General features: G+C 44.5%; 1 protein-coding gene and 1 long non-coding RNA gene across 2 annotated transcripts; both read right to left on the minus strand.

Moving 5' to 3' along the window:
• Positions 1 to 3,298: 3,298 nt before the first annotated feature.
• Positions 3,299 to 19,046, minus strand: LOC119187696 (uncharacterized). Its single transcript, XM_037435774.2, has 2 exons — positions 18,906 to 19,046; positions 3,299 to 4,448 (listed from the first exon to the last, which is right to left on the minus strand). The coding sequence occupies exons 1-2, from the start codon at positions 18,912 to 18,914 to the stop codon at positions 4,002 to 4,004; spliced, it is 456 nt and encodes a 151-aa protein (XP_037291671.1). The 5' UTR covers positions 18,915 to 19,046; the 3' UTR covers positions 3,299 to 4,001.
• A 24,416-nt stretch (positions 19,047 to 43,462) lies between these two features.
• On the minus strand, positions 43,463 to 218,578 carry LOC142777066 (uncharacterized). The gene is made up of 3 exons (XR_012887909.1): positions 218,340 to 218,578; positions 215,934 to 216,341; positions 43,463 to 44,104 (listed from the first exon to the last, which is right to left on the minus strand). It is a non-coding gene; the product is annotated as an uncharacterized LOC142777066 (long non-coding RNA).
• Between the last annotated feature and the right edge of the window lie 69,780 nt (positions 218,579 to 288,358).

Consider the following 288,358-nt stretch of genomic DNA (forward strand, 5'->3'; position numbering starts at 1 on the left):
AACTAACTAACGAACATATATGGGTACAGTATTTTGACCTCCGATCTGGTGCCGGTGAGAGACTTCTGCTTGGCGTAAAAGAGAAATAAACATTGACTGTCTAGTGCATGAAAACTTACGTTGTCTAATTCGTAGCACCGAGGCACACCAACCTTCTAATATGAATCGATAACCTTCAACATTCCTCCTGTTAAAGAATATAGATTATCAGCTGGCCTTCGATCGTGTCGGCCAAACTAGCGTTCGTTCAGGTCGGCCGAACCACGAGTCCGCAAACGCAAACATAGTAGCGGCGCTTACTCAGGAAAGCTGGCGAAGCAGCCAGGCGCCCCGCCAGTGCCACCGTGTCCGCTTGTCGACGGCGTCGCTATGCTTACGAGGAGTACGGCTAAACTACCATCGACGATCGCAACATGCATCTCGTGTGAAATTTCTGATATCGTTACTTTAGAAACAAATGAACAATAGGTAGGTGCCACTCTTTAAGGCGTATCACAGTAGACATTTGTTCATCCTCCCGGCAAATATTGTATCTCATTATTCACGCAATATCTTTCTCTCACACATTTGGCGCGCTGATTCTGGGTATTGGTCAAGAAAGGGCCCTTGCCAATGTTTCTCCGCGTGTTATTTTCATGTGTTCGATGTAAACCCACAAAGACTGCCAGCAATACTACGTGCACATCGCACCTCAGTGTTCGAAAAGCTTCACGTTTGTAGAGGACCATTGTGTTAAGATTGAGCACAAAACGCGAACACTCAATATTGTTCCAGAGCTTGCACGACAACCAGTGGTAAGGCTGCAAAGTTCGATGCGTGATGTATAGAAGACGGCGAGCCCCAATGATGATAAGTTGATCAACGGCTGACGCTCTGTTCGCCGCTATGTATGAGTGACAGTGTGCATTGCTCTCAGCCGACTTTCCCGTTAACTGGCACAAGTTTGGCCAAGATAAACAGTTTTAACTTGAAGATACCCACTGCTCCCTCCATCAACATCATGACTACGTGATAATATAGTACATGTACCGACAAAATAGAGCGGAATCGGTGAATTAATATGGCCTACGGCCGTACATTTGAACTTTGATTCGCAGTTATGCTACCAAGCACAATGCCGAATGATGCAACGGCATCATACATTTTCCATCTTCGCACAGCACTTGAAACTGAGCACCAACGTGCACCATTGTTGCTGCAATATTGTTTTCTGTCATTGAGCTGGTATAATTAAGCCAACAAAAAAAGTAATTGATAATTTGCAGTGTTCCTGCCAATTTTTGCAAGTATTTTGATACCTTATATTTGCTTGTAGGCACGTGTCGGTACGAGGTATATTTTTTAGTGGCTGCTTTATCTTTCTCAAGTTGAGTTTGCTCCCGTCGAGTGTTCTTGCTTTCCTTCGCCTGTTTTTTTTCAGCAGCTCTTCGATAGGTGTTCCAAGACTGCACCAAGCAGTTCAAGCAAGATCTTTAACGCACAGGTACTATTGAGGTTATCTATGCGGAGCCAACCTATAATCAAAGTTTTATGATTGCCCAAGAGGTAGCAATGGCCAACTTTACTTTTCAGACAAACAAACAAGAAAGAGTCAAGTGTATACCCAATGGCCACAGCTAGCATAAAATTTGGGTGACCCGGTATGTGAAAGAGGTTACGTGCGAGATTCATACAGCAAACTCCTCTAACCTTTCGATGAATGCTATAGTCATACTAGCAAACAAGTAATATCTGCAGCGTGATAACGCGCACACAAGACAATAGAAAGAGGGGACCACCAACAAGCGATAACGCTCAACTAAAGTTTACTGTAAAACGAGGCAAGAAATATTCGGACTCATGGTTCGTGTATTGTTTGAACAAGGTTATTTGCAGAGGTCCTTTACCGTGTAGGGCCTGCTGCGTTGGTCAGACAGCAGGTGCCTAAACGACGGGCTTCGTAAACATGCAAATAACATTGGAAAGAAAAATAAAAATTTGTTTTCGGCCACTTCGCTTCAACCAATGTCTTCCGGCAGTAGCGTAGCCAGAGGGGGGGGGGGGGTTCCAACCTTTCCCCCCATTCTCAGAAGTTTTTCAATGTTACATGAGTATTTATATACACACTCATACGAACGCAATTTCGAATATACATAAAGTGCAAGTTATCCCCCCCTCGAACAAATTTTTGACTACGTAACTGCCCTACGGAATTTTACATTAGAGTTTTGTACCTGGTTTTTGTACCTGCTTTTGTACCTGTTTTGTACCTGCACAAAGGTGACCACACTTGCATGATTGTAGCGGCTCATAAGCGGGAGAGATGCTCATGCGTGAGAAAGCCGTCCATTTCACTGCCTGAGAAAGAGTTCGCTTTTTTGGAAGGTGTTGGTTTGAGCATGTGGAGACCACTCCTGCTTTGGCACGTCCCAGGTTCTAATACGTGCTCTATTATTTTGCTCACGCTTTTGTCACTACATGCCTAGTTTTTCTGTTTTAAATGCAAATACGTATTTTAGTTGGGCTATGTCAGGCATCCGGCGGCGGCGGCCACGCGCCAGCAAGTGTAATGTGTTTACTCTCACTCCCTCTCCTATAGCAACAGCTGCGGGCGCACGTGCTTATCCTCGGCCCTAGCAAGCAGAGCAGGAGGGGGTAAGTGCAGTGATTCACTGCTCCTTCTCTCACTCTTTCTTTTACCTGCGCTTCACTCTGCCGTACACTGGCTCCTCACTCTCGACTGTTCACTGGCTGGGCACCTCTCAACAACATCGGGAAATGTGTGCTCGGATACACCGCTGTGAAACGCCACTGCAGAGCTGAGAACGCTGGCGCCCCACTTTCCCGTCCACTCGCCAATCTCTGGCTGGGCCCCTCTCAAGGCGATGGCAGAAGTCAGTGAAGGTGAATGTCTGATGGCAGCGTGGCCCCCTCTTGGCACAAAAAATGCATTCGTACTTCCTAAGGATTCTCTTCGAGGAGGTGGGAGCATTTTTGTCATTGTTCCCTGATAATATTGCCTGCATACACTTTGCTTCGTTTCACAATAAACGTCAGTTGGTAGTTCGCTATCGCAAGTGTTACAATTAGGCTTTTGTTGATTCGGTGAATATTGCTCAACCATGCAGCTTTAACTAGCCCGCGGATTAACTGATACTGTGGGATTAACAACACATTTCATGATTCAGTCACCTGGGCGAAGCACCGCACTTCTAATATAAAATATGTGCTTCGGTTGGCTTCAGAGTCACAATGCAACACTCGTACCCTCCCCCCCTTGCCCCTTCTTCTATTTAAAAAAATCAAGAGACCTGGTCGCTTTTGAAGTTTGAAGGAGAACTCTTTTATTCAATCCATTTGAACTAAAATCTGAATCCAGGCGGAAAGAAGCGCCACATTTCCAGTGTTGCTGAAAGAGACAATTGCATAGCATGATTGGAGATTCAAGCTTTTAATAGCAAAGACAGAAACCACTCCGAATACGCAGCTACTGAATTCGCATCTGACTTAAACGTAATGAGCGCGAAAATCACATGATTAAATAGATACCCTGTATAAAGCCTCAAAAGTAGCTGAGCAGAAAAACATTTAGAGGAAAGAGTTCATTGTTTTTGGCAAGGTAATTGTTACGTCATATGAAAGCAATTTTTCAAAATATGCAACAAAACGGTGCTCATTGGGTCGGGAATGCGTTGCTAGCACGTCTTTAGGTAAAGTTCCCACTTCCTTTTTTTCGAATTCTTTCGTGCTTTATGAAATGCGTTTGGAAGATGAAGAGAATAAAGAGAGTTTGAGAAAGAACTAACAGAAGACTGGTTTTGAGATACAGAGTGGGCAATGGTTCTGATGTCGAAGAAAAACGTTCACGGAGAAGAGTTCGGAACAAGTCCTCGTTCCACAGTGCAGGCTTCAAGGCATGTGAAGAGGAGGGGGAGACACAGGGCACCCAGAGTGTGTTGAAGACAGAGTCGATGGTGAGGTACAGTGGAAGAGTGTAGGACTCAGGGGGCAAGAGCGAGTGCTTAATTGTTCCTACGGTTGCCGCCGAATCCGGGGAAGTTGCCGCCGAATCCGGGCACGTTGCCTCCAAATCCGGGAAGGTTCCCAAATCCAGGCAAGTTGCCGAAGCCTGATCGTCCGGACAGGAAATCGTCGTTACCTCCGAAGACACCTGATGGCATGGGGATGGAGGGGGCTGGCCCTTTCAGCTTGCTATCCTTGGGGTCGATGTAGCGGCGCTGTCCATTGCGGTCTACGGTGTAGTGGCGGTCGTAGTTTACTCCCGAGCTGTCTGCGTAGCCGCTACGACCACTGATAAGGCCATCATTATCCGAAGTCTCCTGGTTGAAAGAACTGTGGCCCCACGAGCTGCTCTCCATGTGTGTGGTCGAACCGTCAGGGTTCTTGATCACGCGGCGCTCGACAATTTGCGCAGCGGAAAGTCCGACCAGCGCGGCTGCGACCAGCAACTGCGTACATCACAAGGAGGAACAGTCAATTAGGCGGCTGCAGTTGTTCAAAAGTAGCACAGAACACGACAGTTCTGCATCCCAACTTCTCGAAGAATTCAGATGGAAAAAAATACGTCGACAGGTTAACACAAACACAGCGCGGAAAACTCGTGTAGCGAAGCCCACACAAATAGGGCTGTAGCCAAAACTTTTTTTCGGGAAGAAGGGGTGGCACTTGCTGAAGGTGTTTGCTATTCTAAAAAGCACCTCTTTCAATATTTATTTTTGGTAAGACACCACCTCCACCTAAATTTTGAACAGGGGATGGGGGTGTCTGCAAGCCTGCAAACAAAACTACCCTATTGGTTTGCAAGAGGTATATTTTCTCGGGATTTTGGAAGACGCAGTCCTGCTAATTAGTGAACTCGTTAATAACATTAAATAATAACCTTAACGACCAAGAATAAAATGAGATCTTTAAAAAAATATGGGAGTGTCAGAAGTTTTGATGAGTCTTGTTACATATGCTTTGTTTAGATCTCCAGGGTATGATCTTGAACGAAATATTGATACACAGAAAGACACCTCAGCATTCTGTGCCTAACTGTACTTTGAAGCCTATAGCCAGAAACGTGCAAACGGGAGCTAAGTATATGACTTTGTTACGTGGACATGTCATCAAGTGGCTGTCACAATTTAGGGCACAAAGAGTAAGTGGATCAGTTAACAAAAAATATAGAAACAAAAAATGACAGTTTTTAAAATTATTATGTTTGCCTCACGTCATAACACGACGTAAGCCTCATATATGCACAGATATGATTGCCTTTATATACAAAACACAGTGAGAGGCACGCAACAACCACCGCGCACTGGTATCAATCTTTGCTATACCGTAGGTTGAAAAATGGTGCAAACTAGGTCGTTCGAGCAATTTTCAGGACTATCATCTTTGCAAATTACTAGAAGCTATCGTGTTCCTGAGAAAAAAATACACGTGAAACGTTCTTCATCATAATGCCGCGTGCACGTGTGCTCCCCGATCCCACGTCAATACAATATGTACTTCAATTTAAAGAAAAACAACCAACGCATGAGCCTTAGCGTCGAGTACAGGTGGTTTCCTTTACCTATAGACTGCATAAAAATTTTGAGGCTGATGTAGCAGTGAAAGCAATAGCTATATTTACCTAAACTTGCACCGCCTCACCTTAAAAAAAAAACATAGGTAGTATTCAGCATGAGATGGCTTTTGTTTAGACGCTAACTGATCACAAATTGCAATTCTAATCCCCTTTTTTTAAAGCTGTGAAAGGGCGCTGACTGTTCAATATTGAGTGTAGTGTGAACAAAGGATATTTTAAAACGTAGCCCCCCTTTTTTCGCCCAGTACTTTTATCTTCGATGACAGTACACAGGCTACTTGAAAGATTACAAAATATATAGTGGCGTCTTTATGGACGCTTTTTAAAAAAAACACTATTGTAATTATTCGTTTATACGCAGAAACTGATAGAATTTACGCTTCCTTGTAGCGCTTCTATTCGGTAAATGGCGAGAGAAAGTGACAAGGCCTGAAATATTTATCGAAATTGCTGGAAAGTACTACTTCCTCTATAATTTCTGTTTTCCGGTCCATGAACCGCTTACAGGAGCCCTCGGAAATAGTCCGGCAATAACGTCAAGTCAAGTGAACGAGTGAAGAAACGATTGAGGAAGCCTGAAATGAAGCAGTTCCCAAGGCCAGCCGTAAGAGTTGTTGTGAAATGCTTGCCGCCGAACAAAATCAGAATGATTCACATGGTGGCACCGGCTTGCTCGGAAAACACCCGCGCCTCAACAAGTCCTTGGGTGGAGAGTGAAAAAAAAGCAGGAAAGAGCAAAAGAAAGCCAAAACAGAGTGAGAGAGATAAATACAAGAAACGGAGCGAAGTGGAAGGCTTAAAAAGACCCGTCGCTGCTAGTATAGGCCTAATTGTCCGGCTTATGCTGCCAACGGACGTCGCAATTGCCGCTCTGCTGCAATCGCACGCTAAGTGGCGACTATCGTCGGACGGAGATTGGAGAATTTTGCGAGGTCCTGAACGACGGTTCTTCTTTTGATGTCGAGTGTAGATACGCGTCACACGCTTCTCTCGCAGGCCCCGCGTTTCAAAACACCATTAACTGGCATGGTTGGTTGGTACATAGAAGAGCAAGAATAGAGTAGCAAGGAAACTTTGGAGAGAGAGAGGGAAAAAAGATAACAAGTCACTTGCCGTGGGAAGACTAATTGGGATTCGCATTGCGACGGCTCGTAGAAATTCTATGAGGACATGCGTAAAACGGAGTCAATGCGGCAGCATTTGCTTGGGTGCATTTATAATTTGCGCGCCTTGATCTTTTCACAAAGTTCATAAGTTATCCCGTCCAAAAAGTTTGATCGCGTGGCGTAAAGCTCCTCCTTATTCCAATTAAAATGGGGTATTGCGATGCTGCGTGAACTTGATTGCATGTTGAGTAAAATGAAGAATTGCCTGCGCCTATACTTTATCTGAATAATTTAGAAACAAGCAGTAAAGCGCTCGTTTGCCCAAAAGCACATCAAGTGTGCTTGTGGGCAAAGAAGCTCTTTTGTGATTCTTTTGAAGAAAACTTGGACGTTAGCAGTATTATGCATATGGGTTTAATGTATAAATCCTTTCCGTCACGATAGTATGCCGAACCTTTTGTTTAAGGTTGTAGAAAATATCGCAGCAAGCAATACCAAATATTGGTGTTATGATACACTGTTTACCTTAGCGCTTTTGCTACATTTCGTGCTTCATTCTTTATTACAAAGTAATTATATGAAATAAATAGCATGTAGTCATGTTTTACGTGACACGTGCGCATGTCATGGTTATCATGTTTAGACTTGTCGTTTACTTTTGTTATCCACTGATCTCACGTAATAGGAAATTTGGTACATGTACGTGAGGGGCTAGCGAAACGACAACAAGCGCTTCATGAGCCCGGTATTTTGTCATGTTCTTACAAAACACACATGTCATCAATATAATGTTTGGACCGGTTATATATATTTGTCATTCATTCACATCCCGTAATACCAAATTTGGTATATGTGAAGTTTTGCGATATGTCATGTGAACGAAACCACCGCAGGAGTAGGAAGGCCATGACATGTAATTCACGGCATTCATTGCATACATGGCATGATTTTGTGCGATGATTAGTCACTTATGCTCGTCTTACGATCATGTTATGCCATACCAATTTTAGTATAGATCCAATTATCTAAACGACCAGGAGAGGTTAAAGTCGTAGGCGGATAGATAGATAGTTAGATAGATAGATAGATAGATAAAAAACAAGGCGGGGGGAAGGATGCAAACGGGGGGGGGGGGGGGGGAGGATGCAGACGGGAAGCTGTGACTTGGCCCCAGCTCCTATACAGGGCATCTCAGCGTTAACGAGTTCTGCTACTAAGGAGTCAGACGACGATGTGGTTCGGCAAATGACGATAAGTCACGATATTTCCTTTTTTGGAACGAGTCACTGGCATAATCCACCACTTTGAAACTTGTGCGGTAACAGCGTGCGAAGAAAGAGCCTTGCTCGCACCAGTGAACTCGGGCAAGGCCGCTAGGATAATTCCTCACGGTGCTCGCACACCCTTACCACTCTCACCCCGGCATGGTCGCACGCTGTGCCCCCTTTGCGTCATTTCCTGAATGAAAGATCAGGCAAGGCGTTTCTACAAACGTGTCAAATACCCGAAATACGATGGCCGAGCCGCTGTTTCATCCGCTTCAAACTTATGCGCACTCCTTCCTCCGCAGAACGAGTATATTCTTTGTTCCTTACACACAAGAAACCAGACACAATAACGGCGCTTACATGGAGCGGGGGTTAGGCACTGCACCGTGCTCCCGACCAGGTTGCAGAAATTAGGCGCCTTTTTCCTCTTCTAACCACTACCACCACCCTTGTGCGGGAATTCTTCTCGGCAGACAGTGTCTCCATGCGCTAAGCTTAAGGGTGAACAAAGTGAACCCAAGCGAGCGTGCGTGAATGATTATGTCTTGCGGAACCAGAGATGGTTTATAGGTGCGAATCCACACACAGATAAGGGGGTAAATAGGATAAATATGTGGGGTTTAACGTCCCAAAACTACCATATGATTATGAGAGACGCCGTAGTGGAGGGCTCCGGAAATTTCTACTACCTGGTGTTCTTTAACGTGCACCCAAATCTGAGTACACGGGACTCTAACATTTCCGCCTCCATCGGAAATGCAGCCGCCGCAGCCGGGATTCGATCCCGCGACCGGCGGGTCAGCAGCCGAGTAGATAGCCACTAGACCATCGTGGTGGGGCGATGGGGTAAATACCAACATGTGAACACTGTAGTGAACATATTTCATTTTCCTGATGCCTCGATTCGTAAAAGCTCAGGCATGCGCACAACAGCGGAAGCAAATGAGCTCACCTGGAATGGGACGAAACCTAACCGCGTCCTATCAGCAAGAAAACTGAAGTTACTCTTCTAAACAGACAATGGAGAAACGTAGGTGTGTTGGTCCCGATTGTTTTTATATGAATAACCCCATGTTATTGCAGAGTCACCCTATTTTAACCTTTCTGGCATAATAATTTGTTATCCAGCAAACGTTCACGTACAAACCTCGCAATGATACGGCAGGTGCGAGCCTGTCCTGCTTCTGACTGAGAAGGTGTGCTATCGCAGGCGATTATTTATACGAGGGCCAGTTTGTCGAGTGTATGTCTAGCTGCAGGTCGGCGGTAGCTTATACACAACCAAGGCTGAAGATTTCAAATACCATCCTGTGTGGTTTTTAAATCGTGGCCGCCAAACTGGCCATTCTATAAATGATCGCCTGTGATGGCACGCATTATCAATGAGAAATTCAACAGGTTAGCATGTAGCGTATGATTGCAAAGCTTGCAAGTGTGTATGTTCACACGAAACACTCGCATTTTTTGAAAATGTTGAGGTGCGGTGGCTCCAGAGCTATTAAAGAGTCTATGCGTATAAAAAAAAGTGAACAATGTCATCGGCATTCCGTCGTTGCTTGTTAACGAGATTAGTTCAGGTTTTATGCTAGCAACATGTGATTCAGTTTGCTTCAATTTAATTTAAACCCAATTTTATAAGTACTTTTGCGCATTTCTCACGCTATATGAAGTAAAATAGCGCAAAAAACATTTGTTTATCGCTCTCGCTTCGCAGCTGCTAAATATCACTAAATGCGTAGCAACTAGCAAAACAAAAGACGTTGGTAGGTTTGTTGTGGGTATAATGTCTTGTTCAGAATTACTTGCACTTTTCAAATTACTTCGATGCTTGCGGTAATGAGCTTATGGCGCCTGTGTTTACTCTGTAGTTGGATAAGGTCGATTAAACACTCATTTTACGTTAGCATATTGCAGCGTTTTAAAATATGTCATGTGCCATGACGCTTACGCTCGACAATACACCGGCGCACTGGCTTCCAAAGCCGTAGATGGTGTGCCGAAGTTGAGCAGTGATTATGGGGATCGGCTCCCGACCCGCAGATCACGGATTGGATCCGAGCCGTGGTGGTCGCATTTTGATGGAGGCGAAGTGTTACAGAAGTCCGTGCACTTTACAATGTCAGCGCACGTTAGAGAGCACCAAATGGTCCAAATTTTCCGAGCCCTCTACTACGCCGTTTCTCATAATCATCCTGGTTTTGGGACGTAAACCCCCAAGTAATATTATTGAAGCCATGAAGGATCGCAGTGGCATCTTTTGGCGATAGTTTTAACATTTTCGTAGCAGCGACAATGCAAGAGGGGCTCGTAGCATAGGTAAAAGACGACGTGCTCATATATACAACACCGAAACGACAAAAATAAACACCCCAGAGGTTTGGTTAGCGACAGCAAATGTGCTCGGGAACGTACAAGCCACGACATTTCGGGCTGCCTACTACTGCGTGGACGAGTTTCTTGCGTGTAAGAATCGCTCATCACGCGCACCTGTGCGGAGAAGTATGAGTTTCCCCGTGGACACTTGTATGCGTGTTTCACGTGATGGCCGCACTATTTGGTCGGCGCGAAGCAAGCGAGCATCGAGGGCATGGAGGTGCCATCGCGGCGGGCATGCCACCTGGGCAGGCAGCCCAGCACGCTTTTGATCGCGCTATTTCGTCTTTCTTTTTTTGGTCTTCTCGCTGTATGTGCCAGTGCTACGGAATGCGTATTGTGCCTCCGTAATGCATCACTCGCATTATGGAGGCACCTTCTATGGAGCACCTACGCATGTGTGGTTGCAAAACAACGCGAAAGTGGGAATTTCGACTTTTACTGTTCTTGCAATAAAATAGGACGGCCGTAAAAAAGACAATCTGCTACTCCATATAACGCAAGCGGTTCATACATGTCGAACTGGCGATATACGAACGCGCAAAAGAAATAAAAAAAGCGCCCGGTTGCTTCCCATTTCTCTGGATGTAACTCGGCTTCAATATATCTGACAATAACCTAGACTTCTTTTTTTACCGGAAGAAAACCCTGCACAGAAGAGAAGATCACTGCGGTATTGATTTATGCAGAGGGGTGAAATAAATATCAGCCGCCCACAAGAACTCATTGGTAATGATGTTGCCGTTTTCTGCACAAAAGCTTTCTGGTCTACCGTTTGGTTATAACGCGAGCTTTACGAACACAATCCTGACGTGCGCAGCGTTCTGATGCAAATTGTTAAGCTTATTCTTAGTTTCATTATTGAATGAGCACACGCCTGCTGTCTTCTTCTTTTTTTTTTCGTGGACGCTTGTTTCTCTTCGCTATGTTCCTCTTTCTCACAGTGTAGGGTCGCAAATCGGATTTTCTATAGCCTCCCTGTTCTTTTTTCTGGCATCTCTATTTTTTTTAAATGGGCCAAATGAGCTCCGAAAATGGCATCCAACATTTGCGTAAAAATGCGTAAAACGATTGAACGCGTTATTGGCACCTGTCGTATTGTGCATGATTAAAATAAAAACCCGCATAAACATTTCAGATAGCTCACATGCACGACCAGTTGAGATGCCTTTATGTTTGTTTTGCACCCGCATTAAAAAAACCAACGTGACCGAGTTTTAATAATATTTAGAAAAAGCGTCAACAAAAAACTAGATTAATTATCGGCAGTTTAAAAATAAGTGACAAACAATGCTATCTGCGAGGCTCACTCGTGAAGCGTTCTCACACGGAAAACTCAATTTGATAAGCAGGCGGTACTGGCACGAGATGTTATTAAAGTTTCTAGACACTCTTTGCTCAGGGTGAACGTGGGCCAGGCACGAAAGTCCCAAATAAGATCGTGCCACGCCAGCGTCAGCAGTGGCAACTAGTGAAGCGAAATTGAAAGGCGGACGTAAAGCTTCAACACACTGTGTTCGCGTCCTGCTTGCAGACAAATACATGTAAACCAAGGTCTAATTTTCAATGCGACAAAATTAAGAAGCCGATTGATAAGAATGCAATAGGAGCTGCACTACTGCATGGCCGAGGGAGAAATGATTCGAAAAACAAAAAGAGGTTGATCGTTGCCGTTCGAGGAAATGAAAGGTGACTCGCATCTGAAAGGCTACAAAAATAGTCGGAGCGAAATCGGTAACGGCATCATCGAAAACGCACAAAGACGCGCTCGGTGCCGGTGTCGCTGATGACGGCACGTAGCATCCCGGACGGACGCGTGGCCCCGCACTTCCTTTGCCGGAAAAGAGAAATATCCTGCACGCCTCGCTGATTCGGAAATCCGTCGTTGTTTGTCCCCGGCCGAGTTGGGACGGTGCCCAGAATTGGTGGCTGCATCATTCGGCGCCTTTTTTGTCGTGTCGCAATTTTATTTTATTCAACTTTTTTTCTGTCTTGGATGGCGCCTCTGTCACTCTGGACGCCTTGCCGGGTAGAGCACGCACACCTTCGCGTGCGAGGCCAGCCGTGCGTCGGGCTCCTCGGGGCGATGGCCATCGGTCGCCTACCGGGGAACTTATGCACGTTTACAGCCGCGACTACTGGTGCTGCTGTATAGCTACAACATTGGGGGGGGGGGGGGCGATGGCTAGAGCTACACCTGCCGAAAGGACAGAATCTCAAATCGATAGTATGGGTGTCACATAATGTCCTTTCTGGTAGGCGAAGCTAAAGGTGTGAATAAGAAACGCCTGTGTGAAAGTACAGTCCCGTGCAAGAAGAAAATTATTGATGTCCCCGAAATTAACAAAAATGCGTGACGCGGTGGCTTCCACCCAAGGTGTTCCTCTAGTTGCATGGGACAAAGGTTAATGAACGGAAAGGCACGTGAATGAACATGTCATGGTGATGACAACAAGCACAGGTGATGACAACAAGCACACATAATGTGTAAGCCTCTCAGTGGTGCAGCTTTCTGTGCTCAAGGAAGAGTGAAGGCATGACAAACCATCGCTTAGATTCGAGAAAACAACCTGAAGCATTGGCTCAAAATATTCTGACTGTTCGATTTCGCTCAAGTTACTATATCAGCGTCGATTTCTATTATATTGTATTTTTGAGATTAATGACATGTTAACTTATCTTGTTTTGTTTCGTTTTTATCACTGGTTCATGCGGTTTTAATTAGGCGTGACATGATGTTACACTAATGACCCTACCCGAATTTAACAGATAAACGTGTAAAAATGGGATGTCAGCCTTGGTAAATGTTTTTTTGTGGATGTGTGGAAATTCAGGTCAAACAATAAAGCTTTGTACCATACTGTCCTAAGTAGGTTAAAAACACATTAGCCAAATAATAAGTTCATGAATTTACATTTTCTATAGCATTTCGTTCTCTTAATTATCATATAAAAAGGCAGCAACAGATATAGCCAGCACCAGTAAGCGGTGGCTGGAAACTGGGCACCTATTTCACCCTCCATAATATATTCATATATCTTTCTGCTGCACATCTATTCAAAACAAAGTGAAGGCACTATTCTCCAATTACATGAGTAGTCCTTGATAGCAAAACTGCCCTTGTTTACGCAAACTATTGCGCAGTTGATCGACTGAAATACTACTTTTATTTTCAATGCACGTTGCAATTAGAAAGGTGCATTACCTCTAAGGGTGTACAAATTTAGGGGTACTCTACGTGTATGTATACTCTGTTCATTACGTCGTGGATTCTGTCAGTCGTCCTTCACGTTCGCAACCAGTTTGGCAAGCGTGCCTTCCATCTCTCAGCGAACAACTAGTCATTCTTAGAAAACAAGTTGGAAAAGCCAACTTGTTGTTACGTGTTAAGCGTGTGAAGTAATGAGAGGCGTCTTCTATGCGAGAAGGAAAAAAAATAATAGGCGCGAGTGCTCTTGTCCTTGGGAAGCATGAGCCAGTCAAGTAACTCGCTTGAAACGCCCGGCGGAGAAGCAAGCCGCACGATGCGTCCACAACAACGAAGGCACAAGCGAATCGGATAACTTAACCACGCGTGTCACAACAGCAGTACTGCGCTCGAGATATTTCGATAGAAAGTGAGTGGACGAGGAGAGAGGGAAAGTAATGTGGGAGGGAGATAAGTGCACTGCTTAGGCGGGAGCAGGTGCTTTGGTTCAAGGCGAGAGCCCACTGTATGGCCCGCCCCGGGCGGCTCTCCGGAGCTTTCGTGTCCCCGTCCTAAGTGCCGTGGGCTTTCCCCGAATCCGGCCGATGCACCTCCGGTGTCGACAGGAGGATTTTGTCTCTGTCTTGGTGGCAAACCAAACATCGGCCAGGTCTGTGACTGAGACCCGGTTTTTCCCGTCAATTTGCCACGCGCTAACGCGTCCCCTCCTCTCCTCTTCAGCGAACGCTCGTGCTTTCTCTTTCAAGCGAGAGCCATTCTCCAAGGTCATTGGCTTCATTCACCGGACGATGTGGTCCTTTGTTGACGCCGCTACTCTAACCGTCGGCATAATTTGAGCTTGGTCCACGCCACCACCTGTGATGTTTGTTCTCTGCCTGGGCATGGCTGTTTGTATAACTCGATGCTAAGTTAAATGAGAGACACTCGATAACTTTATCGCTTCGTTGCTCTAGGTTTTGCCAGTTGTCATGTAATGATATATGTTAAGTCACACGCTGGGATACTACACTCGCCTGCTGAGGTCCATAGATTTGACCTATCTCCACAAACAATAAATATTAAGGCAAACTGTTGAGGCCATTGCCAAGTAACACATGCAAAACTCAATGCCCGGGGCTCCCACCTTATTGAGTGATAGATATGTAGAGTTTAACGTCTCAAAATCACCATATGATTATAATAGACGCCGTGTAGGACTGTTGAGGCCATTGCCAAGTAACACATGCAAAACTCAATGCCCGGGGCTCCCACCTTATTGAGTGATAGATATGTGGAGTTTAACGTCTCAAAATCACCACATGATTATAATAGACGCCGTGTAGGAGGGTTCCCAAAATTCAGACCACTGACCACTTGAGGTTTTCTAACATGCACCCAAATCTGAGAACATGGGCCGACAGCATTTTCGCCTCTATTAAAATGCAGTCGCCGCAGTCGGGATTCGATCCCGCGACCTACGGGTCAGCAGCCGAGTACCTTAGCCACTAGACCACCGTGGTGGGGCTGGGGCTGCCACCTGACGTTCTCTTCAAACCAGGGTCTCGTATGACTACCCTAGTTACATCTGTCATGAAATGCCGTATTAATAAAGCTCTGCGAGTGAGTTCAGGTCTTGACTGGCCATATTAATGAATGCCTATCTTCTATTGGAGTATTGCATCATTCGAGGGTAAACATGCGATGATCAAATGGTTGCATGTGCTATGTGGCGAGCCTCCATTCGTACCTGAGGAGGCTCGTAGTATTCCTAGACAGGGCGGTTTCACGTGCATGGCCGGGGTGTGAGTGGCTAACTTGTCCATTTGTTTTACGAATCTATAAACCGCTGTATATTCTTGTTAGCATAATGACACGATAGATATAGTTATGTACTTGGTAGCGCTAGACAGCCATGTTTTGTAATAAATTATACATGAATAAATAAATAATTGAATACATAAGTAAACAAGTGCACAAGTAAAGTGAACGCAACTAGAAAAAGGTTAAGGCACAACTCAATGTCTGCAAAAATGAAGACAACCATGTAACAAGTGTCAATTCTATTCTTCCATATGAAGGCCGTGCTTATTTCAAGAATCATAAATGGCAGACACCTAGTACATTTCAGCGAAGTTCTTGAACTTCTGAGAGGTGAGCACTGAGCATGGCCAAATCAATGTGCACGAGCTCTTGCGCCGTGTGGCTCCGAAAGCTTACAAAGGACACGCTTTCAGGCTGCTTGGTTAAATTATCGCAAGAGTTCATAATATTTACTATTAAAATATGAGTGCACACGCTGAAATGCCGAAAAATTGTATAGAAATAATTAAACATTGATTTGGTCTTTCAGCATCGTGCAGGAAGTCACATCTTAGTTCGTGCAAAAGATAAGAAAACAATCGCTAATTATTTCCCAGTAATCATTACCAGCATTGAATTCCATTTGGAAATAGGTATATATATACCTCTCTGCTTAGATTGCACCTGCAAAACCACCTACGAATTATTAAAACACCTATACACAATTCAGAGAGAAGGCCCAATAAGATTCCTCGGCGCGTATTGTCTTGGTGTGCTACATTTTCGCAATTACAAGGGGCATGGACAAGATTAGCATGTGCGTTCGAGTTTGTGGCCACTCAGACCTCTTTTTACTGACCTGTAGCATTAAGGGAACACACAACCAATTTTTATGGTAAATACTTTCTTTAGCGCTAGGAAAAGCTTACCGGTTGGAGTGTCTATTCGTGGAATGGTAACGTGGAAAACACCGAGAAGAAGTTGCAAACAGATTTTTTCTTTAAATCGAAGTAACATATACGCGTGACAACGCATGCTGCAAACAGCGATGGCGAGAGCAGTTTGTGTTCGACCATGATACTTTACTGCGCATGCGTGGCTTGACGTGGTCCATTGGCTGCCGCAAAGGCAGCACAGTTTCTCGTCATGCAACTCCTTTGACCTCGTAAGTAGCACAGAATAGAGCGGGGAAAGATAATAGTGAAAATACACTTAAATATGGCACGCATCACAAGATCTGAGTAAGTGACTACGTCCAGCAAAATATTCGACTCCATAATCCAGCTTCAAGTCTCTCCACACGGCTGCGTGACAAACCATTTATTTATTTATTTTTACTTTTAATCACTGTTTAAAATTTTGTCATCTATTCACAACCAGAAAATGGTGCGGAAACATGTTACCATATTTCCTGGTCATTTTCTTTCTACCAGAGTGTAATCGCACGTTCTACCACTTTATTGGTCCTTTTACGGCCACGTGCAAATAGAAGAAAACAAAATAATGAAGCACACGAGAAAACTGCAACTCATTGCGAACTAAATTTATTTAAATTACGAGTGCAGTCTTTATAGAAGGTTGAACTAAAACCCTACAAACATCAGAAGAAAATATGATACATTGCGGTGATTCACAAAATGGAAGAACTTAAGACGAACAGGCCCCGTATACATTCGAAATGGGACGAAATTTTGGCAAATGTGGAACATGAGAAGTTGGCAAACGATTGAAACGGTTATTGTCATACGATATTATTTCAAGTCGGCGGTCCCTGAAATTGATGCTATGCGGATGATCATTTTGCCATGATGCAAGGATACTGCTACACATGCGTTGAGTGGGCCGAGAATGAAATAATAATAATACCAATAACAAATAAGGAAGAATTGGCTAATAGTGAATTTTTTTTAACATGTGTCTATATGAGACTCAAAGTTTACGATTCACTTGCTCATCCTATTGTTATAGCTATGGCATAACCTTGAGCCACTGCTCGAATTTAAGTGAATGATGTTATCGATTTTACATAGACTGTCGTAATACTTAACTGTTTGCATCGCGTATCGGGCTAAAATAACTGTCACTGTAGCACAAAAAGGCGCTTCATTTATTCTGATTTATCAATGAGGACACCATTAGAGAGAGATATGGGAACCTTAGAAGTAGGATAAACGTTTTTGAACCATTATATATATTTATAAAACCACGAGATGGTTAGAATATATTCGTCAGGACATAGCCAAAAGACTGTAGAAGAGTGAAGAACTTGTATTGGGTGCATCTCAGTTACGTTTATATACTCATGGTGTCGTAAAGATCGCCAGCGGTTCGATGGCGTTGAACACCCTGAATATTCTTCAAAGAAGGTAAATCAAAGCAATAACCAGCAGATGACACCACCTGAAAGAGTAGTAATGATAAGAAAATGTCTAAAACTGGCCCCAGGATTACAGTTGGTTTTTTTTCTGCTGTCAGTGATGAATAGAGCTGACTTCTCTACTTGTGATACTCATAGCTCGCTGTGTTAAGTGCACGTCTCGTGAATTCTTTCTGAAGTACTAGTCCACCGAAATCTGCTTGCGGCTTTCTGCGCAGCTGGAGAAGACGGCGGCAAAACTCCCGGCCTTTCTCTGCATCTCTCTCTGGAATAAAAGCTCCCCCCCCCCCCCAAACAAAAAAAAATCATGATGCCCAGCACCCTTCCTACATTTGCGAAGTCTCCATAATACTACACGTACAATATGAAAGTCGCGTCTGTCCGAGAATCCACGTATTCCAATTTATACTGATATGTTTCTAATTCGAATTTACTTTCCCGATAGTGCTGATGGCGCACACACATGTTTACGAGGAAAGCTCGTAGGTCCTAAACGAGGGGTGGTTACTTTTCACTTTCCCGTTCGCCACTTCAAGCCCTTTCAAGGGCAAATGTCATTTTCAGTCTTGATTTTAATTATTCATTGTTTTCCTTCAGTTAGTAAGAATGTCCATGGTAGCAAGAATGCCACTTTATGAAATTTAGTGCTTGAAGTTAGCATCCTTTGAACCGTGAAGGCCTAATAAAAGCACTGGGGTGTTGAGTACATTATTGCTAGCCTGTTGCAAGCGTCGCATTATATAAAGTAGTCTGGCTTCTAAGCTTACTTGCCATCTTCAATATAGGGACAATGTTTGAACCAAGCACGCTTGCTCTAATCACATGCGGAGGCATTAGCTCAGTCATCTATATGTGACTTTGAAGTTGGTAAAACCTGTAGAAATAACGAAAACGCGTCGATTACCAATTGGAAACAACAACAAAAACCGCTGCCGCTCTTATGACGCACAACAGCTCTTACAAATAATTTAGCACAACAACGTGCCGTAAACCGTAACTGAACGAGAATCAAATCATTTAGCCAAAAAGTGCTCGTGCGAGCGCGCATCTATCTGGTAGTTGTCGATCGGTAGGCGTGTCCCGCAGCCGCTCCCCAGACCAGCAAGCGTGCCATGACGCTGTTCGGTGGCAGCGGCACGGGACGCCGCCGCTTGGCTGCGGATACTGGCGGGGAAGTGGCGTGGACCACGACGAAAGTTAATGGAACCGGCGGACTCACCAATTTCATGGCGCCTTTGTTTACAGCCGGTACTCCCGGTCTCCAGACAACGAATGGCAGAAAAACGACAGGGCTTGAAGAGCAAGGGACGACTTTCAAGGTCTCCTCCGAGCCGCTTGGTTTTTATACCGGTTGCCTGTTGCCCCACCTCTCCAACGGAAACGCGAGAGGGTAGGGGCTCACGGACGGGGCAAGAGGACAGATCTCCGGTCGTTGGAGAGGGCTCAAAAGAAAAAGGGTTTTTCCGCCGGTTTGGCGCCTCTCTCGCTATCGATGCGGCTGCGATTGCACACCGATGTGTATGTGCACGTCTATAGCGTGCACGTGTGAGTCAAAACCCTCTCGTGACGTTTGGTGACCGCGGCTTACTTGAGGGAAGGATGTGGCGGGTGAGTGCAAAGGCTGCCCGGCCGATTTCGTACGATAAGGTGCAGCGACCTCACCACCCTACGCACCAAATTGGCAGTTACAGTACATGAGACCGAAAGTAGAGCCGAGATTATTGTCAGTGACGAAGGAAAATGAAATGAAGATCTAAAATAGGGCACCTGTAATTATCTTTCGTGGCTGAAATAAGATCCCAAAGCATATGATTTCTTCTTGCTCATCCTTCACCCCATCGTTTCAGTTGCCGTCTGCGGGTTTTCTTAAACTAGGATTTGTTCACTCTTAAACGACCAAGAGCCGCTTGTTCGAATGAACCGGTAAACTGCTCAGGGTGGTGACATGCCAATGAGCTTTCAGAAAAAATGTTTAAACGCAGGAGTCCTCGACTGAGTGTCTTGCAAAGTTGACTAACCATAGAATTGTCATATGTAGCTAGCATGCCTACCCATAAAAGAATACCACTGCCTAAACAAAGCTGAACAAAAATAAAAATTTTTAGCAATTGGTTGTCAAAGAGAGGTCCGCGCAGCAATTTTAAGGGTTTGCAAAACCTATTCTCGAAAAAGGACAAAAAATGCTTTTCTGAGGCCCACTATGTCCAAAAAACCACCTTTTTTGTACGCTTCAACGCATAACTTTTTTTACATTGCAGTGTGGTAGACTTGTTTGTTCATCTCCTTGAGATGACTGTAAGGCTTTCGTTGCAGTTTCCTATAGTTTATGCACGACCAGCAGGCTTTTTTCTAGGCTTGCATGGTTGAAGAGCAAACAAAGCTAGGAACAATTTGAACGTGGTTTCACCCACCCAACTTGTTGACAAGCTGTCGAGACCCAACAGTCGCGGCACTTTAGTTTGACCATTCATTGCCAGTAATAAATGGAAGGCCTGCATGCAGCGTTAATTTCAAATTTCAAGCTGCATATTGTGTTATTTTATGACTTAACCTCTTTTCTCTCAATTCAAGGGGTTCCTCATCGCATCCACCTACAAGGGGTCCCAAAACATTCATGATTGAGAACCACTGCTCTATCAGCACTGTAGTCGCGAGAAGCGTTATTTGAAAAGGAAAAATTTAATGGTCACATGAAACTAACAAGTAATGTTTCGCTGTCATGGCATGGTTAACAGAAAAAAAAACAGACATCATCAGAAGTTCTGAGGACGTGCTGTTCAATCTGTAAAAAAGCTCTCCGCCGTATGCGTGTGCATGTGTGTGTGTTTTCACCATTTGATAACTTGAAGGACATTCACTTTCTTTTACTCTGGGATCAGGTAACTTGTTTTGTAACGGTTTCACAAAATAGCAATAATTTCCAACCGCTAACGTGAAAATACAATCGGATTCAGCGAATCAAACCTTCAAGGACTTTTCATACCTCTTTTTTTCTCTAGTTATTAACTGGTGGACCCAGCGTGCAGCCGAAAACAAGGAGTTACCTAGTATGTCTGTGACCTAATTTCGGTCAAAATTTGAATTGTTTGCCAGCCTGGTGATTCATCCGGTGGTTTCATTATTCCCGCTCGAGAAGACTCGCTTAAATTCAATTATCTGTGACGTGCTCCAATGGCACAGAAGCTCCGGTCTAGGAAGGAGCACTTTTTTTTTGTTTTGGCACTCGGTACCTTCTTTCGAGCGTTGGTTGCGTGGTTCCCTTGTAATATAATTATGCGTGCTCTTTTGGTTGTTTCTATCTGGGAGAAATCTTGCTCTTTGCCCCGTGTGTTGAGCAGAGAGCGCAAGTACGCAATTGCTAAGTAATCACCGAGGAACTGCTTCTTATGGCTTTGTGTAACACCGATACTTGCCTAAGGGTCGATATCTTGTGCCGAGAGCGTATACAATAATCAGAACTCACAATAAGATTGGTAACAATACGCTTGATTTCGCAGAGAACGCCTTCTATCAAAATTCTTTTCGTGCGCGAAGCTGCTTGCCGACGCGATGCGCATGCGTCCATGGGCTGAGCTGCACGAAATTGTACGTTGCCGAGATATCATAAAATGCTTATAGTAAGTAGGCACTACGCACTGGAAATCCTTAAGTTTTTCTTGTGGTGGCGCTTGCGAAGGGAAAGTCTCATGATTTTCAATATCTTTCCAAACAGAAAATGCCATTTTCGTAAATGCTGGGCTCCACTCGACAAAACCTTCAGGATGCAGAAGTGCCTAACGCCTAAATACCCATGACTTCTACCACGCGTTACGTTGCGTCTATAGACACGGAACAAGGCAAGGGAAGCAGCGAGTTTGCTTGAAGGGGCTTTTGAATTTTAAATATAGCCTTTTAATCATTTAGGTTTATTATTGTATGACCTATTATATTCAAATATAAAAATAAGATTCTATAGTCCAGTTCAAAGACAAACTACTCGGGGCAAAGCATATGAGTGCACGATGACATAAAGAGAGACAAAGTAAAAACAAACAGCTTGCTGCGTTTACTTAGAGCACGAGACTGCAGATGAACAAATAATGAATTTTTAGGCACCTAATTCACTCACTACATTGGAGTACAAAACGATAGGAATGCAAAGAATTGACAGCAGAGCGACAAAATGTCACAGCTTTGCCGAAAAGGCGAAGCAATGAACGTGATAGCAATAAATAGGAAGGTCACGCACAGAATGGCAAGCTGACAGAAACGTTCCCCACGTTTCTCACAAACAAATTAGGCACGAAACGTGCTCACTCACAGGTGCAGATCAACGCGAATAAGCGTCGCATTTCTTACTTCGCTGTGTCTGAAAAGCGCGCTCTTTCCCCATACGGAGACTGTGCAACAATTGCAGCGACCTTTGTGCGCCCGGTAACTACAACAGAATCGTTCCGAGCAAAGCCACAGGCCAGCCAAAGCGTACAATTCGCCCCGCTGTCAGATAAGGGCATGCGATCGAGCTTTCACCTTCTACTCTCTGTGGGGCAAAATACGCGTGGGAGATTAGAGCGCGCGCCGCCGTACGCTCATTGCGCCATCTTGCTGGTAACGATGAAAACACGATCATCCCCCCCCCCCCCCGAGACGCCCACCACCAGCGGTAAGTGGTAGATATAAACAGCTTCCCGTTGGAACGTTGAAGGAGGTAACCCTCGATGGCTTAGTGGTGAACGCCTCACACTCACGATTCGGAGGTCCCACGTTCGATTCCTCGCACCGGAGTCTTCTTGTGGATTATTTTCCTTTATTGCGTTCATATATATATATATATATATATATATATATATATATATATATGGTGAGTGACGGTGACGCCCATGTCGACGCTGGCGGCAAAATCCAGCCGAGAGTGTCCATATAATTACTATCGCAATAAAACAGGCCCACCAACGCTACTAGGGTAGGGTGATGTGGCGTCGTAGTTACTGAACGCGACGCACAGAACTACTGCTTTTACGAAGGGTTAAGGTGAATGTAATGAATTAGCGGTGCAACAAAAGAAGGGAAGTCAATATTTAAGTGAGCGGCAAACTATAGGTCTGACTGTGAGTTCGCCAAGGCTAACGCTCTATGCAAGAACTTCATTTTCGCTGAATGACCTTGCTTTCTGCTGCAGCAAAAACTTGGCAGTGAAAAAATTCGTACCACCTAGTCATTGCGATCCATTTGAACAAAGTACCCTTAGAGAAAACTAGACGCAGTGCAATCATTATGGGCCCGCATGCTCCCACCTCACGTCGTTGAAGTCTCGGCTGCTTGAACATTTCAGTACCAAGCGATTGGCGTCTAATACCAGGTACGATATTTCACCATAATGACTTCCCAGGAATCGCGCTTACTTAGAAGCGTTTTTTTTCTATTGCAAGTTTGATTTTCCTCTATTTCTTTTTTTTTTGTTGCAGCCGAGTTATCTATATATAGAGGCAGATTCGCTTTACCATAGCCACGTGTATATGTACCAATAACGTTTCTGTAAGTTATCAAATGGTTACTTTATCGCGACTTGATAAAGAGAGTGACTTCAATACGAATGTGAAAAAAAGAGAAATAAAAAGCAAAGAAAAGTGCGTCGAATTTGCATGCTTTAAAAACATATGATACATAAGTGGGGTTTAACGTCCCAAAACCACAATATGGTTGTGAGAGACGCCGTAGTGGAGGGCTCCGGAAATGTCGACCACCTGGGGTTCTTTAAAATGCGACCAAATCTGAGCACACGGGCCTACAGCATTTTCACCTCCAGCCTCAAAAGGAGCGCTTTGGGGAAAGCAGCAAAAAGTTATGCACGATCGTGCATGAATTAAGTGTTTTTGCGAGGAAACAAGCACGACAAGAACAAGACCAAAAAAGAATAAAAAAGAGAAGCGGGGACATTTTACTTAAGGCGAATAAGTGTTGCAAGATGCTACCGAGCAATTGAGCAAATGTACATAACAAAAAAAGCCCAAGAGATGTTGAAACATAATGATTTTTTCCATTATTGAAGATATTTTTATTTAGAATAAAAACATGCCACAAAAGTACAGAGGGCAGTTTAAAGAATTACCTAATTGTTTCGTTCAGCGAAAATATGCGCAACTATGAATGAAAGCGAATACCTACTTTTAACATTGTCTCCAGGACAGCTTCCATTAGGTGGAAGTTATGTTCGCCAGTCCATGATTAACGTTAGTTGTCGCTTTCACCAACGTATGTGTAACTTCAATACTCATCTACTCAAAATCACCGACAAACACTCTATTAGTGAAGAAAAACGCACCTCAGTGAATGCAATTATCACTTCATACCCTATACATGCTTGCTGATAAAATTGAAATAAGCCTCCCTTTTCGCTCCTCCCCCCAAAAAAAAGAAAAAAAAGCACACCTACTGACTGGACACTACTGCTAGGGAATCAGTAAAAAAAAAATAAAAACGAACTGTTATAAGCGGAATTGGCAACTCGGGGGGAATCAAGCATTATCAAGACTTCATATTGATATTGTTTTTTTAATCATATTCTGCACTGGGGCCGTGGGGCCAAACTCAAGTTTACTCGTTCGCAGAGAGGGCACAAGCAGTGTATAAGCGCCATTCAATATACAGATATATATATATATATATATATATATATATATATATATATATATATATATATATATATATATATATATATATATAACACTTTAAATTAGTTTCCACCTCTGCTGGCAACTGCTATAGTGAAATTGCAGAACTTTACAATGCTGAAATGTCGGTTTTCCGCCTCTGCACCATGTCTAAAAAGTGGCCGCGGCAACTCCATGTGAATTAGCGTGCCGTGGCTCGCCCATGTGGAGAAGTCAAATGCGCGGCTGCCTTTGCTTTTAATAAAGAATTAGGACACAAGAAATAATTATTGTAGGGCGAACGTTGATGGCTTTTTGCTCGTGATATCTGTTTATTTGTTTGATGTTTGTTCCAGGAGAACTTGATTATTTCTCGTGAAAACGCAGCCAACGTTAGGCGAGCCAACATATAGGAGGCACGAACACATCTTGCAGGATGTTTATACCGGAGAGTTCAAACGCGACGCTGCGGCACTCGCGCCGTCGTCCGCTCCTCCCGCACGTCACTGAATGTTCGTGTCTCTGACACTCTCCAACACTCATTATTTCCGCCCCATCCTTCCCGAGAAGTGGGTCCCGTATTCGCAGCAGGGAGTGAGCCAGAAAGCTTCCTTATTCAACACCTGTCTCGTGGCTTCTAGAAACCACGAAGGCGAGCTCTATCCACTGTCATCACTGCTGAGGTCAGCAGTGGAGCCGATAGCGTAAACCGAAATCATCAATACGTCAAAACAGCCAGGAACCGGAATCGAAAGAGATCCCGCGAAGTGGTCACCGTCATTCGAGGGAAATAACGTTGCGCCCCGCAGGCGTCACTCTGAAATTGCGGGAAACGAAAGCTCCGCAATGGGATTTCCTGCCGACGCCACGATACGCGCGGCACGTGCGGCGGACATGTGAGCGGTGCAACACCGGTGACGCCAAGCGTTCCTTTGTGCACGACCACATAAGTTGAAGAAAAAAAAACACTAACACAATGGCAGTAAACCATGCGTCAGGGTTAACTGCCATGAATGATGAGGTATCAGAGGAAAGTACGAAACGTAAAGTCGAGATATACGCGCGCAGTAGGTTCGGGTGTGGAAGCACTCCGAATCATCGATTACCACAGGATGCAATGAATGGCCGCCGCATGTATAGCACTTTCTTTAGGTGGGCATAGTGAATCTCTTTAGGAGAGTCGTGGCGCTCACGACCTTCAAACAGACAGTCTCTGCACGACTCTCCAAATGAAGGTCGCTGTGCTTCTCTAACCGAAGGGCTACACACACGGCTCTCGTCGGATGTGTATAACAGGAAAGTCAAGAGATCCTTGGTTTTTTTAGCATGCAGTGTTCTTTTAAACGTCACATAGAATAGCCTAATGTACGAAGAGCACCCTTCCAACGGCCATAACAAATCACCAGCGAGACGTAGCAATGCAGAGAGTGCTTCGCGCAACATGACGATAAGGTTAACGAACCCCAAATCGTAATAACAAAAAAAAAACAAAGCACGCAAAGAAGGCAACAAGTGTAATTGTTTGTATAGACCCGATTTTTTTAGATCCGAGTTGTATAGACGCGAATATTCAGCACTTGCATGGGGCATTCATCTTTTGTAGGGAGGCTGGATCAAATGGGTGACCCCAATACCATCCGGCCTGTCCTCATTGCATAATATCCGCTATTGTTCACGCGCCATCAGTTGTAACGTAACCAAATCCGCCGCTCTATATGCTGGTCCCGCCACCATTTGATCACTGGGGTGAAAATTATGTGTGGTAACTCTAAACGTGTGTACGAGGGTAAAAATATTTCGCTATATATACTGAGGCAAAAGACAGTGGCGTTCGGTTTTCGCATACGCCTGCTTGCCTTTTTGCTAAATATCATTTACTGTCACGACTGGCGCGATCTGATTTTTAGCAGAAGGCATCTCTTTTGGGCGCCGTATAATGCATCAGGGATGAAGAAATGCGCTTCACGTTCGCACTAACATTTCAAGTGCTATGACAAATAAACAGAGAACAATTGAGTAGTTGTTCTGCTAAACAGCGTGCGGCAGTGATTCCGCAGTTTATCTTCTGCACCAGGCGCATCCCATGTTAACTCCATAAGGACCGGAAATTTAACGTCACCCGTTTAGGAAGCAGGGGTAAGTTTTATGAAAGACAGAAGATTTGTGTTTGAAACAAGTTGTGTTAATACCTGCCTAAAATGGAAACTCGACGGCCCTCAGTGCTTTCCTTGTGCGCTCTTTAGTTACCGTTCTCTGGCGTTTATTTTAAAGAGATCAACTAGTACACTGTGCCGCTCGGTGAGCTACAAGAACAGAAAATAAAAGTAAAAAATATGTTGCTGTATCACAAGAAGGAGAAGTTTGACGGAGAGAGAAGGAGATGCAGAGAGGGGGGATGGGACAAAAAGTTGAGAAATAGTGATTCACGCGATTGTTGGGGCTTCATAGCAAACACACTCGCATCGTCACCGCACGATGTATGCTATAATGCACAAAATTTGCTTTCGTAAGTTCGCATACGAAAGAGAGCATATGCTTGCTGGAAGTACGCTTATTGGAAAGAATGTGTATAGCGGCATAAAAGGTAGATAATTCTAAATATATACTCGCAGAAAAAATAAAATTAAGAACGTCTCAGCATAAGTGAGTGCGTGTTTTTCTTCTCCGAGTTTTCTATATTTTTTGGGCTAGGAACACGCATTTTTTTTTCAACTTGCGCTACAGCTGTGGCGCAAATTGCAGCGCCATCCAGTAAGTAAGGGGTGCCGAATGTTATGAAAAAGCACATTGTTGCCTGGTACAGCCTGTTGGTTTCATGAAACATCGAGGCCAGCCAATGTTTATCAAGCCTGTTTGCTCTATAAGACGCCAAGTCTTTAAAGAGCGAAATATTGATTCACAAGCAAAGATGCATTCATCCGTTATATAGCCTTCGTCTTTCGCCAGCGGCGAAAAAGTATAGTCCTACACAAGACACGTGGCCGCCACTACACAGAGCGCACGTTATAATTATTTATGCGAGCATGTGGAGATGTTACAATCGACAGAAAGGAAGGGACTACGACGGGGAAAACAAATCTTAAAATTTATTATAGCGATGGCCGAGCAAAGACTGGAGTCAAAAACTTCTCTGGATTTTTGTTATTTACGAGTGAGCAGAAGTAAGGACCATCAAGACACTGAAGTTAAACTTCAGATTGCATCTGCCAAGCCGGTGATTATTACTAAAATTCTAGATTCTTATTGATGAAGAACTTTTCGAATCACGCAGCTGAAGAGCCAGGGTACAAACAACATGTTTTTTTTTTGTGTTTACACTTAACAGCTTTGAAACTGGGCAAACATAAAATTGCAATCGTGAAGTTGGCAGAAGAATCAGACAGTGCATGTAGCCATGGTAAACAGCGTAATAATGCCTATCACTTATCATCGACGAAAGTGCTTACTCTCCTTGACACTGTTGACCTCCCTATGAAAACGTGATTATCTGTCAATGGGTCAGCGATGTCACAAAGCTAATTGCACGAAAGGCTATTAAGATCCACGATCATTGATTTAATCAGGATGTCAATGCTTTCCCAATGAGTACAAGAATAGAAAGGATCATGAACTAAATTCAGAGTTTTTCGTTCGTAAAATCTGCTTGGCGCTGACCGACCTGCGTCAAGAATAGCATTACTAGAACTTCGTGTTTTGCCGCCCATTTGCTATTACGAAGAATGCAAGCAGACCTCATCAGCATTTTGACTGATTAATTTCGTTAGTTGAGCGCAGTGATGTTGTGACATTTGTTGTGTGATGTAGAAGTATGAAGTGGTTAGTAAATAAATGGTTACAAAATAATAATTTTAGCTGGTCCACTCACCACGTTATTCACTGAAAACCAGCCCTAGAGATTGTCCGAGGTCAGTGAATAAAATAAAAATCACTGGGTACGTTCCCTTCACACTTCCGCCATTTATGCGCAACAGGCTTGAAATGTGCGCATATTTCTCACAAATGAACTTTAGCAATCACCAGGAACCATCACTCAATTTCCGACCCAAATTTTTGGTCACATTATGTACTATGCATGACATGCACGCTCAAGGCCTTCCGCAATGAATAATAGAGGATGGCGATGGCAGCGTGCAACATGGAGGAGTACGTTGCTCGTGAGCTATAGTCGAACACAAGTTACAAACTAAGAGTAAGTACCGGCTGCGCCAACTGATATAACAATCAGACCCAGAGAGAATTCACTTAGACATTTCATACAATGCACCTTTCTAGAAATCGCAGCGCCACGCCTTCCCCTGGTGGATCGGCGCTGGGGCATAATGGGAAAGCGGAGCGCCGGCGGCCAGATGACGACACTTTCCCGTTTTTGCCTGCTTTCATCGCGTGCCGTGAGAGGTTTTGGCTGGTGTAAGGAACTGCTATTGTGAAGAAACACTTCTTCTGATCGCTCTGACTTTCATTCACGCATACTATACCGCGTTGTTGATCGCAAATAACCGCAATCACCACTGAACATACCGAATAAGGAAAGCGGTGGACACGTTGGCTCGGTTCTGAGATGTGATAATACGCGAAAGTCACTGGACGTTTCATTCGTTGCTTACCCGCCACGGTGGTCGAGTGAATGAGGCACTCGGCTGCTAGCCCACAGGTCACGGGGTTGAATTCTGGCCGTGGTGGCCGCATTTTCGATGGTGGCCAAAATGCTTTAGACCCGCGTGTGCTTAAATTTCTGGAGCCATTCACTACAGCCCCTCTCATAATCGCATTGTGGTTTTGGAACGTTAAACCCCAACATTTATACTATTCGTTCATTGCTTGGTGCTACTTCATGGCTTCGATGTTTGTGGTGCTGCAGCTAAGTTGAACCTTTGTTATCTGTGTCCTCTCTGTAATTACGGGGCTGGGATTTTGCACCTGCAGCTTACCCTGTAATTAACTATGCGAATTTACTAAGGCGAGAGGCTTAGATACCTCGTTAAAAACGCACAGGTTACCTTATACATCCACATAAGACGATTCAGGCGAAATCCATCTTCTTTTTTCTTCTCAGTCGATGTACTGATCCTACCACGCCAATCTATGACTGTCAGCAGGATTTTTCCGTGGTTGCAAACCCGTCTTGCATCGCGCCTGAAATAGAGCACGGGTGTAACTTGGGCATGGGCTGGTGAAAGGCTTGAAAGGAGCCAGTGCCCTTTTTGCATCCACCGGCCGACGACCCAGCTGAGCACCATTCACACCACCCTTTGAAAACTTGCTGTACCTAACAAGGTTTGCACTGCCTCCAAAAATCGGAGGCACTGCAAAACTGATATTGCATTGCCTTCATGCTCACACCACATTGCATCAAGCTTGGATGTCATGCGATGACGTGTTCACGTGAAGTCACGTGATGTTTTAATGACGTCACAATTTTTGGCGATGTCTGACGTCATATATGTCGTCATCACATGATGGTTTTTTTTCGATCCCTTGACGTCGCCGACGCGGGACGCAATTGGTCAGGTTTCACGTTCGATAAGGCATCTAAGGTTTTCGCTTAAAAACAAAAATTTACCGTTGGTGGCTTTGGCGCCCCGCAGCGTCGGCGTCAACAGGAGTGATGCAAAAATCACCGTGTGATCGCGTCACCACACGACGTCATCGTGACATCACGGACCACCATAATATGTAAGGTCATCACGACGGTTCTATGATCACGTCATGAGACGACATCGTCGCTTTGCACTGCTTTGTTTTCATGTGATCGTCCCGCCAATAACAAAGGCCCAGCAGAACCAGGTGAGGTGCTGAAAGTTTGGAATAAATCTGTGTGCCACTTTGGATGCAGAAAACACTCGCAGGCGGGGGTACCAATAAGTTGACTGAACAAAAAGAACAAGACGACTGTCGCCTCTGGTCGCCTTGAGTGAATGCTTAAGAAACCCTGTGAGTTCCTTTTTTTTCGCTGTTACGTTGTTCTTATTTTGCTGTTTACTGCATGGTTATGTACAATCACATCTGCTTTTATTCACCGTAAACCTAGAGGCCTAACATATTTCAGCTCCACGCATCTCCCTTTTTTTTTTCTGCTGTGTTAAGGCAAAGAGCGCTAGCTGTAGTTTCATGATTATCCATACAAAAGCTACACTCGCTGTCAGTTTATTTCACATTGTCAGCTTATGTAAGCGCTAATGTGGCCTTTATACCTTTCCCACACTGAATGAGGCTTTCATTATTGCTTTTAAAGTCAATCTCGTCGATAACAGCCTTCCACAGCAACGTTTTGTGGCTTAAACCATCTGTTACCCGATAGTGAGTGCTTATTAGCACCGTAAGATTGTTCATGCTGCACGATTGTTCCTTCTGAATACACCTGAGGCGAGTTCTTCAGATGTTTTGTCCTTGGCCCTCTTGGAAAAGGTGACAGCAACGGTTGTATGTTTTGTGCGGCTTGGAAAGGCAGATGTATACAAACGACAACTTACTAAATTAACATAATAATAAACTGTATTGAAACAAGAGACCACGGGAGCTGAAACAGTAAAATAGGATAGTGTGTGAATCATGCACACTGAGGCATATTCTGTTGTATATTTCTTCCAGTTGTTAGCTAGTGATGACCTTTTGCTCAGTCAGGTAGGAAATTCTTAAGTTAATTTCCAACTCACAGTTGTGGAAACAGTAGCTACGCCGAGACAGCAGGTTTTACGCTGTTTGAAAGCAATTACTGCATGCGAAGTATCCGCTCTTTAGACGTGCTGTTAGCTGGTTTTTATTACTTTCAGCATCCCAAGTGCTAACTTTCTCACACGCGCAATTCGAAACAGGCAATTAGTATTCAAATATACACAGCATAGTGGAGCTCGAACTCATTTTTAAGGATGGAATTTTGACATTATCAATCGCGAAGTTCACGGTCTTGTGCTTCGTATCGCGCGGACGCATATCACAAGTGACAGTCCCCGACATAAACTATTTAATAATGAAGCTCTATGGTCATACCGACAATAAAACAAATGACAAAAACTTCAGCTACGCGGAAATAGGATCAACGTAGCACCGAGGATTCGCCGCGAAAGCCGAGAAAAATTTCCAATTCAATGGCCCTTTTCGCGGCTACGTGAGCAGTTTGCCAAGTCAAGAATACTAGTGTTTCCTGACTGTATACTGCTGCGGGTGGTGCCTCTTCTATGAGTGCAGATTGAAGCAGGGTTATGACGCGCAATTCCCGCAGCGATGTAATAGTACGCCCGCGCGCTGTGTGAAACGGGGTGAGCCAACGCTTCCGCGAGCCGACGACACTTCGCCGGTGCTCCGGTTTCCATTAATGCTTTGCAGTCGCCGTAGGAGGGCACGCGTCAATTTCTGGAAATAGCCATTGCACCAGCTGATTTTCGTGACGTTGATTAAAATTAGCGCTTTTAACGTGCTTCGGAACGTTGATGTACCCGTACAGGCACATATTATCGTCCATAGTATTAAGTCGAAAACATCAACGTGTTTACAAACTTCATCAAAAATTCTGAAATCACTGCCTGGCCAAAGCTCACTATTAGGATAGAAACTACAAACCTTTAGTTTTAATGTGCCTTGTGTGGGTATGAGCACCGAAAAAAAGTAATCTTGCATGACACTTTTATAGATAGTGGATTGACAAGCGTGCTGCGGTCTTGCCGGTGCAATCCGTATTATCGTCCCCACAACGGCTAACTCAATAATACGAATCATCTAATGTGAAATATGGGTAAGTATTCTCGTCTAGTAGTGCAATGTTTACTGTTTGCAGGTTAGAAATAACTGGTTTCAAATTTGTGAATAGTCTACAGGGAGTTTGAAGAGCGACCGTGTAAGCCACCAGAATAACAAAAAATCACAGCATATCCACGGAGTGAATGATGATGAGTGGGGCGAAGCGTCCATGCGTCCGTCCTTCCTAGCATGCATCCGTTCGTTCGTGCGTCCGCGCGTCCATCTGTCCGTCCGTGCTTGCGTCCGTCTATGCGTCCATCCGTCTGTCTGTCTGTTTGTCCATCCGTCCGTCCATCTGTCCATTCATCCGTCTATCCATCCGTTCATCCATCCATCCATGTCATGAAAGCTTCAAGTACCGCCATCGCTCATCTTTCCATCATATAATCATGGTATACAAATATGGCAATCCAGCAGACACTCTAAGGACTGAACGAGAGGTGGCTACTACTACAAACACGGGACGTGTGACCCACGGTCTAAGGTGATTCGCCCCTGAAAGATCACCGCCCAAGAACTGCGTACAAATGATTAAGTGATTCCGGAGCCCTCCACTACGGCGTCTCTCATTGATAAGTGGTTTTGGGACGTTAAACCCCGCATATCTTCATCATCAATCAATAAGCAGTGCAGCTGAAATGTGAAGCCACAAGTGGTTGCAGATGTCTCAGTCGAAGTCGAAGTACCGCTACAGAAACTACCTGAAAGCGGGCATTGGCCTCGGCGAACGCATTTCCGTCATTGCCACATTGACGCAGCACTTCCTGCAACGCCACTTCCACGAATCGCCGTTGTCGCTTTCATTCGGCTCGGAAGACTGCCGGATTCTCGATGCGCAGTTGATGCTTGTGCTTCACCCCCCGGCCTGTTTCTGTGTCCTGACTGCTGCAGTGGCCCGGCGAACAAGAATTCTCCGCCAAATAAGCTGCCAGCACTGTTCTTGGAAGCTTGATTGGTGTTCGACTGTTCATACGACCTTTGCCCTCCCCTCGTGGAAGTTGTAAGTTCAAACCTCTGCCTGTGGGCTCAGCGACACGACTGCGAAGGAATGAACAATGACCCTGATGGCCCTCCCAATGGCACGCGCTTGGTTGCGACGCAGAGAACGACGTAACTGACGGAATAACTAACAGATACTGTTATATTTTCTCTTTGCAGACACCTTTTTGTTTCACCTAGCCATATGCAGGTTTTGCTGTAATAATGATAGTAGAATGAGATCGTTGTTGTATTCACAATTTAGATAACGGTACTCTTGCCCCAAGGCCGCAAGTCCTATCCTTCGCCACTTTTTTACTAAAATAATTTATTTTCTCTAATGTGCGTATAGTAAGACACTCCTTATTTAGTCAGCTAGGGTTGATAAATTTCAGCTTTGATCCTCCTGTGACCATAATCTACATGGTTTGTACTTGTGACGCAAAGGCCTGCACATGAACTTCAAGAACGCTGTAGTTTTCATTTCCTTTCCGAACTATTGAGCATTGGTTGAAAAAGAGTATTGAAAATTCAAGTATGATGCAGCTTATAGTCACAGATCGATAGATCAAGAGAAATGTCGCATCGCTGAATTCGGAATCAAATTCGTTATATGGAAGTTTGCTTTGAATAGTGTTTCGGCGACTTTGAGCATGTCTGTCTGTCTGTCTGTCTGTCTGTCTGTCTGTCTGTCTGTCTGTCCGTCCGTCCGTCCGTCCGTCCGTCCGTCTGTCGGTCCGTCTGTCTGTCTGTCTGTCTGTCTGTCTGTCTGTCTGTCTCTCTGTCTGTCTGTCTGTCCCTCTGTCCGTCTGTCCGTTTGTGCGTCAGTCAGTCAGTCCGTCTGTCTGTCTGTCTGTCTGTCTGTCTGTCTGTCTGTCTGTCTGTCTGTCTGTCTGTCTGTCTGTCTGTCTGTCCCTCTGTCCGTCTGTCCGTTTGTGCGTCAGTCAGTCAGTCAGTCAGTCTGTCTGTCTGTCTGTCTGTCTGTCTGTCTATCTATCTATCTATCTATCTATCTATCTATCTATCTATCTATCTATCTATCTATCTATCTATCTATCTATCTATCTATCTATCTATCTATCTATCTATCTATCTATCTATCTATCTATCTATCTATCTATCTATCTATCTATCTATCTATCTATCTATCTATCTATCTATCTATCTATCTATCTATCTATCTATCTATCTATCTATCTATCTATCTATCTATCTAGAAATACTATAGAATTTCTTCAAAGCGAAGATTTATGCTATCATGTTCGATAATTGATGTTTCGATTTTTTTTTGCTGAAGCGCCGTAATTACTTACATACACACACGTCATCATTAGTAAAGTTATAAGCACCCCGACTCGTTGGTGTAGTCGTTTTGCTGTTTGCCTGCCGATGCGCAAGTCGCGGAATGGAATGCCGGCCTTTGCGGCCGCATTTCTGATAAAGGCGAAACTGCTTGATGCCCTTGTACTCATGTTTAGGGGACGGTAAAGAACAAAAGATGAAGAAAATTTTTGGAGCCCTCCTGTACGGCGTCTCTCATAATCATATCGTAGGTCTGAGATGATAAAACTCAATATTATTTATTATTAGGTGATAAGCTAAGAAAAAGCTATGAATAATCATCAAATGGAACAGTTAAGCAGATAGCTGTAGATAAACTCATGAAATTATCTATCTGCAGCGCAGAGATGAATTTACGAGTTCCATGCACAACTGAGAAGCTCTCAAGAAGAGGCCTCCTTGGTAGGCGGAGCACAAGCCCATGCACTGAAGAAAAGTGCAGTCCATATGCATAACTGCAGCCCACAACTGTACATCTACGCGAACTACGGCTGGGAGTGGGTGGCAGCCGTGGGCGGCAGCAGCAGCTTGCATTTCTTGCTGCTAATTCACAAAAACAGAATCTCTTGATTTCTGTGGGCCTGGAAAACCTTAGAACCTACAAGATTCGAACATGTTTATCCAGTAGTCTTGCTTTCTTTTTAAGGTCGTGAATGCGGAGTCAGAAGTGAAATTGACACTTGCTTGCCGTTCATTGTATTAACTCATTTTATCTTCTTGTCCACTTGTGTATGGCAAGTTGTGTCACGTCATTTTGAACAGAACAAGAACGATAAATGAATGAATGAATGAAAGAACGAATGAAGGAATGAATGCGGCATTCAGCTTTCTTGCTACTGCATTACCAGAGCTGTTATTAACGTTACAGCCTAAAATGTTAGAATCAAGGTGTACTCACGCGGCTTAATTTCAACCCCGTCCCGTGCACACACCTGTGCACGCACGTGATGGCCACCATCAATTGAACTCAACCCTCAAAAACCAACTATAGGAGGTGGCAAGACCATCACGCCACACACGAAAATTTTTGGTCTCCTTAACATGAAGCCAATTTTATTTATTTATTTATTTAGTTATTAAACACTGCAGACTCAAGGTCCAAGCAGAGTAGTTAATACATATAGAAATACAGACATTAATAGAATAGCAATTGCAAAAAAGAAAAAAATAAAGGTTGAAGAAGGTTGTCTGTAAATGCAATCCATTCATCACATGTAATATTAAAAGAGTTCCATTCACATAAGTTTTTAGAAAATACGAAAACATAAGCTGTTCGGTGCGAGCAAAATATGGGGTCAAGGTTTTTGGGTGGTGGTGTCGGGTAGGCCAGCTACTTAGGTGTGTCAAATACGGGGATGAGTCTATACCCAGTTTTTTTTTGTTGAAAAGTTGATCAAGAAATTCAAAAAATTCAAATCTAGCTTTTCATCTTCGCCTCTGCAATAAGGAAGTGTTGTTGGTTGCTTTAAATCAAAGGGTGAGCCTAACTTTGAAAACTTGTTGAATATAAATGGAACAGCGAGAGCATATATTACGCTTTGTATAAGGGTCCCATACTATGCTCGGGTACTATAGTTTGGTCGCACAATTCAGAGCCACAAACCGCAACAGGCATGAAATGAGACCACCTTCAAACCAGTTATATTTGTACTGCAATCGTCTTCATGTGAACGGGAATCCCAACGCGTTAATTGAATAATCTACGTCAAGAACACATATACAAAACAAGCTCCCAAGCAACGTCGCGATATGAATGAGCGCAGGGCTTAGCATTCCACTGCCCGCGTCGATAAAGTGGCAGTTGTCACCAATTAGGAAAGCTGTCTGCTGTCTTTTTGTGTGAAAGTGGGTCTAACACCCAGTCCGCTTTCAGCTCTTTTCAAAGGCTAAGCATTTCTTAGTGAACTTCGGTGACTTTGAGCGCGTCGATCAATCAATCAATCAATCAATCAATCAATCAATCAATCAATCTATCTATCTATCTATCTATCTATCTATCTATCTATCTATCTATCTATCTATCTATCTATCTATCTATCTATCTATCTATCTATCTATCTATCTATCTATCTATCTATCTATCTATCTAGCCACCACTGCCTACGACTTTTACCTCTCCTGGCGGTTTCAATAATGGTATCGACAGCAAAGCTGGTATGGCATAACATGACTGTATTAAGAGCATACGTGACTAGTCTCAGCATAAAAATCATGACATGTACGTCATGAATGTCATGATTTACAATTCATGGTCTTGCTGCCTTCACGGTGGTTTCGTTCTCAAGACATATTGCAAAACTGGTATGGTATGGCATGACTGCATGGGGAATATAAGTGACAGGCCTTCGCGAGGAAATCATGGCATGCGTGTCATGTAAGAACATGACTACATGACACGCTCATGATGCGTTCGCAGCCATTTCGCTAGCTTCACGTGTACCAAATTTAATATTACGGGACGGGAATGTGTGACGAAGGTATATGACAAGTTCAAACATAATAATCATGACATGCGCGTCATGTAAGCAAAAATTGCATGCCACGCTCATGATGCGCTCGCGGCCGTTTCGCTAGCTTCATATGTACCAAATTTGGTATTACGTGGCAATAACGGACGACAAAAGAAAATGAGATGTGGAAACAGAATAATCATGACATGCGGATCACGTAAAACATGAATACATGCTACTCTCAGCGCGCCCGCGGCCGTTTCGCCAGCTTCACATATACCAATTTGTTTATCACGTGACTTGTATAGACGACGAAAGTAAATGACACGTTGAAACATGATACTCCTGACACGGAAGTCATGTACGTCATAATTTACGCCCAGATTGCAGCATTATGGTAGTTTTGATGTGACATATTAACCTTTCTCAATCGTGCTTCGCACATCATCGATTCCTACTGGGTGGGATCTTCCAATTTTTCAGCTTTCATCAATATACGCAAAAAGGTCCATTTTGAACACTTTCATTATCAATATCATATCGCGCTTGATAATAGTGCCTATGTTTGCTTATATACGAACAACAAACCAACATTTTTTTTATTCCCTGTTTTCTACTGTAGCTATTTACCTTGCCTGCATCCTTCCTTTTTCCATGCACACTATCTCCTACACCCTATATTGATCAAGCACTATGGTTTTAGAGATCAAGCCTAAATGATACACATGAAGGTTTCGTTTCATTTGACTTTTCAACATACTCAGTGACTGCTTATTTAAAGGCTGTTGCCTTGCAACACGCGTATACCACAGACCGAAAAAAAAAACGCATCCAGGGAAGTTAGGGAATCTACATTTGTACAGAGAAGAGGATTGGACTGCGCGAGTTTGAAAATACTGGAAAAGTTCTTGAACCAAACAGTGGCTCCCCCATTACTACGTTTTCTGTTAATGTGTTTTTTGTTGTTGTTGTCGTTGCTGCAGCCGTCGTCGTCGTCGTCGTTGTTGTTGTTGATGTTGTACTCAACCCTTTCAGACGTCCCGGCGACGTGGCAGTCTGATTAGCGCGTTTCAGGACCAAAGCTGCATAATTTCCAGACACGGCACATACTCGCCTTCTAGAGTATAAAGTTGGGCATGTTGGTAAGACATACTTAATCGACGTAGCGCGTTTTGAAACATAGGACAAAGGAAGGGACAGAAGGGAGCGCTTACTTCCAACAAAACTTTATTTCGAGAAGCGTACATACATATGCTCATGAAATTCGAAAACAACAGACAAACAGATGAAAAACCCTCTATTGCCATGCGCTAAAAACTTATGATCTCAAAAACGACAATTCTTCAGAGAAGGATTGCTGACGCAGTTCAGCCCTACTCTACTGATCCTTTCTGCTTCAATAATCTCCCTTGTCACTTTATTTCTGTTTTTTCCTATGATTACCGTACCATGAAAAAGTGGTTTGCAGCCACACGTGCTGCAATGTAGTGCCAAAAAACCATCTCGACCATTTTTTACGTTGCAAGCGTGTTCGCGGAGCCGGTCATTAATACACCTGCCAGTTTGTCCTATGTAGTGTTTACCGCATGAAATAGGTATCTGATAGATTACAAATTGCGCGCATGTGACAAACAGTGTTAAGTGCTTTTTAGAGCATCCCGGTTCAGCATGTGAAACAAATTTCATACAAAAGTACGAGAGCTTTTTCGGGGCAGAAAACACCGCCTTTACATTGGCCCGCTCTCCAACCTTTTTCAAGTTGTGGGAGATTCCATGCAGATAAGGCACTACGGCCAGCTTCTGACGTCTCACTGGCTCAGCATGAGGGAGACCTTGATGCAAGGACTGAAGCTTCTTGACCAGAATTCCCGCGACGGAAACCTGTACGTGAGAGGGGTAGCCAGCGTCCAGAAGTCATTCTGCTTGTTCCTTGAAACTAGCTGCCATCAGATGCGGACAAGACTTCTGCAAGGCGTTACTAAAGCACATGTTTACAATGCCTCGTTTTACGAGCTTAGTATGGGCGGAATGGTACGGAAGCAAGGGTTTGTTACTCCTCGGTTCGTACATTCAACTAATGTGGTCTAGGTTCTATAACGCCTTCTATAACGTTCAATGTGCTTTTGTTTATCGTAATTATAATATGGCACGCGCAAAGGGTTCACGAAGGGTAAAACATGTCATTTTCGTACACTAAGACAGAGATTCAGTTAATACATAGCTGGCGATTACTGTTAGTTGACGTCATTTCAACTGGAAACGAGAGTGGTTCCTTCAAATTTTGTTCGATAAGTCACTTCGTGACAAACACACTTCTGTATACTCAAAACACGAGAAAGGTAATTTTAAGTTTTGAGTAAACAGGAGGGTATACATATAGTAAAAACGGCATACGGGAATATAATTGCAGGTGAGTGGAGACCTGGACAAGTTGGCATAGACTGATGCTATTATTGCGCAAACAGACGCTGGCCTCCAGGACACAGCAAACATGATTTTTGTCTCTCGAGCAGGAAATAGCCACTTAGAAAGCACAGAAGAAACTTATAGAGAAAACGCGTGAATGTTTAAAAAACAAGAAAGAAGAATTATGACATGAATCTACAGCAGTTAAGGGGAAAACATTTACTTTCTGAAAGCGACATGAACGAAATTATTTCTGTGGTTTTCCGAGTTTCAAATATTGCCGTAAAAAACGGAGCTGAGAAACTTGCAACCGAGTAAAGTGAAATGGCTCGAACCGATGACGACGAGAGCTTTTACTGCCTCCAAATCAAGATTTCTTATTCCAGATGTAACCGTTTCCCTTATAAACGCAACTGTGTCAGGACAAAATGTTTTTTCAGAAGCTAGTGAGAGAGCCAGACAAACGTCATCTTGCTTAGTGGTGCGAAGAATCGAATCAATTATGAATTGATAGACGTCCAGTGCTTGTGAACGTATCAATACTTTGATATATTTGGTAAATAAAATCAGGATCTGCATGATTTCGACAGGTGGACTTGTACCATATGGTGCCTTAGGTGTCTTGGCGAATACATTCCACTGCCGAAACGTTAGCTTCAGCAATACTCTCTGTTCTACGATTTTTCATCAGGTGCAAGACAGGTTATTCCACCAGGTAGAATAGTGCGTAGACTTGAATCAGTGTAGTTATATTGGCACTAGAATGTGGTAGATCAATTGACGAATCTTGATGTCGATGTCAATATCTCCGCTAGAAACAAATACATAAAACATCTCTCAGATTGATATATCACGTGAAAACTATAGTCGAAGAATAGGCCAGCAGTTTCGGTGAGGCGTTCTGTTGATCGATTAGTATCGCGCACAGGCGTACGCTCTTTTACACAGCGCTGTGTTGCTTGCTTGCTTACCAGTGACAACAATCCAAAAGTGAGGGTCGTACTCTACCTTACTGAAGCTTGTTTTTCAGGGTACATATGTCATTAACTACCGAATCGAAGCTGCTGATAGTGAAAGAAGTGCTATGTCCAAGCTGTTTGAAGGAGAGTATAATTCAGCTGACTGAATTCCAAAAATACCGTCATACATGGCTTAGAAAAAAAAAAGCAGTAGCAGCAGCGGACAGGCATTATATTCATTTCTTACTCACTTAACTCTGTTTTACCTGCGCTACTCGTGATGGTGCCATTGGTGAACAACCAGGTGGTGTGAACGTTAGCCACTCCTCAACTTGGTACGGTGGGAAGTCAAAACTTGTTAGCTTGAAGAGCAAGCTATCAGCTACGTTAATTAAATGATAATAAGCCACTAGATTGAATATGTCGCTATGACAAGCTGCCCGGCCGCGGTGGCTGACCCGCAGGTCGAGGGATTGAATCGGGCCTGCGGAGGCTGCATTTTCGGTGGAGGCGAAAATGCTGTAGACTCTAGTGCTCAGATTCGCGTTCACGTTAAAAAATACCAGGTGGTCCAAATTTTCGGAGCCCTCCACTACGGCGTCTCTCATAATCATATGGTGGTTTTGGGACGTTAAATGCTACATATATATCACTATGACAGGCTACAATATATGTGGGAACCACTAGCAGGGTGAGTGATATTGCAAAAGTTGTTGCAGAGTGAGTGGTATTGGGAAAGCAGCCACAACTACTTTAATTAATAAGTTTCATGATTGTTTTTGCTGCTTGCATTCTACCATCGAACAAAATATCCCACGTGTCATGCGGCTAAAATTAGCAGAATGGGCAATTAGGTAACAATAAAATGAATATTTGAATTGACATAGTGCATTTTAGAGGCATTAAGAACCGAGATAGGTTTAGGAAGTTGAACGTACCTCCAAATATGATAAAAAAGAGCGTTCAGCTGAATTCTTAAGTGACCGTTTGGTCTGAAACTCATTATGAAGTGAATTTAATCTTTTCGCTTATTCTCTTGAAGACTAAGCCGCCATCACAATGACTTGGTTCAAACAAAAACATCCGATGAGGGTAATTAAAGTAATGCCACTTTTAACTCAATCGGAAATATTGCTGTAATGCCTTCGAAATCGGGACAAGTGTCTAAAGCAAATACATCTTTAAGATGTTGCTAAATACATATACAACGTGTACGATACAAGTGACAGTATCTCAATTCATAGTCTTCGAAAAAAGCATATAGTTGTTTTGGTTGTGTATTTAAAAATATAGATATGGAAGCACTACTTAATTTGTACTTTCAGTAGGTCACCATTATTTTGGTTCTCCTGGGGCCTCGAGATTTAAATGTGGGCATAGATATTCAGGGTATTTCGCGACAACAATTATTTCTTAAGCGTTCTTGAGAAATAAAGTAATAAATACACTGGTTCTCTACATTTCTCTATCACACTGTCTTGACGCACGTGTTCGAGAGTGCAGCAATTGACGCACGTGTTCTGAGAGGGCAGCAACTGACGCACGTGTTCTGAGAGTGCAGCAGAAGATGAAGAAGACGTCCAAGAGGGCGTGTGCTGGCTCATGATAATGAAAATACGGCTGTGACAATTGCTTGTTGCTAGCCACATACTTAAAAAAATAAGTCTTCATAGAATGCTGTAAAGTTTGTGAGTAGCTGCTGTTTCTGTGATCAGTGCGGTGTATGATCATGCGCTTTGTTTTTCAGGGGGTTAATATAGACGTTTGTTTTAAAATACTTAGCGGCGGCATCTACTGCAAAGCGGTGCTTCCATTTTGCAAACAAAAATAAAAGAAGAGAAGAATGCATGACAGCAAAGACCAAGCCTTAACTTTTAGCACTTGATTGAGATAGATGAAAGTGTATGACAGTAAGCGAAATTCGAAGTCCACGACAGACTGTAAATTTTGTTTTTGCTCTTGCCTTAATTTTGTGCATAACCACATAAAGGAAAACAGTTTTAACAACTCTATGCACTGAATCCGAGGGTCGCGCTGCAATCATCGACCATGGGACGTACAAACTCCTCGAGCTTGGCGTACATAACACACTAAAAGAGATTGCCGAAGCTCAGGAACGCGTGAAATTGACCCGACTAACCACCACCAAGGCGGGCCGCCATATTCTGTGCGAGCTCGGCTTCTCCTCCTCGAGGGCCAGGGACCCCCCAGAGTTGACTCTGATTCCCCATGAAATCTGCGACTTTATCGCGATCGCTCCCATTCCATGAAATGTACACCCCTAATACAACAGAGGCAGGCGCCTTGCGCGGGCGACCGCCATTTTCAAGCGCATAGACATAGAAGTGGACAACGTCTCCTTCGTGCACGCCGCTGCCTATCACAACAACCGAGCCTTCGCCGCGGTCGCGGTGTCATCCACGCAGCAGACTCTTAACTCTGCCACAATTCTCACCCGAAACCCCGAAGTAGCGGAGCAAGTAGCTATAGCTATAGCTATGCTCGACAGCAAACGGGAATTCATCTACAGCGACTCCAGGCCGGCCATCGAAGCCTTCGAACGCGGAGTCATCCCCGACCAGGCGTTACGTATCCTGCGCAAAGCGGCCCCGAGTGCCCTGAAGCACCACGCTGTCATCTGGTTCATCGCCTATCTTGGCCAGGTGCCGGGTGCCTTATCCAACCTCAACGAGATCGCCCATGATGCAGCGCGCGCACTTACCGACCGCAACGCCACAGGGAAACCGCATCTTGCTGGGTTCGATACCAATCGGGATGCACCAATTACGTACAATGAAATAACAAAGCACTTTTACCTGGAACGCTGCATTTTTCCACCCCCCCCCCCCACCCGAAACTTAACAGACCGCAGGCATTATCCCTACGCCTATTACAGACACACACGTACCCAAACCTTGCCATGCTTCACGCTTATTATCCTCATGCACACCCCAGCGACACCTGCCCATCATGTGGACACACAGCAACACTCGCACACATGCTCTGGGAGTGTAGAACAACTCCTCCCGACTCTACCTTAAGCAAGTGTGAGCGGTCCCTCAGGAGCTCACTTCTCGCCGACCAGAAATAGGCCGTCCAGCAGGCCCACGAAGCGGCCGCCAGGTACTCCCTGTCGGTCCCTACGTGGGAGACGCCCGCTACGCGCTAAGCGCGTCCTGCAGAACTGAAATAAAGTTTTTCATTCCATTCCAAGAATAGAGGACCGAATGCTTTTGTTTTCATGGCATTCTGTCCTAAATACTGGGAGTGCGACAGGGACATAGAATAACAGAACGAGACAACACGGGGGATTTCTTCTTCATCCATCCCTATTCAATACAACAGTTTTCATTAATTTATGCCTAACACTTAGGCCGTTATACAATGGTTAATAATGCAAAACGTTTGTAGGTCATACCAGTCTGAAATTAAAATAAGCAAGTTCGCTAGCCAACCGTTATGTTAGATGGTAAAAAATGGGCACTCAAAAAACACTAATGTTCGCACGAAAGGCGAAGGTCAAACTTATTATCTCAAGGACGACTGGCTAACAACGGCTGGCATTTGCGTATTAAGTGATGCAAAAAGAGCAGCTCTGATGGGGCAAAAATCACTCCCCTTGACGTTCCACTTGGGGAAGCCTTACAGCGATCTATGTATACTATACATGTAGGCAGGCCAGCCACTCACACCGCGAACAGCTAGGATAAGAAGGTGAAAAAAAGAATGAAGTAGAAAAAATGAATGCCATTTAGCGCTTACCGCACGTGGTGGTTCGTTGCGTCGAGTTTACTCACCCAGTGTACTGATTTTCAGGTGCGAAGCTCCTTAAAGCGGCACCCGTTTGTCCCTCGTCGTAGTCGCAGTGCGCAACCAGTCTTACACTTTGACCTACAAGGTGGTGCCGGTGGGAGATTTCTCCTGTGCGTTAATAGACAACAAAAAATTCGCAGCGTGCGCATTAACTAAAAGCCGAATTAACCTGGCTCCCATTCCCAATTAGCAGCCATTGGCATGTTCATTGAGCACTATCTTACAAGAATGGGTTGCTAGGTTATATTCGCTGGGTGTAACCTCCTTGGGGTTAGAAAAGTGCACATGCCTAATTTTTTGGCGTTTAGCTTTGTCTTACGAGGTGGGTTGGAGTCTTTCTGTGGATTTAGTAGCCTCCAAGAAACGGTGAGAGTTAATATTGTAAATTGTAGAAGGAATTTTGCGGGGGTTAAGCAAGAGAAAGACATGCCGTTTGTTACACTCGCTGATAAAAAAGTAGGAGACAACCATTGACGACCCACAAAGGTGCTGCAATGACAAACACGGGATGCAGATTGTAAATAAATCTGTTAAATCAATGGTTGTTTAACCTCGGTTTTTGTGGTGGTGCTTATACAGCAGATTTATTATTGCAGAGTCGGCTATCTGCGTTATAATAACGTGACAAACATTGCATGTGTGGTCCAATAATTGAGCAATCTATATGCTTCGTCCCACAGGGATACGCCAACAAACTCTGCTTACGCTCAATTTAAATAAAATTGATGTCTGTGTTGTAACGCGAGTGCGAAGCTTACGTTGAACCAGAAGCTACCCTGTACACACTCCAGGCTGTCGACATGCCTGGAAAGCCTACAGTATGAACACCGCTCAATTTACACAAACACGTGGATCGGCGTGATAATACTGGGCTCTAAGTGCAAAAAAAAAAAAGGAAAGCGGCAGACGCAGTGGAATTGAAATCCCCCCATAATAGCAGCACGTAAAGGGCACTTGCCGTAAGTGCTACAATCTAATGCAAACTAGGCAGTTAAGTATATCTATACAAGACGTTTTCGTGCTGTCTATTGCAACAGGTGTGAGCTGAAAAAACTATATATGTGACTCTTGACGGACACATCTGAGTGTCATGACATGGCTCTCTTAAAAGAAGCGCGTTGACTCTCTTGTGGGTAGAACAACACTCGGAAGAAACTATACTGAACCTCAAAGAGAAAGAACGTGTCTCTTTAAAGAGAGGCATATACATGGTAAGAAAGAACTCTCAAAAAAGAGTCAAACAACCATTTTTTTTTGTTACAGTATGTATGTGCATAACTTGTGATTTTTTATTTGGCTAGAACATCTAACAACATGAATACTTACGCCCTCGTAAAAGTGCAACGATGTTATGTATTATCACGGCCAAGTTCATTGCGATTGAAAGAAAGCCCGTTGGCTACAAGATTAGACGGTGATCAAGTTGCTTCATCTCTTTCTAATTTGATTTTTGAGTTACCTTGCTTTGCCACGTCCTTCCAGAGGCACATAGCACTGTATGAAACCGAACTACGAACGTAGGAAGCGCAAAAGACGTTGCTGAAAGAAGGCGTTCGTGCGATTGCCCAGCTAATGATTCCCATTGTGTCACTTCGTTGAGTGCGAGGAAATCGTCACTACGGCAGCCGTGACGAGTGCCTTGCGGGAAGACGTATACGCGCTGGGCAGCCACGAACCTGACTCAGGCACGCGTCGCTTGTTTAGCCGTCAGGTTCACCCTCGCCACACGGCGTGCGTCGTCGATGACGAAACCACTTTCTCCCGAGGCGCGTCTTCTGGGAAACCTTCTTGCCGAGTATCGCAGCAAGCGGCGCCGCTTCGGGCAAGCCTCGGAAGCAACGCCGCTAATCGGGGGCAGCGTTGTTTGCGATGAGGATGTCGTGACGTCGACTGTTACCATCGGTGCACCGATGCGCGGGTAGCAGATGGGGGTGGCACACACGTCAGCATATAACAAAGGTAGCGAGAACGGTCGACCTTAAAACGAGGAGTGTGCAACTTCGAAATTGTATTACTGCTGTTGTTTTGCAGTTCTTGCGTTTTGTTGCTCAAAAAAAAAAAAAAAGCCCGCCTTCGCATCGAGCGTGCGTCCGTTTGGTTGAGGACCGAAACCGCCCACTACAGGCGCTCGTTCAGCGTTTTCGGCTAACTTTGTCGGCACAACTCGAGCCAAATATTGGTTGTGCGTTTTTTTATTTTTTTGCCTATTAAACACAATAAAAAATGGTTCCTATTGCGATTCTTTCTGTTTTCGAGTTTCAAATATCGTCATAAAAAATTAGAGCTGAGAAACCTGCAATCGAGTAAAATAAAACGACTGGAATTGATGACGATGAGAGCTTAGTGTCTAGAGCTCTACAATTCTTATTCACATGTACCATTTTTCTTATAAATGCAGCAGCATCAGGGCACGTTGTTTCTATGATGACACATGGGCCAACCAACAAAAGTGATTTTATTTAGGTCGACAAAAAAGTGAATAAGTTATGAACACATTGACGGTTCAATGCTTGTGGCTATATAAACACATTCATTCTTTGCTAAACCAAAATTAGAATCTCCACGAGGCAGTAAACATTGCAAAGACCAATCCTGCATTTTGACGAAAACGCTGCTAAAGTTTTTGGGAGGTAACCACCCCGTAAACCAATTCACCAGTTTCACAGATGGTAGAATAGCCATACGCCAGCCGTCATGACTTGTGTTTAGGGGATGCCCACGCAACCAGCCCATGGCGGCGTTTAGTCTGCTTCACTTTGACGGTTCGCTGGTATTAGGCCGCTGGCGATTCGTACAGTGGCTTTTCTGAATCTGGTAGTGAACTACCGAAGTTGGATAGATACTGCGAGTCATAGTAGGAATGGTTAATTTTTTATTCTTTTTTCGCAGTGAGCTACAAGTACAATGATAAGACAATGTGTTGAATGCCACACTGCCACGCCATGCAGTCAAACACAAGGTTTTCTGTTTTGGATGAGCATAAACCTACAAGAGAAGGAGAAAATATTCTTCGTACTTGTGGCATTTGAGTCGAAACATAAACGTGCGCAGCAGGGTTCATCTTCAGAAGGTGGCGAAATTTCGTCGAAGCACCCCCCCCCCCCCCTTTTTATTACATCACTGTATGGGAGAGACATTGGGCCTCTTTCTTGGGTTACTAGGGAGCACGGGTGCCCACCTCTTCTGCACCCGCCCGTGTGCCGGCGTATGATTAGAAGCGAAGAAGTACTTGCCATCAAAGAAGTTTTCATCAACATGTTTCTTTTGTAAACTGTGCTGTTTTGGTTTCTTCCTGTAAAAAATAATTGTGAAATAAACTTGAAATTTGAAACCTGAAGCATTTGTTTCTGCACTCATAGCATATCTTCATTTGCTCATAAACTGATTTTCATTGCTGTGCACAGATGCCAACCATTCTGTGGGGTTGCTGATTAGTAAAGCAGCTTATTGGCAGATATATTTTTGTTGTTGTTATCCTTTATCTGTGAGACTATACTGACAAGAACATAAAAATTCGATTTGAAGATATTATATCTATGGTGATTTGATCAGCTTACAATCATACCTAAGATATTTCTACGTGCTGTGCTACTACACTGATCACGCTTCAGTTGGCAAATATAACCAAGGGCCTTCTGCTTACAAGTGCATAAAAGCAGCGTAGTTTGATTGATTTGTGGGGTTTAACGTCCCAAAACCACCATATGATTATGAGAGACGCCGTAGTGGAGGGCTCCGGAAATTTTGACCACCTGGGGTTCTATAACGTGCACCCAAATCTGAGTACACGGGCCTACAACATTTCCGCCTCCATCGGAAATGCAGCCGCCACAGCCGGGATTTGATCCCGCGACCTGCGGGTCAGCAGCCGAGTACCTTAGCCACTAGACCACCATGGCGGGGCAAGCAGCGTAGTTTCTGCCACGCAAATCGATGAGTGCTCGAACACCTACGTCGTGGTTCTATTAGCTAGGTGATGCGAGTGAACGGCTGCGCTCTTCCGAGAATTACTTCTTTTTGCGTAGCCGATGGCCATGCAACAAAGCTAAAAGGCATAGGACGAGAAAATGGAGGTTTAAGTTGCTCTATACCTGTGGTACTTTTTCTTCCGTGCGAAGTGCCTCGAACGCACTGACCCTCTGAAGGGCACAGCCACCCGCTCGCGTGATCTAGCTAAGAGTGAACAACTGTGTGCATATACTCCATGCCACATAGCAGCAAGCACTTCTTTCGTGCGCAGCATTTGGGCCGGGTGAGCAACAGGTGTATCTGTACTATCTGCTGCTAAAAATGTAACTATACTTCCAAAGGCGGAGTTACACACTCAAAGTTGGCGAGAATAACCGATCTCAAGAAGATACAACCCACTTAAAAAGGTAAATAATCCCGTAGAGTACGTGAAACTGCCTTCTTTGTTTTCTCGCTCCAGAATTTGCACGACGGCTTGTTCGGGTATTTGCATGGTTGGGAAGTTTCCAGGCACAATGCTCAGACAGTGTTCACGAAGTGGTATACGGGCATTTTATGACATCACAGCAAAGGATGTGCCCGGCGTTCTAAACTTCTTCAAGAATACGCCGCATACGCTCATAGAAGGACATAATACACGCTAGAGTCAATGACCTTCTAAGCGAAGCCTTGACAACGCAGTGGCTGCAGCCGAAAAGACTTCGCAGTTCGTTCAAGGCGACGGACACGCTATGTCGCGGCAGCTGCACTCCCCCCCCCCCTCCCCCTCCAATGACAGCCATGTTGGGCTTACATTAGCGCCCTCTCTATGTGCGACGAAAATTGCGAAATATAACACTTGCGCGTGGTTTTTTGTGTGTGCGTGTGTGTGTTTGTGTTTGTGAGTGCGTGCTGGTGTTGTGCGCATGCATTTACCCTGACTTGTCTACAAGCTCACGACATGAGCAAGGCGAATACAAGCAAGAAAGATACCAATAAAAGCTTTGTGTACCAGTGATACAAATTTGTATGTCTAGTAAGAGACAAAGTCCAACAAGATCTAAATACACAAATACTGAGAAGTGGTCCTTCACTAATCGAAAATTGAAATAAAAATAGGGAGAGGCTTGCACCCACCGCGCAAGACTTGAAACAATGAAGGTGGTCCAGGTGGCTGGCTAGGTTAGAACTAGGCTTATGTTAGGTTCGAACATGGCTGATGCTAGGCTTGAACATGGACATTGCTATTGTCTGGTTCGAACTTGGCTAGGTGGGAACTTGGATCATGTTAAGCCTGAGTGTGGCATATGATAGCCTTTTTCTTAGCTTATTATGCACATTGAATCGACCAGCATCACTGTTTAAAGAGTGTTGCAGGGTCAATGCAAACGTCTGCGTTTTATTTAGGCTTAAACCTTATTAATACACAATAAACAAACCATTGATTTTCTAAGCAAGCTTTGTATAACCACTGAGCACTCACGAGCCATATAGGTGTCCTTCATCGTTCTCTTCTTGGAAGAAATCTTGGTCACCATAATCGCTACGCATGCACTCTTCATCATCAAACGGTTGCTGGGCGACACCAATTTCAAGCATGGCGTGGTCTCTACACAACTGCTGCAGCGCGCATGTAAAGTTTGGCGTGGCATCACCCCAGCTGTCGCGGTGGTAGAGCATACAATAAATTACAGGTAATGTGCGGTGGCTGTTTCGTCGACTTGGCAGTGTGCAAGCTTCGGCCCTTCCACGGCTTAGCGTGAGATCATGGTCGCGAGGTGCGGTGAGGACAGGTCACTGGAGGCCAGGTGGTGCGCAGCTGTGACGGCTGTTATGGCAGCGGCAAGGTTTATTTTTTTTTAATGCGAAGCGTTTCCTGACAAACTTTGCTGAGTTTGACAGTATCTATCTATCTAGCTGCCTACGACCTTAATATCTCCTGGTCGTTTCGATAATTGGTATAGCAGCAAAACTGGTATGACATACCATGACTGTATGACGAGCATAAGTGACTAGTCATAACATAAAAATTATGATATGTATGTAATGAATGCCGTCATTTACATTTCAAAGTCCTGCTGCTCTTGTGGTGGTTTCGTTCACATGCCATATTGCAAAACTGGTATGGTATTACATGACTGCCTGGGGAACACAAGTAACAGACGATAAGGCAAAAACCATGACATGCATGTGATGTAAGTCATGCCTAAGCGCCGCGCTCATAGTGCGCTCGTGTTTGTTTCGCTAGCTTCACACCTCGCCGCCATAGAAAAACTCATACCTACATAAAGAGCGGACACTCCCGTAGGGCCCTGCAGCCCAGCTACTGTGCTGCTTTCAGCGCCATGAGTGGTTGATCAGACCCGATATTGTCTTCAGCATAAATAAAATAACAAATTTTTTTCTTTCGACGCTGGGATTTCAACCCGGACGCTCATGCTCTGAAAGCGAGCGTCTTTATCACTAGGCCACTCAACCAGGCTTCCGCTTAGGGAGGGCATGTACAGCACATCTAAACCACATGAATGTGCCTCTTTGTGCAAACAAAATGCAGAAAGACAACACTTTCCAGTAGTGATTTACTGTTTTATGTTGCGATGCAATAAATGTCTTCAGCGGGACACGAAGTAGAGCGGATATAGAAAACTGTACAAGTTAATAAAAATTTTTTCATTGCGAAAAAATTATGCCAATGTTGGCGAACATTGCCCTCCCGAAGAGGTTATTACATATATTAGAAAGGGAGTAAAAGCGAGGATGGGTACGTTATTTATCAGTTAATCAAACCCTTTCTTGCTAGGCTTCGAATCAGCTCCATGCAGTGGCCCCTCTGAACATAGCACAGATCTATGCCGCAGGGGTGGTCGAGTGGCTAAGGACTGCTGAATCGCAGGTCGCGGGATCGAATCCAGAATGAGGCTGCTGCTTTTTCGGTGGAGGCGATAGTCGCTGTAGGCCCATGGGCTCAGATTTGGGTGCACGTTAATTGATTGATAAGTTGAGTTTAATGTCCTGAAACCACCATATATATATATATATATATATATATATATATATGATTAGGAGAGACGCCGTAGTGGAGGGCTCCAGAAATTTCGACCACCTGAGGTTCTTTAACGTGCATCCAAATCTGAGCACATGGGCCTACAGCATTTTCGCCTCCACCTTAATCACTAGACCACCGCGGCTGGGGAGTGCACGTTAAAGAACCACGGAAGGTCTAAATTTCCGGAGCCCTTTACTATGGCGTCTCTCATTATCATATGGTGGTTTCGGGAAGTATGATTTTGATATTATTCGCCAGCTTCATCTATACGAAATTCGACATTACGTGACGCAAAGGGACAATGAAGGTATATGACTGGTGCAAACATGATAACATGATAATCATGACATGTACGTGATCTAAGAACATGGGTATATATACCACGCTTATGATGGGTTCACAGTGGTTTCGATAGCTTCACATATACTAAATTTAATATTACACGATGAGAACGGACGGTGAAGGTATATGACTGGTGCAAGGATCATAAACATGATATCGTGGGATATAAATTATGACTACATGACACGCTCATCATACGCTCGTTGCCTTTTCGCTAGCTTCGCATATGCGAAACTTGGTATTACGTGTCGCGAACGGACCACGAAGGTACATATCTACATGACATGCGTGTCATGTAAGAACATTACTGCATGCTATGCTCATGATGCGCTCGCGGCCGTTTAGTTTGCTTTACTTATAAAAAATTCCGTATTACAACCCGTGAATGAATGACTACTACAAATGACATGATAATCATCACAAGAAAGCCGTGTACGGCGTAACTTACTTGTTTAACACTACTGGTGCTTGTATTGAAAACGTCAGGGGTGCCGTCGTTACGCGACTATCAACAGAATACTTGCATTTTTCACGTGAATACACCAACAACTTACTTGCAACATACGTGTGTGCGTATAACATTTCTACTTTTGTTTGCTGTGAACCACGTGGGTCCGCCTCGTAACCTTGTGCTGATTTTAAAGTGACATATCAACCTTCCTCATTCGAGCTTTGCATATCATCGATTCCTACTATACGTGGGATGTGCCAATTTTTTCCTGAATGACAGCTGGTTTTGTGATTTCATTAACATATTCGTTGTCAAAAATTAAGCCAGTTTCCACCCGGTAAAACCATTGGAAAGCGAAACTGTAAGTACGCGTGTCTATGTGAATAGCTGTTGAGATTGTCTAGTGTAGCAAATTCATTGCTACATATGAAATACACGTTCTTCACTTGATTGGGCAAAGCGAGATCCCGTGACCAGCCGGCTCGGGCAATGGGGTTACAGGTAATGAATGCCTTGCGGCTCGTGATTTGGTGCCGGAGCAGCCAAAATCCTGCCAAGTCTTCGCTCCCTGTTGTCTACTTGACCCCCTTACGCACTCATGTGCTTAGCCTTGGTTCATGAGAATTAATCTTCGTTTCTTACGAAAAGTACAAATTGGACATCTGGTATTTGGTACCGAATTACCATAGTTTTTTTGTTTTTTATTCACTTCCACTCCCTGGTAACGTGACCTGCGTGACGGCTGCTGTTATAGTACAATAGCTTTATGACAACGGCGGCACGGGGCTGAAGATTTACAAAGCCGCGCGCTATAAATGTGGCAATGCAGTTTCATGCACGGGAAGGGTAAAAGTATTAACGAAGTGTAATCAAACAGCCAATGTAAGTCAGACAGCACATATTGCAGAAATTCTGCAAACGCTTCTCCAGATAACGTGTTTTGTTTCTTTTCTTTTTTTTGAATGCCAGGAAGAGATAAAGCACAAAGAGTCACCGTACACGCATACACAGCCCGCCAAATACACCAAATTATTCGAAAGGAGAAAAAAAAAACCTTTCGAGTCGTGGCGACTAGTCGCCCTTCGAAAAACGCTGCCAAGGGAACTGTGCTGAGTTCTAAGTTCTTTTTGAAGAAGTTTATTTCAGAACATGAAAGTATTGGCTGAAAAAAAAAGAAACTGAAATAAATATGAAAAAAAGAAGATTGAGAAAGAAAAAGAAAGCGTTCATGCAACAAAAGTGCAATGTTGCTATTTCCATTAACAGATCCCATCTCAATTATTATTTGTTTCAAAGAAGAGCCTATATAGTATTCCACAAGTTGAGTCGCTTAAGTATTCGGGAATGATTTATAATAATGAATTGAACTGGACTCCTCATATAGAGAGTAGGGCATGTAAGGCACAACGTTCCTTAAGCATGACTCGCAGATTGACCAGCAGACGCTATGCTTTACGCAAGGACACTCTGCTTATGATTTACAAAATGTATATGCGTCCCATTCTAGAATTTGGATGTGTGTTATTCTCAGGTGGCCCAGCTTATAAGCTTAAACCTTTGATTGTTTTTGAGTGTGAGGCTCAGCGACTATGCCCAGGGCTCCCTAAGTTTGTTGCGAACAATGTTTTGTACCAGGAGGCGCGCTCACCAACCTCGCCATGTCGGTTCCGTATCCTGACAGTTCAGGCTTATATAAAATTTTATAGCTATTTGGTAAGACGATCAGAATATGTATTCATTAACGACCCAGACTCTTTCTTTCTTGCTCATTAGCCACGTTTTCATACACCACAAATCAATTTTGTCCAGAAGCAACTAGACAGAATAAACCTAAAAATTCGAGATATACCAGCAGCAAGCGAGTCAAATCAAAATCTCATCATAAAATATGATGACATTTTTCCCTGTAAGCCTAAATTTCAATCACACCGGGTCCTAAATAGCCGCTTGCAAGATTACCTGGCATACGGGGAAACAAAGAATGTTATAGCCACTGATGCTTAAGTAATAGATGAAAAGGCAGGAGTAGGTATTTACTCTACTTCACTTGACTGGTCGTTTTCAGTAAGAATACCAGACTTTACACCTATTTTTGAAGCTGAACTTTTGGCAATTGCTCTAGCACAACAAAAACTAACTTTGGACGCCCACACTGCAATAATACTTACAGACTCCCTGTCCGTATGTACGTCACTGATAGCTTCATCTCAATCAGATGCCTTAAGGGCATTCCTTACGCTAATTTCTCCTCAGCTTAAGCTCTTAAAATTATTATGGGTACCTGGACATTGCGGGTTAGAGTTAAATGAAATGGGGGACTCATTAGCTCGAATGGCAATAAATGGCCCAATACTTTCTGTGCTTCTGGTGCTGCCCAGTATAACGGCTATAAGATCTCGAAAATTTGCACTCAGTGCTGATGCCATAGAGTCAGTAACACCAAGCACTGAATTTAGACATTTGAAATATCAATGTAAATCTGGCTGGTGTCATACTAGACAACTGGAAGTCATCCTAACAAGACTGCGATGTCGTGTGCCCCCTTTGAATCTATATTCACACAGGGCTGGTCTGGGAATATCTCCCCTATGCAGCTTTTGTACAGATCTGGAATCAATAGACCATTATTTTTTGTCATGCCGCCAGTACAGTCTATTGAGAAAACGTCTCCTTGCCATCCCATTTGCTAACCTTGGGCGGCCCTTCACCATTGAGAATATACTCTCCTTTGGTGTTTCGGTTCTGGGCTACAGCCACAGCAATGCCTTTAATGCCGTTTGCAGTTATCTTCGTGAAACAAAACGAATGCGCCTCTTCCAATTTGCATATTTGTTATTATACTAATAATAGGTAAATTCTAAACATTAGTTTTAAACTTGTTGCACTTTCAATTCGAGATGTATATTATTCTGTCTGGTCGAAATGGCAAAAAAAAAATATTGAACTCTTTCTGTATTTACGCGTGCTTTATCCTCCTCCTGCTAGGATTAGGTATCATTCGAAAGGCTTTAAATTTCATATACCCAATTCTTGGCCAATCCCCCTGAGTAAACAAGAGCCATAGGGGAGGCATCATCATCATCATCATCATCATTATCATCATCATCATCATCATGTTTTTATTGGTACATCAAGCAGGCAGCATGCACTGTGGGTATCGAAGTGGCTAACCTCGCACCTCCTCTCCGAGCTAGTGTTCAGCGGGTCCCGAATCAATCACCCTGTTTCACCTGCCGCGATCGAGGGCTTCTCCTAGCCCTTAGGACCGGCTCCGTGTGGCCAGCGGAACGGAAGCATATTCTGCGCAGTGCGATCTCACCAAACTGCGCTGATTGCGGCGCGGTGGAAACATTGCCGCACCTCTCGTGTGAGTGTCGCACTCTCGGTGATGCCCGCCAGCTGCTCGTCAAGAAATACTGTTTTTTCGGTTTGCCATGTGTGACCCTGCAGGACATCCTACATCCCACCCGCTACGAGGACCATCGCCGCTCCGCTCTTGCGGCCCTACTCTACTTTCTTGAGGACATCAACTTGACCGAGTGACGTTTATGAGGCACTCACCATGGCGAATCGTGTTCTCCTCGAATATCGCGAGTTTTTTTTTTCTCCTCCTTAATGTGATTCCCCCTTCCCTTTTTACCTTTCTTTCTTCTCTTCCTTCTCACTCTCCTTTCAGTCTCCGTTTCCTCTTCATTGTATTGATGGAGGTGTTTTCACACGAGAGACAGTTATCATGCACTACACACCCAATTTCTTCACCTTTCCGCTTTTTTCTAAAGAACCACCCCCCTCCCACCCCATCTACAGGAATTATAGGGCTCTTCTTGGTGGAAGGGCACGTCCCTACGTTGACGGGTAGGGGTGGTTGTAAAAATGAGTGCCGCCGTGGATGAAGAGAAAAGAAGAATGAAAATGCAGTGTTGACATGTTTCTCATAAAAGCCTGCTATTGACACCGGGATTTCCAGTGTTAGAGATGGTAGTACACAGGTTTTTAAATGGCACATCTTAGGGATCCTCAGGCTTTACTGTTGTGAAAAACCATGTTGTTATGACCCTGTACGTCAAACATTGAGGGAACATGTACGAATGAATAGAGGATTCTTGACCACCTTCTTCTACCATGAAAGGGGGGGGGGGGAGATGCTGCCACTCTTGTCATTCTCAAAAAAACCTGACTATAGTGGCAAGTTGCCCTTGTTGATACGTAATTCTGGCACACTACTTTGCAAAACATAGACAACAGATAACAACGACACAAACATAGACAACAAAGACCACAAATGCCGTAGCACTTTACGCCACACGCCACAGTCGTTCTTTCTATCATCCGTTACGAAGAATGGAGTGTTTTCCACGATTAACAATCTTAAAATACCGGGCCTGGTTTAGATAGCATCTCCGTGAGACATTTAAAACTAGTTGCACGTTTCATCTCGGACACGCTGTGTAACATTACAAGTCTGATGTTTAAACGAGGAATATTTCCTTCCTCCTAAAAAATGCAAAGATTATTGTTCCTATTTTTTAAAAAAAAGGACAAACAAATAGTTACAAAACTTCGCCCAATTGCTATTCTTTCCTGCCTTAGTAAACTCATTGAGAAATTATTTGTTAAGCGTCCTAACAACTACCTAAGTTTCAGTTGCTCAAGAATAACCAATTTGGTTTCCACCCTGGAAGTTCTACTAATCTTGCAGTGTTGTCTCACTGACTACATTAAAAAATGCATCGATTCTGGAAATTTAGTTGGATCAGTTTTTCTTGACTTTACTAAAGCTTTTGACAAGATTAACAATCACGTGCTGTTTCATAAACTTCAGTGTTATAGCATTAATGGCCCTGCGCTAACATTCCTAAAAACTATTTGCTTGATAGACAATATACAGGACACGTAACAGACGCATATTCGGCAAATTAACCAGGGTGTGCCACAGGGCTAAGTTTTAGGTCCTCTGCTTTTCATTTTGTAAATTAATGATCTTCCAGATTCTCTTAACCCCTCCAAGAACGATCATTGCATCTTTTACGCTGATGACACTACCATATCTTCATCCAATGAATCTATTTCTGTTCTTACTTCTAGGCTCAATATTGCATGGATTAACATAATAGATTGGTGTAGCAATAACTACGTAGTTCTGAATCCTTTTAAAACAAAATATATGGTGTTTAAGTCTGCTCAAAGCCCCTAATGATGATTCCCGAACTAAAACTTGATTCTCACTCTATACCTTTTTGCGAGGATGTCACTTTTCTAGGCATACATCTTGACCCTAACCTCACATTTCACTGCCATGTCCACCATCTCAAGCATAAGATTTTATTTGGCATCCCTGCGTCAATAAAAGCTCACCCTTTTTTTTCTCGCAAGGCTCTGCTCGCGTTGTACTTTGCTTTTATTCATAGTCACATTAACAACAGTATCGCTTCATGGGGAAACACGTACGCTTGTCACTTGTTATCAATTCAGCACATCCAAAATAAGGCAATACGCATCATCACTTCCACGTCCATGCAATATTCGCATTCCACTGCATTACTCACTCATACAATATCTTGACGGTTATTTATTTGTTTCAATTTAACATAGTCGTACTATTCTACAAACTGCTTCATAACAACCTGCCTCTTCCATTTATGTCGCATGATTGTTTGCACAATAAAAAACGTGACGGGATTTGCAGCTAACAAAAATTTTTTGTTACCCACAGTTCATAGCAATTACGTCAAAAAAAAAAAACATCGGCATTCTGTGCAATTTAACTTTGGAAGGATATGCCTACAGCCACCAAGTCTCGTGTTTCCGTGGCAACCTTCAAAAATGACCTGAAACATCTCTATCTTAACTGAGTTTATCATGTCATATCTCTTTTCAAATAGACTTTTTGTCTCATTACTTGTAAGTTTTGTTTTCTCTTGACACGCTTATTGATGTTCCATTGATACAAGTGTAAACGCTTTAAATCATTTGTTTTGATTTTGCTCCATATTCCGTTCTTTTGTTGTACTAGTAAATACACCCTGTATATGCATAATTTACCAAAAGTCCCACTACAGTTTCTTACTTTGGGACCCTTGCCTGTATAATGCTCATGTTGTAACATCTTGTTTTGAAAGCAATAAACTGAAACTAAAACTGAAGGAACACAAACGACGAGCTCTCAACTTGGCGCAACCTGCTCTGAATAACTGCATCTACATTTATACCGTCTAACACCAACACTAATATGCGTAGGCAGGCCATCTCAATATCTGTAAGTTGTGGGGATGCCACGCTTACAGAACCCTCCCTCCGGTTGCGCAGAATGGGTGATCGCACAGAAGGGGTTGTTTACGATTTTCCTATAAAATGCTAATTTAGTACATATACCTTGGCCAAAGTTTGTAACGCATTGGCAATATGTCAAGAGACGGTGCGAAGAGTGTATGAAGCACGCATGATTGAAAGAACTTTGAAAGTTTTGTGGTATAACCTGTCAGGATTGCTTCTCCAATCTAAGCAATACTTTCTTCATTTAGACGAGCGAAACGCCGATCAACCACGGTAATATTGAAGCGCATTGAGTTGCCTATCTTGGGTAAGATTGTGTAAGAATTGCAATCCTACAATTTACTGATAATGAGATGGCCCACCTACGCATGTGCAGTGGATGAAGTAAGTGTCGGACAGTACAATTATATGTGCAATTTTCCAATAAAGGAAGTTGAATTTTCAGCGCTAGCCGTTAGATGCCAAGAGTATCAGGTTTTTACCCTTTAATGAAGAAGACAATGGAGCACCTTATGATACTTCTATGTTGCTCAGCCTTAATAGCATTTGAAAAAAGTACCTGGCAGTTCGCCATGCCGACATAAATACACTGCCCATTCCTGAATACTTCCTCCAAATGACCACGAACTAATATAGAAGGCTGTAAAATTGGAGACCCCATTTTAGAGTGGCTCGAATTTGAGCCACTTAAACGTGTAAAAGAATTCTAATCCGTATATAAGCTTTCTATTTATTACCTCTGTATGTACTGTTTATGCACTGCATCATTGTTGTATGATGTGCAAAAGTATGTAATAAAGAAAAAAAGTCGTCGTCATTTTGTTTCTGCCGTTGTTTGTCAGCGTTTTGCGCTGTAGCGTGTCAGAATGCAATCAGCTAGTTTTAGCTGCAGTACGCTTTCAGTTCACATAAAAGTTGGCCTAGAAGTGGGCAAATATTGTGGTAAGCGATATCAAAACGCCCACGATAGCACTTTCAAATATACCTTTAGGGGCTCAGCTTCATAAAGCATATGCTAGTGCCTCGCCGTTGTAGTAGCCACCCCTACCTAGAACGCGGAGTGCACAATCGGCGCTCGCTCCGCTAGTTCGCGAAATGCGCATCAGATGGCACTGGGGGTGCTCGCTCTACTCTGATGAGCTGGAGACACGTGCTTGGTGCGCTTACTTTTTCGCCGGCAGTCCCTACACTTGTGCGCGGGGATAGAAAAATCAATGAACGACTGTTGGAGTAATCAATTGGTTTTCGCCTTTCTAATATTCCAATTATTCAATTAAAATTTTCAATCGATCAATAACGGCAACATTCGCCGTAAAACCTAACACCATTTTTTGGCCGGTGCACATGAGTGCGAGGCGAGCGATTCCGAGGTGCAGAAGTGGAGCTCACCTCATCTTTTACAGCGAAAGCTTTTATGAAATCACAGCTCGAGTCGCGCGCAGCACCGTAGTTGTCCGCTGCCGGTGTTCGTAACATTTCGGCGAAATCAGAAAAAAAAGGAAACGTAGCCCCAATGACAAAGTGGAGCTCAAACCCGGGTCCTCTGGGTGCCAGCCCAGCATTCTAGCACTAAATCACACTGGTGCTTGAGACTTGCTGGCAAATTTGCCTTAGGCAGGCTTGATGTCGGAAAAGTAATCGCGTTAAACGACTTATAAAGCGTTTTAAAACAGCGAAAGACCAAGCAGTCGCCGCAAAACGCGAATAGCGTAACAAGTTGGCCGTCAAATGTTGCAACCCATTGCAAAAGCTTGTTTTCGTTCAGCTATAAACTCTTGCACATAGCCACTTCTGGCATAATTCCTCATCGTCTTCAGCCACTGCATGAACAAGTGGTACAAAATTCCTCGCAATAGCTTAGCGCATACCATACTTCTCAGAAAAATGTCGAAAAATAGCATAGCAAATGCCAGCCTATAGGCCGTCATTCGCTATGCTACGGCATTAATAATAAATCTTTTTGGGTAGTATGCTGCCCCCTAAAATTCAATATTTGTGCCGTAGTAGGCATCAGGCAAGTATGCTTGCAGCAGTTACCTAATGAGTGTTTAAAAAAGGCTCTCAAAGGCCGCTCTTCTAAAGCTTTCACTTTGACTGTGCTGCGCCTTCCGCACAGACCTGGCGTAATTTTTCGCTATAGGGCATATTACTACGCCATAGCAGAACGAGCCCCAAGCCGCCTGCAGCGTTACCTCATAGATGAAAAAATGAACTCGTTTTCTCAGTCGGACATGGCGTCTACCTCCAAGCCCACCCCAAAGTTTCTAGCGTCAGCAGGAGAAAGCTGGGCATTCACTTCATCGAAAGACAGCAGCAAGGCAATCCATCAGCGTTCAACAGAGATGTTTTTAGTTTTTTGTAAACATTTCACTCGTGCAAGCGCATTATCTTGTTACTTATTACGACTTTGTTTGTTTTCAGCTGCGCACTATTTTATCGCATATCATCGCACAAATTCAGCTCTCCTGGCATTTATTAACAAGCAAGCAAGGTTCTTTTTACGTATTTTACCTATTTAACTCTCTAGCCGGCCATAATAAATAAGTTTGAAATTCATCAGAGATTACAAGAAAGGAAACTGCATGGATATAAACGCTAAACTGCTTATTTTGATGGAAGACTTAATATTTCACTATCTGGAACACACATTGTTGATGCGAACTGGAACATATCTAAGAAACAGATTCAAGAATGTATTACGCGACATACTTTCCTACGACAATTACGCAGAAGCAGCTGAGCTCCGTGGTTTGATATCCACTAAATAACAAGAAAAAACGACTATATCATTAGTTTGAAAAAGCTAACACTCCAGACCACTGGTTCTTGTGAAAAGAAGCTGTTGCACATTACTTGTTCATACAAAGAACAACTAAATTAACAATTTATAACACAACTCTTGATAATATACTTAAAACTAAACCAAAACAATTTTGGAATATTATTAGGCAAAAAGATGGAAACGAAATATGGCTTACTACAACATATGGTGCTCCAGTGTGTGATAATAACTGCGCAGCTACATTAAATAACGCATTCGTAAAGACCTTCTCACAGACAATAATTCATGATCATCCCCTCTTTCGTCAATATACCCACTCTTCGATGAATTTTATTACATTCGATTCTTCTGGTATTCGCGAAAAAATCAATAAGTAAAAACTGTCGTCTTGTGGAGTCAACTATATAAACTCAAAATTTTTTAAGAAAATAAATGAATACTCTTTCATCATATTAAAACGCATTTTCCCCCAGTTGCTTAATACGGGAATACTAACAGTGCATTACAAAACTGAAAAAGGTTCTGTTCTGTTTTAACTATTTTGCTGTGGAGAGGTTGAGATGCCTATTCTCGGATACTCCATATCACAAAGTTCTGCAGCGAAAAATAAAATATTAATACAGAACGGTACCCAAAAATTAACAATACGGAAAAGAAAAAAAAAAACATAATAGCACACTGAAACCAGTTCAAATATTATGCCAATACACAGTTTTCTTCGCGCAGTTCACACAGTCATAAACTACTTACACGCACACCTTACTATTCTAATGTCAGTATATACATGACCACATTTTATATAATACCCATCTCTGGCTGTCTGTCATAGGCGCTTGTCCAGTCCGGTCTCCACTAAAAAGTCTGTCAGGAAGATTATTGCCCTTTTCTGGAGATGCATCTCAGACCATGGTCCAAGTAGTTTCTTTATTGTGAGGGGCCGTCAGTCCAAACTTGCTAATTTGTTCTTTAATTTTTCTCTTTCATTCGCGTATTTAACGCACTCCAAAAAATATGGCGAACATTTTCTTCTGCATGACCACGATAGCATTCCGGTGAGTTGCATCGATGTATCTTGTGCAGGAAGCTGTTTGTGTATGCTACTTCCAATCTAAGTCGGTGGATCAATGTGTCCAGGTGTCGTGGGAGGTCTGTCGCTAGGGAAAATTTTCTGTGTGGATCAACTTCATAAAGTACCGTTTCCTTTTCGATTCATGAATTTGGTGATACGTCAAACCTGCGTAATTACAGACCAATGTAACTTACATCAGTCTCATGCAAAATAATAGAACATGTAATGTACTCACACCTTGCACTATTGAAGATAAGAATTCTTTTACTCCGCTTCAGCATGGCTTTCGTAAAAAAGTTTGAGGTGATACTCACCTTGTGTTGTTCACTAACGATTCCCATGATAATGTTGACCTTGGCCATCTTACTGACTGTGTGTGTCTCGACTTTTCTAAGGCTTTTTAAAAAGTAAACCACTGCCTACTCTTATGTAAACTAAAAATACTTAACATCTACCCTGTTGTAATTGAATAGATTGAAGCTTTCGTGATTAACCACGCTGGGTTCGTTTCTGCTACACATTTCTGGTCATCGGGGCTGCAGGTCGGAGCGTGTGATGCAGTGTGGTGAGACTAACGTTAACCTCACAGTTGACCAAGCAACAGCCGACGTACCCGCACTGTTCGTGCGAAATGATTCACAGGCGATTCCTATCATCGTGGAGCCACCGTTCACAAAGCAACCTCACGTTACGGTTGTGGGGTGATGGAACATTGTGCGTATATTTGAAGAGGAGAAGAACGGGAATGAGAGCGACGACACATTACAGTCCACAGAAATTGCAAATCTTTCGACGCGCCCAGTCAGCCTTTGGGCCAAAGAGTCAACAATTATACGGCCAAACTACGTAGGGTTTGTCAAGACCTGCGTTACGAGCAGTGAACCCAACGCTGATCTTTTCGTGGACGACCATCCCAGGTGCCAAGAGGGGGTGACCATTACTTACCGTGTTGCGTTGTGAACGCAGATGCGGGAAACGAGACCTGCATATTTGTAATGAACGTTTTGGACCAGGAATTGAATATGCAAGCCCTCGAGTGGGTTGCGTGATCGGAAGTCTGCTATCTCAATGAAGGTCCAATGCAGGGCGTGAAATCAAGTTGCAGTGTCACGCAACCATATTCAACGGTGACCGCGAACGTCACAACGAGACCAAGCGTAACCCCGGAGCACCATGAGAAACTCGACCAACCCATCGAAGAGTATCGCAACTGTTTTGCTGATAGCATTTTAAGAGACTGGCCGCACCAATTCAGTGGAGATGAAGACCAAACTAACCGGAGAACCCGTAAGGTTTCGCTAATGTCGGGTTTCCTTTGCTGATAGCAAGCATTCGCGAATTCCGAATGAAACAACAGACAAGATAGAACAAGAAACATTCAACGATTTACTTACCGGGCGATGTCGCATTGATCGTGCGAGAGCCTACAGATTGTGGCAAATCAGGGAGAAATACAGAAGACCATATAGCATCACGGAAAAACTACCCAATGGCCAATATTGCGTCGAGAGGCTGCTCAGTACACAGCTTGAGAGAAATGCATGAAGCAGCATCGCTGCACTGGACAGTCTTAAGCTGTAGGGCCAGGAAGCGACAGACTCGGATTGGTCAGACAAAGGACGTCGACCTGGATAGTCGGTAATTGCAGGACGGCCGAGTGTCGGTAATTGAAAACAGAACTCGAAAGATGGCGCCAGGCCACGACCATTGCGCGAGCCGAGCCAGCCGGAGGCCGGAGCTGTAACCTGACACTCAATCCCTTGTGGCGAGTGCTAGTGAGCGATTGTACGCGGGTTCCGATAGAAGGCAGAAGAGGGATGGCTGTGTAACGGCAGAGATGCCGTAATCTTGCATCTCCAGCAGTTTTTGTTTACTTTACCCTAAATAAACGTAATTTTGTTAAAGTAACCGTTGTTTCTTTGCCAGTATTTTCCCTCCCATGTCTCAAATTATTATCGCCTTTTGCATCTCACACTCGTCTCTGGCGTATTTGACAACCTTTGTTGGATCTCTTTACTATAGCTAGCCGCAAGTATAAAGCTTGAAAATTTTGCCGTCACTGACCAGGAATTAGTAACATTACTAACCAAGGGTTTCGTGTAGGACAACTTAGGGTTGTGCGAATGCCCTGTACGAGTGCAGCCAGATTCCGCTTTACCACCATTAGCAACTAAATTATTTATTTATTCAGCCAAACAAATTCTATCTGAAGTTTTCATTTAGGGAACCATCGCCCACCACATCTGAACACCGAGTAGCGAGAGACTCATGTTGTAGCAGCCCTAAAAATCGTCGTCTAGTATGCACCATGAAATGGGCATGATTTGCAGAACTGTGGTGACCGTGGTTAATGTGGACCATGGTGAATCTGTAGCGCTAGTAATTGAGCTAACTAATGCTCGTAAGCATCAATTGAGGAGCAGAAGGAGGAGGTAGAGGAAAATAAGGCAGCAGGGTGGACCTAGCGAGCATCCGGTTTGCTATAATACACCATCGGAAGGGGACTGAGGGATGAAAAAAGAGAATAGCAAGAAGAAAACAATATTTAGCAGCATGCGAACCATGAATAGTCATGACATTTTTACGTGGGTTCACTATGATGGCGATGGTTTCAACTGGCACCAGTCCCTCGAGCCGTGCCGGAACAGATTGCCTGTTAGAAGCTTCACGTTGCCGTTGGGCTCAGTAGGAACGAGAATTATGGTTTTGGCCTCTGGCTCTCGTGGCGCTCGTCTATCCGGTGTGCTCAGAAAGGAAGAGGTGCTAGCGTTACGCCTCTCTGTTTTTCGGCTCGTTACAACTTCGAAGTCGGCGTCACATGGTCCCTCACTAATACGTGACCTTGCTGTTGCAGTTGGATCGCTTCCGCGTCTTGGACGTGGTCACCGCGTACACCGACGAGCATGAACTACATCGGAACTGCTCCTTGTTCATCGCTGATGACCGCAGCAGCAGACTTCGTGAGATGCACATGTTATAGCGCAAAAATGGCAAGAGATACTCGAACAGCGGTAACGCTATAGGCACACTTCTTCATCATCGTCCAACCAGTTCAGCAACATTAGGGGCACCAAGGTGCTTCATTTGTGGCTCCTTGGGTGTCGTCGTTCCCGGGGCGCAGTTTTCATACATGGTGATTGACACTGAACTATGTCGGTTTTGTAAGCAAAACGCGTAACTATAGCACTTTGATGCATGGAAGAGGCGTCATGCTGTGTCAGCTGGGGGCTACATTAGATTAGCCTTACACGGCTTAACTATACGACTTGTGTATCGGTCAACTTCCATTTTGCTGTGCAACCAGCTTGCTTTTTTTTGTTTCACAAAAACGGAAAAACGTCTCAAGTATGTTCGGCGCTTTGTTCGCGTGTCACAGACTCACAGCACATTGCTTGTGGTGCACGGTGCCTGAAACATGCCGTGTATGGTCGGGGGGCGCACTTCACTGGACGACTCGCGAAGCAGTGTGGGGAGAAATCCCAAGTATATATATATATATATATATATATATATATATATATATATATATATATATATATATATATATATATATATATATATATATATCTTTACATGTACTATCGAGAGTGCTACATTTGCGGCAATAGCCTTCGGTAATAAAGAAAGCAGAACGGCTAACGTGGGCAGTGGGAGAGAGGAACAGAAATAGAAGAGGAGGGCAGGAAGGTTAACCAAAAAGTAGTATCTGGTATGCAACTCTGCCCTGTGGTTCGGAAACAGGGGGTTGAAAAAAAAAAAGAGAAAGAATATTAACGCAGGCAGTGATAATACTGTGATTGCGTGATTGGAGACGCATTATCAACACCCATCCTATTTTCGTCATCGCTTTCAATTGTCTTCAAGCTCAAGAAAAAGTTTTAGCTTCCGCAGCACTTTAGAAAAACCATTGACATTGATTGATTTGTGGGGTTTAACGTCCCAAAACCACGATATGATTATGAGAGACGCCGTAGTGGAGGGCTCCGGAAATTTTGACCACCTGGGGTTCTTTAACGTGCACCCAAATCTGAGCACACGGGCCTACAACATTTCCGCCTCCATCGGAAATGCAGCTGCCGCAGCCGGGATTCGAACCCGCGCCCTGCGGGTCAGCAGCCGAGTACCTGAGCCACTAGACCACCGCGGCGGGGCAACCATTGACATTCTCCAAGGCCAGAAAGTTTGAGAACCCCTTGCTTAAACGACAACGCTATACCAGCTCAATCACACAATGCACAAACGGCAGCGAGCTGAAACAGAGGTAAATATATTGTCGCCATGAAGCAAAAGTGCCTGCAAAGGTACTTTCTCACGGCACGAGTGCTCCACATAGTAAAGTGTATAAATAGCCTTCGATATTTCCTAAAGTTATCTAAATAAATATTAAACCTGAGCGCTTGTTTTGAATGTTTATTAGGCGTGTGTTTGATTTATATTGCGACTATTACTAGCAATTCACAGTGCTAATTTGGGCCTATCAGCAATTAGTTTAAAAGGCAACAATGACAATGGCAATGTAATGGTGGTTCTCGTGTAGTCGGTGCATATATGGACTCCACATGGCGATGTGCGCTGCCTTCATGTGCCTTCTCGTCTCCGCGTGTTGTTTCACGCTACATAAAAACTGTCGAAAACGTTCACGAGTAAGCCCGAATCGTCACCATTTCCCACTGTTTTGTACTTTAGACTATGTGCCAACTCTAGGGTGCAGATGCTCTATTAAAGAAAACATTTTCCGTGCCCCTCTCCAAGTGATGTCCAGTCCTTTTCGCCTACAAAGAGACGTAATGCCCATTAGCAACTTTACCTAGCACTGGCGTTGTTGATTGGTAACTATGCAACGCGAAACAGTGCCCTCAGCTCGTGGTGACGCGGTTTTGGCCGGGCAGTGTCGCACGTGCTTCACAGTGCCCCCCCCCCCTCCTGGTATAATCTACTGTACCCTCGATACACACTGGGTCATCGCGCTGCTATATATGACACGAACGACACCTAGAGAAAGCCTTAATCGCTTATTGACTTCAAGATGAAGACGCAATCGCTCACATCTGATACACTGCGGTTTGTGTGGTGTTTTATATTTCTACACGTGTTCTTTCCTTCGCACACTTTAAATAAGCGTGGTTTTAAAAGTGGGCGTGGTCATGACAAGGGCCTACGCTTACCCCTCTCCGGGGCAGAGAAGGATGGCGAGGATGAGCTAGAAACCGACACCAGCGGAAGCGGATTGTTCCAATCCTTATCACTTTCTTATTGCAACGCGTATTAACCAAAATATTGTGGCAGCATGTTGACATCGTACAAGCGCGCCGTTATATTTTGCGCACAAAATTTGGAAGGTGGTCTCAACGAACGGCGCGTTGAGCGAAACACGGAAGACGAACGGAGTAGAAAACCCACGGGATCTATGCTACTGATGATGTCACAGGTCACTGTCATATTTGACGTGCTGATCAAGTTATCTTAGCGTCAAAGGATTACATCATTACATGGCGTCACATCAGGAGGGCATCACATGACAGCGTCGCTTGGTGAGAGGTGGGCCGACAAGGGAGTCAGTGTAACACCAAGTGAGGTGCTGAAAGTTTCAGAAGGGTGGATCATTGCGCTCTACTGAGAACGTCAAGGTAATTTAACTCCTTACGTGCCCTGTCTCCCTCGGGCGGCTTGTTGTGTCTTACAAAGAACATTGGATAACTAAATGCTTTGCCAAGTGTGCACCAGGCTTTCTCCTTCATTAATATTATGGAGAGTGTAAAATGCAGCCGAAATTTTTCTTGCTGTTATTTGGGCACTTCCCACTACGTGGCGTTTCATATTGGAATACGTTACATAAACTTCCATCTTCCCCATCCTGCTAATTTTTGAATTTGTCCCACGTCGCTCCTAAAAATGCATCACCACCTTTTCGACGAAGGACATCGAATCACGTTTCAGTGGCTTTCAAGTCACGGTGGCATATTCGGCAACTAAGATGCCATTGAAGCTGCTCGATCAGCACACGAAGATGACGAAGAAGAATCTATTCTATCTTCAAGGACTTATGCTGCATTGAAAATTGAAAAAATCGCCGAAGAAGAAGTAAAATCCCTGTGAAACACTGAATGCTTATGGCACACGCGACTGCATAGGCTGGACACGTCTTGACGACTTTATTGATATGTGGGGTTTAACGTCCCAAAACCACCATATGATTATGAGAGACGCCGTAGTGAAGGGCTCCGGAAATTTCGACCACCTGGGGTTCTTTAACGTGCACTGAAATCTGAGAACACGGGCCTACAACATTTCCACCTCCGTCGGAAATGCAGCCGCCGAAGCCGGAATTCGATCCCGCGACCTGCGGGTCAGCAGCCGAGTACCTTAGCCACTAGACCACCACAGCGGGGCACGTCTTGACGACTTAGGCCTTCGTCCGCACTCTCTCGGCTTGAGACAACAGTGCTTTGCTGACTGCGGCTGGGTGTCGCTTTCACCAAAGTTTTCGCCTTCTGAATCGGCATGGAATACAGTGCTGCTTGAGATCATTGCGGCAGCGAAGAAACGATAGAGCACGTTCTTTGTCACTGCCCTGGTCACAGCGTGGAAAGACGGCAGTTAGCTGCTGCGTTAGCTCGCTTTGACGACAGACTTTTGCCAGAACAATCAGTGCTTGAAAGGCGACATTATCTGCTTTCGCACAGACAATCAGTGCAAGTCTTATTTAACTTTTCCCGTGGTAGTGGCCTATTGTATAGCTATAGCACTCCAGCTCACAATTGTTTTCTTTTTTACGCGTCTATTTCGCCCTTCGCTTTCTTTTGCTGTCTTTCTTCCCCATTTTCTTTCCCTAAGTGCAGGGTAGCAAACCGGAGGCTCCAATTTCTGGTTAACCTTCCTGCCTTTCCCTCATTTTATTCTCTCTTTGTGGTTGGTTACAACAGCTGTTTCTTCATGTATAGTGCTAGTGCTAATGAACAGAACAGTTGTCTTGGTTTGAACAAGTATTATTTAGCCAGTGCTATGAGTACGTGTACAGCAGAAGCTGCAAGAAAGCTGGCTTGCTACACGAAACACTCAGCACGATAATCGCTCAACTTTTGCAACACGACCACTGTCTTGCACGGAAGACGTGGGGTATTGTGTAATACTACGGCTCGTGTAAATTCTGCATAAAAAGTTGCGTTGTTGACGTCAAGGATGGTTTTAAAATATTTACCAGAACTTCAAAGCACAGCGGGATAATTGGAATTGCATGTTATTGTTATTATATACTGTCTTTTTCACTTGCAGAAGTCGCGGCACAGGCTGCAACTATAGTTTTTGTGTTCCCTTATTCACTAAGCAATAATTCTTTCTCTCTCAACGTTTTCTGCGTCCTTGATGCGGTGATTAACCATCTGACGCCACCTTTCAGAGCCGGCTGGTGGCTGATTTGTGTTTTTCTGCTTCTCAGTGCGTGTCATCACGAGAGCGGAAAGTGCACCTGTGTGTGAAGGCGTAGAAGTGTTCCTAAACGCTCGTATTGTGCGGCTAGGCCAGCAGACAAACCTGTATTGGGCAGTTTTTCATTTATTTCTGGTCTCTTTACCTGATGACAAAGTGCACTTTTTTATGAAAGAAAATAACACAAAGGTGCTAGCATAATAAATTAGGACGCGAAAGGTCGTCGGAAGAATGAATAAAACATTTTCCCGTGTATAAACAGAGAAAACAAGTCAGACGGTGTATACAATCACTACAAGTTGTGAAAGAACTAACGGCCTAACAATTAGAGTGTTGCATGACAAGTCCGACGAAAACACATGCGACCTTTTTAGCGACACGCAGCTGTGTGTGGGTGAGAGTGAGGGGGGGGGGGAGTTAGGTCATTGACATTCTGATATATCAGTAGACGATGCACCTTGTTTTAAGCTTTCACGACTGATTGTAGAGGTGTTGCTCAGTGCAATCATTTTAAAATAAGTTGGAACCGTAAAGAGAAAAAAATATTTTGTTGAAGAAGTTGTCGAACTTAGGTGCATCAAGAAACGAAGGTTATTCTTATCATGGTGTTCAATGAAGTTCCGCCGTGACGACAGCGTGCTCTTGGGGCCCCGAAATGCGGCAAGGAGCGCTTTCTCTTCCCACTCTGCTCTAACTACTACTAAACGGACAACACTCACTCAGTTTAGGCCTGACGGCACAAAAGTGTATCTGCAAGATTGTAAACGAAGTGATCTTGTAGGATGGCCAGAAAATTCAGTAAGACGGTTGTTTTGTTCACACTAACAGTCATTATTTCGTTTCCAGGAAGAGTATGGGTTAGCAATGTAGGTGGAGACTCACCATGTGCATTTAGATACGGGATATTGACAAGACAGAGGGAAGATGTCGGAGGAACGTTAAGGCCAGACTGGAGAGGGAGGTCTGCTCAAGTGTTAAAAAAGAATCAAACCCTAATTTGGAAGTTTAAAAGGCACGCACGAAAATAGGCGGATGAACTATCTGTAGTATGCAGAAAGGGTAGATATCAAGATAATGTTTATTGGCTGTTGCATATGGTACTGTACAAAGAACTTGAAGGATCCTAATAAGTGCCATTCCTTAGGGCGACATAAATAAAAAAACAAGCCAAATGACACGGCTCCATCCTCGTGTTTCCTGCAGCGAAAAAAAAAAACGGTGTTCGCAAATTTCACGCAATCGTCAGCACGCTAGTGGCTACGGGAGCCTACGGCAAATAGCACGCAATGCCGTATGTATGTCGTGGCATGAGACTACGGCATGAGGAATAACGGAAAGGTGGGTTAGTTGGTTAGCGTTCATAATGAATTGAATGGGGCAGCGTTAGGACGAATACACGATCGAGAAAAGTCAAGACAACCACTGCACTCACAACTAAACTTTTATTGAAAAAACGCCACCCATATACCCAGCGCCATCCAACTCATTGTCATCAAAGGTGCCACGTGAACAATGTCAGGGCAATATCAGCTCTAAAACAGCTTCGTGGAAAACATGAGAAACATAAGGATTTACAACAGATAGAAGCAATACCAAGTGGCACTATGCTATGCACGTTTGCAATAGATAATCTCATTATTTTAATAAAAGGTTTATAGATGCTTGACTAATGCATTTTTTTAATCAGCTGATGTGAAAGCTTCTCTTATTTTTCTTCTCTTTTTATTAGGATGGCGTGATTTAATGGCAGTTTCTATAACATGTGGGTTACATCTACAGGAGTGGCTATGGTTGGCTATATGATAACTCGTAAGATTAGCGGAGGAGTGCGAGCGTAGGTGTTCTGGCAGTCTTATATTGATGTACCTCCCAATTTATCCCACACACTCTTTACTGCATGACAAAGCTATCATATACACAATACCTATCATGCAAGTTATAAATTTGTGGACATGGTTGGTTGTGCATTCAACTTTTACAGATGAACTGGCTTTATTTAATTATTTATTTTTTATTTATACCTTAACCACAGCGCCACATGGCATTACAGTGGGGGGGGGGGGGGGACAAAGAAAAATTCAAAGCATACAGTTGGTAACAATCGCTAACAGCATCAGGAAAACAAATAAATACATATACAAGAAGATCATGAGTGTACACAAATATGCACCATAGTGAATCATTGTGCAAACGAAATAAGAAAACAAGATTGCAAGTAAACAAGAATACACTAATTAACTATACAATGAAACGTATTATGGTGATAAAAGCATAATTACATAAACAAGAATGCACAATAAAGAAAAATACGAGTACAAGCATATAGCAGTCACCACTAGCAGTAACGTGAGTGAACAGCAACTCTAATACAAGAAGAATTATTTTAGCAGTGCAAAAAAATATGTCATTGGACGATATAGTTGCGACAGATTTGTCTAATTGATTTCAGTCCCGTGTTGTTCTAGGAAAAAAGACTTACTAAAGAAATGTGTTTTGCAGGAAAACTCCATAACCTTATACTCATGGTCAACCCTAAGGGAACAGTAATTAGGTGCCTTTATGTAGAGATACCTATCAATGCCATCTTTTGAATGAAAGATGTTGTCAAAAAACTTCAAGCGAAGTGTGCGTCTTCGACACTATAGTGTATCCCATTGCAATAATTCTTTCGCGAGCGTAGGACTGAACTTTCTGTCGTAACGTCCACAAAGAAATCGAGTGGCCAAGTTCTGCACCCTTTCAAGTTTTTCTGTGTCACATACTGTTGAGGGGTCCTAAACGACACACACATAGTCAAGAACGGAACGCACATATGTTTCATAAAGCAATTCCTCAGTCGACATAATAAAGTTCTTCGCGATACGGCGAAGGAACCCAAGCGCTTTCCCGGCCTTGCCTGTTACATATTCAACATATCGCTGCCAATTTAAGTCAGAAAATAAGTATACTCCTACGTATTTGTATTCATTAACCTTACCTATAATGACATTGTTAATTGTGTACGATGTCTGAGACTGTAATTTCTTACGAGTAAACTCCATGTAAACTGTCTTATTCAGGTTCAACTGCATGTGCCATCGTGTACACCAATCACTGATTTTGGCCAAGTCTCGGTGAATGAACGCTTTGTCCCGCGAATCCGTAATTTCCCTATATAAAAAACACAGTCGTCTGCGAACAACCGTATGTGGGACTCTACGCCGTCAGTTATGTCGGTGGCGTAAATCAGAAATAAAAGTGGTCCCAGTACCGACCCTTGGGGGACGCGCGATGTTACCTGCGATGCGCGTGAACGGGCACCATTAACGAATACAGTCTGCTGGAGTAATGTCAAATAATCAGTGACCCATGTGATGAGCTGTGAATTAATGCCATATATAGTCATTTACTCAAGAAGTAAACGGTGTGGGACAGTATCAAAGAGCTTCTTGAAGTCTAAAAAATGCAGTCAATTGTTTTTCTTTTGTCTAACGCGTATGCTATGTCGTGCGTAAATTCTGTCAATTGGGTAGTACAAGAAAAACCTCTTCGAAACTCGTGTTGCTGTGGCGTAAATAGTGAATACTAATTCTTGTGTTCAACAATAGAGGTGTATATTAGGTGTCCGAGAATTTTACATGCCACACTAGTCAGCGATAATGGTCGGTAATTAGAGACGTCATTCCGTGGACCAGACTTATGTATTAGGACAATCATTGCTTTCTTCCAATATGAAGGAAGGCTGGCATCAAGAAGTGATTTATCAAACGGTACCTTTAAAAACTGTGCTAGTGTTGACGCACAAAGTTTAAGAAACGCGTTTGTGAGGCCATCTGGACCACAACCTTTTGAGCTGTCTAATATTTTCAAGAACACTTGAATGCCGTGCGTGCTGATGTAAATATCCTCCATATTATCAGTTCGTAATTGATTTAAGTGGTGATCACTATCTCAAGGTGCTATCAGCGGTGTAAAAACAGAACTGAAATAATGATTGAGGCATTCAGCTTTATCAATGTCGTCATGGAAGATATCATCACCAGAAATAAGCGTTGGTATCGACACATTGCCTTTACCATTTCTTTTGACATGTTTCCAGAACTCTTTTGGTTTACCTTTGAGAAGGGATTGCAAAGATTCAGTGTAATCACGTTTTGCTTTAAAGGTGCACGTCTTAATTTGAAGTGTTACATTTTTCAGTCGTGACTTATTGATATCGGTCGGGGTATCACAAAAAGTACGGTAACATCTCAACCATTTTTGTGTAAGTCTGCGCAGTTCTTTCGTGAACCACGGCTTGCTTTTCGCTTTCCTAGCCGTTTAGTGCCACCATGGAGCGAACGCATCACGTAGTTCAGTCATGTTGTATTTCAAAAGAATCCACAACTCACTGACGCGCAGTTGTTCCGCAAAGGTCCCAAATACAACAAAGTTTTTGTCCAGAGGCTCGCTTATTTTTTCAACATTAGCTTTAGAATAATTGTATACGTGCCTTTGGTCGCACACTGATGTTTTAACGTAATGTACATTCATTTCACATAGCACGGCATTCTGATCACTAATCCCGGGCAGGACGTAAGTAACAGTTACGAAACTGGGTTGGTTGTAAAAATTAAATCAAGGATATTATTTTCCCGTGTGGGCTGTAGTACTATTTGATGTAGTGCATGCAGATTCGCGACATCAATTATCTTTTGATCACATGCTCCATATGGCGGCATCGTGGTTGAGTGTTCATGTCAGTGATGTTTAGCAAGCTAAACCCCCCCCCCCCCCGATAATCATGAAGTCCGAATGCACCTCATCAATGGCACTTGCAAGCTGTGACATCACGTCTGTGGGAGAATCAGGTGCACGATAACAACTACACACAGTTAATAGCTTCTTATTTGTTAGCTCGAGTTGACACCAGACAGCTTCACATGTTCCGACGACCACGCCAAGGTTGGAAGACACTATGCCACTTTTAACTAAAATAAATACACCGCCATCATGACCATTCCTATATTTGCGGTAGCACGTACAGTCTACCGGAAACACCTCGTCATCACGTGTTTCATCATTTAACCAAAATTCAGTTCCGAGCTCCCCAGACGACTCGGACATCCGAAAAAATGCACAAAATTCATCCACTTTGTTTCTAATGCTTCTGCAGTTAATTACCAGGATGGAAAGGTTCACTCCTCTAGATTGACAAGGTCATTGCAGTGCTAGAGCTTGCTGTTTCTCTGTGTCGTAACCACGATTTTTACCATTCAGTATCAGTGTGTCATATTTCAGTATGGCCTTTTCACCTTCCTTTTTGTGCGTTTTTGCGTAACGCCACAGTATTTTTCTTTTCTGACGTACCTGCTGAGAAAAATCTTCAGAGACAGTAATTGTCGAGCCTTTCAGTTTACTAACGTTATGGAGAACGTCTTGCTTTTCCTTGAAATGCAGAAACTTGGCTATTAAATGTCTATTTCTGCCAACTTGGAATTTACCGAGTCGGTGCGCACGTTCTATAGTTAGAGAATGGATAGCCAACTTGGAGCCACATAACTGGGTTATGTGCTTCTCCGATTCTTTACTTGTTTGGTTAGCTTCGGTATCTTTTACACCATAGAAGACGAGGTCATGGCGTCGACTACAGTTCTCTAACTCATACACTTTTCGTGTCAGTGACTCTATTTCTTTCTTTTGGTTTTCCTGCATTTTAACGCAGTCTAATATTGCACCGTTCAGGCGATTAATGTTCGACAGTTTAGTTTATAACGCAGTGATACGGCCACCAAGCTCACCTATTGCTACTCGATTGTCTGCATGCACGACCTTGATAGCACTAAGTTTCTCTTTAATAGCACTTTCACCATCTAGAAGTTGTTGCAATTTTGAGTCCACTGCTGGCCCCGGGTTTAGTTCCACATCCCCGCATAAAAAAAGAAGTAGAAAGTAGAACTAAAGACGCCGTACGAGGCGAAATGTACGCCTCGAACGAACGGCATCATTTGAGTGGGACACCACACAATCAAATAACACTTGACGTGGAATAGGCAAAATAAATACCCCATAATTTTGATCAAGAACTTCACCACTGACCTGCAAGAACAACAGAAAATGCGTGAACGACATCGCAAAAGCCATGCCAATTCCACGCCGCGCTGACTAGGTGAAAACGCCCGCCTTATGTAGGCCATCAAACTCAACCGATTTGTGACGTAGGATCAAATGTTTGTAGTCTAAAACATGATAAGTGAGCAAAGCTTTCCAATCTTCTGGGGGTGGGGCGGAAAACACGAAATCAACCTTCTACCGATTGGAAACATTCTTGAGACTATGGGCAAAGCGATGCAGGTATGATACAGCAGTCAAATCGCTGGAGCGAGTTTTGCGCTCAATATAAAATCTCGCGGTTTTGGCCTTTACCCATTTCGTGAGCTTACTTCATGCAGTCGGGATCGCTGCGTTGCCAGAACCGGCCGTCTTCAGCGTAAGAAGGCGGTTGTTGAAGCTGTCTAGAACCTTATGATGGCATGACTTTTTGAATGAAGAGCACAAAGTGGAAAATATTACCATTTTACATGTGGAGCCCCTGTTATACTAGAGGCTAGTCATGCGCCGTCGTTGTCCGCAGCCTCCCCTCCTCCTCCACCAGCCATATGTGCATCCTTTCCTCCTCTCAACACAGCGCACGCTGCGCTCACTTCTCCCCTCCACGCGCCGCGCGACCTTTTGTTTTACGTGCTCCAGCTGTATGCTAACGCGCGCATGCGTAGGCCGGGGCCGGCGCTCGCTATAAATAACCGAGTGTCGGGCGCGCCGCCCTTCGTCGGTTGGTTTGTGCGGTCGCTCCACGTCCGATGTCGCTGGTGAAAATGTATGCTAACGAATCCGCAAACACACTTACTGACGTCCCTTCCAATAGCGTCGGCCAATGTGTTGGCGGAATCCCAAGCAATTCCGAAGACACTTCGTCCGTAGACAAGGCTGCGCTGAGAAGAGCTCGCGATGCGGAACGCAAACGTTGGCGTCGAGCGGAAGATTCTCAGCTTCGAGAACGCGAAGCCGCTGCGAGGCGTAAGCATCGGCAAGAGAATCCGGACGGTGAAGCCGCGTGCAAGCGTCGACGCCGCAAGGCCGATCTCGATGATGCCCGCAAGCGCGAGCGCGAGCGCGCCGTGATAGCGGCCTGGCGAGCCAAACAGTACACCACGCCCAACGCTCGCTTCAAGCGTGACTTCCGACCACTGCAACCAGACCCACTCACCCTTCACTTTACGGACCATAAAGCCATCTTGCTCAAAATACCCAAAGCGTCTCATCAATAAACATCGTCTTTCGCAGCATACGTGCGTGCGTGTTCACTTGTGTTCACACGTGTTCACTCATAACACACACGCATGTCGCAAATTACAAACAACATTTATCGCAGTTCTACAAATATGCTCCGCATGCTAACCAGTGTTTTCACTCGGGAAACTTCCGTCATTTTTTGATGAGTTTTGAGTGTGCTGATTAGCATGTAACAGTGTTTTTTTCGATCGGGGTTGGTACTTCCAGAATACATGCTGTAGAGTGAACAGCAGGCATAAACCAAGATACTGCAGCTGCTGCTGCTCCATTAATTCGGAGGTGAACCAAGACCACAATCCTGACAAAATGTTATAATCTTGTCGGTCAGCAGCTTGTGATTGTTCTGATTGTGAAAAGACATCAGGTAATCATCAACATACCTACAAACATAGCGGAAACCTTCACCCAGGTGGCTACTGAGCTTCCTGTTAATGCGGCTCAAAAAAGATATTGTTAACACGGGTGCAACTTTGGATCCAATGCAAACGCCTGTTTTCTGACGTAGAAATTTATCTTGCCAACCAATGACGGTATCTTTTAGGTACATCGACAAGATTTTGAGGAAGGATTCCAGCAAAACGCCACTCCTCAGCCCAAACTGAAGCTTGTCATTGATTTCTGAAATGCATAATTTAACACTTTATATGAGTTGATTGTGCGGTAATGGAAAGAACAAATCCCCAACGTCCCACTCAGACTAGCGAAAGCCTTTAGAGACTGCTTTTCAAGGTGCTGTACCAAACAAGATGAACTATAGATCAGGTATGGATCTTCCATGTCAAGGCCGGACAAATTATTTTGGAGATACGATGACACAGCTCATTGCCAGGTATTTCTACCAGACACTATATATCTAATGGGCATATCTACCTTATGTGTTTTAACACTAAAATATGTAGAGGCTTTTTTTGCTTTCTTTATGTCTTTGACAAGATGATCGAGTCATGCAACTTTCAACGAAGACACAGCTCGTTTTCTAATCTTGTCAGATTTTTCAAAAACACATGTGAAGTTTTTCGCTACGGCAGACTGTGCTATTTTGATGTACTTTCCTTGGTCTAAAACAACAACAACAAAAAAGCCCTTGCCTGACTGCAGTGCAAGAAGACCATTATCTAGCATATAGCTTATCACTGGAAGAATGCTAGGTGGCTTACGAGTTGGAAGCCGTGGAAGACACCACGTCCATGGCTTCCGCGATGAAACGTGGACAAACATCTTGAACTTGGCGGGCGATGTAGCGCACACAGGTTAGTCTTTCGGGTGGTGAGATGCAGGGTTCAGTGGCAAACTTGGTGTAGAGAGGAAGAAGATCTTGTGCCGCAGTGGGTCACGCCTTTAGCAGGAGGAACCGAGCGCGAGCGGTTGCCCCGAGTGCTGTGATTCCTGGGTCCGTTGCTGCCGCCCGCTTTCCGCATCAATAGACCAGCTGCGCAAGTACTACTTACGCCAATAAACCCCGTTTCAGAGTGGTGGAGGTGCTAGGTAACTACACCTGGAACTCCGCAACAGTAAACTACCTGCCATCCGAAAAATGGCTGAAGAAAACACCCAGCAAAGTACGGCCCAGCCTGCGATGGTCATCGTGCCCACTGCGCGACGCGTGCGCGATCCACCTTTTTTCGACGGTACCAATGAGCAAGACGTAGAATAATAACTGTTGAAATTCGAAAAGGTAGGCGCAAGCAACAAGTGGAACGACACATCGAAGCTGCAATATGTACCCTTCTACCTGAAAGAGGCAGTGAGTCTGGTTTAGCAACCACCACTCGGAATTCGCCACTTGGGTGCTTTTAAGCTACGCATTACCGATGTATTCTGTCGCCCCAAGGTACGCAAGCTCCGTTCCGAACAGCGTCTACGGGGACGCGCACAGCTTCAAAGGGAAGGCTTCACTAGCTACATCGAGGATGTGCTCGACTTGTGCAAGCGCCTTGACCCTTCAATGATCGAAGCGGACAAGATCAAACACATCTTGAAGGGGTTAGACGACGACGCCTTGCAGATGCTGCTGGCCAAGGGTCCACGTAGTGCCCGAACTGGCCCCTCTTTGCCAGAGCTTTGAGGAGGGGGCAAACAACGGGTTATGACGCACCGACGAAACTCGAGCGCCATTGACCCTAGATGGAGACCACAACACAATCATGTCGGAAATCAAAGGATATGTGCGCGAGGTGGGGGCCATACCACTTTCGTGTCTGTCGTATCAACCGGCAACGGAACCCTCTTCTGAGCGTCTCGCGCCAGCCATTAGGCAGATATTACAGGCGCAGGTCTCTGAGGCACTGCCGTCCGTCTCTCAGACAGCACCTGTCACCACGCCATCGACTTACGCTGCTGTTGCTGCTACTACGCCACGACCTCATCTTGGGCCGACTTCCCAGCTTGTACGAGTACCAACGACACCATTTCCTGCAACACAACAGGGCTATAACGGAAACCCTTGGCACACAGTTGACAATTGCCCGATCTGTTACGCATGCAGACATTCAGGTCACGTGGCGCGGTTTTGTCGCCGGCGCTTCGCAACGGGCCCTGCTGCAGCTCCGAGGTACTCTGACGACCCTTTCCCGGCCCCGTACAAAGCGCAACGAGAAGTGCCCCGTCAATGCGACCGACAATCAGTGCAACGCGGCCCGTCACCATCCTAACTAGACTACCACCCTGCTGCCGACTACCGACCATTCGGTCCCCGTCGCTCATCCTCCCCACGCCGCTACCGTTTTCCGTCCCCTCTGCGTCGCCGACCGAACCCCGTGGAGACGGAAAACTGACTGCCACAGCTCCGGAGGCACGAGCTGCGAAATCCTGGCAAGTAGAAGTCCTCGCCCGTCTCCCACAAACGTTCTGGAACTATTTGTTGAAGGTCTACGAACTCTTGCGCTTGTTGACACGGGTGCCGCCGTCTCTGTGTTGAGTCAAAAACTCTGCCGTTCGATACAAAAAGTAACGACGCCGCCCTTCCGATGTTTTGCTGAATACCGCGAGCGCGCAACCAATTCGACCAGTCGGAGCATGTACGTTGAGAGTAATCATTCAGAACGTCCTGTACCACATCGAGTTTCTCGTGTTGACCACTTGTTCCCACGACGTGATACTCAGATAGGATTTTTCGGCGCGCCACCACGCCGTAATCGACTGCGCTCGCGCACAGGTGAAATTTTCCGTGTTTTCGGATGCGCCATCTACCAGCAATGAGCGCACTCACCTTGGCAAGCTTCTTGTTGCTTCCGACATAGATGTTCCCCTCTTGGTGTCATCGTTATCCCCGTCAATTGCACTGAATTTTACGGCTCTACCGTTGTGTTCTGCCCATCCGACGTTTTCAGTCGCCGCCATGGTACGTCTCTGCCATACGCCGTTCTGCCACATCACCAACATACTTCCGAAATTGTCGTTTGCAATCCTAGCTCATTCCCTCTCACCTTAAGAGCTCACAAAACACTGGGCTATGTTCTTCCTTCTGTTGACAACGTTATTGTGCCTATTGAGTCCCATGACCCTGGCCAGCAACTTCAACTGAACGCTGTTGCTCCTCTTTTTACGCGGGATATGACTACTCCTCGGATATCTCCGATCGTTCCATCGACAGCAAGCTTCCTCCGGATCAACGAAACCAGCTAAAAACATTTATGCCTGAATTCCGAGATTCCTTTGACCGTCCTCATAAGGCACTGAGTCAAACTAACACCGTCACTCACACAATCTACACTGGAACGCACCCTCCTTTGCGGCAACGCCCCTACCGCGTATCACCCAAGGAACGAAGTGTAATTGCAGAGCACGTGGACGATATGCTTCAGCACGGTGTCATCCAGAATCATCTAGCCCCTGGTCTTCACGTGTTGTGCTAGTGGAGGGAAAAGATGGTTGGATTAAATTTTGTGTCGACTACCGGCGACTGAAAAAAATTACACGGAAAGATGTATACCCTCTTCCCCGCATCGACGACGCTATCGATTGCCTACAAGGTGCCGAATTCTTTTTTTCGCTAGACTTCCGTTCAGGTTACTGGCAGATTCCGATGGCAGAGTGTGACCGTCCCAAAACAGCGTTCGTTACGCTGGATGGCCTATACGAATTCCCTGTTATGCCATTTGGTCTGTGCAATGCACCTGCAACGTTTGAACTAATGACGGACAGCATTTTACGCGGCCTTAAATGGCAGATATGCTTATGTTATCTTAATGATGTTATCGTATTCTCTCCTCATTTCCCTACCTACGTCGACAGTCTGCGCACAATTTTTCAGTGCCTTGCTAAGGCAAACCTCCAGCTTAATCTAAAAAGTGCCGCTACGGGGCTCGCCAACTTACTATACTTGGGCACGTTGTGTCAAAGTATGGGATTCGCCCCGACCTGGACAAACTTCGAGCCGTAGCCGACTTTCCGAAGCCGACTTCACTCAAAGAACTTAGGAGCTTCATCGGCTTGAGCCCGTATTTTTGGCTTTTCGTCCACAACTTTGCATCAATAATAGCCCCACTTACGCAACTACTGAATGGTTCAGCTAATATTTCTAACTGGACCCCGGCATGTGACGAAGCCTTCCTTATACTGCGCCGCCTGCTTACGTCGCCACCCATTCTACGCCATTACGACCCAAGTGCCCCCACTGAAGTGCACACAGATGCCAGTGGCATTGGTCTGGGAGCAGTACTCGCGTAACGAAAGCCCGGTATTCCAGAGTACGTCGTCGCATATGCAAGCCGCGCACTTATGAAAGCGGAAATTAACTACTCCGTAACTGAAAAAGAATGCCTCGCACTTGTTTGGGCGTTAAGCAAGTTTCGTCCTTATTTGTACGGATGGAGTTTTGACGTTGTGACAGACCACCACAAACTTTGTTGGTTGGCGTCGCTAAAAGATCCTTCAGGTCGCGTTGAACGTTGGGCTCTTCGCCTACAAGAATTCGACATTCGTGTCGTCTACCGCTCAGGACGAAAACACTCTGATGCGGACGCCCTCTCACGATCACCAGTGAAATCCAGCACAGACCTGCATTCGGATGCCAACTTCTCCATCGCTCCCGTTTCCGTCTCAAGCATGTTGCCTGAACAGCGCAAAGACCCATGGATAAAATCTCTCCTTAACATTCTTTCCGACTCCTCAACGTCTGCGTACCCACGCGCTCATCGCCGCCAAGCCACACATTTCAAGATACGGAATGCGCAAATATACACCAGAAACTAACACGCGAATGGTCGCAAATGGCTCTTGGTTATACCACGCCACATTCGATCTGATGTCTGTGCGTATTTTCATGCCGACCCACAACATGCTCACGCTGGTGTGTTAAAAACATATCACCGGATCCGCCAGCGTTACTACTGGCGTGGTATGTACACCTTTGTACAAAAATACATTCGGTCCTGTTCATTATGCCAAAGACGAAAGACAGCAACCCATTCACCCGTATTAATACATCCTCTACCGTGTCCGGTGCGCCCTTTCGACCGCGTTGGAATCAATCTATATGGTCCCCTTCCGTACACCACAACTGGAAATCGATGAATCATTGTCGCCGTCGACCATCTGCCAAGGTATGCTCAAAGAGCTCCGCTACCTATGGCTGGTGCATTTCACGTAGCCAATTTTGTCTTGCGACGCTTCGTACTGCGTCACGGGGCACCACGTGAACTACTGAGTGATCGAGGGCGTGTCTTTTTGTCCGAAGTTGTACAACAACTCCTTCGGGCATGCCGCACGGTGCACCGCACCTCTACAGCCTACCACGCGCAGACCAATGGTCTGAGCACTTCAACAGAACGCTAGGGGACATGCTCGCCACGTATGTCAATTCCGACCAATCGAACTGGGATGTAATTCTTCCATTTGTGACTTATGCGTACAACACCGCGATGCACTCAACCACAGGCTTCTCGCCTTTCTTTCTTCTATATGGGCGTGAGCGATGCTCCACCCCTGACGCCATTTTGCCGTATCGTCCCGCCGTCTCAGAGTTCAACCCTCTTTCTGAAATTGTGCACCACGCTGAAGAGTGACGTCAGTTGGCCCGATCATTCCCCTCAGACATGCAAGCACTCGTAAAAGACCACCACGACCGCGACCAACAAGTCGAGACTTTTGCCGTGGGCTCACTCGTCTGGCTCCGACTGCCCTTTCACTCCCCAAGGCTGTCGTCTAAGTTTGGCTCAAAGTATCACGGTCCTTATGGCGTCGTTGAACGTCGATCTCACGTCACATATGTGATTGAACTGGTCACGCCATCTACAGACAGGCGACGCCTTGTTCTTGAGAATATCCACGTGAGTTGTCTCAAGCCCTATTACGACCCACTCCTACTCTCGTGACCTTGACTTGCCAGGATGGCTCGTCTTCGTCGTCGGGGTATTGTAGAGAGAAAGAAGATTGTGTGCCGCCCTGGGTCACGCCTTTAGCGAGAAGAGCCGAGCGCAAGCTGTTGCCCCGAGTGCTGTGATTTCTGGGTCCGTTGCTGCCACCCGCTTTCCGCATCATTAGAGCTGTTGCGCAAGTACTACTTACGCCAATAAACCCCGTTTCAGTGCAAGAAGACCATCATATAGCATATCGTTTATCACTGGAAGAATGCTAGGTGGCTTACGAGTTGGAAGCCGTTGAAGACACCACGTCCATGGCTTCCGAGATGAAACATGGACAAACATCTTCTTGAACTGGGCGGGCGATGTAGCGACCACAGGTTAGTCTTTCGGGTGGTGAGATGCAGGGTTCAGTGGCAAACTTGGGACTTTTTTGAAGCACTTGAATGTGTCTCTCGGGAACGCAGTGATCACCTAACACCAACACTTTACTTTCGGGAGGAGTGGCCTTGACTTTTCTGGGAAGAGGCTGCAGAATGTGCGACCAAAGAAATACTGTAGTGCATTCAACCGTGCCACTTCACTCACGGAATAGTCGCTGTCCTCCAGGACCGTCTCGATTCTTGTAGGTTGCCACCCGCCAAAGGTCTTTGTTGTAACGGGCTTAACACCACATTTCTGAAGACATAATGTGCAGAGATAATGTGGCACATTCGACGGGAATGGCCCAACGAAAGCGTCAAGCCTCCAAAGAGAACCTGGACTTCATTAGGACACATATTCTTTCTTCTATACCAAGACGCAGTTCTGGCTTTGCACACACAAATCACAATGAGGGACGCCAAGCTGGCTGGGTCTTGTATTTGGGCGTTGAAACAAGGAAAAAGGCCCTGTATACTAAAAGTGCATTGCAGAATAACGGAAAGGTGGGCTAGTTGGTTAGGGTTCATAATGAGCCAGCTTGACGTCCCTCATTGCAATTTGGGTGTGCAATACCTGAACTGCGTCTTGGTATAGAAGGAAGGGTCTGTGCTCTAATGAAGTCCAGGTTCTCTTTGGAAGATTGACGTCTTCGTTCACCCATTGCCGTCGAATTTGCCGCATTATCTTTTCAGAAATGTGGTATCAAAGCCGTTACTACAAGGACTTTTTGCGGGTGGCAAGCTACAAGAATCGAGACGGTCCTGGAGGACCGCGACAATTCTGTTTGTAGAGCCGCACGGTTGACCGCACTACATTTCTTTGGTCGCATCTTCTGCAGCCACTTCCCAAAAATGCCAAAGTCATTCCTCCCGAAAGTAAAGTGTTGGTGTCGGGTGATCATTGCGTTCCCGAGCGACACCTTCGAGTGCTTCAAAAATGTCCCAAGTTTGTTACTGAACCCTGCATCTCACCACCCGAAAAACTAACCTGTGTGCGCAACATCGCCCACCAAGTTCAAGAAGATGCTCGTCAACGTTTTATCACGGAAGCCATAAACGTGGTGTCTTCCACTGCTTCCCGCTCTCGTAAGCCACCTAGCAATCTTCCAGTGATGAACTGTATGCTAGATAAGGGTCTGTTTGTACTGCAGTCAGACAAAGAGGGTTTTTTAGTTGTTTTAGACTAGGGAACTTACAACAAAAAAGCACATGTGCTTTTCTGATATGGCAGCCTGCAGGCAAGGAACTTCACTTGTGTTTCTTCAAAAGCTGCCAAGATTAGAAAACGAGCTGTGTCTCTGTAGAAAGATGCACGACTCAATCAGAATGTCAAACCCATTAAGAAAACCAAAGGAAAATCCCTGAGCATATCTTTCGTTTTAGAACACATAAGGTAGATATGCCCTTCTGATCCACAGTGTCTGAAAGAAATACCTGGCGAGCCGTCGTGTCATCGTATGTAAAAAAGAATTTGTCCTGCCTCAACCTGGAAGACCCATATTCTCATCTCTAGTTCATCTTGTTTGGTACAGCACCTTGAAAAGCAGTCTCTGAAGGCTTGCGCAAGTCTGAGCGTGGGCGTTGAGGATTTGATCTTTACATTACCGCAGAAGGAACTCATGGAAAGTGTTAAGATATGCAAATCACAGTTCAATGACGAGGTTCAGTTGAGGACGATGACTGGAGTGTCGCTCGAATACTTCCTCGAAATTTCATCTATGTACCTAAAGTCTACCGTCATTGGTTGGCAAGATAAAGTTCTGCGTCAGAAACAGGCGTTTGCATTGGATCCAAAGTAGCACCCGTGTTAATCGATATCTTTTTGAGCCGCGTTAACAGGAAGCTTAGAAGTCACCTGGGTGAAAGTATTCGCTGTGTTTGTAGGTATGTTGACAATTACCTGATGATTTTTGATAACGAGCAAATCACAACCAGCTGACCGACAGGATTATAAAATGTTGTCAGGATTGTAGTCTTGGTCTCAATAGTTCAGGTTAATCTATTTCAGAAAACAATTACAATTTTTGAAGGTGTCCATAAGGTGAGAAAAATCGTTTCTGTGGTTACATACGCATAGTTTATTTAGGAGTAACAAGATTTTTTATAAAATACACCCAAAGGTGTGTTAAAATTATGTCTTGCAATAACAGTCTGTGTAGTTTATAAACGCACAAAAATACAGAGATTATGTGGTGTCACGTGGCAAGCAGAGACAGAGTCAAGCAATTTTTTAATCATTCAGCATCCTCTCAGTACGCCCGCTTTTGCGAATTCCCTTGCTCGCCAATACGGCTATTTTAACCTCAACTTCAACTTCAAATTTATTATTTATTCTAATGCAGATTAGAAACGTCCCCAGGAGCTAAAAGCTGTCGTCAGCAGCTTGACTGAGCAAAAGAGGCGTTGTACATAATAGTGCGAGAATATAAACCTTCTGGTACCAAACTCATTTGATACTCAGATGCATATTATACTCGTAGGTAACACCTCGCATAACGGGATGACATTTACTCAGTCAAATTCTGATTCTGAAGAGTCACTGTTGTCTCACTTGGAGCAGAGAAACTGGCGCGCACAAACGTAGCGCAAGCAAATAGCTTGGGTGAGTGTTCCTAACAGCGCGTCCGGAAAGCAAAAAAAAAAAACAGTCTTATATTTGTAATAATCACTCCTCTAATCGCCGAAAAAGCGTTTTTTTTTTCGTTTTTTGAGTCCCTTAAACAGGAAACGCAACCACAGCGGCATCATTTGTGTCAGTAAGTTCCTGCATGAAAACAAGCATAATACCGTGCCGGAGAGTAATAAAGGAAAAAAAAAAGTAACAGATTGGTCACTTTTTCAAAGATTATAAATCAGAAATCCATCAGTATTGCGGTCGCAGAAAGTGGTAACAGTGATGTTCCGAACTATGCCGGAAAAAAATCCATTTTAGAACATAAAAATTCTCGATTTATGTTTTTTTGACTGCATACGTTGACAAAATTAATGTAACATTTTCCAGCACAATAGTATCCCCCCCCCCCTGCCACTAGTAATGCATGTGAGTGACTTGTTTCCTCCTGCTGAAACCATGACTAGGGCCAACGCTCACGCGAGAGAAAAGCATGATTATCTTCACTCACATCCTGTAAGTACTTCACACAATGTTGGCTTAGTGTCAACACCAGTTGTGAACTAGAAATCCTTCACATAAATAAATGAAGCAATTTTCTTGGGCTATAAGCTTGCGTGCTGCATGAGGCAGAGCCGATTGCAGAAGCTGAAGGCACTTTGGCCGCAATGTTTTGGTCCTCATAGGCGAATTTAACCCTTCCCTGAAGTCTCTGGAATATCACAAGGATTCTCTTTTCTCTTTCACTGAAAATTGAAGCTGTAAAATTTTCAAAACGGGAAAAGTTCCTGCACGAAACATCACTGAGTGGAAAACACAAAAAGGATGAAAGCGAAAGTAACAGGCGAACCATTGCAGTAAAGCAAAAAAAAAAAGGGAGAGAAAGAAATCGGTGAAACAAAAAATTTCCTGTACTCTCGCAAAGTGAACGCATATGCTAAACAAACAAAAAATGCGTGAAAAAGACGCGTTTTTCAGCATTGAAGCGATGATGTACTTGCAAGTCATTGACCCTGAAAGGATTCAACCAACTACAGCCCGCGCTTGAACTTTGCGTTCTTACTTTTGTGTTGCTTTCCTTGTGGCTTGAGCAATTAGCTAGCGAACATAATTATAAAGCAAGTAAACATTACAATTAAGGCGTAATCAATGGTATCTTAGGCTACTTCAATACATTTGCAAATTGGTAATACATTTTCAATACATTTGCAAATTGGGCGCTGCGGATGGGGTTGGCCGTTTGGTGCCGTTTGAAGTATTGTTAGGGCGGACAAACAGACAAATGCAGAGACAGACGGACAGACAGACCAAACTTTTTTTGTCGAAGGTCCCCAAGAAAGACTATCGTCCTTAAAAAACAACGTTGCTCCAAAATCTTAGCAACCTGGAAACTGCGCACGCGCGCACGGTTTCATGAGCACTCTGAAAAGTTGCTGAAGGCGCGCTGGCCAGCATAGGATCATTACATCACGCGAAGGCAGGGTCTCTTTGATGCATAGTTCTAACGCATGCTTATTGGTACATTTTTATGCAGTATTATATTTTATTATCAAGAAAAATATCTTAGTGCTAACAAAAGAAATCGTCGACCACGTGCAGTAATCAAGGCTCACGTTGCCAGGTACATTGAATTGTTCACGTTTTCGCCGTAAGAGGTGCTACTGGTCCTTTTCGCGACTTTTAGTGAAAAAATAAACTATAAATACCACCTCTCACTCAAAAAAGAACAAGATTGCTTTAAGTCAATGTGACGGACAATCTTTCTATCAGGAAAATCATCTCATTTCTTATTCTGGGCAGTGGTCAGTCTCTTTATTATATTACAGGATACGTTTTTCGATACGTCGGAAATATAGATACCGATAAACGTCTTGCAAGACATATCGCGATACAGATACCAGATACTCGAAGAATATCTAATTTACTATCCAGATGCACATGTCTTTGATACAGCCCGGCACTGCTCACTCCTCGGCCTACATGACAATAATAACAGTAATATCTGGGGTTCAACGTCCCGTAACGATGATATGTTTATGAAAGACGCCATAGTCAAGCGCTTCGTAAATTTTGATCCATCAGGTTTTCCTTGTCGTGCACTGATATCGCACAGTATACGGGTCTCTACCATTTCCCCTCTATCGAATTGGGGCCACCATGGCCGGGATTGAACGCGCTACCTTTGAGTGAGCAGCCGAGCACCCAAACTGCTTCACCACCGCAGCAGACTACCTCACACAGAATACCCAGCAAAGTTTTACAATTCATGCGCTGTGACCTCACGTATTCCCATAATAAAACACTTCTGCACAGCAGTAATGAGTACGTTTCCATCACGTTGAAGCTAAAACGACGTATATTATCGATCATTGGTGGTTACATTTCACCGAGCGGAAGATTGCACGCTGGGAACCTGAAACTTGTCATTGACTTGAGTCAAGTGCCTCACATCATCGTAGGCGACTTCAATGCGCATTACCATCTTTGGGGTAGCAGCGTCATAAGTACTCAGAGAAGAGACCTTCTAGACTTCACAAGCAACAATGGTCTTCATATTCTTCACGACGGATCACTGACTTATCTCCCTGGCTCAACGTACAGCAGCTGTCTCGACTTAGCTATCGCTTCTCGGTGCCATTCAACATCCACCGCCTGATGCGCAGACGTTGAAACATATGTAGTGATCACCTTCCTACTGACGTACAACTACGATGGTATGTCGGCATTGCAAGCATTCGAAGGCGATGCACAGATCGGGAGGCTTTTCAAGAAGAGCTAGAAAAGTATTGTAGCTTTACAATTTCTTCGACGGAAATTGAAGAAAGAATTGCCACAGCAATGTAGACCACTACACGTGTTGTCACAACATCTAATTCCAGGAAGCTGGTTGATGTGGTATACGAAAAGCTGCGGGCGGTTCGTCGTCGAGCTCAACGCAAACACAGGCGTTCGAAATCGATCACAGACCTCAGGATCTCTAGTAACGTGCAAAGAAAATTCAGAGGTATTCAGAAAAGCTTCGCCGCCAAAACTAGAAGTTATTTTGCACCACCCTGCACCCACGAAAACCACTGTCTGAGATATGACACGCCGTACAAGCTCTACCATCTTCTCCTCAGCAATTACGTCATTTCCGTGCATTAGTCATCATAAGGACATGCAGCGAGAAAGAGATCGCGGACGAATTTTGCTTGCAACTCTCTGACTCTGCAACAACGAATGGCTCACTGCTTCGATGCACACCTCCTACGGCAGACGTTTGTCTCGACCATCCTTTCATGCTGCAAGAGCTTCGTGCGGCTATGTCCCCTTCGCAACGTTCCAGTACACCTGGGCCTGATAAAATCACCTATGCTACCCTGCGCCACCTTGGTCCTAGGGCAACCAAAGAACTGCTGTCCTTGTACAGCTTTCTTGGTCATCTGGAACTGTGCCGGCACACTGGCAAACTAGCAAGATTGTGCATTGCTGAAGCCAGGCAAGTCTCCCCATGATATGCTATCCTACAGACCTGTGGCGCTAATAGGTTCTGTAGGAAAACTCACAGAACGAATAGTTCTGACGCGCTTGGAATGGTTACTAGAGAAGCAAATAGTATATCCAGGCACCATGACTGACTTTCAGAAGGAAATGTCATCAATTGACAGTGTGATTGATTTGGTAACAACAGTTAAACATCAGAAACGGCGACGCCGATTAACGGCTGCAATATTTCTTCATATCATTGTGAGAAAAAAAAAGGCTGAAAACTAAAACAGTATTCATACAAATAAAAAAAGGTTGTGACAGTTGAGTTATTTTCAAGCAAACTTTTTATTTAAGTGCGGGCGTATTTGACAGAGATTGCCTGTTTGGGTGAGTAAAATTATACGAATAAGTATACTTACCTGTGATGTTTAGTCTATACTTTTAAACGTTAACTTAAACTTGATGATTGCTCCGTGTACAAATACAACCGATTAGCTAAGCTTCTTGGTAATGGGACGCAAACGACTATGCCCGTGATCTCGCTGCTGGTTTTCGTGAAGGCAGTCTCTTGGGGAGCTGTTGGGGAGAGCGTGTACTGCGCTCAGTGGAGAGAAGTACTGAGCGAGTGAGTGTGCGGCGCGCACAGCGCAGAAAAGCTCCTTAGGCTCGCATCCAGCCGTTGCCGTCGAAGTTTCCCGCCACATCATCAATCGCACCTCTCTCATATCCCTCTCACACCTGTTTCTCTCTTCTTTCTTCGTCACTGCCCCCTCCCCTCGAACCATCGAACACGTTGCCTGGAATGGTGGTGGTGGTAGTGGTTAGGAGAGGAAGAATGCAGAAATTAGGTGAAGAATACAACATTTTTTAGCACCGAACCACCATAGCCCGTGCATTGGGAATGGGCCTACATTTGATCAATCAAAGATGTCATGGGATGACGTTAGTGCAACGTCAGAGTGATGTCATGATGACATCGCACGTTTAATTTGGCGACATGGGACGTCACGATGATTTCGTATGGCGATGATTTTTCGCATGACGCCGGTTAACGCCGTCAACACGAGACGGTGACGCCGTCAGTGAAATATTGCGTTTGACTTGATGCATCTTAGTCTTCCTTCTGAAATAACATTTATCGAAATTCGCGAATAAGTAATCACTTGAAAAGGTTCTGTTTGGACTGTCATCAGATCCTACTCTTCAAAGTACAGTCTTTAAGGGCGCTCAAGAGGTTTTCGTGTTAGAGTGGATCGAACAAGAGCGTTTGTAGAGTTTTTTTTTAGTCAGCTTTTAGACCGTTATCTTCTTCCTCATAAAAACCACGTTTTCTGCTTCCTCTCTTTTCACACCCTCTATCGTTAGCCAAAGTTGTGTAGCAGGTCAGAAGGTTACTTCAGGCTGGTGTGTCAGCTTTTATACTGCAATAAATAAAGTTTTATTTACTTGGATGCACGTTCTCTTTGTTCACGCGTAAACACTGTCAGCCCCACAGATACTCAAACACGTGTTCCTCTCGATTGCTATATTAGAATATTAAAAGCCACAGCTGCAGAAGAGAAGTTGCGGTGCTCAGCTGCTGACCCGGAAATAGCGGGGGGGGGGGGGGGGGGGGGGGGGTTCGATACCGGTTGCGATGACCGGCTTTCGATGAGGGCGAAAGGCTAGAATCCCATTCATTTAGCTTTATGTGCGCGTTAAAGGGCACCAGGTGATGGGAATTTCCGGAGCTTTCGACGATAGCGGGTTTCATAATCACAGCTTCCTCTTGATACGTAAAACATTGAGAAATATTGTTAAAATGTAGGCAATTTGTTAGAGAAAAGATTGTATCTTCTGAAGGATTCACAAGTTGACGACCTTATAAATGTGGCACATTTGCGGGGAAAGCTCCCTATGCATGACCTGCAGTACTTGTAATACCTAAAAAATTTTGTCACCGAAAAAATGCAGGTTTCCTCTTTACCGAATGTTAAATGAAAGGGTATATAGCATGAAAGATTTACCATAGCATTCATGACCTGCCACTCTCTTTTTCCAGTAGTGTGCTCTTGACGTGTGTGCTCTTATTGGATCGCGAAATACTGGTTGATTGATATAAGAGGTTTAACATCTAAAAACCACCATAAGGTTATGAGGACACCGTAGTGGAGGGCTACAGAAATTTTGACCACCTGGAGTTTTTTATCGAGCACAAAAAGCTGAGAACAAGGGCCTACAGCATTTCCCCTTCCATCGGAAATGCAGCCGCCGCAGCCAGGTTATGATTCGCGACCTGCGGGTCAGCAGCCGAGTACCTTAGCCACTAGATCACCGCGGCGGGGCGAAGAAGTACTGGTGGTACCACACCACTCAATACCGGTTCATTGATCAGGTGTAGATCAAGGTTGCCATTCGCAGCCTAATTACAGGATTTGTAGTTTATTTTCGGTGTTCTTTTCGATAGTAGTAGGGTGGTATTGCAATTTTTCTATAAAACGTAGGGTAATTTAAACATTTGGCTCGTCACTAGTCAGTGAAATTTTTTAAATATTCACGCGACATATCCGAGGTTTACATTCCTGAAGAATTCCAAAATATAAATCGTTCTTTGAAGAGATTAGACTGGTTTCAATTCACTTGTCACAAGCACATGGTACATTCAATTATCAGAAAACGCAGCATAAAACATTTGACAGAAAACGTTGCCATTTGAAAGCAAACCTTTCGATTATATCTTAGAGTGGCCATTTGTGAAGGAGAAATGTGTCAGAATTCCAACAGAATGTCTCCTAAATGATTAAAAATGGACTCAGATTGAAAAATAGTGTTGGTCTCACGTCGTGTTTCACAACATAGTTACCCCACTGGGTGCCTCACAAAAAAAATGCTTTAAAACAGTGATGCTTCTGCAGTTCACAAACATACCTATTACGAGGGCTTTAAAAAAATGTCGGATGATGACAATAATAAGAGGCTCGCAGGCTGCGTGTTTGATACTCCTTGCGTTTGTGGGTACCATGCAAGTGTACAAGTAGTACCTGAATACCGTTAAAAAAGGCACCGAAAAGGTTGCTTTTATAACTTTCATTGGAATTATGCTCTGTAATATTGGCATTATTTATTTTTACATATTTAATTTTTTTGCCTGGTTACATACTTCGTATTACCATGCCATTTTAAGCTGAGAGTGCCGCAGCTGTAACAGCGGTTGCGGTAAAATTGCATCTTGACAGCGTTTGTGCTGTATCAATCTACGCTTGCTAAAAAAATTACTACTACGAAATGTTTCGTAAGAATGTCGGCGAATGCCACCCTCTTTGAATATTTTGTGAACATTTAGTTTTCCACAGATCTCGCTGTGCGTTTAGAAAATAATGAATGCTTAAGAAAGACACCTGAAGGAGCTACGACTGGGGGGAAACATGCAAGAAGAATGAAGTACCCTGAATTTTTTTCAGACACCAAATAACTTGGAGCGTTATCACTAGCTCCAAGTTATTTGGCAGATTTTGTTGACGTTTGCGGCAGGTTGCACGAATAGAGACCACTTTTCTACCTTTACGAGGGATACTGGATACTTGAAGTAAAGCATTGTTCTTTCACATTGTGGAATACGCATTAACAAATCATTGATGAAAAACCCTTTTCTCCGAGATCTCTATGCAAACATACGACAGGTATACGAAAGCAAATTATTGATTTTGCCGACCCATTTCCCTGAGCAGGTCCAAATTTGTGAAACGCCCTTGCAACACGCAGAGTAGCATACCGCATGCTTTCCAAAAAAGAGAGTGACCCATCATTTAGAACGTGTTTTAATCAACACGATGCGGAGATTGGTCGGCATGCTAGAACAACGAGTGGCATTATGCACAAAAAGCGGTAATCTGTGTTGAGCTTTTAAGCTGCAGATCTTGCAGAACTTGTAGCGAAAAGTAGAAGGAAGAATAATTCTGCTACATCGAATGACACAAATGACAAAAACGAACTGATTTATTCCAGGGCGCGTGCGAACCTTCCCGCGCCTCCTCCTCGCGTCTGCAGCCACTTCGTCCTCGTCACTGCGTAAAGTCACGGCAGCACGCGACCGACTAGTGATCGGATTAATTCTCCTTTGAAGCATTCTTTGGGAACATCTCCACAAAAATCTTGCGAGGACTTGCCAAAACTTGTGAAGTGATGTCAAGTGAGTTCTGGCCAAGACTCGCTATATATAGCCTACCAAAACTTGTGAAGTTATGTCAAGTATGTTCTGGCTAAGACTCGCTATATATAGCCTAGTATTGAAAAGTATTAAGAGCTTTTTGTTTCATCTTAGCAAAACCCAATAAACATAGCCGGTGGATCTGCGTATATGTATCAAGACATGAATTACCTTTTTATGTGTGCTGACAGTTCATATATACTGTTCTCAGCCAAATAACGCAGTAAAAGGACGCAATGTGCCAAACCCCAAAGCAAGAAAAAAAATCTTACGTGATAATATACAGTGCTGGCGGTGGTGTGAGAGCTACAACGCAGCCGCAAAAGCTCAAAGATCTAGTTTGCTTGTTGCCTTTACATTCTCTCTGTCTTGGGTTTCCCCTCAAGCACCCTTACTTTGATAATAAAGGCGTATTTTTCTACTGTCTCATAAGGCTAAACACAGCTCAACGCGCTTGTGTCTCACCACGCTTGTGTACACAGCTGAACACGCTTGTCTGGATTTCGAATTTGTGAAGAATGCTGGAGTGGGGCCCTCTGGACTTCGCGTGTGACATATAATGATAACGTCTGAATAGTTTGAGACAGCCCCCAGTTTAGCACTCGTGGCCATCAGCGGTGCTTGCTCAATTATTATGAGCTATCCTAAACCCCGAGTTATCCATAGCCTCTGGCTGGTTGGAGTCTTTAACATCCACAGAGGGCGAAGCATACGCCAGGAACGCGATGTATAATAATAATAATAATAATAATAATAATAATAATAATAATAATAATAATAATAATAATAATAATAATAATAATAATAATAATAATAATAATAATAATAATAATAATAATAATAATAACATAAAAACTTTGTGTGTATACAAACGACCGTATGAAGAACGTCATATACTGGAAGACTCTGAACCTTTAGCCCATTGGGTGTTGTTTATAACACACCTGAATATATGTACACGGGCTTCTAAAACTTTGATTTCAATGAAAATGTGGCCGTCGTGGCCTGGAGAAAATTCCGCACCCTTCGGTTGAGAAGTTGAGCGGGATAGTCACTATATCACAGCGGTAGGTTCACGAATGTTATCTTTCTCTCACATAATGTTTTCCGGCATAACGTAATTTCCCGCCCACCACCGCCAGCGTGGACGGAGTGCCGAAGGCAATCAACTGCACACAACAATTTACGGTGTGGTGGACATTCCTGGACTACACATGGTGGTGTCTGCTGATGCCATTTGGAAATCCAGAGTGCACCTCTTAAGCTCACTAAACTTGCTTTACACGCCAGTTTATGCCCCAACTTGCCGCCACCGGCTATGTTAGAGATAGATAAACTTCATTGCAGTATAGTTGATAGTAGCCGGCACACTGAGTGTGTAGTCAGCACATGAAAATAGTAAACCCACAAATGTTCAGACAGCTTGCAGAAAAAATCAAGTGACATACTTGAGCGATGCATTCGCGAATTCAATCGCTTTCAAAATCTTGATTACGCGTGACTATGAAATGGACGCTCGCTGTGACAGGTTTTGGTGAGCCAAGCATACGCTGTTCCACGCGTTCAATGCCATGATACGAAATCTCCTGAAAAGTGGTCGTATCCCCAAAGGCAATCGCTCGAATATAGTTTCCTGCACTTGAAACTCCTTGCACAAGCACTGAAAAGCTTGCGTAATGCCGTCGTTTGAGAAGATCGAAAAAGCAGCTGCGCTGAGAACCTAATACGTTTGTAACGTTTGTAATGTCAGCGGTATACGTGCTGACCAGTTTGAACTCTATTTTAGAAAGTGGTTTCGGCCATCATAGCCTCCCTTGGGCCCTGGCCGGAATTCAAGTGTTGAGAGTATAGCTTGTGAATTGAAGTGCACTCGCACGTTGTCAGTGGCCAACGTGAAAGATGCACAAGAGCAATAGCATAGACGGAAACAATAACGGTAATGATGTGTTACCTTATCTAATGACAGCACTCAACGATGCATTCCATTATAATGGTATATTGTTGGAATACGCCAGTTTCGAAGCCATTAACCGAGACATCGGACATTCTACCTAGCTAGCTACGAGTGAACGTCAAATTCCTCACTAACTGCAAAAAAAGAAAGGTAAATGTGAATGATACGAATGAAAGTTACAATTCGAACAAAGTATATCTTGAAGGCACGACGACGTGTTGGAAGGAGCGTCAATGACTCGAGAAAGACGATGCAGAGAGCACGCATGACTGCAAACGCACTGTTTAAAGGAAGAAGCTTCAAGGGATTACAAGAAGGGTGGCATAGTTCGCTTCCTTTAACATTGCTTGTTCTAGCAAGGCGAAACAGTCTTGAGATTATACCGTACGTAGCAATGAAACAGAAAGCTTACCAATGATAGTTTGCCGAGTAAGGTAAAATTCTTCCAGCAGTGGCCATCGTTGTTTCTGGTTGAATTTCTGCAATAATGGCGGCTGATTTATACCGTAAAAAGTTCGCCCCGTATCTGCATGTATTCTGCAAATGGCGTCGAAAGACGATAGTGTTGCGTGTGGAGAGAGTAAACGATTGATTTGATGCTCTGTGCAAGCAAAACAGTGAATGGTATTTTGGAGGCGCTGCGTTAGAGTGCCTCGAGCGTTCAGCGGAGGCGAACGAGTGCATTAAGTCACGTCACACGTGAGACATGAGCGCAACCTGGCAGTCTTCTTGCAAAACAAAGCGCGTGTTCTGAGACGGGTGTGCGTGCCCGTCTCAGAGGTGATAGGGTGAGGAACGCAAGGCGACGGGTAGGTGCCACCACCATCGCGTCTTAGCAAAGCGTTGGAAACACTCACCGTTTCGTTCAAGCGTTGCGTGGACAGCGCAGCGTGATAAGTGCTACGGTCCCTAAAATCACTTATGTATGCATTTTCTAGTGGAAGATGCACATGCAGAATATATACATATTGTTATGGTGCCCGAGTCGTGCGCAATAATTGCTTATTAATTGACAATTGCACAAGTATGAACGCTAAACGTTGAGCAACATTGGTGGGTGCTGCGGATGGGGTCGTACGTTTTAAGTACCCGGGGCCGTTAAGAGTGGACAAAAAGACAAATGCACAAACAGACAGACAGACAGACAGACAGACAGACAGACAGACAGACAGACAGACAGACAGACAGACAGACAGACAGACAGACAGACAGACAGACCAAAATTTTTGCGTCGAAGATCCCCAAGAAAGGCTATCGTCTTTTAAAAAAGCTGGCACACCAAAACGCCTTGAAGGTTCAGACAGTCTCTTCAAAGCCATGCAGCTCCCCCCCCACCCCTAAAAAATGAACATCCACTGCGCGCTACAAGCGCCTGTGTAGGTAACAAAACAAAAAGAAAATCGCATTTCATGGAAGAAGTTCTGAGCCCGCGAATCCCGTACATTGACGAGCCGTGAATCGGCTTGGTCAAGTAAGGTAGGCGTGAGTCTTGAGTGGAACTATGAGGCTAGAAATGTCTGCTGTTGACTAAAACGGTTTAGCTCATAGCGCGGTTCGATTGTAAGCTTTGTGGGGCTGCTTAGTTTGCATTTGTAAGACAGTTTAGTCTGTAGGGGGGTGTTTGCGCAGACTGTATTTGGTTTGGGGTTATTATCAGTTGTTTTGTACGTTTTTTGTATTTTTGGCAGTGAGTTTATTAAAGGGGTTTGTTGTTAACCGAGTCGTATCTCGGTCCATCGCCCGCAGCAGCAGCCCGTAATCTGTTGCAAATTGGCGAGCCTGCCAGAATTCAATTCGGCCATGTCACTGATTATTGGTTTCTGCGGAGATGGATTGGGACAAAATAATAACGGTTGTTCGGGAGCTGAAGCTCAATAAGGAACAGAGCTTGAGGTTCATCAAAAAGAGGACACGTGTTTGGAAAGAGAAGGAAGGCTTTCATCAAATGTTAAAGGTTGAGCGTGCCGGACTCAAGGCAGAATTTACCGTAGAGTTACAGCCACATACTCTAGAGAAGCACGAGCTCGAGTGCAAACTCCGATGGGCGTTAGCTAACTAGGACATTATACCCAATGAAAGTAGGCCGACAGAGGTCCTAGGTAAAAAAAGTTTACGCGCCAGACGTCCAGAGTTTTGTTTCAGCTGAGCAAAGTGACAGTGAGCGCCATAATTGTGAAAATGAGAGCAGGTTCTTATGTACTCAGCCTAACAAAGACGGCTCAAGTGTTACTAACACTGCCAGTTTTGTTGAAGGCATGGAGCAAGAGAACGCGGCGCCTAGTCACGACAAAAAAAAACAGAGCCTAGCTATTCATTGATGAGCATGTGTGTACAAGGAACCAGTGTTTAGCGTTCGCAAGAAACGTACCAGAGGGTAGCAAGATAGATTGCCTGAGACGCACAATGGTAAAGACCTTAAAGTGAAGGTAATGGGAGCTTCAAACCAGCGAAGAACTGATAGAACTATCGGGACGCAAGAAAAGTATCCCATGATGTCAACGGTAGACGTTTAGGCGAAGTGGAAAGAATGAGGCGAGAACACCTAATGGAAGTCTAACGCTGTGGATGCTGAGAGTGCGGGGCGAGAAGCCAGCGTTAGCTATCGTGGTGTGACGCCGCCTGCGAAAGTTGATGCGAAAAGGCGTCGGAGTAAGAGAAACCGAGGCATCAGCTAGGTCGAGCGTCTCAGACGGTGGGTCACGAGTAGACGTAAGAAGAAACTAAAAAAGACGCAGAACGTGAAAAAGCACAGATTGAAGGGTGCTGTGTTATACTCATAATTGCTTTCATGAAAAATTGATGGTCCATTGGAATATGTGTAAAGTTAGTCGATAGGTGATTTTATTGGAAGCAGAATTCTGTACAATGTGAATTAGTCAACATTTTGAACAGTAAGTGCTGCTCCCCTGTGTTAGCTAAATTTTCGAGTGTAGCCAAGAGTTTTACGGACGATAATGCAGTGAACTTGCCGAACTGTGCAGTGCAGTGCAGTGTTAGATGACGTGCTGGGAAAAGTGCTTTTGGTTATTAGTTTGAAATGAAAGTAAATATAATGCAAACAATTGACAGGCGAATGCAAGTGTTAGATCAAGAGAGAGAGAGGCAAGCAGTTTTTTTTAGAAAAAAAATGGCAGCATATCCACGGAGTGAATGATGGAGAGTGGGGCGAAGAATTCGTCCATCCATTCGTTCTTGCTTCCGCCCGTCCATGCGTCTGTCAGTGTGACCGTCCATGTGTCCATCAGCCCGTCCGTGCGTGCGTCTGTTCATGCGTCCGTCCCTGCGTTCGTCCATGCAGCCGCCCCTGCGTCCGTTCATGCGTCCATCCATGCATCTGTCTGTGTGTCCGTTCGTCCATCTATTCAACACTCCAAGTACCACCATCTCGCATCTTTTCATCATATATTCCCTATATAGAAGCACCGCCATTCAGCGGACATTCCAAGGACTAAACGAGAGGTGGCACACGCACACTTTCTTACGGCTTGCGCTTCGGGTCCACTTCCCACCTTTAACCACCTCGAGTTCATGGTATATACTAGTTCACTGTATTCATGGCACTGCGGCCGAACGCTCGCTAAACCTTTGAAAACCAAGGAGGTTACGCCCCGCGAGTATGACGTAGCAAACTTTTTCAGTCAGATAGTGCTCAATGTACATGCCAATGGCTGCTAATGGGAAATGAGAGGCGGAGAATTTGGCTTTTACTTTCTTACGGCTTGCGCTTCGTATCTACTTCCCATTTTTAACCACCTCGAGTTCATTCATGGTATATACTAGTTCATTGTATTCATGGCACTGCGGGTCAACGCTCGCTAAACCTTTCTAAAGCTAAGGAGGTTACACCCGGCGAGTATAACGTAGGAACCCTTTCTTGTCATATAGTGCTCAATGTACATGCCAATGGCTGCTAACGGTGATCGCAGCCTGCGCGTTAACTAAAAGCCGAATGCTCTTGTCTCTCATTCCCCATTAGCAGCCATTGACATGTACATTAAGCACTATTTTTTATTGTTCAACAACGCACAGAAGAAGTCTCTTACCGGCACCACCTTGGATGTCAAAATGTTATACTTGTTACATACTACGGGGGACGAACGGGTGCCGCTATAAGGAGCTTCGCCCCTAAAAAAAAAAAAAACTCTCGGAAGATGGGGCGATTGTCATGAGTAGGAGCCTCTCGGAAGCAAAGACCACGACGAAGTTCAAAGAAAATTGGAAAAGGCGCTAGCACGCGCACCGTACAGCGAGACACGAGGCGCGTGACTCCAGCTGCGTTTAGCGCTCGAGCAGCGACGAGCTGGCATTGTCGACACGGGCTTGGCAAGAGAAGGTCACATCGCCAGCTAGCGTATTGGTTACAGGAACATCAGAGCAGTGACTCGGCAACCTGTGGCGCGGGCGTCTCGAGAAGAAGATGGAGACCTCGACCTGCTTATAGGAAGGCTGCTCGGGATGCAGTCGCCACGCAACACAAACGCCGATGCTCCTGGCACAAACCCCCTTCGAAGCAAGCTGCGAGACAGTCCTTGTGGGGCTACGTCACCATGCAGCACGAGATATCGCCTGTGGTCACTAGACCCAACCACCGAGGCATCCGCAATGTCCCCAACATCAGTGACAACGGTGACGGGTGAACAGATCGGCAGTGGCAGCGACGGCGACGTTCGTCTAGAGCGTCGAGAACCCTGAGAGTGATAGACCGTGACCGATCCGGGATAATGACGAGCCGGCAATCGGCTTGGTCACGTAAAGTCAGCGCGAATCTTGAGTGAAACTATGAGGGTAGAGGTGCCTGACGTTGACTAGGACGGTTTAACTCATAGCGTGCTTCGAGTGTAGGTTTCGTGGGGCTTAGTTTGCATTTGTAGAACAATTTAGTCTGTATGCGGGTGTTTGTGTATAGGTTAATTCGAATTTAGTTAGGAGTTATTACTAGTTGTTTTGTACATTTTTTTGTATTTTTGGCAGTAAGTTCATGAATGGGTTTTGTTGTTAACCGAGTCATGTCTCGGTCTATTGCCCACCACAGCAGCCCGTGATTCGTGACAGCAAAAAAAAAAACAAACTGGGCAACATCCTACATGCGACGTGAATCTGAACTACAGCCCAGACAGTGCAGTGGCTCGGCAGTGTTGTGTTCGATTGTGTCCCACCTTTATCTTTGTTTGTGTGGAACTTTTTTTACTTCTTTTTTGCGGGTGGGAAGATGTTGAAAACAGAAGACGAAGATGGTCTCACACTGCACGCCTACTATCATCAATAGGATTCAGTGTGGAATTAAGCGTAGAAGCAGCCTTGCTGTGGTGGTCTAGTGGCTAAGGTTCTCGGCAGCTTACCCGAAGTTCGCGGGATCAAATACAGGCGACTGTGGCTGCATTTTCTATGGAGGTCAAGATGCTGTAGACCGGTGCGCTCAGATTTTTGTGCTCCTTAAAAAAAACCAGGCGGTAGAAATTTCCGCAGCCCTCAACTACGGCGTCTCTCTTAATCATATGGTGGTTTTGGGACGTTAAACCCCACACAATTAATCAAAGAAATGTAGAGGAATAGAGCAGGCATGCCGTTCATCTGTGTCTTTCATGCTATCTATCAGTGTTCTAAAATGCGAATTTGTGTGACTCGAAATAGAAAACTTCCTTTCGCACAGCTAAGAAATATTCATTGTTTAAATTCTTCGCTCACCGTGTTCATAATTAAAAAAAACCTTGTGCGGGAATATAGAAAACGAGACATACAATTTCTAAAGGAAATAAAAATGCGCTCATTTAAAGTGATTTAAGCTATATCTTACCAGAGAACAAAAACTTGTTTTGTACACTTTACTGGCTGTTTTGTGGGCATGCGCTTTAAGTCATTGTTTAATGCCTCAACCTGGTAATCTAGGCAAGGTTCGAAATTCCCTAAGCATGTCATTATTCGGGTCATACCTACGACCCTCTTTAACCTAGCCATGATTCTTTTGTCCAGAAACTCTCAGAAGTCGACAGCGTTAATTACACTGTATATTAAGGTAAGGCCCCATATGGCCTACTGGTGGCAGTGAAGGACACTTGGACGCTGCTTTGCAGGATGCCATCAAGACCAGAGAAGGCTACATAAGAACGAGTACACTTGCGCGGAAATCAGATCTACTGCATGCCTACAAGCGGAAGTGCCCCTAGCCGAAATGTGGGAGGCGTGTACAGGACATTGACATAACTCTAAAGACAAGCCAGGCTGGTATCATTACCTCAGTGAACATCCTCATTGATCCAATTGATTTATTGATATGTGGGGTTTAACGTCTCAAAAGCACCATTTAATTATGAGAGACGCCGTATGTGGAGGGGATCCGGAAATTTCTACCACCTGGTGTTCTTTAACGTGCACCCAAGTTTGAGCACATGGGCCTACAGCATTTCCGCCTCCATCGAAATTCAGCCGCCGCAGGGGGGAATCAATCCCGTGACCTGCGGGTCAGCAGCCGAGTACCTTATCCACTAGACCACCGCGGCGGGGCCACCCTCATTGATCTAGGTATGATGATTGAATGGAACGGCTGAAATAACCAGACTACTGAAACTTACAAAAAAAATAAACTGACAACATACTGAGGTTGATACCGTCAGGAAGAACTATGCGAGGATAACCTTGTCAGATAAGTGCCTGCTTTCGTGATGTGTCACATATCCTGAATCACGGCAACGTAAAAAATGGCAGAGGTCGGAGTGGGACAAGCTGAACGCGTCGATAAAAAAAGCTGTCAAGAGAGGCCACGCGCTTCTCTTGTACACGACCTCAGAGAGGCTGCCCCTACTCGGTGTGCACGACATGCTAGAAGCGATGGATCACTCTCAAGCCAGGGCGCACTTTACTAAACTTATGACCACAAGTGCCGGGAGAAACAGAGGGCACATTACCGATACCTCACAGTATCCACCCTGGGTACAACGTAGGCAGATGATGGGATAGAGTTCAAGCACTCTTGGAAGATGTCCATGCACATATGCTCGGAGTTGCTGTTTCATCGACGCAGCATGGTACTCAAACGGAAAATCATACATTGCCATCATCACTGATCAAAATGGTAGTTACAAACTCTTCGGTTACCCAGACCAGAACAGCCGCGGTTGCCGAACAGGTCGCGGAAGCCTTGGTCCTGTTAGACGACGGGAGAACAACATTATTTTTATGGGGTCATGACGTTGAGGAAGGGAGCAGACTTGATGCTAAGATGTAGTGTCTATTCAGCCGAACTTGTGGACAGGAAACTGAAGGTCACATTGCGGCAATACAAGGGCAGTGATAGCAGAGAACAAAGCGTCGGCCATCAATTAACTGGTAAGTGGCGAAGCGTGGCGGAATCAACACGTGCGTCGAAGAATGCTCCAGGCTTATCACTGGTCTTTGTGAAGCATCAGGAATGATCTCGAGTGTTCGCCCCTTTTGGAGACTCTTGACTGAACGATCTACAACGATCGCGTACCTTCTCAGCGCAGTTTGCACATTATCATTTCTGACCCAGGCATTGTGAGCGAAACCGGAACAAAAAAGTCACAGCTTTGCCACAAAGGCAAGACAATTAACATGACAGGAACAAATTCGAAGGTCATGCGCAGAATCGTAAGCAGATCGAAACGTGTCCCACGTTTCTCACATACAAATGACGCACGAAACGTACCCACAGGTACAGGTGAACGCGAATAAGCGTCTAAGCTATTACTTTTTTTGTGCCTGAAAAGCGTGCCCTTTTCACAAACGGAGACTATGCGATCATTGCAGTGAACTTTGTGCACCCAGTAACTACAATAGAATCGTTCCAAGGAAAGCACGAGGCCAGCCCAGACGGGCAATCCTACCCACCGCTAGATAAGGGCGTGCGAGTGAGCGTCCACTCTTTCCTCTCCGCAGAGAAAGTTACGCATGGGAGATGATAGCGCGCGCCACCGCGTCATGATGATGTTACGACGCACGCTCAAAGTGTCATCTTGCTGGTAAAGCTGAAAACACGATAATGCCACCCGAGGTGCCCTTCAACATCGGTAAGTGGTTGAGATAAATAGCTTGCCGTTTGATGCTGAAGGAGGTGCTTCCTCGTGGCTCAATGAATAATGTCTCGCATTTACAACGCACATGTCCACGTTCAATGCCGCACGCCCGATTATTTTTCTCAATTATGTTTCTTTCTTGCCGTATATATATATATATATATATATATATATATATATATATATATATATATATATATATATATATATATATATATATATATATAGTGAGTTACTTCGACGGCGGCAGCAAAACACCCAACTGAGAGTGTTTATATAATTGCTATCGCAATAACAAAAGTGAAAAAAATGGCAGATCCCACGTGAAGCGGTAATCAATCATATGCGATGCACGAATGAGGAAGGTTGATATGCCGCTTTAAAATTGGCGCAACGCTACGAGGCGGATGTAAATTATGCGGTATCATGATTGTCATGTTTAGACGTGTAATTTACTTTCGTCATCCTTTCACGTCACGGAACACAAAATTTGGTATATGGGAAACGGCCGCCAGCACATCCTGATCGTGGCGTGTAGTCACGTTCGTACATAAGACACATTTCATGATTATGATGTTTGCACCAGTCATATACTTTCGTGATTCATTCGCCTCTCATATTACAAACTATGATATATGTGAAGCTAAAGAAAAATTGCCAGATCTCACATACAGTGGGAATCGATGATATGTGAAACACGAATGCGAAAGATTGATATGTCACTTTAAAATCAGCATAACGTTACGAGGCGTGCATGCGTAGTACACAATAAACACACATAGAAACGTAATGCGCACTCACGTATCTAGATAGTATGCAAGTATGTTATTTATAGTCACGTAACGACCGCACCACTAACGTTTGCAATACCAGCACCAGTAGGATAGGCATGTAAGCTATGCTGTACGTGTTATTACAATCATGTTTGCGCCTGGCATTTGTGTTCGTTGTCCAATGAAGTCACGTTATACCAAATTTGCCGTATGTGAAGTTAGCGAAACGGCCACGAACGCGCTATGAGCATAGCATGTAGTCATATTTTACATGACACGCATAGGATGATCATCGTGTTTTGACGTGTCATTTATCTTAGCCGTTAATTCATGTCACCTAATACCAACTTCTGTATATGGCAAGCTAGTGAAATGGCATGCTATGAGCGTAACACGTAGTCATGTTTTACATGACAAGCATGTCAACATTGTCATGTTCGGACAGGTTATTTACTTTCATCGTCTATTCACGTGACTTGACACAAAATTTGATATACGTGAAGCTAGAAAACTAGCCACAAGCGCACTATGAGCGTAGCATGTAGTCATGTCTTACACGGTCACCTTCCCTCCACATGCTTCGCATAACGTCGATACCTAGGCACATGGGATCTGCCGAATTTTTTTCGTGAATTCGACGTTGGGTTTGTTTCCAGTAGGTCCATGACAATTTTCTGGAACGGCTGGCAAGGTTGCTTAATTGGCTGCGAAATGCCAGCTTGCTTAGTTGGCGGTGACTTCTTTAGGTGACAGTCTCGGCAGGTTTTAGCGTAGTGGTTATGTCGGCTTTAAGGTGGAGTCAGTAGTTGTTTTCCTGTATCCTGGCTAGCGTGCGAAGATATCTATGGTGTCCAACCATTAGGTTGTCATGCAGAGCATCCAGAACTTCTGGACGTAACAACGAAGGTACTACAATGCGTAAGTTCGGCAATGCAGCGAGAAGTTCTTGATGAGAATGCCATTAGGCGAAAAAAAAAACGACGCCACTCGACGCTTTAGGTTCCCACCGACGCTTTAGGTTCCCAACGCTGTAGCCATCCTCGTTGTTCTGCGGTGGTAGGTCAATGGAGGCGCGGGACGGGCGTCGGCATGAGAGTGTCTTCGTCCCTACTGGTGAATGACTTCGACTTTGAATTCTTGAAGTCGCAGAATTCCCCGTGCGAGGTGAACTGAACGGTGCTTGAAGTTAGCTTGCGAAGAGAGGGTGTGGTAGTCGCTCACAATTCGAAACGCCTGCCGTAGAAGTAGGGGCAAAACTTGGAGGAAGCCCAGATAATGGCAAGACACTCCTTTTTTGTTACAGAATAGTTCACTTCTCCTTCAGATAGCGACCAGCTCGCATAACTGATGACCCTTTCAAGTCCGTCCATCCTCTGAGCCAGGACCACTCCGAGCCTCACATATCTTGCGTCGGTGTGAATTCCTATGCACAAGTATCGGCATTGACTGCAGGCGTAGTTTTAGTTTTGAATTTTACCTTCTCCTGTGGCTTTTTTCCAATTGAACTCGACGTTGATCTTTGTATGGTTAGTGAGTTGCTCGGCGATGCGGGCAAAAGTTTTGACGAAACGCTCTGTAATAGGCGCACAGGCCAAGAAATCAAAGCACAACCTTCTTGTTGGTGGATAGCGGGAATGCATCAATGGCTGTTGTCTTCTGCAAGACGGGAGCTACTCCGGACTTGCTTATCACGTGTCCCAAGATTAAGAGTTCCTTGTATGCAAAGCGGATCTTTTCTGGCTCCAGAGTGAGTCTGGAGGTCTTGATTGCCTGAAGTACAGCTTAAAGGCCCCGGAGATGCTCGTCAAAGCTTGAGGAAAGCCCGATGACATCGCCCAATTACACGAGGCATGTCTGCCACTTTATTCCAGCCAGCACGCTGTCCGTAACAAGCTAGAACGTCGTAGGCGCCAAGGAAAGTCCAAAGTGCATGACTTTGAACTCTAGGAGGCCATCTGGTGTAAAGAACGCTGTCTTTTCTCGGTCTCGCTCGTCAAGATCGATTTGCTAGTAGCCCGTCTTGAGGTCCACCAATGAAAAGTATTTCGCGTTGTGAAGTTGAGCAAGCGTGTCGTCTATTCGAGGAAGATGATATATGTCCTTCTACATGATCTTGTTGAGGCACCGATAGTCAACACAGAAGCGTAGTGTTCCATTTTTTTGTTGACTAACACCACCCAGGCAGCACAGAACGTTAACACAATGTTGAGGATAGATTGGCAGTTCCTGGCCCAAGAATGGCCCAGGTTTGACAACTTACCGGCAATAATGGCTGTGCCAGTTTCATGGAACGGCGATGTTTGATCAGCATTCAGATTTTCAGTCAATATCGGCTGTGCCAGCGTATTAGAACGGCCACATTAGTCCGAGTTGTACAAGCAGCAGCCAATGTGGACGAAGCCATGTCATTAGGCCAGCATTATTGGCCCGTCGTTTGAACGTTATTACCGGCGCCGACAAAAGAGTAAACTTCGTTATTGAACTGGTAGGAGCCAATTTCTGTGTCTGCTGGTTTTTGGCGCTGTTCTGATCCCACTTCACGCGTCGATTTTTCAAGTTTGAGAGAGTAATAGCACATGAGAAATATATTTTTGTCATTAAATCATGCATAACTAGTTCGAATGCGTGATTCGTCATTGAAGTTGCGCAAAGTAGACAATTTTACTGAGAGAAATTTATTAATATTGTAGCATGTCAGACGTCCGATGCGGTGCTTTCCCAGGTGAAAATCGTCCAGATCTGTACGATATGAAGCAAGCGCAGATACCACTGCCATACGCGACACACTTCGACGTGCCCGTTGCGAACTGGCATTCGTTTTCTCGCATCACGTCGGCAATGCCACGCCAAGCGCTTTGGACTTCGCAAATATCGGACGCAAATCGTATCGTATCGTGTGTCCTGCTATGCTATCGCCGCGACCGATTTGGTACTTTTGCGTTCACCGAGCGGTGTAGCAGTTAACCGCAAGCAGTCACTTGACATGTGGAAACTGGGGGTTATCAGTTGCGTTACGGTGATTGAATCGTACAACACACGCACTTGCCGTAATCTGACACACGCACCGACGCACGCATCCTGCTTTGCAACGACCACACGAATCGCCTAGAACATCGCAGTGAATGGTTGGTAAAGTGTTGTGGAGTGCGTGGGCATCGGTCACCTTGTCTTCATGGGTCATCGCGAGTTAGAACTTTGTTCTGGAACATTTTTTTGTTGATTATTGATATATATACATTGCTCTACTGTAGCCAAAACATCAGCTTACGCAGTACGTAGACGTATTTGGGCACGCAGTACGACGTGCAAAAAAAAAACGTTTCCGTTAGTTCATAAGTGTAGATTCATAGAACACATAACACGTAAGCTGAATAGTTTATATAAAAAAATTACGCACGCTTACGGCGTCGTGTTTTTTTCTGCTCTAATACAGAACGACAGACACCCCCCCCCCCCCCCCCGTCCTGCTCATTGTATAAGTCTGTGGAAAGGAAAGAAGGAAGTGTTTTGCACAAATTTGGCAAGCTGGTTCCTGTAAAGTAGAGAGTTTTATTTCACAGCCGCTATCCTTTAATAATTTTTTGTTTAGTGGGGCGGCTAAGGCCATCTGGCTGTCTTTAGAGAAATCAGTGGCCATACACGTTACAAACCGGAGGATGTGTCAAAAATCACACTGATCTCCATCCAGCAAATGAGGAGGATCAATTGACAGGTGGTGTCAAGACTGGTCATCGAAACTGAAAGGCAATATCTATGATTAAATCTTAGAAGCTACGATTGTTACAGTTATTGCAACCAACAATTTGGAGTGAGTGACTGTCTGTAGTACTGAGGACTGTTGCCTGTGCTGTGAGCCACTGTGCATTTTGGAATGTGAGCTCTTTAAATTTCTTTCTTACAATGTTTATAAATCTACCTCAGTTATATCTTCTATTTTCCATTCTCCAGATTCAATGTAGAAGAGAAAACAGGATTACTGTGATCAGCTAATAACTAGTTATTTGACTTATATCACAAACTGTGCATGCAATTTTCTGGTGTATGCGTCTTCAGGACGTCCTTTAATCAGTGGGAGAGTAAAAGATAACTAAAACCAAGCGTAATTGAATGGCTTAGTTGGCAAATGTAGCTCGTGCATATATTTCTTCCCGTATTTTACATCTTTGTGGCTTATAATGCACTACACACATGAATTCGTCTTTGGTTTTCATATTCATGGGGTATATAAACATGTTTCTTCAAGACTTTTGAAACTGCAACGAACCTTTTCACTTTTAGTTTGACTGCAGATCAAGATAATTAGCTTATCTGTATTAGTAATGGCTGAAATGGTCACGCCCACCAGAGAGGCAGTTTCATTGATGAGCCACTGGAGGCACGAAAGTGCAAGATGGGTGCTACATCGGTATGCAGTGGTGTAGCCAAGGAATGGGACACTGGGCAAATGGGACACCCCTGAAATTTTCAGCAATTCGATACCAAGCACCAAATACCACATACTTGACTTGCCTACAGTGAAGACCAAGGACGTCACCTCCTTATCCCTCCGCCACACAAAGTTCTACCTATATCCTGGGTTACAAGTGCCCATGGTCCATGTTCAAGCATTTTGTCAAGGTTTATGTGACATTATGTTTGCAAACGGGAGCTTTTTTTGAGGGAAAGAAACATAACTGGGGCACGACATCGCATCTGTGATGCCGAATTTATGATGGCTGCTGTTACAGGCTGCGCTAACGTGGATGGTCTCGCCCGCGAATCTACGCTCGGATGGACGAACGAGTGTTGACATGCTACAGCCACCTGCCATTCTGTACCGACGATTGCGCATTTCAATTCACCCGCCTCTGTTATTAGACAAACCCGACTGGCCCACCTGGCAACCTGGGATCACATCAAGTGCGTTCGAGGCGGCCGGCGAGGGATATAAAGGACAGCCAGCAGACTCCCCCTTCGGGCACGACATCGCATCTACGATGCCGAACTTACGATTGCTGTTGTTACAGGTTAGTTACCTGAAAGTTACAAATTGTATTAGCAGTAGTAATTATTGGTTTTGGCGGTGTCGTGCCCACCCCAGTATGCTGACAAGTTGAAATCTTTGATGTCTTTGTTTACTTGCAAATGTCACACCTTACCGCCCATTTTGCGGTTGCTTTCGGGCGATATGGAATCTTATCCTGGCCCTATGAGAAAAACTGAAGCAGAATCGTTTGCGCAAGCCTTAGATGCCATCCGCAAACTTGAAGAATGCCAGGCTTCTTTGATGGCCGAGTTGAAGACTGCCAAAGAGAAGCAAGTCGAAGCTGACAACAAAATTAAACTTTTAAGCGACAAAGTTGCGTCTTTGGAAAGGGCCACAGTGTCAGGACGCCCATCTGAAGCTGGGAGAGATTCTGACGCTGTACGTGTTGTGTCTGAGCAGGTAGTGGCTATTAAGGCCCGCTGTAATGATTCCGAGAACAGAATTCGGCGTTCGAATCTGCTCTTCTTTGGTTTGGATGATGACACTACAGAGGATTGGGCAAAGTCAGAGAAGAAAATAATTGACTTCTGTACAAATGAGCTTGGTCTTAAAATGAATCAACAGCAATTTGAACGCATACATCGGTTGGGAAAATATAGAGACGATAAGCGAAGACCTATAATAGCCAAGCTATTCCTCTTTAAGGATAAAGAACGTATTCTGTCATGCGCGCACAAATTGAAGGGTACATCAACTTCCATTCGAGAAGATTTCTCGCCGGAAACTCGGCATGCGAGACGAAAACTAATTGAATTTGCGAAAGCACAAAACAAAGTGTTTAGGCTTTCTGTGGACAAACTTCGCATCGACTCGACAACCTATATTTATGATAGTGCTGGAAGCGCAGTTGTTCCGCGGACTAGATAGCTTCAGTTGAAAGCATGCGCACAGACTCACATAACAACAAAGCTTTACCCTATCTCACCATCATTGTCTCTATCGTTCACCAACATACGAAGCATACCATCCAAACGTGATCTCATTTCTTCTTTTTTGGAAGATAGTAGATCAGACATTATCGCATTTACAGAAACATGGCTGCATCCTGCAATAAAAGATGAAAAAGTTTTTTTTCTTTTCTAACACGTATAACATATATAGATGTGACCGGTCTTTCAAAAGAGGGGGTGGTGTCAAGATAGGTATTAAAAAGACCATTACATCATCTTTGATCAACACACATTATGATCTTGAGATTATCTGGGTGGCCTGCACAGTTTCGTCCTCTAAGTGCACCGGATTCGAACGGTTCGTTCGTAAATGCTCTGCGCGACAGCACCAACAAATCCTCTGAGCTCTTCCAGGCTGATTTCACTTATCTTCTGGGTGACTTCAATTAGCCGCTAGTTGATTGGGCGAAATTAGCATCTTCCTGTCATACATCAAACGAATTTATCAATTTATGTTTAGATGTGAACCTATTTCAAACTGTTTCTAAACCTACAGGTGGTACCTCTGTTCTAGACCTTATTCTCACGAACGCTCCTGAGACTATAAGTAACATAGAACACCTGGATGGTTTTAGAGATCACCATTTGCTTCAAGTGACAATAAACATAACATTACCTACGGCAGGACCCATAAAAAAGCATATTCGAGACTACAATAAAGGTAATTTTACTGAAATAAATACGAAACTAAGAACCTTTTTTCAAAACACAATGTGGCCCTCATTTTACAATGGATATGTGGAAGAGAACTGGTTGTTCAAAAATGCTTTGTGCGCGTTGGTAGACAAATATGTCCCAATTGTTTTTATAACGAACGATAGATTAAATCCCTGGTTTACAAAAAAGCTCAAGCGCATGAGGAGCAGAAAGAAACGGCTGTGTAATATTGCCGAGAGCCTTCGAACATCATCCTCATGGCAAAATTACAAATGCTATCTGAAAACATATTTCTCAGCTTTAGGCGAAGCAAAGGACAAATATTTCTCTAATGACCTTCCTGAACTACTTAAAAACAATCCAGCTAAGTTTCGGAAAATAATTAGCCCCAACCACGAATTTAATGATATCTGCGTACACAGCAGCAGCAATGTTCCTCTTCCAAATAGCGAGTGTTCATCGGCTCTTAATTCAATCTTCAGTTTCGTATTCACAAATGAGGACACTTCAAGCGTACCTTACGTTTCTGATTTCAGCTGCCATTACATGGAACCTATAGATATCACATTAGAGGGACTATCATCACTCAAAAGTAACCTTAAGATGTCTTCTTCTTTTAGCATAAATGGCATAAACTCAAAAATGTTACGAAAGACAGTAACAGTGTCAAGTAAATTTCTTCTTCACATATTTAAGCAGTCACTCGCGACTGGCCTCTTTCCTACGGACTGGAAAATGGCAAAAATCATACCGGTATTTAAAAGTGGCAATAAATCATCATGCGAAAATTACCGACCAATCTCCCGGACATGCATTTCTTGCAAGTTACTGGAACACATTATCGCCTCACAGATCTACAGACCCCTTGAAACTCACAAGTTCTTTTTACATAATCAGCCTGGTTTTAGAAAAGGCGTATCGTGCGAGACACAGTTGCTTGAATTTGTTACAGACCCACACACTGACTTGAACAACAACGAACAAACTGACTGCTTATTTCTGGACTTTTCGAAGGCGTTCGATCGCGTCGCACATTGTCGTCTTATTTCAAAACTTTCAGCTCTTCAATTGGACTGTTTCACTTTATCATGTTTTCACTTTCTTTCTGATCGTTACCAGTTCACCATTGCAAGTAACTTCTCGTCCTCCTTAACTGAAGTATCTTCTGGTGTACCACAGGGAAGCGTCCTCGGTCCTTTGCTCTTTCTCATCTTTATTAACGATCTTCCACATAACGTGTCCTCCACTATAAGAATATTTGCTGACGACTGCATTGTCTATCGCACAATAGTTAATACAGACGACCATCCGGTTCTTCAGCATGATCTCGAACAAATTAGTAACTGGTGAAGTAAATGACTAATGACATTGAATACGTCAAAATGTAAACTAAAGTCATTCACTCCGAAACCTATAACTTCCTACATTCATACAATATCTATAAAGACATTGTTGCAATAGCTATACAATATAGGTATCTAGGCGTTATATTCACTACAAATATTTCTTGGTAAGAACACATCACCTACGTTTCAGCCAAAGCCTCCCAATCTTTGGGTTACTTGCAACGAAACTTGAGAAATGCTCCTTCGAATGTTTGCAAATTAGCACACCTTACCCTCGTTCGCCCTCAAGTCGAGTACGCTTCCCCTATTTGTTCCCCTCACCAAAAGTACCTTACTGACATGTTGGAACGAATTCAGAACAGGGCAAGCCGCTTCATTACTAACGATTACAGCTATCAACCTAGCGTCACACAAATCAAACTTAACCTTCCATTGAAATCATTGAGTACTCGACGTGACATTGCCTTGCTGACACTGTTTCACAAATTCATTCATTCATCTCGAACAAAACTAGCATGCTTGAAAAGACCCTACTTCACGTCACACAGGCTTCATAATCACCTTAGCTATACCCGCATTTACAGATCAACACGTGCATTCAATTGCTCTGCGCTTCCACGTGCAGGCCGATGTTGGAATTTTCTGCCGGATAGCATCGCATGTCTGACAAACATTACTGCTTTTCGTGACGCACTGACCAGTAATCTGGCCAACGAGGTGTAAAAATGTTTGCCATTACCGCATTGAGCTCTCCTCGTTGTAACCTTGTTGCAGTCTCTTATTGTATTGCAACATAGTGTCGCCTATATATTTCCTTATTATTTGTTTTTTCTTTGCTAGTGTTTTTGATTTCTTTTCATTTTGTACTGCTCTTAATATTATGAGATATGCTACGTGACCACTGTTCATGAACTTCGTGTTTTTGTAACTACTAAGGAAGTCTACTTTTTTGTACTGCCCCCCTTACACAACGCCTCAACGGAGGTCTGTAAGGTATTTTTAAATAAAATAAAATAAAACAAAATAACTCATTAGCAACAGTGGCTACATTTGCGCACGCAACTTGTTTATGCTAGCTGTGTCAACCTGTGGCCAGAATAAAACAAAATGCGTAGCTTATTAGATGAACTTAACCTTGCTCCTTATAAGGATGTCCTGACTTGACTTCAGTATGCTGCGTACGACCGTAGCCGATCAATTTACTGAATGGACTGCTATCTTTGATGGGTCGTTAGAGTTGTGTTACAGAACCAACGTCAAGTGTTGCTTTTCTTCTCTCGAGATTATTGCAATAAAAAACTAATTGTAAACACATCAGGAGCTTATGATTTCATTCTTTTTATGTTACAACTGAACATAACTTACATCAAAATGAAGTATTTATTTCATAAAAATTTATTGGCTTGCTGAAGCTCACACAAAAGAGCACATCAATTTCTTCCTTGGGATGTCACATTGAGTGCCCTGTAAATGTGCTATCTGAATTCGGCACACCTATTGACAGTGCATCGTAATTCACATCTGAAGGGGCTATATTCTTAGCAAGTGTTGATAGTACTCTTCGCATCTGATTTGCAGCTTACTAAAAGAAGAGGCCTTGCTTCTCGAGCTAGTAATACATACTGAGCACATTACCATTGCAATAATATACCAGCCACAACCAAGAAAGAGAACACCTGTAGTGACTATTCCACACTTTTGAAATTTTCTGCTGTGCCGTAAAGGCTGGCTGAGAGAGCACTGCAACCAGTACCAGCATGCAGCCGCGACAAATTCCTACTTACAAAACAGTCACCAGCTGAGAGGAGAAGTATTGACATGCCAGCCATACAAAACAATGCCGGAGAAAGGAGAGGTGATTTATTTTACAGTGAATGAAAACCGAATAAAGTTTGAAAGTTTTAATGTTGCTGATCTACTAGCCAAGTAAGATAAGGGTACACTGAGAAAAGGTACTGAAGATACGTCATCAGCAAATGACAAAAAAGGAACCGACAGAGGTTTATCTTCATCACATAAACAGTCTTTAGCTGATAAGGCGAGTAAGTAAGTGACAAAAAATGAGTGCATGAGAGAGAGCTGTCAAACGAGGTCGTCAGCAGTCAAATGACGCAGGCTAAAATCGGCGGTTGTGCCAGGGGTAGGCACAGAGAGGCTGGAGCACCCCCCCCCCCCCATTTTTGCATTAACCTCGTGTTGTGTTATGACTATGTTCCGAAGAGGGAACATAGTCATAACACAATGGCCAAGTTCCCCGCTTCTCTGCTCCCCCTGAAGGACCTCGCCTATCGTGGGTGCGCCCCCGGTATAGAACAATCTTTGCACCGACCCTGACTGAAATACAATAACAACACCAGTAAACTCCAAGCAAATGTTACCACCATACTTCGAATTCTTGCTTTGTGTGCAAATGAAGCTAGCGAGAAGCATATGTAACACCAGATAAAAGCACCACAATCAACCCCGGCTAGTACCTGCATCCATGATCGTACAAAGTACTCAATAAGCAAAGAGCAATACTACAAAGGCAAATATTATAACGTAACAGGAGGCCGTATGGCCCTGACTGAGACAACAGAAAAAAAATAAAAGCCTTTCAGCTATGCCAGCAGTTTATGCACAGCGCTGAAAAGTCATGAAAACCTACCTTCAATGCCTTTCTTGCACGAGAACGTTAAAAGGAATACAAAAAATCTGAAGTCACTGATGGGGACGAAAGCCATTACTCAAATCCGGCTCTTGGACCTGGATTCCTAACAATGGCTTCAGTACAACTCTTGAAGGTACCCTAAATATGCCGACTGCAAGTGAACTAGGCATGATGGCAGACTACATGCGACACAATCAACACGTCAACCACCAATTATGAACTTACGCGACAGTAGATTTCGCAAGAAATCTTAAACACCTAATGCGACTGGCTCCAACTCAACATTCCCAACCGAAATCTTGACCCCCCCGACAAGATAAGATCGTTTCGATGACCTGCTGTTTCTCGCCATGACATGAAACAGGGCCATATGCACACAACCAACTCATCTTTACGTGGTTGAAATGCCTTTGCTTCCAGTTTTACAGACACCGTCTCACCAAATTTTTCTCTAATAAGCAACCTTCAATGTTGCTGGGAGAGAGTTCAAATTAAAGGAGACATAGGGCACTAGTGGGGCTGCATACAGACGGCGTTCTTCGAATAAATGAGTTATGGCCTGCATGGTCACCTTTTACCATCTTTACCTTCTGGGCCATCTGTTATATTCACGTTGACATGTTGATTGATTGGTCGGGTTTAACGTCCCAAAACCACAATGTGATTATGAGAGACACCGTAGTGGAGGGCTCCGGAAATTTCGACCACCTAGAGTTCCTTGACAAGCCCCCAAGTCAGAGCACACGGGCCTACAACATTTCCGCCTCCATCGGAAATGCAGCCGCCACAGGCGGGATTTGGTCCCGCGACCTGCGGGTCAGCAGCCGAGTACCTTATCCACAATACCACCATGGCTGGGCATCACGTTGACATGTTAGTGTAGTAGGTGGGCTTAATAAAAGGCACGAAAACATAAATATCAGTGAAAGAGGCATATAAACCTTCGGATATCTTTTATATATTGCAGCATTTAGAATGTGTTAGAAATAAAACACCAAAATGTTGCTTTATTGACACTCTGTTTATTACAAAGAAAAATTTGTACTGTGTTTCTGCAATCTTTCTACATGCAATGAGTGGATAAAGCCAGGCTTGCTTCAGCTAAAGTGAGGCTTGGAAGCTGGTCAGAGAAAGACGATCAACACGCTTTTTTGTATAGCCCTTGTCGGCTTAGGTCAGCGCTTTGAAAGGCTACTCACTCATACTGACTCAGTACAATTTTCTTAGCCTTCACACTCCCTCACATTCATACTCACGTCTGCTCACAGTCAAAGGCCCTCACTCACATTCATGCTCACGACTACTCACACTTATGAGTACTCACTCACGTTCATACTCATGCCTACTCACATCGTAGGTCCTCACTCACTTCATACTTACGACTACGTACACCCATAAGCACTCACTCACTTCATACTCACGCCAACTCACACTCATAGGCCCTCACTCACATTCATACTCATGACTACTCACACTCGTGTGCACTCACTCACGTTCATACTCGTGACTACTCACACTCATGAGTACTGACTCAAGTTCATACTTACGAAACTCATGAGTACTCAATGTCGTTCATACTCACGTCTACTCATACTCATTGGTCCTTACTCATGACTACTCACACTCATTACTCACTTACGTTCACAATCATACCAGCTCACACTTATGAGTATTCACTCACTTTCTTACTCACGCCTATTCACACAGACACTCATTCACGTTCATACTCACGCCTACACAGTCATGAGTCCTAGGCACTCACTCACGATCGCACTCACGCCTACTCACACACATAAGAACTCACTCACGTTCATACTCACGTCTTCCCACACTAATACGCACTCACTTTCATACTGACATCTACTCATTATGATCATCATCTTCATCATCATCCGCAGCAGCAGCCTGACTACGCCCACTGAAGGACAAAGGCCGGTCTCCTGTTCCGACAGTCAACTTGGTCCACTGCTTGCTGCTGCCACTTTACATTCACAAAATTCATAATCAGAGCTGCCCACCTAACTATGTCTCTTTAAAGTGGGTGCGTTCTCTCGGGATCTGCAAAATTATTCTGCCGAAAACTAAAGTAATGCACAACAACGTCGGAAGAGAACAGCACTTTGAGATAGGTAACAGTGCAGTTGAAGTTGCAAAATAGTACGTCTACTTACGGCAGCTAGTAACTGCGGAGCCGAACCATGAAATAGAAGTAACAGGAAGAATAGAATTGGGATGTAGCATATGTGGCAAGGAGTTTAGATCATCTATGATAGATTGCTACTATCCCTCAAGCAGACGGTATTTAACATCTACATCTTACCTGTACTTATATAACTACGAAGCAGAAACCTGGAGGATACAAAGAGGGTTCTACTTAAGTTGAGGAGAACGCAGCGAGCGTTTGTAAGAAAAATTATAGGTGTAACCCATAGGGACAAGAAGATGACAGGGTTTTATCAGAGAATAAACGAGTGTTTAGGACATCATTGTCAAAATCAAGCGGAAATGTCGTTGGGAAGGGCACGTAGAGTAAAGGCAAGATAAGCGCTGGTCATAAGAAATCACAGATATCTACCTATACTCATAAATATAACCTAACATTTATACTCACGCCTCTTACGCCTAATTAGTGCTCACTCACGTTCAAACTCACGACTACTCACACATCGAAGTGTGGCAGCTTGGGCTAGTTGGTATGGCATGCCGATAGTTATAGCGCGAGAACAAAACGACGACACAGAGACAAGAAGGTCACGAAGAATACGAGCGCTCGTGTCCTTCGTGCCCTTCTTGTCTCTGTGTCGTCGTTTTGTTCTCGCGCTATAACTATCGGCACTCAAACTCATAACTAATCACACACTCGCGCCCACGACTGCTCACACTCATGTGTACTCATTCACGTTCATACGCACGGCTACTCGATCACACTCATGTGGGCTCATTCACGTTTACACATACGACTACTCATACTCTGAGTGCCCACTCACGTCCACTCACACTTACTACTACTACTCACGTTCATACTCATGACTACTTACACTCGGTGTACTCCCTCACATTCGTACTCCTGCCTAATTACACTCGTGAGTACTCACTCACTTTATTACTTACTCCCATTCACACTCATAAGTACTCACTCACGTTCACACTCACCCCTACTCACCCTCAAAGTAGTCACTCACGTTAATATTCACTCTTACTTACAGTCACGAGTACGGACTCATGTTCTTACTCACTTCTACTAACACTCGGAGCACTCACTCTTGTTCATACTCACTTCTACTCACCCTCGAAGTACTCACTAACGTTCATACTCACTTCTACTCACACTCGCAGTACTCACTCATGTTCATACTCACTCATACTCACACTCTTAAACACTGACTCATAGTCACACTCACCTCGTTCAAATGAATCTGAGTGAATGTGAGTGAGTGTACTCATGAGTGAGTAAGCCGGGCTATGCCTGTCGGACTCGGCTCACGTGCTTTTTGTAATAAATGTATATAAGGCTCACACGTTCCTCAATTTATATGCCTTTTTTTGAAAATATAATGCTGTGCCTTGCTCCAAATAACTTTGTCGGTATGAAAAATGCATCACTAGATGTCCTCCTACTTAATGTATGACTCGGTCAACTGCAGGAATATTTGCTGCATTGACGTACTGTCAGCGACAAATTCAGTTCATTTCACTAAAGCTGCCAGGAGTCTGAATAGCATTATTGCAGTGTGCTGTAGTTAACTAAAAAGGCTAATGAGGCAGCAGATACATAACAGTTATGGTGACAGGGAAGTCGAAAAGAGTTGATACCAGTGGACTTCCACATAAACAAGTAGGGTAAGAACTGCTACACGCTAACTTTAGATTCAGTAAACTTTCTTTTTTTTAGACTGGCACGCGAAAGAAGGAAAAAAAGACTGTTAAGTCACGTGCGCGAGCGCAAGCTTCCCGAGTTGTCCTATGATGATGTTTTAAACAAAAAGTTGAAGTAATTGAGCAGGTACAGTCAAAACGAAGAACAATCATGCATCAGCTTTCTTTCAATTAAACTGCAGGGTAAAGAAATGATATACCATGTGTACAACTTATTTATGTTTTTCAGTGTTGCTGTTAAATTCCGCGTACAGCCTTGTGGATGGATATATCTGTTCTGTATTTTGAATAAACTTCAGCTGTGAATCGGCGCTTGTGTTTCTGTGGCTCATTTGTTTTTAATCGTCTTTGTTGCACTGTTTTATTATCATGAATCTATACCAACCTAATCTGTCAGTGTTATTTGAGCTCTCTGGCTCCTATAGTTATTTGTCAGAGTTATGACCAAGCATGCCTTTCAAAATTTTTGGAGGACCGTATGATGTACGGCAGGGTTTACTGCATAATTCATAATGCTACGTGAGAATTGCTTTTTGCTCTTCAGGGACACATGCACCATCTTAATCTTTCATTTTTGCAAATGTGGCTTTACTATCAGTGCTTTCATTATGTGAATGAGTTAGGAAAGACAATAAAGCATGACTTGCGACCACAAGCTTGTTGATGTAAAAATGAATCAAAGCTCAAGATGCAAGACCACAACGTCTTTTATTACAAGTGATTGAAGGTTCAGGTATTTATAATAGAGCCTGATCCTTCTTTAGGGGAAGTTTGGTTCAAGAGTCAAGCTCACTGCAAACGTGAACTTACACTTTATTTTTCATATCACTTGAGCATAAGTACGTGGCAATGGAATTTTGAAATTACTTTCTCGCTTTTTATTTCTGGCCCTCGAAAACTAAAGGTTTTGCAAATCCATACAAAGCAGAGATTTACTGAATCATATAATAAAATTGCAGCTGTTATTCATTAGTTTTTGTAGCCATCATAACTCAGGTGTCACAATCTCAATGGGCCATTTTTTGCACCAAAATTATTATTTCTAGATTCAACAAATGCATAAAACACAGAAAAAAATTAACTTTACCTGGAGAAATGATGCTGGTGAAGACTATATTAGCTAGAATTACTTGAAAATCAGTTAACATGTCATTTTAATCAGGACATTGTGGTGAATGTTTATTTATGAAATTTAAGTGGGATGTCTTTGCTGTTTCAGGCCATTTGTGCACTGATAATTACTTCTGCATTGGTAGTGAATCATCTAATTTGTTTACATATAACTGCATTAGAAGTTACTTGAGAGAAAGGTTTTTTATAGTTGGCAGCATGACACCGATTAGGAATGGTTAGCCTTTATCATTCCATTACATTATCCATGTATGTGGAGGAGCCAAGTTCACTGCTACCATATGTATCTTCCGATGCGCTGCCACACGGCTGTAGGTAGAAGTTTCTTTATGATGTAACATAGACAAGATGTATGGTCAATGGCAGGAAGGTCGAAGGTGTCGATCAAATTAAAAGAACATGGTCACTGGGCAGACCTACAGTCACACATGAAACAAGATTTACAGTGTTGCAACCAATGTCTGCCTTGAATGTCATGTATACACGTTCCATTAATTCCATTTCTCATTGGGAGGGAGGGCGTATTAAAATAATGTTGGTCCATATTGGCTTTTCCTATCCGTTGAGACCAAGAATGACATGAGTGATGCAGCCAGCAGCTACAAAAGAAAGAGCAACAGTGCATAACCTAGTAATGTCTGGAGTAAGAATATATTCCACCCTGCGCTGAACCGTGCAATCAACACAACCCAGCTAGTTCGTCTTTTGCAAGGCAAAAGTACAGTGAATGGCAGGATAACATCCTCAGAAACGTTGCTGAATCATGTGGTTGGGGCTGCAAACATGTCCAGCAATGTCACACAGTGACTGAATCTTGAAGTGCTGCAAAGCAATCGACACAGGTGGTAAGTACACCCACGTGATGCTATACACCTTACGTTATCTGCCTGGGGAAGCCTTTGGATTTCCCGTGCACTTGGTTGTGAAAGACACTCTGTGCCAATGTGCCTAATTGTGCTTGCAAGTGGGCTGTGCTTGAGAGCTGTCTCAGAATGCGACACAAGACAGAGCTGTGTCTCTGGTCGAAGACCTTTGCTGAGAAAGCCTTCGCGCCAACTTCTAGCTCCTTAATCCGCTCCTGGTTCTTATTCTGCTCAGGCTCCTTCTTGTTCAGTTCCACTATTCGAGCCTGCGCTTGACTAGCATCTCGGTGACTGTCCCGCTGGGTCTGGATGATCTGCGCTCGGTGGTCAGCTGCTTGCATTCGCAGCTCATCCAGCTAAGATTCCTGAAATGCACGCTGGCACCTAAGCTCCTTTTCGTGACTGCACCGCATGTTTGCCAGCTCAGTGTCTCTCTCTAGCAACTGCATTTCGAACTGGGCAGACTACTCTTGCTGATCTCTCAGGCGCTGCTGGGCATCAGCGAGCAGCTTCTCCCAAGTGCGAACCTCGTCTTCCAGGTCAGAAACGGGCGGTCTTTCTCATCAATGATGGTGGTTGCCCTAGACGTTGTACGTGTGCTGGAGCCCGTCATGTTCATGAGTCAAGCGTCCCAACTTATAATCCAGCTGGCTGACGCGGGTAGCGTGCTACATGGTAACCTGCTTGAGATTACCCACATCAGCCGCAAGGGCAGCCTTGTTCCTCTCAAGGTCTCTAACGCGAGTTTGTTCTTCTACCTTGTCGTAATACGTGACGGCCTCCACATGTTCACATTTGCCGTCCGCGTTTCAACCTACTTCCTCCCAGCCTGCAGCACCGTCTCCCTCTGCACAATAGTCACCCTGCCTGTGCTGCTCGCCTTCTGCCTCCAGATCACTGCGCCGCACGCCGAGTTGTCTTTTCCCGTTTATTTTCCTTTTCCTCCTATTGTCAACGTCTTCAATAGCGCCATCTGCCGCAGCGCCTTCTCGCGCTGCAGCGCCCTCTCGTCGCGTTGCACCCCACCCCCACACACATTGCGTTCACCGCCATGCCGACCTAGGTGACGTCCTATGCCTTGCGTCCATGGAGCTCCTTTCCCTCTTCCTGGAGTCGATGGCTGGAGTCGACGGCTCGGCAATTTGCTGAGCAAAGTGAACAAGTTCATCGAGGGAAGGAAAGGAGCGACCCAACAGGAGCAGCTGCAAACAGGGGTGGCATCAATGCATTACATGCAAGACCTTATTGGCCTCAGGTGCAGTGAGGTAAGCCTGACGGAAGAGCTTCTGCATGGCCCGAACATAATCTCGCAGACCCTCCTCTGGGTGTTGCGTTCGGGTGTCGAGCTCACGCCTAATATGGTATTCGTAAGCGACCGGTGAGAACTCTTCTCGGGATGACGCGACAAACTGGTTCCAGGACTGAAAGGGTGGTTGAAGCCACCGCCATCGTACTGCGGTACCACGCAGAGCAACTGGGAGAACCCGCCGGAGCACGTTGGACTCTGAGAAGCCGCTAACGGTCGAGTACATGAAAAAATTGTCAACGAAGTCGAGAACTGATTCCCTCGCGTCTTGGCCGGAAAAAGGGGGCAGGGTTAGCGGCAGCATCAGGGCCATGGTTGCCGACTGCCAGGTACCTCAATGTTCGTGGCCCAGGGGAAGGACTCTTCCCATGCGTGCGTCAGCACGTGTGCTCGAGCACCCAAAACGCAGGCTGATACCCACAAAATATAGACCTTAGAACAGTGGCAACTGGTTCACATGACAACAAATTCTTCCATCTGCAAGAATTATAACCTTCGACACTGCTAGAGTTTCTGAGGTGCAGAGTCGTTTGCCAGAAACAGGGGACATATTTGCTGCAAGAAAGGCTGTCACCCAAGCACTGACCAGGAAAAGGAGCTTAGGTGCCAGCGTGCATTTCAGGAATCTCAGCTGGATGAGCTACGAAAGCAAGCAGCTGACCACCGAGCGCAGATAATCCAGGCCCAGCGGGACTGTCACCAAGATGCTAGTCAAGCGCAGGCACGAATAGTGGAACTGAACAAGAAGGAGCCTTAGCAGAATAAGAACCAGGAGTAGATTAAGGAGCTAGAAGTTAGCGCGAAGGCTTTCTCAGCAAAGGTCTCCGACAAGAGACACAGCTCTGTTTTGTGTCGCATTTTGAGACAGCTCTCAAGCACAGCCTAAGGAGGTGCGAGAATGAACTAGAGACAATGAAGGAAAAGCTTGCGAAGCTGAAACAGGTGCTGGACTCAGCTACGATGAGGAACAAGCGGCTGATAGAGCAGCTTGAGACAAAGCAGCAGCAAACCGAAAAACAAACCAAGTTGAAACGGGAGGTGCCACAGCTGCAGGAGTCCTTGGAGAGAGTAACAGAAATGGTGGACACGTTAAAGAAGAAACGTGCGGTCAACGTGAGTGATTGCACCAGTGTGTGTGCCTTGGAGTGGAAAGTGGCCGTCGTCGAGATCCCAAACTACGTTGAGAAAGGCGATGAAAGGCGATCTGACATCAACATAAGCGAAGGTGGAGATGTGAGTGCTGGAGGCTTTAGCAATCAGAGCCTCTGCGTGGACGTCACTCTTCCACGGCTGCCGAGCTCGCGAGCGTTCGACGACTACTACGTGGAAGAGTGGCCGCCACCCAAATGTGAGAGGTCCTGGTAACTATAACGGCAAAAGATGATACAGCGAGACGTTTACCAGAACCACAGCACCATGCAACGTCAGCGCTAGGACGTCTACTTTCACTACTTTGGGCCCACGAGCTCGGTGGAACCGGATCTGCACCAGGAACATCGGCTTTTCGTCATACTTCAACCGACGACCGTAGTCATTAACTCGAATGAGACTGGTGCGCCTCCATTTTTGGGTGGCGGCGGAGTTCGCCTCCGTGCGCGGATCCAGCGTGCCGATATGTGGTCTTGTGGTCCATGTGTGGTCGTCGTGGCCAGGGCTAGCAGCTACCGCATCACGCCCCCCTTTCCATTTTCGCCGAAGGGGAGGGGGCAGTATGGGAGTGGCAGCCGCGAGCCTGCCAATGACAAAAGGAAGAGGAGGACGACGATCGGGTTTGTGCGGAGTGGCATGCAACAGCGGCTGGCAGTGGGCAGTCGCGGCCCAGGTTCCGGTGAATAGAGAAGGTTCCTCGTCTGGCTCTGCATCTTCCCTGTGGGGTTATGGGCCGAGCAGCCTCGTAACTCCCAACAATTTCTCTGGTGCAGGTGAACATGTTGGTTGGACTATATGACAAGGCATCAATGACAATTTCGACAGCTGCTATGATATGTGACTAATTTAGTTGACCTGAATTTTCATGTTTGACATCTGCTGCAGTTAATGGGAATATGGATGCCGCGATTGTAACATAGGGAGTATACTGACAAGGGATGTACTCACATATTCAATGACAAAGAAATCACCTAATTGCTTCCATGTAATAATGAAATGACAAAAGCACTAACCATTTATGCCCATTTGTAAGCACATTTAGGCATATCACAACCATAGTTTTTCACGTACACCCAAGTACACGGGAAGTCTGAAGGCTTCCCCAGGCAGGTAACATAGGTTGTATAGCATCAGGTGGGTGTACGTACCACCTGTGTCGATTGCTTTGCGTTACTTCAAGATTCAGTCGCATTATGACATTGCTGCATAAGTTTACGGGCCCAACCACATGATTTAGTGACATTTTTGAGAATCTATTGGCTTCAGTCTCCACCGAAAAATACTGTTATGCTACTCAGATAGTGAGCATAACTTTTCAGTACTTGTCAGGGAATGAATGGCCGCCATATACTCTCCTTTGACGAGTCAGTGAGAGACATCTCGCAGAAATTGCTTTCAAGATGTTGTAACTCTCATTTGATGTGGAACTCTCATTTGATGTTCATCATCATCAACATCATCATCATCAGCCTGACTACGTCCACTGCAGGACGGAGGCCTCTCCCATGTTCCGCCAGTTAACCCGGTCCTGTGCTTGCTGCTGCCAATTTATACCCGCAAACTTCTTAATCTCGTCTGCCCACCTAACCTTCTGTCTCCCCCTAAACCGCTTCCCTTCTCTGGGAATCCAGTTAGTTACCCTTAATGACATTTGATGTTCAGAGAGTAGCATACACTGTCGCGCTAGCATCTGTTGATCCCCATAAGTATGTATGGGAGTTTTTCGTCTAAGGCAGCTCAATATAGTAGCAGTTCTGTGTATCAACAGCATGAAGTGAAGGGAGTATGTAGAATGGCCTGGCACCATGATACAAAATGGTAGTATAGTACTTGACAAATTAAGACGAAGGAGCTTGTAGGGTTTATCAGCATCTAGTATTCTGAGGTGGGAAGCTGTGAACACCTATAAGTCTGCCTGGGTAAAGTTGAATACTGGATGCTGAGATGACAGGGACAGGAAAGGTGAGCTTTTGGACATCAAATGCACACCTGCTTAAGCTGACAACGTGCCTTGTTTGGTGTTGGATCTCATAATGGAGATGTGAACTGTGCTCATCTGATGCTCAAATGCTCGTGATAAGTAGGTTGTTGAAGCAAGGATGACAGAATTCAAGGCTGGGGAAAACGCTAAAATGTCTGTACAGAATTTCTGATGCCACATGGCATATGTGGAGGACCAGACACGATGAACGGTGTCACTATCAACATGTTATTTGAAATCTACATGTCTTCTGAAAGGATTTGATAATAGTAGTGCACGAGGCCAATTTGGGAAGAAATCGCTGCATCATATATCTGTGACATCATATACGAATGTGAAGAATGCTGGGTATATTGATCAAGAGCGGTTGCTTAGTTGACTGTTGGTGCTATGCCGTCAACGTCCTGATTTAGACTTCAGCATCATTCGCACAACATGGTCAAACCAACACCCAGTACTGAGTGAAGTCAGCCGAATCTGTAAATCTATACGTACGTTGATATGGCTGCCTCGAAAATTCTTTTGAATTGCAGCCCAATTGGGATAGTACTTCTGATATAATTTTTGTTGTAAATGAATTCCATGGTTGAGTAAATTGCCCTATGAAAAATAATTCTTCTTTGTTTCTCAGTAATTAGAGCCCTCAGACTCTTGCTCACTTAACCATCCCATACTGATGTGGTGGCTCTATGGTTTATTATATGAAACAGTGATAATGTACACTGTAAACAAAATTATATCCAGCTGGGAGAAATCGGAGAATGATGCTCCCGCTCTGCTCCAGTGACGTCACTCAAAACAGGAATGTACCGGAGCATATGCATTCATTTTTCGCCGTTTTTCTTCTGTGGGCACCGGAAAAAGTTCACCGGAAGAAAATGAGGCCAATCCCCTGATAATGCTCCCGTGGTTGCTCCGGAAGTTCTCCGGCACATCGCTTTTGTCCCGATGCATGCACCTCAATCGCTGCCGCTGATCGCTCAGTGACATCCATTGACTGTTCGAGGAGTGACGTAGGCAGCCTCGCCACCGGGAGGCCGTTCCCCACAATACCAACATGGCGCAGACAGAGTCAGTGCAGTGAGGATAGTGCGAAGCGTTCAGCTGCGTTGGAGCAAAGGAAATTGGTTTGAACACACTCTGGATATCACAAGCGACAAGCAGCAACGAAGGTTATTATCGACAGAAGGAAGTTGTGCAAACGATAATCGTGTGATGGTTCCTGGCAGTCAATGACACATTGTGATCTCGAGAGTGTTGAGGAACCCTGCGGTAGCTGGTGCGGCGGAAAAATGGTGAGTGAGCTCTCTTTGAATTATTACCTGTGTTATTCTTGTCAGGTAGTGCTTAGATTGAATAATGTTGGGTTGATAAACTAAGCATGTGGTCAATATTTGGCTAATTTTACAAGCCGTCAGTGAAAAGTCAGTAGAATTCCGATAATGCATTGTTTGGACTACGTGTTTTTATTTTTCTTACCATAACTTCGGTAAAGAAAAACTATGAGGTGATGGAGTTGGTACTGATTCATTATGGCGTAAATGTAACGCGAAAAAAGACGAGATGAAGAAAGTGAACACCACAAGCGCTTCTGGTTGTTCACTTTATTGTCCTCGTCCTTGTTGCGCTACATTTACACTTTAATAACTTCGGTAAATTGAATCAAGTCGCTGTAATATTTGGAGCGCTGATTAGATATGCCACAATAAAGAAATATCATAGTTTTAGGTTGATCCTACGAAACGGTAAGAATTTTCGTAGGTAACCCTATTGGTTAAATGATATTTTTGGTCTTGTCGGTACACATAAACGGTAACATTTGTCCGCTTTCCTTATCAAAAAGCGCGAAGTCTAAGTCTACCACTGCGTAAAACTTGTTTTGATAGAATACGTAAGCTTAACTAATAAATCTTCAATAACTGAAATCAGTGTTAATTCTTTGTAAATGTAGTGAATTGAGGTGGGGCAACGTGTTTGGTGCAGATGTTTAGAACGGGTACACGCACTCGTACTGGTGAAAAAGTGATCTTGATTGGATAAGAGGCATCTGAGATATTAATCTAGACTAATACTAGACTCTTCGGGTGACGCGGTGCTTTTAGGAAAATAAAGAGAGGGGCGAGGAAAACTGATAATACTGGGGCCGAGGAGTGCAAAAAAAAGAAGAGTTGTTTGGCAGGACGAGCCGTGTCGCGCTCGACGTTTCTGTGGAAGTAGGGAGAAGTGTAGCGAAGTTAAGCCATATGACAGCCGAGCTAAACATTTTAATATGGAGGGGACATTGTAGTGAAAGAGAGAAAGAACGGAGGAGGCATCGTTTCGAAAAACTAGCTGTATTTTCAGTGTTGATGATGGGAAAGACTACTATGCTGCTACTGCATTTTTTTTCTCTTTTCAGTGATGCTGCCATGGCTTTGACTGCAGCTTTTCCTCTCTTTTTTTTGGCGGAAGATTGAATTGTGAATAGCGCTGAAACATGGTTTTGACCGGGGCAATACAACAACACTGGCCTGTGAATAGGTGAGGGGAAAAGAAAATTTCTTCAAGCCTGGCACGCTCGTCGTGACGCTTGCACTCGCATCACTTTTTTTGGCCACCGAACGTTTGCAGGTTCCGTAAGGTTCAGTAAACTGGTCTGCCTTCCCTTATTTCTGTGAAAATGCAACTGACTAAGATGGCGTAATGTTTTTGCCCTTTGTTTTGTTTCATTGTAGTGAACATTTTTCTTCTTTTTGTGCTTGAGGCTATTCGGCTTGAAGAAATACCTGCTCATACAATAAATACTTTAAAAAATGTTCACAACGACAAGCATCAAAACAGAGCGGGCAGTACAAATTCAAACAAAAGAATGCCAACTTATCCCGCAAAAATGTTTTCCAAAGGATATGAAGCTACGCTTTCTTTAAAGACAGGCCGCAGCCATGGAAACTAAGTATGACGATGAGCATGCATTACAATGTGACTGTAATAATCAGCAATATTATTTTATAAAATTAGAAAATGTTCGGGAGGGACATTTATGATGTCATCTACGAGAGTACGGAAATAATATTATTTTAGTCAAAAGTTGCATTTGAGTGTTTCAGCAAAGGTAGAGGTGTCGATTCAGAAGTCCATAGAAACGTTGGCCAAATTTCAACTTCGTTCGTGTCAAGCATGCATGTGTGTTTTATCATGTTGCGGCTGTCTCACACCGGATTACATCGCATGTGCTTCTTGATATTGAACGCTCATCTTGTCTCTTTGTGTGTGTGTGTGTGTGTGTGTGTGTGCGTGCGTGTGTGTGTGTGCGTGTGTGTGTGTTCCTGCGTGCGTATGCGTGCGTGCGTGTGTGTGTATGTGGGTGTGTGAGTGTGTGTGTGGTCAGTTTTAGAAGTTGGTTCTTCTCATAGACTCACAGACTGTATAGGATTTATTGAGTGTTCAAGGCTCCAGTGTTCTCACTTTCCGTGCCTCTTGCACGAATTGCAGTTCTCATGTATAATTACTTTTTTTGTTCAATTATGCAGGAAGAAATTGGCTCAACACTTGCTTCGTCAGTCAATCTGATGGATGGTCCTTCGGGGATAGTGAAGAGTTGTTCTCGGTGTTCGCGCTTTTTTCGTTTGTCATGCATCGTTTCGCAGCATTATGAGGTTCCTTCTGAAGCACTGCGCTTCAAACTTGAGTGCTGTTGATTTCATCTGATCTGTCTTATAGTGTTATGTTTTTGGTGGCTGTTTGCATGTTTGTTTATTCTTGTCTTCTTTTCCTAAATGCTGTGTAATCATCAAGAATTGGTAGCTCATTTTGAATAAGTCAAAGGTTAAGAACTCAAGTGTTTCCTTGAGTTTTATATTCTAGAGTTCCATGGAAATGAATGCACAGTACTTCTGCAAAGCTTGCATGAGAATAGGAACTTCTTCATCTAACCAATGCGTGAAACAATCAGCATACAATAAATAAACAGCGGAGCAAGCACTTTAATAAAGTACTGATCCACTTCACTTAAATTCTGTTTGGACGAAGCAAGTACTGATACTCCGGAGGTACCACACAAAAGCTTCGAATAGCCGGAGCGAAAAACCCGCGAAAAATGCTCCGAAGGGCCACGTAATCACTCCAAACAGCTGGAGGAAAATGCCAGTAAAAAGTACTCCAGCGGCGCCATGCAATCGCTCCGGTCGGCCCGAGTGGAATATCTGTTAAAAGTGTTCTGGGTGCGCAATTACTCTGGCGAGCCGGATTAAAAATTTTGCTTCGGATGTCCGGAGCGAAAATTGCTCCGAATAGGGCGGACGCTAGAGGGCGAGTGTTTTACTATGATCTCGGAGTAATTTTTTTACAGTGTAGGTGTCCGTGTGACACGAAACACAAGCTAAGTGAGAAGTTGTACGCTTGTTTTTTTTTGGTTCTACAACCAGCTGGTGGTGTATAAAAGCTATAAATGCCAAGCTTCTTTATTCAAAAAAATTTGTTTCGAAGTCTTTTGCGCCAACTATGACCTTGGTTGAGATATCAAATCGCGAAGTAGGGTGACAGTGGATTTTGACATTTGCTGGTTGACTATATTATCACTGCCTTTCTCAGCGATAAATATCACTTTTGTTCGGGTGGCTTGAAAAAATTTTTTTTTGTGGTGAATGACTACTTCCCTGGATACATTTCGAGCGATTTCGTCTGATTTTATTGACGCTCCATTACCAAGACCTAGCAACCCTGATATTGTAATGCGGGTTATTCGTGCAGATATTTTCAGCTGCCTCAGCAACGTCAGTGACAAAGCAGAATAAAAATGTCAGTAAAAGTTACTGTTTTCCTGCACGAGTGCTTTTTTGTTCATGCCTGTCACGTGCATCCTAATCAACCACTCACCGTAGTGTGCGAGTAATCGGCAAGTAAGACGGACGAACAGTTGCGGCTAGTCGCGTGCGTGCGACCCGAGTGATCGATCTTTTTTTTCGATTAGAGGGTACAGAGTAGAGTACAGGTAATCTCCTCTATTCGCCGTTTCGATTTGCAACCAGTGTAAGCGTACCGGAACATGACGGGAGCCTATGTCATCTGCCTGTCTCGGGTGTCTTTCAGAAAAGTGCCTGCCTGTCACCAAGGCTAATTTTATGTGTGTTTATGTCAAACTGGTGCAGTGGATCCGCAATGTGAGCTAAATGGTGCGTATACGTAACGCATGTCACACCATTTTGTATAAAAGCGTCTTTACGATGCACGTAAAACAAGGCCAACTACTCCAGTCTGCCGTGGGTTTAGCGTGACCAATATGTGGAACTTAGCCCATTGTAGCTAGCGGCAGTTCTCTGTGTGGGAGGTTAGTACGCTATACAAGGTTTGCGTAACTTGCTAGCTGCATTAGAATAAATGTGCAGCGACGTTAAAAAGCTTCATGAAATCAACACGAGTAAAAAAAATTGGCATCAACATTGATGTCAATTACTTCGCAGCAAAGAAGCCGGTGGTGGTGGTGGTGAATGTGTTGCTACTGGCGGGGTTAGCTTGGCAGACAACAAAAGGAGGTCTGAACTACTTTTTCCTTTTTTCTCGCTTTTTGAGCCCAACAATACCCTTCAGTTCATTTTGAAAATTCAATCGTGGTCATTCAGAATGAATTATGAAATTTCAAGTCATAACTTTTATGAATTCTTGTTTGCCTTGTCTGTTAGCTTCATGTGGTTTTAATATTATAAACACCCCCTATCCCTCAATGAGTTATGCTGCTTCTCCGCACAAGTGCGCCAAACTAGGTGTTTTGCGCCATCCTAATAAAATCAATGTACATTATGTCATGCTGCACTAGAATCCCAGGTTTGACAATACGTATCAGTGGCAATAGCATTGCTGGTCTAAGGCCACCAATCTAACAGCCATACACCAAAAATTATTTTAATAACTGAACAATGCTGGCACGCAATATGTATTATACTGCATGCAGCGAGAAACCATATGCAATATTCAACCACCCAGAGGTGAAAATTCAGCTGTGGTGGGAAAGTTCTGCGCGAGTGTGCAACGACCACGGAGCCATGAAATGTTTTTGAAATAGTGCTGCAATAGTGGAGTTAAACGCATTTGATTATCTAAGCACGGCGATCACTCCTTTCGTTCTTCCTTTCACTACCCTCCCTTCGTACCTCTGTCGAAGCCGCTTTGCCCTCTTGCCGAGCACCTCTCCCATTTTTGTGTTGTAGGCCCGTATAATCAGATTTGGATGCACGTTAAAGAATCACAGGTGGTCAAAATTTCTGGAGCCCTCCACTACGGCATCTCTCATAATCAAACGGTGATTTTGGGACGTTAATCGCCACAAATCAATCAATCAATCAATCAATCAATCAATCAATCAATCAATCAATCAATCTCCCATTCTTTTGCGCCATACATCATTGATGACACGCTGCTCCAAACACTGTCTTGTTCCGGTTGCCGCGACCCCACCCTCTGTCAAATGTGAGCTTGTTGGGGAACCGCTGCTGCCGTGCCAGCCCGTGCTTATACGAATCGTGTCGGTATGAACCATGTGCTACGGGCCACAGTACCTGATTTGCTAGCACGCGCATTCATGTGGTCATCCCGACAAACGACAAGTGGCGTGGACAGCTTTTTGCAGACTAACCAGATGTCATAGGGGCTTGTTTGCCAATCACAGCATATTTATTCCGCACGTCAGATTCAACTTTTTGATGTCGCGTGCCAGCCTGAAAGGCGTGGAGGGATTGTTTCTTGGAATTTTGTGGAGTGCTGGCGTTTTGTGCACTACAACGTGGAGAATCGTTTATCAAGCAGCATTCTGCATACAGTGCACGTGTTTACTTGAAACGTTTGAAAAAAATATAGGGGGTTCGTAAGGGGCCCTTTAAATGGACTGGACCTGTCACTGGATTTTAAAATGAGCATCGCTTTAGTTATTTGCTAATCATGAGGAACCATACAGGGTAATTGAAAAGAGGCTTTAGCGTGACAAAGCTGGGTTAAGGAAGCTCTGTTACACCATTGCAAAGCGTAATTTATCAGAAACAACCTATGTAAACGTGGGAGGTTAATTTTTAAGCGTTTTATTTTGAACGGGGAGAAAATAGAAGGGAAGAACAAGAGGGAGCGAACAGCCCGTCGGCAAGCTAAGAAAATTCAGAAATGCTTTCAACACATGAAGAAATATGAATTAATACAGCTCACCATCAATATTGGTATGCGTTGTTCTTCAAAGCTTGAGATTGCAGAGTGGGATGACTTTAGCCATTTGTTTGTGTCTTGAGTAGACGCTAGGTGGTGTCGTCGTTCGGAGGAGTCGTTTCGTTGCAATTTTTGCAGCCGGATTATGGTAAGCCAGGTGCAAAACAGGCTAATTTGATTTTTTGGGCTCAAGCGCTTCATTTCACTCAAATCCATGTTGTTCGGATGCCATTTTGTCTCCATTTTATTGACACAATGCGATGTCCACTTGTTCTATGCACATTTCATGGCTAGTCGCATGCCTTGACTCTGAGAAGAGCCTCGAACAATCTAGTGTGGCTTCCTTTCAATCTTTTGTTTGATCTGTGCTTCGTTCTAAATGGAACGCTTACAAAATAGCCCCTCTGATTTGTTGCACATCTAACTTGAAATAAACCTTTTTACTCTTTCTTTATAATTAAACCAAAGAGTGCTTTGCTGCTGTTGCGATCAACGTATACTATATATATATATATATATATATATATATATATATATATATATATATATATATATATATATATATATATAGCATTAACACACAAATAAACATGTTCAAACTTTCAGTCTTTGCGCGTGAAAATGAAAAATGAAAAATGAAAAGCGTATTCGTGAAGTAGGTGCTGATTATCTGGTATTTTATTGAATCCACTTTTGGCAGGCATATGCGGGTAAACAGCACCGTAGGTCTAAAATACCTGTGTTACTTTCGAGGCTTACTTGGACCTTACATTTTCACGACATTTGCAGTAGGGCTCTTGCGTATCACCTACTGAACATTTGCGAAACCACCTTGGTGCGTAAACAGCGGGAGCGCAGTTGAAGTCAAGTGTAACAGATTTGCCACAGCAGCACTCTTTCAGTTTCAAAGAGTGTTGACACATTTGAGACGTATATGAACATTTCACGGCACACAAAGGTGGATACAATGTTTTTTATGTAGGAGGATCAACATTTGTGATAACATATGTGCTCTTCTTGGGGTATAAAAAATAATAATAACGGGGGGGGGCAGGGGGGTAACAGCAGTCAGGTCGCCCTTCTGAAATAGGCCACTCCTCTGAAAGAGCATATGGAATGCTTGAAAAGTACGCAAAGCTAAGCAATGCGTGTGCAAACCACACCACAAAACGTTACCTTATTAAACTCTGCAATAAAAAAGTAACTACAAGCAACATGTACAAGCACGACTGGTCTATTCGCTGAGAATCAATGACATGCAGGAGCTACAAGGCTAACATGTAATTGTTATCGCAATGTAATCGACAAAGTAATGCTGTCAACAGCAGACGAGGCAAGCATTAGTTGCAATGCAGCTTTGAAGCTTGTGCATAAGCCCGGTTTGTGTGTGCCTGAAACCACATGACGCAAAACCTGTTTCATCCTGGCATGGCATAAAAGAGCATGCTGTGATGAGTGCATATGCTGTCCCACAATATCTGTACAGAACGGCAAACATGAACTCGCATTTGACTGTCAGCAGCGAAATGAGCAACAGATCTGGACGTCAGCCACGAGGAAATCAAGTAACATGGAGGTTAGTTTCCTTCAATAATGTTTTTAGCATCCCAATTGCCTCAGTCTGAGCAACGTGGCACGCGAATATGTGTTGGCACTGCCGCCCATATGAGGCACAGGATGTCGACATGGACTCTCCTTGTCAAATAACATGGAGGCTACTTTCTTGCAAATATTTTTTAGCATCCCAGTTCCCTAAGTCTGAGGAACATGACACACGAAAATATGTTTGCACTGCCGCCCCTACCAGCAAATACAAATTGATATGGACACTCTGTGTCTGCTCAGGTGAAGTGCGCCTAGCCTTCAACATGGCAGAAATGCACTCGGCGTCTGCTAAATGACCACAGATTCTACACAAGGTCTATACAGTGCTGTTGGGTGCTTTCAAAGCAAATAAGTTTTCCCATTGTTTCCTTTTAGCCCAGGAAGTGCTGTCGTCCTGTGATAACTAGGAATCCCTTTTTTCCGTGCTGTTGACCAGTGGTTTGCATTCCAAGGATTGTTTAGGGCAGTATGTCGGCTATCGCTTGGATACTAGTGCCATTACAGTGTGACTAGTTTCATTTAGTCTCGTAAGTGGTTTCTATTCATGAAAACCAGAAAAGCTGGAGTCTCAAAGTGACGCTGCCCTTAAAGGTGGTCAACATTTGGTCTTTAAATGAGAACATTTTTTTAGAGAACTAAGCACCACTGAACCATATCTGACTGTTCTTAGTCTGTGTACGTGTCTATCTGATCGATCAATGTAATCTTGCCTTTTAAGTTAGGGCACTCTTTGGTCGTCTCCTTAACTTGACACCTTAGGTCAGCAATTTATTTATGAGCCAACTTAGTCGAAACTTGCTCTTACTCAAATTAAGCCTTCTGCCTGAGTGAGTAAGGGTGAGTAATATTTTAGCGTGCTTGAGCCCGAGTGAGTCTGGTTTAAGAAAATTTTGATGGGTTGGACTGAGCCCCAGGCATGGTATGTTTGAGCGAGTTTGAGTGAGCTCTACTTTTTGGCAACTGATGCTAAAACCAAAATTTGCTTGGCAGAACAGAGTGTGTTTTAAAAGGGTTGGATTCAACAGTTTGCTGACATTTGGTTTTTATTTTATACAAAGAGTTTATTTACATTATTTACAACTACGTTAGAGAGTCAAGAATTTGATTGACGATTTTTGAAAGGACTCTTGTCACTCTCTCTTTGACCACTGAGTCACCCCGCACCGGTCACTTCTTCATTGCTTGCTGCGCCATTCAGTATACCAAGGGTTGGTCATCTAGTGCTCCCAACATATTGGGCGCGAGGCCCAACACTGGAGGCGTGAGTGCTTCAATCGCTGTGACGTGAAGGGTAGGATCACGTGATCTTGCCTCGCTCTGGCGAAGGAAAGCTGGCAGTTGCATGTGTGCTTTTACCGTGACTTCGTGGTGTTTTTATTTACAGCGTTGTTTGGCTCTAGCTTCGTGTGTGCGGACTTCTGCAGACACCACAATCCGGAAACTTGCCGCAAAAGTTACCCGCTGCGTGCCACAGTGCGCTACGCACGTGAGGGCGCTCTCACGGCCGCAGGCTGTGCCACTGTCCTCTCTCTCTTTTTGTGTTCTGGTTGTTATTTCGAGCCTACGGGCTTAAAATGAGCACCAACCATGAATATGCACATAAAAGCCGAACGTTTCATTTCCGCACGGGAGCCGCGTTCACAACAAAAAATGAATGTGTAAACATTGAATTGTGCAATCCTATATTTTAAAATAGGATGTAGGTGTGTAAGCAACCACTAGAATGTTATTTTCTTTTCTTTTTCTTTCAATCATACGTGAGCACTGTATGGAGTTTGGTGTGCCATTGTTTCTGTTGCCTTGTACAAATGGGAGGTGGGGCTAGTCAAGCTGCTATAGCGCAGCTTTTTTCCTACTTTCCATGCCACAATTGTTTCTTGTTTGTGTAAATCACGGTGTATTGTTGTGGTGAAACACACAATATCCGCCAGTAGCGAAGCTAGGGGGTGGAACACCAAGCCCGTGCTTTTCCCCCTACCACATTTTTTCCCATGGTATATTGCGCAGAAAATAACGGTCTGCCACATCTCCTTGCCCGGGCCCCATTCTAATCAAAGTGGCACCCCCTCGGAAAAAAATTTCTTCCAACGCCCCTGCCGGCTGTGCCTTCAACTCACAGGGTTCTTAGCTTATACATAACTACCGTCACTTCCTCTGAATGTTGTTTTGATCCACAAGCCGAAACATGGTCAGATTAAAAAACTGAATAATCTTCTAAGAGCTGCCGTGAAATATGACACAGCTTGTGAATGAAGCTTTCAAAAAAAGAGAAAAATCTGGACGCGGGCAATTACACCGAGAGCTCGAGAGGTTTTTTTTTGTCCTCAAGTTGCGTCCTCACGGCCACGATCCTGGCGACAGACATCCGGTACCATCGCGAGGCCAACGGGTGCACTCCATTGGTACTTTACCGGGCCGAACGCGCCTTGCATGGGAGAGCCGAAGCAGCACCTAACCCCTCGGTGACAAAAAAAAAAAAACAAGGTGGGAAGTTGCGGGGGGGGGGGGCGGTGTAGTGGTTGGAAGATGTCTTGGCTTGGAATTCTAACCAATGGAGGGAATCCTATATACGCCACTTTTCCTATAATACAGCATTGTGATGCAGAAAAGCGTGTTGAGATTTGGAAGGGGCTGTTATCACTAGTTACGGGACACTGCACATTTTGTTTAGTTACTTAAGCGTTTGTTTGCCGCCTGATTCTGAGTATAAGTATAATGACTGATGTCAAAATATGCTACTGGAAAAAATTTGGAGCAGTGTAGAACATTTCTGCTTCCCTAAACCAGCGACCTATATTGTGCGCCAGTTTTTTTTTTTCAGCACCCGTACTCTTCGGTTGAAGGAATCTTCCAAATTTCATGGTTGCGTGCTTGGCAGATCCACATTGCCATTCATATTTGAATGGCAATATGTATATATGGATCTAGGCAGAATATGGATCTAGGCAGATTCATATTTGAATTCGCAGAATCTGTCAATAATTTGACAGGCGCCGCAAATGCTCACATGGACTTTATTATTGTTGGCTTAGTGGGGTGGTTCAAAATACCACTTTCATTGAAATAGCAGTGCTCATAATTACACTGCACAATTTAGGTGATGTCGAATGGTTTACACATATTTTTGTTTCTGCATGTAAGCCTTTTTACACTGCTCAAAATTTTGTGTCTAGTCATAAAAAATGCAAACTTTTTTTTCTGTAACCTGCTCAAAATTTACATTTTATTGCTCGAAAAGTAATATTTTGCTGCTCAAAAAATTGCTCCAAATTGTTTTTCGGCTGTTTCATCCCTGATATTGTAAACAGTAGCTTCTAGTGACGCTCTGGGCAATGAGCAAACAAGTTTGATATTTGCACATTCTTTTTGCATTTCCTCTGGTGCCACCGTAATCAAACATTTATGCATTACAGAGGAATCTTGTACACTACTCCTGTACCACAAGGAATGAAGGAGCTTCGGTGTTTCTGACCGCATTCACCTTTATTTTTTGTTTTGCCTTTGGCCCTGAGTTTAACAAGAGCGCAAGTGCTGCCCAGCTTCTTGAGAGCCGTACGAACCACTGCCGCATCACATCTGAATGCGACACTCTTAATTGTGCGCCATGCTGTGAACATGGGGCAGAAGGCTGAAGTGGCTCTCATGATCTTTGTCACAGACTTCGCATTTGCTGAAATGTTTCATCCATCTCGCCACCTTCTCGCAGGATCTAGTGACTGCATAATCTGGAAGCCAAGCTGTTTGCAACCTCTGGATCTGGGCATGAACACGGCTTTGTAGCGTGTGCACACACGGCTTGCACACAACCTCCTGTACCAAAGATGCAGCCAATTAATCTTCGATCACTTTGGGATAGGCTGATGTGTAATACAAAAGAGCTTTTTGCTACCTGAGCCTGTACGGCCAACACGCATGCTTTGGGCAGGGGTGAAACAGCTGCGCATATTGCGCATTTTTAATACATTTCCGTTTTCTTGCGCCAAGCTGCTTCAAAAGCATAAAAATAAAAAAACTTTGCGCCAAACTGCCCAGAAACAGCCTCTAAATCTAGAATTTCGTTGCGAACCTCAGCTTCAGTGGTGAAAAAAGGACGAGTTTGACTAATAGGACGCACCCGATTGTGTTTTATTTTTTTTTACTTTCCACCTTTCTGGTGACAAAGGCTCTCATGGTGCCGCCATAAGCTTTAAATTTTTGCAAATATGCGTTACCCCACAAAAATGTTCTGCCGTGCCTCGAGTGTGCTGCTTCTACTAGCTAGGCTGTTTGTTCTAGTGCCACTGTCGGCTAGCAAAAACAGAGTTGGGTGGCAAGCATAGCGGGGTTGACTCTCCGGTTCTCTGTTGTGCGCAGCGCGTTCCTCCAGTCACTGTGGCTTTCATGTCCACAGTGCTGAATGCGGTCACCTACGAGTACATGTTTGCTGTGAGCGAGTAACTGTAAATGTGGAGTCTTTTTTTCCCTGCATCTGACGCGTCTTCCAGATGCTCTGGCACGTGGAAATGGGTTCTCAAATGGGTTACGTGAGTGGCAGAACGTGTGCAACCCATTCCCGGTTTACACTCACTAGCTACTAATTTATTTAGACAAGCGATTTGTCATTGTATTTTTCATTAAAAAAAGACATTGCAAGTGAAATCCGCACATCGGTGTCTGCAGGTAGAGAGAAACACTTGCTTACATGCGAGGTCGTGGTGACAAAACGTGCATTCAAACTATTGTGAACCATTTACGCGAGTCACTGAGTGGCAGCAATCGCAAGTCGATGTATTACCGGGAGTTCTACGTCAATGGTGGAGACCTATAAAATATTAAACATATATGGAACTGGCCAACTTGTGCTGTAATAATGACGCGTGGTTGCTCGTGTGGAGAGGCGTTATCCGTATCACTCGCTTATCACTTAGTGCCATATGCACGCGCTTTACGAGATAGTCGATGCGGCGAGGTGTTTTTGCTCTCGCGCTGCACTCTTGAAGGTGGTCCCGCACGATCGTGGGCGCGAACAGCATTGCACTGTGCTTTTGTTGTCTGTTAAAAGCTCTTGACGCTATCATGTCAGGCTTTTATTTAAGCGAACGGCCACTGTTACGTCACTAAGATTCTTGTGCAATCACAATTTTCAAACTTCTTTTTGAGCGGAATGCGTTTTTAGACGTTTCTGGGGAATCTAGCTTTCAACAAAACCTTTTTAAATATTCTTTCACATGTTCTAAGGGCTAGATAGGTCACGTGGTATGTAAAAAGGCAGTGCGCTTAATACCTAGCGATATTCTGTTTAGAAACTTCTTTCAAAATCTGTTTCAGTGCTATGCGTAATGTAAGCCATATGAAGTATGCATTGTTGCCCCCAAGTTGCTAAAAATTCATATATCTTGGCTCCCGGGACAACATAATAAATGCCGCTAACTGCTCTAAAACAAGGTTCTGCTCCAAAAATGAAATTTCACTGCTTCAAAAACAGCTTCCATTTTAGTTTCAGTCGTCTCTCCTCTGTTTAAGTAAAACTTTAGCCTTAGGTCTTAAAACTGAAGGTTTAATTCCTGCGGCAGTTCTGTCATAAAGACAAGTACGCTTCTATTCTCTGTAAAGGTACACTAAAGAGCAAAACGAATTTTTACATATTAGTAACTGTAAATTCACAATCTCAAAAACCCCTCTCATACCGCGACACGATGCTTGGGAACAAAAAAAACATGCAAAAAGAAAATTCGGGTGGAGCTTCTACTGAGATTCCCGCGCCGAACACAGCGACGTACGAAATATTGAAGGCGTCTGCTGGGTCCTACATAGCTTCTACTCAATAGAAATGAAGCACATTGTCTTCTGTGGGTGCCCTAGACCTAGCATACAAAAGGTTTGGAAAATTTCTTCGAGCCAATATTTGGTAAATACGAAAAAGACATTTTGAAGTTTGCTACGTGATGCCCAAATGCAGGAGTGAACGAGCTGCGCCAATTCCGCCAATTTAATAAAATTGTTCATTTGCGCGCCAAGCTGTGCCAAAACCATGAAATTCGATGAAATGGCGCAACTCTACACCAAAATGGCCGACCAGCCTAAAAATTTTCTCAATTGTCCTAATATGAGCGAGGAATGGAGGCCACTTTGACCACCTGTAGTTTGCGTCATCAATCTCTGCGAGCAGACCCTAAGTATAACCTGCAGCGTAAGATAGCTACTCATTAGGCTAAGACACTCATGAAACGTGATCGACCAGACGAAGTAACAATACCGCGCGCCCGTTCGTCCACTGAACAGCCGATATTTACCGGCGGGACGATGCAACTTCAAGACAAAAATGGGCTGATGTAGCAAGGAACACTTCGTGGGAAATATGAATTTCCTAGTCACATAGCTTGGCCATGACATGTTAGGAACCATTAGGAACTAAAGCTGAAAGCGTACAAACTCTCCAAAAGTCAAGTTTGTACGCTTCCAGCTTTAGTTCAAGCCGTGGCCACATTGGTTACCATGGCAACGCTGTATGCAATAGATATCCGGTGCCGTTGCCAGGCCAGAGGCATGTGCCGTTATTAATTTATCTGATGAGACGCGCCTTGCAAGCAAGCCCAGAAGTCGTGCCCTAAACCTAACGCCTTCATGAAAAAAAATGAAGGGGGGTGGAGGGTTGTGGTTCGAAAATTTTTCGGTGTTGTACTAACCTATTCAGAAACACCGCTTAAGCCATTTTCGCCCCTGTACATGATTGACCTGCAGAAACGCATTATAAAATTTGCAAGGAACTTATAGCAGTAGTCTTCAGACACAGCACAGTTTGTAAAATGCCTAATGCGTGTATACACCACATAATTGTGAGTACTGATATGCTCGCTGACGTCTAAAAAGGTACTGGCAAAATGATTTGGAGTATAATTTGACATCTCTACAACCGTAAAAAGTAAGTTTCTTTTTTTTTCCAGTTTTACGAATCTCATGATCACCATCTTGGGGGACCCATATTTGAATCCTCAGACTATGTCAAGCAAAATGACAGGTGTGACGACTTCTAATGTGGACCTCATCGTTGTTTGCTGGGTGGGGTGAATAAAGAAAGTAACTTTTGCTGAAATAGCAGTGCACATTATCAGTGTGCATAATTTATGGATTGTTGAATGGCTCGCACATATATTTTGTTTCTAAATGTAAGCTTTCTTTCTCAAGTGGCTCAAAATTTGGTCTATCGTGATAAAATATAAAGTTTTTTTGTAACCTGCTCCAAATTTACGTTTTAGGGCTCCAAAAGTAATATTCTGCTGCTCCTAAATTTACTCCAAATTCTGTTTGGGCTCTTGCACCCCTGGCGAACGCTTCAGCACAAAATTTGCCATTTAAACTTTTACCTTGATTTTTATCCGATAATAAAGAACTTATGACAGGGAAACGTATAGGATTTGAGTTCTCAGACCACAGTTCGTCAATCCAAACGAAGTCATTGTTTCTCCTTATTGTCCCGAGTATATCTACCAGTGGCCTGTCTGGAGGCGCGCGCTCGCTTCTTTAACAGCCTGCGTACAAGAGGCTGTGCTTCTACCTATCGCCGCAATCTCGCTCCAAGCCAACTCGCTGCCGTCCATTGCAAAGGAAGGCTAGCGTGCTCAAATAATGCTCAGGTACATTTCTGTTGTTGCACTTTCTGGTAGTACCAATGCAATAGAAACATGGTAGGAAGCAGGTATGACAACTTTTTCTGCAACTTCAAGAAATGAGTAAATTGAAATATATTCCGTTCTGCACATATGTACTATCGCGTGTCGCGTAAAGAAGCTTCGGCCACATGACCCGTCACCAACTTGCAGAAAAAATGACAGAAAACGTTATCTCTCTGTCATTTTGCGAAACATAGTTTTGGAAATGTTTACCTCAAATTCATATGTCAGCAGCCACTGCCTTCGAAAATGATAAATTTTACACAATTTTGTTCAAGGTATCACACTTTGTGTTTATTGAAATGAGTAGTTCAAAAGGTGGAAGTCAAAACATAATAATTATGGCTACTATTTTCTACAAATATGCGCGAATAGCAGTCGCAAAAGCAGGAGTAATAATAGTAGTATAAAAATTTCAATGAAAATAAAGATTGTTCAAGTTGAAAGCAAAAATTAAAAAAAAAACAAGAAACAGCATGTACCTCTACAGTTTCAGAAAGTTGTTATAGTGCAGAAAAAAAAAGCAACCCGAAGCCACACCACACTACGCTGAGTCCTAGCAAACATACATATTCTACAACCCACACAAGCCCAGATGCAATCTTTAGTGCAGATGAAAAGATGTGAAACATATTTATATAAAATAAGGCACGCCAGAGACGCAGGGTAACGATAAAATTTTGGAGAGTCAGAAAGTGTTCTCATTTGTACTAAAGCATTTTCATTGTGCCTGAAGAAAAAAAACACTGTTGGCAAAACTCTGTCGTGATGCTTTTAGCTGGAGTAGTCGCATTTTTCCCAACCAGAAATGCTGTCTTGTGGGCTCATAAACAAAGCCAGATGGCATGTGATTCTGATACGTAAATATTTTTATGTAATTAACTAGAGGAATCTCAAAAAACTATTCAGAAGTAATATGCACCGACCCTTCTGCGTGACTCTTGTCCACACCTTCCGTACAGTCCAGTAGCAGTGAATCTTGAATGCATGGCTCAAGTATCAACTGCAGATTGTCAGGAATTTTCGTTCGAGCAAGTTATTTCACTGATGTGTTTATGAAGGACACCATGGTGGAAGGCTTTGGGAATCTTAACCATGTGAGGTTCTTTAACGTGCACCTAAACGATATATCTAAACACGGGAGCCTCAAGGATTTTTGAATTCAGCGAATATAATGTGTCCGAGCCTCAAAAAACTTTTGTACCGTTTTGTGTGCATATTCATTACCCAATGCATGAGTGCTGAGAAATCCAGGCTGTGCTCACACGCACATCTACTACTCACACCGCTTCCTACAAGTGGAAGACGTAATTAGCACGAGAAAATCGCCAGCAATACCTGATTCACAATGCAAAGCGTATGCGACGAAACGCGCTTTGAAGAGGTGGCCCTCGACGCCTTCACATAGAGTGTGCTGTCACTGTATAGAAACAGCTATATTGTACTCGCAGCGGCTGCTTAGCCCATCAAAGAGGAAGCGAGTGAGTGCCTCTAGACCAGCATTGATTCCCCATACATTCGTTTATATTGTTCCCTTCACAACTGATAACTTACTCGTGCATGCACCGAAATACATACGGTGAAACCACATATCATTACTGTCCTGATTCATCTTGTCGGTGTCACTTAAAGCAGTAGTGAGATGAATTTAAAATTCTTAGGAATTGTTGCTCTCAACAAGATTATTGGTTTCGAGAAGAAAGTTCTGTGCTGCGCGGAAAAGCATCGCATATATTTTAATACTTCTGCCTTTAAATACACTTTCGGTTTCGATATCAAGTGGGTGGCTCCTCCGGGACATTGCGAGAACTCGGCAATTTGCTACGTACTAATGGCAGGTGAGCGATCTGCTCATCATATAAGCAATGAGTATTGTGCCTATTAACCCTGACAGTAATTTCTGTAATTTTGGCTGCATGGAAGACTTCATTTTCAAACTTGAAGGAACACCTTGTTGAATCGTCGCGATAATGTCCACACCATTGCTTTTCAATACCCTGCAAAGAAAACTTTAAAATCAAAGTAACTATCTTATGCATGCTGGCTGACTACTGCGTTGTGAGTGGTAATACTACTTTTATACTGAGGAAACGAAAAATGTCCCTTTTGTGATGTCTCGAAATTGTCTCGGTCCATCTTTAGAAACACACAAAAGCGAAAAGCATTTTTTGCGTATAAGTAAAGTACAATTTCACAACCCCGCAAATACCACTTATACCGCGACACAACGCTTGGTAAGTAAGGAAACGTGCAAAAAGAGAGTGGGGGTGGAGATGCCACCTTGAGGTTCTCGCACGAAACCGTGTGACATGAAATGTAAACGCGTGTAGTGGGTCTTGGGTAGCTATTATTTCATATAAGTTAAGTGCACTGTCATCTGACGGTGTGATAGACCTAAGATACGAAGTTTCAGAAGTATTCATCAAGCCAATGTGGTGAAAATGCGATACGATTTTAAAATTTTAGTATAAAAAATTGAAATATCAACTTCGACCCTAATTTTCTCTGCTGACAATGAATTTGTGGCATGAAAGGTCTTCGTGTGCAGCGTGTCAGTCTACGCTTAGACATTGGTTCTCTTTCACAATGTCGCACAAGCTGTCACAATGTTGCACCATTGTGTAGGGCAACTTTGTGACAACGTAGTTTCTGGCTGAATATAATTCAAAAAAGAAGTCTAGCACAAAACTAAAGCATCAAATGTTCATTCGAGTTATCTACAACTGGTTTCTGCTCTAGCAACGACACAATCATATAAAAATACTTTTTATTCATACATGTACTTCTTCGATCAAGATGTTTTATCTCAAAGATACTCTGTTTGCCTACTGACCTTATGGATTAAATTGTGCGCAGAATACATTTTTTTGAGTATGAAATTGCGTCTTCGCAGTCCGGCCATCTCCAGTTATATTGGGTCCTCCCCATTGTGCTGAAGATGTGCCTGTCAGTTTTGAATGCTGTCGCTGTTCCCAAATAAAGTGGTCATTCAAATTTCACTACGTCGAAGTTATCCTTCTCCAAGGTTATTTCTGTGAACCCGCACCATCGAATCTGAAACCTTGCTAATATAGGGAAGCAGCGCTGGAGTTTCCACAGCCACCCTGGCGGTGAGAGCGCGCACTTCTCAGCTGCTCCCACAGACGAGAGTGGTGGCTGGTAGAGGCAGTGCATGCGGTCATCGCCGTAACAAAACCAAAGGGCACTGGCGGTACTGCTGTGTATTCAGGTGCCACAATATATAAAAAGAAGGAGGGCGTATAGAGGAAAGAAAGAGAAGGGGGCGTTGCATTCAAACGGTCAGCCGAGCAAAATTCTGCTCGCGCTCTTCTGTCTAGTGCTGTCGGGCTCGTTTCTAAACCGGATGGCACGTGTCTGTTTTATTTCTTCAATATTGAAGACAGCCACCAGTGAAAACAAGGGCCCAAAACTTGAGTTTAAATGGTGTTTTGCCGGAAATAAAAAAAGCGTATTATACAACACACGGCGTAAGTAAACTTTTTTATCTGGCTCATTGAGTGTTCAATCGTGCACTTCAGGACTAACAAAGTTTCCATGCGTTCATACATTTGACCAACACCACCAAACTTCATCTGGTGCCACCACGTGAAGCGAACGATACGATAGGCAGGTAGTATCTTTTTTTGTAAACAGTTGGGTGTAAAGGAAAGCTGGCTTGTCCATAAGACTTGTGTGGGGCCACGTTCACAAGCTTCTGAGCTGTTATAAAAGATGCTCTCGCGGTGAACATTCGATGCCGAGGTGCCTCTGTTTAACTCAATTTGTGCAAAAGACAGGGTTCTTGTTACGAACAAAGCAGCGGACTACTCAAAGCTTAGCTTTATGGAGCCAGCCATTGCGGTAAGCGTTTGTCTCACTGGCTGCTGCCTTGAATAAGTATCATCGGAATTTATGCGTTGCTAGACAGGGCATGCTGTACCATGGGTATCCCGAATTGTGAGCGGTTGGAGTTCTTTAATGCACTCCCATATCTTCTTTCACGGCTGTTTGTATTTTGACCCCATCTAATTACAGCCACCGTGGTCGGAGATTCATTCCGCACTATCAAGCATAGGAGCGCGATGCCACCCGTGTTATGCTGTCAAGGCGGTTTGCTTGATCAACGTCCACGTACTGCAGACAGGGCGTACATATGGCGCCAGAAAAAGAAGAAAAGCGATGCCGCGGCGGCTACTTCCTCTGTTTTATTTTTCCTACAGAAATGTGCAGTGTAGTATCGTCACCGCACGGGCATTTCAGCCGGTGCTACCTGAGCACAAATCCAGCTCGCAACCAGAAATGATGAGGAGGGAGTCACCATCACGACCCAGCACTGTCACTTCGATACTATATGCATAGACACAGTCCGCTTTGCAGAGCTTCTTTCCGTTTTCGAGTGCCATTTATGTGAGAGTAGCCTTCGAACAATTTTTAAACGATAGTGCAGTATTATTCGCACAATGACTTTTAGAGCTGTTCGTTCCAAAGAAAAGCACGGCAGTAGCATACCTGCGTGCTCTCCCTGCGGCTGGTCGTCTGGGCGCGAGCGGCTGAGGTGTGTCGTAACTCTCAGCCAGGTGCTGTTTTTCGGTGAGCCACCTATCCAGCCCTGATCTCCTATGAAACCAAGACTTCGGAACAATGCAGGCCGCAAAAAGGACGCGAAATTTTGGAGGTTTATTTATTACAAAAATAACAACGTAGGGAACCACATCAGCACATTTTTCATAACATTTGAAGATACCATTTCAAAATAATAGAGGAGGCTTGCAATAATCCACAAGTGTCAGTGTTGAAATTGGTTTGCATAGATTCTTTTATCTTGTGTGTTCTATCTGGTGGTCAGTCATCCTCTTGTGTAGTATCAGTCGACGTGTTTCCAAGAATAATCAAGAGTTGAAAGTTCGTGGGCGCATGTGTCTTGTTGTCCTGTTATAAATTTACACAACCATCGTCCGTAGGCGCTGACTAGTTCACCTGGCTTGCAATCCTGTAAGTAATGTTTGGAAATCCTGAAAGACCTTGTGCTTATTTGTAAATTAGTTAAACAAGCTTGTTTTAAACAACTTTCATTTTAACCTATTCTAAATATTTTGGTCTGTGGTAGATTTTTGTTGCACAATGACTGTTGAAGTATTTGTTTATTTCCTTTCTCGAAGACCTTATGGCATTTGATCTGGATAGTACAACATAACGTCTGCAGTCATTGGTTTATATTGGTTATACCGCAGAGCTTAAAACTGATTTTGTGGTGTTTATTTATTTTCACGTATGCGGCTGCCTGAAAATGCTCAGAATTTGATCTAGACGTGGCTGATGAAGTTTGTTCGCCTCAATGGCGGTTAGGAGAGGCACTTCACAGATGAGTTCATAGTTTGCAGCCCGATTGCTGCTGCCCCTCAGAGCAGGGGTCTGCGGTAGCCTGTCATGGCTGGCTTCCGTCTCAATTGCTGCTTTCAGGATCCTGGGCAGCCCACTGTCATTGCCTCATTTTCTGCGGCAGCCTCTAAATCATCACCCCACCTCTGCTGCTCTGGTCAGCCCTATACCCGTAGAGCCTTGCTGAGCTCACCTCCTAGTTCGGGCTCTATTACTGTACAGCAGTAATTCGAAAAAGTGAACTGAAAAACAAATGGTTTGACTTGGTATATTTAAAAATAAAGTTATAAAAACAGAGTTCTGGCAGTCTTGTTTATAGATTGCTTGTGTGCGGGATATTTGCACTGAGCAGCTATTTTAGGTAATGTTTTTTTTTGCTTATACTTGATGGAATAGCCTTGGATAAATTTCTCGGAAGACCGAGAAGGAATTTGTGGAGAAAACCAGACAGTAACTAGACTTGTGCAGTCTTGCGCGCTACATGTGGGGAGGGTAATGGGCAACGCGAAATAAGACATAAATGGAAGATTTCGTGGAATCGTGTAGTGTTTTTACACTAGGTCATCCAGTGGGCTGTCGCCTTCAAGGATACTACACCGCAAATCTCGTACGGGGCTGCTATAAGCTGCTAAGCGAAGTTTTGGGGGCGTGTTGTAAAGTTTACTGGCTAAGGAATGCCCGTACCAAAAATGCCATAATAATAACGGCAGAATATTGGCAAGCCAATGGTAGCCAATATTCGTCGTAAAAAGAATGTCGGCATAATAATGACATTTCATTGGCAACAACGTAGCCCGAAAATCGCGCTATGCTGGATGTACGACGGCACCTACATCAGTGAAAGGACGGGCCTTCATTGGCATGAGTAGAGTGGGCCGATGTTGGCGTAATACAGGCCAACAAAACGGCAGAACGTCAGGCCCAGGTTGCCTTCAACATTGAGCCGACATCAGGAGAAGTTGCACTTGACAAAGAAGACGACCTTGGGCCGTTATTGGGGCTGATGTAAGGCGACATGGGTCCAAGATTGCTCTTACGCAGTTTGCTGTCTGGGCACCGGTGACAGCACTTGACTCTTTGAAGAATGGGTGATGCCATCGCTTGGCGTTTCGTCGACTTGTTTCTTTATGACATCTCATATCCGCGTCGAAACTCTGTGCGGGCTTTGATAGAGTGGTCGAACGCCCTCTTCTGTTACGATTTGATGTTTAGCAACAGGGGATTGTTGAAATATTGACGAAGATGAAAAGCAGTTTTTGTATTTCAGGAGCAGGTTTCTGAGCTATTTTTCTTGGGTCGGAGGGCTCAGATTAACCTCAAAAGCTGGTTGAAGTGTTTAAGTCGTCAGAGTAGACAGCAGAATTGGTGAGCACTAAAACATTGGTGGTTTCAGTATTTTTTCGACGTAGGTAACTGTCGTAACTTTGCTGTTGTGCTTGTATTCCTTGCTGAAATTCAAAAGCATCACTCTTGCTTTTCCTCTGCACAGCTCGGCGATTTTTTTTGCGAAGCAAATGTCGTGCTAGACCAACGGGGGCTGATTGCCTGCAATGACCCCTTCGAGGTCTTTTGGTTTCGGAGTGCCGACTTAAATGGTGATGCTTGAGCGAGGCGGAAGAGTGACTTGTTCTTCCAGATCATTCAAGCTGAGGCTACTTGCGTCATGTGCAGTGGTAGTGCTTTTTTGTGGTTATTGTTATCGACTGCTCGTTGGTCGATGACGACACCATGAAGGCTGAGGAAGTCCACACTAATAGACACGACATTTTAGAAGACGACAACAACGAAGAGCACACGTAACTGGACTGGCGCTGTGGCATTATCGCGAGCCTTGTCTCGAACGTTGGCCAGGAGTGACTACAACGCCCGAGCTACACTTCTGAATTTGTTACATTTCATATTACTGTAATAAATCGTCTACAGCTACAAGGGGCTGTACAGACAAAACAGTTGGCAACGAGGAAGGTTGGAACCATTGGCACTCCACCGATGTAAATAAAAAGACGTGGCGACACCTGACATTGGTCGGCTACCCGAATACAGGTGCAGCTCCGGCCCCTGGATATCCTGGTATAGGAGGATACAGTTCTTCGAAACTAAAAACATTAGGAACGCATAAAAAAACGTCCTCATCTGCTAACGATGTGCATGGAACAAACTTATGACATCATCTTCGCCCTTGTTTGACCGAAGAAGTCCAACCAAGTAAACTGCGAAAACATAGTCGAGATGCTCAATGCTTATTTCGATCAACAACAGTCTGAGACCTTCTCGAGGCACGATTCCAAAGACGTCACCAATGGCATGACAAAATGGTCAGTGATTACGTCACTGCGTTCAAGAAGCTAGCAGACAAGCGCAGACACCGCGGCGAATCTGACAATGCTGCCTATGGACGTCATGCTGCGTGATCGTTTTGTTTGCGGTCTTCAGAACGAGCAGGTTCAGCAACGGCTGTTCGCAGAAAAGGACTTGACCTTCAAGAAAGCTTTCCACCTTGCAGTGCGAGTTGAAAACGGTGTCCAAGACCATATAGAAGAATGGGAAAACCGAATATAAATAGATTCACAAATCCTGCACAAGTACCTGCAAGACAGACAACCAAAGCCACTCGAGTACCTTTGCCCAAAATAAGAGTCAACGCTGTTGGCGTTATTTTCATTGGAATAGAAGGAAGGAAGAAAGAAAGGAAAATAGATGGAAAAGAAAAGCAAAGAGGTTAACCAGCCTATAGGCAGCCGGTTTGCTACCCTGCGCATTGGAGAAGGATGGGGGAGATGAAAGAGAGCAGAGAGTTAAGAGAGAAACAGCACATTCGGCAGCACACGCGCGCACACTCAGTCATAGTCCAGTCTTGTCTTTCGTGGTGTGTGACATTGCTGTTACAGTCGCTTGTTCAAGTCGGTGTCGCGTAGGAATTTCAACAGAGCTTTCGTCGCCTTCTGTTGCAATGTCTTCTCTCGGGCACTTGAGAGAACAGTGTCCACAGACATTTGGCTGTTGTCGATGCGCGCAAAAGCGGACGCCAGTGACTGTCTCTGGGTTTCATACAACGGACAGTCACACAGGATGTGGTGTAGCGTCTCTTCGCAATGACAGGCATCGCAGAGAGCGTTGTTGGCCATTCCTATGACAAAGGAGTAAGATTTTGTAAATGCCACTTCTAGCCATAAGCGATGAAGAAGAGTGGCTTCTCTTCGATTGAGTCCAGTGGGCATGCGGAGAGCCATCAAAGAGAACAGGTGGTGTTGTCGATTCTATCGATGCTTGGTGGGCACCATAGTGAAAACGTGATTTCGCGCGCAAGTCGTCGAAGATTACTGGCAGCATCGGTCATCGAAAGTGGTATGGCTTCTCTTCTCGTGTTCCTTCAAGGGCCACCCGCGCGGCAGTATCGGCATGTTCGTTCCCTATGATGCCGCAGTGGCTTGGCAGCCATTGAAGCGTCACATGATGCCCTTTCTCGAGTAAAGTGTGGAGAAGGCATCGAATTTCAAAAACAAGCTATTCGTACGGGCCGCTACGCAGTGCTGAGAGCACAGATTGTAGGGCAGCCCTTGAGTCGCTGAAAATCGACCATTGTTGCGGTGGTTCCCAATTGACCACACAAAGTGCAGCGCGCAAAGCAGCTAGTTCCGCTGCTGTTGATGCCGTGGAGTGGTAGGTCCTAAAGCTGATGGTAACACCTCTTGCTGGAATAACTACTACCCCTGACAAACTCTGGTGGTTCGTGGAACCATCGGTGTATACATGTATGCTGTCTGAATATTTCTCGTGCAAAAGAAGAAGACACCGTTGTTTCAGCACGGGCGACGAAAGCTCAGATTTCCTCCGGATCCCTGGTACACTAAGATGCACTGTGCGTCGAATAAGACACCAAGGTGGTATGGATGGTTTAGATGCATGAGTGAAGCCCGAGGGAAGTTTATCGTTGTATTTCACAATCATTTTGGCGAACGATGCTTGGCGCCTCTCTGAAGGCAACAGTGCAAGGTGATGGCAGGGAGCACGTGCGAAGTGTCTGATGTGCGTTCTCAGGGCTTCTACAACAATGTGAGTTTGTATCGGATAGTCACCAGCAATTGCAATTGTTCCTTCTGTTGACGTACATCTGGGCAGACCGAGGCACACTTTCAGCGCTTGGGCTTGTGCTGCCTGTAAAGCACGAACATTGGTCTTGCAGGTATTGCTAAGCACGGGCAAGCTATATCTGAGGAAACCGAGAAACAGGGCCTTGTAGAGCTCCATCATCGCGTCTACTGACATCCCCCACGTTTTTCCTGCCAGGAACTTGAACAGTTGGGAAATAGCGGTCAGGCAATTCTTTATATAGGTCACATGCGGACTCCAACAGAGGTCCCTATATATAATGATGCCCAGAAACCAGTGGGTTTTGGCGTAAGAAATCGGTCGCCCACAAATTGAGATGACATAAGGGGTCATTGCTTTGGGAGTGAAAGCCACCAGCGCGCATTTTTCTGGTGATATGCTGAGACCTTTCTTGAACAAGTAGTTGGCAATCATAGTTGCTGCTTTTTGAAGCCGGGAACGTATCTGAGGACGTGTGACTGCCGATGTCCAGACACAGATGTCATCGGCGTATATTGAGATTTTAATGGTGCTTGGCAAGTATTCAGCAAAGCCAATTAGTGCAAGATTGAAAAGCGTCGGGCTAATAACTCCGCCTTGAGGAACACTCCTGGAAGTATAGCGTCGCGTAGTTGGGCCATCTTCTGTTAACACAAAGAATGATCTTGCAGCCAGGTAGCTCGAAATCCACCGAAATACTCGACCACCAAGGCCAACCACTCCAAGAGCACCCAAAATGGCTTCATGTAGTACATTATCATAAGCGCCTTTCACATCTAGAAACAAAGCTGCAGATAGTCGCTTACGGGATCTTTCGTGCTGAGCGTACAAAACTAGATCAACGACATTGTCAATAGAAGAGCAGTCGCGTCGGAAACCAGCCATTGAATTCGGATAAATCTTGTAGTATTCAAGATACCACTCCAGGTGGCCTAGTATCATCCGTTCCATTATCTTCCCTACGCAGCTGGCCAGTGCTATTGGGCGGTATGAGGTGAGTTCAAGTGGGGATTTGCCCTGCTTCAAGATGGGTAACAAGCGGCTTACTTTCCAGTCATCAGGAATATTGCCATCCTGCCAGGAGATGTTGTAGCGGCTCAACAATTCTCTCCTTGCACCTTCTCCAAGGTTGCACAAGGCCCGGTACGGAATACCATCTGGGCCCGGAGAAGTTGAACGCCTACAGAGAGCTAGTGCCGCCTCGAGCTCCTCCATTGTAAAAAGGAGGTCCATGTGGTAGTCATGGGAACAGGGGACGTCACCTCTCACTGGAGAATCTGGACGAGTGGCTTCGTTGGCAATCTGCGCACAGAAATCTTCTGCGACATCGATGTCTTGCCTCCTTTTAAATAGCGCGAGCGCTTTGAATGGAAAGCGCTGTTCCGTAGGGTGACGCAGACCTTGCACAGTTTTCCAAATGTGTGAGAGTGGCTTGAGAGGGTCTAGTGACTGGCAAAACATTGTCCAACGTTCCGACGCTAATCTATCCATGCGACGCCAAATCTTCTTTTGCATCCTCCTGGCTGCCCTAAGATCGTGAATTGATTTTGTACGCCGATACCGATGCTCCGCCCGGCGTCGCAGTGCTTGGAGTCGCTCCAACTCTATATCAAAGTCGTTTCGTGTGGAAGATATTGTCACCGTGCGAGTGGCGTTTTGAATTGTGCTCTTAATTGTTTCCTCTAACCCAGATCGTAGGCCATCGCTGCAAGCATCTTCCATGTCAGATTTGAAGTTGGTCTATTGGACTGCTCGAATGGTCGTCCGTGGAACATAACTAGACAAGCCTTTCATGTTAAGGTAGATTGGCATGTGATCACTTACTCGTGTCTCAACATCTGGAAACCACTTGACGTATCTCGCGAGGGAGTTGGAGACAAAGGCAAGGTCGAGACAGCTGCCGTATGTCACCTCTCGAAGAAAAGTGGGGCTGCCGTCGTTCTGGAGACGAAGGCCATAGTTGTAGGTGATGTTTGCTAACCTGCGTCCTCTTGCATTTGTCCGCGTACTTCCCCATGCGTGACTGTGCGCATTGAAATCACCTAGGAGGACCCATGGTTCAGGACACACTCTCAAAATATCCGCTAATTTCCTGCAATCGAGATTATTCGACGGTGATATATAAACGCCTATGAGAGTACACATGAGTTTGTTCTTTTTCACAGTGATGCAGACATACTGATTGTCATCGGGAGGTGCCATTGGTTGCACAACATACGTCAGTTCACGACGAACAAAGACGAAGATTTTGCTGCACGCACCGTTTGTTGAAGACATGACAGCTTCGTACCCCGATAGTCTTATTGGTTTCGACAAGTTAGGTTCACAAATGACGATGATTGAAAACACGTTGGTAAACACAAACTGACGAAAATCTGAAAGGCGTGATTTTAGTCCTCTGGCGTTCCATTGGATGACGGATGCAGCCTTGACTTCTTTACGAAATGTTGAGGTGTGAGCAGCCATCTTCCTAGTTGAGAGATTCAAGCACTGGGCTTAGGGCGTCCAATAGTCCAAGTGCGCTTCGAGCAGATGGTGTCTTCATGTCGACTAATATCGCTCGGATGGCTTCTATAAGGGAACGCAGCACCGAGATCACTTGACGATCAGTTTTAGGCAAATCTTCTATGGTTGGAGACGGCTCTTGTGTGGCCACAACCTGCAGAGGTTCCTTTGCAGAAGAGCGCGTCGGGAGCGTGGGCCATTCCTCCAGAGATGGAGGCTTCTCTGTTTCTTTCGTAGACGTGGTGGGCCCTTTCGCGGCGCTACTGGATGGAACCGCTAAAGAGTGGGAAGGAGCGTCTCAGGAAAGTGCCTTCTTTGAAGACTTTCGATGATGCCGACGTCGACGCCGACGCCGGACTACTTCAGCTACCTCCCTGCGTGTCGAGTTGTCTCGGGCCATTTGTCTGAGAACCGTGCGCTCCTTTTGGATTCGAGGACAGTCTTTCGACGAGGCAGCATGAGGACCACTGCAGTTGGTGCACTTCAGAGTAGTCGCCCGACAGGCGTCTTCAGCATGAGGTTCAGTGCAGCGGGGACACAGTCGTAAGTTGGGGCATACGCCCTTGACGTGTCCTAGCCTGAAAGACTGATGACATTGAAGTGGCTTTTGGATGAATGGGCGAACAGGATGTCGAAAATGTCCAACTTTAACGTGGGACGGTATGCAATTTCCCTTGAAAAACACTTTTACGCAGCGCGTATTTCTAAGGCGCCTCACTTGCGTAATGACAGTTCCCTCGTTTGTAGGCTTGATGAGAGTAGACAAGTCAGCATTAGGAATGGCAATGTCGATTTCATAAATTACACCGGAAGTTGATTTGTCATCCATCGGGATAAAGGGGCGCATTTTAATGCCACCTAGCTCAGTCATTTGCGGCAGCTGTCCTAGCGCACTCACATCGTGCACGTCTATGGCGAGAATGTTCTTCCTAGGGTTTACTCGTACGTCCTTAACTTGATGTGGCACCGCACATTCGAGAGCAACGGAAAGGGCTTGCCTGTTCAGAAGCCATAGGTTGCTTGATGGATCTTCGGGCATGAAGATGATGACGTGCGGCCAGCGCGCAGGCCTTGACTGCACAGTCGCTGCGCTTGCAGGAGCTGATGCTGCTGTATTCGCCGTCCTTCTCTTCGCCCTCTTACGTTGGACAGGTATAAAGCTGCTATCGGATGTGTCGTCTTCCAACATAGAATAGAGATCGATGTCCTCAGTGTCACTGGGATAGCCAGCACGCTTCCTTGTGGTTGACGTGTGAGAGGACCTGTGACCAGGCGGGCATCTGGCATGCTCCATGGCCATCACCGCAAGACGGGGAGGCGAGGCACCTGAAAAGACCGATGATTTCACTAAAATAAAACGGAGCGCAGAAACAAGCGTTCTTCTAAAGAGACACTTCTTCTTCCTCTCTTTATTGGAATATAAAATAAACAAAGTAGTTTTTGTCACCGTTACTTGGCGACAGCTACCCCTTTCCACTTAATTGGTGCAAACAAAAATATGAAAAAACAACAGCATGTATGCATATAATCAGTCCTACATGGGTGAGAGCAAAAGTTCTCCTATGTGGGCAGAACAAAAACGTAGATGACATGTTCACTTTTAACTTTTGTCCGCTCGGTATTCGTCACAAATCTTCGTTTCTTCGAAGAACGGTTGCAGCACCTTCACTGCTTTGCCTTTGTTTTGGATGGCCATGGACCTAGTATTTTGTTCAACCCGAATGGTCGCTCAGGATCTATCCTATGCAGTTTTTGTTCTAGTCGCCTTTGGTGTGTGTCGTGTTTCGGACAGTCGAGCAAGATGTGACAGATATCCTCGTCGTCGTGGCTGCATGAACATGCTGGCGATGTTGCACGATGAATATGAAGTAGGAAGTGCTTTGTGTAAGCAGTTCCGAGTCGTAGACGATGAATGAGTTTGTCGATACGTCTTGGGAGGTCACGGTCTAATTGGTATTCAAGATTAGGATCAACAGAATATAGGATCGATTTCTTTGTTTTGTCTGTGAACCAGGTAGACAGGCATAATTCACGTTTTGTTGTTCTTAAAATTCTATTTACATCGTATTGAGATACCGCAATGAGGCACGTTTGCGTAGAATTATGAGTGGTTTTCGCCAACTCATCCGCCATTAAATTTCCCTGAATTCTCCAGTGAGTGGCGATCCACTGAAATGCCACTCGATGATTCGACTTCGTAGCTTCTGAGAGCTCTTTTAGTATAGCGGATACTATACGCACATCAATGTGTCTTGAAGTGGCACTTTCCACACATGTCAGTGCTGCCAGAGAGTCTGTAATTACCACCAATTTTCTTCGTGTCGTTGACAATTTAATAAAGCTTATGGCTAGCGAAATTGCTACGAGCTCCAACGTTGTTGAAGAAGAGAGGTGGCCCAACCGATATGCGTATTCTTCGTGCAATTCCGGAATTATGAATGCTGATTTCGCTGTCTCTTTGGTGATGGAGCCGTCAGTGTACACGTGAGTGTATCGTTGGTACCTGTCAAACAGATGATGTGACGCCAACTGCTGAGCGGCAACGGTTGGCACTTCATGTTTGCTGCGACGTACTTCTATTGACGTTTCAATAGTTGGTAGCTCAAGCAGCCATGGAGGGTAGTTTTGGTCCAGTGGCCAATGAGTTGACACAGGAAGCCGGGAAATGTACTGTTGGTACAGATGGTGTATTTGCGCTCCAGTACGGTTCACGATGGGATGGGAAGGGTGTTGAGTGACTAGACGAAAGAGGTGCCGACATGTCTCCACCTTTCTAATTACTATAAAGTTGGGTTCTCTTGCCTCTGCCAGTGTCAAAGAACTTGATGTTGCCTGTGGAACCCCCAGACATATGCGTAAGCTTCATGCTTGTAACAGCTGAAGTCGGTGTAGCGACGTCTGAGAGATGTTGTGGAGAACTGGCGCAGAGTAGGCAATTTTCTGTCAGATTAGTGCACAATGGACGTGGCGGAGAGACGCTGATGTACCGCCCCATTTTGTTCCTGCGATGCAACGTATAACATTTATGGTACTGTTCACTTTATTTTTTAGATCAGCAATACGCTGACTCCATCTGAGTTGGCTATCTAAGGTAACGCCAAAGAAGCGACGCTTTGGTGCGATTTCGATTTTCTGGCCATCCACAAAAAGCAAGTTTTTCACTCTTTTTCACGTGAATGGCAGAACTACAGACTTGGCGTGCTGTTGGCGTAGTAACGGGCAACATAATCCAGAAACTTGCATGTAAAATACCAGACAGCCTCCTGCAACTACTGCAGAAAACATGAACACATTGAAAATGCTTGCCTGAAAAAACATGAAGAGGCAAAAACGAGCAATTACTTTGAATATCTCCATCATGGAACATTGACGACTGCCTCAGTACCAGTGACGACTGCTCAGGACTCATAAGACATGGTTCTTTACGAGCTCAACACCTGAATCGACGCGTCGAGCACGTAGAAACTCATGACTCGGCTACGCGTACACAGCAAGTTCTTGGATGTGGAAGTTGACTTGGGTGTGGCCGGCACACTTATCAGTTTGGTCACGTTCAAAGCTAAGTGAACAGATGATCCACCACGGCTTCAGACAGACAACATTATCCTACGCACATGGTAAGTACAGTTTCTTTGTGTTCTCGGATGTGCAACGGTGATTTTCACGCACAGAAACAAGACCATTACATTATGACTTGTCATAAAGTTAGTGGGCTGTAACCTTCTTGAACGAAACTGGTTTCTTTATCTTAGTATACAGACCACGCGCATCAATGATATATCGAACAACTTGTTTCGAAGCTTCTCGATAAGTATTAATCTATATTCGAGAGGACATCTCAGGACACAGCGGTTCTGCACTACAACTAGACCTCGTGGAAAGAGCAAAACCAAAGTTCCCAAAGCCATGGCTAGTTCCATTCACCCTGCAGCCAGCTGTAGAAGCTGAATTGGATTGCAAAGTCAAGGCACAATCAAGCCAGAGAAGCATTTGGATTGGGCAACGCCTCTCGTACTTGTTTGGAAAAAAAAATGACTCGTTGTGAATAAGCGGTGACTACCGTCGCACAGTGAAACAGATATCAAAAGAAGCACTCTACCCCCTTCCCACCACTGATGAAGTGATCAGCCACTTGAGCGGAGGCAAGGTATTTAGCACCCAGATTTGGCACAAGCGTACCAGCAACTTCACATGACGCTAAAGTCATCAGATGTATTGACTCTGAACACGCTGAAAGGACTATACAAGTTCAATAGATTGCCTTTCGGAATTTCTGCATCTCCGGCACTTTTGAACGCTTCATGAAGACTATGACGTCCGGCAACGCAGGCGTTTGCGCATACCTAGATGACGTCATCAGCAGTATGAAAGACGCCACGATACACGCCGAGAGACTGGAAGAAGTGCTGAAGAGACTACGGAAGTACAATATTCGCCTCGGTGAAATCAAGTGCGACCTTGTTGTGTGACAAGTGCCTTTTTTGGGACCGAGTTGACGAAACAGGCATCCACATTACTGAAGAGAAAGTTCGAGCCATAACATATACCCCCACACCAAGCTGAAAACAAGGGCTTCAAATTTTTTCCAGGATGCTGTTCTTGTACGACAGATTCTAGACAAACAGGGAAACAGTTTCCAGCTATTTCTAGCAGCTTCTTTAGAAGAACGCCACTAGGAGATGGGAAACAAGGTATCAAGAAGCATTTCATAAGCTTAAGGCATTGTAGTGTGCCAGTATGGTCAGTAAGACCATACTGGCACACTATAATAAGCAGAAGAAGCTCCTTGTCTCTTGTGACGCTTCATCATCATCATCATCATCAGCCTGACTATGTCCACTGCAGGACAAAGGCCTCTCCCATGTTCCGCCAGTTAACCCGGTCCTGTGCTTGCTGCTACCAATTTATACCCGCAAACTTCTTAATCTCATCTGCCCACCTAACCTTCTGTCTCCCCCTAACCCACTTCCCTTCTCTGGGAATCCAGTTAGTTACCCTTAATGACCAGCGGTTATCCTGTCTACGCGCTGGTCATTAAGGGTAACTAACTGGATTCCCAGAGAAGGGAAGCTTCATTATATGGCATATCAGCTGTATTGTCACAATGTTATGAGAAGAGGCTGGATTCTTAGGCACTGAAAAGTGTGTTTCACGTGCCAAAGACAGGCAAGTAGAACGCTGTTTCAGGCCCTCAAAATCAAAATTGTAGGCACAATAAACTTGAACAAAAATTGCAATATTCCATAACAACGACGTCGGTGACTTGTATCTACAGCAAGAAGCAAAAAAATGACATTGTTTAGGACTTCAGAAAGCTATCAATGACTGAACATTGGCAAGCATTTCCCGCGCGATTCACAGTATGTGGTATTTTGTTTTATTGTCTAGCAATGTGTGTCAAGTGTGCACCATTCAATTAACACTCTTCTGGGTCTTTTTTGTTTTTTGTTTTTTGTGGCTGGAAAGGGCAGCGCAGTGCAAATAACCAGACCACTTATACCCCAGAAGAGAGGGATGCTAAATCTTATCACGCAGAACCAATTTCTCCCCTATCGGTGAACACCTTCAAGGGCCCCTCACTAGGTTTGCGCATTTCGAGCTGACAAGCGTAATGGTGCACTGGGCCTTCCGGATCATTTCTGTTAATATTTGCAAAATTACATATCGTGGAAAAACGCTCAGTGTCTAATAATGATTTGTGCTTCTCGTGGGCGTGCGCCCCAATACCTAGGGAGTGACATACAGCAAGGAACACAGCTCCTTTACGTTGAAATTGGTGGGCTGACGTCGCATACCGTACGCTCTTCATCAGAACTTTGTTAAATGATAGCTATATCTAAAAAAAAACAGACAAAAGTGCGCCGTCTCCTGATTGAATCCTGCATATTAAACGGTACCTCATTAGGAGCGTTTCACGTGCAATTACTCTACTTAGGATGTGCGATTCGTGTGTTTTGTTGTGTAGCATGATTGAGGAGTACTTTCATTTGGGCGGGCTGCTTCATATACTTTTGAAAGGAAAGCGCAAAAACAAAGAAAAAAGAAAGAAGACAGCGCTCTTTGTCTCTATGTTTTTCTTTTCCCTGTGTCTTTGCACTGCCCTTTAAAAATCAGTATAATGAATGAAAGCTGAGAAAAATCATAAAACACGCGAAGGAAATCTCAGTTTGTTAATATTTTATTTTTGTTTCGAATAGCCTCGAGGTTCTATTCACTAATCGGCCCCCGTTTCGCCTCTACCTTAGTGGACCAGTCACTATAGGGTGCTTCGCTGCTGAGCCGAATGCCACGGATTCGATTGTGGTCGCGGCGGTCACATCTAGATGGAGGCGAAAAAGTAGACTCCCGTGTTCTGCTCGATGTCAGTGAATGTTAAAGAACACCAGATTGTCAAAATTTGCAGAGACCTGCACTACTGCATCCCTCATGTTTAGATCGTGGCTTTTCTATGCAAAACCACACATACTACCACTACTACTACTACTATATACTTTACTAATATATTACTACTACTATTACAACTACGACCACTGCTACTACTAATACTACAACTACCTCATTTTGATTGCGTTTGTCTTCTCGTCGTTCCTGCATCGTGCCTTCGCCAACCCTGACAGCGCTTAGCTTGTGTGTGGTGCGTCATCTCTAACCACATTTTCAGTAGTGCGACACGGTGTATCGCGGTCACAATACATGATCCTTGCCAGCCTCTCCTAAAATACACGCACTGACTGATGCTCCCACAGAAACTGCTAATAAAAAACAGAGAAAGCCGAAACGACACAGCATCGATAGCGTACGTGCACAAGTAGGCTGGGGCACGTCATGTGCGCGTGACCTTGCTTACGCATGTTTTTGTTGGCGGGAATGCATGATGCGATTCTCTAGCCCCGATACTGAAGAGAAGAGAGAAGAAGTGAAGCTCGCGATGGCTACATGGGACGAGAGGCAAGGGATTCAAGCTTGCTTCTTCGCATTATGGTTTGGTGGCTCGTAGCGAAACAATTTGAAAAATCACCGTAGTAGAACGCTTTTGAATTGACACGCTAGAACTTCTAGTGTCTAACTACAACTGTTTATATCACGGAGAGAGGGACGCTTAAAAAGTAAATTACAAACAATACGAAAGACGCATGCACATCACATTTTTATTTGAACACGCGGACGTAGTTGGGTTACAATGTCCAAAAAACACGCTTTCATTGACACAACACACTTTGTTCTCTGTATAAGCCATTTAATCCTGTCATGAAACTAACAAAAAATGAATAGTAGAAAAATTGTAACTGATACGACGTTCTGAACTCCTTATTATCATTGCGTGAAGAGGACTGTTTAGGTACATTCATTTTCGAATGTGAGTTTTAGCATGAAAAGTTTGACATAGGAGCTTTAACTGAAGTTTAATTCGACGCGATGATAGTATTTTCATTCTACGTCATTTTTCATATTGTTACAGCTATAATCTTTAAGATATGGCTTAGGACAAACCTTGAAGCTTTGTTCTGTATTTTTTCATGTTTGTCACTTAATAACATATGACAAGGAATTTCATACGGAACACGCCTATTGAAGCATACGTTGAATGCATGCTATATATACCATTGATCATAAACATGTCAGCACCTGTCTCAGGCTTTGTTGTATAAAGTATAACGATTTCATGACCTTCGCCACCACTGAATCATCAAGAGCGTTGCATAAGCGGCCCTCCTTGGTTTTTTCATTCGTTCTCCAGCTACCGCAACATCCAGGTCTTCAAGGAGGTTATTCAGTTACTTGTGGCACTGGACAGCTGTCTGTAGAAAGCAGTCGTGGCGTCCTCGGCCATAGACGTCACTTTTATTTTCTTATCCATCTTTAATTTTCTCTCCTCCTTCTCTTGAGACGCTGAGACGTGCTTCCACTTAGGGCAGCAGAAATAGTGTCTTTTGCACTCCTCATGCTCCTGCTCCAATTACTCGCAGCACGCAATCTTTGTCTTTATTAAACATTATAGTGTTCAGAAATATCAATGTTGCTTTTTTTACATAAATAATAGTTTCACACCACGCTCGAGAACAATATTTGGGCCTCAATAGCGCTCACGTAGGCAATAATTTAGATTTAGGCTTTTATAGGCACTTATACGCATGTAGGCACGAGCACCCAAAATAGGCATTTTTAGACACTATAAAACATTATGAAAGCCCTTCTTAACCTCTAACTCATGATCATATATGAAATTGGCACTATAGGAGCGCAAGGAACAAAATAGGTATTTGCCTATAATCCGGTCTCAAGTTATGACCAGAATAGAGTGATGCCAATCGCTTTTGCATCTGTGACGCTAGGGCTGGCAGAAGGAAATTATGGTCAGTTGGACAGAGACGGTCTTGCTGTGGTGTTTTCAGACCATAAGTTCAACAAGTATATTGCGGGAAGAAAAGTGATTTTCGTCCCTGACCACCAACCACTGCTCGGCATACTGGTTCTACAAAAACCAACGGCTCAAGTTTTGTTTTCCTCCACGGATGCCCAGATAGTGCCTTAACGTATCAGCGTATGACTACAGCATAATGTACAGGCATGATAAGAGCCATGAAAACATGAATACATTGAGCCGATTGCCATTAAAAGAACGTCTCATAAATCCTGGCCTCCAAGCGAAGTACTATTGTCCGAAGCTTTGTCGAGACATCTGTTGACTGCTACCAAGATAGCACGTCTGAAACAACAAAACCGCATCTCGCAGAGGTTGTACAAGGCATTGCAAGATGGCACAGTAGAGGTAGCCAAGGAGGAATGTTATGGTTTACCTAAAGTGAATTGGCTGAGATCAGTGGGCCTGGCCCCTTTTGTGCTATTGCCCCTTACACACGTATGCACGAAGGCAGGGTATATGCATTCGTGTAAACTGTCAATTCTAATGAGACGCGCTGGCGTGGAGGCCACGTGAGCGCATGCACTCCACGCACCGGGGGCTGCTTGCAGTGTCTACAAGCAAGAGTAAAAGCAACCACAGTCTCTTTTCGCGTCTTTTAGTGGCAAGCAAAACTATTAGTATTTGCTATTATGCACCGGTGGCAAGAGTGCAACCCAATTTTGCCGTCGGTTCTATATCACCAATGATTGGTTGTTATGATAGCCACTAGTTGATTGATATGTAAGGTATATTATCCACACAACCACCTTATGGTTATCAAAGACGCCGTAGTGGAGGGGTCCGGAGATATAGACCACCTGGGGTTCTTTACCATGCATTCAAATTTGAGCACACGGGTCTACAACATTACCGCCTCCATTGGAAACACAGCCGCCGCAGCCGGGGTTCCAACCCGCGACCAGCTGGACAGCAGCCAAGTACCTTAGCCACTACACCACCACGGCAGGGCTTTCTGATAGGCACTAAATGATGAAAAAAAGCTGTCGTTGGTCTTGCTCTCACTTTAACGCCCTCAAGCAACCACTGGAGAGTGCAGGCAGACCATGGACTTGTTGTTCTTTTTCATAAAAGCTGACGGCATACATACATACATACATACATACATACATACATACATACATACATACATACATACATACATACATACATACATACATACATACATACATACATACATACATACATACATACATACATACATACATACATACATACATACATACATACAAGCACAACATATACACCCACACATTCATGCGCCCACAAAATACAGATGCGCACGTACATACATGCAAGTGCATACCAACGCAAATTAGTCACACATGCTCGTACATACATGCAGACACGCATATACATGCGATACAGACACGCGCGTGCATTCACTCGATGCAGACATTAACACACATAGGCACGCTTCAAGAACACCTAGCACAAGTTTTCACAGCTTTGTGATATGCCGACCGCAATACGAACATTAGAAAGAGTGACTTTGTTAGGAGTGACGTGACTTTATTGAGCAGTATCCTAGATGGCACTACACAAAATACCAAGGAGGAATCAACTGCACACTTCGCGAAACTCGCAAAGCCCTTTGATGTCCACTCACTGCATGTGTCTTAGGGGCTGACAGGTCATTTTAGGGCATTTATACAAAAATATGCTCTTAAAAAGAGATGCTTACAAAGGCTGATACAAAAATGATGTACTATTTTGTTGATGCAAGGCTGGCGTGTCATATTGTTGATGCAAACCCTATGTACCATTTTGTTGCTCAAATGGCTGTGAAACGGCCTACAAAGAGCTGGTACAAGCTGTATACTGTCTGATCCCATTCTTACCTCACTAGACTTCAATATACCATTCAAGCCTAACAAGGATGCATCGCATAATGGAAGGGAAGCAATGCTTTACCAGCGAGATGAAAGCCAGTCAAGTAATCGCAGCTGACTCAGCATATTTCGTTACCACAGATACACGTTTATCTCATCGGACGTAGACTATATAACAATGAAGAAAGAAACACTGGCTGTTTTAAAGGCTGAATGATACTTCCATTTTAACCTGAAAGGTAGAAGATTGAAATTATATTAGGGCCACAAGGCACTTACCTATTGAAAATGTCAGAGTCAAAAGAAAAAGTCACATTGCGGCCGAGCGAGCTAAAAAAGTTCAAATTTGAAATGAACCATCGCTCCGGAGCTTCAATGAAAGATGCCGATGCAATGTCTAGATTAGGGGCCATAATTCTTGATGCACAATGAAAGACAATAAGTGTAGCCAAACTTGGCGAGGGGGCTGAAGCTTTGCTATACTTCCACAAACCGGAAAAATCGTTGTGCCTCCTACGCTAATTCCCAAAATTTTCTATCGTTAACACAAAAGATGTCAGACGGGTGGTCGCGATGATTTCTGGCAGGCCTACATGAAGCCTGCCAATGGTTTGTATGGCTCAGTATGAAAGACATAAAAATTGTGTGCAGTCTTATTATGAATGCCAAATCAACGAGATAAAGTTTAAACAGCCAACCGAACAAGTGAAGCTAACAAAGCAATCTACTAGAACCTATGTGGCGATTCACTTGGACATTGCTCAACTTCGAAATAAATCTGTGAGTGTGAACTAACTCGAGCCTTCCTGTTGTGCGTTGATGAGTGCACAAAGATCATGACAGGAATAGGTGGAAATTTGGACGCCAACAGCATGGCCTCATTTCGAAATTACAGGAAGTTTGACAACGTGAAGCTTATACTGACAATAGCGCTCTTAAATATGAAGGTATCAGTAGCAGACTATGAACCAGCCTTCCTTAGTCACCAAACCAATAAGTGGCGAAGGGTTACACTAAGGTTTCCTGCGCCGTATCATTCAGCAGCTAATGGCTTCGCGGAATGAGCTATTTGGAACATCAAGCAATACTTGGCTGTGTATCCGGACTTGATGAAAGTGCTGTCTTTGAGCTGCAATATGTCATCATAACCGGTCCTCTACAACAGGTCTAGGATGTACAGGGCTGTTTGTTGCTACAAGAAAACCAACATATTTGTCAGCTGATAAGCCTTAGGAGTTGAGATGATGACCCGCCTTACGGAAAAAAGAGGAACGGAAGGGACCGAATTGAACTATCAAGATAAGATGAAAAGGAACATTGAGACAAATTAGGATACAACTGACCCAAGAATACAAGTGCGAGACTTCATGTTTGTGAGAAAAGAATTGCCAAACTCATGTGCGAATCAGACAGGGTCACTCTCTGTCGTCAAGAAAGCAAGCCAACTGGGACACCTAAATACTATTTGGTACTGTAGGCACCGATTAAACCGCATAATCAGCGTCTATAGCTAAGCTGTACAAATATCATTCCAGAACAGATGAAAACACGGGCGTGGAAGTGAAGCAAGATCAACCAGTTGAAGAAGACGAGAAAATCAATGCCAAGGGAACTGAGGTGGGTGAACTAGAAGAAAAAATTACCGCCGTATGCACCAACCTAATGATGTTAGGGAAATTTGCTCGGAGGTGCACGGGGCGTTTTTTGGCGAGACCATTTCTGTAGAAATGCTTGTTAACGAGCTGGCGCATGGTGTGTACGTCAAAAGCAGTGTCATCGGGCACGTTCTTTTCTGCCACTGCACAGTGTAGGCCACATCGATCGGCATGTTAACCACCTTCCCCTTTATGCCATACTGGCCACTGCCATGAGTCAAATGCCGAATGCTCATAAATGAAAAACGTGGAGCTATCAGACGTTCTTCAATGAATTGAAGAGAAGGCAGGGGAGGGGACTTGAGAGGATATTTATACCTGTGCGCAAAACTCATTGTAGGGAACTTCTCATGTGCTGCCAAGATTACGAAGTGACGAGAATGAAGTAGACGTAGCCGCGAGGAGGCGAGCGCGGTGCTATATATAACAGATGCTTTCTGTGGCGACGCAAGAGCAGGCAGGTGAGAGGGCATGGGAGGATATCGGTACCCATGCGTAACACTTATCTAAAGAATTTGTCATGTGCTGATGAGCCTACGAAGCTACGGGAACAAAGTGAACGCCAGTGATGGCAAACCAAGGCAACGTTTTATATATCATAGATAGACTCGAAAATGGCCTACACTCCAAGCCGCAAAGGACGAAAAGGGGTCTGCAGGTCGTCCTTTTCGAGGGTGACTGCATTGCCACAACCATTACTCCCCAAAGGATGAACGATTCGTCCTTTCTAGAATAACTGTCAGGGGACAAACAGTTAGTCCTCAGTAGGTTAGAGGGACGAAACGTCAAGAAGAAAAATTTACCATTTTATGGGAGGAACTGACTGCGTAAGGACGAACTGTTAGTCCCATCACTTGCTCCTTCTCGAAAAAAAATCAATTTATTACAATTTCTGGCTGACTTAGAGAACTTCGAGGTCGATGAATGCATTTTACGACATATACAATCAATGCACAAGAAGTAAATTCAGAGATAAACTACAGAAATGTCACGACAAACACACACGCAGTCGAACTCGTCAACATTGGATCAGCAGCTGCGTACGCTAACCACTCTAACACACCTCAGTTCATATTGGCGTGAAAACTACCGGGTCGTATGTAGGACGGTGCGCGTTCTGCCATCTTTCTCAAGCTATAAAAGATTTCTTATTGGTTTTAAGTTTTCAGTGTTTGGCAAGCAAGCGATGAGTGATGACGTTTGTGAAAATGTGAAGCGCGTTGAATAGGTATTTCTGCGCTCGTGGTTCGGACGCATTTGTACGCTTTAGAGCATTTAGAACATTTATATATAAATGTTCCCGTATATGTTGCCGTCACTGTAACAAGCTTGCTTGCTTCATACAGTACAGAGCGTGGTTGGTACATAAAGTACAGAGCGCGGTCATCGAAGATGTCTGTATATTGAAATAAAAAAATTAAAACAATCAAGAAACGGTCAAATTTATTCAGCGACTCGTGTAAACTCTGCTCCATAGTGCACCCTCATCAATTCACCTTCTTTTGTTAGTAAAAAATCTACACTCTAGGAGAGAAAATAAAACAAACAATGCTTCATTAGAATAGATGCTCTTCAGCCGACGTCACGAAGTGCAACCACCTCATCGACAGCTGCGGAGAGCGTGTTCGTAGCTGAAAGATATTGACTTTTCTCGCAAGGCGCAATGCTTTCATTATTTGGTTCCCGAAAAATTAACTGCAGAATAATTCATTATTGCAGACAAAACTGTTCGTGCACTTGCAGTTAAGTTCAATGGCATAAAAATTAGACAAAGACTGCTTTTTTACAGAACCCGTCATAATGCAATTGAACAGTTCAAAGCGTGTTTTAAAGCCCAAGAAGCCAGTTCTCGAGTTTAATGCTTCAAGCTTTCACTGCGATACCTGTGTGGGCCCACTTATTTATCAATGAAGCTTGCGCTTCATTTTAGAGATTTAAAATTGAAACATGTCTAGCATGGCTAAAAACGAGCGAAATCGCCGACGTGGACACCGACTGCCTGTGTTAGCGGTGTCGAGCCAAGCTAGACATACAATGTTAACAGCTTACCTTCCTAAAATAGTTTTTACCTAGTTAAAAACACTGAAAGGAAAACAATTTATGGAGAGCTGTACTTGCAACCGATAATGGCTACCACGTTTCCATGGCTCATGCACATTTGTATTTCTATAGCAGATGGCACAGCTCCTGCAAGGCTGTGAGGCGCGAGCTCACTAATTATGCAGGTTTTCTTCGTGAAAAATGGAAGTGTTAAATAAATGGTGCTCGTTACATATCACGGTGCTCGTTACGCAGGTAAATATGGCGAAGCGATGACAGTCTTGCTTACACTCACTTTTCAGGTGCCCCGCCGCGGTGGTCTAGTGGCTAAGGTACTCGGCTGCTGACCCGCAGGGCGCGGGTTCGAATCCCGGCTGCGGCGGCTGCATTTCCGATGGAGGCGGAAATGTTGTAGGCCCATGTGCTCAGATTTGGGTGCACGTTAAAGAACCCCAGGTGGTCTAAATTTCCGGAGCCCTCCACTACGGCGTCTCTCATAATCATATAGTGGTTTTGGGACGTTAAACCCCACATATCAATCAATCAATCAATCACTTTTCAGGTGATATTCCAGTCGGCGCGTAGCATTTCGATAGCGTTGGACTTAATTTAAGTATCAAATCACCTTTCCAACAGTACAAAGATGATTCAGTGCCCAACAAGAGAACCCCATCACAACCACTTAACGATAACACATCCACAACACACCGCTACACAAACGAGGGTTACCTTGCCGGGAACACTACGTGGTGCATTGATACTGCTTCAGCGCGAACACCTCCCCCCCCCCCTTTTTTTTTGAGGACGGGGTCTTCCATATTTGCTTATATTTATGCCACATAAACAATAATAAATTGCTGCTCACGTAGGTACCGTAGTTCTCACGACCATTGACACTAACTCAAACTGTTAACAGCTCATTTCTTTGGGGAAATGTTTGCTTACGTGCGCGCTGACCATTCCTTCGAGGCCGCCCCTGCGTCGGCAAGTTCCACGGGAGTAAACGTTGCTCTGCATGGTCTAACAGTTCCTCTCTCTGTTTGCACATGGCACTTTTGTTTTGTAATTAATCCCTCCCCGACTATAGCTGTTGGTTTCAGGGAAGAAATGCAGCACTTACTCTCATTTCGCTCCCTTTTCGCTCCTTTGCGGCTTAGAGTGTAGATTACATAATTGTGCCTAGATTATATTTTAATGTTGGTATTCAGGTTAATTGACTCAAAAGAAAGTACAAGGATAGTGCCCTCGGTGGCCCACTTCTAAATCTTTTTAAAAGTAAAAGTCACTATTAGTTATCTTATATGGTATTTTTTGTACACGTTCTGTGGAGTTGCATATAAAGTGCTTGCAAATGACACCAGTTGCGACCAAGGTAGCTTGGCACGCCAAACTTGCTTTGCACATGCCTTGACATACATTTGATCATTTGGGTAGCCACACGCCTGTACCACCCTTCTTGTACTTACTTTAAAGCTGGTGGTCAAGTCTCAATTTTCTACATTTAAAATCACTATTGGAATATTTTCAGTAGCTTTACTATCGTCATCAAATAAAACGCGAACAGCGGAGTGCGTGGATCAAGCACCAGAAAATATAATATAAATGCAGTGCAGTCATCACCATTGAGTCACTGACAGACGCACCGCACTGAGCATTCACTCTACATTCAGATAGTTTCACGTCTTTGCTAGATTTGATCTTTCAAACGAAGTGAAAGTAAATAAAAGAAGCTCCGCCGTGGTGGTCTAGTGGCTAAGGTACTCGGCTGCTGACCCGCAGGTCGCGGGATCGAATCCCAGCTGCTGGAGCTGCATTTTCGATGGAGGCGGAAATGATGGAGACCCATGTTCTCCGATTTGGGAGCATGTTAAAGAACTCCAGGGGGTCAAAATTTGCGGAGTCCTCCACTATGGCGTCTCTCATAATCATATGGTGGCTTTGGGATGTAAAACCTCACATTTCATCATCATCAAGTAAATGAAAGAAAATAAAACCGAAGCGACAGTAGGCATGTAGCATGCGCACGTTGGTGACCATTATCACTATATCAGAATGGAAACACCAGAGAAAATAGCACAGCGCTGCTAAAACTAATGCGCGCGATTTTCATTCAATATAACTCGATTGTGCGCACTATGGCTTTGATAATGCTTTATGCATGCGCTCTGCTGTCCGCGTTTCATTTGATGCCGATTGTAAGAGGATGCTTTATTACTGGCTGATAGCTACGCTTTTCCTCTGTACTTTCGATAAGCTCACCATTTGGCCAAATCTATTCGTCACTTTTTCGCTCTAATGTAAGGGGCATGACGGAAAGACTAACCACCGTATTCAGAAACACTGCTAGACTGGAATTTTATCCTTCACTTGACTGAGTGAGCTCTTCGCCGCTGCTCGACTGAAATTGACGCTGCGCTTCTGAAGAATCGCTGCAGCATATTGTCGATATGCAGTGACTTGGTCTACCAAGAGACGGCGCTCCCATCGACTTTTTCAAGTCGAGGATAGCCCTTGAGTGAAGGAGCGTTTGTGAATACGGGGGTTAATCACTCGAACAGTCTTCTCTCTGCATCACACCGTTTCCGCAATATTGTTCCCGTGCCATCTTACCTATTTTTCAGTCCTACAGTACGTCTTTTATTCCATAATATTGCTGTTTCTTTAACGATTGGCGACATCGCTCGGAAACGCACGTAGTGAGCGTAACATTGACGCGTGTTTATGTGCACTAGAAGACACAATTCTTCTTTGTTTTACAGTGCGGCAGTCACTCAGGAACCTCACATCCGCGTGTACAGCAACAGAGTTCATTTTTCGCAGTATTCAGATTGTAATAATGTCGCGTTAAAAATCTACTATCTCCTTTACAGAGTATATTACATCACCAAGACTGTCTTGAATTAGAAAACACAAAACTATCAAAATTATAAATTTTAAGTCCCGTGTGCTCAGATTTGGGTGCACGTTAAAGAACCCCTGGTGGTCGAAATTTCCGGAGCCCTCCACTACGGCGTCTCTCATAATCATATGGTGGTTTTGGGACGTTAAACCCCACAAATCAATCAATCGATTATAAATTTTAAGTATTTCTTGTTGATAGTTGAAAGAACGTGATTATTAAGTAATGGCTTATCAAGCCGCGTAATTTCACATTTCAGAGCCTTACGAAAATTCCTAGATTCAACCAAAATGACGCCTAATCCCTTACGCTAAATACCTAGGGTTGGCATCACTGGTGGACACAGTCGCGAGCAGGCAAGAGTGCGGGTCATCAAAAACCGACGCCTTTGGTAGCAGCATGCCATCTAGGGACCATTATTGAAATCACTAGAGAGGCTATGGGAGTGGTTACCTTGAGCGGAAACCCGAAAACACTGGCAACACTATAGTGTGCACGCCGGCGGCTGCCGGACAGGGCGGGAGCATTGGGAGAAAGCTCGTAATAAAGAAATTAGAAACTATGGCCTGATTAGTAAGGTCTGTTGTTTATTATGTGCGGACTTCTTACATGTTGCATTCGTGCTCAACGCGCACAAGGACACGCGCGAATACTGACATTCACAAACGCACACACGCACATGCAATCGCACACCTATACGCGAGATACACGCGCCTACGAACTTACATTATGTTTCGCACTTATGAAAACTCTCGAAGCGCGTGGCATCGCGATGCGACCTGCACTGCAATCACGCGGCATCAACTGCTTGCGCGTGCGCAAATGATTCGGTAGTGTGGTTTTTAACCGCGTCATCTGCTACGATGGCTCTTGCGTGCCGCAATGGTGGACAGCGCGCTATTTTTTTTTGCTCCAGCTGGAACTGCGTCGATAATCTGCGCTAAACGTTGTGCGACGCGAACCTGCGCTAAACGTTGTGCGACGCCAACCACTAAGCCTTTATTTGTGATGATAGGGTGATACTTAAACCGAATTTCGCAGCATACCTTGTTTGCTTTCTCGAAACGCCGCGGTGATGTGTGTGTTCACTAATGTTTCTTCACTGTGTGCGCACCGCAGTGTACTTGGACAAGTAAGACGAGACGGTTAGCACGCGATGTGTGTTGACTTCATTTCACTTTGAATAAAAAAGCTTTCAAAAGTAAGAGTTGTACTTCTACGCTGGCTTACCACAATGAAGTAAATGGAAACAAAGTCAGGAATGTTTTAGTTGAGAACAAAGCGCTCATGTGTCTCTTCACGACGATGTTTCATTGCCACAAGACTTGCTATGTGGCTCCAAAATGTAGTGCAGTTTTTACAACAGAGTGCCATATAGTTAAGTCGCTCTTTTTCTGGTACACGGGACATCTTAAACCAAGCAAACGGTACAGTACTGCTCTTTTCAGAGAAAAAAAAGTGAAAAACGTAAGGCAGACGAGCCCCCTACTTTATACCACTCAATATGGGTATTGTGATGCCACGCCCCCATCATCAACGAAGGGGACATGCTGCGGTCAAACACATCACTGACACCAAGCATTTACTGCCGTCTAGTATGAGCGTTATTATCGCTACCAGTGGGGACAAGCTTTTGGAGGCGTCAGGAGTGCATTTCGGTGTCGGGAGCGAGTCCTTTCTGTTGTGATCAAATATCGTTCACAATAAGCCCGTTTAGGTGATTGTTCTCCCAAAAATATTTCCTTGAATTTAGTCCTAATATCATTGTTGCATTAAACCCGCTTAGCCACTCAGCAGTCACCACTGAGTACTTTGTTTTATTTGAATTCAGAGACGATGCACGGTGCATGCATGCTCATTATTGTGTCTTTCTGATTCAAGCTTACCGCGACGCGCACAAACTGAAGAAACAGTCGTGAACGCACACATTGCCACAATTTTTCGATAGAGAAACTAGGTATGCCCTCCAATAGTTCTTTAGTGCCCCATTATTACAAATAAAGGCTGAGAGGTTGGCATAGCACAAAGTTTAGTGCAGATAAGCGTTGAAAGTTGGGCAAGCCAGTACAGGAATATCTAACATCTGGGGTGTTATGCAGAATGATCTGAGCTTCTCGGGTAGATGATTTTGCTCCGATTTCGCTTTGCGGCGGCCATGGCCTGAAGACGGAGCAGATAGCAAGATGGCATTGTTGATAAAACTGGCTACATGAATGCGCGTGGCATTGAAAAAGCATGAAGACATTTGCGGTGGTTATGAAAGAGAGACCGCGTGCGAGCACTTCAGTGCCGCCACTCACTCAACACTTTAACAGTAGAGCGACGACAGATGATTGTCGCAATATATTTTTGACAACACAACATGCGCCTCCCACAGGTGTGTTCGAGGGCGTTTGTCGTCTTTCAAACAGGTTCTTTTGTTCCACCTGCAGCATGGAAACTTCCGCCCTCGAAGGCAGCAAGTGTGCACACGCAGCTCTCTCATGCTGCTCGCTTCGCTTCTACCAAGTATTGCAGATAGTTATAAGGCCAGGTGTCCATCAGTGGTGCTCGCATCATGGCGGCCACGGGACTGTGATTGCATACGTAGGGTGGCGAAATTCAATTCGAGACACCGTATCCACGTGATGATATCACTTTTACTTCTGCGTGCGTGTGAATAGTATGCGTCATAAAGCTGATAGACTGACCGTGCCACTCAACGTGAGTATATACTGCTGCTCAGCAAGATCGATCGTGGTGGGCGCACCCGATCTTCGGCGCTGGCGTTTGTCAATCAATATGATTGACGTGTGAATTCGTATACAAACTTGCTATTTCTGAAAAGGCCCCACCTACATTCACGACAGTCATCGTGCCGGTGGGACTTTCTAGCATTTGATGCAGGGAGCGCCAAGCGGTTGCTTCTTTGAGTATTAAATAATTTGGTGAACGTGCACCACTTGTGCAAGCAAGAGCTATAAAGGAGCTTAGTATAACATAACTTCTTGCAGCTTCGTTGGTCGTCTTCGAACTGAAGACCACATCAGCTCTGTTTTAATTTTGATTATGTTAAACGACTAAGGTTTAACGACTATTACACTGAGCTGTTTTGTCTTCGTTGATAAGGTTTCCTTTAAGGAGCAATTATCTCTGGCGCAGTTAGCTAGGCCATGGTCAGTATATGAGGTAGTAAACGTGATCCTTATGAGCCCAATACTAATTGTCATCACATAAGTAAGGGCTAATTAGCATGGTTACACTTAGCGTGTTCATGATTAACGTCGCAGTAATTATCAAAGTTTAGTTAGCTCATCAAGTAATATGCTTTAGGTAGCCCGGTCCTAAATTTACCTGGCTTCATTAGCATAGCATTCTTAACACTGTAATGCCTACGAACAGTTATGCCTTCAGAAAAAATTGCGAGAAAATTCTTACTGTTTTTACTCCTCTTGTACAGTTCTTTTTAACAAAAATATGAATGAAATTTAGTTTCAGGCATAACTTGATTAGTACTAATTGGAAATAGTCATTTACCATGATATGTGCAAGTCACTGTACCTTCTTCATGCCATGTTCAATCTGCAATAGTTGCTTATCGCAACACATATAGTAGCTTTTAGTACACAGTAAGAAGTTTTACACCCAGAAGGCTGTAAATGAGCTTGTCCAATAGACGACACCCTAAGGGTGTTAATTCAGCGCCTTCCAAATAGGGTGCTTTTCCATGCACCCTTAGAATAGGGTGTACATGTAAACAAACTGTAGGGTGTTACAAAAACACCATTAAGGAAGGCTGCCTTCGATGTCTTTCACTTTTTTAGCACCCTCTGAGGAGGGTGCGAGAAGGGTGCACAAGGGCGTTGAGTGCCCATGGCAGGGGTGCCAGTATTCTTCTAGACTGCACTAATAGATATCAGCATGCACTGATTACACACTACTTGAAGAAAGTGGTCCTGATTATCGGTGGTGCGCCACCTGTCAAGCTCCATTCATTGCGCGTGGGCAAAAATATAAACTCGCACAATCGTGTATGAACTTCTGCTGGATCTATATATACTTCACAGTATATGCATAATGCGCGTCACAGAAAACTAAGCCTTGCTGCCCTTGCATATTGCATTTATAAATAAAACTTATAAACTTTTCTCCTGCCACACAACTTTTTCACCAGATGTGTAACATGTTCACGTATACGTACACTACACACGCAACACCTCAAATGTTTATTATATTTTTTAAGTTTCACTTTATTGACAATCATTTGAAACGTACAATTACACTGGTTTCAGTTTAGTATACTGCTTCAAGTACATAGAGACTACAAATGAAATACACGCTAATATATCCCTATAATTCTTTCAAGTATCTACAATCCCAGTGGTTTCCAGTTTAATACTCCTTCATGTACACAATCGGTTAATAGGAATGAAATACAGGCAAATATATACTTGTAATTCTTTCAAATATATACAATCACCATGATTTCACTATATATGCCTTCACGTACACAATCGTTCCCAAGAAGTGATGCACACAAAAATTTATACGGAGAGTGTTTTCAAATGTATACAATCACAGTGGTTTAAGCTTTGTATTCCTGGATGTATAAGAATTGGTTATGAGAAATGATGTGCATGCAAACATATATGGGTTTTCGCACATATAATTTTAGCGAATACTTAAAAAACCAATACAATGATCACAAACAGAATAAGCTAAAAACGAACACAAAACTTAGTCAGGACACACAAAAACAAAAGTGGTAATTCATAATTATGGCTAATGACACAGCTGGGTCATTTTATGCCAAATGTCCCAGCCATTTTGGCAACCATCTCAAACGCATTCGAAAAACTCGTGCTGCATTGAAAATAGTGAACTTCTGGAATATTTAGGAGAGGAAAAATATTTGGTCACGTGGCTGCCTTCTGAACTTCTTGGAATGCCGTCTAGGTGTTTTATGGGAAAAACATTATTTTTGAAAGCACGGCTCCTTCTTTCTGTACGAAACTCGGTCTACGTGTTACGTAACAAGAGTTTAATTTGGGCGAGTCGGTTCATCGTGGTTGTGTGTTAGTCACAGCGCAACAACTTCAGGAAGAGACAGAAAGGACAGGAAAGAGCACTGACTGTCAACTGAATTTAATGAATGTGCTACGAGCGCTTTTATACGGAGTACAAGAACAGTGCTCATGCGCGACGACACTTGTGACCACTACAAAATAATCTCTACTGAGAAAAGAATACTTCCTCTCGGAAAGGATAAGTGAACGTGTAGTGATGCACGGATCATTGGTTTACCTGATAAAAAATACTTTTACAAACGTTAAATTGGCATTAGGTGAACTTACTCTCGTGACGAATGGTGCAAGATTGACTATTCCTGTTGCAGTTTAGTACACACAGTTTTGAAAGCTTGCAAGGGGCGGAAAACAACACGTTAATATCATATCTGCTGGCTATTTTTTGAATTTTGAGACACGCGATGTGGTATAACATGCAAAGGTTTTGGTCATTGTTTTTTTTTTTGTTGGTCCTGTCTCCTTTAACTTTACTTTTTGCAGGAGGGTTTCGCAAACGGGTGTGATGATTCTGTTGGGATATCCAGCATCTTTTAGTCTTTCAATCTGGTTTTTAAGCCTGACCTCACCCTTGTGCTATCATAACTTCTGAAGGGTGGCCTGAATACATGTGGCATCAATTCCTCTTTTTACTAATTTTGAACGCCCACTATCAAAAGGCAGTACATTCTTAGCACTCCTGGGCTGATAGCACCAGCAAATACCCCAACAGCATATCACACTCGTTTGCGAAACCCTCCGGCAGAAAGTAAAGTTAAAGGAAACAGGACCAAAAGAAAAACAGAATGACCAATGACCTTCGCATGTTACACGGTACTACGTACATAAGGTGTCTCACAATTTTAGCGAAAGAGCCAGCACATATGACATTGTTGTTTTCCACCCCTTGCAAGCTTTCAAAAGTGCATGTACTTACAGCAACAGGAATAGTCAATCTTGCACCATTCGTCACTAGAATACGTTTACTGAATGCCAATCTAATGTGTATGAGATACCGCTAATATGTGGAAAAGTAAACATAGGACAAACTGGGCAACGCTTCAGTGATCAAGCAAGACAGCATGCTTTAAATGTTAAGAAGGGCTATAGTAGTCTCATGACCGGACACCGTAAAGAATGTAACTGCAGTCCTAGGTTTCATAAAACACGGTTTTTGAAAAAAAAAGCAAGCAGAAAAAATGAGAGATTTTAGAACTATTTATCAGGAAGGCCAATGATCAATGCATCAATACACCTTCACTTATCTGTACCAAAAAAGGGTATTCTTTTCTCGGTTAAAATTATTTTTTCATGGTCACACATGTGTTGTAGCAGATGAGCCCTGTTCTTGTGCTTAGTATAAAAACGCTCGTAGCACCTTCAATAAAATTCAGTTGACAGCGCTCTTTCCTGTCCTTCTTGCGATAAGATTTTTATTATAGAAATAATTTCATTTTCTTACAACTTAGGTATAATGATGAGTTTTTATTGTATCACAACATGGAGCAAATTGTATCTCAATACGGACAAAAATCACGATTTTGTGAAATTCGTGATATTTTTCGTATATTTCAGCAGCTTGAGAAGTCGAAAGATATTTTTTCCTCAAAATATACTTCGTGAAGTAAGTATTCATTGCTCAGATATTCATACAAAGTGCAATATTGCAATAAAAATGCAAACATAACACATTTTGGCTTTATTCTTGGAAGCGATTGTGGCAAAAAAATTGCACTAATATTATTGAGCTTCAAATACCTTACAGAAGCATATTTACCTAACAGGTAGACCAAATTTACTTTAGAAAAAAATAAGCCGTAGTTTTAAAACGAAATTTTCCACAAACAGCACAGAGACGGCATTATGCCAGAAAGTTATAAGCCAGCCACATAAACAAAATTTTTTTCTCGCTGAAATATTCTAGCAGTTCACTGTTTTCAACGCAGTAAGTCAGCACATTTTTTTTTCAAATACATTTCTGATGGTCGCCAAAGTGGCTGGGACGTTTGGCATGAAATAGTCCAGCTATATATAGGCACAATAACTTACACAAATAACAATATTTGTTCATCTACCATGACCACACTAGAAACAGTTGTTCAGGCATTGTGACACTAAAATTTTCAGCGTTGTACTGCTTGAACAACTTCTTTGATAAACTCCAAACTCACGCCGAGAAAACGCCGTCTATCACGGTGGTTGTTAAAGGCCTTGCGGCGGTAAATAATGTTGAAAATAAAAAAATCAACTCATCAGTGCTGTCACTCCTTCTTCGTCATTACTGACACGGAAGATTTTTCGGTCATCCACGTGGAGGTTCAAGAACTAGGCTTGCTCTAGGCTGGGGCCGGGGTAGACTACGCAGGACGTCAGCGGCACCCTTTCGTCCTGTAATAAAAGCAAATATGACCTCTCATAAAATGATGTTCGTGCTGTTCTGGCAGCAACATATATGAAGAATGTGTAGTGTGTATCCTTTTAAATGGCGTGTAATTTACATTACACTGAGCTCGAAGCATACAACCCATACATTCCAATAATTTCGTATGATAAAGATGAGATAATTTTCCAGCATACAGCAAATTCCCGAATTGAGGTGAAGTGTAAGACTACAGCTCAAAAATCGCACTTACGAAGCCTGAACTCACCTAAGAATCAAATTCCTTATAGGGTAGTGAGCCAGTGTGAAAAACAATTCTCGAAGTACAACGTTCAGAACATGTAGCATTAATCAAAACGCACAAGAAACTTACCTCTTCATGTAGAAACAGTGAAGGCATCTCTGCTTTCTCTTTTACATGAGAACAAATGATCTTGGGCGTGGCACTAGCGAAAAGGTCTGCAAAAAAAGTAAAAGATTTACTGACTTTAATCACGCCTCTAACAATTTGAGGAATTGTGACAATTTAGCAAAAGTGCAATTCTGACTGCCTCTATAAGGGCATCAAAAATGAACAATTTTCTCGTTCTTTCTACCCTCACAAGAAGCTCCATCAATGGCATCTAATCCAAATTTGACGCTTTGTTTCCTATTTGCCTGCTTTCTAGACGTAGGGCTGCGAACATGTATTTCGTGCACCTAATCTAGCACAGAAACTCGTCATCTATAATTCAATCATCCTATTTTGTTGTAATTTGATAAAAGATGTGATAGCTCGTCTAGTTTTTAAAGAGTTGCGGGCCTGAAATAGGCACTGCCTAGCACGTATGAAAGCCCCGCCACGGTGGTCTAGTGGCTAAGGTACTCGGCTGCTGACCCGCAGGTCGCGGGATCAAATCCCGGCTGTGGCGGCTGCATTTCCGATGGAGGCGGAAATCTTGTAGGCCCGTGTACTCAGATTTGGGTGCACGTTAAAGAACCCCCGGTGGTCAAAATTTCCGGAGCCCTCCACTACGGCGTCTCTCATAATCATATGGTGGTTTTGGTACGTTAAACCCCACGAATCAATCAGTTAGCACGTATGAAAGTATTTATTTAAAAAAAATTCTTCAAAGTTTGCTTTCAAAAAAAGCGTCTGGCATATTTCGACAACCAAGCCCATCCTATGATGGCAATCAGGGGCACGCTATCAGCGATTATTGACCACGGTATTTACAAACGTAACCCGTGCCTACATACTCAGTTAAACACAATCAAGGAAGTAGGAATACTCGAACGACACCAACGCGCGCGGACGCCGTCTACGTTGCATCAGCCGTGGCTTATGCTATAGCTACCGCATATAGCTCCCACAGTAACGTATACTCTCTCGATTCTGTTATAACGCCGAACGTTATCGCAGATGAAAGCAAAGCACGAAAACAGCAAACAGAAACGAGGGAAAACAACGCACGGCGATGGCCACAACAACGTGCCTTTGAAAGTCTACTAGATCTTTCCCTGTTGCTGGTGACACGTGTCCTAAATATTTTAAAAGACCGACGCGCACGTACTGGGAGCATCCCGGCATATCAGCACCTCGAACAATACCATCTTTAAGCAAAAAAAAAGCCATTTCGTACAGTGCGCCTCTGTACATAATTTTTTCTTTTTTTTTCTTTTTTACGCTTACACCTACAGAAGCACGTTGCACATTTGAGAATAAAAATGTTATTATGATGTAGCCTAAAGCGCATCTTGAAACAATATCAATCTTTTTGAGCAGTGTAGAGACAATGTGTGATCAGCAACTATTCGCGCCCTTGTTAATTGATCACATCACTCACGGTATGAGTGATGCAGGCACTTACACAACATCGCGCATAGCAGTGTGAACTCGTTAAGTCACACGTTTAATCGGGCATCTGCAACAGGCCCGCGAACGCATGCTGTTGTAAATGGCTGGCAGCCTACTTCGGCAGAGCTGCTGCAGGCGCCCAGCTAGCGCTGTATGATTACTACCTACGAAAACAGTACACTCACCGTTAACAGGCCCACGTTGTCCGCGTCCGCCGCTCCATGAATATGCCTTAATACGAGCGTCACTACGAACACGGTGTCATGCGTGACCATAATTGAAGATGCGCCTGTTCGCTTGAACTCACACAGCGACCAAGACCCCAGACCAACGCAAAGCCTTTGAAAGACGGATGAGACAGAGAGAGCGACGTTGAGAGAGAGGGGGAGGAGGAACTGGCGGCAGCGCCGCAGCTGTCGATGCAGGTGTTCTGTCACGCAAGTATTCGCTTATCTACACCGCCGTTGCGGGGACAAGGCTATCCCGGGTGAGCGGGGTGAGCGGGAAACCCGCCAAGACGGCGCCGAAAGGCAAACTCTAAGGCGCATACGGCGGGCGGCGGTTCGGTTAGACGCGGAAGGCAATCAAATTGCGCTTCAAGAATGACTCCTTGTAAATGGCAACACTCCTTCCACCCAGCCGCACAGCGGCGCAGGTTATTCACCAGCCTCGGGTTCTTTGAGTATCTTGACGGAATGCGACTGCAGTGGGCGAAAAATAGTGAAGCAAAACTTGCGGAAAACAAAGTGCACCGTGGAATGGCCAGAAACAATAATTATTTCGTCCTCGGTGGCATTAGCGGGAGAGCATCGCTACACCTTTTTTCACAGGTATTTCTTTTCGCATTGTCCGTGTCTGGCGATTCCGCGTATGGTGCCGCAAACACTGAATGCGTAGTCGAAGCTGGAACAAATTAATCCACAGTCGCGGATGTTTAGAAGGCTTGTCACGCACCACGAAACGTGCCGAGGTTGTTATAACAAACTTTTTGCGGACCACATGATCAGCACATAATTCCATATGATTGCCCAATTATCTAGCTAAGCACCTGTAGCAAAGGCAGGGCACGTTCTTGTTTAACGTTAGTATAAACGATGGTTGTGCATATGGGCATTGACAGCTTTCCATGTTAATTGGTCATAACCCACGTTTTCGAGCGTAGAAGCGCCTCAGCGGACATAGTAGCTACCACAGAAAGTTCGTAAGCAACGATGAGGTACGAAAATGTGCAGCTGTTTTCCTCGTTCTGAAAAGTCCGTGTACAGTGCGTTGACCACCGCCATTCCTTAAGCCACCTCCAATATAGACTCCCAGTCTGAACAGGTGTGGGACCTTAAACACTAAGAAGCAGTGCTCCCCCGCACACACACACTGATACACACGCATACTTATTCACAGGCACACACACATACACGTATACGCACATACGGCCACACACACACACGACCGTAAACACACGCATGCATGGGCGTACACATGTGCACAGGCACGCCTAACACAAGCACGGACTCGCACATACACGCGCACGCACACATGCACGGGTGTACACACAATCGCGCTTAGACACGAACACATGCGCAGGCTCACGCACACACACCCGTACTCGGGCGAACATTAGGTTCCTGTATATAATCCATAGCAAACATGTAGCTTATAACCAACGCTAAGGAAAGCTTTCGTAACATGGATTGCAGTTAATTGCCATTATAGATGAAACACGATTTGCTTCTGCTGGCATTCTACTGTATTCGGAGAGCGCCTTCACACATTCTAAGTCAATTAGGCGGTCATTTAACGCAAGGTCCACATATTTGTGCAGTAGCTACGCTGCTCGGCCGCCAGTCCGAAGGTCACGGGTTCGATGCCGGCCGTGGCAGTCGAATTAAGACGGAGGCGAAAAAGTAGAAGCCTGTGCACTGTGCGATATCAGCACTCATTAAAGAACACCAAATGGTCAAAATCTCTGGAGCTTTCTACTACGACGACCCTCATAATCATATCGAGGTTTTTGAGACGTAAATACCAAATAATATAATTATGTGTTCTTTTTATGCTGCATATTCCATCTGATGAATCGTCACCTACACCCTTCTCAGGCACAAAAGCACCCTTAAAGCCTGTTTTAGGGTGTTATCGAGGTAAGCACCCAAAGGGGTGCTTTTTTTAATCGACCATTTATGCGTGTTAAAGGGTGTTGCAAAGGGTGCTTTCTCGTAAAAGCCCTTTTTTACCCCTTTTTGGGTGTATAAGTTTTTACTGTGATAGCGTTAACGAGGTATCATATTCATTGTATCAAATATGATACAGTGGGAATTACAGGGTTAAGATGTGGCGTAGTTACCGCAACCCAGGTGCGTAGCCAAAATTTTCTTCTAGGGGGCCACCTCCTTGATTTAGGAAGGGCTACCTCCTTGAAATGGTCATTTTTCACTCTCTATGCGAAGGCGAAAAAATTGAGGGGCGGGGGTGCTGGTATCGTATCCCCTGGCTACGTTCTTGCTTCAGCGTTATCATGACTTGGCATAATTACCTTAGTCATAGCATGTCCCTGTTTACCTAGCCAAGTATACCGTCCAGCGAACAACTAATTAGCCGGCCACACGTACTCGTGTGCTCGCGGACGATGACAACAACAAAAAAAGAGGCACTCTGGCCTAGCAGCGCGCTACAATGTATAAGATGACCATGATGTTTACCACGTGGCCTCGGGTTTAGCTGTGGTCGCGATGTTGTAAGACGCTCGGCCGGAACTACTTTTGGAGGCCACCGCGCTGATAATTTTAAAACTGACTTAGAGCAGGCAATAAAAGCTTCAAAATAAATTTTATCATCTCGGACCTCTAAAAATATCATAACTAAAAGTTTTTGACACTTTTATGGTATGGGTGCACTTCTGCTCTCAGTAGAAGGACAAAAAATGAAAGAAGAAGCCTCTGGTCTGATAAGATGCCCTCATATAAGTCGGCCATCCTTGACACGACGACCGGTTTCATCGTAACCAACGAAACACAGCGCGCTGAGGCATGGATTAGACTTTTTGCTGCTGTTGGCTATTTCAAAAGTGGGTGTCACTCGAACTTGGAAAGATTTCAAGTTTCGCGGAAATTGGACAAATAATGGCAGATACTGCATAGCACCCCTGAACATCTGAAAACTGTGCAGCAAGACGGGACGCGAAGCGAGAAAGCTTGCTCGAGTTAGTCGTTCCATGTTTTTTCGTATTCTATCTCGCGACGTACACTTTTCTTAAAACGATTAGTGCAAAGTATCGGCCCCAGTTCACGCATTAACAATGGTATGCGTGCGCTGGCAGGCAATGTGGCACGCGCCCTGCCATAGCAGACGAGGTGGTTAAATTCGGCACACTTGAAGCGTCTGCGCGCGCACAGGCTGCTCCCGGCGCGTGATTGCAGTGTTAGTTGCAATCGGGGCAGGCGCACCGAGATTTCCACTTAGTATGAAACAGCCTGTACATCCGCACACATCACATACGCCTACACACATGGGAGTGATTAAGGGTTCATGGCAAGCGTGAGTAACTAACGAGCGAAATGTACTTTCGCACACTTTTCATGATGTCAGCGTCACCTTACTAGAAGGTATCGTGTGTTGCAACCATTCAGCGTTGCGGATGTCCCGGATTTGCAAAAGGGGTTGACAAGAGAGGAGGTTTTCGGCTCAGCGAGGGAGTGGCTGCATTGATAAAAAAGCTCCGCTACTTTTCTAAATCTATGGGATTTGCGTTCCAAAACTCCATAGCTCAGTTTCTTGGGCGGCAAATAAAACCAAAGAGTGTTCGGCCTCAAGATACTTGGCCACTGTGGAGTCAGTGCCAACGGCCCCGCCACGGTGGTCTAGTGGCAAAGGTACTCGGCTGCTGACCCGCAGGTCGCGGGATCGAGTCCCGGCTGCGGCGGCTGCAGTTTCGATGCAGGTGGAAATAGGCCCGTGTGCTTAGATTTGAGTGCATGCTAAAGAGCCCCAGGTGGTCAAAATTTCCGGAGCCCACCATTACGGTCTCTCTCATTACTATTAGGTGCTTTTGGGACGTTAAACCCCACATATCATTCATCAGTCGGAGGCAACAAGCTAGCTCAGGCCTCCACCCGAGCTCTTTTACCCCGGTACTCAAATTTCAGTGCAGGGACACTAGCCCGTCCAGAACAGACGGCGCACCTGACCACATACACTGAAGTTTTGCAAAACCAAAGGCTTACTCGGAGGATATATCTTCCACGCATCTTCAACTCAGTGAATTCACACAGGTAGCTTGGCGCCACTTACAAACGTTATGATATCCCAAGCCACACTTACTCTCCAAAATCGACCCTGACAAGTACTGCTCACCCATATGTAAGCTATTCAACTCTAATATAGCTACACCCTATCAAGTTGCACGGGAGTGACAGAGCGACACTTCTAAAACACAGGTCTCTAAGGATTTCAGTACAGATGGGTGAGAGGCGGCCCTGACCATCCCAGACCGGGGCGTCAAAAATGCCCTGGTGGCCTTCGCAAGGACCGGGGCGCAAGCCAATGGCGTCCGAGACTAGGGACTTCACTCATTCCTCAATACATTTAATAACGTTTTTCATCATCATCATCAAGAAAATGGAATATGAACGGCTTTAGCAGCGGCGCATGAAGCCATGGCTCGCGTTCCCTGCTGGCGTCGATTTATTTATTCATTTATTTATAATACCTCAAAGGCCCCAGTCAAGGGGTGTTACATGAGGGGGTAGACAGTTCACAAACAGATGATTTGTTCGATGGCTTCTTTGAAATGGGCGATGCTGGAGTGGTGCACGATGTCAGCAGGAAGATCGTTCCATTCTGTTGATGTTTGCACAAAAAATGAATAGAATTAAATGAAATGAATGAATGAATGAAATGATTCTGTTCACAGTGTAAAATATATACCGTAAATCGAGTTCAGCCATCTCGTTGCCAAATACTCGAAACTAGCGATGCCAACGCTGCGCGGGCACACGCAGCATTGCCCTCGTTTCACATAACTTCATGTGTTTCACCAAACGTCGCTTTCGTTTGTAATAATTCATTAGTAACCTAAAAAAGTAATGAAGCATGTTGTATACGACATGCACCGTAGACTGTTATGATTGACTAAGGCAGTGCGTTGCGGAGCAAAGGTTTGCAGGTTGGAATACACGGCAAAGCGCTTCAGCAAAGTTTTATTGTGAATCATCTTTGTTTGTGGGTTTTAGATATACTGCTATGATATGAACCGGGCTGTTGTAAGTGCCAGGTGTGTGAAAGAGGAAGAAGGGGTTGTCCGGTGTGGCCTGAGGAGTAAATGGTTACTTTTGATAGCCCAAATGTCATGCTTGCCTTGTAAATAAACGCAGTTATTTTTTATTCAACCGTAACAGTTTTGTGGTGAAGGTGCGAGATAAGCAACAAAACAACACGATTCTTGAAGTGCCAGATCTACAACAAAGCCACTGCCTTGCTGGATGGTCCTCGTTACCACTGGACGCTGAAATGTCTCACGGCGAAAAAAAGAACCCGTATCCCCGCACGTGCAGACCTTCAACCAGGCCCAGCAGCAACGCTATTTCCAGGTTCATGCGCAGCTGGTCTCTGGTTGCGTCAGGGTCTGATAGTGGCTCGCACATTCGGTGGCAGATCTGGTGAGGATGTGGTCGCCTGGCTCACACACTACAAACAGGTGAGCAGATACTACCAGTGGGACGCGATGACCCAGCTGACCAATGTAGTAATATTCTATATCTGAGGAGGACAAAGTTGACCCCCTGTTGAAGGGCATTGGTGAGGACGTATGTATATCAGTTCCTCATCAGCAAATATAGCCTTGGAACGCTAACCAGCGTCATGAATCATAAACCACTGTCACTCATTCGAGACCCTAGAGAGGCGACGTATCACTGCCAAGTTCGGTCACCTACCAAATGGAACCACCGTGGCATGTATTGGCGAATACACGCCTCTTGCTTTCGCGTCGACAATACGTGAGATCGTTCGTGAAGAAGTCTCTAGACACGCTCACCTGACCCCGTACAATGCTTCACCCACGCCACCTCCCTATCGTAATACCATGTCGATTGCTGCAGCTGGCGTCGATGACTACGACTAAAGGCCATTCTAACCACCGAGGCCACAGCGCAATAACTACCCACTGCCGAGGTACGAAGACCATTTCAGTTACCCCTGCCAGCCGGCCAACGCCTATCATGACCTGAACGAAGATGTATCTGTGCAACCACTACGTCAGTGCAATGCCTTCCAGGAATATAGGGCATTCCACCAAGCACCTGTGTGCTACCATCGAAGTATCGCTGGGCATATAGCTCGGTTCTGTCGTCGACAAAGAGAGCCAACATCACGATACGATTCCCCATCAGTGTTTCCGCCAGTGGGCACTGGTGACAACAACGGTCATTGACCCGCCTAATCTAGGAGTATCTCACGACGAGAGAATCGCCGTGGTAGTTTTCCCGCTTTCAACCGTAGTTTTACGTCTCCGTCTGGCCGACTACATAGCTCGGCTTCAGCGGGATGACGACTACCATCATCGCTGCCGCCGAGAAACTAGCCAGTGCGATCAATGGAGGTGAGGCAGCAGAAACAAGATCGGCCTCAGATGACTCCGCCAGCTATAATGTAATTTGTTATAGGTGGCTTTCGTACGAGTGCTTTGATGGACACTGGTGTCATTATATCAGTTATGAGTATTTCTTTCAAAAATCTCATTGGCTGCAAACTTATGTTTTCTTGGGGCGAATCAACAAGATGTCATGCTGTTGGTGGGGAAGTATTTCATCCTCTCAGAGTTTGTGCATGCCAACGTCTTATTGGAAAGAAAGGTGTTCCCAACAGAGTTTCTTGTGCTGCAGCCTTGTACCTACGATGTTATCCTTGGTCTTGAATTTCTCCAAGGGTTTGGCCCTTTTATCAACCGTGGAACTGGTGAACTTTCCGTCAGCAGAGACATTGTTCCTGCCCTCACCGATGAATCACAGCAGGCCGCGGAGGACGCACTGATGGTTTCCGATAAACTGACAGTACCACCGTGGTTAATGAGGTCAGTTGCGGCATTTGCCTCAGTATCTTCCACATATTTGGCGCCGTCGTTGAACCTGCCGTCGATCATTGTGCTGAGAAAGGCACACTCGTGCCTCATTGTCTAGTACCAATTAATGAAGGAGCAAGCTTTCTGTTGGAACCGAACTGTTTGTCAATGCTGGTTGTGCTCTCTCGAGAAATAAAGCTCGGCGTCTTCGATATTCCACTGAAGATTCTGTTGCGGTCATCAACAGCGATCAAAGCGAAAAAAGTACAATTTCTCACGAGTGCAGTTGCTCGTACGAGTCGCTGATAGTTCACAGATCATTTTTCGTTTAAGCAAATCCGAGAACAACGCATGAAAGGCAACCGCGAAAAAGCGTTCTCTTGCCGAGAAGAAACGAAGTCGAGCAGGTCAGGCACGACCAGACGATGACATTTTGCTTCCGCGGTGGAATTAACTACATACGTGATTGCCATGCACTAACAACATAGACTTGCGCAGAAAGAATAAAGCAAGCGGAATATAACCTGCCTAAGTTAAGTAAACCAGACAGTTAGAGTGCTTCATATTCGTAAATGCCAGCCTGTGCTGTTGGATAAAGTTGGCTCGTTATTTCAAGTCGTTCTTGTTTTTCAACTCTCGTGGTAGTTTTCAGGCATGCATAAGTATTCTTGTTTGGCAGTAAATTAAAGTTAAGGACACATGTACGGATTCCATGCCTAGCTTACGTACACTAGTTGGATAAGTAATTTTAGAGCAGAAAAAGTTTTTCTTTTCACATTCATGGCCTGCATTTCAGACATACCGCTGACTGGTGAAACGAGAGTAACGTGCAGATTGAGCTGAATCTGTATAACCAAATTTTAATGAAAAAAATATTCTGCGAAGCTCAATAGCACCAGTTGATTTCCCAGTGACGACAGCTGCATTGCGAAGGGGGCGAAACACCAGAGCACTCGCACACAAAGTGCCTCTATTATTGAAGTTTTTTGCATATAAACCACTAGTAATCATAACTATTAGAGGTTCCGTCACTCGAATGCTCAGCCGAAATGTTCTTCAGGAGACCTCATTAATAGGATAGATAGTTTTCGTACATGACATAACTGCTCGAAGAGCGTATGAAAACGTAGAAAAGAGTAATGAACATCACAACACGGGTGGCTCTTTGATCGGGCTTACTTGCAAACCCACGACTAAATAAATGATACACATAAGTGTGGAATGCTATTAGTACCTAATTGACCTATATGCTTTCAAAAAATATATACTCTGAATTTAGTGGGTGCATCGACGTGTCACTAATGCTTGCGTCATCAAAACGTTTTTGTTTTAGCTCCCAGTACTACGGAAAACCTTTGATGTTAATAAAATAAAGTGAATTTGAGCACTTCTCTGCGCACTGGAAGGTCTGCAGATGGGAACTGGTGTTTCGAGAGGTAAACATCCTGGCCGAATGAAATTATCAGGTGGCTCGGTAATCAATTTGACTATAAACAACTGAACAGCGCATGCATTAGCACCCGTAGACACCGCTACATAGTTGATTGATTAATTACTTTGAGAGAATGGTTGGCCCATTATATTACAGCTAATGTCATTTGGCGCGTGAAGTCTTCTCTTTCTTATGTCTCAGCATCGCACATGAAATAAATTGTTTGGATAGGCTACCCTTGTTGTCAGGTTCATATTCATTTTCTGCTTTTTAGTCCTATTTTAGAGGCAATCATTTCATATAATGCGGACTTGATCCCAACCCCCGTGGTTGCATTTTCGTGGAAGGACTATAGGCCCGTAGTACTGTGCGTTGCCATTCCACGTTGAAGAAGAGCAAGTCGTCGAAAACAATTTCGAGTGATATAGGGCCGCGTCCCTCATGTATCATGAGTTACTTTAAGACGACAAACACAATAAGCCACCAAAATGATCACCCAGATTGATCCAATGGCGCATCTAGAGAGACCAGATGTCAAAATTGCTCGGCCGCTCACAGTTGCGGAAAGCCCCATAATAATATCATGGCTTTCGAGCCTGCCAGTATAACAGCAAACTAGTATAAGTAATGCATCCTATCTTAACCTACTTCTCTTTTGTTCAACTCTTCACATCAAGAACTGTTTTCATGCTGCCTAGGTGGTACAGTGGTTATTGAAAAAAGTGCACTAGTGTAAGTGATGTATAATTTTTTAACGAACCTCTCTTGTTCTCCTCTTCACATTAGGAACTATTTTGATGCTAGCTCAACGTTACAGTGGTTATTCATAAAAGCAAATTAGTGAACGTCACGTGCTATTTTGCACAGCATGTTCACTAATCTTGCGGCGTTTAGATTTATCTGCCAAATTTCGCACCGTTCCTGTGTTTCTGGTGGTTATGATTTAATTCTGATTGATCTGAAGGAGATTTGATTGCTTTGTACAGTACACAGTCGTCTTCAAAAAACCTAATTGGAACCGTAATCGAAATTATGGAGTATGCAAAGGTAGTATGGCATCCCTATAGAAATGTGATTGCTGAAAGCTAGATAGATTACAAAGTTTTGCGTCACGATTCATATTTATTAAATACCAGCATTGCCACTCCCCAACACAGCTTTGTAAGGAAGCACTCCTTCAATCACTAGAACAAAGGACAGAGTACGAAAGGCTGACTCTTCCTAATAAATAATGAACAAGTAAAAATTGACAAATCAAGATATGTAATTATAACAACTGAGAAAACATCAAGATATGGACATAGCATGTACACTGTCGTCCTTTATGACGGGGAACACGCGAACGCGTGGCCTGTGCTCTGCGGCCGCAGCCTACAGCAGCATCAACCGACAGCGAAAGAAAACACGTTCGCTTCTAGCGTCATCTGTTGCCGAAAAACTAACAGCGAATTATGGCCGGTAGACGAAAACTGCAAGATTGCACTCCATCTCTGTTCACGTCTGCTGTGTGTAGTCCGCTGCCAACGCATCAAACGTTGTCCACGACCACTTGACAAGCTGCAGTATTCGCCCGATACCGCTCACCGCGCGAGCGTTGAGGGAACGTAATCTAGCAGTGCTTGTCTACCAGCCATGATTCATTATCTTGCTTGGCCATAGATTATGCCAAAAGTGAACGTGCTTTTTAACTTGGCGGTTGACGGTGCTGTAGGCAGCCGCTGCTGAGCGCAGGCCATGCGTTGGCGTGTTCCTTTTCATAAAGAACGACAGCGTACACCCCCCCCCCTCCTTACATCACACAACCATTGTTTTAAGTTCAGCTTCTTCTCGCGGGCGATCAGTGAGTGGAATGAGCTGTGAAATTCTATTACCTCAAGTTAAGGTGTATCTCGCTTCTTGAAAAACCTAAGCGACGTTGTATTTCACGTTGTATAATTTTTCTTGATGTGCTCTAAAGCAACGTGTAATGAATATTTTTTGTAAACTTCCATAACTGTTATATTTTCTTTTTTGTATAGGGTGTGCTTAGTGTTTGTGTATGTATGTTTTTTCCACCCCTGTTGTAGCCCGAATCGGGCTGACAGTATACTAAAATAAATAAATTTCTTGACCTACCTTTTTTGTTCCACTCTTCACATCGACAAATTTATTCATGATACTTTGGTGGTACAGGGGCTAATCATAAAAGCAACTTAGCGTAAGTGATGTATTAACCTACGTATTTTGTTCCACTCTTCACATTGTAAACTTTTAGCATGCTGCCTCGGTGGTACGTTGGTTGATCATAAAAGTGAGCTTGTGAGGAGGCTGGGTGTCAAAGCGTATTACATTTTTTATTCGTATATTATTCAGTAGTAATATGTTCTGTTGTTGATTCGAAAGTAGTGGGTTTGATCGCCACCGTGGTGGATGCATTTTGATGAAGGCGAAATGCTAGATGTCATTGTACTGTGAGATGTTAGTTCACTATGAAGAGTATCAGGTGGTTGAATTGTTCGAACCACTCAACTACAGCGTTTATCATAATCATATCGTGGTTTTGGGACGTAAGACCATCCATAATATCATCATCATCAACAACATCATCATCATCATCGTCGTCGTCGTCGTCATCATCATCATTTTTATTATTATTAGTATTAATATTATTCATGCCCTAACTCCCAGAATCTCGTCATCTAGCAAACAAGATACCTGAAAGGTGCACTGGCACATACTTCGCGTATTCGATTCGGTGTTCTTACAGCAGCTCTACACCCACCTCCTAAGGGTGTGTGAAGCTGCCAACCAAAGAAGCTTTGTCATCTGACACACTATGAGCCTTAAAGAAACACTGTGTTCCTTGACTAATGAGTGAGGTAATGGCATATTGTGACGCTAGATGAACAATAGAATGGACAATAAGTTCTGTGAAGAAATGTGAACGTGCCCCTACACCCAAGGCTAAACAATGGCCTGGTCTGGAAATATTCAGCTTCTTTAACAATTCAACGAACCGTGTTTATGACGCTATATCACCGACACAAAGGTTTATTACCACAATATAGCTGCTGTATCTTACAAGTGGACACGGTAACAAAAGGCGGTTGATCAGGGCGGGATATCACTACGATGCATTAGTCTCGCCATTTTCTCGCACCGTGTTAGCGAAAGTGCCAGGCAACCATTCGCCGCAACATGTATCGCGCTATCAAAGAATGTTTTCACCGCAAGCCCCCATCTCATGTTACCACATGGCTTTCCAGAAGATTCCTCTGCCATACAAGCACAATTTGCGTAATGCAGTGTCTTTCGATATTGTTTTTCGATCTCAAAGCAAATGATAGATGATCGCACAAGTGCTCCAGTGTAAGATGCTTTGTAACAAAAAATGACTTCATAGCTTTCAGCTGGAATTGGTTTGCATCGCTGAACATCGCGCCATGAAACACAACGTTTTATCAACTTCACAACCTTCCCCCTGCATACGTTACCTAGGTGCTTGACTGCGCAATAGAATACATAAACTTGTTTCAACACTAACCTCAAGTTATTGAAATGTTTGTACAATTTTTAACCAGCAATAAACTAAGTGCATTCGCATAATAGAAAAAATAATTAACAGATCTTCATGTCAAATATACCTATTTATGGTACCCAATATACACCTTTAGCAGTACAGAAACGAAACGAGGTGTATTTCGCTAACGTCACAAGAACTTGTTACCAGTCTGAATGGTAGGTGTTTCTCGCCTATACAACGCTTATCGCATTTTGGCGGAAATTTTTCGATTTGCACCATCGTCTCTACGTTAACTCTGTGAACTAAGGCTCTTGACAATAATTCTCAGCCGATTCGTAGGCTTTTGAATAGATATGTAAATACTAATAAATAGCCATATAATAGTTGTTGGAGTTTATTGTGTCAAAATCCCCATGTGATTTTGAGAGACACCATAGTAGAGTGCTCCAGAAATTTCGGCCGGCCGGGGATGCTATAATGTTGACATAAATCTAAGCACACGGACCTCAAACCCTTACACCACTATTGAATGTGCGACCGCCGCGGGCGGGATTTGATCCCGCGATCTGCGGGTCAGTAGCCGAGTGCCTTAGCCGTAGACCACCATGGCGGGCATTACATAGTCTTTCTGAAATTATTTTTCAAAACAGCAATTTCAAGTCAAGGTGGCACAAAATCTTTTGATTTTTCTTTGCTGAGGTTTTGGAATAATTATAGCCCTCAAATGACCAATTTGCACATATTGTGCGTCTGTGCAACTCATTGTGCAAAAAAATCATTTTGTTCTGTGATGTCAACGAATAATATTGCGTCCATTTTCGCAGACTTTTTGAAGTACGTGCGTAACTGCTCCTATAATGCATACTGTGGCATATAGGATCTTAATGTCGTCTACAGTGTGAAACGAGCGAGTAATGCTGACGCCCTTATTTTTGAATTCCACCTTTAACGCCAGAAATTAAAGCTGCTGCAGAGAAAACGCTTTAGATCAATTCCGCGACAATACTATTCTCGTGACATTCTACATATGCCTCGATGTTTCATATCTAGAGCTTTAAAAGAAGCTTACAGCTTACAGAATAAATGGTCAAACTGTACCATACGTTCGATCGCACAAGTTTTTGGGCGTCATAATTGACAGAAATCTAGCATGGAGCGATCACGTTTCTTACATGAAGAAACGGTTATTGGACATCTGTAATATACTGAAGTTCTTTGCAGAGAAGACTTGGGGAATGTCTCCCAGTGCAATGATTCAGCTGTACAGAGTACTTTTTCTCGGTTTTCTGCGGTACAGTTTACCGGCATTGACCAATGCAAGAAAAACAAGCCTTCCAACGCTAAAGAGTGTTCAGTCCCAGGCACTCCGGATTTGCCTCGGCTTGCCTCGTAGTGCGTCGACAATGGCTACTGTAGCTATCACCGGTGTCAACCTAATCACGACACATATCGACGTTGAGGCACACAGGACACATAGAAGGCACATTGCTCAAACACCCTGCAACCACCTAGCCTCTTTACCAGCAGACAGACCACGTTCGTCATTTTGCCAAACGGTCATCACATATCGCCATTCTTTGCCAACAATCTTAAGACCCGCTGCCAGGCCTCCGACTTCTCCCTGGTGCCTGACTCAGGCTAACATCAGTCTAACTATACTTGGCATCCAGAAAAAAGCAGATATGTCGTCACCTGCTCTTAGACAGCTTGCTCTGCTCTTGTTATACGAGACGTATCAAGGCTGTATGTATACACGTATACACCAACGGCTCTAATTTACAGAAGAGTTCAATGGCATCATTTGTTATACCGATAAAAGACACGACAAGAAAATTCAAGACATCCCACCTTACGACATCAACGGGAGCAGAGCTCACAGCTCTTCGTGCCGCATTGCAATTCATCAACGACCAACAGCCACAAAAATGGACAATTTTCAGTGACTCAAAGGCGGCACTGCAATCTCTTTTATCACCTTTACGCCATGGCCCGTACGAACAGCTGGTATTTGAGATTGCAGAAAAGACTCACCAACTCATTGAGGAAGGACATTAAGTAGCCTTTCAATGGCTTTCAAGTCATTGTGGAATAATTGGCAATCAACGGGCCGATCGAGCTGCCCGTTCTGCCCATACTAAAAGCGATGAAATATCAATTGCGCTTTCCAGAACTGACGCTGCACGGAAACTCCGCATGCTTGCTCGCAAGCGCACCACATCACAATGGAACGAGTCACATTTCATCCATGCACGGTTAGGTACTTTAGACCCAACTCTCAGTCTTCGAATTCCTCCGGAATTACGCCGACGAGACGCTACTACGCTGTGCAGATTATGGTTGGGCATCGCATTTACCAATGCATACGCGTTCCGCTTAGGAATGACTGACACTGCAGCATGCGACCATTGTGGCAGTGATGAAACATCTGGGCACATTTTGTGTGAATGCCCACAATACTGCTCGCAGAGACAGTCACTCTGCAATGCACTAGATGAACTTGACAACCAGCCTCTTTCGAAAGAAAGAATCCTGCGCTGCCGAGAGGACTTCATGTCGCAGAAGAAGGCTGTGAAGGCGCTCCTGCGCTTCTTGAATTCAACCGGCCTGTCCAAATGACTGTGATCGGAACTCTCTGACTGTGTGCGCATGTGTTTTTTTTTCTAATTTATGTTATATCTCCCTATATCTATCCTCTTTTCAACCCTTCTCCCCACCCCCGTACAGGGTAGCAAACCAGTTGATCTAGGTTAACCTCCCTGTCTCTTCCTTTTATTTCTATCTCTCTCTCTACAGCTTACAAAACTAACGCTGGCCCTATGATACAAAGTTTTCCAAAACCAGACTTATGAAGAAATCACGTGAAGCTTGAAGTTATTAAGGAGACTTGGTGAGTGCATAAAACTAAAAAAAAGAGTAACTCGATACAGTAACCAACCCTAATTGTCCACCATGATCGCGTAGCGGTTGCGGTGCTCTTCAGCTGACCCAAAAGTCGCCGGTTCGATCCAGGCCACGGCAGTCCCATTTCGATATCGGCGAAGTGATGAAGCCCGTGTACTGCGCGATGTCAGTGCACGTTGAAGAACACCAGATGGTACAAAATTTTGGAGCCCTTCGCCACGATTGATTGATTGATATGTGGGGTTTAACGTCCCAAAACCATTATATGATTATGAGAGACGCCGTAGTGGAGGGCTCCGGAAATTTCGACTACCTGGGGTTTTTTAACGTGCACCCAAATCTGAGTACACGGGGCTACAACATTTCCGCCCCCATCGAAAATGCAGCCGCCGCAGCCAGAGCTCGATCCCTTTGCCACGACGTCCCTCATAATGATATCAAGATTATGGTAGGTAAAACCTCCGGTATTATTATTAACCACCTTAGTGTACAAGTAACACCTGATTTATATCTGACATTTGACATATGTCATATTCGTTTACATTGCAGTAAACATTACATTACATATATTACATTTACCCGTTACATGACAACCTTGCTGAATGTCACACGCAGGACAACTACAATTTTTGATATCCGCGCGCGAAGATGAGACAGTCAAGCAAAAAAAAACTCAAAATGAACACGTAAAAGTGAAGCTATCGGATAGCCAGCAATGATTGGAAGTAAGCGAAAAGGAGCAGACAAAATCTAGGAAGAGAGACAAGACAAGCTTTGCCATCAAAACAGGGTCGTCTTGAGAAACTTGGAATTTCCAGCATTGCTTTTATCCTTCTCTCCAGGGACAGCCACACAAGGAACACTGCGCTACACATTGCCACTGTGACACTACGTTACATGTATACTTTCATGACAGAAACATAGCAGAATATCTTCATTTTTACGCACCACAACATTTAGGCACGCTAAAACAGGAAATATGCGACATTTTTTTCTTCACCTGCGTAAAGAAGAAAGCCCCAAATGAACCAAAATGCAGTGTTTAATGTTCTCGCATTGACATTGTGGCTGTCATAAATATTCATTCATTGAAAAATACTCTGAGTGTTGCTCTAGCGGTCTCATTTCTAGAACAGATAAAAAGTGAAAAAGTTGCTGTTTAGACCGAAAAATGATAGGAGTGCACCTGACTACACAAAATAGGGCACAAGGTTTTATAACTGCGTGATTATGGAAGATACTAATATATTAGTAGTTACATTGAGAAACACTGTAACCGCCTTGGTGGAACAGTCGTTAGGGTATACTAGGCTGCTCACGCTAATGTCGCGGTGGTCACATTTTCGAACCAGGTGATTAATGCTCGAGTGCCGTGTAATCAATTGCGTACCAACTCTTTCGAGAGAGGGGGGAGGGGGCAAATGTACTTCACTCGTCAGCCGATATATATAGTCAAGTAGATCCTCCGTGAGCACTCACAACGTGGTTTATTTAGACATTTCTATCAGGAATGAGGGTACAATTTGTTGGAGCCCAGCTTTATACAATCGTAAAGGCGAGGGTACGTGAAAAAATAAGAAAAAAGACAAAAATGCAATTTGACGTACCCTCTCTGCTTTAACGTTTTATAGAGCCGAGCACCAACAAACTATACCCTCATTTCTGGTGAAGGTCAGACTCTGGCTGAAACGTCGAAAAAAAACCAGGTTCCGACTGCTCACGCAGAATATACTTGACTCCTTGCAACGTTACGGCCACTTCCCCACCATGCCTGCACATATATATACATATAAAGGAGAAATAAGGGTATACTTAAGGGCTCGTTTTTTGTGTTTTGACACAATAATAAAGAAATCTAACAGACAATAGTCCCAAGGAATGCATAGGAGGAGTTATTAGACCCAATTGTATTGCAAATGTGAAAAAAAGAAAAGTGGGTGAAAAGATAACTTGCCGCGAGCAGGAACCTCCCACGTTAAAATTAACATATAAACTCAATCAAGTTGCTGGAGGAATAGCCGCCGTGGTAGCTCAGTGGTAGAGCATCGAATGCGTTATTCGAAGGTCTTGGGTTTCAGTCCTCTTTACGGCAAGCTATCTTTTCATCCACTTTTCTTTCTTCACACTTACATTAAAATTGGGCCCAATAGTATCCCCTATACCTTTCTTGGCAATAATGTCTGTTAGATATCATTATTATTGTGTCAAAACACGGTAAAACGACCCCTTAAGTATACACTTCCTTCTCTTATTCACTAACGAGTGTGTCGTACTGGCAGACTTTGTGCCGTTAGGTTGTGTACGAGAGACTATTGGTCAGCTGCCAGCTCGTAATAGGTTCCCATGCTATGTGACGCAAACAGGCTCACAAGGAGTGTGCCACACTAACCACCATGGCTACCGGTCGCGCTGACTGACACTCCCACGTTTAAATTCACATATATCTCCAATAAAGTGGCTGGGGAAATAGCCGCCGCGGTAGCTCAGTGGTAGAGCACTGAACGCGTTGTTCGAACATCGCAGGTTTGGTCATCGGCTCACGGCAAGTTATCTTTTCACCCATTTATCTTTCTTCACATGGACATTCCAATCAGGTGTAATAACTTCGCCAGTATATTTCTTGGCATTACTGTCTGTTAGATCTGTACTATATATAAATATATATATATATATATATATATATATATATATATATATATATATATATATATATATATATATATATATATATTGCCTCTTGGCCGCTAGTTACGGCGAGCGCAAGCCATGGCTGCCCGCGAGAATGAAAGACGATGTTCTGGGGCAGCGCGTGCTCTGGCTAGTTGTTTATTATTGAAGCAGTCATCTTGCCAGTTTTCGGTGCGTCTCCCCGCGAGCTCAGTTCTTCCTAGTTGAAGGCCTTTTGTAGCACGGGGCAACTGGTAGAGGTGCTGGGTAACCCCAAGCCGATGTTCCAAACGCCTCCTGGTAGCCCTGTACCTGCAGTGACAACACCTGTCCACCGCTCAAGCCGAAGACTTCAAGGACTACCTCCTGAGCGTGGACCTCTTCCCGAGATGACGTCTGTCACACCCCCGAACGTTACGGAAGGCGCTGCAGCCTCCAACGCACAGGAAAGCACTGCAGCCACGCATCATACGCTATGGAAGCCACGTGTGCGGAAGGTGTTCGACGGTTCCGTCTTGGAGGATGTCGAAGACTGGCTGGCCCACTTCAAAGGGGTATCGGATTACAATGGTTTGACCGACTTCTACAAAATGAGGAACGTGTATTTCAGCTTGGAGAACGGCTCTCGTACTTGGTACGAAAACCGTGAGCCTTTTAACTCGTGCAGCGTCTTTCGCCGATACCTGCTGGCAAGTTGGGCCAATACCGATCGCCGCGAACAAGCCGAGCGAACGATTCAGTCGCGCCTCCAAATGCCGAATGAAAGCGTCATGATGTACGTCGAGGACATGACGAGCCTCTTTTTTTGAGCTGACCCCGACATGGCAGAAAAAAAGAAGGTCCGTCATTTAATGCGAGGAGTGAAGGAGCAGCTTTTCGTTGGCCTCCTTCGCTGTCCCCCGAAGACCGTGGCGGTATTTTCAACCGAAGCCGCAACCATGCAGCAAGTGCTGCCTTACCTTTACGGACGCCACTTCAAGGTAGTGACCGACCATCATTCGTTGTGCTGGTTAGCCAACCTACGGGACCCGTGTGGGCGAGTGGCACGATGGAGTCTTCGTCTGCAGGAATACGATTTCACGATCACTTACAAATCCGCAAGTACGAAGATGCTGATTCATTATCCCGTGCTCCTTTCGAAGTTTGTGTCCACGACATCGAGGATGACGATGGTTTCCTTGGGGCCCTTACTAGAACAGATTTGATTACGCGACAGCGTGCAGACGATGAAATTCGCGCAGTTATCGAAAACCTTGAAGGACGCAACTCGTCCATACTTTGATGTATTTCTCGAAGTCTGTCGTCATTCTGTCTTCGAGATGGGGTCCTGTATAAGAAAAAGTCCAACGGCAATGAGAGAACCTTTCTTCTAGTCATGCCAACTGACCTGCGTGACGACATTCTTCTTGCCTGCCACGATGAGCCCATATCTGGTCACTTAGGTTCCTCTCAAACTCTCGCTCGAGTTCGACAAGCATACTACTGGCCTAAGCTTTCTGCATCATTAAGCGATACGTGAAAAGCTGCCGGGAATGTCAACGCCGCAAATCCTCGCCACTAAAGCCAGCGGGGAGTTTTCAGCCAATAGAACCACCCAGAGCGCCATTTGATCAAATAGGAATGGATTTGCTGGGGCCCTTTCCGCTATCATCTGCCGGCAACAAGTGGATCCTGGTAGCCACCGACTATTTGACGAAGTACGCCGAAACAAAGGCACTACAACGCGCTACTGCTTCCGACGTCGCCCAATTTTTTATGGACGAGATCGTTCTTCGACATGGCGCCCCGTCGTGCGTAATCAAAGACAGAGGAACAGCATTGACGGCCCAGCTCATTCATGACGTATTCAAGCTCAGCTACACGAGCCATCGCAAGACCACGGCACATCATCCGTAGAGCAACGGCTTGACAAAGCGGCTCAACAAGACCACCGCTGACATGTTATCTATGTACGTAGATGTCCAGCATACGACCTGGGACCAGGTGCTACCGTACGTCACACTCGCCTACAATACTGCCGTCCAGGAAACTACGCGATTCACGCCTTTCCGTCTTGTCTATGGACGTGAGGTCCAGACCATGCTGGATGCGATGCTTCCACACAATTGCGATGCTTTTATCACTCCTGATGCTGTTCAGCTTACCCAGTACGCCGAAGAAGCACGCCAGCTAGCACGCCTACACATTACGCACCAGCAGAGTGCAGACGCATGCCGCTACAACGCTCGCCATCGACAAGTTGAATACCATCCAGTCGATCAAGTTTGGGTGTGGACTCCAGTCCGATGCCAGGGACTGTCAGAAAAACTGCTCAGTCGCTACTTCGGACCATACAAAGTCTTGCGATGCGTGAGGGATGTGAACTACGAGGTAGTCCCTGACGGCGCCTTCTCGCCACGACGGCGAAGGCACTCCTAAGAGGTTGTCCACGTGGTGTGCCTGAAGCCGTACTTCACGCGGTAGTGTGACTGCGCATGAACCATATCGCTGTTTTTGTGTGTGCGCGTATTTTCTGTTGGTTCGCCCCGACTTTGCCCTCGTACTTTCTGAGCATCAGAGTGATGCCTTTTTTTCCTCAGAGGGGGAATAACGCCACTTGGCCGCTAGTTACGGCGAGCGCAAACCATGGCTGCCCGCGAAAATGGAAGACGATGTTCTGGGCAGCACGTGTTCTGGCTAGTTGTTTATTTTTGAAGCAGCCATCTTGCAAGTTTTCGGTGCGTCTCCCCACTGGCTCAGTTATTCCTAGTTGAAGACCTTTTCTAGCACTTGACAATATATATATATTAACGATCTAACAGACAATAATGCCAAGGACATGCCAAGGACCACCGTGGCGGGGCCTTCATTACTTTAGTATAGACCAAAATTGATATAATGGGGCATAACGGTATGTGAAGATGTGTTTAGTTTAGACATCAATAACGTGAAACCCGTGTCGTGTACGTCATCAAGCTCTTACTTTCAGTCAAGTTTGTCACATAGCCGTATACCATGGGCTGCAGTATGCAGGTATGTGGCTGTGCGCCCGAATGTTTGTATTCACCTAGAAGCGAACAGCCGTCGGTCGTGGGTGAAAAAATAGCTTGCCGTGAGCATAAATCGAACCTACGACCTTAAAGCTGTCTAAGGTTCGATTCCTGCTCACAGCAAGTTATTTTTTCACCCGTTTTTTTATTCCTATTTACAATACATTGGTTCTAATAACTTCCCCTATGCCTTTGTTGGCATTATTGTCTTTTAGATCTCATTATTATTGTGTGAAAACACGGAAAAACGGGCCCTTAGGTATACACTTCTTTCCCATATATATATATATATATATATATATATATATATATATATATTGTGGGCATTTGTTATTTACATCATCCTCATCCTTGCATGATCACAATCACCATTATCCGCTTGTCTCTTTGTCCTCATTGCCACTCTGGGTCATCATCATCGTCATCGTCTGTGTACAGGCTCTGGCTGGTCGTTTTGCGAGGTCTTTCCTCAATTAAACGCTGTCGCAACCAAGACTACCAGGCCTTCATACGTGGTGGAGGTGGATTTTCGGTCCTCTTACCTCCCGCAGCCCGCTCTACCCGCTGGAGCTTCGTTCAGGCCGTCGATTGCGCCCACTGTCAGGCAGCATGTCCCACACCGAGCCTACCGGAGCTGATGTCATCAACCACACACCGACGCAAGCTGCCCCTCCTATTTAGATACACGGACATCAGCGGGAACCGCCGCTCTTTGCTGGTCTTCGTGGGGAAGACGTAAGAAGACTGGCTCGATGACTACGAGCGCGTAAGTGCCGCTAATCGGTGGGACGAGGCCGCCAAACTGCGTTACGTCCCTTTTTATCTGACCGGAGTCGCAAAGACATGATATTTTAACCACGTCATTGACCTACCCGACTGGGCTACCTTCCAGCAGCAGCTGCGACACGATTTTGGGACCCCGGACGTTCTATCCGCCGTCGCGAAGAGGACACTTGATACTCGCCGACAACATCCCGGTGAGTCGTACACTTCATACATCGAGGATGTCCCCGCACTGTGCCGGCGTGTCAATCAATTCATGCCGGAATCGGACAAAGTGTGCCACATATCGAAAAGCCTTGGGCTTGTTGCCTTTAATCTACTTGCTGTGCAAAACCTAGCTACCATCGCTGATGTCGTGACGACATGCCAGCGCCTTGATACGCTGGACTCTGTCCGCCTCCAACCGGACATTGACGACCACCACTCTACGTCTCATGGCCACCTGCATGACCTCATCCGCGACTATATACGTAAAGAATTGCGGTCTATGGGCTTCACACCTCCTACACCGCGTTTTACACAGTCTTCGGGAGTGCCCTTGCGTGACATCGTCAGGGAGGAACTTGCATCGCTGACCGGCGTTGCGCCCGTACAGCCACCTGCTTCACGCCCCATACCCACGTACCCTGAAGTTGCTGCCGTGCCTCCCAGCGACGCCCACGCGACATTGCTGCGTCCATCCTACGCATCAGTTGCTGCCGCTCCCCCGGTAAACTACCATTTTGTGCTCCCTGACCCTCCGGCCCACCTGACCGCACTATCTTCAGGTGCCCCGAATGCCTTTTATTCCCCACAATGGCGCTCGTATCGCTATGTATGCTACTACTGCGGCTATCGCGGCCACATATCTCGTTTCTGCCGAAAGCGCCAGCAAGATGAGCGTCGGAACGACGTGCGCAAATGGTATTCGTACACTGGGGCGTCTTATCAAGGTCGGCGTTATTCGTCTCTCCCGCACCGGTCTCCATCTCCTCTGGCATCGACTGCACCACGAAACAGCCGAAACACGAGACGCCGCTCACCTTCGCCCTTCCGCCGTTCCGCTTCTCCACTTCGGCCCTCCTCATGCTCATCTGATATTCATTCGGGAAACTAACTGATGCAGTTTGTGGAGGAAAAACTGCATTCGGAATTAGAACTGAAATTCCTCCATCAGGCCCGTGTAACACACTTTCTGTGGAAGTGGAAGGAGTGCGAGTCGATGCCTTGGTGGACCCAGGGCAGAAATTGTCTGTGATACGTGCTGATTTGTGTGAACATTTAAGGAAAGTAATGACGCCTTACGATGGCGCAACGGTAGTTGCTGCCCAGGGGAACGTTATTCGCCCTTCCGCGTTTTGTACTGTGCGTGTTTTCATCGACGGCATCCGCCATCATGTCCAGTTTGCTGTCCTGTCTCACTGCTCTCACCAACTAATTTTAGGGTGGGATTTTCTATCACCTGCTTCCGCGGCGATTTGTTGTGGACAACGCGTCGTTCACCTCGCTGACACCGACTACATGCTTGACGTCGACAATCACAAGCCACTTCGTCTGGTCACTGCGAAAGACATCAAACTGCCTCCAGTAGAAGAGCAAATTGTCAGCATTCATTACGTCCAATGACACCTATCACGGTGATGTATTGGTCTCACCATCACCACTTTGCGTTCGTAAAGGTATAGTTCTTCCGTCCGGTGTCGTTCGTTTTTGCAATGGCTCTGCACTTGTCACCGCTGTCAACTCTACACCGGAGAAGATCTTACTGCCACAGGGCACTGCTGTGGCTCGTGTTGCCGACTTCGAGCGTGTATTTGTCACGCCACTTCAGGCCATCGCATCCAAAGAACCTATCCTCGGTGAGCGTGTTTGTTCCTCCGCCATTACCACCGCTATCAGCAGCGAATCGACATATTCACAGAGGCAGCAGCTGCTCGCATTGTTACAGAAACATGCAAATTCTTACGATTTTTGCTCGTCTAAGCTGGGCCGCACTAATACTACAGCAAATTGAATTCAAACTGTTGGGACATCTATCGTACACCGCCAATCCTACCGCGTGTCTCTAGCTGAAAGAAAAATTATAGACGAAAACGTTGCGAACATGCTTAAACGGGAAATCGTCCGTCTCTCATCTAGCCCTTGGTCGTCTTCTATGATTTTGGTCCACAAAAAGGATGGCTCTGGGCGTTTGTGCGTGGACTACCGGGCCCTCAATAAGGTCACACGCAAGGACGTGTACCCTATGCCACGCATTGACGGCACCCCTGATTCCCTAAAAAGGTTTGGGACGTTAAACCCCACATATCAATGATTCCCTAAAAGGCGCGGAATTTTTTTCAAGCATCGACTTGCGTTCTGGGTACTGGCAGATCCCCATGCATGAAGACGATAAGGAGAAAACGGTGTTAGCAACCCCCGACGGGCTATATGAATTCAACGTGATGCCTTTCGGGCTCTGCAACGCACCCGCGACTTTTGAGCGCATGGTAGATACCGTGCCACGTGGCCTGAAATGGAAAAGTTGCCTTTGCTACCTGGACGACATTATTATCTTTTTGTCAAGGTTTCCTGAGCACCTAGAACAACTGGATCAAGTTCTGACGTGCCTTGCCAGCGCCGGGCTTCAAATAAACACTAAGAAATGCTCTTTCGCTAGCAAATCTATCAAGGTCTTAGGACATGTCGTTAGCAAAAATGGCATCCGGCCCGACCCTGCAAGATTTCTGCAGTCCTTCACTTTCCGCGTCCCGAAAAACCAAAGGAGCTTCGCAGTTTCCTTGGCCTCGCCTCCTATTTTCGCCAGTTTATCCAGAACTTCGCTTCTATTGCTGCTCCATTAAACCAACTACACGCTTCGAACGTGCCCTTTCTGTGGTCTCAAGAATGTCAAACGGCATTCGATCTGTTGAAGCGGGCACTCACGTCTGAACCTCTGTTCTGCCACTTTGACGAAGCCGCACCGACTATCCTTCATACCGACGCTAGCGGCCTTGGTATAGGAGCCGTTCTTCTACAACGCGACAAGTCTTCCCTAGAGAAAGCTGTTGCATATGCCAGTCGCGCACTCACCCCTGCTGAAAAGAACTACACTATAACTGAGCAAGAGTGTTTGGCTGTGGTTTGGTCGGTCCAGAAGTTCCGTCCCTATCTCCACGGCCGTCACTTCACAATCGTTACGGACCACCATGCCTTATGCTGGCTTTCTACACTGAAGAACTTGTCCGGACGCTGGGGTCGGTGGATACTACACTTGCAGGAGTACGACTTTGACATAACTTACAAGTCAGGCAGAAAACATCAAGACGCCGATGCTCTATCTCGTTGCCCGCTTCCAACTACCCATATGAGCGTTGATGAGAACTCAGCCGCCACATCTACCAAAGTTCATACGCTTGCATCAATAACGCAACCCTTTTAGGACGACGAGCCAACATTTATCTCCCGCCAGCGGTCCGATTCATACTGCAGACGCATGATGGGCCACCTTTCGGGAGTTTCTCATCCACCAAACGCGCGACTCAGTCGTCAACTCCTGCACTTTAAGCTGGACAATGGGGTTCTCTACCGCCACGTCTACCACCCTGACGGTCAGCGCTGGGTTCCTGTACTGCCAAGCTCTCTTCGACTTCAGGTGCTCGAAGCCTTCCACGACGACTTGACTGCTGGTCATCTTGGTTTTAAAAAAAAACTCTTGACCACATTCGATGTCGTTATTACTGGCCTGGCCTTTCTTCTAGTGTAGCTTGGTACGTCGTGTCCTGCTACCCATGCCAGCGTCGTGAACTCCCCACGTCTGCACCTGCTGGACCTCTACAGCCACTTCCATGCTCTTCAATGCCTTTCGAGGTTGTAGGTGTCGACCTTTACGGGCCTCTCCCCGTCACATCTGCTGGCAAACGATGGATAGTGACCACCGTTGACCACCTGACACGCTACGCTGAGACTTCCTCTGTTATTACAGGCTCAGCTGTGGAAGTTGCAGACTTTATTCTTCACGCCATAATCCTGCGTCATGGGGCTCCTCGTGTACTGCTTAGTGATCGCGGCAAAGTGTTCTTGTCACAAATGGTAAATGAAGTACTGCGCGCTTCTGGAACTACTCACACGACAGCTTCAAGCTACCACCCTCAGACAAATGGTCTCACAGAAAGATTTCACCAAACTCTTGCAGACACGATAGCCGATTACGTCCAACCCGACCATAAAAACTAGGATACTCTTTTACCATTCCTGACATTCGCTTACAATACCGCCGTTCAGCGAACAACTTGCTACTCACCGTTTTACCTCGTGTACGAACGTACCCCGACTACCTTTCTCGACGCCTCCTTCTTTAGCCGCCATGGAAATTCATGTCAGCCTTCTAGCGAAGAATACATTTCCCGCCTGGCCCAGTCTCGCCATCAGGCTCGCATCAATACTGAAGCGAGACAGCATGAGCGGAAGATCATCTATGACGAATCCCACCGCGTTGTGTCTCTCCAACCTGGTGATGAGGTGCTGCTTTTGACACCTATTCGCACTCCTGGTCTCTGTGACAAATTCCAACCACGCTTCATCGCGCCATACATTGTTTTAGAACAGACTTTGCCGGTTAATAATCGTGTGACACCACTCGTTGCCCCAACAGACCACCGCTACCGCAGCACAGAGATTGTCCACGTTTGTCGCATGAAACCTTTCACGCGACGTTCCCCATCACTTCGACTTACGGCGGCCAGGGTGTCCGCTTTCAAGTGGAGAGAATTAGTGTGGGCATTTGTTACTTACATCGTCCTCATCCCTGCATGATTACAATCACCATCATCCGCTTGTCTCTTTGTCCTCATTGCCACTCTGGGTCATCATCATTGTCATCGTCTGTGTACTGGCTCTGCCCGTTCGTTTTGTGAGGTCTTTCCTCAATTAAACGCTGTTCGCAACCAAGACTACCAAGACTTCATAACATATATATATATATATATATATATATATATATATATATATATATATATATATATATATATATATATATATATATATAGTGGGAGTAATTATTCAATGGGCCAGTTAGTCTTTGTGAAGGTATGGGATATGGCACAACGTGCCATATCCCATACCTTCACAAAGACTAACTTGCCCTATCCATATATATATCCCATATATCTGCCATATCCCATATATATATATATATATATATATATATATATATATATATATATATATATATATATATATATATGCACTCTTCGGAATATTTCCTAGCCACGCTCTCTTTACGCAAAATTTTGCTTCATGAATCCACTTGCGAGCATTTTTCTGTAACGTAAGAAAATATAGCAACTGCATCACCACCGCTGACATGTTCCTGGGTTGTTGCAGCACGCTTTTTGCAGCGCGCCGATGTAGGAACGATGGCCTCTGACGACGTTTTTTTCGTTTTTTGAATTGACTTACGCAACAAAATTTCTGTTGCGCGAAAAATTATTTGTAAGTGAGTTTTGTGAGAACGACCCCAGGGTCTTAGCAGAGATGCGACCCAAGCACTCCGTCTGGCAATCATGTATTTTACTACAGAATCACGAAAGGTCTTGAATCTAATTTGTAAAAGGCTGACATCAAGCCAGTGCAAAGTAAGCATGGTTACAGTGCCAGCGATTTAAAAATATAACAAGGACATTAACATTGCATATGTACTTATACGTTAAAGTACCCCTCGTTCCTTCCATTCGATTTGGTCCTTAGGTGTATATGATTGGTCTAAATATGCTGTGTTATGCACGCAGTCCTAGCTCGTTACGCGAGGCAACAAATGACGCGTAAACAATCCATCGTGTAAAGCCCACTCATGCACGACTACGTAAAAAATAAGATCATGAACTATTTTCGATACGCCATATCGTTTCCTATTGGATGTTTGACATTTAAAAATATCTGTGTGCCATAAAATTGCCTGCTTGTTACATTACGTCATTCTTCTATGAAACTTTGCGGTGTTTATTGCAGCGCATACACAAAAAAGGCCACTCAAGTATTGAATAATGCCTAAAGCTTTTTGGAGTAGCCGGTGAGCATTTCCTTCAAAATACAATTCAATTAGGCTAGCCGCCGATAGCATTAGCCTCGCTAACTTATAGCAAAGAGTCAGTGACGGCATGCACTTCGATGTCGTCCGAGCGTAGTAGCTTGAAGGACTCCCCACTTTGTCTAGACCGTTTTTTTTTTTGCCTCCATTGATAGACCACTACATGTTCTAACTGTCTTGGTCAGTTTTACTATCTGAGTCTTAGAGTCAGAGGCTTTTTAAATGAACGAATAACGCGAGGCGAAAGAGTCAGCGACAGCGTGCACTTAGACGGCGTCCGAGTGCAGTAGCGTGAAGAACTCCCCCCTTTTGCTAGACCATTTGCGTTTATACTTCCAAAACTCAGCATGCCTGTCAGAAAGGTTTCTTCGCTAATAATTCACTATAATAAGTGTGGTCCCGTTATTATAGATTTATAGAGAAAGCTCGAAAGAAGCTGAACTCTTCCATTTACTAGGTGAATGGAGAACATTTAGCCTTCCTGTGTGCGCGAACTTTATGCTTCAGTGCACTTATAAAATCAGGGTAATACCAGTGGGGATATTAGAAATGTTTAAGTAGATATTATGTTGTAAACTTATGCATGTTGTTTATTACAAGCTCAGTAAACAGCTCAACCTAGCTATCAGCATTTAATTTTTTAGTAATCTGGGACCAATCAATCGCTGACAAGTAATTCTAAAAGCCCGTATGATCCTCTTTCTTGAAAGGAAATGTTGGAGATTGGTTAAAATTGCATTAAATGTTCTGTTCAACGAAGTTGCGAAAAAACAAGGAGAAAAAAAAAAACGCTGCACTGAACAGCTTGAGGGGAACCTGGCCGCATCACACACTGTGTAGTTACAGAGGTTGAAAGCATACCCTATAACTAATGCTTGAACAGAACAGCAAGAACACCAAACAAGGAAATAAATATTGAACAAATATATTGTGTGAACGATTGAAAAATTAACAAAATTATTACGCGTAGTAATGAAGACAGCAAAAACCATAAATACAAATAAACATACGGCGGCACAAGCAATCATACAAATATGTCACGTAGGCTTTTTAGCGACAGAGTGGATACGTTGAGATCATTTTCTTTGTGTACACGATTTAAAATAGTCGGTGAACAAAACTCTAGCATCTGGTCACCTTGTAGAGTTCTGTTTCTTTTTGGCATTTCAAGCTTCTAAATGAAGAAATTTATCACATTAGGTATGTTGTTGTAAGAATGCCAGTCATATTAGAGAGTCACAATTCTTAATTTTGCCTAGTCTATACATGCGACAAAGCCTATGTGTGCAAAGATTGAATTTTATAGTACTAAGCTTTGTCAACAAAGGAGCAGTGTGCCAAATATATGGCACCCTGGAAACCAAGCATATTGCTCTTCTACAGCGAAAGCTGATATGAGATAAAAACGCGGGTCACGTGTGGTGCCGTAGTTTTCCGCCACCGCCCGTGTCCGTAACCACTATCGTGAATTAAGGAAAAAAACCTAGTAAGAAGGACACAGTAGTGCTCGAACACGGATCCGCTGTGTGCCAGCCCAATAATTTACAACTGAGCCACGCCGGTGCCTGGAACTTGTTCACAAACTTTCCTTAGGCAGGCTTGAAGTCGAGAAAGAAATCACGTTATTATGAGTAATAAAGCGTTTTAGAAAAGCAAAAGAACAAGTACGCGTCCCCCAATGCGAATAGTGTAACGAGTGGGTCATCCAATGCTCCAACCCATTACAAAAGCTTGTTTTTTAACACTAGTAACAATCGTGGGGCGTACCCACTTCTGGCATGCTTCCTCATCGTCGTCAGCCATTTCATGAACAATTGGCACAAAATTTCTTGAAAGTGTCTAGCGGATACAACATGCTTCTTAAAAGAATGACGAAAAATAGTATTGCAAATGCTGGTATGCTACCCAGAAATCATTATTACTAATGTCGTAGGGAATACCCAGCAAGTGTGCTTGCAGAAGTCACCCAATGAGGGTTCCGAAAAGGCTCTAAACACTTATTTATGAACCATTTCTTTTCCACAAATTTTGGCATATAAAATATTTTTGGTCATAGGAGCGAATTCAGTTTACTAATGTTTAAGAAAACCAAATTGTTCAGGACTTATGATATTAAAATGCTTAGTGAAAGAGCGATGGCGTTCTCTGTGACTGTGCTGCGCCTTCCGCACAGGCATGGCGTTCTATTTTTGTAGTACCACGAGTCTGTGAATATTTTCGACTGTAGGGGTTTCCCAGGCAAAACGTCCGGATTGAACCAAAGAAGGCAACAATAAATTAAATAAGATCTTGTTTATGGATGTAGACAGATAACTGCAATGGCGATGCATAGTACCTGTTGATCTACACAATTTACTAACAGTGATTCCCTTGGGAATCGCATGACAGTTTCAGAGAAATATACGCCAAGTGAATAAAAAACTACAGTAATTTTATTTCAGTATTGTTTCATTAAATGAGGCTTAGCTGAAACTGTTTATTGCGCAGATGAAACATTACAGCCTTTGTTTTTCCTACATTGATGCTTGTTACCTTTGCCCACTTATGTATACTTGCAAGCGCCTTACTGGCCCAGTTTGACATTTCAGAACTGAAGCCACCCTAAAAAACATGTTTGTGTTATCTGCATAAATTACACACTTTGCCATTGGGTCTACATTTACCATATCATTGATGTACAATATGAAGAAGTATGAAACCAATATGCTCCCCTGCGGGACATCTGTTGCCACAGATTGAAATTCTGAATGGTCCCCAGCTATAGCTACGGATTGGCATTTCTGTTGAAAATAGGATGTAATTAGAGAATGAGCTATGCCCTAAATACCACAGTGATTAAGTTTGAAAAAAAAAAACATGACATATAAGATCAAAGACATTTGAAAAATCAAGAAAACTACCAAGCATTATTTTGTTTTCCTCAAATTTTGTAATATAACCATTTTTTGGTCGTAAGGAACAACTCAGTTGACCTATTTTTACAAAAACCAAATTGGGCGAAAATGTGATATCAAAGTGGGCAGTCAAACAAAAAAACCGCTCCAATATCATTTTCTATAAACCTTTCAAAAACAGGCAGCACTGATACAGGATGGTAATTTGAAAGATCACTCTTGTCGCCTTCTTCAAAATATTACTGTGAACTTTGCAGTCTGCATGTTTAAAATGAAAACGTCTGTTGTCAAACAAACATTTAAACTGTACTCAAGGCATGGTGCAATTATGTCTACGATGAAGTTCACCGGCGCCATTTGATTACCAAAGGCGTTAGGGGGTCTGCTGTTAATGATAACAAACGAAGAAATAACTTCCTGTGTTCTAACCCCCCTTAGGAACAATGACTGACGATAAGTTGGGCCCATGTACGATAGGTCGATCCCAATGCATGCCTGACCGAGGGACAAAAAAGTCATTTAACGCATTATCAAGATCAACTCGTTTTAGTTCAATTCTTTCTTTTAGAATTGTAGTGCTTTCAAGCACAGTCTTAGTTAAAGAAGCGAGTGTTCGCAAAATTATATCAGGGCGTCTTGCAGCTGAGTTGAACAGACTAAAATGATAGTGCTTCTTAGCATCCCTTTGGCGTAGTTCCTATATTTTTAATTGTTTATAATGCTTGCGGTGTATTATTTTGCATAAATTAACTGTACAACTGGTCCCTCTTGTATATAAGCTTAAGCAGGCGCTTATCTATCCATAGTTTGCGACATATATTGTCAGGTTTAAAGTTTTCATCGGGAAACGTGCACAGTATATTTGCTTGAGTAATTGCATAAACTTGTCAGACCACATCAGAACTTTTTTCTTTATACTCATTATACCATGTGGCCTTGGCAATATGTTCTCGGATTATAGACAACGTGTTAGCAATTACGAGCCGATAAGAGAATGCTTGATGTACCTGTCCATGCTTTTCAACTTCGGTAGTAATGAATATAAACACAGTTAAGCGGTCACTAATCGCATACACTAAAATACCAGGTTTTACAGCAGACACATGGAAGTTAGTTACGAACAAGTCTAATACAGTTTTCATGCTGCCGTAATCTCTGTCAGATTGTACAACAATCTGACAGAGATGAATCTTTAGGATTAGCGAGATTTAGTTCCAACTTCAGCTTATTCTGCAAAAGCATATTTATGTTCAGGTCACGTCCGAGAACTATTTTATAACTGTTAATTTCGGCAAATTCTAACAATGAACCTGAATATGATAAAAACAGCAAATAATTTTTCGACAAGGGCCGGTAGCAAATACAAAATATGTTATTGTTATGATTAACTACGAAAGTATCATAGTGCTGATTAGTAAAACATCATTCCGAAAAAGCTCGGAGTTGAATGAATATGAAATCAGCATTGAAACACCTCTCCCCCCCCCCCCCGTCTATCCCGACGGTTCATGTAATGAGGTTTGTAACCGGAAAAGATATACACAACTTTCGACGCAAACCATGTTTCTAAAAACATGAGAACAGCAAATCGACATTCCCTGTCTCCGAAAAAGCTGTCAAGTTCATCCTTTTTTTTTCTATCAGACCTCAGGTTAAAATGTATACAACCGTAGCAATTCGAACCGTGATTCGCATGATGGTATCTAAGTCCGGCGATGGTGTGTGGCGATGGCGTAGTGATCAGAGCATCCGCCTCGCATGCAACAGGTCCGTGCTTCAAATCCCGGTGCCGCGCAGTTCCCAACCGGATATATATATAAAAAAATTCCGCGTGGTGATGGAACAGCAAGAGGCCTGGGGTGCGGCCTCACCGGTAACCACTGCCGGGAACGCACTCCCTCACCAGAGAAGAATTGGCCACCCTGGTGCAGCATCTGGCCACTACCTCCCACATGCATACGTCAAATAACTCACGGCCCTCAGTCCCCAGCAGCTGCGAAGCAACTGACCACGGCGGCGGTCAGATCTGCAACGCAGCAGAGGGTGCTAAGAATCTCTGGATCCGGACAGGCCGCCATTGGAACCTGAACTTGGCAACGTTTAACGCTAGCACCTTATCTAGTGAGGGAAGTCTAGTTGTACTATTCGTAAAGCTAGGGGGTGTTAAATGGGATATAATAGGGCTCAGTGAGGTTAGGAGGACAGATGAGGCCTATACCGTGCTACAGAATAGGCACGTCCTTTGCTATCGGGGCTTGGCAGACAAAAGAGAAGTGGGAGTGAGGTTCTTAATTCACAGAAACATAGCTGGCAACATAGAGGAATACTATAGCATTAATGAAAGGGTGGTAGGTATCGTAATTAAACTGATTAAAAGACACAAGATGAAGGGAGTACAGGCTTACGCGCCTGCATCCAGCCATGATGACGCTTCAGTTGAAAGCTTCTATGAAGACGTAGAATCGGCAATGAGTAAGGTAAAAACACAGTATATTATAGTGATGGGCGACTTTAATGCAAAAGTAGGGAAGAAGCAGGCTGGAGACCAGGCAGTAGGAGATTATGGCATCGGTACTAAAAACGCCAGAGGAGAGCTACTAGTAGAATTCGCAGAACGAAATAATTTACGGATTTTGAATACCTTCTACCGAAAACGAGAAAACCGCAAGTGGACATGGAGGAGCCCTAATGGCGAAAATAAGAACGAAATGGGCTTTAAAATGAGTGTACACCCAGGAATCGTACAGGATGTGGAAGTGGTTGGCAAGGTACGATGCAGTGACCATAGAATGGTACGGTCTCGAATTCGCCTAGACTTGAAGAAAGAACGACAGGAACTGATACGCAAGAAGCCAATCAATGAGCTAGCACAGAGAGGGAAAGTACAGGAATTCAGAGTGTCGCTGCAGAACAGCTACTCGGCTGTTAGTGAGGAAACCAACCTTAGCGTAGATACAATGAATGATAATCTGACGAATATTATTACGGAGTGTGCAGTGGAAGTTGGAGGCAGGGTAGTTAGACAGGACATTGGCAAGCATTCCCAGGAAACGAAGAATCTAATTAAGAAGAGTCAAATCATGAAAGTGCCAAGTACAACAGACAAAATAGAACTGGCACAGTTTTCGAAGTTGATTAATAGACGTAAGGTATGCGATGTAAGAAGGTATAACATGGAGAGAATTGAACACGCTCGGAAAACCGGAGGAAGTGTCAAAGCAGTGAAGAGGAAACTTGGGATAGGCAAAAGTCGGATGTATGCACTAAGGGACAAAGAGCGCAAAATAACTACCAATATGGATAGGATAGTTAAAATAGCAGAGGAGTTTTACAGGGATCTGTACAGTAGCGAAGAAAACCACGTTCTTAATACTATAAGAACTAGCAGTAACCTAGATGACACCCCACCAGTAATGATAGAAGATGTCAGAAAAGCTTTGGAGAGCATGCAAAGAGGCAAAGCTGCTGGTGAGGATCAGGTAACATCAGATCTGCTGAAAGATGGAGGACAGATTGTGTTAGAAAAACTAGCCACCCTGTTTACGAGGTGTCTCCTGACGAGAAGAGTACCAGAGTCTTGGAAGAAGGCTAACATCATCTTAATACATAAGAAAGGAGATGACAAGGACTTGAATTACAGGCCGATCAGCTTGCTCTCTGTATTATACAAGCTATTTACAAAGGTAATTGCTAACAGAGTAAAGAAAACATTAGAATTCAATCAACCAAAGGAACAAGCAGGATTTCGAACAGGCTACTCAACAATTGACCACATTCATACTATCAATCAGGTAATAGAGAAATGCTCAGAGTATAACCAACCACTATACATAGCCTTGATACATTACGAGAAGGCGCTTGATTCAGTAGAAATATCAGCCGTCACGCAGACACTGCGAAATCGGGGCATAGATGAAGTATATATAAACATTCTGGAAGAAATCTACAGGGGATCAACTGCTACCATAGTGCTTCATAACGAAAGCAACAGCATACCAATCAAGAAGGGTGTAAGGCAGGGGGACACAATCTCCCCAATGCTATTGACCGCGTGCTTACAGGAGGTTTTCAGAAGCCTAGAATGGGAGCAGTTAGGGATAAGAGTTAATGGAGAATACCTAAGTAACCTGCGCTTCGCCGATGACATTGCATTGCTGAGTAACTCAGGGGACGGATTGCAACTCATGCTTACGGAGTTGAACAGGGAGAGCAGAAAGGTGGGTCTTAAAATTAATCTGCAGAAAACGAAAGTAATGCACAACAACCTTGGAAAGGAGCAGCGCTTCGAGATAGGTAATAGTGCACTTGAAGTTGTAAAAGACTATGTCTACTTAGGGTAGGTAATAACCGCAGAGCCGAACCACGAGATTGAAGTAACTAGAAGAATAAGAATGGGGTGGAGCACATTCTGCAAGCACTCTCAAATTATGACAGGTAGATTCCCACTATCCCTCAAGAGGAAGGTATCTAACAGCTGTATCTTGCCAGTATTTAGCTACGGAGCAGAAACCTGGATACTTACAAGGAGGGTTCAGCTTAAATTGAGGACGACGCAGCGAGCAATGGAAAACAAAATGGTAGGTGTAACCTTAAGAGACAAGAAGACAGCAGAGTGGATTAGGGGACAAACAGGGATTAAGGATAGCATAGTTGAAATAAAGAAGAGGAAATGGACATGGGCCGGGCATGTAGCGCGTAGACAGGACAACCGCTGGTCATTAAGGGTAACTAACTGGATTCCCAGAGAAGGGAAGCGGGTTAGGGGAAGACAGAAGGTTAGGTGGGCAGATGAGATCAAGAAGTTTGCGGGTATAAATTGGCAGCAGCAAGCACAGGACCGGGTTAACTGGCAGAACATGGAAGAGGCCTTTGTCCTGCAGTGAACGTGGTCAGGCTGATGATGATGATGATCTAAGTCCGAGAAGTTTACTCAATCCATGAAAAACAACTCGGATAAGAAGGAAGGCTTGCTATCGAGTTTCAAGTGCAGGACAGTTTATGAAGGGCAGTCATACAGCGAATTACAACCGCGGGTTCGTTCTCGTTTTTTCGAACAAGAATTTTTCCGTTCGCATGCCACGCAAAGTGATAATCATTCTCAGTTGTCCATTCTCACACGTCAAGCAGCAGTTTGTGGCGTTTCAAGTCATGTTTTCACAGACTGAAACATTAGCAGTGGTGTTACGTGGAACTTTGCGTTTTTTGCTTCATTTATTTCGCAGAGAGAGTTGTGAAAACCGGACGACAATTCCAGGTACTATGCCTTCCTGCGAAGGCAACACATGTATCGCCTCTACATCAGTAGTCGCCAACTCTGACAAGTTCACTGATTTTTCTACTTCATTTAGCTTTATGATGAGATGTTCGTTATCACTAACTGGTATTCCATTCACTTCCTCGTTATACTACCTTCTGACCCATTCAAGGTATTTTATAGATGCATCGAGATGAATTTCGTTTGGCTTTACATTTTTTTCGAGCTTAGCTACTTTCCTTTTCAAGCAAGTTAGTTTTTTTTTCTGGGCAATTTAACGCCTCAGTAGATTATCGTATTTTTGAGACATTAATTTGAATCAGGCTCTGACTTCGTCAACATGCTGTGGCAAGCTAGTAAACAAGTTTGACTTGCGAGCTATTTTTGCCAAGATTACTGAAAGGTTGGTGTCCATCGCCTGTCGTTTTGCTGTATTAGCTTTTGGCGCTCTGCATAACGCACACCGCCACGTCTTGCGCCCACTCTCGCCTCTAGTTCTATATGTCGCTTCACTGCAGCCAGAAAAATCATCAAGACGGTAGCCATACTCACATTTGGAGCACTTCATTAAGCTTCCATATGCGGGAAACAAGTCATCGCAGGACCGGCACTGCATCTTCATTCGCCCACCAAGTGTAGACGCAGTGCAAAAAAGTACGAGAACGCCAGGGCACTTGACACGAAAGCAAATATCAACACAGCGGCAACGGGGGTGGCGGTGGCACAAGGTACAGGGTAAGAAGAGTCTTGTCACAAATTGACCTCAGTTTATCAAACTGCAAAAACTAAAATAAAGATGCAAGGGGGGCGTCCTTTTACCACCACCGTCACCGCCGATGTTAGCTAGCTCAGCTTGACCGTCACGAGCGCAGCCAGCACCACCAAGATTAAAGAAATGTGTTCGAGACGTCAGGGCACGAAAGAATCCTTGAAGCCGGCACAGCATTTTCGTGTTGCATCCTGGAAAGGGTAGAATAAAGATATAAGGGGGCGTCCTTCCACCACCATCGTCACCGCCTGTCTGTGACTGCTGTTTGCTGTAGCTCGTAGTTTCAGTGCATACAGATAAGATTAGATTAAGTAATGGGTGGAATTCGTCAGGACGAACAAGAGAATGATGTCTGAGCGTGAAACTTCAATGGGTTTATCGTTGGAGAGGCAGAGGCCTGAGGCATTGTCTTTGCAATTGACGACTGCGTTATGTTGAAGTAGAATTTTAAACCGGAGAAATTGCAAAAACAGGCTGCACTTTTTATTGATGAAATGACTATAATGGAAAAAAGGTAAGCGTGCTGCTGTCAATTTTAAGCACACTGATGTCACCAAGAACAATATTACTGCTCCCACTGTAAGACAAAATTACATCTGGAATCGAAGACTTGACATTATGAAACAATTAAGACAGGAGAAATGGTGGGTGACAAAAAATCAACAATTTTTCTCGGCGTTCCTGGCTCATTTCTACCTAGATATATTCTTCGAAAAATTCAAGGTTTTTTCGTTCAGGAGATTCAGTCAATAACAATCAGCACGCCACCAATTTCCTGTTTGGTTACATAAAATCTCAGTCACTGGTGAAGGTTCTGCAGGTCGAGAGGAAGTCAGATGAAAAAATTTCAGGCCCGCTCAGGCTTCAGAAACAGCGATAACCGAAAAAGAAGACGAAAGAACACCAACAAAAAACTCGTTTGTCTTAGTACGTATACTACAAGGATTCTGGTAGAAAATGTCCACGTTACACGGCACTTTCGACATTATGCACAAGCTTAGTTGAATGAAGCATGTCGTCGCATGTCGATAAAGCTAGCGAAACATCGCGGTGTTTCACAAACGGCGCAGTAGTGTACGACGCAGGCCACGTTGTTCAGTGTGCGCAGCTGATGCCGGGAATAGAGATCGCATCACCGTCGCGGTTCTGCTCATGCAAACACGTGGACTTCTGAACACGCCACACAACGTCCCCGTGGTGATCGAGGGCTGCGCAATGGTGAAGTACTGCTCTCTGCCTCAGTGTGCTTCGTCCGCCCGTGAAAAGAACGTTAGCTTTCACAACAATCCTAAAAAGAGGGCACACCTGCTCTTTTACTTAGGATATTTTTTCTGCAGTGCAACTATAGTGACAGTGAATGAGAGCATATGTCTGAGAATTGCTTATTTCTGACACTCTGGCCCACCTTAGGGTGATACAGGGCATCGCTCGGAACACTGTTTCTAAATAAACGTTTATTTCTCACTATCTAGAATTCGCAAACCAAACACAAGATAATTACAGCACATCAGCTGTTTAAATTGCTGCTTCGGCAGTTAATCAACCGTTCATGGTATTTACTAAAAATTCAAAACAGTATCAAATTATCCAATTTCCCATATGCAGGCTTGGATTTCCGTTATGGGGGTCAGCAAGGCGCAAGTCCTTGTTGTACCACAGTAAGAGGAGTCTTGAGTGGTAGGTACCGGGGTGACTGGAAAAGAGGGCATGTTCCGCCTTAATGCATACCCTGTGTGCTGCAAATGACTCCAGTTTGCCTGAATAATGTTTGTTCAAAGATATTGAATTGAGTAGTTCATGTTATTACCCCACAGGGCTGTCGCTCGGGTACCAGAATATAACAAATAGTTATTGCTGATTATATACATGGCACACAGGGCCAGAAAAAAATATGTGACAACCTTCAGTGAATGTGCACTACATGGTGACAGCAGAGTGCACTGAATTCATCTGGCAAGTGGTGCGCGAGTGGTCTTGATTAGTAAACAACGTGTACGTATATATATATATATATATATATATATATATATATATATATATATATATATATAAATGGGCTCAGTGGCACAGTTGCCATGACACCAGCTCACCGCACACCATTATTCTTTGCGCAGCTATTTGTCATGGCCTGCTACCCCTGTGGTGCCGTCATAAGTGTTTCTAGGAGAAAGACTGTTACCAGAGCTTACCGCTTCAACAGCGCCATGGCTGCTCCACGGGCGTCCTTCCGGGAGGCTTGGTCTGTGCGTCCTATCAAGGATACCCTGAGTCTTCATCCATGGGACCCTCTGTCTGGCCCTCGATTTCCGTTCGACAACATTGCTGGTCGGTGGCTACGCCCCTCAAGGACCAAGTTTGCAGGCCTCAGCCCTGCGTCCGATTCCGACGGTCAACGACAGTGTCCGGCTCCTGCTGCCTCGCCTGTGCAGCCGCTCTCGCCGCTGCGCATGCTCCGTCCGGGACCACACACCCTCAACTTTTCTACACGTGGCAGCACCCGTAAAAAGCACCGTGACATCATCGCTGCTTTCAGTGGGCTCGGTGGCACGTTCGCTATGACACCAACTCACCGCACGCCATTATTCTTTGCGCAGGTAACAGATTGTTTTTCCTTGTTTACTAAACCGACAAGTTACCGTGGTCTTTTGGTGCTGCCGTGCCCACCCGCAGCATTCGCTGTTCTTTGCGAATGTGTTCTTATCAGTCAGAGTCTCTTGATACATTGTGGCGATGTTGAGCTAAACCCAGGACCTGTCACTCGTGCCTCTGCCGGGGATGAACACTCCGATATTTTGGCAGCTTTGATTGATTGATATGTGGGGTTTAACGTCCGAAAACCACCATATGATTATGAGAGACGCCATAGTGGAGGGCTCTGGAAATTTCGACCACCTGGGGTTCTTTACCGTGCACCCAAATTTGAGCACACGGGCCTACAACATTTCCGCCTCCATCAGAAATGCAGCCGCCGCAGCCGGGATGCGAAGCCGTTTTGGCAGCTTTGCGTGAACTAAAAAGCGGCCAGTCCACACTACACGGCGAAATAAAAAAGTATTCGAGAAAAACAGGCTGATAACAATGCAACGCTCTATGACATGAAAGAGAGACTTGAGAAAATTGAAGGGGAGTGCCAATCTCTGACGGCAATCAAAGCCGATGTAAAGAGTGTACATGAGCTTGCGGAGGCAAACACGCATCACATTGAAAAATAACTGCGCGCACAGATGACGCAGAAGGGAGAGCGAGGCAAAATAACTTGGTGTTCTACGGGATAGACGATGAGTCAAACGAGCTTTAGACGAAATCCGAGGAAAAAGATATCAGGTTTTCAAGCAATCACCTCACACTATTTCCCCGAGAGACATAAAACGCGTAAACAGGCTTGGAACTTATTCACTTAATCAAGCTAGACCAATTTTGGTAAAGTTCACTCATCTCGAACATAAGAAAAGTACTTCTTTCTAGCAGAGGCAATGAACACCCAATCATTACCGTTGCGCAAGATTTCTGTCTAGCTACCCGACAAGCCAGAAAAAAACTGGTCGACTTCAAAAAAAATTTTTTCCTGCAGTCTACGTCACAACAAGCCTGTAGCAAGGAAGACCACCTATACGCGTATGATCCACTTGGGCAACAGATCGTTCTTCACTCTCGTAGCAGTTCGCCAGTGGTTGCCCTAATTGTGCCAAGGACGATTTTTCCTTTCTTTTTACTGAAATCATGAGCGTATTACGAAAGCATCATATCTTGCCAGCTTGAATGATTCTTCTGAATCAAACCTTTTAGTACCAACTGGAACGTGGCTCAAGTCTTCAATCATTAGCGTCGAAGTATTTCCTTCTCATCCTGATTTCAGTGTTTTTCGTACTGACTGTGAGAGCCGGCGTGGCGGTGGCGTGCTCATTGCTACTCACAGAGACCTTAGCTGCTTGCGCATCAATATACCTATTTCACTTGAAATGCTATTTGTGTGCTGTAAAGCCGCTCATACCCCCGTAATCTTAGGGGTATGCTATCGCCCACCAGATTCAGAATATCCTGGCTACGTTCCCGTCTTTTGCAAAAGACCCTACTCATTTCCTGTCCGATATGCTTGAAATCACTGTTCCTAACAGCTCCCTATTGGTGACACTTGATGTAGCATCTCTGTATATTAATACTCCGCATGTTGACGGCATCAGTACGGTCGTCCAATCCTACGGAGAAATGGTGGCCGAGAAACCGATTGACAGCAGCACATTAGCAACTCTGCTTACACTCAATTTAGATCCTAAAAACTTTCAATTTGATGATACACACTACATCCAAATTAGTGAAACGTCGTGGGGCACACTCATAGATCCAAATTGCGCAAACATTTTTACGGGCCAACTGGAAAATAAGTTTTTGATTAAACAGACGTTTAAACCATTTTATAACAAATGCTTCATTGATGACGTGTTCCTTTTATGGCCACATGTTGAACAGCAGCTTCTTTCATTCATAAATAATTTTAATATTGCCTACCATTCAATATCATGTTCTCATGCGTATTCTGCGTCCACCACTAACTTTCTTGATGTGACCATATTTGCAAGATGTTTCGGCGCACGAACAAAGAAAAAAGGGCAGGGTAGACAGAAACTAGCACCAACTAGCCCAAGCTTCCACTCTTGGATGCGACCATTTCCGTTATAGACAACAAACTGTCGACCACGCTGTATAGAAAGCCGACAGATCGACAACAGTATTTTTAATTCGACAGTAGCTACGTTAAACACTTCGAGACCAGAATTCCGTATGGTCAATCGTTACGCTTCAAAAGAATCTTTTGTAACCCATCCGACTTTGAAAAAATTGTGCAACGCTTAAAATTCCCTTGTTGAAGCAAAAGTATCAACCGCAGTTAGTTGACGATGTGATCCAGTGCGCAGATACATGTGACCGCAGAACGCTTCTTTGTACCGCGAAGCCACCTACTCAGTCTTCTCAGACAAAGCTAGTGCTAACGCACTGTGCATAAGTCCCACGTGTATACGTTGTACTTAACAAGCACCATAACATTCTCATGCAAAGTGAGCGCCTGAAACACGTCTTTACTGAACCACCCCGAGCAGTCTACCACCGAGCAAGAAACCTTCACGGCATACTATCATCTTCGTCATTACCTAACATTACCCACCCAAACGTCATCGGATGCCATCCATGCCACAAACCACGTTGTAAGGTATGTTTCAATATGTGCACATCCCAAAGGGTTGCCAGTTATAATAACTTCCCCTATACATTCCTTGGCCGTATTGTCTGTTAGATCTTATAATATTGTGTCAAAAGACGGAAAAACGAGCCCTTATATATACATTTCTTTCCCCTATATATATATATATATATATATATATATATATATATATATATATATTGACCAATCAAAGAAAGCTGTAGTCTCAGATGTCCGCGTCGTCGGCTCCCTGTCTAGGAGCCTTCGCGGTATAATTTTGGACAGCGCCTCCCCTGAAACACAATTGTAAGTTATAGAGCGGGTGTTGCAAAAGTCACTGTCAGCGAAGTGCTTGCCGGACACGGTCGATCAAGACGTGGGGCGGTTTCCCTTTCTGAGTTCTATCAACTTTTTGCTCTTATATTGAGTTGTACTATCAACTTTTTCCTCCTATATGGGTCCTGAGGATAGCTGTGAAAGATAACGCCCTTTTCACGGGTGGGTGATCATATAGAGGCACAGAGCAGTACTCCACCATACACTCAGAGAAAAGTAGTAGTACTTGCTAACTTTGGGGTAGCAATGGTTTGTCACATCTGCTACAACCCTACTGGTAATCGCTGTTAGTAACGGTGAGGGCGGTAACAGTTGCTACCTTTTCTGATACTACCAGCATTTAGTAACTGTTACTATCCTTGGCGTTACCACCCATGGGTAGTAACTTTTAAAGGTTTTAAAAAAAAGTGGTAACCGATACTACCCTGTGAATTCATTTTGGCATATTATTTCTCCATTGCTATTGTTGGTTAATCAATCATTTCTACAAAATTTTTGGTAATGTAGCGTGGTGTGCTATGATCGCGAAAAATACATATACCTGACAAGTTCACTATTTTTTACTTTTTTTTCTTTATCAATATTTTTTACACATACAGCATGTAGTTAGCATGAGGTATATATAGCCCCTAATTTACAGGTGCATGTCTGGCACAAGAGCGCACTTGTGTTTGAGAATAAAATATACCAAATGTAAACCTATAGCACTATAGTAAACTACGTGGTTACGTGTGTTTGAAGACGTAGCACAAGATCTTTAATCAGCCTTACTTACAAAAAAAAATTATTCGTCATATCAATGATTTTGAAATGGCCAAAAAAGGCGTTATATACAGTGGCCGAAAGAAAGTATAAACTCATTCTCAGTGCATTTGAATGCTTCGCACGGCTAGTACATCAGCGGTGAAAAGGTAATAATCATTTTTGATGTTTGATGTGCAAAAACAACAATAAAGTTTACAGACACGCCACAGTGAATTAATTGTGACCATCCTGGGGCATTACTGTGACAGTCTGGTTAAGTTGATCCGGCGGTCTTGCTAATTAAATGTAATTTACGAAGTTTGTTGTAATTGTCTATTACAACGCGTGTAGCACTTGCTTATGGTTCGTTAACTTGTACTTTTGCATTTCTACAATATCAAAATGATGTTTATATATCACGGCTGCATAATTTAAAACAAAATGTATTTTCTTGATCGGTGAATATCTTCTGCGTCTCTTTTCCGTTTAGTGATGATACCTAACGACGATTCCTCTCATAAAATAACAGAATCGGAATCCCAGACTATTTTGAATAAGATATTCAACAGCCTGGTATCAAAAAGATAGTAATGGGGAAATAAAGGTAGTAATGGCTGCAGTTACTACCTATTTCATTCCAGTTACTAACTTTTCACTAACGTAGGCAGTTAACAAATCGCGAAAAGTTTATAATGGTTGCAGCTAGTAACTGGTAACTAAAATAGGTAGTAAACAGGCAGCGAAAGGGCAGTAACCATTCAAGAAAGGTAGTAAGCACTGCAGTTACTACCTAGTTGCTTGCAGTTGCTACGTTTTTACTAACTTTATTAAGCGTGTTGCACAGCACTCGCCATAGCGACAAGTAGCTGCAGGTTCAGGAATTAAAACGCTGTGCATTTAAAATGAGTGTTAAAAGCGGACATCCACGATTCGAACAGCGGGGGTAGCCAAGTTAACCAATTGAAATGCTTCTTTCCCGAGTTTCACAAGGAGCTCCGCCGCAGTGGTCAAGTCGTTACGGTACTCCGCTGCTGACCCACAGGTCGCGGGATCGAATCGCGGCTGCGGCGGCTGCATTTCCGATGGAGGAGGGAATTGTTGTAAGCCCGTGTGCTCAGATTTGGATGCACGTTAAGGAACCCCTGGTGGTCGAAATTTTCGGGACCCTCCACTACGGCGTCTCTCAAAATCATATGGTGGTTTTGGGACGTTGAACCCCAAATATCAATTATTCAATCGAGTTTTACTACGACGATGGTTTCTATATGGCGACACGCCTGGAAAGCGCGCAAATCCTTGAACTGACGTCATACTAGCGCGGTTCAAAGCAATTTCATCGGTCACACACCAGACCATTATGAAATCAGGGTTATGTGTATAAAGTTTATGTATTTCATCAAAATGTATATAGTGCGTCTCATTGTAAAGTAATAAATAAATAATGAAATAGGCGTGATATACAGTGGCCGAAACAAGGTATAAAATCATTTTCAGTGCACTTGAATGCTTCGCACGGCTAGTACATCAGCGGTGAAAAGGTAATAATCATTTTTGATGTTACCTTTTCAGTCAATTGTGACTATCCTGGGGCATTATTGTGACAGTCTGGTTAAGTTGATCCGGCGGTTTTGTTAAGTCAATCTTTATCATAGATAGCAGATGTGTATGGAGGATTCGCGGGTTACCATATTGTATCCTAGCAAGCTCTTTTAACATCATTTTTATTGTAGACAGCGTGATAATTTTTTTTGCTTTTTAAGTGTAAAGTTTATGGTTATGTTTACTGGAGTGTGATTGGCGCCACCTAGGCCGATCCTGAGGATCTTTGCCCCTAAAAGCTGGCATCGGCAGCGCTGAGCCAACAACACATACAGTAAAAGTCATGGCACCCGCAGGAATGAATCCCATTATTCTGCGTAGCAGTGAAATATTTTACTATAGAGACAAGCCAGGTCTCACAACTACTCTTCCAATAGGTAGGAATATTCGGGAACCGTCAGCTTTGGTTGCAATGCTGGCTATCAAATATTATAAACAGTGCATACGTACATTTATTATATAGTCATCACGTCAGATTAACAACTATTGTAGTGACGCATCATCCACTGAAGCTCATTTATCTGGCAATGCCCAAGGCTACCATTATTGTTTGCACAAGCGCTACATATCGGTTTATCACATCTGGTGTTGGTAATACCCATGTTGCTGTCGGCATCGTTACGCAGTAGTACACATGTGACTTTCTAGCATGTGTATTTGCCTACAACACTTGTTCATATCTCTAGCGTCATTTCGGTACTTATCACTCAGTAAAAATTTACAACTTCACCTTCTCTCCGCATCACCCTTTCTCCGCATGCTTCGCATAGCATTCATTCTCTAGGTACGTGGGATCGGCCGATATTTTTTTAAATTCACAAAATACTACATATGCATTATTGCTAAGTAGCGAGTATGAACTATCACAATAGAATATATGCACAAAATTTTCAAAATTGTTGCTTTGAGCTACCTCTAAGATAGCGCAACTTACAACTGTACCTAATTGCGTCCTAAAAGTTATTGCAATAAAAATACATTCAATCTTGTCTTGTGTTTCAGGCAAATGCTCCAGTGACAAGGGAATGCAAGAGCTACTCTTTCAGAGTGATATTGATTTGTCTGATAAAAGCGACGTTATTGACGAACTGCACAAAAGCAATCAATTTTCAAATATCAGCAGTGTTAATGAGCAGTGGTAACATGATGGTGGTGAAGATAATGATAAACCAGTGAGCTTCCAAGTTCAACGTCACAGCTCGATTTTGAAAGAGGCAGAGTAAACCAAATAAAAAAGGGTCCAACACGTTAGGCATTACGTACGTCCAAGGAGCAGAAAAAAAAACCAGAAGATTCCACGTACCTTGGGAATCGTTGTTATGCGAACCACAATAGACGTTTCACTAACATTATATTGTCTCTGAGACCTAGTGTGGTCTGTGGTAGAAATATTGATTGCAACGCAGAATGCTGGGGTTCGATTCCTCCTGACACCATGACACGTAGTCTTTGAATTAGTGGGGTAAACGCTGCCAATGTCAGTTTTTAGCAATGCTCACGCGTTAAAATTATCCATGTGTGTTCTCACTGTTTCTTGGTAGATATAAAGTGTCAATAATCTGTGACACCCATGCGCGGGGTTTCATCACTGTCTGGAGGAAAGTGTTTGACGACGTATGGAACGACATTGTGACATTATTCACGTAATCACCAGTGAGTCGTATTCATCAAACCATCTTACACTTAAATACTAATTTTGCTTTATTCTAAGTAAAGGCGTGACCGCGAAAGCACCTTGACGTAGGCAGATAAATAGATAGATAGATAGATAGATAGATAGATAGATAGATAGATAGATAGATAGATAGATAGATAGATAGATAGATAGATAGATAGATAGATAGATAGATAGATAGATCGATAGATGATCAGGATGCCTGCTCTACACAAAGAAATGATTCGCATTTAAAAAGTAGAGCATATAGCAAGAATATGGGCAGTGGGGATTTCGCGAACACGTTCGTGCCATTATTCAAGACAAAGATCTATACAAATAAGCGCGCCATCAGTGTATTGACCCACTTTGGCGACCTACTGTTGAGGAATTCAAGAATCAAACACCGAAATGACTCAACTCTCATAGATGTTGCAGCAAAAGACATACTCGTCCAGTTCAGCTTTAGGAACAAACTGCAGGGAACTATGGGCCGGACACGTAGGACGTACGTAGGATAACCGGTGGTCATTAAGGGTAACTGACTGGTTTCTCAGATAAGGCATACGCACGAAGGGTAGACATAAAGTTAGGTGGTCCGATGAGATTAAAACGTATGCGGGTATAACGTAGCAACAGAAAGCACAAGACCAGGTAGATTGGCGGATCATGGGAGAGGCCTTTGCCCTGCAGTGGGTGTAGTCAGGATTATGATGATGATGCAGATAATAATAATAATAATAATAATAATAATAATAATAATAATAATAATAATAATAATAATAATAATAATAATAATAATAATAATAATAATAATAATAATAATAATAATAATAATAATAATAATAATAATAGTGATGATGATGATGAAGAGAACACCAATTTGCACGCACGTCAAGTACATGCAAAAACTCCGGAATGAAAAACAGCTGAATGTTCAATTTGTCGAGTGTCTGGCAGCGCCAAAACGTAGCAAGGTGATTTCTATACCCCCTAATCAGGTCCGATTTGACATGCATAGACATTTTTTATGGCATGTCCCCCCAAAATTTCAGAGAATATGCTGCAATGAAGGTAACAGCGCAAATACTCGCGATAAATGCACTAAATTTGAGCTGTTCTTCACCTGCTAAAAAATGGCTTTCTTCAATTTTACTCAGCTAGGCCTGATATTGCGTACACAGATTTTGTTCTCTGAGAACTGTAACTTTCGTTTTTTCTTCTTACGATAAATGTTGCATGACCCGAAACGGTTCAGTATGAAAGGTTTATATCAAGTCACTTTGTCTACATTGTTCGCTGGTCTGAAGAAGCTGTAGGTGGGGTAAATTATAGAAAACCTACCCCTCCCGCCTCCTATGCACGCATAGAGGAATACAGAAAAGCGCATGCACAAACAAACGCAGTCTCGTCACCTTCTCTCTAGCGTCGGAAAAAATTGCCTACACTATATACAAAACCCGACCAATTATTCTTTCAGACGAGCTTTAGGCATTAAAACTCCAATCACTGAAATATAAACTCAAGTGCATCCAAACTTGTTTAATAAATTCTGCACCGTCTGCTGTGAATTGTGATGCCTGTTGTTTTTTTGGAGGCATTGTGTCGCCGTTTTCTATCAAAATGCTCTGCAATAAATACGCTACTTTCCTTCTCAACGCCTGGTTTGTCGACAACAGAAGCCATGACGCAGGGCGCGGAAAATAATCTCATTCTGTAAACATTGTGGAAACATTATAGCTGTCATGACGTACGGCGAAAATTGAGCATTGAAGTTTTGCTTCGTTCGCTAGTTTTAACGTTTATGTCATTGATGCTTTAAACGACATGTTCCAGAAGAAACCACAAATACATGGCAGAAAGGACGCCACAGTTAAATATCACGCCAGCCCCATGCCGCTTATCTCATTCTTCTCTTTTGCGTACACTTGTTAGAAATAAAGCGGAAGGCATCAACGATTTTCATGTGCCACTAGAGCTTCACACACCTTTGCTATTGTGGCTGTCTGAAAATCATATCTTAAAGCGATGTCAGCTCGACTGTGAAGAGGGAAAACAGGCGGATAGAGACAGGTGAGGAAACAAAGAAAAGGGAAGAAAAAACGATTCAACACCATTCACACCATTTTGCTTTATTCGGCACCATTCATCTTACCTGGTATGATCGGCGCGAGCGGAAAACACCTTGATAACAGCGTGCTTGTTTGGCTGAAGACAAATTCTCTCTTTTAAGCTTCCCAGATGCGCTCACGCCCTTCGCCTCCGACCTCAAGATCCGTGCATTAAACTTCTTTAGAAAAAAAAAAAACCTTACTGTATAGCACCTTGACAGAATTCTCAATAAAAAACAAGCAAAAGCAGACTTCCTTGAAGGTTCTTTGAAAGCATTTTATATCTGGTGCGCAAACCTTCTGTGCCTGTTATTTTTGCTTTTGGGATCCAGTAAGCTATTTTTTATTGCTATAGAAAAAAGGCACTTCACTCGCGGCGTATCAAATTTCCTGCATGCCTCTGCTCACCCAGACCACCTTGACGGAACTTGTCAAAAACTCAATTTAGCGCGTTTATTTCCTTTTTTTTCGGATGTGCTACCTGCCTTTTTTAAAATATCCAATTTCGAGATCCTCACACTTCCGTCACTGTTGTGATTTTCGGCAGTTTCTGCGCCGTTTTTTTTTTGGGGGGGGGGGGGGGGGCTGGTTTACAACAAGTTGGCTGTTATTTATCGTGTTTCACACTGGTATTTTCGTTTCTTCCACCATGTGGAATATTGGTTCTTGTCACCAGCTCCCTCTCATTCGTCTTCCAAGGCTCAGCAGTACGTTGACAAGGAGGCTGCAGATTCAATCTCCACTGGAACGCCAACGCCCATTGACAGATCCCAAAACAAAGCTTCGGAGAGGTAAAGTGTCTGTGTTCTACACAAGGGTGAAAAAACAACTCGACCTACATTGCCACAAATGTAGCGGCACTGCAGATTAAACCTGAATTGCAGGTACTCAAGCAGCCACAGCGGAGAAAAAATTGCTCCGAAATTGTACTTTCACTAAGCGACATGGCATCGTGATTGTTTTTTAAAGACTAGAGAAAGTGTCTCTTACTGTTTGGAGACAGCTAAGCGTCTTTACTAAAGCGGAACAGTATGCATGAAAGTTAGAAGTGGTAGTGGACATTATTAGATCAGTGTTTTTAAGTAAACGTAATCGCCATATGTGTAACCTTGTAGCTTTGTTCTGACTGTGTATGCCCCTCCTATAGTATGAGGGAGCTTCTTAAAAGAGGACCCTATTCTTGGGAATCCAAGAGAAATAGCGTCGAGGCCACAACAGATGCGCGAGACCCTAAAGCTTTCGAGTTTTGCAATGAGTGCGCCGTTTCTCGAAATTAGCAGCTACCCCAAAGCCTGCGCCACATACTTTGCGTCAAACGTGTCGACACCCTATGAAGCGACAGCTCTTGGCGAAGACTAGAGTGACCCGAATAGGAGTATTCAAAGCGACGCAGTCCTTTTTCGAAAAGTCTTAGCCAGCACACACAGGGCGCTTTGAAGCTTCTACTCTTGAGCTTCTAATTGCGGTTCAGTGGTTAGCATGCGTTTTTTTAAAGTACGTTATTTGGTGAGTACGAAATTGAGATAATGTAAACGTTAACGCACGTTATTCAGAGAGGCATTCTCGTACGCTATGAAAAAGTGACATGCAACGTAGCGGCCACTCTAGCCCCAGCTTCGGCATGTATTCTACGTTGTGACTATCGTTCAGAAGAATTGTCAAAATCAGCTTCATACTAATTCGCCTGGAGCACTTGCATGGCATGGTGAACTTTAAACAGTGGTGCTCTTTAAGCTATAGGTAAAACTTCATGCTGAATCTACAAGAAACTATCAGCATCACGAATGGCCTATATAGAGCTATTCTATGTTTGTAAACAGGGGCAAGTGCCAGCGACCTACAGAGGTGCTTGCAGCGATGTCCTGGTTACAAAGCTCGTAACTGCCCCTATGTTATAACGTGGCAACTGGCACGGACGTTACGAAGCTGCTTCCGAGAACAACGCGTCAGGGAGCCGCGCATGAGTTCGCGCCGGAGGCTCCCCGACGCGCTAAGCTCGGAGGCAGCATTGCGAAAATTCTCCAAAGAATACAAGTAGGCAGAAGCGTGTTCGAAAGGCACTACCTAAACAATTAAAGGAAACATGCTACTATCATTATTACGAAAAGTATACTTTCACAGCATATTGCTAATTCTGAAGTATAGGGCTGTAACATGAAAATTAACTTAACTAGTGCAGTAAAATTTGAGGACCACGCAGCGTGAAATTGAACGCAAGTGATGTGCATAAGACTTTGAAATCAGAGAGCGGCCGCATGGGCAAGAGAACACACAGGAGTTGCAAATATTGCAGCTGACATTAAGCGAAAAACTATATGGACCATCCAACCCGAAGCGAATCCTGACGAGATGCGAAGCAGCAGCGGTGCGCACGGCATTGACCCTGTTAAAACGGGTGCTGACGCGGGTGCTGGAAGAACGGTTTCATGCGAAACTTGTTGTAGCGTTTATTCCACTAAATGTTTGTTTGAAACGCAAAGACCCGGGATGTGGGGCGCGTTCAAGAAGCTTGCGCTCGGCTTTTATGGCTCGCGTCTCGTCGGTGTTACAAGCGCCATCTGTATTCTCGTACGCAATCGGCTTCCCTGGCTCGCACCTCATCGGTGTTGACGTCCCTATTGATGAACGCGATCTGCTTTGCTAACCCTCGCAACGCCGGCGACAGCCGGAAAAGGTACCAGTAGACTAGCGGGAAATATGCTAGATGACGTCGCGCCCTTAAGTGCGATCGCGTGGCAAGTAGCGGGGCGCTGTCCACATTGCGGGCGCCGCAAGATTCTCAAGGCGCGTGCAGCGCGCCCACCTGCCGTCTCACTGCTTCGTCTAGCCGACAGATGTGACATTATGCGCATGTGACATTATGCCCACGTGAGGAGTGGGCGCGAGCGTTGCGAGTGGTGGAGTAGGTGAAGTGAGAGACCGCTGACACGCAGCGAGCGCGCAGCAAGTGAGAGAGAGAGGAGTCACCGTGCACTGCTAGAAGGGCATGAGCAACTTGGCCCCACTCTAACACCTGCCGCGAGAGGGGCGGTATGACTGGAGGAACAGTGTTACACAGGCTAGTCAAAAAGTACCTGGGCCAGTCACGGAACGCGTAGGACAGACAACTATTTGACAGTAAGAGCAACTGAATAGTTACCACACAATGAAAAACGCAGTCAGTAAGACAGATAGTTGGTCGGAGTGGCGAAATTAGCAAGTTCACAGCATAAAAATGAATTAGATCCCACATGATAGAGTGAACTGAAGATCATTGGGAGGGGCCTTCGTCCGGCAGTGGTCAAACACTGGCTGATAATGATGACGATGATGATGAATATGATATATTAACACCGTATACTGAGGTTAGATGCCTGAAGGTTTGAATTGGCATAAACATTCATGACTTCAACTGAGTGCTCACCACCTAGCGCCGCACCTGAAAACGGCGCTAACAGGGTCAACCTTCAAAGGAGACTTGTTATGACGTTACGCGAGTTGACAAGCGACCGCATATTTTTTTTTATTTTAGCCATGCCGCACGCGCGAGCCCGAAAAAGAAGAAAGCGATGCCAGTGACCGCTCAGGTGTGCCGCAATGCGTAACATTGAGGTAAAAATATGGCAACGTATTGTTCTGACTCTTCCCGATGGTTGCTGAGGACGCGCGACGGAGAACGACGCAAATCAGACTTACGCATTGGAAGAAGGTGACGCAAACTACGGTAGTTTATTGTAATAAATTCGTTCGCAAAAAGTTAGTTCTCTTCAGTGAGTACATCATTGTTTAGAGATTGTGCATATTTCCAATATTTGGGCTTCTGTAAGTGCAGAGTAGTTTCATTCATATAAGCAAGCACTTTAGGAAACTTGTTGCGTTACGTGCGCGGCTGCCATTTTCCCACATGGTTGTTTTTTATACAAGTCGCAGTGCTACTCATTGTCAAATTAAGCGGCTGCAATAGTTCCCTGAGAAGATTTTTTTTATTTTGCATGTGTTTAGGGTAGGGTTGGGTATAATGAATGCGATTCTGCCTTAGCCGTCTTTTCTTTCTAATGCAAAAACTACTTTTCTTCATTTGTCTTTTCCAGCAATAAGTGCCGGTCTTGTTCTAGCTTTCATGCGTAAAACTTGATAATTTCTCACAGGATTCACGCGGAAAAGTTTACGTGGCTGGTGTCATTGTTGAGGTGAATCGTTAGAAAGACCCGAAATTCTGCTCGGCCAAGTTTACGAATCCGTGCATGACGTTACTCCTGTGTCAGTACAGCAACGTAAGTATTTATTTTGTTACTTTAGACTACGACCTACATAGCACAAAAATTTTAGTTCGTTTGGTTCCCAGGGATAAAGTAAAAATTTTTTTATTAAGGCATGTCAGAAGAACAAAGAGTAAAAACAGGCATCTACTTGCCTTCAATAGTGTGCTAACAATTGAACCATTGACTTATGCTCATAATGTAATGTACTTTTTTGTTTAAGAGGGTTCGGACATACGAGAGAATATCATTTTAGCTTTCTGGGCAAAAAACGACACGAAAAAGCTGTGATTGCCGTTAAGGGGATGACTCCCTTCATTCATGCTGCATCAAATCTGCTCTCTAGAGACGCATAAAAATACGGAATCTTTAAGTTAGGTCGCTCACGAACACGTGTTAAAATTGAGTTTGAACAAAGTTTTTTCCAATACGCTACTTGAAAAAAAAGCACTAGAAAACCGAAATTTAGCACAGTTTTGAAATCAATGCCTGACAAAGCCTGGCAGAGGAATTCAAAAGCCGAAAAAAATTCTGGAGCAGTTAATCATCAAAACGGCAAGAAGAGGTGAAAAAGATTTGTATCTAGCCAGAAATTGTTGAACAATCCTCTGAGGTGCAGGTGTTCAACAAAAGACCACAATAAGACAAAGAAAGGCTGGTAGTGTTTGATCTGCAAGGAGTTTCGGAACAACACAGCACCATGTTCTGTCTATAGGCTCATTGCGTAGAGTCCAAGTACTGTGCTCCTTAGGATAACGTAAGGGCTCCCGTAGTGATTTTCAAGACTTTTTACTGAAAATATTGAACGAATGAATTTTTTACTCTGTCTCGTTTTGCCCCATGGAGCGTCCCGTTTTACCCTTCAGACTGGGGTAAAATGACACATTTCGGCATGTTATGTTTATTTTTAATATATTGTTTTGAACGGTGGCCCCATGACCATATTCAATAAGCACATAACTTGCACTAGAAGGAAAGTTTATGCAGTGTTGTTTAGTGAGTGTAAAAGAGTGAAGTAAAAATAAATACTCACTATTTTACCTTTTTCTGTCATTTTATCCAGCCCTACTCACAATGTACGTGCACAAAAGCGCGCGCGAACATCGCGTGTGCGTAACATGCGTGTATGAATGTTCTGGGGTATTGCAATGAGAGCGCTTCTCTCGGAACACACGGAAACAGTTGATACGGTCATACAAAATGAAAGAATATACTCATTTAACTGATTATACAACGATGATATTGTCAGCCGAATGGAATACATTAGCTGTGATCAACACGCTAAAAGACAGCCTTACACAAAATTTCAATACACTTAGTGTCACATAAGAACAAACAAGAGGTTACGCAAACACAGCATCGCCGATGTTCGACTCAGCGCGAGAGGCCCACTAGATGCGACCTGCGGTCGCCGCACCCCGCGGGACCCTGTCAGGAGGCGACGATGTGTGCCAGCCGCGACACGCGACAGTGGCTCGCCAATCTTTTCTGCCCTCCAATGAACCTTGCGCCAGGCATCGCTGCTGTTTCTACCGCGCTAACCTGAATGATGACGATGGCGAAGATCGCGTGCGAGCTCTGTGCCACCTACCGCTTGGTGGTTGTTATCTTGAAATGCAGCTTATCCATGGGTCACGCGTGTGCCACGAGGCTCAAATGATTAAATAGGTGTAGTAGCACTCCCGCATCCCCCAACCTCAATTCGAACCATACCCCCCCCCAAAAAATTCCATCATCTCCATCAAGTAGATGATGGTAAAGTGGGAGAAGCTGCAGAGGTTTTCAGTGATATCTTGAATACTCCAAAGAGCAGCATCAGGGACTGCGCGCTCCACGCGCGCTTCGGCGCCTCTTCTTGCTCTCGAATTCTGGGGTCCGCTTTTCCTTGAGCCCGTTTCGCAGCGGTTTTTTTTTTTGGTGTGCATCTTCCCGGGATCCGCTTCTCGTTACGCACGTGTCGCAGCGGCGTCGTCCTTCGCGCGTACCGTCTCAAAATCCGCCTGGCACCGGGCTGACTTGGCGGCAGCCTCTCGAGCCACCAACCGTGATCCGATACGTACGGTGACAATACAGGAGAAGGAGAGAAAATGGACGGTCACGCTGGCGCAGCCCATGCAGCAGCCAATCCGAGAGCAGCGGCATCTCCAACGACATTTAGAGTCTATTCACCCAACCATTATATTGCACAAATCTCTATTAGTCAGTGTGATCTTGTAAACTAGACGAAAAATGGCGATGACGACACTGCATGCGTACAGTGCTAACTAGAATAACGTCTGTTAACTTCAGTTTGCATTCATCTCTATGGAACAGTGCCATGTATTGTGTGATAAAGCAGACGTTACTGGGTACGCCGGACGAATGAGGGATAGCCGTAGGCCATAGGGACCCTAAAGACTAAAAAAAATAGCTATGGAAGCTCAAATGAAAGATGACAACACATGTCCCTAAAGAATGTTTGTGCACTACGACACCGCCGCCGGTCGACACTGCTGCACTGTCCGGCCACCTCGACAACTTCACCTCAGTACCAGCCCCGCAACGACGAAGTTGCCGTCGGCGTGAGAAAGTGTCACTTGTACCGGCACGTCTTCGGGTTGCGGGTAGCCCTCACAAGGGTGCCAGACTGCAGTCAGTTGCACATGTCTCAGGCATGTCCATCAACCGATGTCACGACCGCATGCCTGGCCAGCGGTGCGGATGATGTGCAGAAGACAGCCAGCCATGGGTTACATAACTCCCGTTGTATACACACAAAACACTTCACAGAACAACGCAGCAGAGTCAAGGAGCCTTGGTCGGGTGCAATGCCCACGTGTATGATGGTTAATACGGCCAAAAATACATTGGAAGCGAGTGAGGCGCCCAGCTAAAAAAGCAAAAGTCGCTTTTCCTAATTTATGCATCGCAAGCTAAAATGAGGTTAGCAGAGGGCAACACCTTAACGCCACGATCTATCTCGCTTTGCCGCGTGCGACCGGTGGCTGTGCAAAGATATGGCCTAATGAGTAGCTCTACAACAACAGGCATCGCCCAGCATCCAGCCTTGAAGCCGAAAAGGCAGCCGCAAAAAGACATCAGCTCCGTTTGGTGTCCCTACTCCCTCGCCACACAAAGCAGCTTACCGAGTGATTGGCGCCTATCATCCGGTGCGTTTAGCCGCATTACAAGACAGCAATGACACTGGACTCCTTCAGCCAAAGAGATAAAAAAAGCTATTTGCAGAAACTCGGACCACCTGAGAGGCCTCCGTACTCACTCGCTTTGTGCTTGGCCTACAATCGGCGTGCTCAAAGCCTTGCTCACCCTAGGATGCCGACCACAAGGCTCTCGTACCAGCAGCTCTACAACGTTCTTCAAAAAACAACAAATAAAATCACTTGCCAGCAGAAAAAAAAAGTAACTCAGCGTGCCGACAAGTTCAAACATGCCACCTCAACCAATTACCTTGCTCTCAATAAAACACAACGCCGACGATAGAAATAAACAACCCCATGAGCCTTCTCTACCCTGGCTTAAACAAAACAGGTTGTTCCGATTGTCGTCGGAGCCTCCACGTCGGGCGCCAGTGTGAGATCTTGAAATGAGAGCACTGTTCTTTGAACACACGGACACACTTGACATGGTCGTACCAAATCGAAGAAAACTAAGATACCTGATTTAACAACTACATTATCATCAGCCAAACCGAACCGCCAACCTGAAAACCATCAGCCAAACCTGATGTTAATACATCTGTTGTGATCAACACGCTAAAACACAACATTACACAATATTATAATAAACTCAAACATAAGAACAAACACAAGGTTACGCGAACACGGCGTTGCCAATGTTCGACTAACCGCGATGAACCCACGAGATGCGACCCGCGATCACCGCATCCCGCGGAACCCTGTCAGAAGAGGATGATCTGTGCCATCCACCGCGCGGTAAAGTGGCTTGTCAATCTTTTCTGTCTGGCCACCTAACCTCACCGCCAGGCTTAACTGCTGGCACTACCACGCTAACCATAATGATAACAATGCAAAGATGGATGGATAGATGGATGGATGTATGCAGCTGTGCCCTTTAGATGGGGCGGTGGCTCACGCCACCAAGCCATGAAGTGAAGTACTATCACTATGTGTTTAAGCATTAAGTTACACTCACGCCTTGAATCAGTTAGCCTACTCCTGGTCATTTATACCCATTTAAGTCTATTTGCCTCCACTGTTACTAAATCCAATCGCTTTGAGAAAGGCCACGATATTATTCAGGAGTATGGGGTGGAGCATTTTTCAGAACATTATCAAATGTTTAGCCGTTTCTCTGCTTTCATATTTGGCTCGGTACGTTTTGGCCCGGAATACGCCCGTTCTGGCCTCGAACAGCAGAGAACTACCCCGAGAATTATCGTAGATCTTTTCTTTTGAAATTTCCTGCTTGAATGTTCGGTAGGTCTTCTGGGATGATTTCGTGAGCATTCCAATCTTCCAAATGTCCCTCTCTGTTTTCTTCACCTTCTTCTTAACCGATGTTTCTTTTTGGCTTGGTATTCTGCTGTTGTCTAAATACTTGCTTGACAATTTTTCAGTTCGCTTCCTCCAATTAGTATCAACATTCTTTATGCAAAAGTAGCTGAAAGCTTTACCAGCCCAACGCTTCTCTCCCATTTTTCTCAACCGCTCCTCAAAGTCTATCTTATTGCTAGCTAGCCTGAACTGAAGCGATGTCTATCCCATGTCACCCTGTACCACCTGATTTGGTGTATTCCCGTGTGCTCCCAAAGCGAGTGTACATGTGCCACGTTGTTTACTTTCCAGTCTTGCTTTAACCTCTGATTTCATCCACAAGACCGAATTGCCAAATGTCTAATCCGAGGCCATGACACCTTTTCGAATCCCTTTCACAACGTCCTACCTAATGTAGTTCCACAGTCCCCTATTTTTCTCAACAGCTGCATTCTTGTTATACTCTTAGTCATAACGTATCTTTCGTTGTCCCTTATGTACTCAGCCCCGTTATTTATCTATACGCCAAAGTTTGTATTTATCCACTATTACTAGCGTGATTTCCTGTATCGTATGCTCACTGCCTTTGTTGTTCTTAATATTCATGATTGCCGATGTTCCTCTGCTGAACTTCAATTTTAACATATCTCCCTCGTTACCAGAGATGTCTATGAATCCCTGCAGATTTTCTTTGTTGTCGGATAAAAATACTATATAATCTGCATGCATCAAAGCTGGTAATGGCTGTTCAATGCGTTTTCCTTGCTTGGCAAAAAAAAGGCTGAAGCCGAGTCAACTCCACTTTCATTTGGCTTCTGGTCCCTGTAGACACGGCATAAATAACAAATGTGACAAGGGACATCCCTGTCAAAACCCACGTTGTATCCCTATAGGTTCATATACCTGTTCTTCCCTCTTCATAACAATCTAGTTACTTTTATAGACATCATTTAGATGATCGTCCACATCTAAGGTGTCAGTATTTCCAACAAGCCTTCTTGAATCACACTATCGTAAACTCTCTTCATCTCTAGAAATGCAAGCCCCGTGGATCTCTGTTTTATTCCACTATTTCAATATACTACATCAATAAAAACAGATTATCCTCTGAGCTCTTTCGTTTACGAAACCCATTTCGTAGTTCTTTCAGCAACCCTTATTCTCCACCCATGTCTGTAGCCTATCCTTTACTATCTGCATCACCAGCCTGTGAACTACTGTTGTCACTGTTAAAGGATGGTAGCTGTATATATCATCTTTGTCCCCCTTTCCTTCATAGATCATGCTCATCCTGCTTAGTTTCCACCGATTGGGGGCTTCCTCCATTATTACTTTGCTCGCTGCCTCTCTTAATGTTTGCTTAGAGTTTGGTCCTAGGTACACTATTAGCATAATTTGGTTGTCATTGGCACTGTTCATAGGCCAATAGAAGCCCTTTTTTCTGCTTTTTCCCCCTTTCGTTGTTCCAGTGCAGCCACTGCACTAATAGGTTTATCCTGATCTGGTACGGTGCATGTAGTGCTTTCTTAGTGTTGAAATTTTTCTGTCATCACTGTTTTTATAGGCTATAATACCTCATCCCCTTCTGGTTCAACCCATGGAACTATGGTTATAAAACTCTGTTCTATGCTTGTCTTAATATTCAGAGAATTGAGATGGTTCCAGAACTTTGCAGGTGCCTTTCTATCCTTTTTGTTTACTTCAGATTTTTTTTTTCAGATTTCAGATTTTTTATTGGTACGAATAGAAGAACGTGACATGTGTTTAGTATAAAAGGAGGTCCCAAAGTCAAAGACTGTATCGGGACTTCCACCATCCATTGAGCCCCCTTTCTTCTAATCTTTTCACTGATAAGATCAGAGCTTCCCTTCTGCAGCTCAAAATATTATTTCATTTTATTTGGACATCGGCTTCCGGTTCACTGCTCTGTTTAGAATACCCCTGTTCTCTGAAGGCTTTCTGACGTTATACTAATGCTCTCTTAACATCCTCGTCCCATCAGCTCATGGCTTTTTGTCTTCTTTTCCCAGTTGATTCGATTCGCACTTTAGCAAGCTCTAACTCAAACAATCTAGTTAGATTTGTGAACGTCTACTCTGTTTTAGCATCCATGGTGTTTATTTTCTCAATCTCTCTAGTTGAAATTCATATTTACCTTTCTGAATAAATATTACCAGGTGGTTGCTCATAATGCCACCTTTTCATTTTCCTTTCTCTTCCAAAACTCAGATTGATACGTTTGTGATCACTGCCTAAGCTTCTGGACCAAGATTCAATCTTCGACGTTCATCACCCTTAGCCGACCAAATATTCTATGCGACATCAGTGCGTAATCTATCGTCGACCGCAGCCTTCTTACCTCCCATGTCATCTGCCCTTTGCATGTCTCGGTACTGTTTCAAATGGTTGAATCATGCCGTTCACACATATCCAGTAAATTCTGCCTGTTGGGTCAGTATACCCATTCATATCTTCTATGTGCGCAATCATGTCTCCTAATATATGCCTCTCACTCTTCTCCTAGTGCGTCAATGTCATCTTTAAGCATTGCATCATTTCTTGGTTTTACTCTGTGGCTTTTGCTTCTGTGCTCAAGCATACAAAGCGCAAGAGCATCATCTACCCTGCCACTTTCCCTTTTAGCCATAAATATTCCCGGCACCCCTGCTTGACTGTTTGCCAGTCTGTACATTTATGAATGAATGCCTAAATACCACCCCCTTTTTGCGGCCTTCTGTTCTATTACAATATTCTCATGCATAGTCTGGATTGCTAGGTGGTATTATATCCCTAAGATGCATTTCTACACGCCCACATACCATCAGCTTCTCCTCCCTTAGCTGCCCTTCTACCTTTCCCCACTTCATCCCATTGCTGCCATTCTGCATGTTAATATTCCCTACGTCTTAATTGGTTCAGCCCTCATGCCTATGTCGATTTGTTCTCCGGACTCTACGTGTCATAGATATTGGTGCCACTTTGGAGTTGTATCTGCTTATACCACCTGAATAGGAGCCCCCCCCCCCCTGGTTCTTTTTGCTGTTACTAGCTATCCTGGACACCGAAGGACTCACGTGCACTCAAAAAAGCTACTGCGCGTCCTACAAGTCATAAAGCCACCTCATGACCTATTCTCCTATCGAAGTGAATTCTATCTCATCGAAAAGACCCCTATGCACTTTTCTATTTATTTTTCACTACCTCAAAGCATTTCTCTAGACGAATCTGCTATATCTCTTTTTTTGCGTCGACAACCATTCTTTGCAGATTGCCGTCACGCACCAGTGCCTGCGGTATTGTGCATTTCACTACCTGTACCTTAGGGGAAATGGCGCGCATGTCATCGACCGTTTTGGCTAGTGTTGTCGCTACTCCTACCGAATCTTCATTTAAGACATCATTTAAACGTGATCAATGCCATCCGCATTGATCACAAGGTTTGGTTCATCAGCTTTAGTTGTGGGTTTCGCACTCGCTTCCCTCATGACGGCATCTAGCTTACGTCATGGCAACGTCCCTATGGAAACCCTCTTGTCACATCTTATCCTCTCTTTGATTGCTTCTACGGATCGACCTAAATTCGAGCTCCCGGTCATTATCACGTGCTGTGACTTTTCAGCTAGAGTGTCTTCCACCTGGAAGTTACTTGCATTCTTAACGTCAGCTGCTTTGTCCCTTCCCACCATCACCACTGCTTAGCTGAAGCTGGGTCTTTTTACCATTAAACTGACTGAACCTTTTTTTTCCTAACCAGTTTTCTCTTTCTTCTACGACGTTCTGGGTGCCGGTGCCCTGCTGTTCTCTCCATCGGCCACTCCTTTGTGTTCTTCTCTAGTGCCTCCTCAGCTGACCTAAAGCTTTCTTGAATAGCCCTCGTTTTTTCTTGCCCAATCGCCAACGCAGTGTCCAGCTCAGTGATTCTCATCAGCAGTTCATTCTGGGCAACCAAGCTCACAATGCCTACACTTGGCGTTAACCTCCTCTGCATTCGCATCCACCTTAGCGTCTATTCTCAAACCCATCCCGCATCCTCAACATTTTACAGTTTGTTTACCTATGTTTTTTACACCAAATGTCCTTATGAATTGTCCCACTCAATAATTACTGAACATGGCGTACGACAAACCCTGCTTTAAGCAAAAACGTCTTAGCTATACTACAAAAACTTGCGTGTTTGGCCTACGTGTCCCTCCACCATGGGGTGACGACGTTTAACGCTATTACTGAAAGTTAGTGACATTTTATTGGGCCAATTTAATTCGTCTCTCACTGTTGCCACAGAGAAATTATTTCCGCATGCACATTCGGTGGCTTTAGCTGCAATAGGCGATTCGCAGCGCGACATGCAGAAATAAAATACAGACAATAGAGGCAGTGGCATAGCCAGTGGATGACACACTCTCCCCCCTCTCCAGCTTTCTGGTGTAATATTTTGGCTATGTTGCACAGACTGCAAAATGACATTCGACCAGGTCTGCCTGACCCACCTCCATTTAATATTCAAAGGTTGAACCCCCTCTCCCCAGCAAAAAAATCATGCATCCTGCATTCCTGAATGGAAGCTTAACTGTGAAAACTAAGCACTGGAGTAGCGAAGCTTCTTCGCCTGACTGACTACCTTTGCTATTGACATGTAGTACAAGTCAGATTTCCCTCTGAAAACAAATTGCTGTGCTAAAAGCATTTTGTGAATATGGATGAAAAACCCACTTGTCTTCACGTTTTCCGAAAATTTCAGCGCCAGTTTTCTTTGAGAGTGCATTATTATTTGAATCATGCAACTTCTCGGCGAATAATCAGGTGGTGCTTTTTTGACGTGTTGTCTCAATATGAGGTCAGCAAGGCATGCATGGCACTATTAGTTGTTCTTTGGATATGCACTAATCCCACACCAAGTTGGTTGGGAAATGAAATAAACCCTATTTATACCAGTGGTCTGCTGAACATCTGTGGGTAGGTCTTCAGTTCTGGACTCCTGCGGCGTTTTCTGTCTAACGCGTCCAGCGAGACAAATCTGGTCATCCAGTGATGAATGTGCAATACAGCATTCCCGCGAATTTCAACATTCTTTTGATTTTGTGGATGCTCTTAGAATCACTTTACTATGGAATACCTCATAGCAGTGTAGACACCGGATGGCACCCAACAAGCTTAGTGGCCCATTTTCTGAGGCACGTTTCTCGCGAAGTGTGACGTATACCAGTGAATGATGCATACTGCTTTGCGACTCAGACTGGGTTGAACTGTATAATTCTTGCATTCTCGAGCTTGCGTTCACTGCAGTTAGGGAAGTGCATATGACAGACCTCATTAAATAGGTCCATGTTGTGCCAGTCAAAAAAATATCTTTCATCATGCAATATACTGTGTTTACATCAAAAAATTGAAGGCTGATGGATTTCTCTTTGGTAATTAGCCCTCTGTTAAGAAAATTATTCAATGACATAAAGAGCTCATTTTGTGTTCACGCAGCAATATCCTAAAAGCCTAACGTTAAGCTCTCTGTACACATTAGGCTAATTGATGCATATGCCAGAAACACTTTTTAATGAAGGAAAAGGACGCTGGATTTGTTGGATTGGTTCACTTGGCGTATTAGCAGTGCTTAACTGCCAACTAACCACAACAGGAAGCAGCCATCCTGTGTGCTTATCGTGGCCTGGCTGCTATGCAGTAAATATCTCATGCCTTGTTTACGAATTCCAGTGTTGCAGAAACCAGAAATTCTCACTCATGTTTTCGTGTTCACTGTCACTATCGTTGACTGCAGAAAAATATCATAAGGAGAAGAGCAGGCATGTCCTTCTCTTTCGTATTGTTGCTAAATCTAGGAAGCTTTTCACGGGCGGACGAAGCACACCAAGACACAGAGCAGTAGTTCACCAAGGCGCAGCACGCGATCACCGCAGGAACGTTGTGGGGTGGGTTTGAAAGTCCACGTGCTTGCCGGACCAGGGCCGTGATGGTGACGCGATGTTCATTGACGGACTCGACTGCTCATTCAACAACGTGGCCTTCGTCGTATATCAACGTGCCGTCATTGAGATGTCGCGGCGTTTCGCAAGATGTATTTACATGCTTGTTGATGCTCAAAAAAGTCGCGCTAATGGAACTTTCCAAAACAACGCATGAACTAATTATTATCGCATGGCGGAAACTGCAGATGATGAGCGAGAACAGTCAGACATAGCTTCATTTTCTGTCAGAAATGCGATTGGCGGAATCGGCGTGCTTGTCGTTCATGTTGGAGGTTTTTCGGCCTTGTCGACTGGGACACAACTAAAAAAATCATAATTGCACTTAGAAACATTCGTTGCAGAAAATAGCTGACCCCCGCAAAGCTGTTCAATTGACAAAGTTCCCGCCCGAAGCAGAAGATTCGCGCACAGGAGCAACGGCTGCTGCAGCGAGGTTGAAAGCGGAGTCCAAAAAGTAATGTCACACGTGAGAGGGCGCCAATCCAAGATCGCGAGGCCAAGACCGGGTGCCGTTCAGACGCGAGAGAAGCCAGTGCGACAACAAAACAAACATTAAATGAAACCGCCTGAGCACCTTCTCTCCTCCTCGAAGGCGCCCCTGCTACGGCGAGCAACCTCCTCGCATCTATGACCGAGTTATATCTGAAAAAAAATCACAGCATAAGCATGGATTGAATAATGATGAGTGGGGCGAAGTGTTCGTCCGTTCATCCCTCTGTGTGTTCTTCCGTCCGTGCATGCATCCCATCGCGTTTGACAATGCAGATTACCCACGGGTAACATCGACGAGATGCCAGCCAAGCAAGCCGAGCGCAAGTGTCTTTAACACACCCGCCGCTCTGCTTCCTTCATGCCCCACCAAGGATCTGTCAAGTACGTTGACTATGCAGGAGACTTAGAGAGGCACTCATACTCCGCGTACTCACGCACAGCCCGTGCACTAGCCAATCAAAGAGTAGTGGCAGAGCTCCATAAATAATATCCTCACTAAACTTCCATTTGTATGTAATTCTATGAGACAGCGCCGTCTATCATACTGCTCGGGAGATACTGCCTTCTCTTCTTTCTCACCTCTTCTTCTCAAGGTTACGCGTGACTCACGACGAGGTTATACTAAGAGGATCTTCACCCCTAATATCGAAGGAAAGAGGCGAGGTTATGCAGAGTTGCGCCACGTTGCAAGAGAGGTCCATCACTTTCCACACCATTGAATATGCGGCGCACCGACGAAACGTCTTGAAGTATAGGTAAACCACTGGCCTGTGCACAAAAGAAAGCAGTGGAAGTAGTCGCATAGGGAAATGAAGAGGCTTTCCACCGGCGCGTGAAGGCTTGTGTTACAAGCAGGACAAGAGTGTGTCCTTACACTCTAAGGCAAAATTACTAAAAAAATGAGTAACGGAGCCCAACAGGCGCGCGCGATGAACTAATAGACCGTTGAGGAGCAACCACAGAAGGAAGCGTGCCGCGCGAAACCACTTACTCTTCAAACAGGCTCCAGAGGGATGAACCGCCCGGGGATTGCAGGCAGCGCGAAAAGCGTTGCCAAGGTGACCAGCCCTCCTTCTCCTCCTCGGCTGGCTCAGTCTTTCCCCGTATTTTGCCGGCGACGGTTCGAGTTGCATCGCGCTCGGTGTGCTCGACCACGGCCGCCTGGATTCGACAATCTAAGAATTACGACATGGTGCTTGTGTGTACGCTTGGATGAGCATGGGCTGCTGCTTTTGCGTTTCGCTGCACCCATGAAGTCTGGAGCAAGTCTCGTCACGTCACCACGCCGCGCTTTATATCTCTGGCTTCAAGATAGTCACGACCAACACACGACAGCAACAGTTGGGAAGGCCAATATGGCGGCCGAGAAGACAACCGGCCTATCGGATATATACTTCAGTCCGACTCAGGGCAGAAAACAGCACGGGATTCTAAGGCAAGTAGGTTATCATTCCTTATTCTGCTCTACTTGTCGCGTGTGCGATACGGATCGCGTTTGCCGGCAAGGGGCTTGGTCGTGTTGTATATCGCACGCATAAAATGCATCGCGAAGGTCAGCTTCGGCGCCTTCAGTTCGCCTGTGCTTTGCGACCACCTGGAAATTGGCTGCTATTGCTGTCGGCCTCCCGTACCTTCGCTCATCGAGTGCTCGCCTGTCTTCGCCACCGCGATGAGCTCCAGGCTAACGATATTGGGCTGAGACCTCGTTCCTGTGTTGAGAGTCGTCGAAAATATGTTGCGAGATCTCGTAAAGAGCTTAATTGTAGTATGTCGAGCGCTGTAAGTGCACCAACATGGGCTAGCGGGGCTTTCGCTAGCGTCGGAACTCACTTAAATTTGGTCGCCATTACAGTTGGCTTTCCTGCCCGTCGGTCGCAAGCAGCTCGGCACCGTTCATTGGCCGCGGCAGCAGACTCGCGTTTGCGCGCTGCACTCACTCGAGTTTTTGGAAAAGGGCCGCATTACCGTCGATTTCTTCGGCGCTAGCTCCAAACCAGCTCGGTGGTGTTCGTGGCAGCGGCCAAGCGTACGCTCGCTCTCCTGTTCGAAGTTCGCTGGCGGCAGACACTCCGCGTGCTCTACAATGTTTGCTCTCGCGTTCGCTTGCTCAAGCTGAACGACGTCGCTCGCTTAGGACTCGCCGACTTGTTAGCGGCACGGTGGTTCGCGGAGTTGTGGCTACGGCTGCCCCTCCTAAGCTGTTGCGCTACGGGGATCGAAATGAGTCTTTGACGATGTGTGACATCACGGTGAAAGTATTTCCAAGTCATATCCCACACAAGTTTTCATTTAACCTTGCATGTATTTATCATGCATTTGTATTCATCCTCTGTCACGCGTGACTCACTATTTTACATACTTTTTGTGCAGCCGTGGGCACACACTGTACTGAAGACTGTGTGCGCTGGCGTCTGCGATGCTTGTCATCCATTTCTTTAGTCAGAGCATATTCAGAAGGACTGTGCGAGATGTGAAGGTAAAGTTGTTAAGTGGTTTGTGTGTCATATTTTAACACTTGTTTTTATATTAACGTGCACGTACTTGTCATGTGCGTGCATCTTCATCTTCTGTCACGTGTGTCTAATTAATTTTAATATATTATTGTACGTGCAGCCGTGGGAACACAACAGGCTGAAGGCTGGCGTCTGCAACGCCTGCTATCTATCGCTTCCGTCGGAGGAGCTCCCCAAGGAGTGAACAAGATTTGACAACAAGACTGGACTTGTACACTTCACCGTGAATTCACTTAAAATAATGGAGAAACTTCATGTGTATGTAGAAAAATAAAAGATTTTGATGTCTCACTTTTGTCTTTCGTTGTTGCAGTGACTGCGAAAGCAGTTACGCATAGGTGGCTAACTACTTTTTGGCGTGTTCTTTTCTGCGCAATTAGTTGCTCACTGCGCAGAAAAACAGGCGAAAAATTACTAGGCCAGGTAGAAAATAGACAAAAATCAATGTTTGAACTGGGGACAAATAGTTCATCGAATTGGAGTATATGGGTGGATTAACTGTTCGTCTGGCAAGGTTCAACTGTGAGGACTAACGGTTGCCCGGTAATGTGTAAATCTGGGGATAACAGTTGCTCTATAAGGTGCGAAAGTGAGGACTAAATGTTAGTCCTTTGAGGTGAATTGTGGGACTAACGGTTACTCACTAAGGTGTAAAAGTGAAGACTAATTATTAGTCCCTTGAGCTCGTCTATGGGAACTATTTGACCCAGTGCCGTTAGTCCTGAAAGGGATTAATGGTTGTGGCAACCCCGTTAGTCCTCAAAAGGACGAACCACACACCCTTTCAACAGCCTTTTGCCTTAGAGTGTACCACCCATGGGCAATTGCTACCACGTGCATGAGTGGCCGATGTGAGTGGCGTGAGTTACCTGCGAAGAAGTTATGGTATTGAAGTGCGTTCATAAGACGGCGCGAGACTTGCTGAGAAAGCAACATCGCGCGCAGCGGATCGTCAACTGGCGCTGGACTTTTAAGTAAGTGTTTCCTTGAAGGGAAGCATTCAAGCTTTATTCCAAAAACTTTCAACTGAATGCGTTCGACGAACAATTTAGTCTATAAGTGTCTTCGTAAGTTCATGCATGTGATCGCATTGCAGCGCATTGTGTTGTTTGCGCTCGTTGTTTTGAGTGTATCATTTGTGTTGTGTAACCCGTTGTCTTGAGTATCTCATGATTGGTGACATACTGTATCATTGCGAAGTGTGCATTTTTGTAGGTTCTTTGTTCTGCCTTATTTTTGTTTATTTTTTGTTTTTTTTCTCAACTCTTGGCTCTTCATTGTTCTTTGGGCCACAGCCGACGTTAGCTCACACATCACATAAGACCAAATCTAAATTGTCCGTGCTTTCGTGGTGCAGTTCGGTGGGCCGAGGCGTCAGCCCTGAGAACTAGCCCTGCGATTGCCTCTCTAATTAACGAGACAAGTGAAAAGTATTCTGGCATCCACAGCAGGATCTTTTTGGTGCCTAGTGTGTCCAAAGTACAAAGATGGAGCCTCGAGTCATCGGTAGTACTATCTAAACAAGTTTTGTGTTGCATAGCGTTCTTCCTTACTAGCGTATCGATAATTTTCGATAGCCAGAGTTTGGCATATATTTTGTGGCGCTGCAAGGTTTTAAATGCCAAGCATTTCTTCATGAATTTCGGCGAACTCGACCGTATCTATCTATCTATCTATCTATCTATCTATCTATCTATCTATCTATCTATCTATCTATCTATCTATCTATCTATCTATCTATCTATCTATCTATCTATCTATCTATCTATCTATCTAGCCGCCTACAACTTTACGCTCTCCGGGCGATTTCGTGGTATCTGTTCCAAAACTGGCATGCCATAACATGAATATACGATGAGCATAAGTGCAGAATCGTAACATGTGTCATGAATGTTATGGTTGACATTTCATGGTCTTGCTGCTCTAGTAGTGGTTTCGTTCACATAACTTACTCCAAAACCGGCCTCGTATGACATCACTGCATGGAAAACATAAGTTACAGATAGTAACGCGTAAATCATGACATGCATGTTACGTAAGTCATGAGTCATGACTATATGCCATACTCATGGTGCGCTCGCGGTCGATCCATTAGCTTCACATATACTGAATTAGGTATTACAGGACGTGAATGGATGACGAAGGTATATGACTGGTGCAAACATGATCATCATGAAATGCGTGGCTTGTAAGACCATGACTACATGTCACGCTCCTGATGTGCTCTAGGCCGTTCTTCTGGGTTCTCATATACCAAATTTGGTATGAGGGGACACGAACTGAGGACGAAGATAAACAACACGTTCAAGCACAATAATCATGACATGTGTGTCATGTAAAACTTGACTACATGCTATGCTCGTACTGCACTCGCGGACGTTTTGCTTCCTTCACATATACTACACTTGGTGCTACGCGACGTGAGTGGATGACGAAGGTATATGACTGGCGCAAGCATGATAATTATGATATGCCTGTCTTGTACATGGCAGCATACCACGCTTATGAGGCGCTCGCGGCCATTTCGCCAGCGTTACGTACACTAAACGTGTGATCACGTGACGTGAATAGATGACGGAGGTGAAGGACACGTTCCAACATGATAATCATGACTACATACGACGCTTGTGATGCGCTCTGAGTTGTTTTGCTGGTTCTACATATGCCAAATTTGGTATCACGTGACGTGAGCGGGTGACGAAGGTAAATGAATTGTGCAAATATGGTAATCACGACAGGCGTATTGCGTAAAATAAGACTACATGCCACGCTCATATCATGCTCAGCGCTGTTTCGATGGCTTCACATAAATAAAGTTTGGTATTACGTTACGCGAATATATGACGATAGTAAAAAAAACACGTTGAAACATGATAATAATGTCATGCGCGCACTTTCAAGTTCTTACAGCGGCCAAAATACGGGACGCCATTTGGACGCGACAGAGGCTGGCGACATGAAGAAACAAAGAATAAACGAAGTCGCGTGCATGCCTTCTTTTCTCCTCGAAGGCACCGCCGCTACGCCAGCCAACCTCCTCGCATCTATTACCGACCGAACAATTTCTGGGAAATTACGGAAGAAAAGGGGTGTGGTGATGCAGAGTTGTGTCACGTTACGAGATATTTCCCTCCGATTCTCTAGTCTTTACTGTGCGGCGCCACAGAACACCTATATACTGCCATTTAGAGAAGGGAAACTTTCTTTGACAGTGCAACAAAAATAAGAGTAGTGGTGGCGTTGTGAACTAACTTATCAGGACTAAAGATAGCGCTGCTAAGACTACCATCATCATTGTCCTAGGGCAATATGGCTGCTGCTTTATTGACGGGTATGGGTTGTCATGGTGCGCGCCCGCAGGTTTATTCGCTGCTTTCGTGGGGTGGTATTCACGCGCACGGCAGCCTAACATTACTATATATATTACGGCTATGTCGCCAGGTGAGCGAAAGGCCTCAACTGGCAAAATACACGCCAAGCAAGTAAGCCTACATTGTTTATTGAAAATTGTGAATGTAGCAATATTTATGTAGACACAAAAACACTGTCACTCACAGAATTGAACAATACATGTAAAAACAGTAATAGCCATTCATTAAATAAAATTACCCTCGGAAATTGTGCAACTTTGTCTCTTGCCTCGGTCAGTCAGACAACAATATTTACTCTGGATACCTTTTGCATAGTACTTAGTGCCATTGTCTTTCTCACCACACCTGCCCTCAAACAGTTCAATGTCAGTACGATTAGCCTGAGCCTCAATATAAAATTTGACAACACACATGCGAGAGGCAAATCGCGTTGAATTAAAAACGGAAGGCCTGCACGGAAGGCGCAGCCCAGTCACAGCAAAAGCTAGAAGAGCGGCCTTTCAGAACCTTTTTTTAAGCACTCGTTGTGCAACTTCTGCTGCGAGCACACTTGCTTGATGCCCACTACAGCAGAATGAAAAAAATTTAGGGCAGTAGACAGCCATTCCTTATCCTATTTTGTGTCATTCTTCTCAGAAGCGTTGTTCCCGCTAAAATATTAGCAGGAATTTTATGCCAATTGTTTATGCAGTGGCTGACGACAATGAAGAATCACGCTTGAAGTGGGGATGTGCCACAGTTACCAGCTGAACAAAAACAAGCTTTTGCAATGGCTGCGAGCATTGGACAACCCACACGCTGCGCTATGCGCTATTCTGCGACGACTGCTTGTTCTTTCGCTGTTTCAAAGCACTTAAAAAGTCGTAATAACGTGATTGATTTCCCGATATTAAGTCTGACTAAGGCAAGTTTGCCAGCACGTTCGAAGCACCGGCGTGGCTCAGTGGTAGAATACTGAGCTGGCACTTATCTGACCAGAGTTAGAGCCTCACTGTGTCATCAGTACTATTTTTTGAACTTCGGTCGATGTGGTTATTGACACCGGTGGTGGCAGAGACGGTGGACAACTACGGCGCTGCACGAGACCCGGGTTGGGATTTCACAACAGCCTTCGCTATAAAAGAAATGACCCCAGGCTGCTGTGTTAGGTATCCCTGCATGTGACATTTATCTCGATATTGCGTTTAATATTCGTGTTCTTGCCTGCGCGTCCGATTTTTTTACGACTAAATGCGCGTTTGCACTAGGGAGACAAGACACCGATTTTGGTGGATGGGCTGTCTTTAGGAGTGTCTTTTTTTCTGTCATCGGCCTATGTACATTGCAAAGAGACAAACTGTCCCCGGGTGGTCTCTCGAGGAGCCCACTCGCGCTTTCTCATGCTCACAGTATTTTGTTGGCCAATTTTGTAGTCACATTGGAGGCACACGCAGCGACACCGACTAAACTCTCACACCTGTACCCCATTTTTAGCCGTGCTCTCCACTCTGCCATTGTCTCTCTCCGGCTAAGCGGCGCAGATCCCGCCTTAATCCTTGGTAACGAGGGACAAGGTTGGGAGTGCACAATAGGGTAGGGAAGAAAATACTTTCGTGGGGTGCTCGAGCTGCCTATTCAGACGCCATGGACGCCTCGGAGAGTGCATTGTTAACTCCCCCAAGATTGCCCGCTTAGTAGTCGTTTGAAGCAAAGAAAAAGAGCAAATTTTTGCTCAGTGGCTGGTCTGTGGACGATACGCCGACGACAGGTCTGTGGGTGCATTTTGCTGGGGTTTTCGGTCTCTCACCATGTTAAGGTACGAACACACTGGTGGGAAACATGCCGCGGTATCGTTCCGCCCGTTGGTGCTTCCGTTCGGCAGTCAGTGAAACGCTGTTCACAGTGGCGGCGACTAGAAAAGCGAGACAAGAACGTACATGTCGAAGTCGTGGTGGTGGTAGTGGTTAAAAGATGAGAAAAGGCGCCAAATTTCTGCAACCTGGTCGGGAGCACGGCGCAGCGCGCGCACCCACCTGCTACTTGTCGGCTTGCGGCTTGTCTTGACAGACGGAGAGAAGAAAGTGTCCCGAGTAAGAAGGGGCCTACGCTGTGAGGAGAAAGAGGGAAAAGCAGGCGCCTATTGGTGGCTTGCTTGCGCGAGAGGCGGCAGCAGTGGCACAAATACTCAGTGTTATGAATTTGCTGTGTCGAGAGGGTAGCGGTGGCGAAGAGCGGCAAGCCGTCAAGCGGACTTCGCTGAAGCCTTTGCCCGAAGGCGAAGCAGGGAGGCAATCTGTTTTCAAAACAGCAAAAAGAAGGAGAGTTTACTGTAGCAGGTTGTCGTTTTTTACAGAGCCGGCCAGCACGACAACGTTGGCTGGGGCAAATCCTCTCAAACATGGGGCTGGTATGGCCTTAAATAACGTCTGTGGTTCATTTTCTCAGACCAGTTCTCGGGCTCGGAGGAGGAGATGCAGCCATACCCGGAAGTGCAAGGTGGTTCGGTGGAGGAAGCGACGTTATCCCCGGAACTGCACGGTTCTTCTGCACGGACGGCGGCGCTGGCAAAGGGGAGACAGATCGTCGGAACAGCGCTAGATCTCGTGAGACGTGCTCCCGAACGAGAAAAATGTCTGTCGTACAACAGCACCCCCGCCGCCAGACAATGCATCCGGTGTTTTGAGCCGTCTAGGGCGGCTCGGAAGGAAAGATGCTGGTTGACCGTCGATACTGTAGCCCCTCCGAGGTGATCTTCAGAGCCCTGCAGGGAATCACTTGAACTACAGAGTTGAACACAAAGCCAAACCGCTTCCATGGAAGCAAGCACCCTCTGAACGCCTCTCATAGCACCAGACCAAGGCAGCAAAGAGATCTATTGACTCTCTACTATTGTACGTTTTAGCACGAGAAACGTATCCCTTAGAGATCTCAAAACACTGGCCCTCACGAATGCTGTGATTACACTGTGCAGTCCCGATGCCAAGAAAGGCCACATGAAACTATCCTCAATGCCATACGTGTAGGTTGGAACCCGCTGAAGCAGCCAAAAAACAATTCTGTGTAATTTTTTTGGAACAATTTTACCGGAATGGTAGAGGCTGGCCTTCCTGCTAACATATCAGAGTACACTTTAAACAAAATACATCTGTTAGTGCAATGCGACATTGTTGATACAGTTTAAAGCAAAACGACAGAAGAGACACCAAAAGTATGCAAAACACGTCAAACCAGAAGGATGTGCCTGAACTTGTATGAGGTAGTTGGGCTGCACTTCAATAAGCTCTGCTGAGATCATCTGTATTTGTGTGCAGCTTTCCTTTCTTATAGCGCGCACTCAAGTTATGGTGCTGAAGGGTCAGGCACCACCTAAGTAAGCGACCGCCTTTAGACGACATGTTGTGCAACCAAGTCAAGGGGCAGTGATCAGTGTCTACTATGAAGCTCGACCCTGAGACATAACATGCTAGCTTACCAATTGCCCAAACAAGGCAGGCGCACTCTTTTTCTTAAGTGCTGTTAGCTTCCTCTCTGACACTGAGCTTTCTGCTGAGATACAACACTGGCCACTCGTGCCCTTCGGCGTCTTTTTGGCACAAAACTGCTCCTAGGCCGCGGTCACTGGCATCACACTTAATAATAAAACTCCGAGAAAAGTCCGGCGCCACTAGCACGAGTCATTTTGCGAGAGCGCTCTTCAGGCACTTGAAAACATTCTCTCTTCTTGTGTCCCACGAAATGATGGTGGGCTCGGTTTTGTGGAGAGAGTCTGTCAGTGGACCAGCGAGGTTTGAGTAACCTTTGACGTAGTGTTGATAATACCCCGCCGGTCCCAAAAACGCCCTCAATTCTGACTTTGTGGTGGGACGAGGGTACTCCAAAACGGCCGCAACTTTCAGCTCGGACGGGCTACACTGGCCACGACCCACGATGTGGCCAAGATAACTTACGCTTGCGCACCGTAAGTGGCATTTCTGCGCTCTCACGGTGAGGCCTGCATCACGTAGTCGAGCCAGAACGGTTCTCAAGTGAGTCACATGCTCGACCCACGTATCAGAGAAGATCGCCACATCATCGAGATACGGGAGGGCGAAATCTCCAAAACCCCGCAACACCCGATCTATGAGCTTTGAGAAGCAGAAGGGAGCATTCTTTAAGCCGAAAGCAAGCAATAAAGGGTGAAATGTTTCCAATGGGGAAATAAATGCGGCATAACGAGAGGCTCGCTCCGTCAACGGGACCTGCCAGTATCCCCGTTCCAGATCTAAGAGGAAGATATATGTGGATTTTGCCATGATTTCTACTCTCTCCTCGATATTAGGTATGGAATACGTCTTATCTAACGTGATCTTATTTAGCCGGCGGTAGTCCACGCATGGCCTAGGGTCTTTTCCCGGAACCTTGACTAGTATGAGTGGGGAGGTGTAATCGCTTTCAGCTGGAATGATGACCCCCAAGTCAAACATGTGGCGGATCTCTGCTTCCATGATTTCCCTTTGCCTTGGTGATATGCGGTAAGTCTTGCTAAAGATCGGTTCTTCACTTGATAACTGAATATCATGCTCTACCAAAGAGGTCTTCCCTGGTTTATCAAAAAACACGTCTGCGTAGTCTCTAACTACTTTCATGAGATCATCACGCTGACTTTCCGTGAGACTTTGTTCTTCGGCAATAAGCTGTACGAGCCTGCTAGCTGGCGCGTCGCTTTCCCGTGGAAAACTTAAGAGGTTGGTCTCCACTTCGTTCGCCGCATTCAGTGTCATGTTAACCACGGCATGGCGCTGGATGTAAGGCTTCATTAAATTACTGTGGTAAACCTTACCTTTCTTTCGGCCCAGTTTCACCTAGTAGTTTGTATCTGAAAGCTTGGACATTACTTTAGCTGGCCCTTCCCACTGCATGTCCATTTTCTTCTTTTTACATTGTCGTAGCAGCAATACCTGGTCGCCGATGTTGAACGTGCGCTTTCGGGACAACTTATCGTAGTAAGTCTTCGCTAAACTCTGAGCCGCCTTCATGTTTTTCTCAACGAGCTCTCTGGTTTTAGATAGTCTTTCCAACAGATCCAACGCGTAGCTGACTACGCGTGGGTCTTCTTCATAACCGTTCCACGAGTCTCTCAACAGCCGAAATGAAGATCTTAAGTTTTTTCCATAGACAAGCTCGGCGGGACTGAATCCCGTTGTCTCGTGGGGCGCAGACCGTATGGAGAACAGTGCCGCGGGTATGCATGCCTCCCAATCTTTGTTATGTTCAAAGCAAATTGCTCTCAGAACTCGCTTCAGTACAGCATGCATCCTCTCCACGGGGTTAGACTATGGATGTCCTATAGAGCTGTGAATTACTTTTATTCCACAGCGTTCGAAAAACGCTGTTGTGAGACAACTGGTAAATACGCTCCCATTGTCACTCTGAATCCCGGCCGGAAAGCCAATGCGAGCAAAAATGAATAAAAGTGCGTCCACAATGCAGGGAGAGGTGAGCTCTTTTAGCAGAACCACTTCGGGAAATTTTGTTCCCACGCACAAAACAGTTAAAATGTAGCGGCAACCCGAACGGGACTCTGGAAGGGGGCCAACAATATCAATTACGAGCCTCCGGAACGGCTCTGTGATAACAGGCACTAATCTCATCGGAGACTTCCGTTTGTCAGTAGATTTTTCTACTCTCTGACATGTGTCACAAGATCGCACGAAGTTTTCTCCATCTTTCCAGCATCCAGGCCAATAGAAATCCTGTGCGAGCCTCGCCTTTGTTTTCTTGATGCCAAGGTGGCCCGCCAAGGCATTTCCGTGCGCCAGGCCCAAAAACTGTCGTCGGTACTTTTCTAGCACTAAAAGCTGGTCGAACGTTCTACCCTCAGCATCCCGATACTTTCGATACATGAGCCCTGCCTTCCTGTATAATGAGATGTTCTTTCGGGCTACTCCTTCTTTTTCGTTATGCTGCAGATTCTTAATGGTATCATCACTTGCCTGCGCAGTGACGAGGATGTTCCTGTCTACTTTACTGAGCTCTTCCCAACAAGTGGATGTGGGACCAAGTAGGTACGACTGAACGTTCTCCTGAAGCGCCCTGTTTTCATCCACCTCCACAGGATTGTCGCGTTCGGCGGCCAATACCGTATCCGGAGCCCTACTGACTTCGATGTCATGTGATACCCTAGCCGCCTCTTGGCCTGAGTCTCTCTGTCGAGTTGTCTCTAGCTCGGACCGCCTCCTCGTTTGAAACCGAGATCTCAAGTCTCCCCGCGAGAGCGCGGGACCGTGATCGCGTGAGTTCCATGCACGGGAGGGGAGATGAAAATGACTGGCCCTTTTCTTTAAGGAGCTGCTCTGATTTGTTAGAAAAAAGGAACGGAAAACCTTGGGGTAAATTAGGGCTCACGGCCGCCTCAGTGCGCAATTTTCCAAAAGTTCCCTCTAGAACAACAGTAGTAATTGGCAAACAGGCACTTTGCTCTTCTGCAACCTGTCTGATCCAGGCAAATTCGCCAGTATAGTCGCCAGGGGAGATGCAAGATGGGTGTGCTATGTCCATTGTCGCAGCTGAATCGCGGAGTGCCCGGCATTTCTTTCCGTTGACCGCAATTTCGCGCATGTAAGGCTCGACTAACTTCAAGTTCTCGTCCGACTCGCGAATGCCAGCGAAAGCAAACTTTTGCTTATAGCTAGATGAGATATGACCCTCCTTTTTACAATTGTAGCATACAATTGGTCGTTTTGATTCAAAAGCTCGAGTGGTGTCGACGCGTTCCCTCGCACTTGCTGTCGACTCAGGTGCCTCTCCTGGCTTTCTCCTTTCCCTCTCATTGTTAGTCGCTCCGTGACTGAATTCGTAACGCGGCGGAGCCATCTTTTGTGCTTTATTTTGAGCAGCAAGCCGCCTTGAGGAGTCCCTCTTCTCTTTTGTATCCTCGCGATTCAACTGAAAATTTTTTCGCGTATAATACTCATCAGCTAGCTCAGCAGTTTTGTCAATATCTGTTCCCTTAATTCTGTCCTGAAGCCAGAGTCTGGCATCTTCAGGCAACACACGATAGAATTACTCGAGGGCCACACAAACAATCACCCTGTCTTGGCTACAGTAAGCATCCGCACGTCTAAGCCATTATTTCCAATTAGACTTAAGCTGGTACAACAACTCTGTGCATGAGTCACTGCCCCTTTTTGCTTGCCGAAACCGCTGCCGAAATGCCTCGGCAGACAAGCGGTACTTACGAAGGAGGGCCTGTTTGACTTTAGCGTAGTCGTCACAGTCTTCTTTAGACAACCATGCCCCGCCGCGGTGGTCTAGCGGCTAAGGTACTCGGCTACTGACCAGCAGGTCGCGGGTTCGATTCCCGGCTGCGGCGGCTGCATTTCCGATGGAGGCGGAAATGTTGTAGGCACGTGTGCTCAGATTTGGGCGCATGTTAAAGAACCCCAGGTAGTCGAAATTTTTGTAGCCCTGTAGCCCTCCACTACGGCGTCTCTCATAATCAAATGGTGGTTTTGGGACGTTAAACCCCACAAATCAATCAATAAATTCTTCAGAAAACGGTGCGATTACTTCCGCGGCCTCTGCCGGAAGGACTGAGAGAAGCTTCTGGCACCAGACACCTTCAATTATCCCAATTTTCTCGCACGTACGCTCAAAGTTCACTAAAAAAAGTGCGATGTCTCCACCCGTGCTATAAGGAGGAATCAAATCTTGGATTTTCTGTCTTGGCAATTCGTCTGCCAGGGATAACGGACTAGACTGCGCCGAGGTTATGCGAAGCTGCTCAAGTTCTATCTCTTTTATTCTAAGAGCATGTTGACGCTCTTCTCGCCTTTTACGCTCCTCAGCCTCCTCTCGTTCACGTTTTCGACGCTCCTCAGCCTCCCACTGTCCTTCTTCAATGGTCTCCATGGCCTCTTCTACCTCCTCTTCAGTTATTCTCTCCGCTCTCATGGCATCAAGAACATTTCCTTTACGGCTCGTCCTAGCAACGGAAACACCCAGCTGCTCACAAACATCGAGAAGGTTCTTCACTTTGAGCTTCTCCATTGTGTACCGCGACTCGTGCACTTTTCTTTCTGAAATAGCTTTGTCTCAGAAACTACATTTTATGACGTGAAGCAAGTCGAGAACCAGCCAAGCACTAGACACCTAAAAATCTAAAAATAACACACTTGGCTACTCTGTGCTAACAGGGTCTGACAACAAAAGACGAACGTAAGGCACTCACCCAACCAGAGCGGGTGACTTCGGCCATCTCGTCGTTGCCGTCGAGCGGTGTCGTGGGTGTCCTCGGAACTACCGAGATCCGCTCCAACTTTCCAGCCGTTGAAGTCAGCATAGTGGGTCCCAGGGCACCGAAACAATATCACAGTGGTCGTCTTCGGGCTTCCAGGGATCCGATCCAACTTTTCAGCCGTTGAGATCGGGGTAGCGGGTCCCAGAGCAGCAAAACGCTGAGGACAGGAGTAGCGTATCCCGCAGGTGCCAACCACTGTTATGAATTTGCGGTGTCGCGAGGGTAGCGGTGGCGAAGAGCGGCGAGCCGTCGAGCGGACTTCGCTGAAGCCTTTGCCTGAAGGCGAAGCAGGAAGCAATCCGTTTTGAAAACAGCAACAAGAAGGAACGTTTACTGTAGCAGGTTGTCGTTTTTTTACAGAGCCGGCCAGCACGACAACGTCGGCTGGGGCAAATCCTCTCAAACATGGGGCTGGCACGGCCTTAAATAACGTCTGTGGTCCCTTCCCTCCGATCAGTTCTTGGGCTCGGAGGAGGAGACGCAGCCATACCCGGAACTGCAAGGGGGTTCGGCGGAGGAAGCGACGTTATCCCCGGAACTGCACGGTTCTTCTGCACGGACGGCGGCGCTGGCAAAGGGGAGACAGATCGTCGGAACAGCGCTAGATCTCGTGAGACGTGCTCCCGAACAAGGAAAATGTCTGTGGCACAACACCAGCGAGCGATTGGGTCGGCAGCAAAAATTCCACGACGCTCGGCGGAAGAAAGGTAGTAAAGCGGCGTCTCGCGAGCGGTGAGCCGTGTGCGGGGAGGCCGCGCACTGCCAGTGTGTTCGTACCTTTACACTATGATTTAATGCTGTCTTTTTAGGCATCGTCGTCGTCGGCCTAGTGTGACCATGGGGTCTGGCGACTTCGTCGGTGAGTGACTCATTGGCCGATGGTTTGCGTCTGCCTCGTGTTTTCATCGAAATCTCGTCACTGTCTTGTCACTCTAGTGTAAACGTCCATTAACTGGATAAACTTCCAGTTGCGCTAAGCACGTTCATCCTGGTAAGCACTATTTACAGGATCACATAGAAAAGCAAACTTAGTTTACGTTTTGAAAGAGGTAATTGGCCAACAATGAAAGCCTGAGTCAAACATTTCAGCAAGTCGACATTTTTGTGAACGTTGTTATAAATGACTAGCTGAGAGAATGAACTACCCTTGCCCTTGCTCGCACACTTTTGATCAGCTGACACACGAGATAGAGGACTCCTGTTGGCGTTCTCAAAATCGCTCAGTTGTAAAAGCGAAATTATGCACCAGTTGACTGCTGTCGCTATATACTGCACATGACATATACGCATACAATAAGCACTTGGTGAACACTAGTAACACTAGACATTTGAGAAGTGCTGGAAGTTAAGGTAGCAATGTTGGTTTACAGGCAGTCACTGGTCACTGCAGTCGAATATGTATATTGAAATTTTCTACGATGGTTATTCATCAAGTAGGGGCCATTTCCTAATCTCTAAATATTTTCACCTTTCAAGGGCTATAGAGCTAAATGAATAGCACAATCTGCTAATTCTTTGTGAAAGTACAGAAGTGATTGTTCTGGCTCAGTAGTCTTCTAGTGGTCGGGGAACGCAAAGTTGGCGAATATTGTTGCTCCCACCTGTTGTGAGGTGCACAATGTATTTACATTTTTTCATGCGAAAAAATCACTAGCTTTCCGAATTTATGGGAAGTTATGCCTAGTTCATGGGCCAACTGTGAGGAGTGAAATAAGTGTCAAAACGCAGTATTGAGACTTCCAAAATGGCTGCACAAACGTGTAGGGCCAAGAGTGGAGCGCCACGACAAGCATCGAAATAAACCAAACTGTTCAAGTGGACTGATATTGCAATAGATTGACAACTAACAGTTAGTGGTCTGTAAGACAAAGTTTCCTTTGTGGGCTTCCCTACGATTTGGTCAATTGTAGGCTGATATGCCCAGATTTCACCAAGCTTGTTCAAGTTGGGTACGAAAATGCTTACGACCAACTCAATCACCAAAGGACGTTATGTGGACGAGTGTTTAAAAACTGCTGCTGATAAGAGAGGGATGATTTGTTTTCGCTAACTTTTCTATAGGGGACGACAGTTGATACTGTACGAAACTGCAGAAACGACACAGTGGTGCCACCACTCCTCACAAAAAAATGTAAAAATTCAAGCACTTAACTTACTCCAGTTTGAAAATGATAGCTAGAATATTCAAGTCAAAAAGGGCATTTTTGGTGTTTACTTTCATAAATTGCGGGCTGCAGTTACAGCTGACCTATACTGTGAAACACTCTTCAGAGTAAGGAGTACGATGAACATTATTGACGTCACAAACTCTCATCCGGAATGGTCCTCTTACATGACAACGCACATCCTTGCGCCAACGTCAGAACAAATGAGAAGATCAAATATTTTTTTGGGAGGTGGGACACTGATTGCACGCCCTACTGTCCTGAGCCAGCTCCTTGTGACTATTTCCTCTTCTTTTACTTAAAATGATGGCTCGGGCTACAATTTGAAGACAGTAAGAAATTCAAGATAACCGATCGGTACTGGTTCAGTTACCAAGTGGCAATCTTTTATGCAGATTGACCGAAGAAGCTGTTGCGATGGTGCGAAAAGTGCGAAGAATTTCGCAGTGATTCTGTTGAAAAGTTAAATAGGTTTTCGCTAAACTAAGCCCACGAATAAAAACTTTTACTAGTTAATATATACTGGTTTGGAACCAAATGGTCCTTAATTTTTGAAAGACGCTCAAAGTTCTTGTGCATTGCATTGACTGATGAATAAATATTTTTTGTTCTAGTAATGCATAGTCATCAAAGTCACTGACCAAACAATAAACGACCACAGAAGCTGAATTTTCATTTTTATTCTTCACTATTTCCTTACAGAATGCCTCACTCTTAACATGGGTATCGTATAAAACTAGTCCTTTTGGCTACATAGTTCACAGCAATATCAAGGAAATAGGCGTTACTACACATTCAAATTATCAACTGGTGCAAACCCTGGCCAACTCTGATTATACCTACTGAGTGGCCTCAGTCATTCCTCTGTTAGAATAAACATACCTTTGAAAATTCCTTGTCATCTGTCTGGTCTTTTAGATAAAAGAAACGTTATTACAGTAAAAAGGTCGTCATTAAAACTCGGTTCAATAAAAGAGCACAGCCCTGTGTATTTTTATGGGATAGATCTTTCGATATTTGTTTCAACAATGGTTAATTCAAACTAAGAGCCCCTTGTGTTTCTTGTTGATTGCAGATGTTTGTCCAGAGTGATCACAATATTTTGCGAAATCAAACCAACCTAATTTACTAGAGGTGAAAAATAACCAAACAACAGCATTTCTCGTAAGATGGGATTTCAGATGCTGAACTGGAGCCCTTGGGTAAGCTACGAATGATGGCCATGGAGTCATGGTGGAATAAATGCAAGCGAATGCAAGTTATTGTTTACTTTTAATTTTGATTGCGTTAACTATGTAATCTATTGATGAGTTGATTGATTTGTGGGGTTTAGCGTGCAAACCACCATATGATCAGGTGAGACGCCGTAGTGGAGGGCTTCGGAAATTTCGACCACCTGGGGTTCTTTAACGTGCACCCAAATCTGAGCACACAGACCTACGACATTTCCGCCTCCATCGGAAATGCAGCCGCCGCAGCGGAGATTTGAGCCCGTGACCTGGGGCTGAGCAGCCAAGTACTTTAGCCACTAGTCCACCATGGCGGGGTAACTCTGTCATGTGAAAATTTTTTTTGAAGCATAAATATTTTGACATACGTTACAACTATAAGGCCTACTGCTTGCGTGTATGCTCGTGCTTGTTTTTTGCGTATCATCATCATCTGCGTTATTACAACCAAGGCAGGGCAAAGGCCTCTCCCATGATCCGCTAATCAACATTGTCTTGTGCTTTCTGCTACCACGTTATACCTGCGAACTTTAAATCTCATCGATCCACCTAACTATGTCTCCTCTTTTTTGCCTTTTTTGGAAATCCAGTCAGTTACCCTTAATGACCAGCGGTTATCTTGCCTACTTGCTACTTGCCCAGTCGATGTCCATTTGTTCTTTTTGAGTTTAGTTATGATATGTTTAAATTAACCCCACATTGTTCCCTGACCCACTGTGACCCAAGGTTGGGCCTACTATTTTCTTTTCTACTGCTCACTCCATCGTCCTCAATTTAAGCTCAAACCTCCTCAGGCGCATTTACACAAGGGAGACACGACACCGATTTTAGTCTGCAGGCTGTCTTTCTTTAGGAGCGTCTTTTCTCTTATCGTTGGCCTATGTACACTGGAAAGACGGAAGCAGTCGGCCGGTGGTCTCTCGAAGGTCCCACTCACGTCTTGTCATGCTCACGGTCTTACGTTGGCCAATTCCGTAGTCACACTGTGGGCACACGTAGCGACACTAACTAAATTTGCACACCTGTTCTTGGCGGGGTCATGTCAGTGTCGTGTCGCTCTTGTGTAAACGCGCCTTTAGTAAGCCTCCAGGTTTCTGCTCCGTAGGTAAGTACCGGGGAGATGCAGCTGTAATACTTTCCTCTTGCGGGTTAGTTGCAAATCATCATTCAGAAATTGAGAGTGTTTGCCAAATGTTATCCCATACTTATTCTTCTAGATAGTTCACTCTCATGGTTCGGCTCCATGGTTGCTACACCTGCAAGACATGTCTCGCTTAATGAAGGGACAAGTCCTCGCACAGTTCCTTCTTTTTAACTTTGACAGTGTCACTCCCAGCATGCACGTGGTATCAGTAACATTGTTTCAGCACTACTCTAGCTGTACCTACTACTACCATGCAACAGTCTTCACATTCGCAGGAATGTATACTCAAAGTGAAAAAGAAGTGCTGCTAAATATGCACTACTACAGGCCCATTTACTATGTAGTTATATGTTATACTCTATGGATTGTGTGACAACTATAGTGAAGTACTGTATGTGCACCCCATCACATACACTGTCTGAGAAATTCGAAATCCACACATTTTCTGTACAATGAGTAAGTCATAAAGCAAGAAAAAACAATCTGTGCACCCAACTTTGTACAGTTTGAACATACCATACACTTTCACTGCTTCTCAGTATAAGGCTTCCATTTGTCAAACTGTTATATTGGCGCGCATGGTCTTGTCAATAGGGCAACTGTTGAGCTTCTTACAACTTATTGCGGGTAGCTTGGAATTCAATTGTTTCCCTTTTATCAAGTTTTCTGAAGAAAAAGAAATGGCACCATGAGCAGGGCAAAACAGAAATGATCAAACAAAAATAGGTTCAGTAAATCAAGTGTCTTCGACCGTACCTTGCGGTGATTTTCGCCCATAAGCCTGCTTTCAGTGATGACACAATATCCTCTAACTTGGGGTAGATCCAGCGATGAAGCATCCAAGCAAACAATGATATGAGCACTTCTGTGGAGGCTGTGGTTGGGTTGTAAGAGGAAAAAAAACAATGCTGGTTACTCTGGTAGAAGAGTGAACGGATTTGTGATGCATGGCTAAGAAGAATTTATTTCGGAACACTGCATATAAGAAAGGTAGCGCGGATATAACTTGGCTATTTTCGGTGAATTTGTCTTGTGGATGGCATTTTAATGAATTTCTTTTGGTAATGTTCTTAATTGGATAAAGATAAGTAATTTCTCTACTGGATAGACTGCATGGTTTATGCAAATGTGATACGCTTGACTGTAAACTTACGAAAATGTACAAACGCGAGTATGTAGTAAAAAACGACTTGGCTCTACCAGCAAACTTATTTTGAGAAAAAAACAGGTAAGACCTATGCTGTGATAATTTGATCTGTGTTACAAAGTTTAGCAGTGAAGATATCTTCAGCGAATGTGAAAACAAAGTAAAGAATCTCAAACATTAACAAGGTGTGCTTCTCAGTAGCTGTAGAAGTCGAAAAACCACATGAAATGACAAAACTAGTCGCGCATGCAAAAAAGAGGGTATGTTTAATATCTAAACAGTGCATTTTCATTCGCCGGCGAGCACGCTGACATTGTGCTTGATATTATGTTTTCGTAGGCAGTCTCTGAATGATTTGCCTACGTTGAATTTTCACGTTGGAGGTTGTGCAGCCGGACGTCGGTGAAGAACAACAGCTGACATGATGAAGGGGCTTTAGACAGGTTCGCTTTGTCGAAGTGGCACGTAAGGTCTGTCACACAAGCTCGCCTTGATATATTAAAGCTGAATTGAAAGGGAGCTGTGTAATGCCGATTGATGAAAAGTACCGCAGCTAACCGCGGTACAATTCGAACAAATTACCCGACACAAACGCAATCGACGCCAACAGACTGCTGCATTTCGAGTACGACGATGAACTCAATACTTCAACTGAAACAGTCATCTCTGTTGTAGTAATAATAAAAATATTACAAAAATATTTTCCCTCAATTTCATGAAAAACGACCTGGTGGCTACTCTTCTAACAGTCTTTTGATACATCCTGAAATAAAAATTTTAGCCGCGTTGCGCGCCTTAACCGGAAAAATGTCCATTAAGTTATCCTACCGCTAGAAGAGGAGTGAGTAGTTCTAATATACGCGCGCATGTTAAATTTGCTACAGTCTAACTTTTCGCCATCTACAGCCATCGCTGGAACTTGAAATTTTCCGCGGCCTGGCGGTTCACCGACGAAACGTCTCGAAGTTTCGGGAATCCATCGGCTAGCGCATATAAGCCAGCAGCGGAGGGACTTGCATCAGTAGATGAAAAAGTCTTCCACCTACGGACGAAGGCTTCTTCACAAGCAGGAGAAAATTGTGTGCTTACCGCCTGTGGGCAAAGAAGTGTTCTGCAGTTGCCGCATTAAGCGCGAGACAGACGTGCAATTTTCCGTGCGATGCGGCGTGCGGCGTCGCATGGTGCGGCGTGCCGCATGCGACACACGAGGGCAAAAGAGCTATCAGCGGCAGGCTCCGCCCCAATGCGGCGCCTCGGCATGCAGGGTCCTCGTAATGAGGCCCAAAGCTTGGTATCCTCGTAATGAGGCTCAAAACAAACAACCTTGCACAGCCACGCTTCGTTCTATAAAATAATTAATAAATCGCATTCGTGAACGACAAGCACGTCGTAACCACGGCAACAGCTGATTTCACGACTCCGACAGGTAAGCCTAGCATCGCGGGCGCCGGCCGTCGCCAACGCCGTTCACATGCGAGCTCGTCATCGAGCGCTTGTTTTGACAACACTATCAAGCATTGCGCTCGTATGTAATGCATTAGCATACATTATTACTTTATCGATGCCATTGATGTGAAGAGCGAATGTGGAAGCGAAGCGAGCCAGCGCAGATACGCCGGTAGCTGTGTTTACCTGCGAATTGACCTTGCATCGCTGCTCACTATCTCCGATCTCGCTAGCGGTTTCAAAACGGGCGTTGTCGTGCAGAAAATGCACCCTTCAAGCATCACTTTAATCAATCCGGAATAATACCACGTCACCAGGAAAATGTACTCGTTGTTTGTCACGCGGCCGCAGTCGGCGATGCAAGCAAATCCACGCTCGCACGGCTCCATCGACGGTAGATAGGAGCGGCGACAGGAAGATGGCGCCACTAGCATCGTGATGTCACTCGTATGCTCGCGCTGTGATTGGTTGCTGCCATGCGGCGGTGCGATGCTGCGACGAAAATATCTGGCCGGTTTGATACTCGCCGCACCGGCTATGTGGCGGTGCGACGCGATGATACGTCACGAAACGTCACAAAACGTCACCACTCCGGCAGTCGCATCGTCGCACCGCACGCCGAATCGCAGAGAAAATCGCATGTCTGTCTCGCACTTTAGGCGCGAGGCAGGTGGTGCGATTTTCCGTGCGATGCGGCGTGCTGCGCGACAATGCGGCAGCCGTAGTGGTGACGTTTCGTGACGTTTCATGACGCATCATCGCATCGCACCGCCGCGTAGTGGGCGCAGTGAGCACCAAACAAGACATATATTTTCCTCCCCACATCGCACCACTGCATTGCCACAGCCAATCACAGCGCGAGCTGACGAGTGGTGTCACGATAGAGTTATTGTGTGTGCTACCTTTTTGTAAACTGTAACAAATACAGTAACTCTAGCGTCACGCTGCCGGTAGCGCCATCTCTTTGTCGCCATTCCCATCACCCGTGGTCCAGGCCAGTTCGGGCGAGTCGATGGAGCGGCGTGAGCCTAGATAGGTTGACATCCCGCTTGCGGCAGCGTCCACACACGTCGAGTGCATTTCCCTTGTGACGGGAAATAATTCCGGAATAAATATGGTGATGTTTGAAGTATGCCCTTTCTGCAGGACAACGCCCGTTTTGAAACCGATAGTGAGTTCGGAGATCGTGAGCAGTGATGCAAGGCTATTTCGCAGGTAAACACGGCTACACTGGCGTCTCTGCTCCGGCTCACTTCTCTTCCACCTTTGCTCTTCACATTGACGACATCGAGAAATTAATCGCTTATTCTGACGTAATACATGTGAGTGCAAAGCTTCCCAAGAGGACACCCCGCCGCTGTGGTCTAGTGGCTAAGGTACTCGGCTGCTGACCCGCAGGTCGCGGGTTCGATTCCCGGCTGCGGCGGCTGCATTTCCGATGGAGGCGGAAATGTTGTAGGCCCGTGTGCTCAGATTTGGGCGCACGTTAAAGAACCCCAGGTGGTCGAAATTTCCGGAGCCCTCCACTACGGCGTCTCTCATAATCATATGGTGGTTTTGGGACGTTAAACCCCACAAATCAATCAAATCCCAAGAGGACATGGCCAGTGGCCGATGGTCGGTTAAGGGTCGACAACCAGTCGGTGGCCAGTTTAGTTGGCGAGACAACCGAAAAAACCTGTCGGCCCGTGAGTGGCATACTATCAGGTCGGCAGTAGGTCGGTCAGTGTGCTTGGGACGGCGTCGTATGTTTAGCATTTGACAACGCCACTTGGCCAGGTCGGCAGTAGGTTGGCCACTGTCTTGGCCGAGGTCGTAGATTTACCATTAGCCCACGCCATTTGGTCAGGTGGGCAGTGTCTCGGCCACTGCCCTTGGCCCGACGTCATAGATTTACCACTTGCCAACGTTTTTAGATACCGTTAGTTGGCTAAGCGTGCCTCGTTGGAGCGGCAGGGAGCGGCCCCCTTCCTTACCTCGCGCAGTGGCAGCGCTGCTGTCGCTTTGGGATTGGCGAAGAAGCGTCGTCTGCTACCTCTGCATCCGAAACAGCGGGAAATTTGTTTCCAAATACGCGGAGTGTAGTTAAAGCAGCTTGATGAGCACCCAATGAATACTACCTAGTGATAAATCAGGGCCGCGCCTGTACCTAAGAAATGCATGAATATTTCTTTGCCTGCAATGACTCAGTGGTGTGGCCAGTGGGTGGCACACCGGATCAGTGCCGTTCTCCCCCCCCCCCCCCCTCTCCTGAAAACATTTTTTCGCTGTTGTTTACAGAGCAAAAAGTGACACTCGACCACACTTATCTGTCCAGCACTTTTAAAATCAAGGGGGTTCCCCTACCCCTCGAAAACAATTCTGCCTGTGCTCTGCAATAAATAGGGTTCATCTGCACCTTCAGGTTGTGTACGATTCTAAGTGAACGAGCCTCAGTTGCAATTACACATCGTATAAATTGCATGTAAGAGTATAGTTAGGGACGGCTATGCTTTTTTTGAATAGCTAAGGAAAAATAGACAAACCAGATGGGCAGTCTTGCGTGAATTTGCGACAGCATCCTTCTGTGCTTTATACCAGTGAGCTTGCAAGCCTCACGCTTGCACAGCTCACATAAATGGTATAAATTTTATGTGAAGATGTATTTCACACACAAACTCCTTGAATTGTAGCTGAAGCTATCCGACGAGTTAGGAGAAGAGCTTGCAAACTAATGGAAGAATAATTTATTAAAGAATAGAACACAGTGCAATAAATGACATACAGCCAGTATTTAAATAACTTTTATTTGGAAAATTTCTTTCACATATTGTATTTCACTCGTGACAGGACGATCAAGCAAGCTTGAGTGAATTAGCAGTAGGATAGTAAACATGCCAACCTGTAGCACGCCGGGCTTTCGAAGTACCTATGCCTCCGAGGAAAACGCTTGCAATCAGTGGCACTTCTTCAAATTCCTAATAATTCTGCAGTTCTCAAGGCTTGGGCAGCTGCTATTTTTCGAGAGGCCTTTCAAGTGACAGTTAAGACCTAAATTTACAATTCGAGGGCCATCAAAAAACAGTGGCTTGACTATTAATTTATTTTATTAAGGTAATCAAGTCAAAAATATTTCAAAGCCTGTGCGCAATGCACAGAACAGTCGCAGCGAAGGCTGCAAGAGCGGATTTTCAGAACCATTTTTAAACACTCTTTAAGTAACTTCTACAAGCACACTGGCACGATGCCTCCTATGCCATCATTCATCATCATATTTGTATAGTAGGTAGGAATTCATTGCGCCATGCTTTGTCCTTTACTGGAGCATCGTGGCCTTCACTACACACTAGTGAGGAAGTTTGTGCAAAATGAAGAATTATGACTGAAGCGTTTGTAAGGGGTTGGAGCATTCATCGCCCCACTCATTATGCAATTTGCATTCTGTGACGCCTGATTGTTTCTTTGCTATAATATAATGCTAATTACTCGTAATAACGCAATTTTTTTCCCAACATCAAGCCGCCTAAGGCCACTGCATGTCATTTGCCTTCGTCGTCTATTCACGTCATGTGATACCGAATTTGGTATATCTGGATCTAGAGAAACGGGCGCGAGCACGCTATGAGCGTAGCATGTCAGGTTTTATATGACAAGCATGTCAACATTATTATGTTGGATGTCTCATTGTGTCATTTGCCTTGGTCGTCTATTCATGTCACGTGACAACCAATTTTGTAAATGGGGAGCTAGCGAAACATCCACCAGCCGCAGGTAGTCATGTTTTACATGACACGCATATCATGATTATCATGTTTGGACATGTCATTTACCTTCGTCGTATATTCACGCAACGTGATACCAATTTAGGTATATGTGGAGCTAGCGAAACGTCCACGAGCGTGGTATGAGCGTAGCATGTAATTGTGTTTTACATCATACGCATGCTATGAATACCATGTTAAGATGTGTCATTTACCTTCGTCGTCCGTTAGCATCCCGTAATACCAAATTTGGTACATGGAAAGTTAGCGAAACGGCCACGAGTGCATCATGAGCGCGCCCTGTAATCATGCTCTTACATGACACGCATCTCATGATTATCATGCATGTACCAGTCATACGCTTCCATCATCTATTCTCGTACTGAAATATCAAGTTTGATATATGTGAAGCTAGCGAAGCGACCTCAAGCGCACCATGAGTGTAACGTGTAGTAATGACTTGAATGGCATGCATGTCAAAATTTCTACGTAAGGGTCTGTCACTTATTTTCACCATGCAGTCATTTCATACGATACCAGTTTGAAATATATGTCATGGGAACAAAAGCACCGCAAGAGCAGAAAGACCATGGTATGTAAATCATAATAATCATGACATACATACGTATAATAAATTTCATTTTAAAATTAGTCAGTTATGCTCGTCATAACTGACTAATTATATTCGTCATAACGTCAATGGCATACCGAATTTGGTATAGATAACTTTATCGAACCGGCCAGGCGAGCTAAAAGTCGTAAGCGGCTAGATAGATAGATAGATAGATAGATAGATAGATAGATAGATAGATAGATAGATAGATAGATAGATAGATAGATAGATAGATAGATAGATAGATATAGACAGACAGACCCAAAGTCGCCGAAGTTCGCTAATAATTGCTTCGCATTTAAAATGTCCACTTTATTTATGCCGATTGAGTTTCGTCTTTCTGCAAAATAGGTCAGCTTAACTATCGGTACTTCAGAGCCTATCAACAAAATGAAAAAATGGTTAACATAGTTTTGCGCATGGCCTGATCGCCCAAGCCGCCAGTGGACCTGAAAGAAGGCTCAAGAGCATTCCTCTTGCTTGCGAAGTGGGTGATGAGGGTTTCCACGACAAACCTCCTCCTCTCGGTTTTCGTATTTTCCTTCGATTTAGTGACCTTACCATTCACGTCATGAACGAAATGTTCTGTTCGTGATTTATTTCTGGTTGAATGCGGCAGCCACCAGTTGTAGAAGCGGCGTTAGCGCTGCGTGCCAGCATTCGCAAGTGGGTACATGGGAGGTATACAGAGCTTCCAACCCCTGCTCTAGTTTTCGAATCATCTGTCCAGCTGGAGCACAAACGTGTACAACTTTGTTTATCTTGGAACACACTCTGCTACCAGCGATAACGCTCGATTGTGTGACGCTGCGTGTGTAGATACCGACGAGCGTTGCCGCGGATCAGATCATCGACCACTGACGTTTTGTTCGCCGATACTGAAGCACAGCGTGCATTGCTTGCTGTAATTTTAGTTGTTCTTGTGGCCACATGTTTGGACAAATAAAATGTTACCTTCATGTGCCCGCCTGATGTCTTCGTCCATGTTACAACCCCGTGGCGAAGTCTAAAAAAAGACGGGTTTGGTGTTTTAATCAACGTTATGAGGCCTTTAGTATAGTTACTCATGAAATACTGGTAAATTATTTACACTATGGTATTCGGCGCCAGGACCTATACCGTATATCTATACTCTTACCTATCCAAGGCAACCTCTTTTCTCCCCTTTATCCCTTCCCCAGTGCAGGGTAGCAAACCGGATGTGCGTCTGGTTAACCTCCCTGCCTTTCCTTGTATCTTTATCTCTCTCTCTTACCTATCCAGCAGACAAGTTGTATGAATCAAGAACTCTCTCTAGTGTGCAACCTGTGATACGTAGAGTGGCGTTAGGCTGTATTTTGGAACCACTCACTTGACATATACCCTAAATATCTTAAAAATTTCAAAATGGCCAAATATATAATAAATGCCGATGATACCACTATATTCTTTTCAGGACGTAGTGTGGACGAGTCTGTAGGAACTTGTAACAAAACAATGGAAACTCTAGGAAGATTATCAGCACAAAATGTGGTGCGTATTAACAAAAACTTGCTAAAAGTTTTTATATTTCGGGCTATCAATAAATTAACTCCATCTCACCAAGGTAAACACTCAGTAGAAGAAATGAAATGGGCTGCGCACGGAGCGCATAATCAGCATAGCCCCTGGTGAATAAAGGGGCTCTGCAACACTTTTTGAGCATGGGTAGAAAACGCTGCCGATTGGTAGTAGATGGTTCCGACAACATGCAAGCCAAATACTATAGCATAGCTTGCGGCCTGGAATGTACAGTAAATTATCAAAGTCGGTTAAACATTCCTTTCTTTTCTCTAGACAAATGACGGAAGACGCTGACAAATCACTCGTAAAAAACCCATTTGTCAGCCATTGGTTTATTTGAACATGCCACGCTTGGTCATACACAAATCGCCGCGGGAGGCCACGGCTTGTCCACGTGCAATCACACTAAGAAATCCGCGAATTCGAAGAAAAGAAGAAAAAATTGCTCAAGGTCATGAGGTGCGCGCGACGTATATTCTTCGCCCCTCCCATCTCTCCCTGCTTAGCTTCCAGCGCTTTCATCAAGACGAAAGAAGAGGGGATGCATTTGCAGCACGCGACCAATTTTTGTAACTGCACTCGTACTGGATGGATTCTTAAAATTTTGCGGCGTTAAATTCGTGAAGCAATAAGCTCATCCAGGGAATTCATTTCATGATTGCTTGAAAATGTGTTTCAGGGCCCATTTAAGGGTAACTGACTAGATTCCCAGAGAAGGCGAACGCACGAGGGACAGAAAGTTAGGTGGGCCGATGAGATAAAAATGATCACAGGTATAACGTGGCAGCAGAAAGCACAAAACCGAGTTGATTGGCAGATCACGGTAGAGGCCTTTGCCTGGCAGTGGGCGTAGTTCGGCTGATCAGGATGATGACTCGAACATACCATTCATGACAAGTACGCTGCAATCTCTACACCCTGGTGGAACGCACTCAACAGATACCGGCAGAGTGAATAATGAAAATGGCGACATAGCTAGAAACAAAAAGCCCATGGAAGTGGTGGCACTCTGCTGTGCATTCAGAAAACAAAAAGAAAGCAGTTGTTCCAACGACTGACCTGCGACAACGTGAAATCAGTTTTCAAGTTAGCAGTGCTCGGAGGATATATCGCCGCCACTGCCGAAATGACACAACGGCAGGAAATGCGCTTTTTATCATCTTGCGTTTCTTCGGAGTTGGGCTTGCGCAGTGGTACCGTAGCGCACAGCGGTGAAGTCCGGCTGGACGAAGCAAATGATGCTTTGAAATGTGCACAGAGACAATCTTTTTAGCAGCCGAGCACGATTGCGATCCTTCCAGGGGCCCATAGGGCTGGCACAGGTACAGAAAAGGTTCCTCACACGACGAGAAATCAGTTGAGGTTAGCGATACCCGCACAATGGTGCCACCTCTACCCAAATCACTTGACAAAATAAGTGAAGGACATAACCAATAATTTGCAGTTTGAGCAACCTCGTATCTTTGAGGTGGTATGCACACAATGCGAGAGCACATGCACGTGAGATTTGCTGTGGGTTAGTTTGGAGGCATATGCAGACGGTAAGAATGGTGGTGTTCAGGAAGCATTGCAGTTCATGTTAGTATTTTACCAATATTTTGTACTAAGCTATCAAAGCATGGCGCGTTGTGCGTTTTGGTTTAAGATCAGATCAATGACTACAGAAGCAAGAAAGGAACAGTCTTTTGAGCAACTCTTTAGTGGATTTTATGTGCTCGTCGGCCTACTAAAAGCAAATCTGCCCCCTTTCCCACAGCAACACTGTGCTCCACCCACCTATTTATTCCATTGTGGTGGCACGATTTTTGGAACAGTTCAATTGAGTATCTGCGGCAGTTTCAACGCCAATATGTTAAAAAGTTCGTTTCGCAGAGATGCCGATGTCAGCGTTCGTGTAGGCTCTCAAGGAAAGTTAATGTAATTCATGTAACTAAGAGTAATGTTACACACATCTATCCATGTCCACGTACCACGAGATCACCACAACGCTGGATTTTGAGTGAGTGTTTCCTTGAGGCGAAGCATTCGAGCTTTGGTCCAAGACCTTTGGAGTGAATGCGTTAGACGAACATTTCAGTCTGTAAGTGTCTTGGTTGGTAAATGCATGAAATTGCATTGTAGTGTGTGTTGTTGTTTGTGCCCGTTGTATTGAGTGTATCTTATTGTGTTGTGTAGCCCGTTGTCTTGAGTATCTTGTGAATAAATATGCGTCACATAATGCGAACATCGTAACTTGTGGGTCGCCCAATGCTCCAACTCATTACAAAAGATTGTTTAGGGGCGAAGCTTCTTATGGCGTGGCTTGTGCGTCCCCCGTTGCCGTAGTGCGTTACCTGTGCCACATACCCGCATACTAGTAGTACATAGCCGCCCTTGGGCACAGATCCGCATGTACACATGTTACGAAAAACGTAGCGTGGCGTCGTTATTACGCTTTTGGTGTTAACAAAGTGCTGACTGACAGCAGATATTTGGTACATCCTCTCGTGTAGTTCTTACATTGTCATCTGGATGGCGGTAGTTGTATATGATGAATATATTATGAAAGGAAGCGAGATGGCGGTACTTGAAACGTTCACTAGATGAACAGACAGACGCACGGACAGGCGGAGGCATGGATGGACGCACGAACGAGCGCACACATAGTACAGATGGACTGACGCACGGACGGATGTGCGCAGGAACGGGTGCGCGTATGGACTAACGGACGCATCGACAGAAGCACGGTTGGATTTATGGACGCTTCCCACCAGTCATCATCATTCATTCGGTGAATATGCTGTAATTGTTTGATCACCTAATAACTGTGGAGCCTTTCCACTTCAGGTATAATTCCTCATCGTCATGAGCCACTGCATGAAGAATTGGCGCGAAATTCCTTGCAAGTGTTAGCGGATACAACGCTTCTCAGTGTTATGACAAAAAATAGCATTGCAAATGCTTGTCTACTACCCAGAAGTAATTTTTATTACAATAGCACTTTGACGTTGGCGAGTTGGTACATACTTGAATAGGCTTCAGTGCGAATTTTACGAAGACAAAGAAGACACACAGAACCCAGACGAGCGCTTTTAATTAATAATAATGCCCTAGTGGGTACCAAGCAAGCGTGGTTGCAGCAGTTACCCAATGAGTGTTCAGAAAAGGCTCTGAAAGACCGCTCTTCTAGCTTTCGCTGTGACTGTGCAGCGCCTTCCACGCTACCTTGGCGTTGTTTTGTTTGTTATTTGTTTACTGCTTGTTTTCTCTATTTTATCTCCCCTTCCTTTTTGCCCGCATAGGGTAGCAAGCTCTGTACGATCCGGTAAGCGTATATATTTTTCCTTTGCCTTTTCTCTCTCTCTTACACTTTAGTTACATTATTCCTCTATTAGTACAAGAATAACGTTTTTGCTGTATATTGGGGACCTTCATGTTTAAATAATAATTGAGTTAAAGAAACAGTTCATTCGTATCATTTATTTGCTAATTTCATTGTTTATTGCCTTTTACACATTTACTGAAGTGTGCATAATTTTCGGCATGATGTTATGGTGAACTGTGCACGTCTATTTCTTTCCTCTTCAATGCAGGAAAGTAACTGCTACATTGATAAAGCACTAAGCTAAGCATGAAGGCCGCACTCATTTATAGCGTCATGGCCATATAGGCAATCCGCAAACATTAGTAATGAAGAACAGTTTGCTTAGGGCAACATTTCCTTCCGAAATAATGCGTGAATGATGCAAAATGGGTAGAGGTACACCGTGTCTTGACGTCTTTTCCTTAGTCTGGGTCGAATTCTTTAAAAAAATCACTGAATAGCACACTCATTCTCCTTGTGAGCTATACAGATAAAATGGTAGCATTGTAATAAGTGAATTAGTTGTGCTGAAGAACTCAGATCTTAATAATAACTATGTTGACATTCACTTATTATGTTGATACACTCTGAGTAGTTCATTATATATACATCTTGTGTACATGTTGAATCATTTTAGAAGGCTATAGGTGGAGAAGATCGGATGGCAGTTAGTCCATGTCTGCTTGGTATACCCTGTATAAAAGCAGAATTTGAGCACAGCATCACGAGGAAGAAACATATGCACTTGATAGTAACATCTTAAATATCACAGTAAGATAACTACATGTCCGAAGAGCCCAACGAAAAAGGAAAGCAGAGAATGAATTATCAGAACAACAAGTTTTCTTCCTATCAAGTTTTATCGCCATGTTTAAAATACCATCACGAGATACACAGAGATCAGACACTGATTATGCTTTTTTTTTCGCGAAGGTACATCAACCTCACTGATCTAGGGAAAGGCGGGTATATGTAATCAAATTGAATGGATCAGCTAGGCAAACGCCACCAACGATTGCAGCAGAGCCTCGCTGAGCGTGGAGTCGCCAGTCGAGTGGATTTAGCCATCGTAGGTGGTCAAACAGCTGCTGACGACACATAAACACTGAAACGAGAAAAGGTAGAAGTAGAGTACAAAGGAAGGGACAGGAGAAAAAAGTAATTTTAAAGAATTTCGCCGTAACTTTCGAAAGGAAAAACTCACAACAAAACGAGTGCAGAGGTGCACCACCTTACACTACGCATGTTGCTACAGATGTACCACTTGATATGGATGGCTCCATTTTAGCTACGGCTAGTGATGCACTTAATTACGACCCTATTCTAAAAGCAATTACACAGTAAAAGAAAAGCGGTACCTTAAATTCATCAATGCAGGAATTATACATATGCACAAAATGACGCAGTAAAACTCCCCTTTTATTCTACCTGAAGTTCTTCGCTTGGAGCACCTGCTTGTTCTCTTAACAGAAAGGCACAGTGCGCTATTGAGTGATCTCCAAAAGGAGCTCACTATAATCGGTACGCTGTTTCTTCGGATATTGTAACAGCAACGCGGGGTGATAGCGGAGTCGATCGTATAAATAATCAATGCCACGTGGACGGTGAAATGAAAGACTCCGCATTTCGATTTCTTGCCTGACAAGCGCGTGATTGCTGCGGTGCGAAATAATTTGCAGCATAAGTATACATCTCACTACGAATTGATCAACTCTGAGTTCCTGACTGGCCTTTTTTGCGTGAAATTACTTCAGGGTCATTGCCTATCTTATTTTTTCTGAGCAGTTTTGTTGTAAACAAGATCTCAGTGAGTCGCAATTTTCTACTATGCAGCTGCTTTGCATATTCTCGTTTTTTGTGTTCATGCTTATTAGTAAAATGCAAGCCAACATTGCGAGCGTTATACGTCTATGACATTCATTGCTCATTTGGGGCTATGGTAGCAAAGTGACAAAGTGGCTATTATGGTACGTGTTGATATATATATATATATATATATATATATATATATATATATATATATATATATATATATATATATATATATATATATATATAAATAATATATATATATATATATATATATAAATAAATAATATATATATATATATATATATATATATATATATATATATATATATATATATATATATATATATATATATATATATATATATATATATATATTGAAACAAGCGTGTTCTTCGGAGGATTTTCAGCAAGAGACTTGCCCGGGCAACAAGCAAGACAGCTGCAGCACAGAAAACGGAAGGCCGAGAGCGCGACATAGGAACGTCGTCGTCTTTTCTTATCATGACACTGGCACAGAGCTGCCGCTGATATACACCGGTATGATTTCTCCCTGCACAAAAAAGAGGAGCCATACTGGTGACTTGAGGAAAAGACGCTATATAGGTTGGTCGTTACAAGGTTTAAGTCACGTGACGTGAACTGTTTCGTGGCCTCTGCAGTGATGATCGGGCAATGGGTTGACCGGCTTGACGACGTACTGTATGGGAAATATCTGCTCCAGTATGCGGTAAGGACCGTAGTACCATGACAAAAGCTTGGTGGAAAGTGCGGGAGCTGTGGACGAGACCCAAAGCCAAACCAGCTTTCCCGGGGAGTAATGGGCTCAAACGTGCAGCTGTCATGACGGAATTTTCGGCCTGATTGATCTTGCGTGGTGAACGAGCGAGCTGGTTTATGGCATTCTTCAGCGTAAGCAGCAGCTTGAAAGACGGGTTTTCCTTTAGAAACGTCCGGGTGGTAGGGCAGAATGGTGTCCATAGAATATGGAGATTCACGTCTATACAGAAGAAATGAGAGAGAGAAGCCAGTGGCAGTTTGGGGCGCAGAGTTGTAAGCGTAGGTGACGAAAGAGAGTGCACGGTCCTAGTTCGTGTGGTCTTTCGACATGTACATCGACAGCATGTCGGCTAGGGTAGGATGAAGCATTTCGTCATGCCGTTAGTTGATGATGGTATGCGGAAGCGGTGCGGTGTGCAATCCGGCATTCTTTGAGCGGAAACCTCGGTGGCATTTGAGAAGAACACGTGGCCAGTAATTCACGTGGGGCCCCCATGGCACAGAATGAAATGATGTAGAAGGAACGACGCGACGTGTTTTGCGTTGGCGGCTGGTAGCGCATATGTTTCTACTTACCGCGTGTGGTGGTCGATGGTGACTATTATCCAGCGGTTACCGTCAATAGTGGTCGGGAGTGGACCAAAGAGATTGACTTCGACGTGGTTGAATGGTCGGGCACGGCTGGCGAATGGCTGTAGAGGACTAGCGGTGCTGTGAAAAAGAACCTCATGACGTTGACACGCAGGGCACGACCGAAGGCACCGGCGAACGTATTGATACATGCCTTGCCAGTAGTACCTTAGGCGAAGACGCCAGCAGGTCTTGAACGTGCCAGCGTGATCTCACTGAGGGCCGTCATAAAATGTGCTTTAAATGTCCGTGTGCAAATGACGGGGGATCACGAGGCGCCACCTGCGGCCTTCGGTCAGGTAACTGCGACGATACAGCAAGCCTTCACGAAGTGCAAAGTGTTGGACTTGACGACGTAGGGTGCGTGAGACGAAGTTTGGGACACGTTGAAACAAAATGTCAAGCAGAGAAGCAATCCAGGGATCTTTGGGCTGTTCTTCTGGCATGTCGGTGATGGTCAGAGATGATGCATAACAAGTGGAAGCTGGTGAGCCGGCAGAGTCAGAAGGACGCAGTGATCGAGATAGGATGACAGCGTCCGTGTGTTTTCATCCAGAGAGAAAAAGCACGCGTATATCATACTCCTGTTCACGTAAAGCCAAGTGACCGAGGCGTCAAGTTGGGTCTTTCAAGGATGACAGCCAACATAGTGCGTGGTGTTCGGTAACACCAAACTGACGCCCATAGAAGTTATTGCGATATTTACCGATTGCGAAAACAATCGCCAAACATTCTTTACTCGTTAAATTACTCGTTTAGGTCTGGTTTTCGCTGGGCCAGTACCACGCCAAGGCCGAATTTGACTTCGACTTTGTCAGGGTAGAACTGGCATATGATACAACGTACTTGTTAAAGTCTGGTTTTCGCTGAGCGAGTACCGCGCCGAGGCTGACACCACTAGCGTCCGGGTGTACTTCTACAGGGGCATTGGGGTCATAGTGGCGCGAAATTGAAGGAGACGTGAGGAGTATGCCGAGCGTCATAAATGACTTATCGCAATCAGAATTCCAAGCTGAGAGGTCGTTTCTGCCGATGAGAAGCTGCGTCAAGGGGAATATAATGGAGGCGAAATTGCGGACGAAGCAACAAAAATAACAACACACCCTAATGAAGCTTCGGGGTTCCTTTAGAGGGTTGGGCTTGGGATATTCGGCAAGCGTGCGAAGCTTGGCAGGATCTGGCGAAACTCTTTCTTTGGAGACGATGTGACCTAAAATGGTAAGCTGACGGGTGCCGAAATGACATTTCTTTAGGTTTAACTGCAAGCCGGCGTTAGTGAGGCACTCTACAACTTTCTCAAGGTGATTGATATGAGATGAAAAATCCGCAGAAAAAACCACTATGTCACCTATAAGTAGCATAAACAGGTCTCTAATTAGAGGCTTCTGAGAATAGTGTCCAACATTCTCTCGAAGGTAGTAGGTGCATTGCAAAGGCTGAAAGACCTTACGTCAAACTCGCATAAACCGTCAGGAGTGACGAACGCTGTTTTCTGACGGTCGGCTTCAGCCATGGGCACTTGCCGGTAGCCTGTGCGTAGATCCAGTGATGAGAACTATTCAGCTTCTTGAAGGCAGTCCAGGGCATCATAAAGGCGGGGTAGTAAACAGCTTTCCGCGTAACCTTGTTTAGCTGGTGGTAGTCAACGCAAAATCTTATCGAACCGCTTTTTTTTTGCACCAGCACCACAGGAGAGTCCCAGGGACTGTCCGATTCCTGAATCACGCCACGTTGCAGCATGCCATCAACGTTGTCGCTAATAACGCTGCGTTCGGCGTGCGATACTTGGAAGCGATGCTGTCGCAGGTGAGCATGATGACCAGTGTCGATACGATGAGCTACTGCAGACGTGCTCTGCAATGATGGCTGGCCAACGTCGACAGAGGCATAAAAGCGTTCTAGCAGTTGAACAACCTTTGTGCGCTGGATTGGCGTAAGCGCGTTATCGATGCTATGCAGCAGGATGTCTTGGACATGAGAGGTGGTGGCCACGGCGGAAGTGATGGCATTTATTGTCAACGATGTCTTATTGCACGTTGCATCTAAAGGGGAAGATGGCGTCGAAAATCTCTAAATGTCCAACATATTCGCGGAACAGAGTTGCCGAGCAAAGAAAGGGATTACGCACGTATACCACTGGCACCATTCGCAAGGGTAACGATGGCAAACGGGAGTATATGTAAGGTTCGTCGGTGTGCACCGTCTTCAGACTGTGTAAACAGGGCGGTCGAGTCACGAACAGAGTCAGAGGAAATGGATACCAGGGTAGCAGAGAACGGAGCAATGATAGCGTCAGCAGTGACAACCATATTATGCACCGGGCTGGGGACGTCGACGACTGTGGTACTGGAAGGAGACAAAGTGAGTCGAGCTCCAATGTAGTCAACGACCACACCATAGTAGAAAGGAAGTCCAAAACGAGGATCACGTCATGGGACGCATGTGGTAAGACAACAAATTCCACAATGTAGAATGCGTCATTGATAAAAACTCGTGTCGTGCACGCCACCAAAGGCTTAACATGCTGCGAGCTCGCAGCCCGTAATGAAAGATCAGAAACCAATATTGTCACTTTCTGCAGTTTGTGGAACAAAAGTTCACTCAAAACAGAAACGGCAGCTCTTGTGCCGAAACGAGCGTTCGTCGTGACATCATCAATAATAACAGCGATCTCGTTCGAAGGCGAAAGGTGAGGCAGTTGCGGACCGGAGTCTACCCGACGCTTCCCCACAGACGTGGGTTGCCGAGACATTAGGAATACGTGAGACCCGGTCTCTTGTAGTAGCGTGGCGCAACTTTAGGTGGAAAAAACGAACACTGAAAAAAATGGGGAATCGAAAAACAACCAGGTTCATTTTACAGCACTATTTACATCTATTTACAGCATAGAGGTTAGGAGTTCCGCAAACGAGAAGCGTGGTGGATAAACCGTCAAACCACGGTTCAGAGCAACGTCTAGCCCTTTGCAGCGTTATTATAAACCCTGTCGGGCTCCTTTTCTTTGATTGAAACACCAATCACACACAGAAGACACCGCTCTCTAGGGCATCCTTCAATAACACACAGTCGCCGAATGGGGGTCACATCTCCCAACCCAATGCTCCTCCGGGCCGACCTTCACTGAGAAGAGGGTAAATGCTATTTCTTCCCTGAAGAAGTTGGCGGTTTAATGGCTGCTGCTGTCTTTCCCAGGAAGGGCAGCGAACAAGTATCGACAATAATCGCGTAGACATGACCTGTGTGGTCGGTCTACTTCGCCGTCTCGCAAAACAAATCACCAGAAGAAAATTCTTGTAGGGATGTTGGCTCAAGGAACGTTTTTTTGATCCTTTTGTCGCTCCCTGCCACTCGACGCTCGTTCCGAGAGAACTGGGGTTCGGGGCGAGGGAATTTTTGTCGGCTCTGCTTCTCACGGGCAGCATGGCGCCTAAGGAGGAAGGTCACAACAAGGCCTTGAAATTTTCGACGAGGGCACAGTTCGTGCCTCGGGAACTGTGGCTTTTATTTTCCTCTTACTTGGGGTTGGAACGGCGAAGCATAGGAGAAATGGAGTGGCGCCGGGGAAGAGGAGATCCACGTGAGGGGAAATTGGCACTGCGCGAATAAGTGTCCGATGAGCCGGCAGAAACAGGGTATGCTGGCTGCTGTGGCATGTAGCCAAAGTTGTGGATGTAATCGTTGGCATAAAGACTGCGCTGACGACGACAGTATTGTGCAACATGGCCAGGAATGCTGCAGACAAAGCAGAAGGGCCTATTGTCTCGAGTGCGTCAAGGGTTGTGAGGTGGTCCAGGAGGCGTGAGGGGTTACGTGAGAACCAGGCGTAATGGGTGAATAGGGTGTGGTGGCGAGTAAAAGTTGGTGACTGGGGTGGATGGTGTTGGCGTCGGTCGAACATAGGAACGGGTAGCAGCCTCAGCATAGGCGAGAGGTGCCGCAAGCTGCGTTGGTGGTAAAGGTGGTGCAAGCTCCTCAGCAACTTGAGCCTGAATGACACGACGGAGCGAGTGATTCAGTGCTGTCGGACTCTCGTTGACAGATCTGAAAGTAGAGAGCTGACGAGGCACTTTCTGATGTATTGATCCTTAATTTGCCGCAGTAAGATGGAATATTTTGCGCAAGTGCTTCTAGCTTCCAAAGATGACAGTTCCGCTGTAGGAATTGCAGCGCGACGGGCAGAAAGGTGCTCTTTGCGCAGCTCGTCAAAGCTTTGGCAATGTTCTTTGGTACAGTGGCAAGTTTGGCACAGTTAAAAGCTTTGGCGCATGACTTATGCTACTACCGGAGGGTACTTCTCTACCAGCATATGAAATGCATCGTCCTCTATGCCTTTCAGCATGTGCCTTACTTTGTCAGACTTCGCCATAGATGCATTCACGCGCTTACACAGGTCGATGACGTCCTCATTATAACTCGTAAACCTCTCACCGTTCCTGTGAGCTCTGCCATGGAGGCGATGTCAGGCTCGAAGTTTGCGCAAGCCAGGCCGACCGAAGAACGAAGCGATGATTTGCTCGAATGCCGACCAAGTGTGGAGCTCGGCTTCATGGTTGTAATACCCTATAGCTTCGCCACATCAGTCAGGTAAAAGCTGTCGCGCGCCACATTAGCAGGGTCATTTCATTTGTAAGAACCGCTCCAACTCTACCAGCCAATCTTTGACATCAAGTCGTCGGTGCCGCTGAACATCGGAAGGTCATGTTGATGAAGCGTTCCAGCACACATGTCCATAGGTGGTACTTGGGAAGGAATGGCGTGCTCGGCTATTTCTCTGCGAATATATATATATATATATATATATATATATATATATATATATATATATATATATATATATATATATATATATATATATTCAGCAGGAAGTTCAAGGGGTCTGGTACGTATAAAGAACACAAGCGAGTACACGTACGAAAGAGCAATACTTTTATGCCAACGTTTCAGCCGTGGCACGGCCTTCGTCCCTGACGAAGGCCGTGCCACGGCTGAAACGTTGGCATAAAAGTATTGCTCTTTCGTACGTGTACTCGCTTGTGTTCTTTATATATATATATATATATATATATTCGCAGTGAAGTAGACGGACGTTCGCAGTCGAAGTGCACCTACTTCGCTGCGGATAGTTTTACCCAGACCCCGCAAGACTTTTTCTTGCTATATATATATATATATATATATATATATATATAGATATATATTTATATATATATATATATATATATTCATTTATTTATTTATTTTGAGCCAAGAATAGGCAGATTTCTCCTCATGCAAACATAAGTTTCATTTCTAACCCAGTAGATATTGCCTAGCATTCTAAGTGCTTCGCTGATGTATTTAGCACGCACATGTCTTGGGAATCTCATGTCAACTCAGTGCTAACAAAATTAGTTGCAATAGAGGGAATAGTTGGTCGGCTTCAATACATTCTCTCTACAAAAATTAAAATCCTAGTTTACAATTCTGTTTTCTATTCACGTCTTAACTATTGTCAACTTGTTTGCGGTACAACTTCTCTCATATACAAAAAGTTTACGTTATGCAGACACGATATATGCGAAATGTTTATAATGTTAGATATAATGCAACAACCATTGGCTTCTTTCAAAAAGCTGGTAATATAACCATTCATAAATTGTACTATTATAGGATGAGTTCTAGATATAAATATGAAGTGAGACATAACATACATAATCTAGACACCTTAGCACATTCGGAAACAAATGACCACAACTATCGTTTTTAAAACGAGGCATAGAGAGCATTGGAAAGTTGTCACACCCAGTCTGATTACTAGTATTGAGCGTTTATGTTATTCTTTACCATAATTATTAAACCATTATCAGTTAATCAATTTTCATTTGTTTTGCTGTTTCTCAGCTGCACTCAGATCTATGTTTGTATAAGAAAAATAATTCTAGTGATCCCGGCACTATAATTTTCTATGCGTTGTTTGGAGGGTACTGTATATTTTTATTCTGCATTAATCATATGTTTTCATGTTTTCGTTTGTGGAATTTATTCTGTGGTGCTACCCACAAGTCATATACGTACATAGAGGAATTTGGACTACGAACTGGTCAAGGCACCTCTAGGCAGCTTTTTTCCGTAGTCCTCCATCTGTAAATTTGTACAGGGTGGAAATAAAATTTCATTTCATTTGATATATATATATATATATATATATATATATATATATATATATTTGTGTGTGTGTGTGTGTGATGTGTTGTCGGTTTAGGATTAATTGAGATTGTACTTTGCTCCTGGTAACATTCAAAGTGCTACTGCGTACACACATGAAAAGTGGCAGCTGACAGAAACGCACGTGCGCTTCTGCTTTTGAGCTGACTGTCTTTTCCGGACAAAGCACCGGGACCCTCGTTTTAGCCGCTCTATAGGTTTCCAATGAAGAGACCCAAAGAGACTGATTGCACTTTGTAAGCGGCTGCAACTCCCTTTCGGTAGCTCTATTCGTACTGCGCAGCGGCTGACCTTGCAGCGTCCGCTAACCTAGAAGCAATTCCGTGGGGAAGCTGCCAATTCAAACTGCATTAAACACGTATGTACATATATTTCAGACAAACAAACCGATGCTGATGTGTATACGAATGAGTCGTGTCTGACATCGAGCAATGGGAGCGAAGCTTGAGGCCTCGCAAAGTACACGGTGAGCGATGAAAACAGCGGAACCGAGCCCCGAATGAGGAAACACCGCAGCAGGAAAGTATATAAAGCGAGAAGTTCCAACAGTGCTGGTGATGGAGAAGAAAAAAAAGAAAGAAAGGCGAACCGCAATAGAATGCGAGGCTTTTGCATGGTACCCATGGATCCGCGGTCGGTTCAAAACGGCCGGTTGGCGGAAACGGAAACGGGTCATTGCGTCCGAGCGAAAAAGAATGGCAGTCGTTGGCGAAACAAACCGTAGAAGCTTGGCTGTGCATGGCTGACGTGCTTACAACGGGCCCTTCCGTCGCGCCATCTTCTTGAATCTCAATTTGAAGACGGCGCCCGCAATGGCACGCACCACCGGCTCCGCAATTGCGAAACTTCGGGCTCTGCATTCCGGCCATCGCCGCCATGGTAGAAACTTCGTGGATTTTGCGCCGCCATGTACAGAAAATCACTTTGCCGGCATGTTTTCCTATTGCCTATTGGGTGCGCGCGCGAAACCTGATTAGAGGAACTATCATGACGCTCAAGTCTTTAGTTTCCAAGCATATTTTTTCAAGGTGTCACGCTAGGGACTCAACAACAAATACAGCAATAATTTTCTTCTTGCATTGCCAAAATGCTACTGGACCGCTAGTGATCCATGTTTACGCTAGTGAAATGAGCCATGTGAAGGAAATTGATTGGCACATGTAATCCGATTACATTATGTGTTTACAGCCACGTTCTAGCTAGCTATGAGGATCGAAAACAAGGTCACCTTGAGAATTTAAAGGACAGAAAATTGAACAGGGAATTTCGTTACGTTTATCAGTGCATCATTTATTTCATTCTGAAGGGGAGCGTATTAGAAAAGTCAAGAATCTTGTAACAAAAAATTATCATGAAAATTATAAAGCTTTGAAAGTTTACCAGACATGTGGAAAAAATGTAAAGAGCGCTTTCCTTATCAGGCAATTATCTTCACGGTTGCTAGCTAAATGTACTATATCGCTTTATTTTTTCCTCTGGAATCCTACTTCTTTATGACATTCCACAATGGTCGGTACAAACTCCTTAATTTCTCTATTTCGATAATTGGACCCTCAGGCACGTGTGCAACACTTGCAGAATCAGAAACGCCTGATCGTAAACAAGCGCACGTTTGAGAGGACATAAGTTATTGGAAAACGACGCATACAAGTAGGCAAAGAGTTTCCTAATTATACAATAGAGGAAACTCCAGCACTTGTGCCTACGGGAGCTGCAATGTATGGTGCTTCCGGATTTGTCCCAGCTTCATACTTCTGGGTCCATGCGTGTTCGTGTGGGTTGTAGCTGTTTTCTCACGAAACGAAAACCGGCCAATGCTCAGCGGTTGCGCTTCACCACCTTATGTTTTTAGGCTTATCATTTCGTCACCTAGTTCAAAAGGGTTCGTTAATTTCTTCGAAAGAAATCCGGAACACTGCAATAAACGATTCAACAAGTGCGATTCGCCGCCCACAAGTACGAGACTATGCATATCAGTCTACTATTCATCATTACCATGGTCGCTGAACGTTCGCAGTGCCAGAGTCATGGCTAGTTAATTTTAGAAATATCTATGCAAGTACGCACGCATGTTAGCGGTGCACCTTTGGGAGTCGCATTTTTGTACACTCGCCGCGACCGGGTTTTTCGCATACAACGCTGCCACCGATACCTGTGGGTTGTCTAAGCTTCACTTAAAAACGTATGGGAAGGTCGTATCAATGCCTTAGAGTGAACAGGCAGTCGGGGTCGGGATAACTGGAGTTACTGTATATGCTATACATTTAGGGTGCATATATGTACAGTAACTCGAGGGGTAACAATACAAAGTCTGGCGATGACCTAGAAGAATATGAAGTGTAGTACTATCAGCAAATTTGCACAGAATAATGATTGATACGTGGGGTTTAACATCGCAAAACCACCATATGATTATGAGAAACGGCGTAGTGAAGGGCTTCGGAGATTTCGACCAGCTGGGGTTCTTTAACCTCACCCAAATCTGAGCACACGGGCCTACAGCAATTCGGCCTCCATCGATAATGCAGCCGCCGCAGCCGAGCTTCGATCACAAGATCAGCGGGTCTGTGGCCGAGTATCTTAGCCACTAGACCACCGTGGCGTGGTTCGTGTTTTCTGAAGAGGCGTAAGTTAAGCTGACTGATTCCTCAGTAAAACGAAACTTGATCAGCACAAATCAAACTGTTCTGTTCTGTTCTGTTTTAACTGTTTTGCTGTGGAGAGGTTGAGGTGCTATTGCCTCGGCTACTTCATATCAGAAAGCCCTGCAGCGAAAAATAAAATAATAATACAGAACGGTACCCAAAAATAACAATATGGAAAAAAAAACATAATAGCACACTGAGACCAGTTCAAATATCATGCCAATACAGTTTTCTTCGCGCAGTTCACTCAGTCATAAACTACTTACACGCACACCTTACTAATCTAATAACAGTATATACATGACCACATTTTATATAATACCCATCTCTGGCTGTCTGTCATAGGCGCTTGTCCAGTCCGGTCTCCACTAAAAAGTCTGTCAGGAAGAATATTGCCTTTTTCTGGAGATGCATCTAAGGCTATGGTCCAAGTAGTTTATTTATTGTGAGGGGCCGTCTGTCCAAACTTGCTAATTTTTTTTTTAATTTTTCTCGTTCATTCGAGTATTTGACGCACTCCAAAAGAATATGGCGAACATTTTCTTCTGCATGACCACAATAGCATTCCGGTGAGTTGAATCGATGTATCTTGTGCAGGAAGCTGTTTGTGTATGCTACTTCCAATCTAAGTCGGTGGATCAATCTCTCTAGGGGTCGTGGGAGGTCTGTCGCTATGGAAAATTTTCTGTGTGGATCAACTTCATAAAGTACCGTTTCCTTTAATTTAGGGCTCTCAAACCACTTCTCCATCGAACAATGGTTACCTCCTTGCGATATAACATGTCGAATATCCGCCCCAGACATAGGGATTGCGCGATCCCGTCCTTGCTTCAATGCTTTCTTCGCGAGGCTATCAGCATCTTCATTTCCCGTTATTCCAATATGGCTGGGTATCCATTGGATTACGATGTTGTGACCCTGCGATGAGGCATATTCCACAGTTTCTGCGATACATTGTGCTTATTCGCCATTTTTGTAAGGTGATCTCACATTTCTGATTAGCTGAAGAGCAGGTTTGTTATGAGTGCATATCACCCATTTTCGTGGCTCAGGATTCTCGCAGATAAGCTTAACTGCTTCAAAGATAGCCACAAATGCTGCTGTTGTCGATGAAGATTTGTGCGATAATTTTTACATCTTCTTTTTCTGAACTTCGGGTATTGAGACCGCACAGGCTGACGCTTCTTCTGTGCATGATTCGTCTGTATATATCTTCGTTTTTTCATTATGCATTACATGAAGCTGATGAAGTACCAACTGTGCCGCTACTAGAGGTGCCATGTCTGCTTTCTTCTCTATGCCGTCTATTTCACGGATAACGTTGAGAAGTGGCAGCGTCCAAGGTGGTTTTGAAGGTTTCCATTGTTTAAATTCTGGTACTACTGCTTAAAATGATGATATAGTATCCTGTAGTCTTGTTGCCATCCTTTGTGTTTGTGCACTAGATAAAAAATGACTTTCATGTTGCGTGAAAATTCTAAATAAATTTCGAGATGTTTCTTTAGTTCGGAGTACTGCCAAAGGTGGCTCTCGAACCTCCGCATACACTAAAGTACTGGAAGTTGACCGTGGTAAACCCAGACATACTCTCAAGCTCTTTGACAGTAACAAGTGAAGTCTCTTTTCGGTGGAGGCTGGAAGTCCGTGCAGATGAGGCAGTGAGTAAGTTACGATGGGGCGTATCCAGGCAACATGTAGGGCTAATAACGACTCTGTAGTACCACCCCATTTGGCCCCGCAGAGATGCCGGAGGATTCGAATGGCCTTTTTTATTGACACTTTTGGGTAAGAAAAACCAACATACAAGCAGTGTGGAAGTCTGAATATATAAAAGCAGCTTTAACTCAGAACTTACACACGGACATAATGAGCAAACTTTGAACCCAGAACCCAGCATATCCAAAACAATGCGAAAATTATGGACAATTATGCGTTGACACGAACTATTTAACTCAATCCCGTTTGTTATGACGAGACGCATAATTTTCCTACAGAACTTGAGTATCAAACGAAACTAAAGTTCAAAGGCATGGAGAGAGGCTTGAAGAGATCGGAAGGTTTTCGAGAAAGAGCGTCGCTGGAAACAGTTGTTCGGAAGGATGACTTGTCTTCGTCAGGGCGACAGCGTTGCCTTGACGAAGAAAAACTCGCTTGTCAAATAGTTGGCTCCGTGACTATCTTCGTAGTAAATTTTAGAAGTATTTATTACATCAGGTACACTTGAAGAAGTAAAGACTCAGAAAACGTCTAACCGCTGCTTCAAAAAGTTCATGACCAGGAAGCGCCCTATAGTACTTGACATCAGTTGAACTACACGCCGAAAATGAAAGAAAGTAAAATTACGTAGCCGAACCAACTGTAATTCAAGCAATTTAGTGAACTCATTTTCCCAACAGGAACTTGGCCGACCTCTTCAGCAATTAGTCAAGCGACACTGCACTTCTCTCAGTGCAGTCAGGCTTGCAGAGAAATGGGTTTAATCTTATGTTTTCAGGGAAAATCAATAATGAGTACAAATAATGGTACAAATTTTTGTGCCCACCCACTTCCGTTAGAATACTCTGGACAACCTTCGCGGAACGATGGAAATCCCCGGGTTCGCACACTGCAGAGCTGCGTAAAACATCTGGGGCCGGATTCACAAAACTTATTTACGAGCTAATTTTCGCATAAGAGAAATTTTGTCGCGTAAGTCGATTCACGAAGCAAAAAAAAAAAAAGTCGTTAGAGGCCATCGTTTTTCACTTCGGCCGCTGCAACAAAGCGCGCTGCTCTCATTGAGGAACAT

Source organism: Rhipicephalus microplus, chromosome X (assembly GCF_043290135.1).
Source record: "Rhipicephalus microplus isolate Deutch F79 chromosome X, USDA_Rmic, whole genome shotgun sequence".
Classification (NCBI taxonomy): domain Eukaryota; kingdom Metazoa; phylum Arthropoda; class Arachnida; order Ixodida; family Ixodidae; genus Rhipicephalus; species Rhipicephalus microplus.